Here is a 236,054-nt window from a genome sequence, read left to right as displayed (position 1 = left end):
TATTACACTAGACACCACTCTATATTACACTAGACACCACTCTGTAGTACACTAGACACCACTCTATAGTACACTAGACACCACTCTATAGTACACTAGACACCACTCTATATTACACTAGACACCACTCTATAGTACACTAGACACCACTCTGTAGTACACTAGACACCACTCTATAGTACACCAGACACCACTCTATAGTACACTAGACACCACTCTGTAGTACACTAGACACCACTCTATAGTACACCAGACACCACTCTATAGTACACTAGACACCACTCTGTAGTACACTAGACACCACTCTATAGTACACCAGACACCACTCTGTAGTACACTAGACACCACTCTATAGTACACCAGACACCACTCTATAGTACACTAGACACCACTCTGTAGTACACTAGACACCACTCTATAGTACACCAGACACCACTCTATAGTACACTAGACACCACTCTGTAGTACACTAGACACCACTCTGTAGTACACTAGACACCACTCTATAGTACACTAGACACCACTCTGTAGTACACTAGACACCACTCTATAGTACACTAGACACCACTCTATAGTACACTAGACACCACTCCATAGTACACCAGACACCACTCTATAGTACACTAGACACCACTCTATAGTACACTAGACACCACTCTGTAGTACACTAGACACCACTCTATAGTACACCAGACACCACTCTATAGTACACTAGACACCACTCTGTAGTACACTAGACACCACTCTGTAGTACACTAGACACCACTCTGTAGTACACTAGACACCACTCCATAGTACACTAGACACCACTCTGTAGTACACTAGACACCACTCTATAGTACACTAGACACCACTCTATATTACACTAGACACCACTCTGTAGTACACCAGACACCACTCCATAGTACACTAGACACCACTCTGTAGTACACTAGACACCACTCTATAGTACACTAGACACCACTCTGTAGTACACTAGACACCACTCTATAGTACACTAGACACCACTCTGTAGTACACTAGACACCACTCTGTAGTACACTAGACACCACTCTGTAGTACACTAGACACCACTCTGTAGTACACTAGACACCACTCTGTAGTACACTAGACACCACTCTATAGTACACTAGACACCACTCTGTAGTACACTAGACACCACTCTGTAGTACACTAGACACCACTCTGTAGTACACTAGACACCACTCTATAGTACACTAGACACCACTCTGTAGTACACTAGACACCACTCTATAGTACACTAGATACCACTCTATAGTACACTAGACACCACTCTATATTACACTAGAGACCACTCTATAGTACACTATACACCACTCTATAGTACACTAGACACCACTCTACTAGACACCACTCTATAGTACACTAAACACCACTCGATAGTACACTAGACACCACTCTATAGTACACTAGACACCACTCTATATTACACTAGGCACCACTCTATATTACACTAGAGAACACTCTATAGTACACTAGACACCACTCTATAGTACACTAGACACCACTCTATATTACACTAGACACCACTCTATAGTACACTAGACACCACTCTATAGTACACTAGACACCACTCTGTAGTACACTAGACACCACTCTGTAGTACACTAGACACCACTCTTTAGTACACTAGACACCACTCTATTGTACACTAGACACCACTCTATAGTACACTAGACACCACTCTATAGTACACTAGACACCACTCTGTAGTACACTAGACACCACTCTGTAGTACACTAGACACCACTCTGTAGTACACTAGACACCACTCTATAGTACACTAGACACCACTCTGTAGTACACTAGACACCACTCTTTAGTACACTAGACACCACTCTGTAGTACACTAGACACCACTCTTTAGTACACTAGACACCACTCTGTAGTACACTAGACACCACTCTGTAGTACACTAGACACCACTCTGTAGTACACTAGACACCACTCTTTAGTACACTAGACACCACTCTGTAGTACACTAGACACCACTCCATAGTACACTAGACACCACTCTATAGTACACTAGACACCACTCTATAGTACACTAGACACCACTCTATAGTACACTAGACACCACTCTATAGTACACTAGATACCACTCTATAGTACACTAGACACCACTCTGTAGTACACTAGACACCACTCTGTAGTACACTAGACACCACTCTATAGTACACTAGACACCACTCTATAGTACACTAAACACCACTCTGTAGTACACTAGACACCACTCTATAGTACACTAGACACCACTCTATAGTACACTAGACACCACTCTATAGTACACTAGACACCACTCTGTAGTACACTAGACACCACTCTATAGTACACTAGACACCACTCTATAGTACACTAGACACCACTCTATAGTACACTAGACACCACTCTATAGTACACTAGACACCACTCTGTAGTACACTAGACACCACTCTGTAGTACACTAGACACCACTCTATAGTACACTAGACACCACTCTATAGTACACTAGACACCACTCTGTAGTACACTAGACACCACTCTGTAGTACACTAGACACCACTCTATAGTACACTAGATACCACTCTATAGTACACTAGACACCACTCTATATTACACTAGAGACCACTCTATAGTACACTATACACCACTCGATAGTACACTAGACACCACTCTATAGTACACTAGACACCACTCTACTAGACACCACTCTATAGTACACTAAACACCACTCGATAGTACACTAGACACCACTCTATAGTACACTAGACACCACTCTATATTACACTAGGCACCACTCTATATTACACTAGAGAACACTCTATAGTACACTAGACACCACTCTATAGTACACTAGACACCACTCTATATTACACTAGACACCACTCTATAGTACACTAGACACCACTCTATAGTACACTAGACACCACTCTGTAGTACACTAGACACCACTCTGTAGTACACTAGACACCACTCTATAGTACACTAGACACCACTCTATAGTACACTAGACACCACTCTATAGTACACTAGACACCACTCTGTAGTACACTAGACACCACTCTGTAGTACACTAGACACCACTCTGTAGTACACTAGACACCACTCTGTAGTACACTAGACACCACTCTGTAGTACACTAGACACCACTCTTTAGTACACTAGACACCACTCTGTAGTACACTAGACACCACTCCATAGTACACTAGACACCACTCTATAGTACACTAGACACCACTCAATAGTACACTAGACACCACTCTATAGTACACTAGATACCGCTCTATAGTACACTAGACACCACTCTGTAGTACACTAGACACCACTCTGTAGTACACTAGACACCACTCTTTAGTACACTAGACACCACTCTTTAGTACACTAGACACCACTCTATAGTACACTAGACACCACTCTATAGTACACTAGACACCACTCTATAGTACACTAGACACCACTCTATAGTACACTAGAGACCACTCTATAGTACACTAGAGACCACTCTATATTACACTAGAGACCACTCCATAGTACACTAGACACCACTCTATAGTACACTAGACACCACTCTATAGTACACTAGACACCACTCTATAGTACACTAGACACCACTCTATAGTACACTAGACACCACTCTATATTACACTAGAGACCACTCTATAGTACACTATACACCACTCTATAGTACACTAGACACCACTCTATAGTACACTAGACACCAGTAGTAGCAGGCAGCAGCAGCAGGCAGCCATCAGCAGCAGCAGGCAGAAACAGCAGCAGGCAGCCATCAGCAGCGGCAAGCAGGCAGCAGCAGGCAGCAGCAGGCGGCAGCAGGCAGCAGCAGGCGGCAGCAGCAGGCGGCAGCAGGCTAGAGGTAACAGCAGCAGCAGGTAACAGCAGCAGGTAACAGCAGGCAGCAGCAGGTAACAGCAGCAGGTAACAGCAGCAGGTAACAGCAGCAGGCAGCAGCAGCAGGCAACAGCAGAAGGCAACAGCAGCAGGCAGCAGCAGGTAGCAGCAGCAGGTAACAGCAGCAGGTAACAGCAGGCAGCAGCAGGTAACAGCAGCAGGCAACAGCAGCAGGTAACAGCAGGCAGCAGCAGGCAGCAGCAGCAGGCAACAGCAGCAGGCAACAGCAGCAGGTAACAGCAGCAGCAGGCAACAGCAGCAGGCAACAGCAGCAGGCAACAGCAGCAGGTAACAGCAGCAGCAGGCAGCAGCAGCAGACAGCAGCAGGTTGCAGCAGCAGCAGCAGGTAACAGCAGCAGGTTGCAGCAGCAGGCAGCAGCAGGTAACAGCAGCAGGTAACAGCAGCAGGTAGCAGCAACAGGCTGCAGGCAGCAGCAACAGGCTGCAGGTAACAGTAGCAGACAGCAGCAGCAGACAGCAGCAGCAGGCAGCAGCAGCAGCAGGTTGCAGCAGCAGGTAACAGCAGCAGGTAACAGCAGCAGGTAACAGCAGCAGACAGCAGCAGGTTGCAGCAGGTTGCAGCAGGCAGCAGCAGCATTGTTTCAGTGCTGCAGGTGCGGCCGCAGACCAACTGGTAGTTATGCCTGCCCGCTCCTTTCTCGTGTAACACTTCGTGATGTTGTGGACGTGTCATCATGTACCCTATAAGAGGGCTGAGTTGGTAGAGTCCACGTTCCACGCACGCCCAACCCCCCCCCCCACTCGGCGCTGCTTGAATAATAGTCTCGTCGACCGGGAAGGCCGCCGCTGTGCCCGGGACCTCCTCCTCAGCCTCTCGGCGTCTCTCGCGCTGTGTCCCGCCGGCTTCGCCGTGAACTCTCTCGGCGGAGAGAGCGAGAGAGAGGGAGGGGGAGAGTGCGGGGGAGAGACAGAGAGCGAGACAGAGAGAGAGAGAGCGAGCAAGGTACGCGCTGTGGTGGGGGGGGGTGAGACGCCTTGCGGTACCGCGGCCGCTCCTGAGTTTCAAGGCGCGTATCGATTCATGATTTCTAGATTCGGTTCAAATCGATCTCCCTCGCCCGCTGCAATGCGAGTTTAATAGACACGTTCATCGCCACGTTAAATACACGGCGGCGGCGAGGATTTAGCGAAGTCGCAGGCATAAGTGTCGCTATAACGCGTGATTTGTAACGTATACATTCTGAATCGCGTGTAATGTGCGCGTAGGAATCGATTTTCTAAACCGCGTCAGTAATCGATACAACTCCAGTGTTTGTGTGCACAATGTAACGACTTTTACATTGAGACCTCCTTTACCAGTAACAAGATATAGTTAGTAATAGGTTTTTACCCTTTTTTATCTGGCACAAAAAACTGACACCTTTATACAAGGGATCTTGTTTGCAATGACCACAACACAAGCAGTCAAAAATGCAAACAAATAAGAGACAACTCTGATAATAATGATAATAATATGCAGTGTCCTTGAATTTGGCGTCTTGTGGTCCAACACCAGTGGAGACTAAGGGCTCTAAGAACAGCCGTCTCGGGTGTGGGCCAATCAACTTCAAGGACAGTGCCAATTTCATTATCAGAGTTGTCTCTTTTGGTTTGCATTTTTGACTGCTTGTGTTGTGGTTATTGCAAACATGATCCATTGTATAAAAGTGTAAGTTTTTGTGCCAGATAAAAAAGGGTAAAAACCTATTACTATAATGTAACGACTGTCGCGATATTAGTTTATTATTTGATATTATTAGATAGATATTATTAAATATTAGTTTCCCATGAACTTTTGCACAGCTTAATTTCGCATTCTTATTTTATTTGCTTTGCGCATTGCCGCACTCCCACTACAAATACATATTCCGTGTCTAAAAGTTACTCAACTGAAGTTAGGTCATCAAATCACTCACCACACTGCAGCTCACAACAACAACACACTCACCCACCCACTCACCACACTGCAACTCACAACAACACACTCACCCACTCACCACCATGCAGCTCACAACAACACACCCACTCACCACACTGCAGCTCACAACTACACACTCACCCACCCACTCACCACACTGCAGCTCACAACTACACACTCACCCACCCACTCACCACACTGCAGCTCACAACAACAACACTCACCCACCCACTCACCACACTGCAGCTCACAACAACAACACACTCACCCATTCACCCACTCACCACACTGCAGCTCACAACAACACACCCACTCACCATACTGCAGCTAACAACAACACTCACCCACTCACTCACCACACTGCAGCTCACAACAACTACACACTCACCCATTCACTCGCCACACTGCAGCTCACAACAACACACCCACTCACTCACCATACTGCAGCTAACAACAACACTCACCCACTCACCACACTGCAGCTCACAACAACAACACTCACCCACTCACCACACTGCAGCTCACAACAACTACACACTCACCCACTCACTCACCACACTGCAGCTCACAACAACAACACTCACCCACTCACTCACCACACTGCAGCTCACAACAACAACACATTCACTCACCACACTGCAGCTCACAACAACAACACTCACCCACTCACTCACCACACTGCAGCTCACAACAACAACACACTCACCCATTCACTCACCACACTGCAGCTCACAACTACACACTCACCCACTCACCACACTGCATGTCACAACAACACACTCACCCACTCATCACACTGCAGCTCACAACTACAACACTCACCCACTCACTCACCACACTGCAGCTCACAACAACAACACTCACCCACTCACTCACCACACTGCAGCTCACAACAACACTTTCACTCACCACACTGCAGCTCACAACAACACACTCACCCACTCACCCACTCACTCACCACACTGCAGCTCACAACAACACACTCACTCACAACACTGCAGCTCACAACAACAACTACACACTCACCCACTCACTCACCACACTGCAGCTCACAACAACAACACTCACCCACTCACTCACCACACTGCAGCTCACAACAACACACTCACTCACAACACTGCAGCTCACAACAACAACTACACACTCACCCACTCACTCACCACACTGCAGCTCACAACAACACACTCACCCACTCACTCACCATAATACAGCTCACAACAACAACACTCACCCACTCACCACACTGCAGCTCACAACAACTCACTCACCCACTCACTCACCACACTGCAGCTCACAATAACACATTCACTCACCACACTGCAGCTCACAACTACAACACTCACCCACTCACTCACCACACTGCAGCTCACAACAACAACAACACTCATCCACCCACTCACCACACTGCAGCTCACAACAACTCACTCACCCACTCACTCACCACACTGCAGCTCACAATAACACATTCACTCACCACACTGCAGCTCACAACTACAACACTCACCCACTCACTCACCACACTGCAGCTCACAACAACAACAACACTCATCTACTCACTCACCACACTGCAGCTCACAACAACAACAACACTCACCCACTCACTCACCACACTACAGCTCACAACAACAACACTCATCCACTCACTCACCACACTGCAGCTCACAACTACAACTACACACTCACCCATTCACTCACCACACTGCAGCTCACAACAACAACTACACACTCACCCACTCACCACACTGCAGCTCACAACTACACACTCACTCACTCACCACACTGCAGCTCACAACTACAACTACACACTCACCCACTCACTCACCACACTGCAGCTCACAGCAACAACAATCACCCACTCACTCACCACACTGCAGCTCACCTCAGTTATTTTTCTGCTTCTTCCCTCGCACCGCTCCACGCCACCGCCGTTCTCCCCCAAGCTCCTTGGTAACCTTGCTAAGTTCAAGACACGACCCTTCACAACTCTCATCTTTTACTATTTTGATAAGGGTGCTGTTTGTTTCTGGCCGATTGACGTTCTGGGCCTGAACTCAGCAGCTGTGTAAAACATACACACGAGCCTGCCAGAATTGTTCAAATCATTGCAACTTTACGATCTGTAACGTTTACAATGCTGCGAGTTGCACACGACTTCAGCGATTGAGTTAAACAATGACATGGGTCAATTAGGAGAGTGTTTAGATTATACGATATATCGATATATAAGATCATACGATATATCGATATGTAAGATCATACGATATATCTCGTACGATATATATGATCCGCCGATAATCATATCAGTCCACGTAACGTACGATATATTAGATAATACGATATATCGTCGCACGATATATCGCGATATATCGTGAGCAGTGTCGCCATATCGCGACACGCGAAGAGCACAGTGCGTGGAGCGGCACTCTGAACTTGTTTTACCAGGTCAGAGCCGCTGATCTGTGTAGCCCTGTTTTAGAAGCGAGCTGGCTATCACAAATGTGTAGAAATAGAGAGCAGACGAATAATTTTAAACGCACGAGTCGCAATGTGGAGGGGAAAACCGGAGGACCCGGAGAAAAATCCACGCGACCACTGGGAGAGAGAGACACGCGAACTCCAAATATACACCAGCAGCAGCAGGCGTCGGGGTTGGGATCGAACCCACGACCTCTTGTAAATCAGGCGAGGGAGTTAACATCTCCTAGCCACCGCACTGCTTGGCACGTACATGCTAGTGCATGACACAAGCTGCGTACAAGGCTGTAACACAAACCCTCACACACAGTTTCACGAGGTGCATATTGCCGGCAACGTCACGGGGCAGAAACACGGGCAAGTGCAAAGCAAATAGAATTCAAGCTGAGAAAGTACACAAAGCTGCTGCTGCTGCCCAGTGCTTCCCGCTGCTGCCCAGTGCTTCCCGCTGCTGCTGCTGCTCACTGCTGCTGCCCGGTGCTTCCTGCTGCTGCTGCTGCTCACTGCTGCTGCCCAGTGCTTTCTGCTGCTGCTGCTGCTGCTCACTGCTGCTGCCCAGTGATTCCTGCTGCTGCTGCTCACTGCTGCTGCCCAGTACTTCCTGCTGCTGCTGCTGCTCACTGCTGCTGCCCAGTGATTCCTGCTGCTGCTGCTCACTGCTGCTGCCCAGTGATTCCTGCTGCTGCTGCTGCTCACTGCTGCTGCCCAGTGCTTCCCGCTGCTGCTGCTGCTGCTCACTGCTGCTGCCCAGTGCTTCCCGCTGCTGCTGCTGCTGCTGCTGCCCAATGCCCAACGCTCCCCAGCGCTTCCGTGATTATTAGAGTGGTAATTCACGTTCCCCACTCCTTTAATCTTCAATTTCTTTGACAGATCGAATTTGTATAGCCAACAACTCCTAATATCCAACTCCTAATATCCAACAACTCCTAGTATCCAACAACTCCTAATATCCAACAACTCCTAATATCCAACAACTCCTAATATCCAACTCCTAATATCCAACAAACTCCTAATATCCAACAACTCCTAATATCCAACAACTCCTAATATCCAACTCCTAATATCCAACAACTCCTAATATCCAACAACTCCTAATATCCAACTCCTAATATCCAACAACTCCTAATATCCAACAACTCCTAATATCCAACAACTCCTAATATCCAACAACTCCTAATATCCAACAACTCCTAATATCCAAAAACTCCTAATATCCAACAACTCCTAATATCCAACAACTCCTAATATCCAACAACTCCTAATATCCAACAACTCCTAATATCCAACAACTTCTAATATCCAACAACTCCTAATATCCAACAACTCCTAATATCCAACAAACTCCTAATATCCAACAACTCCTAATATCCAACAACTCCTAATATCCAACAACTCCTAATATCCAACAACTCCTAATATCCGCGCTTTCAAATCTTGAGCTCCTGCTGTGTAAGTGCGGGACCCGCCGCTTGTTGTCTGAACACTCCGCAGTCACTCCCCAAAACAGCTAAAACACGCCGTATAACCTCGCAAAGCACTTTTTTTATTGCCATATTCTGGTTTTCATTAAAATAGGACCAAAGTGGCTGTGAACCTTAACAACTGACTCATGCTAATCCCCACCCTTGATTATCAATGGTGAGTGTCGGAGTAACGCACCTTGGGGATGAGCGCTGGACGCTCTTCTTCGACACAAACTCTCTCGTGAAGCCCTCTCGTCGTGGCCAGCAGACATCGACATTGGAATCTCGCTGCTGCTGCCATTATTCTGCTGCCATTGTGCACTAGAATAGTAATAGAGTACTAATGCTTTGACTTTTGGGTGCAATTTAAACAGGGGTTTGTTTGTTTGTTTTGAAGGCAAAGATAAAGAGCGTTTATTTTGTCTGGTTCAAGAAAGTTGTCATCTGTGCACATAGAAGTGTTCAGAGGAAACATAGGACCATATAAGAGTAGGTTTTACCCTTCCTGGCAATAAAACAGCTTTGTTAAGATGTTAAAACACCAAACAGAAAACTTTTGCAAGGAATCAGTCTGCATTAACCACACGTGGTGGTGAACATGCGAACAAAAAACATGGTCTGGTAGTATATGGTGCATGGTCTTTGAAACTGATTGGTCCACACCAGAGACAGCTTTCTTTAGAGCCTTGTCTCAAAGTGTTAGACCAGAGGACATCGCCAACAGGCGAACAGCACAAAGACAACGCCACTATCGGGACATCGAGAGCTCGGGGTGAGCAGCTAGCCAGCTACATCATGAGACCTCCTTTGCCAGTGTAAACTTATAAGAATAAGTTTTGCCAGAAAGGGTAAAACCTATTCTTAGATTTGTATACTGGCAATGGGGGTTCCATGATGGAATGTTGGGACTTTGTGTCACTCCGTAAAAATACAATCAATACACGTTGAAACTTTTGTTATTGAATATGGCATAAGAAAAAATGGAAAGAACCATGAAATAAGACAAAGATCCCCTACGTAGCCTTTAACAGACTGTTGGGGCAAGTGCTGTTAGCGAGTTGCACCTATGAAAGCCAGCACGGCACACGAGGGGGTGGCCAACACCACGCCCGGCCACCTTTGGCCCCCCAGTGATGACGCCTTACACACCACAAGAAGGTTGAGTCGACGTAGGGGAGGCCGGGGACTTGAGTCGACGTAGGGGAGGCCGGGGACTTGGGTCGACGAATTCTAAGCGCAGTGTGTTAACTACTCTGCCACCACTCCGCATCAAATAAGAGTCCAGTGCATGACATTGCTAATGCAGCTGAGCACCCCGTTTCCGATAAGAATGGCATGGGGTTTCATGTTATCCTTATCTCTGCCATCACTTCTCACCAACGCGAGGCGGCCTAGGATCTGTCATCCAAGAAATCGTGCAAGCCCTTACCCCAGCCCCCACCACGAGTCGTGGTTTGTAGATTGTGGCACTGGGCGATGGGCACAGGGATCGTGGTCCCGTCCTGCGATCTCACTCTGGACAACTCCTGGTGGAATTGTGATCATTCCGTGGCGATTAACGCGTTCAAATCGACACGCACGAGTGGAGCATATGTGCATGTGTGTGCGTGTGTACGTGGGTGTATATAAGTGCTCGCTAACGGCACTTGCCCCAACAGGTAGCTATTGGGATCTTTGTACTATATATGTGTATTTGTGTATAAATGTATTTAATCGAGTGGGGAGCGGCAGTGCAGTTGTTAGTGCACTGTGCCAAAAACCTGGCGACACGTTCCAGTCCTGCTCATGACCAATAACAGTGGCAAATATATATACAGTACCGGTCATGGGACTTCCCTAGGTCGACTCAGCATTAAATGAGTACCTGGTGCAGTGTGTTTACATCAACACTGGGGTGATGATGCCAGCTGGATGTGGTGTTGGCCACCCACCCCCTTCATATGTGCTCACTAACAGCACTTTCCCAACAGTGTGTAAAGGCTATACATGGGGTCTGTGTCTTTATAGTGAACATAAATAAGGGAGTGTGTGTGTGTATAGATGTGAGTGAGTATCCAATTATATGATAGTCCCAGTAGACTTGGTGTTAGTCCTGGTGGTCCTGTTGATAATTCCTGTGGTCCAGGTGAAGTCCTGTGGCCCAGGAATTCCTGGTCGTATTCACCCCAGTGGCCTAGTGGTATTAGACCAGAGGTCCCCCCGGTGGCGGTCCTGGTGGCTCCAGTGCTCCAAATGTTGGTAGTTTTAAGTGGCATTGGTAAGCCCCTGCATCCCTTCTGTTCTGGTTGTCCAACGATTCGCCTCGGGATGGCCACGGGGCCTTGTTTGGAGCTCCTGTTGGGCTTAGAAGCCGGCTGCCCTGTGTATGTGCGAGGTCATACACCCATTTGTTCCACGTATTGTATAGCATAGGCTTCGACTAGGCCATCCAGGCACATGGTGCCTAGAGTCAAGCCACTTCTTCAGCACACGAGGCATCGGCAATCGCCGCAGGTCCGGTTGTCTTGACCAGACACGCCTTTGAAATGTTCGTATTGCAGAATCATCGGCCACGTTTCCTAAGTAATTCCATGAGGCCAGCGATTCCCCACGGGCCCTCCCAAGACTCCACGATTCGGATCCCGTTTAGAATAATGTTCGATTACGAGAATTGTGATCATAGACTAGTAATTGTGATGACCACCTAACTCTCAATATAGGTTCATAACCCCTTGTGGATGATATTGATTGATGCTGAGGCGTCGTGTGTGCTTGACAAACATCCTCGTTGCACGGCCTTCAAATATTAACACAGACGTTCATTTAAATCGAAGACATTCTCCTTTAATGTCCGTTGGATGGTAAAGTGCTGCTGTGTTGTTAGACCTAACCCACACCTCGGAACAGAAACTGTCGGCAAATTCCTTATACGGTTGAGTATAGCTGTAGCATCCCAAATGTACACATCTGTTAGGAAGTCTAATGGAAGAGATGTCCAGATGGTTAGAGATAAACGTGATAAGGCATGGAGCGCACCACAGTGCAGGACAGTTTTATAGCGTTTCTTTCCTGTGAGAAAAAAACTATCAGGAAGCTCTGATCCCATAATAGATAACCTTTATTTATTTTGCTCTGGAATATCTTACATCAGAGATGGTCAGTGGTGATAGAATAGCAAAAAGGATATATTAATTTTTGATTTAAAGCTTTCGTGACTGCAGTAATTCATATACTTAGTTTTTTCGGTAAAGTCACGTTGAAGAGAACCAACAAAATAATAAAAAATATATAAAACAATAAAAAAATTCTCACGACGTTTCGACCATAACTCAAACGGTCGTCTTCAGGTGTGTTGAAGACGACCGTTTGAGTTATGGTCGAAACGTCGTGAGAATTTTTTATTGTTTTATATATTTTTTATTATTTTGTTGTTTCTCTTCAACGTGACTTTACCGAAAAAACTAAGAATAGGATATATTAATGTTTGGGATGGTGGATACCATTTGTAGTTCACTGTTCTCTCTCCGTAGTAGTGTGTGACTAATGTTAACTGTGGCTGGGAATTGAACTTAGGTCGCAATGTTCATAGCGCAATGAGCTAACCACTGTGCCACCGCTCCCATTGTACATGCTGGCCAGATGTGGAGAGAGGTGGGAGTAGCCACACTTTACTCCACCACGTGGTGTTCAGCGATGCATTTCTTGCAGCAACATCAGCTGTACAGAATCGAGCACTTCATATCGTAACATCTCAAGATGGATTTTGATCATTGCCAATTCATTGGTAGCTGCAGAACTTTGCTTTTGGGAAACAACAGAAGCCTTTACAAGGTGTACTTTTTGCGATAAATTGGCCATTTAGTCTCCTCTCTTCTACACAATCATTGGACCATTTGTGGGTGTCTGAGACCTGACATGTATTTAGTTCTGACAGGCAATTGACTTTTATGGATGTGGCAAATCAAATAACCGTAATGGTGAAAAATCAATATCACCTGTCATAGCCGTTCAGAGACTCACCTGCTCTGCTGCAAATAGAAGCGGCTTGATTTCTGTGATAAATCATACCAATCTGGCCCAGGGATTGCCACTGTGATTGTCCCAACACATCTGCCGCAGAGATGCAGATGTGTGAGTTGGGACCGGGCAGTGCGAGGCAATTGGGCTGCGATGCACGAAGCAGCTTCCCCACTCAACAAGCTGAGGGTGCTCCACTGGGCATCACGGATGCTTTCACTGAACCTGTTTGGAAGGTTCGTGCTCGCCAACTGTGACCGTATCGCTACGGTCGACTTGGCAAACAGAGAAAGTGCGTCTTTGCCCGCGTGTAGCCGTGCCTGCGTGTCGCGCAATGGCAGCGTGCGACGTGAAGGTGGATTTGCATTAAGCGTGGGTGATCCAATGCGCACGCCTTCACATCGGCGTTCCTTTGTGCACGGGGAACGCTGCGCCGTTGGTTTGAGCGTCACAGCCGAGTTGGCGTGACGTCGTCCCCTTGTGAAATGTTGCGCTTCGGTAAACTGCAGCTCACGTGGCCACCCCCGGGGAGGTGTTTGAGAGGCTTCTGACATCTGCTGCGGTCACGGGGTGTACCCACAACGCTGCGATGTGCTGCTTTTAGTTTTCTACGTTTTTAAAGACATTTAAACGTACAAGGCATTGTATAACCTTTTCTCTTTTAAACCGCATTGTTGTGTATTAGCATCTTTAAAATTACTAATGTCATGGCGGACTGTTTAATTGTCTTAGCTTATTATTTTATTTGGTGGTCATGTGATAGGTTGCTAGTGAGTGTGGGGGAAATTGATCAAAGACAAGTTAATATTTTCCTGCCGATGAGTACATACATAAAGGCATATCCAAAATTTGACGACAATCCAAATAACTCAGCTCGGTGGTCTTGTGCGCTCCTAGGTAACAGGGGGGCTGAGACCATCAACCCCGATTAGCATGGTTGCCTACGCACGGTGCGAAAGAAGTTCAACGTACGTACGTGCACGCAACTCGGTGTTATTGAGATTGATGAAGCTCGCTTTAAAACGCAGAACGCCTCTTGTTGCTGGCTCTGAGCTCTGATGCAAGCCGGGACATTCGTTTCGATCCCCGCAGTTCTGTTGTAAGCGGCATTGTGGATCCGCTCATCCGTACCGAACACCGCGCGCTCAATAAATGCCACGCAGAGCTGCGTATAGCCCAGGTGCAGCGTGTGCATGTTAATTTCCTGTGCATCTGTAGCCTCCTATCCGCTGTGATGTACGGCTTTAATATCAAAACAGAGTCCTTTGTTTGAATTAAAGACGTTAAAGTCTTCCTATTCGGCAACTCTCTGTGTGGAGTGTGTGTGTTCTCCGCCTGTTCTGCACGGGTTCCCTGCGGGCTCTCCGATTTCCTCCCAGAGCTAAATACGCACGATGACTTTCGTGTTGGCCAAACATCCCAAATGAGTAGGACGCTCTGAAAAAAAGAGTCTTTTTGGACTTAGTATGGCTTGTCTGGATAAACAAGCGGAATAAATAATAGTAAAATTAATAAACAACTATTATCCTCCCCTGCGTCGATAAAAAGAGTACCGCTTTACCCGCAATGGGCCCCATCAAAGCATCACGGAGGAGAGCACACATCTTGTGTTGTTAGCAGGGACGCACTTTGACTTGAGAAGCGCTGGAGATTGAACATACAAACATTTACGAGGCTACCGGAGCACTCTATTTTGTTAAAACCTTACTGATTGTTTTCTTTTGCCATTGCAGATTCTAGTTGCTCGAGTGTGCTTAATCCAGCCCTGATGTGAACAGGAATAACGCATGCTCTGAAGCGCCGGGGTGGACTGAACCCTGTGAAGGCAGCAGTAGGCGGGCACGGTTGTGAACCCGGCTGTCGGGCGAGGCTTCAGTATAGTCCCTGTGTTACTCTTATTTGGGTTACTTGACGCTATCACCTACAGACGTGCTCTTCCGTGCAATGGTTTAATCCCCGAATGCTTGATGTAATTTTAAATAGACCCTGAGAGTGACTTCAGAAGAAAATCATACAAGTTTAAAGCAGCAGCTTGTTCAAACAGACGCGTTGGGCAACACTCGTAAACCATTGACAACCCGGAGCCAGTCGTAGGAATTCCACGTTGCTAGGTGGACGTCAGTGGTGCCCCGCTATTGACCGTCCACAAAGTGTGACTCATGTTATTGATCGTGGAAGGATAAAAGACTTCCAACCGTGATGTGAACTCTTTAACTCTCACGTCGCGTCAGCGCCGCTGGCCAGAGCAGCCTGCCACCCGTGGCCACCCTCCATGATGCCGCGAAGAGGTGTAACATTCCTCGATGACTTTATTGTTACCTTGTTTTTGTGCAGTTATCAAGCGATCCTAATGTTTACAACAGATCGTGCAGTTGATTGCAAAATAATTTAATCAAGCAGTCAATAATAGTTTGATGATTTCTTTGTAAACGATGATGCCAGACATGGCAAGGGCCGTGGGTTCACCTCGTGTGTTTGCTGTCACAGTCCGTCAGCTGTGACAGCATCAAGCATCTTTGGGGGACAAGCGCCAGGAAGTCGGAATAAAATCCAGGAAGTCCAACAACAACAATAATAACAACAAGGGGCCAGTTAGACGTTTCTAAACGTGCCACTTTCATTTGTTTGCCTATGTAGGGTGGTGGAGGGTCCTTGTATACAAACCTGGCCAGCTCATTATGTGGTCTAACCCCCCCAAAAAAAATCGGTCGTAAATCATCATGATGTTCGCTGAAAATAAAAACCTGCGTGTTTATTAAAACGACATTTGCTCGTACGATATTTGAATGGACAGCGCACGGCGTTCCGGCTGGCGGCTGGCACAGCGCTCGCCGTATTGTCGTCTGAGTCGGTTCACCCATGGCACCCGGGTCTGTCCCGTGATCCCCTCCGGCCAGCGAGCCTGCAACACTCCACGTGGCATCGAAGTGCACCCGGCCTGGCACAGGCGCTGGCGCTGTGCTGCCGTCACAGTCACCGAGTGGCGAATGGCGGCTGTTGTATTCCTGCCTTTCCGAGTTGTGCCGTGGCGACCTCGGTTCCCGTTTCAGTGACGGGCGCGTGTCGAAAGAGCTGGGTGCCGTATTTGAAGGGACGGTGATTCGCACTCTGATTTGGTTTCGAGTGACTCTGCGTGCTGCTCAGACAATCGTCTCCAATTACAAGCCAACCACTCCACCCTGCCATGGCCTGGCAAGATGCCATCCATAGGATACGTTTTGTGGTGCGAACTTTCATGTACGTGGAGGGAAAAAAATCACATTCGTTCATTAGTGTAGTCAACATGGTTGTAGTAAAATTAATTTATCATATGGCTTTCATTCACGGAATACTTCACTCGCTGACGTTTGTGCAAGTTTTAGCGCTTTTGTCAATCCACTTCTGGATGTAGGCTGCCCATGGCATACGCATCGGGGGAGTTAATTAGCCAAGCTCCATCGTGCTGGTCAGTGCAGGCTGGCGATGGTGGAGAGCACGGACATGGGGGGCATAGAAGTACAGTACGACAGTGGGTTTTAAGCCGCTGCCCTGACAATTCACAAAGCACACTTCTATTACATGGCCTCCAAGCTAAATAAACGCGTGCGGCTGCGCTGAAGCACAAACATCCTGAGAGTAACTGACAACTCAAATTGCCTCTGCTCCAAGCACAAATGCAGAGGTCTTCATCTCCGCTGGTGGCTCTGAGCCAGTCGCGAAAATCCCACGTTCCCGAACGACTTAATATCAAGACTGGAATGCACTAATACGAAATCACACTACAGTCTTGATGCGTGCAATAGAATAGCGTGGTAAAAAAAAAAACATTACGTGACGTCATAGTTTCATAGTTTTCATTTATTTGGTATAGCCCTGTGAGCCATTCGGCTCTTGAATCGGGTGCAACCGCAACAAGCAAAAAAAAAACAAAAACATGAACAAGAAAACATCTTAAAGTGACTTTGTGCATGTGCAAACAGAAAATCCAGGAAAAAACATCAAAATATTCCTGAAATAGCACGTATTGTAACTACGCAATTTGAAAATGCCTCGTAATAATGACAATGTAATCAGCTGCGAAGGCCGTGTCCATCATGGGTGTAGTTTCACCATTCTTCTCCACGCCATTCATTGGTGGAGGGAGGGGAACGTCGTCCCGGAGTGGCGCGGATGTCCCTTGCCGCTGACGTTCAGCCGTGGCTTGATATCGAACTCGGGTCGCTGGCTTGGAAGCGCAGTACGCTAATCACCACTGTGCTGGCGCTCCACTTGGCAATATCTGTGCTGTACCAAAATGTCCAATATCGCCCCCAAATAAATGTGTTTTTAATTTTTCTCTTGGGGAGAGTCACGGAACCGACCGTTCCCATCGCCAGCAGACATGCATTCCTGAGACGTGCCGTTCGGACAGAGCTATTTCCCTTGATTGGGGGCGGATTGTGTAGAAGATTGCGTGGAAGATTGTGTACACGTGTCCGTGGGACAGCGAGCGCTCCAGACCTCCGATCTGAATTATCAACAAAGAGTTGGGGGTGGTTGTTTTGGAGCAACGCCACTCTGAGTCTTACAGCTCCTAGCGGCGACCTGAGAGCGAGAGGGCCCAGGGCAATCCGCGCGCTGACGGAGGAGCGACTCGTCGAGCCCTTGCGCTCCCGGGAAGCCGCCGAATGGCCACGTGTTTCATTTGATTGACAATGACAAAATATTCACCTGGAAAATCTCTTCAGATGGGACCATCTCATACATGGAAAATGGGTATTTACACATATACTGTACATGCAAACATTTAAACTCTAAAATTTAAACAGAATGAATTTATAGAATGGATAAAGAGAAAGATCCCCTTCATAGTCTTAACAGACTGTCGGGGCAAGTGCTGCTGTGAAAGCTAGGGTTGGTGGCCATCACCACGCCTGGCTGTCTTTGTCCCCCTAGTGGCGATGTTTACACATTACGCCAGGTACTCCTTTGAGGCTGAGTCAACCTAGAATGAATACCACACCCAGTCAAAGACAAAGATCCCCCGTGTAGCCTTAATAGACTGTTGGGGCAAGTGCTGTTAGCGAGCACCTATGAAGGCTGGCACGGCACACAAAGGGGTGGGTGGCCAGCACCACGCCCGGTCGCTTTTGTCTCCCAAGTGGTGATGTTTACACACCGCACCAGATACTCATTTGAGGCTGAGTCGATCTAGAGGAAGCCCGACCGGTTCAGATAATCGAGCGGGAATCGAACCCGGGCCACCAGGTTCGTCACACAGCGCGCTAACCGCTGCCACTACCGCTCCCCACAAGGGCTGCCATCTTCCACTCCACATTCCTATGGCCCTTGCCATAAGAATGTGGAATACACGACTGGCTGGAGGCCATGAACACAGTTAGGAGGTGCCCTCTGCTTGTGTAAGCGTGGAGCTGCTTTGGCCTACTTTAAATAATATTAAAATAATCGAATGCCATTCATTGTCCATTAAATCTGTCATGTGCAAGGGACCCGCGGGGCGCTGGTGACACCGGAGCCGAATCTCGAGAAGCGAGAACGTGTGAATGAGCACCCCCCCTCGCGAGTGAGTCCCCCTGAGACAGGTCACGTTCACCCCCCGTCGTGCCCGCACGGGACGCGGGCCATACCACTTAGACCATCGGCACGGGGGTGGGGGGAAAGGGAGGATATGAAGCCCACACGGCGAATAGTGAGTGGGTTAACCCGGGATTGTCATAAACATCACGAACTGGAGCCAATGATGGACATTCCAATTTTTTTTGTTGGGCCAAATTACTTCCACATGCAAAAACATTTGTTGTGGAATTGGCCAAACGTTTTGAGCAGGGACCTTCTTCACGAGAGGCTTCTGAGGCTTTCCTTGATAAATAACTGGTTTGCGAATGCGATCTTCAGGGTTTGTGTATTGCTAGTCTTGTTCATCCGTCTGCTCACACTCGACTACACACTGCGGTTTATGTTACGCAAGCAGCGGGCCCTTGATTACGCTTTCCCCAAATCGATGTTGCCCGAAAGGACCACCACCTACATTACGACTTGAAACTGGAACCATATGTGGCCCGACGAGTCTCCCAGCATCGGGGAGGCTGTGTCAGATACCCCCGTGTGCACTGCCCCAAGAGCCAACACACGCACCAATAACCTGCACTTAATTTACTCGGGGATCAAATTTTAATTTGTACGCAGCGGTTCCACGCCAGAGGATTGTGGTACCTCGGGGACCGATAGAATGAACAGCATGGGTTACACAAAAGTGCATTCCATAAATGAAAGCGTTGACGTTTGAGCGACGGTTTTTTGTTTGGCAGTGCGTGAACGTCGGGGCTCCACGCACTGGATGCGTAATTATTCACAACTAGCGCAGGGCTAAAGCCGTGCATTGTACGAGCGCTCCTTTGCAAACGCAAATAATCGGAGCGTGTTGCAGCTTTCCGTGCCAGGACGTAACGCGCGCCCGCCCTTGTCAACCCGCACCGCTCCCCGCTGCTGTTAGCGAATGGAATGAGAAACGTCCACGCGACGTCGCACGGCTTTTGAGGCAAATGTCGGCTCCTCGAGCTGCTCCCGCTCGCCACGGGTCAGAGATGTCGTCTCGTGCTGGGAGTGCGAGAGGCCGGCTGCCTGCAGCATATCGGAGAGAGCTCGCAGTTGCTCCTCGCGGTTGCTCCTCGCAGTTGCTCCTCGCAGCTGCTCCTCGCAGTTGCTCCTCGCAGTTGCTCCTCGCAGTTGCTCCTCGCAGCTACTCCTCGCAGTTGCTCCTCGCAGTTGCGTGCCGTGCCCATGGGCATCGCCGTGGTGGCGGCGGCACGCAGGCGTCCGTGCTGTCACTGAAGGTGTGGAACAAGGCCTTGTGGACCACGCGGAGCTGGCGTGGTGCCCTGTACAGCATAATACAGCGGGACAAGGACAACAGTTTTGCCTACTTATTGTCTGTCGTGTAATCCTTGTTTGGAGTTGTTGTTCCTGAAAGAGTCAACAGGTTCAAAGTGGTTTCTCGGTGCGGTGGTGCTCATCTCCTGTTTGCAGCGCTGCAGAGGCAGTCATTGGAATTTCCCATTCCTATGGCAGGGACGACCACTCTTGATTGACTCGTGGTACTGATTTATGCGACTCGAGGAATAACGACGACGATGGGCCGAGTCAAACTCCCCAACCAGGATATTGAACTCGCAACCTTCCGATTACGAACCGCTTGCTCAACCGCTAAGCCACCTGGCGTCCTCAGTAACCACTGACCCCCTCAGTCACGTGCCGTGTCCACCACTGACCCCCTCAGTCACGTGCCGTGTCCACCACTGACCCCCTCAGTCACGTGCCGTGTCCACCACTGACTCCCTCAGTCACGTGCCGTGTCCACCACTGACTCCCTCAGTCACGTGCCGTGTCCACCACTGGCTCTGAAGCGGAGAGAGCCCTCTTGGCGTCGTCCACGTGGAGCTGTCTGTGCCGTCGTGACGCCACCGCCGTGTTGCATGCAGGCTGTTGCGCAACGCTGCCACTGTAATGATTCACCTGCCGCCAGTCAATGAATTGCCACGATTCAGGGTCACGCTTTGACTCGAGAAGGGATCGGTGTTTGTCGTGCCGTTGCGCGCGCAGAACCTCGTGGCCGCAGAGATTGCGTCGTACACAAATCGCATTCGCAACATATACGAATCGGACGTAATCGAGTTTTACACGCGTGACGCATTGCGTGCACCGTTCAAAGTTGAAGCTGTTTTAATAATAATCGACTCACGATGCATCGCTCCGTGCCGCGTGAACTATCTTGCGCACGTGATGGCCAAACCAATCTAATCTTCTCCTGTCCGTGGAACATCAAGATAATAGGAAGCCTATCTGTCACGACTCCTTTTATGGGCGGTATTACGTTGCGACATTCAAAGTCAATTGCGTCCGCAGGGCTCGGTTTTGGACGGCCTTTTCTGCACGCAGGTGGCTCAGACCAGAGGCCACACGTTGAGGCCTGCTGCGGTGAGGATCGCCGTCACGGAACTTCCCAGGATCACTTTACACAACGTTGCAATCGCCTAGCACCCTAGAAAACATGAACGCGGCGCATCATCTGTGCACTGTGCCCCAGTGAGAAGACCGCACAGAGCTGACATAATTTGTGTGGTCTCCGTACTTATGCAATCGTGGCAGAGTGTTCTCGTGACCATGAAAGATAAGCTTTTGTCATAACCCCTCGTGTCTCTCGTCTGCGTGTAGACACACCGATTTGACTGCTCTCTCCCTCTCTGATGGGGATCGATGTTCGTTAAACCAGGAGACTGTCTTTGATGACATTGGTTAACGGTAATTGTGATTATTTTGTGTTGAGAATGATGAGAAATGTGGCCTTCAACGACCCAAGATACAGCCCCAAGTTTCCCTTGTAGTTGTGTATGGCAGATTGCACGGTCTTGCATCAAGTTCAAGTTGAACCAGGCGATAAAGGAGTCTCATTTGCAAGAGTGACTTGGGTCACCGACGCAACGAAAACAAAACAAAGACAAATTGTGAACCAGCTGGACTGAACTCATCTCTGAGTCGCAAAAGAGATCAACAGACGTGTCTCCTTCATACAGCTGCCTCTCCACATAAGAGACTCAGCCAGTGCTCTCTGAGTAGTAGTACTTGGGCAGTGTCGTATAAATGTGGAGGCCCATTCCCATGGCCACAAGGAACCAGGATCAACCGGCCCAGAAACAGCACCGACCCTGGGAGGTGGGCCCGTGGCCAGCGAGCCTTCGAGGCCTCCCCTCTCGTACATCTCCCCATCACCTCTCCTCCGCATCCTCTCACACATGGAGGTGGAGGTAAGGGAAACAATCGTTTTGTTTTCAACAAACTTACATTTGGACACGAGTCAGGTTTTTTTTTTACGGTTTTGACCAAAAAAACATTTCGGTATTTTTTTCCACAAACAACGCAAACAGCGCAGGGAAGTGGAAAACACACACGGGGAGCTGGGACACGCGTGTTTCACACGGGGAGCTGGGACACACGTGTCTCACACGGGGAGCTGGGACACGCGTGTTTCACACGGGGAGCTGGGACACGCGTGTTTCACACGGGGAGCTGGGACACGCGTGCCTCACACGGGGAGCTGGGACACGCGTGTCTCACACGGGGAGCTGGGACACGCGTGTTTCACACGGGGAGCTGGGACACGCGTGTCTCACACGGGGCACTGGGACACGCGTGTCTCACACGGGGAGCTGGGACACGCGTGTCTCACACGGGGAGCTGGGACACGCGTGTCTCACACGGGGAGCTGGGACACGCGTGTCTCACACGGGGCACTGGGACACGCGTGTCTCACACGGGGAGCTGGGACACGCGTGTCTCACACGGGGAGCTGGGACACGCGTGTCTCACACGGGGAGCTGGGACACGCGTGTCTCACACGGGGCACTGGGACACGCGTGTCTCACACGGGGAGCTGGGACACGCGTGTCTCACACGGGGCGCTATGTTGTATACGTCCCTTTTTCCACAATATCAATAAAATATTTACCGATATATTGTTTTTTTTGTAAGTGGCCGAAATAATGAATGAAAACACGCAATTGGAGAATCGCCAGGTTGCCAAAGTACGATTTACCCTGACCTGCTGACATAATTTTGACAGTTCACAAACACGCCCAGGGTCAAAGGTCACAGACCGAGGGCAGCGCACAGCAAACTGCAAGATTGACGTAAACGCAGAGCCCAGGATCGCCGAGAGTTCGCGTTAGCCGCAGACATAGCCAAGCCAAACAGCTAAACCATTGACCCTGCATTGCTATTAAAGTAACGTTAAAGTTCGAAATTCAACAACAGGAGTAGGTTAAAATTATCCATCCTCACGCTCGCTCCAATTGGAGACCAGGCTACGAGCTACATCAATGAGCCATTGCCATTTATTAATTCAATACTGAATGTTAATTCATCTTTAATAAGTTTCTGTACAATCTGACCGAAGTATATGGCAATCAGAATTTTTCCTAAGTCAAAACGAATTCTCTAACCTCAGGAAATAATCAAATAATAATGCAGTGTTAACTCAAAGGTTTGAGAGAAAGAGCCTCCCGGCCGCCTTTGTCTTCCCGCAGCGCGAGAGAGCGGACAGAAGCCAGGACCAAGCAATTATTGCAGCCACCTGCGCTCACGGGAAGGCTGGGAATCCGTAGATAACACTCCCCCACCGCAGCTAGACGGATAACACACCACACGTGCAAGCAGAGAGAGGGGGGGGGAGAAATTCCTTGCTAACGAAGGCGTCTTGTTCTCTGCTGGTAGTGGTGGTGGTGCATTCTGGGAGTTCGGGGACTCTCTTCACTTTGCTCTATTGCATCGCAGGAATTCGTTTTTTTTTTGCCGTCACCTTATCTCACCCGCACATGTTGACTGATAAAATGAGCAGCATCTGTCTCCCTGTGCTTGGGCAACTGCGCTGAAGCGTGGACTGCCCATCGCGGCGGATCGTAGCCACCGTTTGTGTAAGAGTTGTTGCTGCCTGGCCACGTTGCGCGCCACGTGGCGTGTCTACACGTGTCAACACGCCACGAGCGCTGTTATATCATTCACAGGACACAGCATGGCTGCGTTTTGTGATTCATACAAGAGATACACGGATCATTTTTGTCACGAATCAATTTTGTAATGAATGCGTTTGTAGGCGTCATCAGCCGAGCGTTGAAGTTGTTGAAGTTGTCGTCAAACACGTCGCAATATTTGCTCATCGGCGTACGCGGTGTTACCTGACGTGCTTCAAGGTACATGGTGCGTGCCACGCAGTGGCGAGGGTGGTGGTGGTGATGGTGTTCAATGGAAGTGCACCGTGTTTATTTAATCGGGGAGCATTCAGTCGGGGGAGCTGCAGAATAAACTGGCAGTTTGCCGGTGAAATTTGACATTCCACCTTTGTCTGCAGTCAGCAAAAGGTTGTGAAATCCTGCACAGTTCGTGTGACGCGCATTCTGTTCTTGTTGGCTCTCGGGTGAGAGCCGGCGGGGCGGTTCTGGCCAGGGCCCTCTGTGGGCACTGCGCCTGCGTGTGGTACGCAGCCGGAGTACCCCGAGAATGGCCGAGTTATTAAACTAATGAATGGCCTAAGACGTCCGTCGTTGTGCTGTATAATGTTTCGACTAAATCATGAGCTAACTCATCTCCTCATGAGTATTTGTCCCAACACGAGGCACGACTGTGGTGCAGTGCATTTATTTTGTGTATTCAGTATACATTTAAAAAGTACACTTTTATTTGTAATTCACCACTGTCGTCTTTGTTTTTACCTCTCACCAGTGTCTCGGCGACTGGAGGATGCCTGTGAATGTCGGCACGGTGGTGTGCTCTTTTGTCTCTCCCATGGTGATTTTCACACCCGACCTTCATAGATGTTCACCGACAGCACTTTGTCCCCTCAGCCCAGGGGGGTGTCTCTGCGAGGGGTGGCGGTGGGGCCCCTCTTTGTGATTGTAAGCTCCCTGCTGTTCGCGCCTTGTTGAATGCAGCTTTCACGTTTGGCAGAATCTGCATGCGCTGGCTGCATGCCTGGAAACCGTCCCACTGAACAGTGGCCGCTGCGATTGCCGTGATTGCCTGCGTCACGGTATTTGATTGGGTAGAGCTCCCGCTGATTGACACGAGCCGCCGTCGGTCGGCACGAGCCACCGTTGTCCTTGTCAGCCTCCGTGAGCGACGCCAGGCAGCCGGGGTTGCTCGACGGCAGTGAATCTGTGAGCGGCGCCAGGCAGCCCTCTGCAGCAGCTGATGGACACGATTGTCGAGCTGTCCGTTGACTGACGGCCATTCAAGTCTTATGCTATTAAACGGTTTTTGGCAGGGTGATTTAGCCTGATTTTTCACGACAATAATAATAACAATACTTGGGCAAAACCTAGGCATGTAACGATGTATCGATTCATCAATTTATTAAAACAGATGTTTACACTCACGATACACGCTTGGCATCGTGTTGGTAGGGAATTATTATTGTTGTCTATATGCGATTTGTAGCCCCAGCAGGCACTAGAGGCGTTACATTAAGAATGCCATTAAAATAATCGATCTTTGAAACATGACAACAACAAATGGTGACGGTCGATTCGCGAATGAGTGGATCGCTAGATGCTGAATATTCACGGGAACAGCGCAGTGTATCCAGCAGGCCTCGCCGAGGCTCACAACTCCGTCAAGTTGCCTCTGCCTTGGGAATGTTTGGCCGAGGAGTATGTTGCGTGTTTGAAGGACAACAGGGTACCTCGAGAAACCCACTATGCGTACAAGGGGATACCACTCCGACGTGCTTGCAGACCACTTCATGGACAGATTTGCCGGACTGCCATCTCCTCGCGACCTCGGCCCAGCAGGCTCGGGGGTTTTCACAGAACTACGCCATCAGTACATTTGTAGATGACAATACAATGTGATAATAATATTCACGTTTTGATCTGTGAAAATATCTAAGCTTGTTAAGATAAAATTAATCTTGAAATGTATCAAGGGAGAGGTGACGATGACGACGACGACGCAGAGAGGCCCCATTGGTCACGGCCGTTCTTCATTTCACATTTAAAATAGCGCAAGGCCGCTTCTCTCTTCTCGAGCACGATAGCAGCAGCAGCGATGATGATGATGATGATACGTTGTTCATAGCTGTTAACCCACACGGTTCACCCCATATTCTTGTACAGGGAAATTGAGTTTTCAGGCCCATACGGCGTACAGCCGTTTCAATACGAGCAAAAAAACCCTATAATTTGTGTTTATTTGTTTGTGTTTCTCCCTTGTGATGGGACTTTGTAGGATAAACGTTGCTGTTTATAAGGGGCACGTGTTGACCAATAAGGTCTGAATAGGTCTGCAGTAAGGTTAGGGCACTGATAAGGGGTTAACAGGTTTAGAGTTGTTGACTAGCTCGATGCCAGTGTCGGGACTGCTTCTGGCCACGACGAGAGGGTTTCGGGAGAGAGTTCGTGTCGTTTTCGCTGTTGCTCCTCCATGCAAGGAGCGCAGACCACAATGGGTTTACTGGGTGACTCCATAGTTTGGGTCGCAAGGTCAGAGTCGCACCACTGTGGCTTGTGACTTTACTTTTCCATTCATCGATGAGTTGTGCGCGTCGGCCTGCTGATGTTCTGATGCGATCTATGCTGACACCGGTGTCTTAGAGCAATGTTGGAGCCGGGAGGTGCGATGTTTGGGTCTCGAATGAGCTGCTCCGTTACCCCCCCCCTCCCCCCGCAGAGATGACGGGGGAGGAAGGGTGTGTGGCACGTTCACGGTGTGGGAGGAAGGGTGTGTGAGGGAGGGTGTGTGGCATGTCCACGGTGTGGCAGGAAGGGTGTGTGGCACGTCCACGGTGTGGGAGGAAGGGTGTGTGGCACGTCCACGGTGTGTGAGGGAGGGTGTGTGGCATGTCCACGGTGTGGCAGGAAGGGTGTGTGACACGTTCACGGTGTGGCAGGGAGGGTGTGTGGCACGTTCACGGTGTGGGTGGCCTCCGTGTCGCCGCCCGGGCACTTCTCGCCACCCACACTCAGACACGGCCCACGCAGCCTTGGCCCTTTCCCAGGAAAATCAATCGGTTTAAGGAAACCACTTTCACCAATCATTCCTAAATTTTTTACAACCTCATGGAGGGCCAAAGATGTCGCAGATTATATGTATTTTTCTTTTAAGAGAGTGTGATTGACGAGTGTGAGTTTTTTTTATTGTACCTCCCCTTGAGAAGCATTATAATTAGAAATAATTGCATCAATATCGTTTTGTAAGTTAAAAAAATGCTTACGACAGCTCTGATACGAGCCGTGTTCGATCGCCACCCACGAACACGTCCCGTCCAGAGATCCGCCGGGCTGCGTGACACGGTGCGGCATTGCCTCCGTCTGCGTGTCCAGATGGGCGAGGAGCTGAGTGAGAAGCTGGGTGAGGAGCTGAGTGAGGAGCTGGGTGAGGAGATGGGCGAGGAGCTGAGCGAGCAGCAGCAGCAGGAGGGGGAAGGCTGTTCAGGGGTGGCAGGGCCTGGGCAGAGCACGGAGGAGCCGGCGGCAGCGCTACCGGCCGCTGTGAGAGCCCAGATCGAGCGCAACCGTCAGCGAGCACTGCTCCTCCGCCAAGCACGCGCCGCCAGCCAGCCCTACCCCTCGGCCAGCGCTCGCTCACAGTACGTGTCACTCGCACGGCACGTGTCACTCACACGGAACGTGTCACTCACATGGCACGTGTCACACGGCACGTGTCACATGGCACGTGTCACTCACGGCACGTGTCACTCGGCACGTGTCACAAGGCACGTGTCACACGGCACGTGTCACTCACACAGCACGTGTCACACGGCACGTGTCACTCGGCACGTGTCACACGGCACGTGTCACTCACACGGCACGTGTCACTCGCATGGCACGTGTCACACGGCACGTGTCGCACGGCACGTGTCACTCACACAGCACGTGTCATTCGGCACGTGTCACACGGCACGTGTCACTCGCACGGCACGTGTCACGGCACGTGTCACTCGCACGGCACGTGTCACACGGCACGTGTCACTCACATGGCACGTGTCACTCACACGGCACGTGTCACTCGGCACGTGTCACACGGCACGTGTCACTCACACGGCACGTGTCACTCGGCACGTGTCACACGGCACGTGTCACTCACATGGCACGTGTCACTCGCACGGCACGTGTCACACGGCACGTGTCACTCGCACGGCACATGCCGCTCAGCCTGTCTCGCACAGTAGATCTTACAATTCAACAAACAAAAGTGCTGTGAGCGAGGGGGTGGGTGGCCAACACCACGCCCGGCCACCTTTGTCTCCCCTTTGCTGATGTTTACACATCGCATCAGCTACTCATTTGAGGCTGAGTCGACCTAGGGGAGGCCCAGAACCAGTTGAGATATTTGCCGTCATCGTTATTGGTTGCGAAGTGGGAATCGAACTTGGCTCGCGCGCACATGGCGCGTGTGAGCGTGGCGCGTGTGAACGTGTGAGCGTGGCGCGTGTGAGCGTGGCGCGTGTGAGCGTGTGAGCGTGGCGCGTGTGAGCGTGTGAGCGTGGCGCGTGTGAGCGTGGCGCGTGTGAGCGTGTGAGCGTGGTGCGTGTGAGCGTGGCGCGTGTGAGCGTGTGAGCGTGGCGCGTGTGAGCGTGGCGCGTGTGAGCGTGGCGCGTGTGAGCGTGGTGCGTGTGAGCGTGGCGTGTGAGCGTGGCGCGTGTGAGCGTGGTGCGTGTGAGCGTGTGAGCGTGGCGCGTGTGAGCGTGGCGCGTGTGAGCGTGTGAGTGTGTGAGCGTGTGAGCGTGGCGCGTGTGAACGTGTGAGTGTGTGAGCGTGTGAGCGTGGCGCGTGTGAGCGTGGCGCGTGTGAGCGTGTGAACGTGGCGCGTGTGAGCGTGGTGCGTGTGAGCGTGGTGCGTGTGAGCGTGGTGCGTGTGAGCGTGGTGCGTGTGAGCGTGGTGCGTGTGAGCGTGGCGTGTGAGCGTGGCGCGTGTGAGCGTGTGAGCGTGGCGCGTGTGAGCGTGTGAGCGTGTGAGCGTGGCGCGTGTGAGCGTGGCGCGTGTGAGCGTGGCGCGTGTGAGCGTGGTGCGTGTGAGCGTGGCGTGTGAGCGTGGCGTGTGAGTGTGGCGTGTGAGCGTGGCGTGTGAGCGTGGCGCGTGTGAGCGTGTGAGCGTGTGAGCGTGTGAGCGTGGTGCGTGTGAGCGTGGCGCGTGTGAGCGTGTGAGCGTGGCGCGTGTGAGCGTGGCGCGTGTGAGCGTGGCGCGTGTGAGCGTGGTGCGTGTGAGCGTGGCGTGTGAGCGTGGCGCGTGTGAGCGTGGCGCGTGTGAGCGTGTGAGCGTGGTGCGTGTGAGCGTGGCGCGTGTGAGCGTGTGAGCGTGGCGCGTGTGAGCGTGGCGCGTGTGAGCGTGGCGCGTGTGAGCGTGGTGCGTGTGAGCGTGGCGTGTGAGCGTGGCGCGTGTGAGCGTGGTGCGTGTGAGCGTGTGAGCGTGGCGCGTGTGAGCGTGGCGCGTGTGAGCGTGTGAGTGTGTGAGCGTGTGAGCGTGGCGCGTGTGAACGTGTGAGTGTGTGAGCGTGTGAGCGTGGCGCGTGTGAGCGTGGCGCGTGTGAGCGTGTGAACGTGGCGCGTGTGAGCGTGGTGCGTGTGAGCGTGGTGCGTGTGAGCGTGGTGCGTGTGAGCGTGGTGCGTGTGAGCGTGGTGCGTGTGAGCGTGGCGTGTGAGCGTGGCGCGTGTGAGCGTGTGAGCGTGGCGCGTGTGAGCGTGTGAGCGTGTGAGCGTGGCGCGTGTGAGCGTGGCGCGTGTGAGCGTGGCGCGTGTGAGCGTGGCGCGTGTGAGCGTGGCGTGTGAGCGTGGCGTGTGAGCGTGGCGTGTGAGCGTGGCGTGTGAGCGTGGCGCGTGTGAGCGTGTGAGCGTGTGAGCGTGTGAGCGTGGTGCGTGTGAGCGTGGCGCGTGTGAGCGTGGCGCCTGTGAGCGTGGCGCGTGTGAGCGTGTGAGCGTGGCGCCTGTGAGCGTGGCGCCTGTGAGCGTGGCGCGTGTGAGCGTGTGAGCGTGGCGCCTGTGAGCGTGGCGCGTGTGAGCGTGGCGCGTGTGAGCGTGTGAGCGTGGCGCCTGTGAGCGTGGCGCGTGTGAGCGTGGCGCGTGTGAGCGTGGCGCGTGTGAATCTGGCGCGTGTGAACGTAGTGCACGCGTCCCTGCAGGGCGGGCGCTGCGAGGCTGCGGGTGCCCGGCCGGGCGGTCGACACCGGCGGTGGTTTCCTGCTGGAGGAGGCGGACGATGAGGAGGAGGCGGCGGCTCGCCGGGTGGTGCACACACCAGGTAGCGCCCGCGCACGCACACACACACACATGCCCGTACGTACAGTGAGGGAAAAAAAGTATTTGATCCCCTGCTGATTTTGTGCGTTTGCCCACTGACAAAGAAATGATCAGTCTTTAATTTTAATGGTAGGTTTATTTGAACAGTGAGAGACAGAATAACAACAAAAAAATCCAGAAAAACGCATGTCAAAAATGTTATAAATTTATTTTCATTTTAATGAGGGAAATAAGTATTTGACCCCTCTGCAAAACATGACTTAGTACTTGGTGGCAAAACCCTTGTTGGCAATCACAGAGGTCAGACGTTTCTTGTAGTTGGCCACCAGGTTTGCACACATCTCAGGAGGGATTTTGTCCCACTCCTCTTTGCAGATCTTCTCCAAGTCATTAAGGTTTCGAGGCTGACGTTTGGCAACTCGAACCTTCAGCTCCCTCCACAGATTTTCTATGGAATTAAGGTCTGGAGACTGGCTAGGCCACTCCAGGACCTTAATGTGCTTCTTCTTGAGCCACTCCTTTGTTGCCTTAGCCGTGTGTTTTGGGTCATTGTCATGCTGGAATACCCATCCACGACCCATTTTCAATGCCCTGGCTGAGGGAAGGAGGTTCTCACCCAAGATTTGACGGTACATGGCCCCGTCCATCATCCCTTTGATGCGGTGAAGCTGTCCTGTCCCCTTAGCAGAAAAACACCCCCAAAGCATAATGTTTCCACCTCCATGTTTGACGGTGGGGATGGTGTTCTTGGGGTCATAGGCAGCATTCCTCCTCCTCCAAACACGGCGAGTTGAGTTGATGCCAGAGAGCTCCATTTTGGTCTCATCTGACCACAACACTTTCACCCAGTTGTCCTCTGAATCATTCAGATGTTCATTGGCAAACTTCAGACGGGCATGTACATGTGCTTTCTTGAGCAGGGGGACCTTGTGGGTGCTGCAGGATTTCAGTCCTTCACGCGTGCTTCACTCTCGCTTCACTCTCACGTGCTTAACTCTCGCTTCACTCTCGCTTCACTCTCACGTGCTTCACTCTCGCTTCACTCTCACGTGCTTCACTCTTGCTTTACTCTCGCTTCACTCTCGCTCCAGCTTCTTGGTGTTGGCGACGCGGGGTCGAGGCTATTAGCACCCACGTCGCAGGCGCGACGCGGGCGACTTCACAGCCGTGTGGAGACGACGTTTGTCACGTGGCGATGCAACAGGCAAATATTCCTCAGCCGAATTCAGAAAAATTAAGTAAAAAACCACGTTTATTACGCGAGGGTTGTTGTGCAGTCGCCGGTGACTCACTACTGCTCTTACAGAGCCTCGTTTCATTCGTTACATTCGGTTACACCGCAAAGCCTCAACGGAGCCTCCACACTCTTTGCGGGAGGCTCCTGGCAAGTTTGCTCGGCAGGGGCGAGAAGCGTGGGCCGCGAGTGAGCGGTGCCGCTGGGTGCTCTTTGCGCCGCAGCGCCCGTGATGAAGGCGGACTACCTGCAGTGCGGGGAGTGCGGGCGCCGCTTCATGGACTCCTACCTGAGCGCCACGTTTGACTTGGCCGTGTGCGACGCGTGCAGGTGAGCAAACTCCCCCATGCCCCTCCATGATTGCTGAGCGAGGTGCCGCACGCACACATGCGCGCACACACACACACACACATGCGCGCACACACACACACACACGCGCGCGCACACACGCACACACATGCACTCCACGCACACACACGCACGCACACGCACACACGCACGCACACACACGCGCACACACATGCACTCCACTCGCTCACGCGCACACACACGCACGCACACACATTCACTCCACACACACGCACACCCATGCACTCCACACGCACACACGGGAAGCCGCACGTCTCTGTGGTGCATGCGGTGGTTGGTGGTGGTGCTTGTGCATCGTCCTGTGTCGTGGAGGCCCTGTAAGCTTGTGTCTCGTCATTATTATTATTACTACTACTGCTACGCCTGTGTCGTCCATCCAGTAAAGTCTCATTGCTTTATTAAGGCTAGAGGGGCCTGCACTGGGATGTTTAGCCACCTCATCTGTAATTAGTTTGCTCAGTTGTAGTAGTAACATACAGAGTAAAACCTTGGATTGCGAGTAACTTGGTCTGCGAGTGTTTTGCAAGACGAGCAAACTGTAAATAAATATTAATTTGATAAACGAGCGAGAGGTCTTGCAATACGAGTAGTAGTACGTATACGCTTTGTCTGCTGAGCGTCACGTGAGCACAACTGATATACGAGTGCTTTGATATACAAGTGCTTTGGATTACAAACACATTTTTGGAACGAATTATGCTCGCAATCCAAGGTTTTACACTGTACAAGGTTTTACTGTCTGTATGTGTGTGACACAGACAGACAGGTTTTACTGTCTGTATGTGTGTGACACACATACAGACAGGTTTTACTGTCTGTATGTGTGTGACACACATACAGACAGGTTTTACTGTCTGTGTGTGTGTGACACATACAGACAGGTTTTACTGTCTGTGTGTGACACACATACAGACAGGTTTTACTGTCTGTATGTGTGTGACACATATACAGACAGGGTTTACTGTCTGTATATGTGTGACACATACAGACAGGTTTTACTGTCTGTGTGTGTGACACATACAGACAGGTTTTACTGTCTGTATGTATGTGACACATACAGACAGGTTTTACTGTCTGTGTGTGACACACATACAGACAGGTTTTACTGTCTGTATGTGTGTGTCACACACATACAGACAGGTTTTACTATCTGTATGTGTGTGACACATACAGACAGATTTTACTGTCTGTATGTGTGTGTCACACACATACAGACAGGTTTTACTATCTGTATGTGTGTGACACATACAGACAGATTTTACTGTCTGTATGTGTGTGTCACACACATACAGACAGGTTTTACTATCTGTATGTGTGTGACACATACAGACAGATTTTACTGTCTGTATGTGTGTGTCACACACATACAGACAGGTTTTACTATCTGTATGTGTGTGACACATACAGACAGATTTTACTGTCTGTGTGTGTCACACACATACAGACAGGTTTTACTGTCTGTATATGTGTGACACATACAGACAGATTTTACTGTCTGTGTGTGTGACACATACAGACAGATTTTACTGTCTGTGTGTGACACACATACAGACAGGTTTTACTGTCTGTATGTGTGTGTCACACACATACAGACAGGTTTTACTGTCTGTATGTGTGTGACACATACAGACAGATTTTACTGTCTGTACGTGTGTGACAGGTCCAAGGTTCTGAACCCACTTGCCGTACTGCCGTCTCGCAGATGCTTTGCGGGGTAACGGGTTTTTGAGTTTCACAAGCGATGACCATCTGTGTGTGATCAGCCAACCTGGGTTACAGGCGTGCGCTTGCACACAGGCCCCGATGTCGGAATCTCTCTTGCTGGCTGAATACCCATGAACACCCAGTAACCGCTACGCTCATTGAGTGCCTTAGGTTTACGTATTTTGCTTTCAGCAGCTGGTAGTGTTTGACGAGGCATGCTGTAGACATGTAGCACTTCATCCGTCTAAAAGTTATGCATTGAATTGTACGCGTGAGATATATTAAAATGTATTCGAACGTTACCTTTCGGCAAATGGAATAAATACCCATGGAGGGAATTTGAAATTAAATCGCGTTTAAACGCCACCACATCGCAAGATGTCGACACGGAACAGAAGAACACGAGCGGGGGGAGAGCCGCCACAAAGGGAACCGAGAATCCTCGATTCTTGAACTTCTTTTCTCCGCACCGTCCGTAGCCAACGGCCCTCGTTGAATCGCGACCACGACTCGCGGCAGTTGATACGGAGCGGTGGGTGGGGGTGAATGGTGCCCACACACACGCTGCGCCGCTGTGCCGCTGTGCCGCTGCTGCCCTTCTGCTGATGTGCTGCCGCTGCTGCTGCGCCGCTGCCGTGCGCGCCGCCTCCGCTATCGCAGGGACAACGAGGGCAAGCACCAGCTGGTGTCGCGCACGGAGGCCAAGACGGAGTTCCTGCTCAAGGACTGCGACCTGGACGGGCGGGAGCCGGCGCTGCGCTTCGTCCTGCGCAAGAACCCGCACAACCCGCGCTGGGGAGACATGAAGCTGTACCTGCGCCTGCAGGTGAGCGAGCGAGCGAGCGAGTGGTGAGTGGCGAGTGGTGAGTGGTGAGAGAGTGGCCGCTGCGTGCGCGTGGATGTAGGAGCTCGTGAGGGTTCTTCTGTCTCAGCGCCAAGCCACGACACCAACAGATTTACATTACAAAGTGCTGCAGTGAGCAGAGCACCACCTTGTGCCAAAAAGGGGCCCCAGGATGTGACATCACAGAAGGACTTCCCAAGTCCCTCCAATCGCATTCTAGTTGCACTCAGGGCACACCCCTCAAGGAGTGTTTGTTGCATGTCAAAATCAAACCAAACACATCTTACACCTCGAATGAGCCGCATTTAGTACAAAAAAACTAAGAAATTAAATTAGATATAGTTTGTGCATGCTGCACACTCTGTGTAGTTAGTGGCAGTTTGAGTTGGCACGTGTAGCCAGGGTACAGTGCTTCACCTGGGGTAGAGATCTTCACCTGGGGTAGAGAACTTCACCTGGGGCACAGAACTTCACCTGGGGCACAGAACTTCACCTGGGGTAGAGAACTTCCCCTGGGGTAGAGAACTTCACCTGGGGCAGAGAACTTCACCTGGGGTAGAGAACTTCACCTGGGGCAGAGAACTTCACCTGGGGTAGAGAACTTCACCTGGGGCAGAGAACTTCACCTGGGGTAGAGAACTTCCCCTGGGGTAGAGAACTTCACCTGGGGTAGAGAACTTCACCTGGGGCACAGAACTTCACCTGGGGCACAGAACTTCACCTGGGGCAGAGAACTTCCCCTGGGGTAGAGAACTTCACCTGGGGCAGAGAACTTCACCTGGGGTAGAGAACTTCACCTGGGGCAGAGAACTTCACCTGGGGTAGAGAACTTCCCCTGGGGTAGAGAACTTCACCTGGGGTAGAGAACTTCACCTGGGGCACAGAACTTCACCTGGGGCACAGAACTTCACCTGGGGTAGAGAACTTCACCTGGGGTAGAGAACTTCCCCTGGGGTAGAGAACTTCACCTGGGGTAGAGAACTTCACCTGGGGTAGAGAACTTCACCTGGGGCACAGAACTTCACCTGGGGTAGAGAACTTCACCTGGGGTAGAGAACTTCCCCTGGGGTAGAGAACTTCACCTGGGGCACAGAACTTCACCTGGGGTAGAGCACTTCACCTGGGGTAGAGAACTTCCCCTGGGGTAGAGAACTTCCCCTGGGGTAGAGAACTTCACCTGGGGTAGAGAACTTCACCTGGGGTAGAGAACTTCCCCTGGGGTAGAGAACTTCCCCTGGGGTAGAGAACTTCACCTGGGGTAGAGAACTTCACCTGGGGCACAGAACTTCCCCTGGGGTAGAGAACTTCCCCTGGGGTAGAGAACTTCACCTGGGGTAGAGAACTTCACCTGGGGCACAGAACTTCCCCTGGGGTAGAGAACTTCCCCTGGGGTAGAGAACTTCCCCTGGGGTAGAGAACTTCACCTGGGGTAGAGAACTTCACCTGGGGTAGAGAACTTCCCCTGGGGTAGAGAACTTCCCCTGGGGTAGAGAACTTCACCTGGGGTAGAGAACTTCACCTGGGGTAGAGAACTTCACCTGGGGCACAGAACTTCACCTGGGGTAGAGAACTTCCCCTGGGGTAGAGAACTTCACCTGGGGCACAGAACTTCACCTGGGGCACAGAACTTCACCTGGGGTAGAGAACTTCACCTGGGGTAGAGAACTTCACCTGGGGTAGAGAACTTCACCTGGGGTAGAGAACTTCACCTGGGGTAGAGAACTTCCCCTGGGGTAGAGAACTTCACCTGGGGCACAGAACTTCACCTGGGGCACAGAACTTCACCTGGGGTAGAGAACTTCACCTGGGGTAGAGAACTTCACCTGGGGTAGAGAACTTCACCTGGGGCACAGAACTTCACCTGGGGTAGAGAACTTCACCTGGGGTAGAGAACTTCACCTGGGGTAGAGAACTTCACCTGGGGTAGAAAACTTCCCCTGGGGTAGAGAACTTCACCTGGGGCACAGAACTTCACCTGGGGTAGAGAACTTCCCCTGGGGTAGAGAACTTCCCCTGGGGTAGAGAACTTCACCTGGGGTAGAGAACTTCACCTGGGGTAGAGAACTTCACCTGGGGCACAGAACTTCACCTGGGGTAGAGAACTTCACCTGGGGTAGAGAACTTCACCTGGGGTAGAGAACTTCACCTGGGGCACAGAACTTCACCTGGGGCACAGAACTTCACCTGGGGCAGAGAACTTCACCTGGGGTAGAGAACTTCACCTGGGGTAGAGAACTTCACCTGGGGTAGAGAACTTCACCTGGGGCACAGAACTTCACCTGGGGTAGAGAACTTCACCTGGGGTAGAGAACTTCACCTGGAGTAGAGAACTTCACCTGGGGTAGAGAACTTCACCTGGGGTAGAGAACTTCACCTGGGGTAGAGAACTTCACCCGGGGTGGGGGGGATGCCCCGGGGTCACGTGAGGGCGTTCTCTCCGTGTGGACACGCCGAGGGATGTTGTTAAATCCACACGAACTTATCAGTCTGAGCAAATACGCGTTAGATTTAAACACAGATAGCAGAAGGAATTTCACGAACACACAGCCGCCTCTGCTCCATGAAATGTCACTGTACGTATGAAATAAGTCGAGGGCGAATGTTTGTTTACTGCGGTGCCCAGGCTTAGCCTAGCTGTCGAATGGCTGTGACTCCCACACTGCCAGCCGTGAGCCACCCGGGTTCGCTCCACCCACGCCATCTCCCGATGTCCGAGTGTCCGAGTGTCTGAGCCTGCTGCGTGGCTTCCTCGACGAGGCCGATGCGATCCGAGGCGCGAGACGCTGCTGGCTACAGGGGGATGCGCCCCAAAGCACAAAACTACTCACGGGTTATTCAGGACCGATGTTTGGGTTTGGGTCACGGAATGATCGGGCCAAAATGTGTGTCGTATGACCCTCGACCACCCAACATAGCCAAACAAATAAAGTGTCGCGTGTGCAAGCGTTTAATGTTACCTAACATGACAAATTAATTTGTTTGGCTAATGGTGGAGGGTTTTAAAACACAGAGTTTGTCAGATTATTATTACGTGGTCCAACCAAAAAAATCAAACCACAACATTGGCAGCCAAAGCCATCTACGTGGTGTTCACGCTTTGCGGCGTCGTGATTCTACCCCGTTCCGGGATGCCCAACGCACATTTGAGGTCTTCGTTACTCGCATCAATCGGCACCTAAAGTTACCCTCAAGAGGTCCCTCGCTGGCTAATGAGCGCCGGCGTCTCGTGTCGGCCGTGCGGGCGGTGGTGCTGCTGCCAGGTGGAGGGGCGCTCGCTGGACGTGTGGGGCGGCGAGGAGGCCCTGCAGGAGGCCCGCGAGCAGCGGCACCACGGCCGCGACCGGCGGCAGCAGAAGCGCTTCAATAACAAGGTCAAGGGTGAGCGAGCGCTGCCGTGGGCCGGCGTCATTGTCGTCGTCGTCGTCGTCGTTACCGGGAGCAGATGTTTATGGGAGACCGATTACCGCACGCTCCTGCGTGGTCCGCAGGGAGGGGACTTTGAGCTTCGCAGGTGATTGAAGCACGGCTGTTTGTGCGACTTGCATTTCGTTATTTAATATTTACGTGACAGCCCGTCTCAACGTCCGACACATTGCATATTGACAGCGGTTGTTTGTTCTATTATGCAGACGCGCGAGTCCCCGTGAGTTGGATGGGAGAGGTAGCACAGAGGCAATCTGTGGACACTTGGCCAACGGCAGTCCTCTGCGATGCCTTGCGAGTGTTACCATCGCCCTGCTGCTGAGTGCAGTGCGCGCTGGCTTGAGGGCGAACGCTGCAACGTCGTGCGCGGTTTCTGAACTTCGTTTTCTGCTCTCAAATCGGCGCCGCCTTTGAGCCCCTACTGCTGGAATGTGTCCCACGGCGGTGCACGGCGGGCACGGCGGGCACGGCGGGCGTTCACTCGCTTTACGTGTCACAGGAGTCGTCGCGGTGACTGCTCACCTGCAGCGGGCGAAGGCCACGTAGTGCAGGTTCTTACGTCATACTCTCACTCGTCAACTTGAATGAAGGAAATTCATAACGGCTCGTGAATTGATGCGCCGATAGTAATTTTCAGGATGAAACGAAGACGATGAATCAAAGTGCCGTTTGTGCCGATGCCTCGTCGTGCAAAACGACCCGGCCGTGTTCCATCGCGGGATTCGTGTTTGTGCACGACCTGCACCCCGCTGCCTCGACCTGAGGCAGTGACCCAGCTCGTGAAGACCACACCCTGCTCGCTAACCTCCCGCCCACGTCTCTCGGTCTAGAGCTGCGCATGGCGGTGAGGAGCAGCCTGTACCGGAAGGCCAGCGCGGGCCACGTGCACGAGTACGGCCCCGAGCAGCGCGACGACGCGGACGCGGACGCGGACGCGGACGCGTACCACAGGACTTGCGTGCAGTGCGGCCACCGCCTCGCCTACGAGAAGATGTGAGAGCGGCGCCGGGGCCAGCGTCCCGGTGCTCGTGGGTCGGGGGAGCGGCCCCAGAGCCGAGTCGGATCAGGGACCGAGACCGGGGGGAAGCGGCGGAGGAGCCGCCGGGGAGGAGACACGAGGAGCGGTTTTCCAGTCTAATAATAAAGTGAAGCAAAAGGAGCTTGGCTCTGTGGAGCTGGGAACTCGTGCGGAGCAAGGGGGATGTTTTATACACGAGTCGTGCGCTTTGCCACGCAAGGGTGAGCTACACGCAACATTTCTATGTTCCGTATACTTTGGACAAGGAGACGAAACTGCTAGCTTTTTCCAATGAACAGCCTTTTAATGCCAAACACTACCTGCCCGAGGATGTACAGAGCATGTATTTTTGATGCAAGTTGTGATTGTGGTCTGATAAACACCACCCCAGTGGAGTAGTTTTTATCGGGGGCCCTCCAAGCTGCCCCGCGTTGCTCCGTCGCGAGCGCCCAGCGGCGTCTCCACGTGCGCACGCGTTGGGTCTCCACGGGCCCTCACGGGAGCCATGTAACTAACAACACAGCGGCACGCGGACCGCACCAGACAACGCCCGGAGGGGCCGCCAGGCAACTTGGCCCACAGCGAGGGTGAGGCAAACACCCACCACTCACTCACCCACCACTCACTCACCCACTCGCTCACCCACCACTCGCACATTCACCCACTCGCTCACCCACCACTCGCACATTCACCCACTCGCTCACCCACCACTCGCATATTCACCCACTCGCTCACCCACCACTTGCTCACCCACCACTCGCTCACCCACCACTCGCTCACCCACCACTCGCTCACCCACCACTCGCTCACCCACCACTCGCTCACCCACCACTCGCTCACCCACCACTCGCTCACCCACCATTCACTCGCACATTGACCCACTCGCACATTCACCATTCACTCGCACATTCACCCACTCGCTCACCCACCATTCACTCGCACATTCACCCACTCGCTCACCCACCATTCACTCACTCGCTCGCCCACCATTCACTCGTACACTTGGGAGACATTGTTGTTGACCCGGCCGTGTGAATGGGCCGTGCTCGTGAATGAATGCTGCCTGGTCCCGTTTGGCTGCTCGCCCTGTGGAATAGCCAACCCGAGTGTAGAAGAAGAATAGGGTGTAAGTAGAGGGTGTGTGCGGCATGCACTGAACCTGGAGATCGCGCGTACAAGAAACACTCCCTCACAAGGAAGTGGTGACCAACATCCCACTCGGTGTACGGCCCTCCGGGAGAGAAAAAAAAGTTTCTCTCGGAGAATAGAAAATAATCTGTCCCCCTCCCTTTGGTGAGAGCCTCTTGGGTGGGAGACGCCGTGACAACCTCGCCCGTCAGCCACTCTGCACCGTGACAACCTTGCCCGTCAGCCACTCTGCACCGCTCGCCACCGTGACAACCTCGCCCGTCAGCCACTCTGCACCGTGATAACCTCGCCCGTCAGCCACTCTGCACTGTGACAACCTCGCCCGTCAGCCACTCTGCACCGTGACAACCTCGCCCGTCAGCCACTCTGCACCGCCCGTCAGCCACTCTGCACCGCTCGCCACCGGGCTGAGACGCCGTCTCTCTGGTGGCAAACTTCCAGCGGGGTGCCGCTGCTTTCCCCGCCTCCTCTCTCACACAGCGCCCATCGCACTGCAGCTGGACATGCCGGACGTCGACGCCTGTTAAAACGTCCTCGAATTCGACTCAATGGGCCCACAACGTCGGCTGGGATGGACGCGACACCAGGACTCGCGTGGGAGATGATTGCAGCAGCGCGAGGCGGTTATCGACGATTATGTAACCGTAGATAGGAACTGGGTTGAAAATGGACATCGTGTTTACATATCTATGATGAATTCAGGCAGAGCAGAGTGAGGACTTCCTTATCTGGTAGAATGAAAAATTGTTTAGTTTTACAGTTTAGATAATGGGTGGTTTACTCAGCAGTCGACAGACGGACAGGAATGCGCAAGACCGGCAGGCGAGGTGGTGGTGTGGCGTGCCCTTGGTTGTAACAGGTCGGTTCGGAGCGGGTGTCCGCGTGTGAAAGCGGCGAATGCGTTGTTGCTAAGCTGCGGCCCCCCAAGGTGGAGTGGTTTCGTGCGGAGCGCCATCGGAGCGCTGCTGGCGGAGGCCCTCGGCACTCGCGAGCCGAGGACGCCGCTGCGAGTACACGCTGCTGCACGCGGACACAACAACACGCACGCATACCCCGTGCTGTATCGCACCACACTACACTGGACTGGCATTAGAACACGAGGTTTTGCTGGCTGACTGGAGGGGAGGGATGGCCACGTCCATCGGCTTTCTGTAAATATCAAATAAGCTAGAACTGGCCTTGCTGTCGGGCCCCTGCTCACCAAACCACACCTGAACCATCTCACTGAAGGCCACTTGGGAGCCTTGCAACCTCCACTTCATACAAACTCGCCACCTATATCTCACCTATACCACGTGTGGATGTTGTGTCGGCCAAGAGGGCGTTTAATCGATTCACTTGATGTTTGTGTCAGATCGCGAAAGTCAAATGTTTAGGAAACCCTCCACCTCACAACCAATTAATAAAGTTATCACGTGCACAAACATGTCGGGTTATTACTGCTTCAGCAGCACCACCGGTAGTGTTGTTGGAGCGCTATCGACACCACACTAAACCATTGGGTACAGATCTCTCGCTGGTACTGAGCCAGCATCATCAGGCAGTGGTCAGAAATATAAAAATGTCCCCTCGTCTTGCGCCTTGAATGTTAGTGCATTGTTGAATGTTGCAGTGCATTGTTGAATGTTGCAGTGTGTTGTTATACGTGTCGTGCTAAATGTTAATCTGAGATACTGGTGGATATGGTCATGATTAAATCACTTATATTAAGGGACTGTGTGAGGTTTTATTGATCCATACATTCTGCAACTCAGGATCCTGCTGTGGAGATCTGTTAACTTTGGGATGTGAGGGTGGTCTTAGCATTGATACAAATAACATCCAGCCTAAACACGAGTAACTGATGTTATCATTGATACAAATAACATCCAACCTAAACACGAGTAACTGATGTTATTTAATTCGACCGAGCGAAACAATCCAGACCAACCATAAACAAGTGGCAATTATGTCTGCAGTGATGGTGCGAATTGAGAGCTGACATCTTGAGCAGCAGAAGAGGCATTGAGAGATCAGACCAAGCACTGTCATTGCAACATTGAAATGGAGAAGGCAGATCAGAAGAAAATGTCAGAGGTTTTATTGCCAAAAAACCAGACAATGAAATAAAGGCAATGCTGCTTACAAAACGTGCAGCAGAGCCAAAGGCGACGACACAAACTCGGTCCAAGCTACATTGCCTCTCCCGACTGTTGGGGACACGCATTCAATCAATGAAATGAAAAACATTAACTTAGAACGGTCTTTTCACTTTGACATTCAATTAATGTAATTCCTCGTGATAATACACCATGTTTTCCACAGCATAAAAACCCAGATGAAGTAATAATCTGCAAACTCGTCACCCTGCTCATAACATCTGCCTCTGTGGCAAGATCCCAGACCGTCCCGGTTGGGTCTACGGGGCTCACATTCACGTCCATGCCAACAAAACCAGACTAACAATATCCACGAAGGGACAATGAGCTAACTGGGTGGTGGCGGCGACGACACCGATAGCACAGCAACAAAAAGGGCCTTCTAATTTTTCCTAAACCTCGAATCTAATGTCCAGCAACTTGTTGCACGTTTAGCGCGAGTGAACACGCGGAGACGCCACTGCCGACGGTTTGGGGTAAAAAGCGCGGCGCGGCTTCCTCGCCGAGTGGCGGTGGCGAGGCCGGCACAAGGATTCTCTCGTCGGCGTTCCTCGTGTTCCCGCGGGCGGCGACGGCGGGACGGAACGTCACGCCGTGAGGGCGCAGAACTGCTGGAAAATGGCCAGGATGTGCGGGTCCAGCTCGCTCGTGAACAGCAGGTTCTCCAGGGTCCCCATGTACAGCTGGATCGTGTGCTGGTGCTGCGGAGAGGTGAACGCGTACAAGAGGAGCGCTAATCCCTCGTGAACAACACCCGCTGGGCCGGGCCACCACTTGCAGGGGCGCTCTAACAAAGTGTGAACACGCCGGGAGGGCGATTGCTGTCGCTCGGCAGCGGCGACCGACAGCAATCGCGTCGCGACAGCAAGCGTTAAAGTCGCGCGCGTTAAAGTCGCGCGCGTTCAAGTCGCGTGCGCGCGCTGAGCCAGCAGTGCCGGGAGCCCAGGTTGAAATCCGGGTCAGCCGTCCGAGACGAACCTGGGTCCTTATGCGCAGCGTCTGATGGTCTCACCTCACGTTAGTGACTGATGACTGCACACAGCTGTAAATCACTGCTTATTGTACTAAACCTGACCTCAACCAGAATAGATAATAATAATAGGGTTTTCCCCCTTTTTTCTGGCAACAAAACTGAAACCTTTTTACGAAGATTCATGTCTGCATTAACCACAATACCTGCAGTCAAAATGCAAACAAAAAACATACTATGACAATACATGCATTGTCCTTGAAACTGATTGGTCCACACCAAGGGACGGCTTTCTTTTGAGCCTCAACCCAATTGCATTTTGACTGCAGGTATTGTGGTTAATGCAGTAACATGAATCCTTGTACAAAGGTTTCAGTTTTGTTGCCAGAAAAAAGGGGAAAACCCCTATTATTACATTTTGGTACTGGCAAAGGAGGTCTAATGATACAGAATAGTAGAGTGAACCGCTCTACTTGTCAACATAGCTGAAGAGGAGGCAATCCTGTGGGTTGTGACATTGGCCCGAGAAAGACCTCCAAGCAAACCCCACAATTCTGGGTCGCTGTGCGATCCAAGATAAAAACGCGTCACTTTGCCTGGACACCGACGGTGCGATTAGTAGCCTGAGCATCGACACTCTTCTGGAGGGTCCTAGTTGAGTAAAGTAATCCCAAATTAGTAATTTCTAGGTTAGTTTTCAGCATTGTGATCTTTGGACAACATCTGCTACATTGTGTTTAACCCCGAGGCTTTCGCGCCCAATATCCATAAGAGGTTTTTTTTTTGTTAGATCACGATCTAACCCAAAAAAAAAACCTCTCGTGTCTCACACTGTGTTATTTGTTTAGCTATGCTAGGAAACTGTAGAGAACAAACTCTACGCAGAAAAGGCATCCGAATCGGGAACGGGACCCAGGTCATTCTTGCTTTGAGGCGCGAGCATCACCATCGGTCCACAAACCTGGAGGAAGATCTGCTGCAGACGCTCGATGCAGTTCTTGTACCAGGGCGTCCTGCGCTCTGTGCCGCTGGTCTCGCAGCGTACCAGGTGCTCCGTGAGGATCATGATGAACCGCTGGGTGCAGCAAAACAACGGCGGCGTCAACGGCGCAAGCGCAGACGCTGGCACAGAGTCGCCACGCGGGACACTCCGCCAAGGATCCCCAACCAGCGGCAGAGACCGGAGAGACGAACGCCGTCTCGTCTGTATACCGTCTCGTCTGTATTGTCTATTTTAAACATTCTTTACCCAGGCCAATGTTGCAAACTATACTATCGACGTCCCGAGTTCGCACCCGGTTAAACAATAAAATGTTTTGTATATATTTACATATAATTTGTATACACTTTCACTCATCCTTGATTAAATGTTGAAGAGTGTGAGCATATGAAATTATTTGAATCGATGAATCTCGCTGACATGGTCTGGAGACTGTATTTGTCCAGTCGAGTGGCAGCATTGCGCTTATTCAACTTGTCGTGACGCACAAACTTTCAAGGATGCAGCAGCAGCTCGCGATGCTGCCAACGACAGCCTTTAGTCTGCTCAAGCGTCACAGGAATACGCACAGCACAGCAATGTTCACCATCAGTCGGAGCTCTCACCTCTAGACATAAAGACTCTAAATTGCAGTCTCTGAATTGGAGCTGTGCAGGTTCAGTGTACGGGTCACTGCACTGCCACTCACACAAGTTATCATCTTATATTTTACACCCTCAAACACTTTGCAGGAGAATACGTGCCACTGCGTCTTCATCCCTCAGCCCGTGAACTCGCTGCATCAATGGGAATTCCTGGGACTGACTGCTAATGTCAAAACCACACACCTCTGCTTTGGGTCAGTACTGTAATATTGTAGTTTAACACGTAGGCTTTCACGACCAATATCCATAACAGTTTTTTTGGGTTAGATCACGTATAACATGTCATTAAACCCGCCACCACCCGACACAGCCAATTAGTAAGGGTTGTCCCGTAAACAGAAAATGCAAATTCGAATATTGTAACGTTCTTACCTGCCCCTACTAGATGTCTGTGAAAAAGAGCTCTATAACTCATCAGATTCCTCCAGTATATTCTGATTCTGAATATACAACATGAATATACAATATGAATATACGATATAAATGTACAATATGAATGCACAACATAAATGTACGATATGAATATGCAATATGAATATGTAATATAAATATACAACATGCATATATAATATGCATATACAATATGATTGCACAGTATGAATGTACAATATGAATATACAATATGAAAATACAATATGAATATGTAATATGAATATACAATATGAAAATACAATATGAATATGCAATATGAATATGCAATATGAATACGCAATATGAATATACAATATGAATATACAATATGATGCTTTAGGTGTGAAAGATTAGCCGATGACAAACCTCCACTGGATCTCTGCAATGCAGCTGTGAGAATGGTCAAGTATCACTGCGTGCATTTAACAACACATTGAGGTGTGCAGCATTGCATGAACAAAATTACTCGGCCTAATGCAGAACCGTCGACTGAGAACACGTGGCCACCCCAACAACCGGCAGCAGTGAAACAAAACGGTTTCACCCTCATTGGGACTCATCGGTGTAATTGTTCATCAATTTTCGCCGCTGCCATACGGGTCTGGGAGCCCCCAGGCCCGACACGTCCACTCCGTGTCCCAGAAGCCTCTGTGGTAGGCACCGCCACAAACTCCGAGATCCCAGCTCTTGATAAGAAGCTTGCTCGAAAGGTATCAATGTCGATAAAAAAATGTAAAATGGACTCGGAGGCGCCGGAGAGGCAAAGTGTAACGAGCACGGCGGAGACGTTCGCAGATGCCCTCTCTAAGGGATATGCACGGAACAGCTGCTCACAAGGATGGCGAGAGAGCAAAGACCCGTGACGTTCCAACTGAGAACGTTAAATGTGCGAATTGAGAGCTGGCAGCCGGGAATTAGCTTTTCCAAATAAGGCATCACACACTGTGACACGCACAGCGGACGTGCACCGCCTTGGGACTGCAGGCAGCCGTGAGCTTCGCCATCCAGCAAAAGTGCTCGGGGGATAACAGTACAGTACGTGAGTTTGCCACCCGGGGAGCAGGCACGGGGTAATTTGAGCCACACGTGAGCCAGCGCAGGAGAATCTGGTGATTAACAGGAAAATACTGATTTGCGTGAGCGCCCGGGGAAAGATTACCGTCGTCAAGCCCAGAAAAACGAGTCGGGTAAATGGCACTAGAACTCTGTCTGAACCAGAAACTCGATGAGAATTTTCTCAAATGAGAAACGATGAGGCATCGGCACTTCAATCTTCCGTTTAAAGCCCTGCAAGAGCCCAGTGGTGGAAATTCCACGTTCCTATGGTGGTCAGTGCGGATCAGTGAAGTAGGGGGAGGAGTGGGCAGCACCGGTTTCAGGTGTGACTGGCCTTGGAGTGCTCCAGGGTCCCATGCTCTCTCTTTAACAGACTTCTGGAGTATGTTATGCAAGAGGCGCTATAGGATGACAGGCAGGAATTTCAACTGCAGGGCAGAGTCTAAAGTGACCTGTGTTTTACAGGTGACATTGATATTTTACCAACGAATAGGATTCGCTACAACAGCATCAAAGGTTAAATATGCCACGGAAAGGTATGGACACGAGAGATCAATACCAAGAAGACACGGGTCAAGTTAACAGAAAGGGTAACAAAGAATTCAATCATTGTAGATGGAAAGCCACTAAGAGCCAGCTCAAATATCTTGGCCGCATCGAAGCTTAAGATGTTTGGCGTAAAAAGGACATAAAAAACAAGACTCGGCAACTGCCGCCCCTTTGTGAAACAGGAGCACAAGTGGACATGTCGAGAATTCTCAAGAACACCACAGGAGACACCTCTGAGCAGCTTCTGGGTGTATTCAGTAGCGATGTGTTAGCGTGACGCTTGGACTCTAAAGAATAAGAAAGGGAAACACTGCAATTCACAGGAAATCCTTGTGCAGTAAGGAACAATTAAGTCCTGGAAATAAGAGACACAAATAGCCGAGGCTGCCAAGTAACGTCAGTGCAGGAAGCTGCAATATTTTGGACTGGGATAAACGGCGACCCCGGTTGTGAGGGACGGTGGTGGAGAGAACAGTCGGAGGCGCGAGGGAAAGAGGAAGACCGCAATGAGACCAGGCGTCGAATGTTAAATGCGAGGCGGGATGGAGGCTGCCTCGCTTGAAAGACATGGCGACGGACAGAGACAAGTGGAGAGGGCACGGCGAGAAGATATCGGTGAAGGAAACGGTCGTGCCCCGGTGGCCCAGCAAGGCCACGGAACTAGCAGAAGGCGGAGCGCCGTGCCACGGAGCGCCGTGCCACGGAGCGCCGTGCCACGGAGCTTCGTGCCACGGAGCACTGTGCCACGGCTCCACCCTGACCTGCACCACTCGAATAGGGCACATGCCAGAGCGCAAGGCTTACACGCCCACAAAGCACAACGACGTAACACAGCTCGCCCAACAACAAAAACCGTAACATAATACACACCCCGGAAACCACAGCACCCCAAGTCCTACACACGCAGCCTAACACACCAATCCCAACGGACACTCAACCCAATGGGGGACGACCCCTGCACCCCCTGCACCCCCTGCACCCTCTGCCCGTCTTCACAAACACCGCACGGCCCTCGGGGCTTCCTCAAATTATTTCCCTGGCTGTGCTAAGGATCGCTCGTTCCTCCTGCGAGTTCATAAACCCGACAGCCGGCGCTACCCACATCAACCGGTAGGAGGGGGGGGGGTTTATGATGGCACCAAACAACCCTGCACCGTGAGCAGCAGCAGCAGCTGGTGCCAGCAAATGAGCACCAGGTTCTGACACGGTGCGAATCGCCTTGGCACCCGAGTGTGAGCGAGTTCCCACTTCCCCTGGTGCGGGGGGTACAGGAGGCTCTGCTCGAGTCGACGGATCGACGCGAGGCAGAGGGACCGTGGCTGGCACGCCGCGGGCGTGGAGCCGCACAGTGGGGGGGGGGGGGCTCTCCAAGCCGACGCTAATTTCATGGCGCGCCGGCGAGAGCGGTGCCCGTCGGCCTCATTTGAAAGTCAATTTTCTCCTCTTGATCCGACTCGCAGGAGCACGAGGGCGTTGCCGGTGCAGCGCCAGGGGGGAGTGAGATGAGCGGCGACGGCGGCGGCCGCGTTGCGAAGAGCGTCGCCTCCTCCTCGTCGTCGTCGTCATCGTCGTTGAGTGGGCGACGTCTACGCTCAGCAAGCGCTCCGCACCGCCTCGTGACGGCAGACTATTCACACTGCGAGGGACTACAGCTCTCAACGGATCTCTCTTGTTGGAGCCACAGCATCGCCCTATACAAATGAACGCGCTGAATATATCCGATATACCTAACATTCAGTGTATTATTCTTAGTTTTTTCGGTAAAGTCACGTTGAAGAGAAACAACAAAATAACAAAATATATATAAAACAATAAAAAATTCTCACGACGTTTCGACCATAACTCAAACGGTCATCTTCAGGTGTGTCGGTTTGCATAAATTTATTTTTAAACGGCGCATTTATTTATATATAAAAAAAAAAGACGTTAGCATCACGCGCAGCGATTTGGCAGTTTACCCAGGACTAGTCCATCTATATTTTGAAAAGAGGAGGGGGGAGACGAAATTTTAAAATGTATGCTGTCTGAAAGCCAATGTAAGCGTGAACAATCAATTAAGAACTGAAATGGTTTATATAAATAAATGCGCCGTTTAAAAATAAATTTATGCAAACCGACACACCTGAAGATGACCGTTTGAGTTATGGTCAAAACGTCGTGAGAATTTTTTATTGTTTTATATATATTTTGTTATTTTGTTGTTTCTCTTCAACGTGACTTTACCGAAAAAACTAAGAATATTAATTACTGCAGTCACGAAAGCTTTAAATCAAAATTCAGTGTATTATTTTAAAGTTGCCGACAAAGGGTCGAGACCTACTTTGATCCGGCTACAGGAAAGGGGCCTCCACGGGAATCAAGTCCCCCCCCCTCCACCCCGTGCCCCCGGGGGATTTCCACTCCCGGGCATTTTCACCGCGGTGAAGCCTCTCCTGTGCAGACGGCGGCACGTCCGAGTGAGCAATTGCTCGGAGGTGAACGGGACCCGCCCCGAAACTTGTCCAAGCCGGCTCCGAGGACGCGCTTCGTGCGATGTTGTTGCTACGTTAAACCTGGCAGACTCGCTCTGGAATGTGTCCCAGGCCACGGCTACGCCCCGAACTCCAAAGCCATGGCCAAGGGACAGACGGCAACAATGACTCAGGACCCCTCGAGGCCCTCACCCTGCCACTCCCCATCCTTCACCGGTCACCGAGACCGATCGCTCACGACCCTCTGCCACCGTCTCTCCCCTGACTCAATCAGGCCTCTCTCCCTGCTCTGCTTACAGCCTCATCAGAATTGTTTTACTATTGTTATCGTTGTTGTTCGCCCACGAAAGCCTCACCGAGTCTCAAGACTCTTTGACAAGAAGGCCCTGCCAGGTTTTCGCAGTAGGCGGTGATCCCAATTGAGTAATTTGCAGAGTAGTTTTTCAACATTGGGATATTTTTGGCAAACACCAGTTGCGATATACTTTTTAAGTTATGATGAAACCCGAGAACCCAGAGGAAACCCACGCAGAAAAGGAGGGAGAACATACAAGCTTCACACAGCAAGGCGCCCAAATCGGGAATCAAGCCCAGGCCCTTCTTGCTGCGAGTGCACAACGGAGAGGGTGGCGGCGGCTCGCACCAGCCAGAGGGTGGTGCGGAGTCCGGGCACTTGCATCTCACCGTCACGGCGCTACGTTTCACAGACACGTGGGGCGGGGGCGCACGGGGAGAGGCGGCGCGGCCTGCCACTCCCCACGCGACGCCGGGGTCACGTCCTTCATCGCTGCGTCTGCGCTCCATTTTGTTTTGGCTGCCCTCATCACGGGGCTTCAAAAATCTCGCACAAACGTCGTGCGTGCGTTCTAACCCATGACAGAACAGCCAAACAGCCCCAATTCCAGTTCCAACCTGTCATTTCAGCTCTTAATATGTACATTGATATTAACACTTAACCATGTGCTCCCTGTCCCTGCGCGCTGCGACGTCCACGTCGCTCGGACGCGACTCACTGGGCCCCCACCTGCCGCCTGACACGATCGCTATCACTCTTTTGCGCGCAGGGACACAAATGACAGATTGTAAGCCACCCGACATTGAAGCCGTCAACTGGAATGCTGCTCCTCCAAAACAAAACAATCCAAAATTTAAACAAGAAAAACGGAAGGCGCTGCACCATCAACCCCGACGAGCCGTGAGTACGATTCCTGGCCACGGCTCACATCACGGGCGAGCGAGATCTGAAGCTGCCATGGGCCTCCTCCCCTCCACCCCCCCCTTCCCCCTTTCCCCACCTTCACCAGCGAGGTGAAGTATGGTCAAACAACCCCTATGAGCGATGTCACACGTGGCGAAGCCATCGTTCAGAAATGGACTGAGAAAGGGCCGTACATTTTTATTATTAAATAATATATTTTTCTAAAGAAAGGCTTCTGTGCAAGAGAAACTCTTGGGTTTGTTTGGAATGAGCTTGGTGACGGAGCTGTGAGTGGCGAGAGTCGTCGTGAAACAGCGGAGACGTCCCAGCTGCGGCACTGCAACACTCTCCTATAGGGTGCAGGGGTGGAAGTTCAGAGTCTAGGGGTGGAAGTTCAGAGTCTAGGGGTGGACGTTTGGGGTTTAGGGGTGGAAGTTCAGAGTCTAGGGGTGGAAGTTCAGAGTCTAGGGGTGGACGTTTGGGGTTTAGGGGTGGAAGTTCAGAGTCTAGGGGTGGAAGTTCAGAGTCTAGGGGTGGAAGTTCAGAGTCTAGGGGTGGAAGTTCAGAGTCTAGGGGTGGAAGTTCAGAGTCTATGGGTGGAAGTTCAGAGTCTAGGGGTGGACGTTTGGGGTTTAGTGGTGGACAATTAGGGTTTAGTGGCGGACGTTTAGGGTTTAGTAGTGGACATTTATGGTTTAGTAGTGGATGTTTAGGTTTAATAGTGGACGTTGAGGGTTTAGTGGTGGACGTTGAGGGTTTAGTGGTGGATGTTTAAGGGTGGAGGTTTGCTTTACGTGAGGCAGTGTACAGGGGTCTATAGCACTCGAAACAGCAGCACTGCAATGAGAATTAAATCTTACGGAGTGATTTTAAATCAGAAATAAAAAACAGATGAAAGCCAAACGCAACTGGAATTCTCCATCTGCAAGTTCTTTAACATTACAGACACACGAGTGGGGTGGGGGGGGATACTGAAAACAAAACAAACACAAATCTGCGGCATACTGTACTCCTTCTAAATCTGTTCTTCATGTCCTTTCTCATTCTTACTGCTGTGTCTAGTACCAGGTCTTCAAAACGTTAACATGTATTCTCCGAGTAACACCAAAATATTCATTTAAAACAAAGGTCTACACAAATATAATCGCAATAAAAAGTAACGTTACATAAGGTGCATTATGGTTAGGCAGTGATATATTTTGAGTGCGCTGCTCACAGCTCTGAGAGCTGAAGAACTGATCAATTCAGCTCTTCATCAGCTCTATAGGGCAATGGAATGAGTTGCACTGTATGTGTGCCAAAGTTTTTTCGTACGTAGCCACCCGTGCTGATCTGAGGTGTGAGGGAAGGACAACAAACTGAACAGTGGGGGAAAGAAACGGTGGTTGTCCTGTGGAGAGACCGGTCCCCAGACATGGTAATGTGGAGTTTCCACCACTGGCTTCAGGACAGCCAGCATAGTGCTGGCCAACACTCGTGTAGGTGTCGGCACGGCTGGTTGGTGAGCCCGGCGGCGCTGGGCTTTATTGCCGCGATGGTGTTTAGCCGATTGTGGGCACGGCGGTGGCTCCCGCACGGCACTGGACAACACAACGGTTGCTCGACGGCCTGGAAACAAAATTGCTTCGGGAGGAAATACGGCGGTGTCAGGGCAACGTGGACACACCACGGGGGAGCTCGTGGCATGACGCCAGCCAATGAGAGGGCTTTGTTGTTTTTTTATGTAAACATTACACAGGATGAGAATAGGTTTTCCCCTTTTTTCTGGCAACTAAACAGGTGTGAGAAGATGTTAAAACACCAAACTGAAACTTTTACAAGGATTCATGACAGCATTAACCAAATCCCAGGCTGCGCAGGCTGGGAGGCCGCGGTGCGTTGGGCTGCCAAGGACCCACCTGAAATATGACGAGGAAGAGATTCTTCTGCTCGCTTTGAGCCATCTCCAGCTTCTCCTGCAGCCGCTCCACAGCCTCCTCAAGCGAGGAGGCGTCTTCCGGCCGCTCGTCCTCATCGTCGCTGTCGATCTGAAACGACGTGCGAAGCGCAGCCATACGGCACCGCTCGCCACTTCGCTGCTGGACAAACCACAACCCGTTCCCCTCCGCCGCCAACAACGCGGTCCCAGCTGCGTGATTTCAGTTTCTCCCGCAGGAGGAAACGTGACTGTTTGGATGAGGATCGTGCGCGCACAGAGTAAAAATGTAATCATAATTTGGATGGGTAGCGCGCCCCTCAGCGTTCGCTCCTCGCTCTCCAAGAGAGGACGACTCAGAGGCGCCAGGAGGAGGAGGAACCGCAGACGGGGAGCGGGGAGGCAGCCTCTCGGCGAGGAGCCGGTGCCAACAAATGCCCAAAGCTTTGCGAGCAAATGCCTTCAGTACCCCCCCCCCCTCACTTTTAATGTTTGTATTGAAGCCTCGACACAAACACAACCAAGGTTATTGAAGCTTTGGACGATAGCCGTGACCCCACTGGGTGATTCTCCCTCAGTAACCCCTCTCTTTTCAAGTGCAACTATCTATTATTAAATGTTTAATTTTAGAGATGTAATATTTTAAAGATGAAATATTTCTTGTTCTAAAAGCATTCATGGCACAGAAAGTGGCGGAGAGCAGCGGCTCACCGAGATTCCAGACACAACAACCATGAGAGAGCCAAATCAGACCGGTTTTAATGCTGCCAACATTTAAGATCTGACATATTTGACAAGACTGGGCAAAGGAATAATGAGAGGTCATGCTGTACACTGAAGAGATTTTGACTTTCCAGTCAAGCTGGAGATTTGTGCTTCAATACAGCTAAAGCCCACTGAGAGCTGCTCGCTAATTTTCAGAGGTGACCTCACCACCCATGACAAGCTCACCGAGTGGGCTCTATCATCACACGCCGGCCATTTATAGCAGCAGCCAAATCATCTAAACGCATATTTCTAAATTTGGAGGACAACACCAAAGGCCCTGGAGAAACATCCACGTGAACACCATGGGGAGAGAGAATACACGGACTCCAAATAAACAACAGGCGTCGTCGGAGTTCGGGGTCAAACCCACTCCCTCCCTCCTGCGTACCAGGCCCGGGAGATTACATCTCACTGCCGCAAATGCTAATCTAATGCCACCACAGAGTTTGAAATGTTGATTCTAACTGCTGCATCTCGGAATCTGTCATGTTAATTTCCTGCACTCTGACTCTTTGACCGATGTATTCGCGAGTTCATTCACCCTGCCGGCTGTGAACTCAACGCACGCCCCACCACTCTGGATCCTCCCTCCGATGCCAACCTCGCTAAGCGCCCTCTCGTCTGTGCACCACTCCCATTTTTGCACGAATCACCCACAACTTGGGAGTTGTTTTGAGAGCGTTCATGTTATCTGAGAAATTCTATATTATGACCTCTTGAAACCTAAAACCCAATATTTGATTCCAATGGAGAATTAAAATCCCACTCCGCCGTGATTACTGTCAAACCTAGCTGTGTGAAAGAGTAGATGCCACTCTTCACAAGTGCGGCGTGTTCCCATTTTCTTCTCACCTCACCAAAGACCAACTATACAAGAACTTATTTCTCGCAATTCTCTCCCCGGTTCGATAAAGTCGCATTACGTAGCAACAAGGCGTCTTGCTCTTACCCAGCGACTGTGACGATGACCTCCTGCGACACCTCCCCTACGTGTACGATGACACCCGAGGTGCAGGTGACTCGGTCATGCTGCACGTGCATGATAAGTTTGAAGCGTTGTGTTGGCAGGAACACAATGGGAAAACACGTGGAAGCGCCCGCGTGCACGCAAGGCTGGGATCACAACGATGACACGGAGAGGCGCACGGAGAGCGTGTGGACAACTACAGTGGATCACGACAAGCGGCATTCCAACGTTCAAATTGCTTGGGCATAAAAATGGAGAAAACGTTGAATAGGGCGTGCATAGTTTAGTTTTCATAGTTTCATTTATTTGGTATAGCCCTGTGAGCCATTCGGCTCTTGAATCGGGTGCAACCGCAACAAACAAAAAAAAACATGAACAAGAAAACATCTTAAAGTGACTTTGTGCATGTGCAAACAGAAAATCCAGGAAAAAACATCTAAATATTCCAGAAGCATGGGAAGGTGCTTGAAATTACATTGAGACACAGAGAGAGGAACACACGAATCAGAGAGCCGTGTTAAAGGCTCGTGAGGAGGGCGGCTAGGGAAGTCCAAGTTACTGGAAGAGGAGCTGGCCGCTAATGGAGACAAACGACGATGTGACAAAGCAAAGAAGGCGCCCGTGAGGACCACCACCGTCTCGGAGACGGAGTGCTGACGAGATTAGCCAGTGTGCCGGAGCTAGCGGATCGTGCATCTTGGGACCGAGAGAAATGGAGACGCTTCGGGAGGTCTTGATTCAGCAGTGGAAAGATCATGCCTGATGATAATCGAGTTAACATTGTGCTCTCCGCTTGCGGAGCAAATCTGTTGCTTTACGTTGTGATTGGACTTTTCCCCGACATGAGACGCAAGCCCGGGTTGCACACCAACGCGAGGCGTTTGTGTGGCCGGTGTCCCCATCTGGTTTGTTTTATACGCATGGCCCACACAAAACACACACTGCAATGTCAAGTCCACCTGAACGCAATTCAATGGTAAGCGAACAAAGGAATTAATTCCCTTCTCTGGGCATCAGCTGACACTTTGCTGATTGGTAATTGTATTTACAATATCAGTGGAGAGCTGCCAAAGCAGCAACAAAACCAACAACAAGACGCTTCCACAATGACGCCACAGCTTACGGTGGAACTCTGGGCAGTGCCACTCTGGGCATCGCGACCCTGGGCAGCGCCACTCAGTCTCCTTTCATTCTCCTCTTTACCACGGACCCAGGCCGACACTTCTGCCGTCTGGAACGTCATCGCGAATTCTACCCACACGGACTTTTAAGAGGCACTCAAAGGCCCCGGCTCCTCTCTCTCGCCGGTTTTCTGGTGACCGTGAGCTTGGCTCTGTGCCTCGGTCACTTCCTTACCCGATACATTGCTTACGTTATAAACCGCACTATTATTTTTACGATTGAAAAGACCAGGTCCGAGATGAGATCCAACGAAGACAAGCTGTACCGTCGCCGACGCACGAGCTACGTGAACGACTCGAGCGGTCAGCGCTGGGCTGTGTGCACCTCTCAGGCACCTACCCGGTTAAGGTGGCGGTCGAGTTTATCGCGGGCCTCCTCCAGCTCGCGCTGCACCTTCTGCACGTGCTTGTTCATCTTCCGCACCGTCGAATGGATGATCTCCCAGACGTAGAGCCTGACGGGAAAGCGGAAACCACGGAGATAAGCGGGGCCATGGAGTTTGCGCCTCGCAGGCGAGGGTTTGGTAGCTCGTGCAGATTTGTAAAACGCTCAAATCCGCCGGGCTGCGAGGCGGCCAGAGGATGGCAGCAGACCGAGTGGGTTCGTAACCCTTCTGTGCAGACCTCGGACTCCTCGTGCCCCGATGTATACGATGGCTTTGATGAAACAAAATTGCAGGTGACCGAAGACCATGGTTCTATCGCACCATACGTAGCCAACCGTGCTAATCGGAGGTGCATAGCAACAGGCTCTCTAAGCAATTGAAGATATCTTTCGGAGGGACACAACTGCCACCACGGCTGCTCTACGCAACGCCGACACCACCGCACTCTCGGTTTCCTGCCAACACAAAACACAAATCCGACACATTTCAGTGAAGGACCTCCTACACAATCTTGAGACTGGATGAGGTTCTTCATGAATAAATGAGAAATTTCCAGACACTCCAGATGGCATCCCCACCACTCCCTCCAAGCCAGGGCTGCTTCGACCAGCGGCTTGTGGTCTGTGCCCCGAGCTGCCGGAGGAGTGAGGCACGCAGGGTACGGCAGTACAGCACACGTGGGTTAGTCACCATCCACGTGGACCTTGACTGTTACACCTTTGCTTATGAGAGTTATCATAGGCAGTCTGATATTCTTCAATATGACGTTTAAAAAAAATATATACTGTCTTGAGTTTTAGTAAAGAATTTCTGGATAAATATAACACATTATTATTCTGGTTTATATGTGGGTTAAGTAAACAGGATAAACTTAAAATACTAACACTTCTGAAAATGTCTCCGATTTGATTTGTAGACCTTCAAAAAAAAACATTACTCTAAAAGGATATTTACCAGGTTCATAAAAAAAAACATCTACTTACGATTTACTTCTGCATAACCTTTACAGATGCATTGTTTTGGGAATTAGTTATTACGATATAGAAAGCCACAGTGCATCGTAACATAACGTGACATTGGACAATTATACAAAGAAACATCCAATGTTGTAGTACAACTCTCCCCACAATCCAAACCATACAGGGTTGGTCACAGAGTGCCATGGGTGTGAGCGTGCACGCACAAGAGCACAACTAAATACAACACCACTTCATTTTGAGCCGACATCCTGAGTGTAATATTTCACATGTTGTTTTGGGTCACAGACATATTTGGCAGCTGAAGGGAATTTATCACAAACTGGAGTAAATTCTAGCTTGTTTATCAAGCCTTCAGGCTCTTGCTCATTTTCCCCTTCTATGGATGGTCTACAGTTGTACGGGAAGGGCTGTACAGTGTAATGGTGGGCAGGATGGCTACACTGTACTAATTATCCCTAAGAAGGGAAAAATCCACATATTTTCCACGTCGCTTTATTACCACAAAATGTAAAAGACCCCAGTCACATGCCCTTAGGGCTGCTATTGAGATTCAGGCTGATGTACACAACCACACCAATGGAGGGAATTAGAGTGTTTGGATACTACCCATGATGCCTTGCAACCGTAGTAAAATGTGTGTTAATTGCTACGATGAGTCAGCCTTCACAGAACGTGGGGGGGTTACAGTGGAGCGAGAGGATGTGAGCCATAACGAGGAGGACGCCATCGTGCCCTGTGACCTCTGCTCTGACATTGTTCTGTAGGTTAATTTGCGATCTCGTGCTACCAGTGCAGTTGCTGCATTGTGGACAGATAAATCAACAATTACCAAACTATTTCATTTTATAAAACACAATTCTTACTCCATGATAATTAAAGTCTCCTCTAATTATTGTCCCTTTTACTAACCTGATGGCTGAGAGACGTCAAATTATTCTTGCCGCTATATAATTTTTCACCACACAATATCATATGTCATGATATGTCGATTACTGCGCTAACAGTTTCCCACAACTGTGTAATCGTATTTCATATATTAATTGGATTGCTTGTTGTGCATTGCTGTGCTTCCAGTACAAACAAAGAGCAGTCCTTGAAGGTTCTTAAAATCTCGTAGTTCCCTCAACATTCGGCTGCCTGGAGTCGCATCATGTCTGCAGGTGTGTGGCCTGTAACGCTCATAATGAACATGCTGCCAGGCACTCACAAAATATTCTCATATCCTTATGAATTATATTACCTCGTTAAAAATTAAAGGGTGATATAACCACCATTTTGCCTAATACGCTAAAAAAAACTATTTAATGTTTAATAGCAATATAATTTCAACTTTAACAACCGAGTTTGTTATTGTAGAAATATTTTTTTCAGAAAAATATTTCAGACTCCTAAAATGAATAACAACAATCACGCTTTGACGCTAAACGGACGGCACAATCATCGTGGTTCTCATATCGTGCGATGAACCACAGCTTCGACGTATCGTGGCGACCCTGCATCTAATGTTTAAGAAAGCACGATGGGATGATTGGGAGACACGCAGACGGACAGTTGGCGGGGCCAAGCAGGGTGCGATGGGGACGATTGCCCCTCCCCCCTCCCCCCCCACGTGATCCTGAAAATTGGTATTTTATTGATATTCACCAGAAAAAAACTCTAGGCCCGATTTAAGATTAGCACGATTGGCTATATACAGGCCCGATTTCAAAGAGCTTTAAAAAATGTTGGGACTATCGCCTTCGTTGGGAAGTGTCTAGATCCGCCTCCGCAGAGGGAGAGGAGAGAACTTGGCTCCGCGACAGCGGCGCACCTCCGCTGCCGCCCACCGGGCGCCAGACTCCGTGAGCCGGGCCTCTGTGGGGAGGCAGCGATGCGACGCTGGATGGGGCCCCGCAAGGGAGCAGAAGAACGAGTCTTTCACAAGGGTTTCTGTGGTGATGCCAAGCAACCTGCAAGAATTTAAGAGTTGCGCGAGGATTGGAGTGTAACGTGGCAGCTATTGACGCGGGGGGGGGGCACGTTGAACCCCAGCGGGCTCGACCTACGACCCTGCGAGTAAAGCGCGCCCGGCGCCTTCACCTTGCGTACAGCTGTATCAGCTCACTGGGCCACGTGCACTGCCCAAGAGCACACAAAAGATAGCGAGGCGTGGGGGGGGGGGGCATGGCAGATCATCTCGGATGGGGGGCACACGGCTGCACGCCTTCATACCCACGTGTGCTGTCCCGCCCGCGTTTGTGGGCAACCGAAAATTGACAGGCACGCATGTTATCAGTTTCTTAAAACCTTTTGTGGCCCTCCTCACAGAAACACGCATGTGTGTGTGAGCGCAGCAGTGTGTGTGTGAGCGCAGCAGTGGGTGTGTGGGCAGCAGTGGGTGTGTGGGCAGCAGTGTGTGTGTGGGCAGCAGCACCAGCAGAGGCATCGCACCTGGTGAACTCCTGCGCCATGTCGGCCGAGAACACCCAGTTGGCGACGGCGGCACAATCGACGATGCGCATGCGAATCATCTTGTCCACGAGCACCGACATCATCTGCCAAGCACAGCACAGGCCTCGGCGTTTGGGCAAAGCGCCACGAGCTCACTCACCAAAGCGTTTCACTGGAGGCAACACGAGGGGGGCTTGCCGAGGGTTATCTTACAAGATGCAGATATAAAGTAAGGTCTCAGAGTGGGCGGGCTCAGAGGACGCGGACCCGTTCATACGCGACGGACCCCGATTTATACTTGTGACTCGTACTTTCACTACACGCACGGGCCGGGAAGCGAGTCAAATCACCCCCCGTTAACAACGTGAACGTGGATTTGACGGCGTGTAACTGTATCGCCCGCGCAAGAAACAAGTCCACCCAGCTCGCACCTTTCATATTTATCATACACGGATGATTGGTGAATCATTTACTGTACAATACTGTACTTTGTTAAGCACGAGAATTTCGGCAGCCTGCGGCCACCTTAATCCAGCTCCTGCTGAGCGCCTCGCCCGTCGCCCCCACTGATGCCCTCTTCTTCCCCCCCCACTATGTGTGCAGATACTCCTGACTATTGCAATAGGGGGAGTTAATAATTTATTTTGTAAACCTGTTGGATCAACTTTTTACCCCCACATCTGGGGGGGGGGGGGGGTCCACTTTCTATAACTTTTTGATTCAGACCTTCTGAAAAGCTCTGATAATTTAGCTGACGGACAAACGGAACGCCGGGCTTTTATAATAGATGCACATTAATATACATTTTATAGGCTCTTACATTTTATTGACACTCGTATAGGCGAACCCCAACTTACGCGAATTCACGCTTACGCGGTGGTACACGGAACTCTACCCCCACCGCGTACCGAGACCTTACTGTACTGGCGAGGACCTGCAGGTCAGAAAAACAACATCACGGCCACGGTGGAGTCTCGCTGTGCTGGTGCTCGTGCAATGCACGGGACATGCAGCAAGTGACTGCGTGCCCATGTGCAGTCATGGACACAAACGTGGGCAGCAAGGAGGCAGGTGTGTGCATCCGGCCGACAGAGGAGCATCCAGGCTTCAAACAAATTGTATTATACCCAGGAGTCTGCGATATTGCTGACAACAGCAAGTGCATCATACCCAGGAGTACCTAACAATGCAGACAACAGGATCTGCAGATGTACTGCTCAGCTGTTCACTCCAAAGAGTCTGCACAGGACAAAGGCGAATGAACCGCTAGTGTCTATGCCACCGAAGCAGAGACAAGGCCACGCGCGCGTGCCTCTCCCTGGACGTGACCATGACAGATTGCTGCACCCATAAATACTGCACACTCCACAGCTGGGGAGGAGGTGACACGGCACTCCACCTGCATTACCTGTGGATGGTTCCTCCACACATCATACATGGACTTCAGAATGTGGACTTTCCCTTCATCCGTGTCGGCGAGAAGCTTGAAAATTTCATGAAACCTAGGGGAAGATCAAAAGAGAGAACACTAAAGTGACTTATCTGTAATTCATGCGCACGACAAAATGGCTCTCGAAAACCATCGCAATACGGGAGCAAGAATTCTAAATAATCTCATCTATGATGTGCAGGCGTTGGCTGTGCAGAGCAAGGGTGAGCAATGGGGTACAACAGCCCAACTCTGCCTCGTTGGTTAAGTCTCATGTCGAATTCATTTGTTTAACCAAGTGAGAACTCAAGAGACCAGGACAAGTTTCACTTGTGAGAGTCACCTGGGCAAACGCGGTCAACGCGGTCAACGCGGGAGCGAAACCACAGCGTGTTACTGCTACCACGTAGAGCTTGCTGGTATCGCCAGAGCTGGGCCAATGTGCTCACCATAAATGATTCACGTCCGGTCAAATGAGACCGAAAAACGTTGGGGACAACCGAGTGCCGGCCAAAAATGTCGAACGAAATGACACCGGCCGCTTACTTGGCAAGTGCGCTGAAGGAATGACTGAACGACTTGGACGCCAGGGACAAGAGGCTCTGCACGAAGAGCTCCGTCTTGAGGGGGTTGAAGGAGCCCTCTTCGTCTGCAAACGACAGCCACGGCCGTCAAGCGCGGAGACACCAAACGCGAGCGAGGCCAACGCGGCTGGGTTTCCCCGAGCCTCGCATGATGCGACACTCACCGTGCAAATACCCGCTTATTGCTTTAGCAGCGCAGCACGCACCGGGTTCTGTGCGTAGATTGATTTGCTCAGAGAATGTCAACGTCTCCCCCAGCTCACATGAGCATTGGGGTCGTCACTCATCTGTTGGCAGCGGAAGAAATTCCACATAGGCATGGCAGGGTCCAGTCTCTCTGCAGACCGCAAATAACGTGACTCTATTAGTTTAATCGACAAGGCTGATGAAGATTGATTAAAATAAATGTTTACGTTAATGTATAAAGTAGTGCAAGTAAGTTTCAATTATTAATATTTTTTGCAAATCCAATATGCGAGTGTACCTTTTGGTTAGCTCAACTGACATGACAGAAAACAAAACTTTCAAGATACAGAATATGAATAAGACGATAAGAGACAACAGAAACGGAATCCCAAATTGTTAAAATTCATCATCCAATTGCCCTGGGGGTGTGTAGGGGGGGAGGACCGCACACCAGGACTTTAGTTTTCCAATTCTTAGTTGAGCACTCGAATCGCAGTTCCACCCAGCCACAATAATGTGGACCGGACCAACGGCAAGACGCACGACTGTCTTGCCCTGCGAGTTGGAGAGAAGCGTTTGGCAGCACTGGCTTGGTGTGCAGTGAAAGGGTGAGCGGACGGTGAACAGAGGAGCAGCAGCAGCAGCAGCAGCTCACCATCCTCCTCCTGGTTGGGGTTGGGCACATCCTTGAGGATGTTGAGGATCTCATCATGAGACTTCTTGCTCTTGAAGGCCTCCACCAGGACGCCGGCCATCTGGTACTCGGGCAGGGAGCCTACGTCACGTGCAAACAACCAGCATCACCAGCGGCGGCAGCAGCTCGCCACGCCCCGCCGTGATCACAACACTCGACACGTGGTGACCCCAGCTCGAATTCAGCCGGGAGGTCACCAGAGAGACAGGGACTAACATAACCAACCCTTTCTTTTCTCAACCAGGATGTAAAGCGGTGCTTCCAATATATGTCACAGCAGGTGTACATCAGACATCTACCATTCATAAGGCAAAGAGTCCGCTTCCTCACAAAAGAAATAGGGTGGCGTTCGTATCTTTGGTGGCCCTGAACCAGGGGTGGAAATTCCACATTCTCGTGGTGGGAGTCAGTTTCCCCAATCTTGTCACAAAGTGGTGGTTATTTTAGCAAGCCCAGAGGATAAACTTAACTTATCCCCCCAGTTGAGAATTGAACTCTCAACTTTCTGAATGCACGTCTAGAGGCCTACCTAAACATAAACGTATACAATGGCCTTCTACAGGGAAAGTGGCAGTAAGTATAAAGGTTAAGGAACTTACTATTAGACTCATCCGCATACTTGTAGATGCACCCAGGGTTGGCTGGCAGCAGAGCGGCAAAGCTCTCGGGGGTATTGTCCACAATGCGCTGGAAGTAGGAAAGCCTGGCACAGGAGAAAGAACGAGCAGCCTCAACACCACTGTGCCCAACTCACGGAGTGGGGGGGGGGCCACGCACTCAAACAGCTACGGTCGCGGCATTTACAGGGCAACCGTTTACAGGGCAACCATTTACAGGGCAACCGTTTCACCGAGCGTACCGGGCACCTCGGCGTCTCTACTCGTGGTAAAACTCCACGAATTGGGGCAGCGGAGTGCGGCCGCACACATGGACAAGACGGCAATCACAACTGGATACTGAATGTGGACGCAACGTTCGGTCACTCAGGGTTTAGGTTTGGATTCTCGCGCAAGTAAAACCCATTGGGAAATAAAAGCTAATTTTCGATGGGGACCTGGTTACACCATAGAAACCTAGTTACTACAGCAAAATAAACGTTAACAAAACAATGCAAAAGCTACCGAGCATGGTCAAGTTCCGAATCACAAGGTCGTGCATCAACACGGTACAGCTAGCACAAAATATACAACAGGATGTACAAAATAACATGTGTAGTGACACTGCTGGATGTCACCATGCTGTGGGTGCAGTACCGGCCCTAGAGGGGCACAGCGTGCGGTGTCGCGACATTGCCTCGATACCACAATGTTGTGGGTGTAGTACCAGCCCTAGAGGGGCACGGTGTGCGCTGAATAATAGACCTGGATGGCGCCACGCTTTAAGTGCAGTGCCGACCCCACAGGACAGGGTGTGTGGCTGCCGACCCAAGGATGAGGTGCGAGGCCATGGCACTCTGGTTGACCCGGGAGGACACGTGACCGGTTAAGTAGACAGAGGAGCCCCCAGAGGGGGCCAGGAGTGGTCACATGATTGGGACCCAGATCCTTCTCGAGGATTCTGGAAGGTGGACGTGGCCAAGGGCGGAGCCGGCCAAGCCACAGAGAATATAAGCCGGGTCCCGAGAGGGACCAGGGTTGTTCATTCTGGAAGAAATCTTCGTCTACGATCTCCGTTCAACGAGTCTCCAACACGTCGTTGGTCCCGGTCCGTAGGAGCAGTTACGTAGTAACTAGTGTAGTTAGCCTGGTGGTCACCACCAGGCTAACTACACCAGTCACGTGGGAACTAGTGTAGTTAGCTGGGTTGTGACCACCTTAGGTTGTTATTCTGTTAAGGGGAAGTTACCTCGTGTGTTCGAACTGAATAAATCTGTTGCCTCCAAAGTCTACGTCTGCGACTCAGTTGAACCCATGACATAGGTATAAACTAAATATGAAAAGTCCCCGAGTTAGCCAGGAAGCTACCCAGAAAGGCAGCGGAGCCGAGGGAAGCTCGCTGCCTGCATGGCGGCCGCGTGTCCGAGCACGCTATCGAGGCAGTGCCACGTGCTGCGAGTGCCACGGTGGGACCAGCGTATCGCGTTCTGCGTCGTGTTGCGTAACGTGCTCGGACTTGTGTTGCAAGTGACGCAGTAAGTGGTATAGTATAACCCGCCTGGCCTTGAGTTGCAAGTTGCCCGGTCTGTGGTATTGCGTGACGTGTTTACAGGTCGAGCTGCTCGCGGTATCGAGTGTTTCTACATGCACGAGTTATTGTATCATGCGTCGGGAGTTTGTACTTTGCGTTGCATTTCGTGTTGTACCCAGACTCAGGTGGCACCTGGTGTGGCGCTCCGTACCGGGGGCACTATCGCACAGCAAATGCGGTACTTTGCACATTGTATCTTTAGGAATACGAGGGTGTGCACCGCAATCATCCGGTGCGATGCGCGCCCTGGGTCGGGACACGGCGTGGTGCTGTGCACGAGCTCTGGGATCCACCGTGGTTGCGTGTGGATGGCGTGGACGAGCATGCAAACAATCCCGTGTTGTCAGAGTAACGAGGTCGGGGGGACGCAGGGACCCCTCCCCCCCATCCCGCGCCAAGCACCAGAAAGCGGCCTCCTCGACGCACGGTCTCCACGCTGCGTGCTCTCAAAAGAGTTCCCGGAAGTCACCCTACCCTTCCCTCTCGGCCGACCCTACAGTAAATCATCATACGGCACGTTGTGGACAGGATATGCGCATGTGACTACAGTACTGTGCATGCTTGATAACCAAGAGGCATCATCCTGGCAAAGCACAGCCCTGCAAGACAACTCATTACACAGCTGTCTTCGTAAGGTTGGCCTACGATTTGCTGTTAGACACCAACGTGTTTTTAAGCACAATGGACAAGACCTTTAAGACGATTTCTCTTCAGATTGCACACGGCCATCAAGTGTAGCCCAAGCGTCGTCAAGTCACCTTACCTGAGACACTTTTCGAGAACTTCCCGGACAAACTTGGGCTTCGGTCCTCCCTGGTCGAGAGTCAGGCAATCCGCCCTGTGGATAAACAGCGTCACCTCGAAATTACACGCGGACCAGCAGGAGCGGCAGCACCCAGGACAGGTGGTCTCTGCTTGATGATGATCCACATTTATTTGAACACCACCATGAATCGACTTACGACACAGAAACTTGATTCACCATGCATTTTCTGACATGACTCCAAACACATTTGAACAGTCGGTCTGGTTTCCAATGGCGTAGAGTTTTTGTTATTCGAGTGTTTTTGTGAATGTTCACTGATTAAATCCCGTTAAATACGGCTGATAATATAAAAGGTAAAACACATCGGCAAGTGATGTTTCTACTGTTGATACTCTCTATGGGAAGACAGGGTTCGATTTACGACCATCCAATTTAAGAGGACAGAGTTTCCAGGAATGCGTTGTAACATCGTAAAAGCGGAGACAACGTGCAGTTACATTCACAGTTGGTTGTTACGTAGATTAACCGCTGATGCTGAATTAACTTTGTAGCTTCCCCAAAGTTTTGGTGCTACCGAGTTTCATCCCTTGGAATCTCCATTCTGCCATTTCTGTCCTCATTTAATCTGGTAACATAATCGCTTTAAATAAGTTTGTTTTTTAAATCTGTAATTGCACAATGCTTCGATATTGCCTGCTGGCCAAGTCGCCCCCTTGTAAAGGAGCTTCTTAGCTCAGTGGGATAAACACTCCTGGTTCTCATGCTTCTGAATGACAACTAAACACGTGCCCTTAACGCACGCACGTCACTCGACTGGGAACACACACGGCAGCAAACCATGGCCCCCCCTCGTGGCAGGCCGAAGCCTCCTCGCAGGGTGGTGCCGACCCACTGCTCCCCAGCTCTTGTAAGCGTGCTCAGTTCAAGAAACACGTAAACTCATGTATCGGATTACAATTATGATTGTGCTGTTTGTTGTGGGACCCTTGGCGTTTTGGACCTCTGGGCCTGTGTTTAGCAACTGTGTTTAAAACAAAAATCATGTGCAGCCATCAGCTTCCATCACAAGAGATGTGGTTTACAAGTAGAAAGCCTAATATGCCATGTGGCTTGTGGATTGAGTACAGAATAACCAGACACATTTGCCCCATGTAGCCTTAACAGACCGATGGGGCAAGTGCTGTTAGGGAGTATCACCTATGAAGGCCGGCACGGCACTCAAGTGGGTCGCCAGCACCACGCCATGCTAAACTAACGCACACTGTAGCTAAGCATACCCCACATGTTAAACATAGCACAGTATTCACACGGCTTACCAGTCTTCCCAGCTCCAACGGAATTGAAAATTGCTCAGGTGGTGAGAGAACCAGTTGATGAATCTATTAAGAGCCAGTCACAGCAAGTCGCACAAAAGAGAAGCAACATTATGCAGGTTAATGACGACGTTGTCAAGCACAGGTACGTTTTAAAATTTAATGGTTTATAAACAAACAAAAAAACCTCACATTTAAAAAAAAACATGTTTTTTTGTGGTTTTAACAAGCCAGGCATTACCTCCAGAGCACAAATATAAAGGTTATGTATAAAAAGACAATGGCACCAGCAGTGGGTTTTATATTTCATATTTCATATTCCACGCTTGCAGAGGCACTGGAAAGGGTGAAGGGCCGTCGTCATTCAGAGTTGGGATGTACGGCCAAGGTTCCAAAACCAGAAGCATGTCTCAGGCAATGTTTAAGTGAACGCCACCGTACACCCGTGCGTGCAGAAATGTTCTTTGTTCTACAACAAATTCACGTTGATTATTTCCGTCAAACGCCATTCGTGGGCAATTCTGAGACAGCTCATTAGCCGTGTGTGTTGTGTTTTCCGAAAACATCACTTGGATGTTGGCAATATCCCCGAGGGAAAAGAGACGAAAGAAGAAGTCAGAGCCTTAGCGTAGGACAGGAGCAGTCGAGGGAAAGGGGCGAGACGGCAGGGTGCGGAGGAGAATGAACATGCGAGCAGCTAACCCAACACGACAATAGGGCTTCTTGGCTGTAGATGCATCGCTTAAGTTCCGGTGACGGTCACCTGTCGATGCAGGTGGTGTTCATGTTCTCCAGCCGCATGTAGAGCATCTCTGCTGTTTGTGCCAGCTGGGCGGGTGGACGCAGAGTCAAGGGAACAAGCCTCCATGAAGATTCAACTGCAGTGTCATCAGTCTCTGTCTGAGCAGCACCGGGACTCACTCACCCTTCCTCCCGCATGCCTGACACCACAGCGGCATCCGACGTGTTACGCGTCAGGCCTCTGAGCACATTCCAGCACTGTCTTGACCGCAGCAATGTTACATTTTTATTTAAAAGAATCACTTCGTTTAATGTCTGCAGGAGCTGGAAATTTCCCCACAAAGCACATCTGCTTCATGAGACTCTTCAGCTTCACTGACCATGCGGTCAGCTGCCCCTGCCACCCTCTTACTTCCCAACGCACCGCGCCCACGCAGGGTGGCGCCACGGCACTCTTTCCCGAGGCATCGCCGCTAGAGATGTGCCGCTTGTGGTGACGGTGATCACACTTCGAATCGGGCCGAGCCGAAAGCGTCCGGCGAATGCACGGCATTCCAGATCTGTTGGCGTGCGTAATCCCAATCAAGTAAGTTATGCAAAATATATTTTTTTATTTTGTAAATGTGGATAAAGATGCCAACACAAAATGGCCTACACTCGTGAATGATGTCAGGGGATCTTTCACATCCACTATGAAACAGCCAGCATGTAACGTTATGGGTTAATACACCAGCAGAAATAACCAGGGCGGCCTGCCGGATTCAGACGGTGAAGCTCGTCAACTAGCGGCGAACGCGCCGCCCCCGGGGCGCCGCATCGCCGCCCGCAGCAGAACGACGCTCACAGCGCCGCACCCGAGCGTGAGCGCACGCCGTCCGTGTCGAGCATCTCTGGAATGTTTCAACGCACGGTTACACGGGCACAATGATGGAGCGAACCAGGATTAATGCAGGATATTGCAATCAAGGCTGGCACGGCCCGGTTTTATTCATTCGGGTTTTAATCGGTTTTTATCTAAAACCGGAGCACCTGGATCCTGCCCAAATCCGGTTTTAGTCGCACGCGCCCATTAGCGGCGTTCGGGCCGGGGCCCGGGCTCAGCCGCCGTGCGCGTGAGTCACGCGCACGGCGGCATGGCCACGTCGACCGCCGCTGCGTCCGAGCGAAACTTCTCGACGATGGGATTCATCCATTCCAAGTTGAGGAACAGCCTGGCGCCCAACACAGTCGAGAAGCTCGTCTTCGTTAAGTGGAACCTCAACGCGTTCTACGACTACCGAACGCCCGACGCCGGCGACAACAACACCGAGTCCAGCGGCGACAGCGACGACGACGAGGAGCAGGATTGAAGTGTGCACGAGACGCCGATAATAAAACCAGGTTTTAATCGGCAAAATCGTGTTTAATTCCATTAAAACCAATAACCCGATTTGTTGGGCAAAAAAATCGGGTTTTTCCCACCCTTGATTGCAATTGATATTGCGGGTTTGGTTTTCGATAATCTACCTTTTAGGGTGGGCCGTAGATCGCTTGAGATTACGGGAAATAATGCAATGAAATGGACAGAAAACAGTTGCCCTAAACACGAGTGACTGCCACACCAGCTGCTGTTGTGTGCTTTAGGAGGGTCAATAGATTGCCAGATTGCCTTCACGACCTGGGCTCATCCATGGAAGTGAATCTAGTCATAGAGATCAAACAGATTATGCCAAGCAATCACATTGTTGAGGCATTGCTACCTACAATAGTTAATAGAAACAAAAACAGCTTGGGGGTATTTTGGTAGAGGTAGGGAGGTTTAGGCCAGTGGCAGTTAAACTCTTCTTTGTATACTTCTGCCTTTGGGGTAAAAACCAATGTTTGGAACTCATTACGAGAGTACATTTTGTACAAAACTCGCCATTCCACATTCAGCATCAGCACTCAACGATGAAAATTGCATAAAAACCGTTACCCTAAGCAAACACATACCCACACACAGCACATTCTCTGGCATTACAATTAGCCTTGTTCATGTGAAAGTGGACTGTATCCAACTTAACTTGCAAATTCTGCCAAGGTTATCCAAAACGCCAAAGCGGGCAAGAAGGAGTAACCCAAAACAAACGCCCAATTGTAGAATTTTTTTTATCCACTTTACAGTCTCTACGTTTGGTCGCATCTGGCAACGGCTCTTATGGGCAAAGGGCCCAGGCCGCCTCGTTTGGAACGTGTAGCAGCCTGGCTTCCGCCATGCGACAGAGGGAGTGAGCACGCGACGAGCGGAGGCAGCAGAGCGGAGGATACAACTTGCGGCAGTGAGCTGGGCTGCAGCTTGCAGAGCTCGATGAGCAGGGCGGTGTACATCACCTCGATGCACGGCGGGCACGGCAGCTGGAACAGCTCGCCGAAAATCACCTGGCCAGCATAGTCACGGCACATTCCGTTGTCAGCGTGTCGCTCGGTTGTGTACGGTCGAGCCCCAGTGTTGGCACGTTGGCCAGCCAGCCCGACCACCAACTCAGTGGAACGGCAATTTAAAAATGCATGTTATGATTTACCCCTAAAAAAATCCCCCCCCTATAGCCTTTATAGACTGTTGGGGCAAGTGTAGTTGGTGATCACCTATGAGGGCCAATACGATACACAAGGGGGGTGAGGCTAAAAACCACGCCCGACCACCTTTGTCTCCCACGTGGCGATATATATACACCGCGCCAGGTACTCATTTGAGGCTGAGTCGACCTAGGGGAGTCCCAGGATTGGTTCAGATACCGTGAACAGTTCATTGTGCCGCACACTAACCGCAGCGCCACCGCTCCCCACTGATTTGCCCCCCCCCCCCCAAAACACTCGCGCAGCAGGGTACAGTGTGGCGGCGATGTGGGCTAACGCTGTGGCACAGCAGGGTACAGTGTGGCGGCGATGTGGTAAACACTGTGGCACAGCAGGGTACAGTGTGGCGGCGATGTGGTAAACGCTGTGGCACAGCAGGGTACAGTGTGGCGGCGATGTGGTAAACGCTGTGGCACAGCAGGGTACAGTGTGGCAGCGATGTGGGCTAACGCTGTGGCACAGCAGGGTACAGTGTGGCGGCGATGTGGTAAACGCTGTGGCACAGCAGGGTACAGTGTGGCGGCGATGTGGTAAACGCTGTGGCACAGCAGGGTACAGTGTGGCGGCGATGTGGTAAACGCTGTGGCACAGCAGGGTACAGTGTGGCGGCGATGTGGTAAATGCTGCGGCACAGTAGGGTACAGTGTGACGGCGATGTGGTAAACCCTGTGGCATGAGCACCCGCGGGGGCAGTGGGGGCGCCAGGTGGCGGTGACGTCGCGCACAGCGCACAAACTGCCACCTTCTTTTCTTTCAATGTTTCAAAACAACGTTTGGAGTGAATCAATAAATTTTAAATCGTTGCAGTGAAACGGAGTAATTCGGAGCAATGCAAAAGTGGGGAAATAGCTTGGCTGTAAAGGATGTCGCCTCAAGAGTCAACACGGGTTCCAGAGCCCTTTAAAAGCGAGGGCAAAAACCAGGCCAGGAATGAGAGGGGAGGAGGCGGCCGCTTTCCAACATAAGTTTGGGTTTTGAAACCGCGCCTCACGCTTTGTGACAAGCAGTCAGGGCACAGCAGCAGCGTCTGTTTAATGATCAGCGTTCTAGCTGACGGGAGCATTGGCAACCGTTGGTATGATTGGAAGTGTCCAATCCACCAGAGCAAAAGAGTTCATTAAAAAAATGATCACGATCACTCGTACAACTATTGTTTCATGATAACGTGTGCTTCGGAGCTTGTTATGTTAAAAAACAATGCTAAGTGGCAAGTGTCACATAATAACAGATAGATACAGATACATGTTGGCATTTCTCAAGTGTTTTAAACGTCTGTTTATTAAAGGCTGTGTTGCAGTCACCTCGATGACCATGTAGTTGAGCGGGATTTTGGTTCTTCCAAGGTAGCTGACCAGCTGGACTGCACTGCAAACAGAGATACATCATCCCATTAAACCCACAGTTCCTAAACGCACAATCACAGGGACAATCACAGGCAGGGTTCCAAGTTGTCACGAACAATGTGCCATTGTGCTACAACCGCACCCATGCTGAATAAACTAATATATGGGCAAGGCTGGGAGCCTGGAAAAACTAACACCAAATTGACGTTTCGGGAGTTAGTTGTGCAATTGGTCTTTGGCTAAATAATGATCATGCAATTGTACTAACTCGTGCATTAATTTGAAATGTAGTGTGTTTTAGACTCAAAAGAGGCCTATCATCTTAGCTCAAAAGCCTCACTTGTGGGCACACAATTCCAGTCTGGATGAGCAAGAGAAAATGTCTGTTTTTCCTTCCTAGCTTCCCCGGACACGCACACTGCCCTCATCTTACTTTCCACTAGGAAACGTTGGTATAATACCCCATAGTCTTGACAACAATATCATCTGACTTTCACAAATGGTTTAAAAAGATGTGCCCCTCAATTCCCCGCGGCCGATTTAAATCTCTTCCCTTTGGGGTTTTTCCGGATGCCTGGAAGTTTGTGCATTTCCATCAAATTCCTAAGGTGAAGTCAAACATTTATATATTACCATCACCAACCACCGTGACCGCCGCTATTTCCTTTCCTTTCTCCAAACTTAAAGGGTCTACGATCATGATGCGTCCCGCCCAGCTTCCATGCTCGCTGGTGACCATGACAACACGTCCCACCCAGCTTCATCGCTCGCTGGTGACCATGACAACGCGTCCCACCCAGCTTCAATGCTCGCTGGTGACCATGACAATGCGTCCCGCCCAGCTTCATCGCTCGCTGGTGACCATGACAACGCGTCCCACCCAGCTTCAATGCTCGCTGGTGACCATGACAACGCGTCCCACCCAGCTTCTTTGCTCGCTGGTGACCATGACAACGCGTCCCACCCAGCTTCTTTGCTCGCTGGTGACCATGACAACGCGTCCCACCCAGCTTCATCGCTCGCTGGTGACCATGACAACGCGTCCCACCCAGCTTCTTTGCTCGCTGGTGACCATGACAACGCGTCCCACCCAGCTTCTTTGCTCGCTGGTGACCATGACAATGCGTCCCACCCAGCTTCAATGCTCGCTGGTGACCATGACAACGCGTCCCACCCAGCTGCTTTGCTCGCTGGTGACCACTGCTTCGTTTCCACTAGGGACCCTCGCCGAAGTCGGAGCAACGTACCCCACGCGCGCAATCGGCTAACCTGACGCCGGCGTTTCTGCTTGCACGCTTCTAGAGGCCTCAACAGTTGCACCGTGCCCCATTAGCAAACTCACCCACGACAGCCTCCCTTGCACAGTCACAGGAATGCTAATAATTACTGTGAATCGCTCTCATTTCTCAGACCACAGATGTGTGAATGTGTACGATTATAATCAAGCCTTGAGCTCCCTCTAGTGATTTCACATTGTCGAGACAATTACGCGTAACGCTTGTAGTGTCTCCTCAAAACATATACTTAAGTATTTGGTGGCGGATCCTATATACATGTATCCCTAGCTCTTTGGTCCACACATTACGAGTTTTGCTTCAAACGGGGACATCCAGAGTTTCCAAGACAAAAGGAAGTGGGTTTGCCAATCAGGGAACACCAATCGTATTCAATGGGAAACTTGAGAAAATTAAAGTCGCACACATCGTGCCGAGTATAAGACCTGGTCAGAGTGTTGTATACGGCCCTTTTTCCATCATTAATATAAATAAAATATTTGCCGATATATTATTTTTCTTTCGAAATAATGAATGAAAACGACAAGCATAAGCAAACAGCATGTGGAGGTCATAGAAGGGCCGTTGAATTGAAATTAAAAATAATAGGCTCACGGGAAGGCTAGGACTCCGTGAACAGCACTCCCCCACCACAGCTGGACGAATAACACACCACACGTGCAAGAGAGGGGGGGGGGGGAGAATTCCTTGCTAACGAAGTGTCAGCAAACCTCAGCAAACAAATTAAGTTCACAACCTTGTTGAACATAAAACAAATAATAATTGAGTGATGTAAACCAAGGGCAACGGAGAGAAGGAGAGACGCCTTTGTCTTCCTGCAGCACGAGAGAGCGGACAGGAATCAGAGCCGAGTCATTATTACAACCACCTGCGCTCGCGGGAAGGCTGGGAATCCGTAGATAACACTCCTCCACCGCAGCTACACAGAGTGACGAAAATTAATGAGGACTGGAGAGGTGCCAGGATAGCGGGGCGAATAAACTAAGGGCAACGGAGAGGAGAGACGCCTTTGTCTTCCTGCAACACAGACAGAGAGGCGCCCTTGAGACGATTTGTAACATGTTGTTTTTTTGAAAGAGGAGGCAACAGAGCCATGCCGTAAATGACGCACACAAGGATACACACACATACGGACGGACGCACATACGGACACACACTCCAGACCACGACACACAGCTAAATCAAAGGAAGCTCCGCCTTGTGGGGAGGAGCCAAGAGGAGGGATTTTGGCAGTGCGCCGAAGCGCGCCACTGCGCGCCACTGCGCGCCGAAGCGCGCCACTGCACGCCAGAGAGTGCGCCACTGCGCGCCAGAGAGTGCGCCGGTGCGCTCCACTTCGCGCCACTTTGCCCCACTTCGCGCCAGAGCGCGCCACTTCGCGTCACTGCGCACCACTTCGCGACACAACTCATCAGCAAGCGGCCAAGACCAGCTCTCAACTCAACTACCGTGAAAAGAAATCTACCACCGCGCACGCTACGAGCGAGCCGTGTGCGCCATCTACCGACGGGCCATCGCAACTACAGCAGCGTGTCGGCTCGCCAACCTACGTCAGCCGAAACAAAACAACCACGGTGACAGAAGAATCGACTGATACGCATGACGCGCACTGCCCCCCACCACACGACAAACCAGGCGTCTGTTTGATGCAAAGAAGCAACTCCAAACACTGACTATTCAACACAATTTATATCCCTCACCCATACACGTGTTTTTAAACAAAAAGCCAATACTCAAGTCCGTAAACCACCAGTGGCCGTGAAGGCATCGCGGCAGACCGAGAACACTCCGTCGTTAATAAGTATATTCATAATTTTCCTCCTTAAAATTTTGTTTTGGGCTGTACTTCTAATCGCATGAATTACCAACCGATCCATCAATTCAAATTAATCCTTGACACCTTCGCCACGGAGCTACACTCACGTGGGGGAATAGCGTATCCAACCGGCTTCCTCATCAGGCGATCTGGTCCACAATTAATGAAACGTTGGCCCAAGATAAGGATATCAGGGGAGAGAGCGCACCCCACCGCACACCCTCACTCTAAGCCATTTCGGTAATCATATAATCTGTCCTAAGGATCTGTTGATATATTTGTGCCTTTGGGAATAATAACTGTTTTGATCGCCTTTTGGTATGAATATCGTCATAAAATCTTTAAGTACCTTTCGTTACTGATCGCCGTAAGGAACTCGCGTACTCTACAGAATACTCTACCGTTCCGTGACCCAATGTGCTAACGTGATAAGGGTTGCTTATGGATCTATGAATGAACACGGTACTGTGTGTGCAAATTCCAGTATAATCTTTCATAATAGAGTATTAAGGTTTTTTTGTTTTGTTTAGATGTTTTAATGACTCTCTCACCGACTGCTCGCGTTACGTGGGGAATGAATCAATGTGCTGTGATCAAAGTGAAAAATCGCAGTCGTGGTGATACTGTGTTGATACTGTGTTGGAATTCCAAGCCGAGAGTTGTATCTTTTAGAGTTTATTTAGTCAGAAATAAAATTGTTAAACGCAGAAGTGTTGTGTGTTTCTTTCCTGAATTATGCATAAGAACTGATGCTGCGTTGAGATCTGAACTTGGTGACCTTACATAAACACACTAATCCATACTCAATAAATGTTAAAGCGAGAATAATTGCACCACACTGATCGATAATACGAAGTTAAACAGCGAAGCTGAGTTTAATCTTACATGCTCACAGCACCTGTATAACTGCATACGAGTAATTGTATTATCGCGATTGATAACCGACCCTCGTCAACGAGGCGGGGCCTGATTATCATAAAGGCCGGCATTAACATAACCAAACCCACTCGCATAAATTAATATGGTATCCCTTAAATTAGCATAATTTATGTGCATAATTACACAAATTAACAAAATTCCTGATAAATTATGCAAATTTCAATAAATTTTTATTATTTTCATCAAATTTTCATAACCCACATATACAACAAGAGTCTGGGGAATAAAGGTGCCAGGATTTGCCATCTGGTCAGGGTGCAGGGGTAAAATTGAACCCGAGTGAGCCAGCTCATCGGAGTATGGTCGTGAACTGTGGAGTGCAAGGCACCCTTCGTGACAAAGGTGACTTCACAATTCACTTTGACCCTTCGAGTGGCTGTTATGGGGAAAACCAACTCAGTGGATTTGTGGTAACGCGCTGCCAAATCTCGTGCACCGTTAAAAATCTGCACGCTGCCTTCAGCACCAGTTTTTGTGTGGCACAGAATTGAGTTCACTACCACGTGCCAACGCCTTTGTTCAGAAGGTGGATGGACGCTACATTTTTCCTGCCCAAATAAAATGTCATTCAAATGGCAACGTAAGTGCACGTTGTTGGCAAGGTGCTCTCCCTACACTGAATGTAGAATGTCTCAGAAAACGTTGACTTAACAATTCCCGTAAAAATTGTTTTTTGACCATGAATTACACACAGGTACCAAGGACAGTGCAGTGAAGATGTGAGGGAGGTTGCATCATGCGAAAGGCATGCGAGAACCACGTGGAGACCCCATCACCTGCACGGTGACACTGTAGCTGAGATGTGTTTAATGAATTGAGAACTTCCATGATGCTCAACCAATAGGTTCCTTGTGCAAGCAAGTGTCCTCACGGTTGCGTTTCGTGGTTTGACACGTAGCGCGTTTTGCTCCATAACAAATCAGTGCAGCCTTTATCATCTGTTACGATGCCTACCACAGCACTCAGCTGGCAGCATTCACGTGTGGTGGCATTCATTAGTGGGGACAAAGGTAAGCACTATGCACTGTAAAACTATTTTTTTTAATTACATAAAGAACACTGTACCCTTCTAAGGATAAAGAGTCAACACGGGTTACTGACTAACCATACGTCACACACTGCCTGACAAAGACTCCCTATCACACACCTTAAGAGATCCAAGCCTGTGATGGGGCTTTTAGCGGAACATTATTCTTGGAGTGATAAGACCCCAAAGTCGCAAAGGGCGGTTTTTAAACATTTGACATACCAGAATATCCTACCTTTGGGGATGCTTGCATCAACAATAATCGCGTAATTCACTCTACTGCAATATGCATTACTCAAGGACACCAAGATAGGTGAACTTAACACGTAGGTTTTGGCAGCCAGCCGTTACATCCATGTTGATTTCTGGGTGAGAAATGTCCTCACCGTGACCTCACTAAAAAATATATTATGACTCACCATGGGCGGTACTGACGTTGGTCACTCGAATCAACCTCACCCCTGCTGGCGCCGGGCAGGTGCTTAAACAATGTTGTAGTGGGGGGCTAGCATGCTGGGGGACTCGTGTGCTGGGGGGCTCGGGTGCTGGGGGGCTCGCGCGCAGGGGGGCGGCACCGCGGAGGAAGGAGCGAGCGTGCGGCACGTACCACGTCTTGCGCTCCCTCCAGTGCGTCTTGATGATGCAGCGGAGGTTCTCCTCGATCACGAAGCGCTCCATGGCGTGGCTGCCCGGCATCACGGGGCCCTGTGCGTGGACGAGCGACCGCGGCCGTTAAAACCCCGCAACACACTTCCCATGATTATCGTGTGCTTACGCTGGTTCCCTACACAGTGCTCATACATGGAGCTTGTTCACGTCCCATTATAATACAGTACGAACTTAATGCATGATTAATAATTGGTTTAGGTCACATACGCAATGGAATGGCGGCTCATGAGGGGTGAAAAGAAGAATCGTCACATGTACACGCGTTCAACATGCAAATAATTATCGCTTCATCTCACCGGTAAGTTGGCCACATCATTACGGGGCTTAACCCAAAAATCAATTAAGTCATAACTTTGGCTGCGAAAACCCACGTGCCAAGTTCATATGAACATCATTTATTTCCTAGGACGGCCTCATGAGTGTGCCAAGACTTTTGTCAGGAGGGTCCTGCATTGGAACATTTTGCCATTGACCCTTCAAGCAGTGTCATGCGTATGGGAGGGAACCGGCAGCACCTCGGGAGCGTCCGTGTAGTCGAAGAGGCGGAAGATGACGTGCGGCTTGGGGTAGACGGAGTCCTGGCTGTGCGGCGGCGGAGTGAAGGGAGGCAGGTTGTGCTGCAGCGCCTCGCACAGCACGCTGTCGAACGCCAGGTACGGCCGCAGCAGGTGGCGCTCCTGCCAGCGGTCGCTGCGCATCTTCTGCGTCTGGGCCCACAGGCAGTCCAGGTACTGGCGGACGGCGGTGAGAGATGCACGCGCGAGGCGGCAACGGGCGGTCAGCCACCCATTCGTGATCATGCGACCACGTGCGCCCCCAGCACCGTCGACACCTGGGGCGCACGTTCTGCAGATGCGCGTGTGTGCACGTGTCCCGTGCTCACGCAGTCGCTCGGTTGCTACAGCGCTTGAACGTTAGACAAGGCCGTAAAGAAGGCTGCTTCCGGTGTGTAGGCCAATCAGTTTCAAAGACAATGCGTATATTATCAGAGCCTGTTTGTTTGCATGTTTTTTCCACGACTACGAGTGGTCAATGCATACTTGATGCCTTGCAAAAGGTGTCTATTTGGTGTTTGAACATCTTAGCCCCTGTTTTATTTCCAGAAAGGGCAAAACCTATTCTTATTCCTGAATGTATATCCTCTCAAGACATAATTCTGAGAACCAAACCAATGTTGACAGGTGTTTGTCGAACTTCTTTCGTACCATACGTAGCCAACTGTGCTAATCGGAGGTGCGGGAAACAAACTCATAGTGGAGCTTTGTATCAGATGCAGTCCATCATGAGACATCAATCTACACACACATTTTTAAGTGGGGAAAAAACCTTGGAAGAAAATGCCATTCTTTTTTGAAAGACAGATGTGACACTAAATCAATATACGGCAACAGTGCTGCCGGCCTACTGTCAAAAACCGCGTGGCACCAGCCCACTCCACGAGGGCGCTTTCTACAACCGATCCTCACGTCACAGAGGCCGATGGTGAAAAAGTAGTCATTGTAATAGCAAATACAAGCAAAACTCAGTTCTGCTTCTCCACATATAAATATACACACACAAATACGTGTTTAGTCCATCAACCTACTGGCTTTCCAGGCCAATATTATCCAGCAGCATTTGCTGGGCCGGTTTTGACTTTCTGGGTCTGATCAGCAGCCAAGCTTGTTAAACAATTTATACTGGGTTGTCAGATGTCATTGGAACGAGCATTTATTCGTAGGAGTATTGAAAAAACTAATATTTACGTTTTGTGAAGCATTATGGATAACTTGTCTCCAGATATAAAAATAAGTGTTTTTATTTTGTTTTACCAGTCCAATGGATTTATATATTTAAAAACAAAATATATGTTTCATTTGTTCTGCGAGAAAATAGATTTCTGCTCATAAATGTGAACTTATATCATAATTGCAAATGTAAAACTATTATTAAAAGTCTGATGAACAACAAATGAAACTGGTTATTTCGTTAATTACGAATTATCTTGCTGCCCTATCAACAATATGCAATGATGTGCTGCTAACGTCTCATGCTCAGCATCTGTGAATATTCTCAAAAAGACGGCCTTCAACTACCGCAGACTGAAGTCGTCTGTGAAACGCTGCGCTCTTGTGATAGCTCTAAGAGAACAGCGTGAATACCAAACAAACTCGAGAGTAGTGGGTTTGATGCCATGCGAGTAGGCAGCATGTCACACAGTTCGTGGGATGTGGGGGGTGGGTGCCCACGTAGGCAGAGTGCAGGGGTCACCTCCTCCTGGGGGTGAGGCTTATCCGACGTCCACACCTGCAGCATGGGCATATGCAGCTTCTTCCTCTTCCTGCACACATGCGCACACACACGCAGATTGCTACTCCAACATCATCCCACCTCTGTCTCCCCAGTGCTAATGCTCGATTTATTTCTAGGCTGAGTCAACCTAAGAAAGGCCCAGACAGCAAATGCAATGGTGTGAATGATCAGGAAGTGTTCCTTTCTTTGGCTGCCAATACGTCGTGAATCTGGCCATCATTCCTTGTTGCGATGTGCCCTGCTTAAGCCCAGTTCCTTTCTGAATGGTCAATATTATGTTTAACTCGTGGATGTTGTCTAATCTGAGTGTAGCTTCTCCCTTCTCTGTTCCTCCAGTGTAATTCCAAGAAAAACACTTTTTTAATCAGTGTAAACAACAAATTAGGAAAACGGGCACTGACAAAGAAAAATGGAACACCGTCTGAAAAACGCGCAAAGAATCTCAGAGAGGAGGTGCGCGTCTCATGTCCCGTGCATCTTTAAATTGATCTCACAGCAACGTCGCGCAAGCCGACCAGAAGAGATGATCGGCAGCGCGCGGGTGGTACTCACTTAATGTAGGCCTCTATCTGGGTGAGGATGCGCTCCATCTCCACGTCTTTCTTCTCATAGAGCTCTTTTCCCACCCAGGGCAGCGAGGACAGCACGGCGTACACGTACCAGTCGGAGCGCACCTGTGGCACGGACACGGGTGCGAGCGGGTGCCATCGAAGCCGGAACAAGAAATGCCATGCGCACGTGTAGCTTTTGTGACGTTTTCCGAGTCGTCAAAAGTGATACCGAGCACCGTGCACGCGCTAGCACCGGAACCGCGGCCTCACCTGGGGGATCTCCTCCTCCTGCGTGACCGCCACGAAGTTCTCAAACATGGCGACGAGGGAGGGCGCCGCGATCACGTGGCAGTTCACCAGGTCGGCCAGGAAGCGCACCTGCAGAACGACAACATTGACTCTCCCTGTGGAACGACAACAGCAGCAGCAGCAGTAGCTGCAGCGTCCACGTGACTCTCTTCGAGGACGACGCAACTCTTCTCCTGTAAAGACGCAGACAGGCTGTGCAACAATAGTGAGGCTTTCTTTAAGTAGGAAAGACCTTTTAAAATCACCGTCAAAAATGCTTTAGTGACATCGCTGCAGTTGCATTGTATTCACTAGTATGGAAATGATGTTGCAGTGACATCACTATAATGCTGCCAGCTGCGATTTTAACAAAGCTTTACACTCGTGTCAGACAGGGCACGGGCACACAACCTAGATAAGCAGCTATGAGTGGACTTGTACCTACGTGGAATTGTAAAGAACGTGTATGTGTTTGTGCCTTGACATCTCTCCACATACTGTGACACAAAACGTAAAACTATTTCAATCTGCTTAAACGAGCATTGGGATGTTCACCACTGTTGGCAGCCCTGAGCCAATGGCGGAAATTCCACATTTCCATGGTGAGGGCCTCAAACACTCAAGCACTAACTTCTCTTCTATAACCACGATGACATGGCAGGATGATTTCACTAAGGTCATGGAGACCACAACTCATAACGCAGCTCTTACAGTCACGACACATGGTACAGCAACAAAGCTGAGAATGCCATCGGCTTATTGAAGTTGTTTTAAACAGCGACTCACTCAATTGCGCAGCGAAAAGGCGAGCCAAAGGGCTCTGAATCATGGAAGTGACGCCGCGTCACTGCTGCTGTGTTTGAGCAGTGGCACTGAGCCACGTACACCTCACTAGCGACGTGTGTCAGGGGCAAGCATCTGCAGGGACAGGAGGAGAAGCGCTCGGCACTCACGATGTAGAGAGAATCCGTGTAGTAGTTTCCCTTCAGCGCCTCCTTCAGCTGCCGCATCAGGCTCTCAACCAGCTCCCCGCCAAAGTTGTAGTTGCGAGCGTTGAGGAGACCCGACAGCGTGGTGTAGATGGTCAGCTTCTCAGGCAGCAGGCGAGCTCTGCACGCACGCACGCACACACGTGTACACATTCACACATCGATACCCAAACTCATACACGCAGACAATCACTCGCAGCCCTGCACAGCCACACGGCTAATCACGGGATGACCTGATCAGTCTGATAGCTTCTGTAGTGTTTACATATCTTTCATATCAAACCTCACAGTTGAGTTTAATTTCCGATAACGCAATAACGCACGTCACATTTCCTGTAGATATTATTTTAACCAAAGCGTTCACTCTGTTTTTCACCGACCAGAGACAAAAAAAAGTTGGAATCTATATCGAGTTGCACAGATCACATTCAGTAGGAATTCTCCTTCGTTTGCCATTTAAAATCACTGGCCGCTGGTAAAAGCGTAGAGTGAAGTGGAGAGGCCATGAACCCCCACGTCGAATAGGAAGAGAGAGGAAGTCACCGCCATCCGCCCTGTCGTGGTGGGCGCTGTGTGGGGTGGTTGGCGTGGGTTGGCCTTACACAGCGGTGAGGATGCGCAGGATTTTGCTCTTGTAGTTGGGCAGGTCGGCCTCCAGCACGCCCGCGAGACCCTCCAGGTTGCTCTCTAGAGAGGAGGTGCTCTGCAAACAAAACCGTCAAAACACTGTGAACAACACAGCTGTCACGCTGAACAGACAGAAGTAATACAGCACATCTGGAGGTGAGGGTTGATGGATCACCATCTTCTGGCTTGCCAGGGTATGGCAGTACAAAAAGCGGAGTGACATGTTCTGTCCAAGCCCAGTTAAGCATCTAAATTATGCCTTTTAACTTATGTATAGTCTTATCCATCTCTATCAGGCACGTCTGATTAGCATGTATAATCACACTCAGTGCAGGAAGTTGGATTCACGTTGGGACATGGTGAGATTGATCAGAAATTCCTGGTCCGGCTCTTTTGAGCTGCAGGAATTGACACCAACTTCCAAAAAACAAGCGCATGTGGTCTTGTCTCAATACGAGGCTAACGTCAGGAACTTCCACGTAATCATATCAAGATAACTCAGCATATGACACCTTGATGAACATCAACAGCCCAGGCCACAGCAGACAGTGCTGCAGTGGTAGGGTGGAGTGGTAGGGTGGAGTGGTCGGGTGGAGTGGTCGGGTGGAGTGGTCGGGTGGAGTGGAATGATAGAGTAGAATGATGGAGTGGTAGGGTGGAGTGGTAGGGTGGAGTGGTTGGGTGGATTGGAAGGGTGGAGTGCTTGGGTGGAGTGGAATGATGGAGTGGTAGGGTGGAGTGGTTGGGTGGAGTGGAACGATGGAGTGTTTGGGTGGAGTGGAAGGGTGGAGTGGTAGGGTGGAGTGGTAGGGTGGAGTGGTAGGGTGGAGTGGTCGGGTGGAGTGGTAGGGTGGAGTGGTCGGGTGGAGTGGTCGGGTGGAGTGGTCGGGTGGAGTGGAATGATAGAGTGGAATGATGGAGTGGTAGGGTGGAGTGGTCGGGTGGAGTGGAATGATAGAGTGGAATGATGGAGTTGTAGGGTGGAGTGGAATGATAGAGTGGAATGATGGAGTGGTAGGGTGGAGTGGTCGGGTGGAGTGGTCGGGTGGAGTGGTCGGGTGGAGTGGTAGGATGGAGTGGAAGGGTCGAGTGGAGCAGCTCATGAGGGACAGGTGGCCCAGTCTGAGGGGGCCGCACCTTCTCCCCGACGCGGCAGATGAGCGACTCAAGCCGGTCCTCGATCTTCATGGGCTCAGAGGTCCGCCTCCGCTTGTGCTGGTTCGCTCCTGCACACACAAACGTACGTCAGACATAAATTACACATTCGCACACGTATACACAAAGATAAACACAAACTAATCACACATACCCACAGTCATGCTCCTCTATCCCTCTGAATTAGTTCAACCTCAGCCCTCTTAATAATTTCATTCACCTCTCCCTCTGAATGAGTGAACTTTCACTCCTCTCTCTGAACGAGTGAACTTTCACTTCTTCTCCACCTCCTCAAGCAGTTACAACTTCACCCCGCCGGCCCCTCTCCCGTGCCCCGTGCCCCACGCCCCTCGACTCTACCGTCGTCATCGTCGTCGTCGATCTTGCGCCTGCGAGACATCTTGGTGGCTTCGGCAGGGGAGACCGCGAGGCCGCTGTGCAGAGGATTGCGCTGCCGGAGCGGTGAGCGCGGAGATTGGTGTGACGGGGGGATGAGTTGGAGGTGAAAGTGAGGGAACTGCAGGTGATGGAGCTGGAGGTGAGAGTGAATTGGAGAGCAGAGCGAGCGAGGGGAGAGAGTGAATGAGAGAGAGGAGTGAGTGAGAGTGAATGAGAGAGAAGAGTGATGGAGCTGGAGAGTGAATGAGAGAGAGAGGAGTGAGGGGAGAGGAGAGTGAATGAGAGAGAGAGGAGTGAGGGGGCTGGAGAGTGAATGAGAGAGAGAGGAGTGAGGGAGCTGGAGAGTGAATGAGAGAGAGGAGTGAGTGAGGGGAGAGTGAATGAGAGAGAGAGGAGTGAGTGAGAGGAGAGTGAATGAGAGAGAGAGGAGTGAGTAAGAGGAGAGTGAATGAGAGAGAGATGAGTGAGCGAGGAAACTGGAGGGGAAACGCGCGCGGCCACCACGGCGCGGGTAGCCCTCACACGTTCCGGGTCAGACGGAAATCGCCGCAATCGCTTCCGGGTCAATGGAGAACGACCGCGCGACTGTTTCCAGGTTGAGGATCAAACGGAAACGCGCGCGGGTAGGGGGCGGTGCTTCCCCCTGGGGGCGGTGCTTCCCCCTGGGGGCGGTGCTTCCCCCTGGGGGCGGTGCTTCCCCCTGGGGGCGGTGCTTGGTGCCAGCTCGGAGGTTTTTTTACCTCCAGGCTTCCGGGGTGACGCTGCAGGCACGCGGTGCCGGCGCCACGTGGAGGCGAAGGGAGCGCATCGAGGGGCCCGTCACCAAAGCCATCGACCTCTGGATGCCAGTGAGGCAATGATGGGCCTCCTGAGCTGTTTTTCCACTCGCATTGGACCGTGTAAACTCTGCAGTTTCATCGGCCAGTTTGGAAAATTTGGGATGGGGAAATGTCAAAATCTGAATATTTATACTGAAAGAATCCGATGAGCTATAAAGCTCTTTTCCACATATGTCCAGTCGGGGCGGGTAAGAACGTTACACCAACAAACTACAACACACGATAGGAGTGTGAGGTACAAGAAAGGTAAACAATTGACCTAAACACATACAAATACAACACTAAACCATCCCCATCCTACCAGACAAATCCCCCTGAGGCATCAAGTTATTGTTCAAAAGCGACCTGGCCACAAATGATGGCTAAACAAAGTGGACTATCATTTGGACATTTATAGCAGCAAAATAATCGTAATTATTTAAACGCGCGTTTTCAAACGTGGAGGGGAAAATGTCTTTCGCGTGGTACAATATTTGCAGCCTTGCGTCTCAATGGGCGCTGACACGGCGACGTTTTAAAACTCGCGCCACCTCGGTCTGCGTCGTCAAAGTCAACCCCCTCGATCCCCTTCGCAGGGTGGATAAGTGGCGACTGGTGAGAGAGCACGTGCCGTCGCCGTCCCAGCGTGCATGGGGAAAGGCAATGTGGGTGCAGCTTACACCGCATAGCACGACACAAGAATGTCTCCCCTGTCGAGAAAGGTGGACGGACACATTCTGAGTCGCAGACTTTATTTTGTGATCCACATTTACCCCGAATAAAGATGAAGTCCCTCGTCGGGGCCGAGAGAGGGCAGTGCAGTCATGGGCCATCACACCACGGGTGTGACGCGGGAGGTCCCCGGCTCGCTTCGCAGACGAGAAAAATAATGCGGTATAATGAATAGTTGAGTTTAAATGAACATTATTTACCATATTGGACATTCTGATTAATATTATTATTTTCGTGCAAACTTTAATTATTAATTAAAATTGTTCTGCCCACCTGGGCCTTAAAGCTTTTTCCGAGTTCTGCTTCACGAGTGAATTCTGAGATCCGACACTGCAGCAGCTGCAGCTGTTGCAGCAGCAGCAATTGTTGTTGCAGCAGCAGCAACTGTTGCAGCAGCTGTTGTTGTTGCAGCAGCAGCTGTTGTTGCAGCAGCAGCTGTTGTTGTTGCAGCAGCTGTTGTTGTTGTTGCAGCAGCAGCTGTTTTGTTGTTGCAGCAACAGCTGTTGTTGTTGCAGCAGCTGCAGCTGTTGTTGTTACAGCAGCTGTTGTTGCAGCAGCTGTTGTTGCAGCAGCAGCTGTTGTTGTTATTGCAGCATCTGCAGCTGTTGTTGCAGCAGTAGCAGCTGTTGTTGCAGCAGCTGCTGTTTAGCAGCTGTTGTTTCAGCAGCAGCTGTTGTTGTTGCACAGATGCCACCAGCCCCGGGCCCGGTCAAAGCTGCGATGCTGCTCCACGTGGGTGGTGGTGGTGGTGTCATCTTACACAGCCGCTGCTGCGAAGCTGACAATCCACACGGGTTACCCCGCATTCTTGTACAGGGACATTGAGTTTTGAGGTCCATAGGCGTATAGCCATTTCAATACGGACAACAAAATGTGTCTATTTGTGTTTCTCCCTTGTGATGGGACTTTGTAGGATGAGCGTTGTGATTTATAAGGGGCACGGGGGTGACCAATACGGTCTGAATTGGTCTGTAATTGGGGCAGTGATAAGGGGTTGACAGCGATGGTGGTGTTAGGTGTGGACCTCAGTTCACTTGATTGAGCATTCACTTCCAGGCGTCGTTCGGGAGCCCGTGAGCCGCTTCAATAACACCGGGACAGCTCGGTGCCGATCCACTGCTGGATGATGAAGGCCTCCCCGCTCCTTACCCAGGCATAAACCTCATCCTCCTCATGCACGCATCTCCCGATGGAGCTCTCTGTGTGCTGCAGCGCTTTGTGCGGGGAGCGGTGGCGCAGCAATTAGTGCACCGCGCTGCGAACCCGGTGACCCCAGCTCGAATCCCGCTCACGGCCACCACCACCACCACCAGCGGTGACGATTATCTGAACCGGTCCTGGGCCACCCCTAAGTCGGCTCAACCTCAAATGAAGTACCTGATGCGGTGTGCATTATAAAAAAGCCACTAGGGAGACAAAGGCGGCCGTGTGTGGTACTGGCAACCCAGCCCCCTCGTGTGACACAGTGCCGGCCTTCATCGGTGCAACTCGCTAACACAGCACTTGCCCCTGCAATGTGTAGAGGCCACACGGGGGAGCTTTGTCTGTGTGCGGGTCGATTCAGATGCCGGGGCCCCCCCACCCCCGCACTGTAACCCGCACTGAAGCATCGTCGCTGAGAAATCCACGAAACGAACATCAACTTCTTGAACAACAACAACTACAGCAGCAGCAGTAGCAACAACATCGACTACAGCAGCAGTAGCAACAACGACTTACAGCAGCAATAGCAACAACAACAACGACTACAGCAGCAGTAGCAACAACAACAACATCGACCCGGGGCTTGCACAGAGACCAAGCCAAGCTGCCGTGGCGCTGGGCGGCTTCGCGAGGCTCGCGGCCCCAGGCTTCAAGGTTCAACTTCTCTCTCTCTCAGGCCCCAGGCTTCAAGGTTCAACTTCTCTCTCTCTCTCTCAGGCCCTGGAGACGACTCGAACCGCTCCTCGTAGTTGCGGGGCTGCGTGGCCGCTCGCCATGGACCCGGGCGCCGCCGCGGAGCTGAGGAGCGATCGGAGACGCGCGCGGCGGACGGTGAGAAAGGCAGCACCTGGCTCGGTGCTGAGTGTGTCACTGTGTCTCTGTGTGTCTCTGTGTTGAGTGTGTCTTTGTGTGTCTGTGTGTGTCAGTGTGTCTCTGTGTGTGTGTGTCTCTGTGCTGAGTGTGTCAGTGTGTCTGTGTCTGTCAGTGTGTCTCTGTGTGTCAGTGTGTCTCTGTGTGTGTCAGTGTGTCTCTGTGTGTGTCTTTGTGTGTGTCTCTGTGCTGAGTGTGTCAGTGTCTCTGTGTGTCAGTGTGTCTCTGTGTGTCTCTGTGTGTGTCAGTGTGTGTCAGTGTGTTTCTGTGCTGAGTGTGTCACTGTGTGTCTGTGTGTGTCAGTGTGTCTGTGTGTGTGTCTGTGTGTGTCTCTGTGCTGAGTGTGTCTTTGTGTGTATCTCTGTGCTGAGTGTGTCAGTGTCTCTGTGTGTCAGTGTGCCTCTGTGTGTGTCAGTGTGTGTCTGTGTGTCAGTGTGTGTCTCTGTGTGTCTGTGTGTGTCTCTGTGCTAAGTGTGTCAGTGTCTCTGTGTGTCAGTGTGTCTCTGTGTGTGTCAGTGTGTGTCTGTGTGTCAGTGTGTGTCTCTGTGTGTGTCTCTGTGCTGAGTGTGTCAGTGTGTGTCTGTGTGTGTTTCTGTGCTGAGTGTGTCAGTGTCTCTGTGTGTCTCTGTGTGTCAGTGTGTGTCTCTGTGCTGTGTGTGTCAGTGTCTCTGTGTGTGAGTGTGTCACTGTGTCTCTGTGCTGAGTGTGTCAGTATGTGTCTGTGTGTCTCTGTGCTAAGTGTGTCAGTGTCTCTGTGTGTCTCTGTGTGTCTCTGTGCTGAGTGTGTCAGTGTCTCTGTGTGTCAGTGTGTCACTGTGTCTCTGTGCTGAGTGTGTCAGTGTCTCTGTGCTGAGTGTGTCAGTGTCTCTGTGTGTCTCTGTCTGTCAGTGTGTCACTGTGTCTCTGTGTGTCAGTGTGTCTCTGTGTGTCTCTGTGTCACTGTGTGTCTCTGTGTGTCAGTGTGTCACTGTGTCTCTGAGCTGTGTCTCTGTGTGTCAGTGTGTCTCTGTGTGTCTCTGTGTGTCAGTGTGTCTCTGTGTGTCAGTGTGTGTCAGTGTGGCTCTGTGTGTCAGTGTGTCTCTGTGTGTCAGTGTGTCTCTGTGTGTCAGTATGTCTCTGTGTGTCATTGTGTCTCTGTGTGTCTGTCTCGGTGCTGAGTGTGTCAGTATCTCTGTGTGTCTGTCTCTGTGCTGAGTGTGTCTCTGTGCGTGTCTGTGTCTGTGCTGAGTGTGTCAGTGTCTCTGTGTGTCTGTCTCGGTGCTTAGTGTGTCAGTGTCTCTGTGTGTCAGTGTCTCTGTGTGTCTGTCTCTGTGCTGAGTGTGTCTCTGTGCGTGTCTCTATCTGTGCTGAGTGTGTCAGTGTCTCTGTGTGCGTGTCGGTGCTGAGTGTCTCTCTGTGCGTGTCTGTATCTGTGCTGAGTGTGTCGGTGTCTCTGTGTGCGTGTCGGTGCTGTGTCTCTGTGCGTGTCTGTATCTGTGCAGAGTGTGTCGGTGTCTCTGTGTGTGTCTGTGCTGAGTGTCTCTCTGTGCGTGTCTGTATCTGTGCTGAGTGTGTCGGTGTCTCTGTGTGTCAGTGTCTCTGTGTGTCTGTCTCTGTGCTGAGTGTGTCTGTCTCTGTGTGTCTGTCTCTGTGCTGAGTGTGTCTCTGTGCATGTCTGTATCTGTGCTGAGTGTGTTAGTGTCTCTGTGTGCGTGTCGGTGCTGAGTGTCTCTCTGTGCGTGTCTGTATCTGTGCTGAGTGTGTCTGTCTCTGTGTGTCTCTGTGCTGAGTGTGTCTCTGTATCTGTGCTGAGTGTGTCAGTGTCTCTGTGTGTCTGTCTCTGTGCTGAGTGTGTCTCTGTGCATGTCTGTATCTGTGCTGAGTGTGTCAGTGTCTCTGTGTGTCAGTGTCTCTGTGTGTCTGTCTCTGTGCTGAGTGTGTCTCTGTGCGTGTCTGTCTGTGCTGAGTGTGTCAGTGTCTCTGTGCGTGTCTGTGTCTGTGCTGAGTGTGTCGGTGTCTCTGTGTGTGTCTGTGCTGAGTGTCTCTCTGTGCGTGTCTGTATCTGTGCTGAGTGTGTCGGTGTCTCTGTGTGTCAGTGTCTCTGTGTGTCTGTCTCTGTGCTGAGTGTGTCTGTCTCTGTGTGTCTGTCTCTGTGCTGAGTGTGTCTCTGTGCATGTCTGTATCTGTGCTGAGTGTGTTAGTGTCTCTGTGTGCGTGTCGGTGCTGAGTGTCTCTCTGTGCGTGTCTGTATCTGTGCTGAGTGTGTCTGTCTCTGTGTGTCTCTGTGCTGAGTGTGTCTCTGTGCATGTCTGTATCTGTGCTGAGTGTGTCAGTGTCTCTGTGTGTCTGTCTCTGTGCTGAGTGTGTCTCTGTGCATGTCTGTATCTGTGCTGAGTGTGTCAGTGTCTCTGTGTGTCAGTGTCTCTGTGTGTCTGTCTCTGTGCTGAGTGTGTCTCTGTGCGTGTCTGTCTGTGCTGAGTGTGTCAGTGTCTCTGTGCGTGTCTGTGTCTGTGCTGAGTGTGTCAGTGTATCTGTGTGTCAGTGTCTCTGTGTGCGTGTCGGTGCTGAGTGTCTCTCTGTGTGTGTCTGTCTCTGTGCTGAGTGTGTCTCTGTGCGTGTCTGTATCTGTGCTGAGTGTGTTAGTGTCTCTGTGTGCGTGTCGGTGCTGAGTGTCTCTCTGTGCATGTCTGTATCTGTGCTGAGTGTGTCGGTGTCTCTGTGTGTCTGTCTCTGTGCTGAGTGTGTCTCTGTGCGTGTCTGTATCTGTGCTGAGTGTGTCAGTGTCTCTGTGTGCGTGTCGGTGCTGAGTGTCTCTCTGTGCGTGTCTGTGTCTGTGCTGAGTGTGTCAGTGTCTCTGTGTGTCTGTCTCTGTGCTGAGTGTGTCTCTGTGCGTGTCTGTATCTGTGCTGCGTGTGTCAGTGTCTCTGTGTGTCAGTGTCTCTGTGTGTGTGTCGGTGCTGAGTGTCTCTCTGTGCGTGTCTGTATCTGTGCTGAGTGTGTCAGTGTCTCTGTGTGCGTGTCGGTGCTGAGTGTGTCTCTGTGCGTGTCTGTATCTGTGCTGAGTGTGTCGGTGTCTCTGTGTGTCAGTGTCTCTGTGTGCGTGTCGGTGCTGAGTGTCTCCCTGTGCGTGTCTGTATCTGTGCTGAGTGTGTCGGTGTCTCTGTGTGCGTGTCGGTGCTGAGTGTGTCTCTGTGCGTGTCCTTATCTGTGCTGAGTGTCGGTGTCTCTGTGTGTCAGTGTCTCTGTGTGCGTGTCGGTGCTGAGTGTGTCTCTGTGCGTGTCTGTATCTGTGCTGAGTGTGTCGGTGTCTCTGTGTGTGTCTGTGCTGAGTGTGTCTCTGTGCGTGTAGTGTCGGGGTGCGTCTTGTGAGTGTCTGCATGTGTGTTTCTGTGGTTGAATGTCTCAGTGTTGTCTCTTGTGAGACGAAATATCTCAACACGCGGACCAACCCGATAACACCATACTTGCAATACGTGAATTCCTTAACCACGCGGAGACACTCGCGTGTAAACATCTCCACTAGGGAGACAAAGGCGGCCGGGCGTGGTGCTGGCCGCCCACCCCCTCGTGTGCCATGCCGGCCTTTATAGGTGCTCGCAAACAGCACTTGCCCCTAGATTATGTTAAGGCTACACGGGGGGCTCTTTTGTTTGTGAGTGTTGATGGCACTGCCCGTGTCTGCGCAGGCGTTCGGCCTCTACGTGGAGACACTGCGCGTGCCCGGGCCGGGTGGAGAGTGGCGCTGCTGCGGACAGACGTTCGTGCAGCGCGGGGAGGTTCATCGCCACGTGGGGACGTACCACGCAGCCGCCGCCGCCGCCGCCGCTGCTGCTGCTGCCACTGCTGCCCGGCGCGACGCCCCCCAGCTCGAGTGGCGGCTCACCCCTGGAGCTCTCCGTGACAGTTCCAGCGCTCGGGCAGCAGGAGAGGGCGACAGGCGAGCAGAAGATGAAGACGAGGAGGAGGACGCCAGGGGTGAAGATGCAACGATGGACGTGCCATGGCTGCCAGACATCACCGCCCTGAATCTGGATTCACACCCTGGGTGAGTGAGTTGGAGGGTTATTTGGGAATAGCGCACTACAGGACCGGTTCAGGTTTCACTCGCTGTATTAGCCGTGACCACGAATCGTACTCTGGTCAGTGGGTTCATACTCACCTAACCACTCTGCCACTGCACCAAATACACCTAGAGTTATAATAAACTACAAGTGCACACTTTATTGTGGTGGTTCAAGGTAGGACCGGTCCTAACAGCCTTTTCCATCGATGTTAGCCGTGGGTGGTATTGGAACTCGCATCGCCGGGTTCACAGCGGAGTGCCGCCGCCCTCCGTACCGCTGCGCCACTGCCGCCGTGATTGAAGCTGTCCACCTGTGGGCCGGTTGTCGCGAGCAGAGAGGAGGGCGAGGTGCTCCTCTTCTACCACTACTGCGACGTCGCCGCCCCCCGCGCGCTCTGCCGCTGGCAGAGGACGCTGTGCGAGCGCCTACAGCTCACGGGGAAGGTAACCGCTCGCCCGCCGTCACCGCCGGGCCCCGGTCGCGTGGAGCTCGCGCCCTGCCTCGCGCCGTCTTGTCTCGTCTTGCGCGGTCAGTGGAGGGCGACAGAGAAGGTGCTACTATGTGGAGGTGGCCGAATGGCTCAGGGGGCCTGGAATGGCCCTGACTCGGACCTGAGCCGGCACTCGCGAGGTCCTGCACCTGTGTCCTGGTCTCATCCACCGATGATAAAGTGTAAAGACTTGATGGTCCAAGCCTCGTTTCTAACGACCCTATAACAAATACATTATTTCTGATTTGTCACTAAATTCAGCTTATATCAGCTGTGAGTACTAAGCCATTCAGTGTGATGACAATTTAAAGAGAACACGTTTATATCTTTCTCAAACAAGAGTGTAGAGGGAGGCTGTGTCCTGCTCGCCATGTGAGTGGCTGTGTGTGAGTGTAGAGGGAGGCTGTGCCCTGCTCGCCATGTGAGTGACTGTGTGAGCGGAGAAGGAGGCTGTGCCCTGCTCGCCGTGTGAGTGGCTGTGTGTGAGAGGAGCGGGAGGCTGTGCCCTGCTTGGGGTGTGAGTGGCTGTGTGTGAGTGGAGCGGGTGGCTGTGCCCTACTTGGAGTGTGAGTGTAGTAAGAGGATGTGCCTTGCATGCCGTGTGAGTGGCTGTGCATGAGTGGAGCGGGTGGCTCTGTCTGCAGGTGCGCTTGGCCAAGGAGGGCCTCAACGGGACAGTGGGCGGCATGCGTGCAGCCACACGGGCGTACGTGCAGGCCGTGCTGGCTCACCCGGCCCTCAGGGGCATGACCCTGGACGACTTCAAGGCACGGTCTCTCGCTTCGTGACGTCGAGGCAGCACAACTCTCATCACACCAACACCGCGTCGCTCCACATTAGCTGGGCAGGCTTTGTTGTTCCATCAGTGAACCTGAGCACAACCCTGCGGGAAGTCTAGACCACTTGGGACGTGCATCAAAAATTCCAAATCGTCTCTCCGCTCAAACAAGCATGGGGTGGTGCTCAGCTCCTTTTATCGTTCTGAGCCAGTTGCTTAAAATTCTGGATTCTTATGGCAGGGGGCATTGGTTATATCAGAGAACCGCTGTTGTCTTCCCACAAAGCAGCACTCCTCCTCGTACTGACCCTGGAGGCATGGTGGGTCGAGTCAGCCCCCAACCAGGATTTCAACTCGGACGCTTCTGATTGCAAATCATGAATTCCACGCGGTCTGTTTTCCATGCTGATATTTGAAAATATCCGTTGCATGTGCCTCAGCTGTACAGTCAAACGAGAAAATGTTGCCCCCTGCGAAGTGAGAAACGGATCGTGGTGTTTCCTGGTGCCACAGAGCAGCCCGGGCGGCGCTCGCTGCTTCGCGGACCTCCGCGTAGCCGTGCACCAGGAGATCGTGCCCCTGGGTCTCAGCCCCCAGGCCGTGTCCCACCTTGATGCAGGTCAGAGGTCACGCAGCTCCCCCACCCCCCCACTGGTGTGCGTCTTCGGCGTCGGGCGTGGGCCGCTCGCGTGGAGCCGTCCCCCATCCCTCCTCCCCGTACGTTGTCGTGGTGCGGGGGATGCACGAAAGTGGACCGTGTGTAGAACCACCTCCTGAATGTCCACTGATCCCTTCACGCAGGGAACTCAACACATTCCTCCATAACAAAGCTTAAAAGGAAACATAATAGGTAACGTTTTGGGCGATGGCCCTTTTTCATAGTACGTTGTGTTAAGAGAGTCTGCGTTAGACTTTGGTTTAATTAGTGTAGGAATATAAAACGATCATTAGGGCTGGATATCAGCCAGCCTTGAGGTTATTTGCTCATTACCGAGTCACTATGCTGGGCACCTCTGTTTTATTGAGGCAGACCCCGCGAGTCTCGAGCTGTAGCGTTTCGTACGACTCGTCCGAGAGTCGTTTGGATGGTGACCGTGCGCCCGTGACCGTGCGGACGGGCGGGCGAGCAGGGCGTCGTCTCTCACCGGAAGAGTTCCACGAGGAGGTGCAGGCGCTACTGGGACGGGACGCGGCGGAGAGCGGCGGCGGCGGCACGCTGCTGCTCGACTGCCGCAACTTCTACGAGAGCAAGATCGTAAGTGAGACGGCGCACTTTGTGGTGTTGCCGCCGCCACGAGGCGCGGCATGGTTGGAGCCGCCACCGTTAGAATACCAATGCTTCTCACTTTGCTCATCGGTCAGACGGCAGTTGGTGGCACGATATAGAATGTTGCGAGTTCAAATCCCGGTGAGGGGTTGCCTCGGCCTATCATCTCTGGGGTTAATCGAATGATTACCACTAAATTGGAATTGAGCAGTTAAATGTGAAACTTTCACCGATAAATGCTTCCCATTGTTCATCTAAATGCCGCTGTGGTTATGGCGGTGGTGGCGGTGGTGGCGCTGTGGCAGGGCCGCTTCCGCGGGAGCGTGGCGCCCGACATCCGCAAGTTCAGCTACTTCCCCGAGTACGTGGACCGCAACTTGGAGCTGTTCCGTGGCAAGCGCGTGCTCATGTACTGCACGGGTGGCGTGCGCTGCGAGCGCGGATCGGCGTACCTGCGCTCCAAGGTAAGGGCGGCGCGTTGAACACCGCGGCACCGCGCGGTACGGCCACGGCGCACGTGTGGAGCGGAGAGCACAGGGGTGAGCGCACGGCGTGATGAAGATGGTGCCGAGGGAGTGCGTGTGCACGCGATGGGGATCGTGAATATTATCACGACGGCGAGTTTGCACACGTCAGCTAGTGTGCCGTGCGGACTTTCATCGGTGCTACTCGCTAACGGCACTCGCCTCAGCAGTCTGTTGAAGGCTACACGGGGGATCTGTGTCTTTGTGGTGCCAGGGCGTGTGCCAGGATGTGTGCCAGCTGCAGGGTGGCGTCCACCGCTACCTGGAGCGCTTCCCGCAGGGATTCTTCCGGGGGAAGCTGTTTGTTTTCGACGAGCGATACGCCATCAGCTCTAACGACGACGTCATTGCCTGTGAGTAGCCCGGATTCTCTCCATCGCACTTCCCCGCTCCTTCTGCTCTGTCCGTGCATGAGAGTGGTTTTACCGCGTTACATCATCTCAGTGAACCTCTGACTTGTTTACTGCTAATGACAAGGCCAGAACCAGATCAGTATATTCAACTTGACCAACATGGTTATTACAGAAATACAGATTGTCTGGTAGTGTTGGTGGTATTGATGATTTTGGCGATACTGGTAATAACAGTGAAGGTGGTGATGCAGCTGTTGATAATGCTAGTTGTGATACTTGTCATAATTTAAGGTCGCGATGATGTTGGTGATAGTGAAGTTGATGGTGGCGGTGATCGTCATGAAAGTGGTGGTAGCAATGCTGCTGACATTTGTGGTGATACATACGGGTGCGAACGGTGAAGTTGGTGATTCTAACGATGATGATGGTAATGAAAGTCATGATGGTGCTTGTGACGGGAGTGAATATGAAGGTGTTAATGGTAGCAAAGGTGGTGGTGATGATGGTTATTGTCGTGAAGGGTGGTGGTGGCAGTACAGCTGATGTTTTATTAGTGATGGTGGTTATTTGTGAACATACAATCATCATCAGTAATGGCAATTCCACTGCTGGATGGTGTTACCATCATGATCCTGTGATGTGCAATGAAATTATGACAGTAATGACGATGGTAAAGATGGTAATGATGGTAGTGGGGATGAATATCTGAACTGGTCCTGGGCCTCCCCTACGTCGCCTCAGCCTTATATGAGTACCTGGTGCAATATGTCAACATCGCCACTCAGGAGACAAAGGTTCCCAGGCGTGGTGCTGGCCACCCACCCCTTCAAGTGCTGTGCCGACCTTAAAAGGTGCTGCTCGCTAACAGCACTTGCCCCAAGAGTCTGTTAAAGGCTCTACGGGGGATATTTGCCTTTGGTGGGGTACTGATGATGACAGTAGCGAGCGCGTCCATGACTTGAACGTGTGTGGTGCTGCGCTTGCAGCGTGTGTGTACTGCGGGCGGCCGTGGGATGAATTCCGCCTGTGCAGCACGCGTGCCTGCCGCCAGCTGGTGCTGTCGTGCGAGCCGTGCCGGTCGACCGGCCTCACCGCCTGCTGCCGGCCGTGCCAGGACAAGGCTGGCGCTGCCCCGGCGCGGACGGCGGGAAGGCCCCCGGAGGAGTGCGCGTGTACCGCACGCAGGGAGCGCGCTCCACTACACGCCCAGTCGGAGAGTGACCACTCGCCCACCCACTGACCGCTCACCCACATGCCAGCTGACCACTCACCTGCCCGCTTACCCACCCACACGCCCCTGACCACTCACCTGCCTGATGATCACTCGTCTACCCGCTAACCACCATCTGCCTGCTTTTCTATACACAGAAAAGCCTCGCCATGTCTCAGTACTTTGTTGTAGCGGGATCTTGTGTTGGGACGTTTGCTGAATTCCTTGAGTGATTTGCAAAATCAGAATACCCTGCAAAACCCAGGAATACGAGGATGTAACACTAAAAATCAACAGGGACTGGTCGGGAACCCACTTGGTGTACTACCTTGTGGTATGGCCAAGTAATCTATCGGACAGTTAATTGATTTCCTGGTATAAAATGAAATAAATGTACAACGAAGTGAGCATATTAATAAACATTTTACTTTAATCGATTTGTAGCTGAATTTTACGAATCGTGGTGTTGAAAACTTTTGGGGAAAAATTAAATGTTGAAGCCGAATCTGTTTTTGAGTTCTTGGTGTGACGTTTTATGCGCAGTGTTTTCGCTACAGGCGCGATGATTACACATCACAAATACAGATATAACACGAGGGTATCGCCAATTTATAATAATTTATAATTAAACAGCCTTTGCAACTGCACGGTTGAAATGCTAGCAACATATTCCCTAACACCTCGGTCACGATGCAAGCATGGTGCCATCGGTGGAATGCAGCCCTCTCCAGCGCCACCAATGGCACCACCGTCGGCCCGGAATGCGTCATCATCACCACACCGCTATGATCGGAGTCTCGATGATGAAGATGCGGCGATTTTGTAATCAAAGTTAAGAGGACGCTCATTGTTTCCGCTGAAAAGGTGGAGTGGACCTTAACCTTGTGGTGTTTATCACCACGGAAGAGATGTTCCATCTTGCATACCAATCAATATAGCGAAGACTCCTCGGTTAAAGTGATGACACGGTTGAAATTTTTGACACAAAAAATACCGACAAACTTCCGATTGCAGATGGCCACACATCCCAATATACGGCCACAGTACTTGGGCAATGTGTTGGCGCCAGTTTTGGCTGCCTTCCCAAGCACTTGTGTGTTTTCTCACGTCCATAGGCAGAGTTTGACTTGTATATTTGGACCGGACAGGGGTTCGCTTTGTCCCTCACATTAGAAAGCGTGGGTGAATATCATTTGTTTCTTTGTAATCTTAATTGTAAACTACTAAAAATAAATCAATAAAGGTGTCCAGTTTGGACGGCGTTGCCAAACCGTGCCCCCCCCCCCACAAACTCCGCCCATGTCCGCGCCTCTAAATCATTCTCTTCAGAGTGAACGTAATCGGTTCAGATTTGTTCCTGTGTGGAAAACAATGAGGGGATTTGTGCACGTGCGGTAAAGTGACGAGAGCCCGACATCCTCTCCGCGGGATTCTGAGCCCTCGTCCCCAACACCGTGTCTCTCTCCTGCGGTCTTCAGAGCTCCAGTTTCTCCACGGCATCCACAAAGATCAGAATCTCGCGCATCGAGCTGAAACCCATGTCCCTCTTGAGGCTCCGGAAGAAGAATTCAGGAGACTGAAATTAGAACACGCACAAGAAAGATGAGAGGTTGGAGGTGAGCTTCGAGTTGAAGAACCTCCCTGCTCAAATGAGCGATGGGGCGGCACTCCTCTCTGTGGGGGGCCCCGAGTATGTAGTAGGGCCCAGCCGCTCGATGACCAATGCTGATTCTCCACAATGTGGGGTTTGTTTTATTGACCCGGTCAAGGAAGACAGGCGTGTGAAACTCGAGTGAAACACTCGATCTGAAGTAAGGTGGACCACTGGCACGGCTCCTTCCAAATGATTTTGGTAAGAGGCCGGCGCAGCGTGCGCATGTTCTATACGAGAACAGAGAGGAGGTGGAGGAGGTAGAGGAGTCGCCACCTCCTTGCGGATTTCCAGCAGCCGGAGAAGCAGGCGGCCGTCGTAGCTGCTGAAGAGAGCCAGGCAGCTCTCCAGGCCACTCTCTGTGAGCCAGCGCGCCACGTCGGTGGACCCCCACGCCTGCAGCTTTTCGATGGCAGCGCCCCTGGGCTGGACGAGCGTGGCCGAGAGCGAGGAGGAGGCCGCGGCCTTCACAGGGCCTGGCAGCAGCCACGCGCACGCGGGCAGAGAGTGGTGAGAGAGCGACGACCGATTCGAGAGAGACGCAGGCCTGGGCTGACTCCCAGCCGCAACCTCATCATGTTACCATGATTTCCATTTGATTTACATTTGGGCTCGCAATGCCAATTGATGATGTCATGTGTGATTGTCTTTGGAATCCCACAATGCCCTGTGAGCCCTGTGCGTGTGGTGTGTGGTTACAATCCCACAATGCCCTGTGAACCCTGTGCGTGTGGTGTGTGGTTACAATCCCACAATGCCCTGTGAGCCCTGTGCGTGTGGTGTGTGGTTACAATCCCACAATGCCCTGTGAGCCGTGTGGTGTGTGGTTACACTCCCACAATGCCCTGTGAACCCTGTGCGTGTGGTGTGTGGTTACAATCCCACAATGCCCTGTGAACCCTGTGCGTGTGGTGTGTGGTTACACTCCCACGATGCCCTGTGAGCCCTGTGCGTGTGGTGTGTGGTTACAATCCCACAATCCCCTGTGAGCCCTGTGCGTGTGGTGTGTGGTTACACTCCCACAATGCCCTGTGAGCCCTGTGCGTGTGGTGTGTGGTTACAATCCCACAATCCCCTGTGAGCCCTGTGCGTGTGGTGTGTGGTTACACTCCCACAATGCCCTGTGAGCCCTGTGCGTGTGGTGTGTGGTTACAATCCCACAATCCCCTGTGAGCCCTGTGCGTGTGGTGTGTGGTTACACTCCCACAATGCCCTGTGAGCCCTGTGCGTGTGGTGTGTGGTTACACTCCCACGATGCCCTGTGAGCCCTGTGCGTGTGGTGTGTGGTTACACTCCCACAATGCCCTGTGAGCCCTGTGCGTGTGGTGTGTGGTTACACTCCCACGATGCCCTGTGAACCCTGTGCGTGTGGTGTGTGGTTACAATCCCACAATGCCCCGTGAGCCCTGTGCGTGTGGTGTGTGGTTACACTCCCACAATGCCCTGTGAACCCTGTGCGTGTGGTGTGTGGTTACAATCCCACAATGCCCCGTGAGCCCTGTGCGTGTGGTGTGTGGTTACACTCCCACAATGCCCTGTGAACCCTGTGCGTGTGGTGTGTGGTTACACTCCCACAATGCCCTGTGAGCCCTGTGCGTGTGGTGTGTGGTTACAATCCCACAATCCCCTGTGAGCCCTGTGCGTGTGGTGTGTGGTTACACTCCCACAATGCCCTGTGAGCCCTGTGCGTGTGGTGTGTGGTTACACTCCCACGATGCCCTGTGAACCCTGTGCGTGCGCTGCGAGCGTCCGTCACCGTCCATGGTGTCGCCTTCGCTGTCACGCCCGCGCCCGTGCAGCTCCTTGACGAGTTTGTTGAAGTTCTGCTCAAAGTTGGTATTTGTGCCAAAGTCCATCCACAGCTTGGCACCGACGATGATGCCCAACCAGCCGTCGGGCCGGTATTTGCGCTCCATCATGAGAGGAATGACCGGCTTGTGCAGCTGGAACGTGTACTCTGCCTCTGTGCCGCCACACGCACGCCAGCTCGCTGCCCAGTTCCGCTCGGCCGCTCGACATAACTCGTGTGACGTTCGTGACTGTTCTCTATTCCCAACGTGCCGCCCGTGGCCAAATCAACCGAAAATGCGCACGATCTCATCAGAAATCGGAAGCCGAGCAGGTTTGAATCTGGATAGCGCGTCGATAGGTGACCACTGTGCATGCACAGCACAGGTTGTCATAGGAGTTTGCCGGGCTAAGTAGTGGACAGCAGAGGGCATTGCAGACAAACCCATTATTGTATTGCAATACGGTACTATGATTCCACGTCTATGCTAACCGCCTTCAACTTTCCATGTTTACCAAGTAACAAGTTTAGTCGGAGGGAGCAGCAACAAACCCAGCGACGGATCTCACAGCCGTCAACAACGGGGAAGGGGAGGGCGCTCCGTACCGGTGCGGCAGCTGGGGCTCTCCTTGTACTTCTGGGAGCAGCAGACGAGCACCACGGCGGCGTTCTCCACGGCCTCCGCCATGGCCTGCAGCGTGGAGCCCTCCATTTGCTCCACGTCCATCCACACGCGGAAGCCCTGGCTCTGTCGGGTACGGGCAGCGGCGTCAGGGAGCGCGAACGAGTCGGAGGGCACGGCGTGCCGCCCGAAGGTTCGCTGGGGCGCGTCGCGGCGAGAAGGGACGACGCCGCGTGCTCGAGGCTAATCGTCATTTGGAGCGGCAGGAAGAGGAAGAGACCCACCTGGGGAGGATGTCCAGCGAGGAGGCGGCGCGTTGACATCGTCCCAGGTGCAAGATTAATCATTATGACGTCACAGGACTAGGTAACACGGCATTGGCTTGGAGGCCTTCATTCAGCAGTGGATTAATGGTGGCTGATAATGATCACACGGTCCATGCATAAAATGACGGATGAGCAACGAACCCGAGACACTGGATAATAAGCACATCACAAATAGCACGGGTTTAGGGTCATCAAGACATCGTACATAGCCCCTAGGGATTGGGGGGTACGTATGTCGCACAGCCCCTGGGCAATGTATGATGGTGCAGGACTCGGATTGCAATCAACATCAGAGGCCCTGGCCCATGGGCTCACCTTGAGTCTATCTTTCACTTGGATGAGCACGGCCTGGTAGTCCCACTGATAGCTGATCATGATGTGGTTTGTGCAGGCACCTGTGAACGGTTTATCACAGACACAAGCAGTTGGTCGCGAAAACCCTTGTGCTGCAATGCACGAGGGGTGATGTGGATGTCATCTGAAGCCTATGCCACTGATGAGTCGACTGGTGGCTTGAAGATGATTATCCTCACTAGCAGCTACCATGTTTATCAATGGTGAAGAATCCTGGAGTTCCCTGCGATCAGACCGGGCTCTCCAGGGCCATGTGGATATGGTCTCAGCTTGGTCATTACTGACTGCACAAACGACCCCCCTGGTGAGATCAAATTTGATTCCTCATTTAAATCTGGCACATATTTATTACCTAGAAATACAAAATATTTGGTGTGATCGCCGTACAGCAAACGCGTCTGTAGCAGGGCGTGCAAGAAGCCACCCAGTCTGGACAGGCGGCGAGTGGAGTGACATATCAGAGCTCTCCCTGTGACATCACAGAGCTCTCCCGTGTGACGTCACAGAGAGAGCTCTGTGACGTCACAGCTCTCCCTATGATGTCACGCAAGGGATGTATTGTGCCCTTTCTCCAAGAGTGCGCAATGAGAATATGCCCACGTCACGGCGTGATGCTGACAGGCCTGATCAGTTTTAACCTTCATCCACGAATCTACGAATAATCTCGCGCCTCATGTTCAGCACTTCCTGCTGACGGGTAATTTAGCGAAGAAACGGAACATGACATATGGGGGCATTCGTGAGAGACCGGCAGGGCCAGAGCGTGCCGGGACCCACCCCCGTCTTTGACGGCCTGGTTTTGCCGGGACTTCTCGCTGCCCTTGTTGTTGATGACCCACAGCGCGCCCTCAGCCACGGCGGCGACGTCCTTGTCTTGGGAGCTCGACAGCTCCTCCAGCTGCTGCAGGAGCTCCTCGTCTTTGGCAAGGGGAAGGACGAGGAGATGGCGGCGAGTGTCAGCTGCGGAGCTGGCCATCACTCTCAGGTGCCCCTTGCTGAGGTGCTATTATTATTGTTGTAAGCAGCGGCACCGCCGGCATGCGATGTCATGGGAGATGGAAACAAATGGGCTAGCTTGTTTTCATGCTGGTGCGCAGAACATTTGAATGGAAACAGTTTCATGTGAAAATAAGTATAATCTTCAATGTTGCTCTGAAGATGGCGAGTTTAGCAACTGACTTCCTTGAGCTGTGTGAGCTGTGAATCGGTATACGCTCCTTAAAGTCAATCTGAATGTCTAATATGACAGATATTCCTCCATCCTTCGAAATATGAATTAAAACATGGCATTGCTAAATGCACACACCTCCGATTAGCACAGTTGGCTACGTACGGTGTGAAAGACGTTCAACATACAACACGCGTTTCAGAGTGCATGGTGTGGGTTTGGGGGGTTGGGAGTCGGAGCACCTCTGGGCCCAGTGAGGATTCTGCTGCTCCTCCTACAGCCTGAGAATGAACGCCGTGCCCCCTCCCTCCCGTGCCCCCCCCCCACAGTGGCGCGCACACGGGGACCTCGTTTCTTCTCTCCGGGATCAGCGACCTCGAAAATATTTCCGCACCTGGAACTTGACGTCCGGTATACCTTACCGCTACAGCTGCGGATTTTAAGTCGGGTGTTGCTCGTAGACTACCCATCGTAGTCTAACGGCATCCCGGAAAATACTGAGTGGCAAAACCAAGGCGTGGACGTACCCTTCTGCAGGACGGTGCGGATCTCCTCGTCGAAGGAAATCTGCCAGACCACCTTGGCGGCGAAGCGCTGCTCCTTGCTCTTGCCCGACCTCATGAGCTGCACCATGATGGGCACGGCGCCCTCGTCGTGGATCTGCGAGCGCCGACAGCTCCATCACAACTCACACGGCTCGGGTCGGGGGGGTTCACGCGGGGTTCACGGGGGGGTTTGTTTAGGGAGGCGACTGACCGCTGGAGTGCATTAGCAAGTGCCGTATCATCAATTACCCTGGCTGCTAATGTACAACTCCATCATCAAGTACCTTCTGCTTGTTCTTCTCAGAGGTGGCGATGAGAGACAGGGCCTCCGTGAGCTCCTCCGCCGTGAAGCCCTTGTAGCGGCCGTTTTCGATCGCCTTATTCAGCATCCCAACCATGATGCTGATGGCATCTGCGACCACGGCAACAACGCACACCCAGCCTGCTCATTTCGCACCACGCACTGCGGGGAATAGGCAACGCTCACCCGTGTTCTCTCTTACCCTAAACAATGGACCATGTTTTATTTTGTTAGCGCTGCCTATATATATTCTTGGCAATACATATGTAGTTGAGTAGGAAGGTGCGTAGTGCAAACAGTGTGATTGCATGGTAACAAAGACAATACGGGTCATGTTGGGTCAGCCTGTAGCGAAGGCAAATACAGTACAGGTTATGTTAGGGCAATTAAGCTGGGCGAGCCAAGGACGGCTGTGATTGGTTGGTGTTGTTGTCAAGGCTGGAGTGGCGTCTTGAAGTCTGGCGAGGTAACAGATGCAGAGGGCACGCGGAGCGCCGTTATGCGGGTTGATTAATTGGGGTGTGATGAGAGCGTGGAAAAATTGGGGAGTCGGGAATTAGAGTGGGGAGTTGGCGTTGGGAGCTGGACGAGGCAAGACGTGGAGTTTGGAGGAGAGTTTAGAGACAGAATTTGGGACAGAGTTTGGAGACAGAAATGGAGACAGAGTTTGGAAACAGTGTGGAGCGAAGCTGAAGAAGAGAAGCAGCTAGCAGTAGAGAGAGCGTAACGATAGCGGAGCTGAAGAAGAGAAGCAGTTCGCAGTGGAGAGAGCATAGCGTCGGTGATAGCAGAGAGCAGAGACAGTTAGCAGTGGAGAGAGCATAGTGACAGTGATAGCGGAGAGCAGAGAAGTAGCTCGCAGTGGAGAGAGCATAGTGACGGTGATAGCGGAGAGCAGAGACGAAGTAGCTCGCAGTGGAGAGAGCATAGTGACGGTGATAGCGGAGAGCAGAGACGAAGTGGTTAGCAGTGGAGAGAGCATAGCGACGGTGATAGCGGAGAGCAGAGAAGTAGCTCGCAGTGGAGAGAGCATAGCGACGGTGATAGCGGAGAGCGGAGATGAAGAAGTTAGCGGTGGAGTAAGCGCAGTAATAGTGGGGAGTGGAGAGACAAAGGTGGCGAGCGAGCCGAGTGAAGCACGGCGTGCGAGCCATGGCGACATGGATATTGTGGAATATAGAGGACATGCGGAGAGTTGTAAATAAAGCGGTGTTCGAAGAAAGACAAAAGTTGTCCGAGTGAAATCGAACATTACACATATAGACAGTATTCTGAACTAAGTCAGTGTCAACACGGTTTACAGGGCCTTTCTGGCATATCCTCAAATGTTGGCTTTACCGCATCAGGCTTGGACAGGTTTTACTGCACTCCGTAATCCATTTGCTGGATTTATTTTGGCTGCAATTTTACTAAATCTCGATCCTGGGTGCCGCGGGCGGCATTGTCAGGTGCGCTGCCACCCAGCTGGTGCTGGTGCAAGCGAGACGAGTGGGTGAGAGTGAGTGGGGGAGAGTGGGTGGGTGGGTGAGAGTGAGTGGGTGGGTGAGAAAGAGTGGGTGGGTGAGAGTGAGTGGGGGAGAGTGAGTGGGTGAGACTGAGTGAGTGGGTGAGAGTGAGTGGGTGGGTGAGAGTGGGTGAGAGTCGGTGTGAGTGAGAGTGAGTGGGTGAGAGTGAGTGGGTGGGTGAGAGTGAGTGTGGGAGAGTGAGTGGGTGGGTGAGAGTGAGTGGGTGGGTGAGAGTGAGTGGGTGAGTGAGTGAGAGTGGGTGGGTGAGGGTGAGTGGGTGAGAGTGAGTGGGTGAAAGTGAGTGAGTGGGTGAGAGTGAATGGGTGGGTGAGAGTGAGTGGGTGAGTGGGTGAATGGGTGGGTGGGTGAGAGTAGGTGGGTGTGAGTGAATGGGTGGGTGAGAGTGGGTGGGTGAGAGTGGGTGGGTGAGAGTGAGTGAGTGGGTGTCTGGGTGAGCGTTATGGGGGGGGGGGGTGCCAGCGGGCCACGTGGCGCTGCCCGTACTCGACTTGTCCATGATGAGCTCGGCTTCGCTCTCGTCGATGATGTAGCCCAGCAGCATGATGGCCACCACCTTGAGGAAGTTGTCCTTGATGCTCATGTAGGGGATGACGGTCTCCATGGCGTTCTCGCTGCGGAACAGCTGCCGGTTGGCCGGCGCCTTGGCCACGTTGTGCAGGATGCTGAGCGACGCCTTGAGCAGATAGTGCACATTCTGGGGGGGGCGGGGGGGGCACGCGGTCAGGGGGCTCGAGCCGCAAGCGGCGGCGCTGCCCCGCGGTGCCGCTCCTGGTGGAGGCGCACCAGGAGGAGGAGTGAATGGTCGAGTTTGGTGTCTCACACGAAAGTTCACCCGACCCCCAAATTACTCAATTTGGTATCGCACGCGGCGGCGACATCATCCCGCGACTGCGAAAGCTTGGCAGGACCCTCCTGAGAACGAATCTGGAGACTCAGGGAGGCTGTCCTTGGCGTAGCCGCGGACGAATGATCGTGCCAGTGACCCAAGTGGTAGGAAGCGAGGGATGGCTGACCCCGCAGATAAACCCAAAGTGCTCGGCTGCGAGTTGGCCAGGGGGCGGCAGTCAAGCGAGCGGGATCACGTCCACGTCTGTGCGGACTCGTGAGCACTGTCCCCACGCTTTGTGGAGGCGTTTTGATCCCCCCCCCCACGCGCAGGACACAAACTGGGCCTGCACGGCCACTCCGGGGCAGAACCCTCCACTTGCCTGGGTACAAATACATAAATGTCTTTGTTACATTCATTAGCTTATTATACTTAACAGGACCTCACCCGTACCTCACCCGTACCTCACCTATACCTCACCCGTACTTCACCCGTACCTCACCTATACCTCACCCGTACCTCACCCGTACCTCACCAGTACCTCACCCGTATCTCACCTATACCTCACCCGTACCTCACCCGTACCTCACCAGTGCCTCACCAGTACCTCACCAGTGCCTCACCAGTGCCTCATCCGTACCCCACCAGTACCTCACCAGTGCCTCACACGTACTTCACCCGTAACTCACCAGTGCCTCACCAGTACCTCAACTATACCTCACCAGTACCTCACCAGTGCCTCACCAGTACCTTACCAGTGCCTCACCCGTACCTCACCTGTACCTCACCCGTACCTCACCAATGCCTCACCCGTACCTCACCAGTAAGTACCTCACCAGTCCCTCACCAGTACCTTACCAGTGCCTCACCAGTGCCTCACCCGTATCTCACCAGTACCTCACCCGTACCTCACCAGTGCCTCACCAGTACCTCACCCGTACCTCACCAGTGCCCCACCCGTACCTCACCCGTACCTCACCTATACCTCACCGTACCTCACCAGTGCCTCACCAGTACCTCAGCCGTACCTCACCAGTGCCCCACCCGTACCTCACCAGTACCTCACCAGTGCCTCACCAGTACCTCAGCCGTACCTCACCAATGCCTCACCCGTACCTCACCAGTACCTCACCCGTACCTCACCAGTACCTCACCCGTACCTCACCAGTACCTCACCCGTACCTCACCCGTACCTCACCAGTGCCTCACCAGTACCTCACCCGTACCTCACCCGTACCTCACCCGCACCTCACCAGTGCCTCACCAGTACCTAACCAGTACCTCACCAGTACCTCACCAGTGCCCCACCCGTACCTCACCCGTACCTCACCTATACCTCACCAGTACCTCACCCGTACCTCACCAGTGCCTCACCTGTACCTCACCCGTACCTCACCCATACCTCACCGTACCTCACCAGTGCCCCACCCGTACCTCACCAGTACCTCACCAGTGCCTCACCAGTACCTCAGCCGTACCTCACCAATGCCTCACCCGTACCTCACCAGTACCTCACCCGTACCTCACCAGTACCTCACCCGTACCTCACCAGTGCCTCACCAGTACCTCACCTGTACCTCACCCGTACCTCACCCGTACCTCACCAGTGCCTCACCCATACCTCACCCGTACCTCACTAGTGCCTCACCAGTACCTCACCAGTACCTCACCCGCACCTCACCAGTGCCTCACCCGTACCTCACCAGTACCTCACCAGTACCTCGCCCGTACCTCGACCGTACCTAACCAGTACCTCACCAGTACCTCACCAGTGCCTCACCTGTACCTCACCCGTACCTCACCAGTACCTCACCAGTACCTCACCCGTACATCACCTATACCTCACCCGTACCTCACCTGTACCTCGCCCGTACCTCACCAGTACCTCACCAGTACCTCACCCGTGCCTCACCAGTGCCTCACCAGTACCTCACCCGTACCTCACCAGTGCCTCACATATACCTCATCAGTGCCTCACCAGTACCTCACCAGTGCCTCACCAGTACCTCACCAGTACCTCACCAATACCTCACCCGTACCTCACCCGTACCTCACCAATACCTCACCCGTACCTCACCAGTACCTCACCAATACCTCACCCGTACCTCACCAGTACCTCACCCGTACCTCACCAGTACCTCACCAGTGCCTCACCCACCTGCTGTTTGAAGCGCTCGCGGTAGGGCTCGTGTTTCAGGATGGTGAGCAGGTACTTGATGAGGCCGACCTTGCCCAGGGCCTTTGCTGTGGACACACGGCACGACCCGGCCCACCACCTCGTGACGACCTCTCGATTTGTGCCCGCCAGAGGCCCCCTCCCTCAAGCCGCGTCGCACGCGCAACGTTGGTCCGCGGTTGTCGCGTTCCATGTGTGCCGGCAAGCGGCTTATGTTTGGAAGGGCACCCCCAGTGGTAGCTGTCCCTGTGCCGCCACAAGGTGACTCAGCACCTGGCCCCCCAATCGGGCACGAGCCTGTCAGTAGGGGGCCATGCGTGGTCAGTCCACGAGAGGAAGGGACGTGGATAGAGTTCAGCCAAGACCAGTCTGTACTGTTGGCAACGGATTCATCAATAATAATAACAATGTATTTATTAAATCAGGAAAGCCTCACTGAGTCTCAACACTCTATTTGAGGAGGAGCAGCGCGCCTTGTGGCCAAGCCGGCAGAGTCTCCACCGGAACAAACACAACTCGCGCACCACCCCAGGGCACGACACTGAATGGGCCGCACGGATCTATTGAGGACCACCCTGCTTGCTGTACTGCCAACTGGCCACCTCGCAGACACAGCAGCGGGTTCTTAGATTCGCAGCTCCTCTCCACCAACTCGATTCTCCAAAGCCCGCGCCGATGTCTCACCGAGCTGCAGGCTGGCGTCGCTGAAGTTCCAGACGGCGTTGAGGACGTAGTAGGCAGGGAACCACACGGAGTTGTCCTTCATGAGGCCCTTGCCCGACAGCTCCAGCAGGGCCTTCATGAAGATCTCTGTAGCCGCGACAGGAACGAGCTTCACTTCAAGGACGCTGTCAGCGGTCACACGAAACTCTGAGCAGCAACGTCGCTGGTAGTGTACCTGCAAATAGCTCACTCGGGATCACGCACAGCAGCCACATCGCGCCCCCACTGCGAAAACTTGACGTGACCCTCCTGAACAAGTCTCGAGACATGGCGAGGTTTTCCTGGGCAAACGAGCGTGATAATAAAATAATCGGTGCTGACGTGAAAAGGTTGTCCCAGTGGTCACATTCACCCAAGGCGTGCAGAACGTGATCGTGATGGACTGAATGCGCCCCTGCTACCCTCAGCAGTGCCTCGGGCGAGGCGGAATACGAATCGGGTCCACGGCGTGTACCTATCTCCCTATTACCGCAGCGTTATCGACGATTGTGTCGAGTGTTGTTAATGTGACTGAGACTTGGTGCAGCATCACAGGCGACTTCACACCGCACAATGACACTGCGGGCTTCGTGGTGCTGCAGGGTGATCTCGGGCTGACGGCGTGCGTGCGGGGTGCATGGTGCAGGGTGATCTCGGACCTTCAGAGTTTTCATCGGTCAAGACGTCGCAGATGACCCCCCGCGACTCCTCGTGCTCCCAGTAGACGCTGCAGAGCTGCTTCATCAGCTCCATGCATTCGTCGCACGCGAAGCTGCCACGCGCGCGGCGGCGAGTGGCGCCGCATCAGCAGTCGGTGAGCACTCAACAACAAATCCCAGTCGGGAGTTTGGCTCGGCCTATCATCCCTCTGGGGTGTGTAAAATGATTACCGCATTTGTGACGAGTCATCAGCGATTGCGTCTGTAGAGCCGTTTCACGCGGATGAAAATAATAAGTAATTTTTATTTTTTTAAATCACATTTGAGCAGGTCAGGCCCATTTAGCTCTCTTGTTCTTTTTCAGAAGCGACCTGGCCACACATGATAGCTCAACGAGTGGCGTCTCGTGCGGAAATGGTAAAGTAGCCAAATACTCTAAACGCGTGTTGATTCTAAATGTGGAGGGACAAACTAAGGATCCGGAGAAAAATCCTCGTGACCAAGGGGAGAAAGAGACACGCAAACTCCAAATATACAGGCCCCAGGCTCGGGATCGAACCCACGACTTCCTCCATATTGCTGCACGGCTTGGCTTGTGCTGTGGAAACACACCCCGACGCGTCCCGAGGCGTGCCGGGCTGGCTCGGCTCGGCACTGGCGCGGCTCGGCACTGGCACGGCTCGGCACTGGCACGGCTCGGCACTGGCACGGCTCGGCACTGGCACGGCTCGGTTGTGCGGTAAAGGAGATGTGCAGGCGCGCGTGCCTACCTCTCCAGGCCTTTGAGGCTGTTGAGGATTTCCCTGATTTCCTCCTGGATATCACCCATCGTTCAAGCGGGACGGGAAACTCTGCAACACTTTGAGACACGCGATTTGATGTCATAATACAGAACGTTCCGTAGCAATGAGGGAAAAACCTGTGCACGCGAGGGATCGACTCAAAGCACAGAGTGAGGGTTACACACTGCGAAACGCATCATCCTCTGTCACCTGTTTAACACGTAGCAGGATTTCGCGACCACTATTATTCATAATAAAGATTTTTGGGTGAGATCGCATTATTTATAAATGTGTCGTAACCCTCCACCACCCGACACGGCCAATCAGTAAAAAATGTGTCACGTGAACAAAACGCCAATTTAGGTAATTCTTTAGCCCACCGGTGTGTTTGAAGAGTGAATCCGCATCATTTAGAATTTGAGTAGTACGACGTTTCGCTGGTAATTACATCCAGCATCTTTGGGCAATTTGCCAGACTAGTGAAGCCATCCCACGTGCTCCCGGTCTTAAATAGAGCAGGATGACGTCATCGTTGTTGAACCTCATCAAGTTTCAAGATCAGAGGCAGAGGTGGGCGAGTTATTGCAATTATGTAATAGATCAGTAATCTGTCACTGAGCACGTGACTCTTCGAAGGAATTGCAATATGTATTGTGTATTTCTTAATAATACGCTTCCAGGCTGCGCTTAGTCTGTAGCTATCACAGCGGTTGAAATTATTTGTATTCTCAATTTCGATTGATTCTCTAATTAGTCTTGGCCAGTAATACTTCGTTTTGCATAACACTTCAACGTTATCAAAAGCAATTGAGTGTCCTTGTTGGAAAGCATGCTCTGCCACTGCTGACAGCTGTGTTTGAGATAATGTAATGTTCCTTTGGTGTTATTTTAGTCTTACGCTGATGTTACGTCACGTCTGTCCAATATAGCATTTACCGCATAAGCAATTGATCCGATATACCCCTTGTGTTGACAACTTCTCTGTAACCTGACCACATAGCGGCATTTCGTGTTCGCCTTCCAAACGTAAATGTCGGAGCTGATAGGTGTGGGTTGAGGCGACGCAAATCAGGTAGCGGCATTCATGAAGTGACGACGTATTTGCGAATCAACGTAAACGGGAAAGACGTAAATGGGGGATTTGCTGCGCTAGGGAAACCTTGCCCAACGCGGCTTTATCGAGTGCGTGTTTCGGCTCTGTACGGTTTTACCGAATGAAGTCTGTGTTCTGGAACAGGGGGTGATGTTTCAGCTCTGCACGTTTTACCGAATGAAGTCTGTGTTCTGGAACAGGGGGTGATGTTTCAGCTCTGCACGATTTTACCGAATGAAGTCTGTGTTCTGGAACAGGGGGTGATGTTTCAGCTCTGCACGGTTTTACCGAATGAAGTCTGTGTTCTGGAACAGGGGGTGATGTTTCAGCTCTGCACGGTTTTACCGAATGAAGTCTGTGTTCTGGAACAGGGGGTGATGTTTCAGCTCTGCACGGTTTTACCGAATGAAGTCTGTGTTCTGGAACAGGGGGCGATGTTTCAGCTCTGCACGGGTTCACGATGCTAAGATTTTCATCTCCGCGTCGAATGGTAGTGCTAGTGGTCGAAGATTCCGCGTTTCTATGGCAGGGGCCAGTGTCTCCATCAGACAACCACTCTTGACTTCCCCATCAAGTGGCACTCGTTTTATCAACCCCGCAAGGATGATGGGCTGAGTCAAATCCAAACTACGATATGATTTGAACTCACAATCTTCTTTTACAGGCGAGTTAACACGGCCATAATTATATACAGCATACAAATAATACATAGCATATACCTACATACAGCATATACATATATACAGTAATAAAAGATTGAGATTATTATCAAGTCGTGATTAAGGTGCGAACAATCAAACCTGGCAGGGCGCTTCCAGTGCCGGTGGTGGTGGTGCTGTGATGATGGTGGTGGTGATAGTGATGCTGTGATGCTGGTGATGATGCTGTGATGCTGGTGATGATGCTGTGTCGCTGTGATGATGCTGTGATGCTGTGTCGCTGTGATGATGCTGTGATGCTGGTGGTGATGATGCTGTGATGGTGTGTCGCTGTGATGCTGCTGGTGGTGATGGTGGCGATGGTGGTGCTGTGATGCTGTCGCTGTGATGCTGCTGGTGGTGATGGTGGCGATGGTGGTGCTGTGATGCTGTGTCGCTGTGATGCTGCTGGTGGTGGCGATGGTGATGCTGTGTCGCTGTGATGCTGGTGATGATGCTGTGATGCTGGTGGTGATGATGCTGTGATGCTGGTGGTGATGATGCTGTGATGCTGGTGATGATGCTGTGATGCTGGTGGTGATGATGCTGTGATGCTGGTGGTGATGGTGGTGCTGTGATGCTGTGTCGCTGTGGACGCGAGTCCTCTGCTGGGTTGTGAAGGCGGCTCCTGTGGCACCACGGCGCGCGCGTGTGTGTATATGTGCCATGCGTCCAGGACAAACATCGGGCCCTTTCAGTACCACGAGCACAATGGAGCACCCACGAAGGGCCATTGTCTTCACTTGCAGACCCATGCTTGTCGGGGCTTGCAGGTAACTAGAACCCTGTACAAGCAAGAATGTGCATTCTCTTGAGAATGGACATTGAATCAGTGTTTCCATGTATGTTTTAGTCATGCGTTTTTCATCAGTTGCATTTCGTAAAAACGGCAGTTTAAGTATTTTCGTGTAATGCCAAATTCTGGGAGTTATTTTACGAGCTGAATTCAGTTATGGTATTTGGAGCCAAATTCAGACATGCACCCCCCAGCATGGTAATGGGGAATGTCCACCACTGGATTAAGAGCTATAAACAGGGTTTGAGTAGTATTGAGCAACACCGCACAATATCAGCGGGAAACCACACATACAATGTTATCCCCAACCCCGTAAATGCCAATCAGCATTACGTTTAACCTAGACCAGACGAATACTATACCATTAAAAAACACATTCATTTGACTGGCATCTTGTGTTGTAAACCAACACGAGTAGAATATAGGCGTGGTCACACATCACATTCATAGTTGTCCAGGTCTCCACTTGCTAAAAAACAAAAATAACAAGTGATTCACACCTATTAAAATTAAAGATAATTAGTGTATTACATGCGATGTTGTTCCAACACAAAAACTATGCAACACATTGGGTGGTATTGTAACTAGGCTGCTGTTACCAATTGCGTTCAAACCGATCCCTATGGCTGCAATGCGCCGTGACACACCTTACGACAACACCTTGCCATTGAAGCACTGTACATATCACCCAAGTTGCCAAGCCATGCGCAGGAGTCACTCCAAGCACAGCTCAGATGTAGTGAGCTCGCCGTTTGTTGCAAAGGTTCACAGTGCAAATCCAGCAGGCCATCCCGGTTATTACTGTGGGTGTACGAACCGTAAGAGTGTGCGCTGTTTTCTTAATGGACGTTAAAGATCTCCCGACGTAATTCGAACTGAGTTAAGACATTGTGTACCGGCGTCTTGTTCCGAATTGTAATAATTACATGCGACGACTCGATTGCGATTCACTAGTGCCAGAAGGGAATTGCATCGTGACGGGGAACTCAACCGAGTCGGAGTGTGTGTGAGACTCCCAGGTCTCGTCTTGATGTGAAATCACATGTGTACTTGCATTTTCTTCTTAAGTTACTCACTTGACTGACATTAAAAACAAGGAATTCAGAAATGCACATAAGACGGATTCTTTTATTCATGCAGATTTACAATAACTGCTTCCATTACTGCCTATATACTTTAGAAAATAATCAAACTGGGGATAACGCTCAGCAAGCAAATTATAAATAAGGCATTGTAACCTTCATTTGAACTAAGGTACCCAATTGCCATATAGCAATGGTAGAGTTCATGTTTGTCATATCAACAAACTAGCATATGAATCATGAAAAACTGCCATCATATTGTCTGATTTTGTAACTGTTTGACTGCAGTATTCGATTTCAACAAGCGCTTAAATTTCATAGATGGGAAACATGGAAATAAAAATATAAAATAACGGCTACACTAGTAACGTGAGTGCTGCTTTGATGGGCAAGGTCAACATAGCCATATTACTGGACGTCAATTTACTTTGCTTCGTTAACGAAGCTAGAACTTTAATTTGACAGATGAATTCAGAAGAGCGCTAAGAAGCAATGCTGTCGAGTTATAAAACGTAAACAAATAAAAATCACCAGCAGTTAATATTTTAAACGACGACATTTAGCGCAGGGAATGACACGTGATCAAGGAACCGTGCTCCTGACACAACACCGCACACGTCGGCAAAGGAATGCTCTGCTCATTTGTGGTAATTCACCAGTGTAGAAATGTTTATCGGCAGCAGCAGTTCCACAAGCAAATCTTCACGTTTGAACACGGAATTTTCCAAGTCTCACACCTTTGCTGGTGTCGCTGCTTTTGGCTTCTTGAGGTGGTGGTAATTAGGAAGAATCTTCATGAGAAAATCCAGCTGCAGGGACTGAGACTGACAAAAAAGCCCACAGAGTTGGGTCATGAGTTTGGTACGAACGCACTTGTGCCCAATGATCCTGCTGTCACCAGCATACAGGTCAGAGATTTCAAGTTTTGGTTATTAACGTATGCAGAAAGCAAAACCTACAAAAAAATTTAAACTCCCAGAATTGCAAACAAAATAGGTTTGATTTTAAATTATATTAAGTTTCATTTAATGTCAATTATGCTGAACATTTTTCATTCTGGTTGAATGTTTTACAAATGTTGTTATAGTTTTCCGTTTTAGACAAGGTAGAAAATAAATTCATCTCATTCAACCCATTAACTCTCTGCAGTGACACCAACAGGTAGACGTGATTGAGGCAGGTGTAATGACTGTTTACAAAGAGAAAAATATATCTTCTAATCATTAAAAAAGAAGCATGCCAAATATGCTAGTTTTACGGCAGAAAAGGGTAAACAATTCTAGATTTGAAGCTTTCGTGACTGCAAGGATTCATACTCTTTGTTTTTTTCGGTAAAGTCACGTAGGTAAAATAAAATTTTAAATAAAAGAAAACTAAATTAAATCACGACGTTTCGGAGGCTACACAAGCTTCCGTCTTCAGGTGGAACAGTCACAGCAAGATAGCTGCATCAAGATGCATCAAGATGCAGCTATTTTGCTGTGACTGTTCCACCTGAAGACGGAAGCTTGTGTTGCCTCCGAAACGTCGTGATTTAATTTAGTTGTTTTCTTTTATTTTAAATTTTATTTTACCTACGTGACTTTACTGAAAAAGCCAAAGAGTAAGGGTAAACAACTTGGACAATAATAATCGAATGTAGCAAGAAAATGCTGCAAATGACACATGGAAAAGGAGGTTGTGATGGGAGGAACACATATGCTGGATATCTGTGAAAAAGAGCTTCATAGCTCACAGGATTCCTCCACTATAAAGATCTGATTCTAACGCAGAACTGGCGACAGAGATGAGCACTAGAGTGAGACCCAGAGGTCAATGGCAAAGGGGAGGATCTAGAGATAGTGGGAAAAATTAACAGCAGACTTTTCACCAACTGTGGGATCAGGCAGAAGCCAATGGTGAAGTGTGGTGACACCTTGACCCTTCCACTCATGACCCCCCTTCCCCGGCAGTGCTGCACCTGTGGTTTCTCGGACTGGGTTCTGCGCGAGCAGCGCTCGCCGAAGACCACGGTGTTCTCGGGGATCACTTCGTCCGTGTTGACCTTACAGCAGGCGCCCACCACACAGCCGCTGCTCAGCACTGTGCTCCTCCCAACCATGGCTGGAAAACAAACGCACTTTTGAGCTGCATCGAGGTTGGGCTGCAATGAATGAGAGCAGTGCTCATGGTTTTTAAATTATACTTGGATTATCATAGAGGTGATCATGTGGCTCAGCGCATTAGCCGGCACCGCTGAGCTGCTGGATTCAAATCCAGACTTCAGCCACCCGTGATTAAGCTGGGTTCCCAAGAGTAGCGAGTTGATCTTCTCAGTGTCACCACCAACAATAAAACCCCTTAGGAAATTGGTTTGTCACCTCATTTAGCATATTCCAGCTCTGAAGATTAAACTTTTGATTTGAATGACATGCAACTAACATGTAATGCATTACATATGAAAAGGTTTGCCTCCCAATGTGGATGAGTGGCTTATAGCAGGGACTCCAGAAGCAGCTGTGATGTCATCTTCCAGGGGCTACGCTGGCACAGGCTGAATGGCAATGTATTTGGTGATAACGTTACACCAGTGTCACCACTGCAAAATTGTGAGAAAATAATTATATAATCAATCTATACTGCAACCGTGCTATTGGCATCATGTCTGTCTTGACACTGACCAACTTCTGCGTGGCATCGTGAGATGAAGCTGCATTGAGATTAAATGTAAATTCACACTATATCATAACGTGTGTGAAGAAATTAATATATGGAATTCTTGTAACATCACATGTATCACAAAACTACTTCTAGGATCCCTTCAAAAGGCACCTTCATCCGACCGAGGTATAAACCTGTTGCAAGTGTGGAGCATGTTCTTTAGAGCTGGATGAAGTCAAACCAAGTATAGACAACACATTAAAGTTTTTTTTCTGCATTCAATCTCCTAAAAAATAGTGAAAGATTAAAAAAACCCATAGAAAAATGTCCAAATGTCCCAGTACCTTTTGATTCGATAGTATTATAGTCTCCGATTTTCAAGGCTTCGCTTTCTGAATAAGAAAGTTAAAGGTAGCTACAACGCAGAGACAATACCAAAGGCTTCTCAAACATGCATAGCAATGTAAAGATAACAGGATTTCTTTACTTTTAATCAGTGAAAATAAATGTATCGACGTTTCAGCCAACTAGCCTTCAAAGAATATTGGTGTCAGCGAGTCTGTCCTGCTCCTACACACGCATTAGTGTGTATAGGTAGAGAGGCTGGAAGGCACAGGGACCCGGACATTGGGACACAGTCCGATGGGAATACCTCTCTCTTAACCACGACAGCAGTCCCCACGTCATGACGCATACCATTTCTGGTTTCCACTCGAACCTCATTTAGCACATAAACCAAATTCAGAAATGGGAATTCAGATGCCCGACACTTCGACTAGAGCGCCTGGCTGTGCAGGTAGGAGAATGAGTGGATAGGAGCTCTCCTGTATTACTACAGAAGACTCACGTCCACAGAGATACAGTGCTCCAGGGTCTGATGTGACACATTGCACACGTGACACAGCTGGTATGGGAACTCCTCTCGAGCACACAAGAAAATGTTGTATTCTCAGCATGTGTGTTTTCACCCCTGGCTTATTTTATTTGCAAATTCATGAGGTGTGGTGATATCAGAAAGAAGTGTGGTTTCCTTCCCCCTGCAAATAATAGGATTAAGTTATAAAATGGCCATTTAAGCAACTGGCTTTAAAAAAAAAAGTTTAAACACTCAAAAATGTGTTTGCAGCAGAACGATCTTGGAGAGGAATACGTGCGGCAGTCGTTGCGCAGTTGGCATTACGAGAGATGGAGAGTCAACTGGCACCCTCACGACCCCAACGGGGAAAGGGACTGATGATGATGATATGCCTGAGTGGGTTTAATGTTAAAATGCTTTTAAGCAAAGGATACGACAGCCAACTTCAAACACATTGTTGGTTCCGATCACCATCGTCACTGGTTCCATTTCATTTTTCTCTGACAAAGGGTTCTTGTCTGGCAACCTAGAGGGAGACAGCAAGAAGAAACCTCATCACCATCATCATACAAAGTACAGCCAGAGAAGTTGGATGAATGTTAGATTATCATCACGACTACAAAAATTTGAATCTGGCTGATGTGACAGCGTGCAACCACATGCATCTTAAACGACTTCACGGTGCAACAATGGTACAAATGTGTCTATAGTGATACCATCGATCGCTCGTGATAGAACCCGCATCCCCTCCATTGCACAGAATTCCCAAAGCTTATCTAGGCCGAATGAAGCCTCACCGGTTGATGATCACCACTTGTTCTTCGATCAGGTTGTTCTCCCCAATTATTATTGGGCCCGCATCAGCTAGAATCCTCGCCTTGGGATGGATAACTGTCCTTGTTCCTGAAAAAATGATTAAACATCTCTCCAGTACACACCCACCTGCCAGATAATCAATAACACCAGAACATAGGATTCCGACAGGTATTTTTCTAAATGTACCAATCATTTTTTAGCAGAGATAAATGTGATGCAAGGTTTAGGTGCTCATGGGCGTTCCATGGTGTTTGTGAGCATTCGTGAGCGCATATAGGTGAGCGCAGACGCGGCAAGCATTGAACACTGTAGGCTGTGAAGCACCAGTTTGCATAACGCTGAAGACCAAGTAACACATGTGGCCTTGACGTGAGTGGAGTGTAGCTCCTGAACATGCTCACGTAAATAACATTTGGTATGCAAATGTTATGTATGGAAATGCTTGAGACTAATTGATAAGGACTTAATTCAGTTCGCCGCGTGGCTTTATGCTTGTGTATAACTAATGCGGAACACTGTAGATGTATGTAAACGTGTATAGGATGTGAAGGCTTACCCACACACTACTGAGAAATTAAGTAAATTTGCTTCTACATCTGACACCTTCTAAGTGTTCCGAGTGCTCTTTGTCCACGCCAGGGTGGCACGGTACCAGAGGCACAGCCCGGCAGCGATAGGAGACGACACTCCACACAGACAGCAGGAAGGTATTTCACTTACGTGACAAAAAAAATTGCATTTAATTGAAAACAATAATAATTGGAGTCCAGTAATCGTAAATTAGATTTTAACGACACCCTTCATCAGGAGTTTTTGTTCGCTCCATGGATTAGTCAAGCCAAACCTTCACTAACAAGGACACAACTCAAACATCTCTGCCAAAATAAAGCAATAAGAACTCTGAGCATTAACCAAAAATATTTAATGATGAAGTCTTAGTTACATGTCCAAACCATTATTAAATCAAATGCAATTTCCAGACTGAGTCACTGTTTGATAAACTTGAAGTGTTTTGGAAATCTGATGAATACCAGCAGACTGCATATGTTGGACAAACGGAACCAAAGCCTTACAATAACACCTGCACATTTTGGTTTTGCTCACTTCGTAATGCAGATACTTCTTAACACGGCATTAACAATGTGCATGACATTGTAGTGAGAGTACCTTGCAGGATAAAATTAGCGTTTCTGTTTTGTTTGTACATTTCAATTGCAAAAACCACACCACAGAACTATGTGTGCAAGCTTGTGTTGTTTGCACCAGTTTCGTTCTGATAAAATAAATTCGATTCTGTTTGTTTTCCTACAAAGTGTTTCCACCCAGCCACAGCCGCAAAAAGGATCTGATTTTAATGGTGTTGCGAATGAAACACGCGAAATTATTGTGAAGGGCATGCAGTTACCGATGGTGACCTGTCCTCGGATCTCGCTTTCCACACAGACGACAGCACCTGCCGCGATCCTCACGCTGCAGAGATAAACGTGCCAGACAAAGGCGATGCCACCAGAGCGTAAGCACTGAACACTAAAACTAGAGGCCATTTCACTCTTACATTGTAGATTTTATTTTACCTGCACTTCTAGACTGGGTTTCACTGCTCAGGCAGATGGTGTGATATGGATGTAAGGGTCATGTACCATGGATGTTAGGGGTCATGTACCATATTAGGGGTCACGTGCCAGGGATGTGAGTGGCCTAGCTAATCACTATGACGCCAGAGGTGTAGCAGAACCTGCAGTTTCATTTTCTCATTCACGGTCTCGTTTTAGACACCACATTATTTCGTGAATAATTGTTTTACTATGTCCCATATAGTAAAACTACTGTCTGCACTCCAACGTAGGATTAGCAACACTTCACCTCGTCTCTCCCTTCAGAGGCCCTCCCCTAGTGGCTAGCAGACGCTGTGACATTGGCATTTAGCTCCTGAACAGATTGCTGTCATACGCAAGAATATACAGAAGTAGAATTGAACGTTTGTTTTTTAGGGAGCCTTTCATTTAGAGCTTCATTTAAAATCTGTATTGATATTCTTTGGTGTAAATTACATTCTTAGACAAGGCAGAAGGATGAGCGAGGAGCGGGATAAATAAGTCTTATTGTAGAAGTGGGAGAGAGGCGAGGTGAGAGAGATTAACGTTTGTGTCTAACCCACAGGTCTGCAGGAGAGCTGGACTCGAACCGTCTAAAACATGTGTGAGTGGCTTTGCACTTGCCTGCTCTAACTTGCATTAGTACGAGTGTGTGATGCGTAAATACCCAAAAGTCTAAAGTCTGTTCAATAAAAAAACGTATAAAACGCACAAAGTGTCGTGTCCATGACTGTACACAAGGAATTACAAGGGGCAGCGTCTTCAATGCAGCCGTTCTAAGGCAATGAGTAACGAGGCGACGTTGTCAGCAACTTGGGACTGGTCACCTGCGACTCCGTCTGCTTGTTACAACAAACGCCCGCAACTAACCGAGAATGGGGGCGGCCTGAACTCGCCTTCACCGAGGCACCGATTAAAATGCCCCACAACTAAGACCATCATTTCAGGGAATCTTCATTCACGCTGTACTTGATCTATTTATTGGTCCTGCCTCGTAATGCTCCAGCCAGGTTGTTGTCGTGAATCCCACCACCACCCGACATGGCCAAACACGTGGATGGATTCGGGTGTGCAACGCCCTTAGCACGGGAGCCACGCAGTCAACTGCGGTAACACACAGCCGTAGTACTGTGTGCCCCTGTGTTGTTGTCGTTGTTGTCGTTGATGATGGTACAATGGCTGTGGTACAGAGTTCGATTCCAACTCACGGCCACCAACATCAGTGACGATTATCTGAACCGGTACCTGCGCATCCCCTAGGTCGACTCAGCCTCAAATGAGTACCCGGTGCGGTGTGTAAATATCGCCACTAGGGAGACAAAGGCGGCCGGGCGTGGTGCTGGCCACCCACCGCCTCGTGTGCCGCGCCGGCCTTCATAGCCACTGCTCGCTAACAGCACTTGCCCCCTACAGTGTGTCCAGACTACGCGGGGGATCTTTGTCTTTGTGGTTACTGCGTGAGAGGCCGCGAGCTCTAGGCCTGGGCCTCGGGGCCCGCGGCGCCCCTGGGCCCCACGGGCGCCCGCCCAGCGGCGCCGCCTCGGTGCGCTCCATCCTCCTCACCTCCCTCTCCTCACCTCACCCTCCTCACCTCCCTCTCACTCTCCTCACCTCCCTCTCCTCACTCATTCCATTCTCTTCACCCACCACTCTCTCTCTCTCTCACCTCTTGGGCAGGAGCTGCTTCGACGCCAGGTCCGCCATGTCACCCGGTGACGCGCTGTGCCGGGCGGGATGCGGCGAGAGCGCGGCGAGATCTAACAGCCGCTGAACCGGTAACCGGTTTCGGGATCGATGCTTAGGAACCGGTTACAGATGTCGGTGCGACTTGTTGTGTGCAATGAACGCAATGACCGCTTGGCACGCGCGTGGACTTCCGTCCCACACGGGGCTTGTTGCTGCTGAACAGGCCGCGGCAGGGTGCAGGCGCAGCCCTGCAATTGCGGGCTCACGACACTGGTGGCCGAGTGAACCTCCGCTCTTAAGACATCTCGGGGGGGAACTTGGTCTACTCTTCCACGCTGATCAAGGCGTGTTCATTTCAGCGAGCCCGGCGCTGCTGATGAGACGCCGTATGTCGACGCCGGGTTAAAGTTGTCTTGCGTTAAACCAACTGCTGGTGAAACATTTACTCCCAAAGGGCCGTGTGGATGCTGGCATGTGTAAACATATACTACCGTATGTTTTATTTGAAGGGATAGATATGTGCCTATTTCTCTATAAAAGGTATATTTTATTATCTGCTTATACAGCTGTTATTTAGGGTGGCACCTCGGCTGATGGATATGGGAACCACGATATCCGTGGGCGGCTTTTGAGGACAGGGCCACGGGGACCGGGCGCCGTGGGGTTCACGCCGCACAGATGGGCACAGCAGCATTGCTGCACCACAATCTCTCATCAGCATTACCCAGACCACCGGCTCAAAAAGAACTGCGTGGTCGTGTTGCCGCGCAGACGTCAGAGCCCCCAACTGGCAGTGAGACGGACACTGTCGCGGACCGGTTTCATCATCACCGGGACTCATCGGTACGGAGCACCGTCTCAGCCAGCTGCGCTGAGGCGAAGTCGCCGCTGCAGGGCGGCTCCATCGTCGCGTGGGATGTGGCGGCGGCGTCGGGGCGTCGATGATTCGCAGCGCCCCCCACCCCCCACCCCCACGCAGGGCCCGTGGGGCAACAGCGCAGAGTGGAAAAACCCCAGACTCGCGTTGTCCAACATCCGCCTCTCGTCGCGATTCTCGTGCTCGTTCCCCCAGTGGTTATTACACTCCAACAATTATTCATAGACGGCGCTCCACTGACGGATGGCACCTAGGTCGTGTGGGTTGTTGTGTGACCATACTTCACCTGGTCAAGGCCTGCAGCCATAGCAACAGTACAGTGCTGACAGTGCCTGTTGGTGCCCTCTGCTGCTCTACAACGTAGCCTGGCAGCAGCCTATAACACCTGTTATGCACGGAGGTCACCCATCCCACCAGCACTATCAAGCTAGCTCCCGAGGTCTGATGATGAGATGGGGAGCGCATTCCTTGGGGTCTTATCATTGTGTGTGGCACTGCAGTCTATAATACAGTACTGTGCATTCACGCTTTGATTAACTGCTTATATGTGAGACAGTTCAGTGTTAGTTGTACGCAGTGTGCTGCTGGCCATCTGGACGCGCCAGTGCCCTGGCGGAGATGGAGCGATGAGATCAGCGCGCGTGCAGGTGCCGGGTGGCTCATTGCATTGCAGGATCGTGAGAGGTGGTGGCGGCGGCGGGGGCTTGAGTGGGGAGGCCTTCATCCAGCAGTGGATTGACCATGGCCGATGACGATCGTGTTTTCAATTTCTGAATGATCGATTCACCCGGCGCTCACGATTTCACGTGCGGCGGGGAATCTACGAAATCGATCCGCGATGGAGCTGCGTGACGTCAGGCGTCGCCTATATAAGAGGGCGCAGCGCCCCCACTGATTCCGTTCGAGTCGCCCCGCGAGTCTTCACGCCCCCTCGTCTCCTCCTCGTCTCTCTTCCCTCTCTCCTGCCGGGACCGCCACACACACAGCGAATCGAAAGCGGCCTTCGGGGAAGCCGGGGAGCCGGATGATTAAGAGCTCCGTTGAGCGCATACTGAACAGCCACTGTTTCGCCAGAGAAAAATACGGGAGTCGTACGATGCCAGGACTCACCGTAGAGCGGAGGTGAGAACTCCTCCACTACACCTCGTCCACACCACGACTCTCTAAAGTAACATTACGTACAGTAAACTATCCTTAACCAATCCACTTGCGGATGAAGGCAACAGACGACGATGTCCGTAGTACAGGCGGTTTGACCATACTTCGCCGTACTCGTCGGTGCGGATTTGTTGACAAAGGGGTCCCAGGAGCGGTTGCAATGTCACTCGGCAACTTGACGTTGGTCGTGATGTTGTTCATAGCGCAGTGCGACCACCGCTCCACCCGCTTTCCCGTGCGGCACGCGGCCTCCACGATTCGCCGAGACGCCTTGCGAGGAGCCCCCCCCCCCCCCATGGTAACCTCGCATCTTGTAGGGCTCCTTGACGTCTGCGCCTATACACGGCGTGTGCGACTCGAGTAGACTTGGGTATATCCACACCTCCTCGGCCCACGAAGTGAGAGATGAGGGAGGAGGGGGGGGGGTTTAAATCGCCGAGATGGCGTGCCGAGTGGCCGCCTCGTGGTGGTGTTGTTTCGCCGTGAGCGGTGCCCACGGTGGTGGGAAGGGTCGGGCTGTTGGTAAACAATGGCCGCGTCTCGTGTGGCGAGGGAGGAAGAAGCCTCGAGGGCCGTGGTTCGCTCTTCCTCGCCGCTCCTCCCCTCTCCTCAGCCCGAAGAGGAAGCTGAGGTTTTCGTGAATATTATTCACGAGGGTTCCTCCTCCTGCCCCCTCCCTGGCTTGACGCCTGCTGCTGCTGCTTGAGAAAGGAGGACAATGGCGGGTGGGTGGGGGGGGCGACGCCTTCCCCAGGCTCCGGGGAGACAAAGGAGGCTGTGACGCGGCTAGGCTCTAGCGCATTCTCCGATTGTTACAAAGATTTGCGTTCGAATCCGGCAGGCCGCCCTGGTTATTTGATGCGGTACGTTAACTGTCAGGTCTCACGGCGCGCGCGCCGTCTGCCTCACAAACACGAGGGGGACGTTGAAGACCCCCGTGACGTAGTTAGGAACGAGGAGGACATTGTGCCGGCGGTGTTGCGGGTAGAATTTGCTACATTTAAACAAAACATATATAGCATCTTCCCCCCCCCCCCCCCCTACGATCGCACTGCATATAATAACTCTTCCTTTAACCTCCGCCGCGAGGCTGCAGCATGAAGAGTTTACCAGCCGCATTTGTTTCATGCTGGCGGTGCCTCCATCGGTTCCTCGTCATCCGATACTCATCAGCAGGGATGCTGCCGGGGTGGCCCGGGGGCCCAGACTGCAACTCTGCTCTTTACAGTGTTTGACGTGTGACCTTGACGCTTCTTTTTGACACGTGGTGCTGTTTTGACGCGTAGAGTTTTGTTGACATTTGACCGCCGTGTTTAACCTGCTGGACACGGGGGGGAGGGGTAAGCTGTGGTGACAACGGAGGGGCGGCGGTGGCACGGGGGGGGGGAGGGGGGGCGGCGGTGGCACGGGGGGGGGGAGGGGGGGCGGCGGTGGCACGGAGGGGGGGCGGCGGTGGCACCGGGGGGGGGAGGGGGGACGGGAGCGGCGGTGGCACGGGGGGGGAGGGGCGGCGGTGGCACGGGGGGGAGGGGGGGCGGTGGCACGGGGGGGGAGGGGGGGCGGTGGCACGAGGGGGGAGGGGAGGGGCGGCGGTGGCACGAGGGGGGAGGGGAGGGGCGGTGGTGGCACGGGAGGGGAGGGGCGGCGGTGGCACGGGGGGGGAGGGGAGGGGCGGCGGTGGCACGGGGGGGAGGGGGGGCGGCGGTTGGTCGCCGCTAGCGACGCTTCTAGAACTCTGGCTCCATCCTCAAACCCCCTCCGTGCCGCCATTGTCCGTACGTGCTGACGTCACACTACTACGCTGTGACGTCAGGCCATGCGGCATTTGCGGTGACGTCAGCTGGTTAATGGAGAATCGATCCGGCGTTAGTCGCGCTAACGATTCCCACGGGGCATCGTGCTTGAACGACTTGTAGGTGTATCTGCGCACCACAGTGGCTTTCCGGAATAGCACCAGCAGATTATTAACACATTGAGCCCATGAACATCATTGCAAATCTACACTACCAGTAGTGTTTAAACTGTTTCTTTATCTAATAAAGGTCCCAACTTGGTCATTAACGCGATTTCAACACAGAGGGTGTATCATCCATTAGCGCAATAAAGCTGCACATGTGGGGCTGTGAGTATTTTAGAGTCTCCGCGTGAGAATCTGTCAATGGCTAGAATCGTGATCCCGTCGTCGGGATTCTCTCTCCCCTGATGAGAACACGCACCTCCACAGTGACCACACGATGGCCGTGCATCCCCACTCGTCTCGACACGCAGCTCGTGCTTGACAGACGCACGTTTGAGGCAGCGCTCATCCGTCTCGCTCCTAGGCCAGGAGTTGGACATTCCTCATTCACATGGCTAGGGCCAGTCTCTTCATACCGGAATGAATACTCCCGGCCCTTGAGACTCACTGGCTCAGCCTGCAGCCATGCCGTGGTTTGTAAAGAGGGGCGCATTTCTGAGATTCCGTGACCATGGTCTCCATTTGTAACGAGAATCCAGTCGGCAAGGGAGAATGTTTTTTCTTTGGGATAATGGCGCACGGTGAAAGGCCTTGCTCGCGTAACTGTGGGGCATCTGTGTGTGTGTGGGGCCACTTGGCGGTGATGTAATCTCTTGCCTGGCGTACGCGTGGGGGAGAGTGGGGGGAGAGGCCCTTTGGGCTCCCACTCGACGCGGTGACGATGCCTCTCGTGGCTCCCACTGCACCGGGGATGGCGCTGTGGTTTATTTTCTTCAGTTGCTGTTAGGGCAGCCCTGCAAGGCCTAAACACCGCAGGCGGCCAATTACAATCACCTGCGTCCTCATACACTTAAGCAGCACCATCAACGTTCTAATAGATAACAGTTGACAGGTTTTTTTTATGAAGCAACATAGGAGCTTGGGGGAAATATGTTGAATGGAATTCCGAAGTGCAGCAGTGCGAAGGAGAAGTGTTCGACCTGCCGTGCGATTTGTTATTAAACACAGTATGGGTGAGATTAAACTTGCAGTCTTTCGAACCATCTTGAGAACCTTGACATTGAACCGATTTTCCTAAAGTTCTCTTCGGATCCGTTCCAATAATTCTCGCCCTCGCCCACTGCTGTCCAACATGACTGCCTAACGGATGCCTTTCCTGCTGCCCTAAGTCGGTGGAAGGTAAACGCTGCGTTGTTGCTGCCAGGCCAGTCGTGCAGTGACTAGCTGCAGGATGGGCCCTGTTTAAAATAATTTTGCCTGACGTTTTCCTGATGGAAAACCTTTGCAATCCGTTCAACGTGTTGTTTATTTTAACGACCGCAAGTGCAAAAATCACTTGCTCTTTAACTCGGAGCACATTTGGGTCACATTTCATGTTGATGGTTTCATTCGAAGTGCATTCTCCTTGGGAATTTATTTTCCTAGGTACATGAACCACAATTAGAATTGTATACGTGCAGTATTGTGGCTTGTGTTTAACTGTTATTTGTACAATGCCTCCAATGTTTTTATTTTGTGGGAAGTCAATGGTGATTGTCAGAAGAAAAGACTGGCCCTTAGGTACAGGAATATGGGATTAACCCGCACTTGCCAGTGACGAGCAAAGACCGCCTGTGCCCGGCGAGTCACTAACACGTTTTAGTTGAAGAGGTTCGGTCAAAATTTAGATTTAAAGCTTTCGTGACTGCAGTAATTCATATTCTTAGTTTTTTCGGTAAAGTCACGTTGAAGAGAAACAACAAAATAACAAAATATATATATAAAACAATAAAAAATTCTCACGACGTTTCGACCATAACTCAAACGGTCATCTTCAGGTGTGTCCGTTTGCATACATTTTTTTAAATATATAAATAAATGCGCCGTTTAAAAATAAATTTATGCAAACCGACACACCTGAAGATGACCGTTTGAGTTATGGTCGAAACGTCGTGAGAATTTTTTTATTGTTTTATATATATTTTATTATTTTGTTGTTTCTCTTCAACGTGACTTTACCGAAAAAACTAAGAATATGAGGTTCGGTCAGTTTAAGATAGAAGCGTCGCACTCTTGAGCACATTCATTATTTGGGTCCCCAGATGGGCTAGAGCCGCTAGACGGCAGTAACTCAATACTCTTTGGTTTTTTCGGTAAAGTCACGTAGGTAAGATAAAATTTAAAATAAAAGAAAACTAAATTAAATCACGACGTTTCGGTGGTAACACAAGCTTCCGTCTTCAGGTGGATAGCTGCAGCTATCTTGCTGAAGACAGAAGCTCGTGTTGCCTCCGAAACGTCGTGATTTAATTTAGTTATCTTTTATTTTACCTACGTGACTTTACCGAAAAAAACAAAGTATGAATCCTTGCAGTCACGAAAGCTTCAAATCTAGAATAGGCAGTAACTCTGTTGGGGAGGGCTTCATGGCGATGGGGTAAAGTGTGGGAATTCTGATTTCTACACTCGCAATTGTTGTTGGCAGCAGGGTAGGTTCCCAATGCTGGGGGGGCATGATTCGACTTCCCGAGTCCTCTCTTCGTTCCTCACCACCCCAATGCTCTGCTCCTTCACGGTTGCAAATGGAATATAAATTGCGTTTGTGCATCCCACTCACCCGGTAGTGATGGTGAGCTCGTCTTAATTTTGAATAATTCAAGAGACTCCCTGGCTTGGTTTTGTTTTGCACGTTGGCGGTGGTTTGTGGTAATTGCACTGTACTACGTGTTTACGATAAATGGGTGCGTTTGTTGCCGTACAGTGTGGCAGAGAGGAAGCTGAGCATTTCCTCTCTTGCGGCAGCTACTGGGTGCTGGTTAATTTTATAAGAATTGAGTGGATGCTACTTTTTACAATAAAGCTCGGACTGTATGGGTGATCCAACCAAGGGATGTGTTTATTGGATAAATACAACATGTATGTGTAACATAGTTTAATTGTTGCGTTTGTACGGACGCCATTACGTGTAGGTAGATGTTAAAGCCTTTAAACCACACGCAGTATTAAATGGCAGCTGCCTTATGCTTGGAAGCTGCTCTGAATTAGTGGTGTGGGTTCGGGGAAGCTGACATTTTTAAATGCCGCAGTGCTAAGTATTTTCACGTGCGTCACAAATGCTCAAGTGACAAATGTCTGTTTCCTCTTTGCAGTCTGACCTCGCAGTTTAGTATCCACCCGGGTCCAGGGCCTCGGTGGTGCTCCTGATGTTCCTCACCCATCTTTGAAGATCCCGGATGGGCGGGGGGATGGTGAAGGGGATCACAATCTCTCAGCTCTTATTTACACTGTAAGAAATGGCCTTGAATAAACACAAGCCGCCGCAGTGCTTTTCGGTGGATAACGCTCTGTTTATCTCTCTTCACAAAGGAGACATCACAGCGATACACTCCACTACGCCTGACGCGGTTATCTGGCTTGACCACCTAAATGTGAAAATTGTTGTTTGTTGCTCTGCTTCTACATCAACCATACAAAAGAAGAACTCTCTTCCTTGTTTATGAGAAACATACTTCAAAGTCATCCATGTGCACGGTCATAACACTCGAGGAATATCACTGCATTAGCATTGTGATTAAGCATGCGAGTTTAAGAGCCATGAGGTGATTGCTGTTTAGGTTTTCTCATTAACAATACTTCTCGCTGTGGTGAACAGGGCGACAAATGGCCTACATATCTATACACAAGGACTGTTGGATTTTTGGGTTGTCTTAAAGTTCGTGCTGCATGAACTAATCGCCCTTGTATTTGGCTTTAAAGGCTGAAGAGGTAACGATGTGAGGAGCACCTATTAAGCCTGACTACACACAAAGTTAAAAACGAAAATTGTTTTTTACTGCGTAAGGCCCACTGAGCCACACAACTATTTTTCAGAAGCGACCTGGTCGCAAATGAAAGCTTTACGAGAAGGGGCTTAATGTGGACATTTTAGCGGGGTTGGTGTCGGCACCACCACTGCATTTGCCTTCGCAGTTCTGATGGCCAGACATGCCCAGTCACCTGCTTGCGCATGCTTCGGTAGCTGTGCTGATCATTTGTAGACGATATCTTTGCACCGATATTGAATGTTGACCATTTGTATTAGATGCTAATATGGCACCATTTTTCTGTCCTCAAGGATGATCGGCTCATTGTCATGCGGGACCCACCCGCCAATGGCAAGCCCAGTGTCTGGCACTTCCAGACAAAAGTCGGTGACTGTCGCACCGTGCAGTGGGACGCGGTGCTCAGCAACAACAACCTGTTCTTGGAGATTCCACAGGGCAGCCTGCCAGAGGGCAGCAAAGAGAGGTACGGTGATCCGGAGGGTGCATGCATGTGCCATCGTTGCCAAAAGCCAGTGCCCACAGGAGCAAGAACGTTGTACGAACACTGCAACAGTTTACATTTATTGCATCGAAAGTTAATTTTGGAGTGATAGCACTGATTATACAATTTCAACAGTTATGAAAGAACTAGGAATGCCAAAATGCATCACCATCTGCCCTTTTTGCTCTTTGAATTGTCACAATTTGAGGTCTTAATTGAATGACAATTTATGATGTATGCATGTATTGTCCTCTAACTTGATAACCAAATTCAACATTGGCATATTTAATCTGCATGAAAAGAAAGTCTCCAATTATATTACACTATGCATGCATCATGAGTGTATAATTAATTTTACTCTTGAATGGATGCATCATTAAAAGACCAAGCCTTTCACCAAAAAAGCTTTTAATACATTGTGGTGCGAGATAATGCAGTGTTTCTGTCCACTCGCTTTGTACGGTTACACGATTTGCTTATGTAACTTTAGATTGCATTGTGAACAAATGAACGGATTGTGGTGTGTAATCAGACAATCTCCAGGTAGGTTCCACAAGCTTGTGCAAATTCCCCAGGAGCAGTAGTTGGACTATTTGGTAATATGTGCCACGTCTGCCACAATTCCTGAAGGTGAATTTGATGTTTCCCTTTTCTCTCCCTGCAGCTTTTCAATTTTACTAGAACACGCTGAAGAAAAGTTTTCTGTGGACCACGTCATCGTCTGCTTCTACCGTAATCGTGAAGATAGAGGTAATTAATGGACCCGTGCTCACTTGGGATTTCAATGTTTGTTGTATCTTGGAATTGTGTTCCGGTTTTGTGCTATGATGTTATTAATGTTCATTGTTGGTTTCCCCTTGCAGCCTCCATGATGCGTATATTCAACTATCTGGGCTTTGAGACTGTGAAACCAGGCCATCCCATTGCCCCCAACAGGCCTGACGTTCTCTTCATGGCATACTCCATTGATCGTTGCCCATCCTCTGATGAAGAATGAAAGTCGACGTCTTTTAAAATGCCATTAGTAATTCCGGGAGTTCAGCTCTTTTAGTTTTGCTTCATAATTGTCATTAACCAGTGCTATTTGTGACTTTAATGTGTTTAAATTTCTCTTGTGTTCATAAATAGCTTTGTATTTATTTCCTTTTTAAAAAGGTCAGCTGTGCTAGTTGGGCAGTGTTTGTTATAACACCATTTCTGATACATTGGCTTGCTTTGTGTTGATTTAGTAAATGCATGAACCCAGTAGATAACATCTGGATAATTAAACATGGCCTGCTTTGGGTAATTAAATACATCTGTTTAGCAACACACTTGCTTTCATCTTTAGATAATGTTTCTGTTTAAATTTATAACCTGTTATTCCCAGCATATTGATCTCTTCTGTGATTTGTCTTTATATGGAAAAAAATCTTGACAATAAAGATAAATAACAAGGTCTCTTGTGGAGGTGATTATGTTCACGTGTACCCTCAACTGGAATGTGCACCAAGTTATTTTCCAGCCTGCAAAACGTGGACTACCTGGATGGGGTTTAAAGCTTTCATGACTGCAAGGATCCATACTCTTTGGTTCTATTGGGTAAAGTCTGGAGGACAGCGCTGTCCTCCAGACAGTCTCGTCCCTTCACCTGATGAAGGCCGCTTGTGTTGTGGCTGAAACGTCGTGATTTTTGTTATTTTATTTTTTTACCTACGTGACTTTAAGCCAATAGAACCAAAGAGTACCTGGAGGGGCTTGAATCCGCGGTGGCTGTGACCGAGCACACTGCTGCATGCGCTCACCAGCAACATATGCAGGAATCCCGGCTTGGGGGACGGGTGCTGTACTGCAGTCTTGAGTCATTCACACCGCCTAAAGAAAGGAGTACGTTTGCTTTTATAACTAAGGATTGTCAGCGGAGGTGTTTGATTGTGAATCTGCACTATAAAGCTATTTTTAACACGCCTTGTAGGGTCGGGTCAGAACGTTACTACGGTTCTGTGGGATTTACCGCAGTTAAATGGAGACCCAAATGTTCACACTGCTGGAGTGTGGATCGATATGGTTATTGCACGATTGTGGTGCCACTGAAGCTTCATTTGAGGTTTTAGTTGTGATTACAAATCTGCAACACCTCGTCACGGGCTCTGGCAGGGAGAATGGGGCCGAGTGGAAAATCCCACAGCACAATCACAGAAATAACGCGAGTTCCACGCGTGACTATTACTCCAAACGTCCTGTGGGCAAAAATCTAACCTTGTTTCAAAGGTCATCCATCAAACGAGAGGGTAGTTGTGGGCAGTCACGCCAGGCCACGTCTCGGTGACAATGTGGAAACTAACTCTTCATGTGCCACAATTGATAAAGCATACGCATCTTTTTGCAAGGGAGACCTGGTCTAAAGAGCAGGATTTAAATAACGCAGGCTGTTGTGCGCATACAAATACAATACACTGAAATGCATATTCGGTGTGATGTTCACGTGCTTTTAATGTACGATGGATATTAATCTGTCGAGGCTGAGTGAACCTAGAGGGGTCCCGGGCGGGATTGAGAGTCGACTGTAGCTGCCCCTCCCCCGCGGCGTTCGGGGTTAAAAATAGCCGCGCCACACCCCCGCGCGGCACGCCGCAGCCAATGGGATCGCGCCACACCAAAACGCGAGCCAATCGGCGCGCTCTGCACGCTGCCGCTCGGCTGTTGTCGGGCGGAGAGACTTGGGGGAGGGGGTCATGGTAACGGGGGGGGGTGGCGAAGGGGAGGAACAGCCACAGACGCCGGGTACATGGGCGGGTGGACAAGCGAGTGGACAGGCGGGTGGACAGATAGGTGGACAGGCGGGTGGACAGGCGGGTGGACAGACAGGCGGATAGACGAGTGAAAAGGTAAATAATTGAAGGTAGAGACGATTGAATGGTTAGACAAGTGAAAGCGTAGACGATTTGATATAAAACTAGACGATGATAGGGACAAGTGAACAGGTATACAGACGGTTGAACGCGTGAGACAGGCAGACGAACGGATCGATGGGCTGGGACTGGCGTAGATGGGCTGACAGTGTGGGAGAATGGCCGCTGAGATGGGCGGACGGCTGAACCGAGAGAGGGACACAGAAGCACAGCGCGGCTGCTGTTGTTGATGAGGGCCACAGCGATGTCAACCTCGCCACGCCGCTACTTGGCAGGCGTCTGCTGAGAGATTATGGCGACAAACGACGCTCGACGTGGTTGTCTCTGCAGCGAGTGACGGACTCGGGTTTAGAAGGAGTCACAGCCAGCGGCCATCTCACGTGGCAGCCACACGACTCGCTTGTTCACAATGAACACCCTCCCCCCCCCGTACTATACACAGCAATGTGTAAGCGGAGCACATTCCCCAACCCACACATTCACAACAATGGCTCAAGGTGACAACATTGTTCACGTGCAGGCCCTTGTCTATCTAATATTCTTGCGTATTGTCGCGATATTTTCAGGAGCGAGATGCCAGTGTTGAGGTCTGCCAGCCACGACGAGAGGGCATCAGGAGAGGGTGGGTGTCGTTATGCTGTTACTCCTCAATAGGATGAATACATAGTGCAGTGGTTTACAATATGGTCATTAGTTTGGGTTGCACGGTCACAATCGCACCACTGTGGCTTGTTTGGTTTAATTTCCCACTATTCAACTGCTGAGTGGCCTTCTACCCACCCGTGATCGGTGCGCCTGCTCTAAACTAATATTTTATTTTACAAGGTAAAGCCCACTGAGCTATTAGCTATTTTTCAGGGGCAACCCGGCTTATGTGGGAATGTATAGTTGCCAATGATCTACAGGCATGTATCTAAATACAGAGGACCCGGAGAAAAATCTACGTGACCACGGAGAGAGAGAGGAACACGCGAACTACAAATATAAAAGAGGCATTGTCAGGGTCAGGGGTCGAACCCACGGCCTCTTGTGTACCAGGCGAGTAAGATAACATCTCACCTTGGAGATAGAATTGACGTGCTCTAAGTTGGACTGTAGTTCCAAATGAGGTCCTCTAAGCCTGTGCGTGAAGCTCTTGGCTACGTACGGTGCGAAAGTAGTTCAAGCTACATGCAATACCCCTAAGTAGGGAGGATGTGGATTGAGATATTTCAAAATGACAGTATGGCTTGGCGTTATACTGTCAGCTCTGGTCAACAGTGCCACTGATGAATATACCCACTTCCCTGTGAACACACAAAAACCCACAGGAAACTTCCACAAATATCCTCTCAGAATGTGCTTGGGTAACACTTGTTCGTGTGATAAACAATGAGCTGTTGAATTGTCGCATTATCTGCACAGGCCAAACCAGTCCCCTTCATTCCGAGGTGGGATCTGCTGCCGACCCCATTGACGCGGCATTATAAACTTACAACTGCCTAGACTTGTCAACTTTCTTCCAATAAAAGAAGCAATCGGTTTTATGTAACCTAAAGGAAATATATGTTGGTGTAAAAGTTGACATCCAGGCATTCATCCAGCAGTGGATTGACACAGGAGTGTATGTGTGACGCTGTGAGATATGGCATTATATAATTGATGTTTTTCAATTCAGTGGCTGGTTGTATAAAACATTTAGAGACGTCTTTTTCCTCGTTGTGTTGCTATAAATAACAAGCTGAGGGTATTACCCTCATGGTTTGTTATGCAATCGGCCACATGTTTAAAATTTACTAGAGAAAATGCCAGTCTAGGTCACAGCTTACAGTTTCTAGACATAATCTTCTTGAAATATGACAATTCAATCTACAGACCATTCACGAGAACTCAATAACTCGTTATACATGTACAGTACACCAATTTTTAAACCAAATTTAAAGATATGTCCCATACAGTACACATGTAGCCTACAACACATTCATTACCCACCTTGACATGTACACATTGTTGTTTAAAATTCACAAGACAATTGGTGGCCAATAATAATGATGATCGACCCCATCAGTGAAATTCAGGCCCGAAACCCTTATGACTGAGATGATGAGCCTGTGGTTGCCACGGAAACCAATAGTGAAGACTCAGCCCATAATCTGACCGACACCAGCCACACACGAGAGCGAATTCGAGGTCGGCGATAATGCATATCTCGTTATCTAACGTTTGAGACCACTAATATGAAACATCGCTGGGCTGCACTAACACCAAATGTGGGCAGCCTCGCAGCGTCTCCCTTTGACCACACAAATGGTGGTGGGTTGCACCGTCAGTGGAAAAAAACACAAGCATGTTTTATTTAGTCGGATCATTGATATTTGATGAGAACTGTTTAATGAAATATGTTCTCTGCTTTAGCAAACAGCAAGTGGGGAAAGCATACACGAACCGCTGCGCCGCACACCATAATGCTATGCACACAATACAATGTTATTTGTCCATTAAAAGCTGTATGCTCAAAATGTATCATGCGATGGGGCTCTTGGGTTCGACACAACAGTGCCACATTGTTAATTGGGCTGTGTAAAACGGGTGAGGTGAACATCAATCACCCTGTCACCACGGTATGCACAAATACGCAATGACGCCATTCAATACAACCTACGGCATTGTTTCTCGTGGTTCTGGGCAATTTGCACCAGAAATCATGTTGTTATAGCCGAGAGTATTTTTAAAATGAGGTTACCATAGAGATGTTCCTGGGATAAAGGCAGGACACACAGTGCCTGCGCTGCATGTCAGAGCAGAACAACTACCAGAAGCTGAACAGGGGGCTCTACTACGCTCCTGGGTGAACACCAATTACTTGACGTGTTGATTTTTTTTATCACATCCCGTCTGGGACCTCACTGCCCTCGGTGGTCAGAAGACTGAACTCACAATCGTAAATTTGCGATTTTAAATTCCAGTCAAGGGCCGTCTCAGCGCATCATCCGTCTGGGCTGATAAAAATCAAGATCACTTTGCGGAGTTAATGTTTGACAAAAGACTGTCCCTTGCCAAGAGTATGTGGAATTTACACCACGAGATGCTGACCATTAACAGAGTTGAGCACTGCCTCAGTACAAAAGCTCAGTGATGAGGGCCCCACAGGGAAGGTTGTATTCGGCAGTGCTCTGATATTAGCGCTTCAGGGCTTGCGAGGTTACGTGAATAATGTCCTGTATGGGATCCAAGGTAATACGCGCCAGCAAGAGGTGGACAGGTGACAGGGACGTTTTGTAAAAGCAAGCTTTCCGCAAAATGTATTGAGATTTTTTTGAGTCAATGTCGCTCTCAGTGAGGGCATATGTCAACAGGCTCTGCTGCTGCTGCTGTTGTTCATGGGCTCTGTGGGTTTGCGACGCTTGCTGTTGCTGGACCAATAGCAGTTGCTATTATTTCAGTCTTTGTATTCTCTCGTAAAACTTGTCATTTTTAGTTATGCCATGTTAGCCAGCCAGAGGGCACTGTGGCACTACACCCAGACCACAATGGAAACGTTGAGAGTTCAAATACTGGTCAGGGGTCACCTTTGCCTCCAGTGAAGCACTTCATGGGAAATCAGCATGTTTATCCGGTAGCAGATTAAGGAGGCGCATTGCTGATCTAACTCTGTGGTGTGCGTGTGTGTTGTGGCCTTCGTAACCGGTGGGATTACGGGCAGGGGTCTTGACTGTGGGCCGACTGCCAACGACGTTGAGAAGAACATTGTGTAACAAAAAACAACAATTTTTTTTGTTCCTGTGTAATAAGTGTTATTTCCTAATTGCTAATGCCTCAAAAGTACAGACAATGCCTATTATTCCACACACACTTTTCTTTTGTGACCAGGACAATTATATTTTGAAATGTACTTATTTTCAACGAGAAAACGTGGTGTGCATTTGTGTCTTTCGTTCACATAAAGTCCTGGTCACAAAAGCAAAGTTTGTGGGGAATAATAGCGATTTTCTGTACTTTTTAGGTATAAGCAATAAAAAAACAAGTAATATTTAAACACACTTTTTAAAAAACACGCTTTAATTAAATGTACCGTACAAGTAATGGAAGAACTCCAGGAAGTGGCCGCGAAGTTTGCCACAACGTAAAGAACCGTGGTGATTTACAGCCAACGTTAGTTGAGCGTGGACAATTAGACCCAAGCCGAAACATAACATATACAAAATAATGTTTTAAAATGTTTTTTTTTATTTTTAATGATAGAATATAGTATTGTCACCAGTATGACATAAGTATACCAAGTTTGCAGTCGATACCACATTGGGAAGTGGGTAAAAATTTAGTTACAAGATTTGAGGATACAACGACAACAACAGAGTGAGTTAAATAAAAAGCGTGTAATAATAACACTTAGTACCCAGGAACAAACATTGTGTTACATAGTGGAATTACTGCTCTGGGTGGTGACTCGGGGGTGCAGTGCCCTCTGCTGGCCACGTGGGAACATTTCACGGCGAGGCGCTTCGCCGGTCGACAACCCACAATTACCCCCCGTATCGATGGGACATTTTTGCAAATATAATTAAAAGAGCTTGTTTTATTTGCATGTATTGTCACAAGCATGTTAATGCAGAATTGATGCCTTGCAATAGGTATGTATTTGGTGTTTGAATCTATTGTTCTTCATCAATACCCCCGCGCCCAGCGGGGGGTCGCTTCATCTCGCTGCTGCTCCCTCCGCCTGGAGTCGCCTGGGGCCTGCACGGTGCAGCAGAGACGCTGCCCTGTGTCTCAGTTGGGCCTCGAACTTTCTCCTCTCCTCCTCCCTCTGCCCATGACGCCCTCCCTCCCTCGTTGACTCTCTTCCCCAGCTAAACATGAACACAGAAATCAAAGCCAGGCCCCCGCTTCTCTCTCCCTTGGTCCCCTCTCAACGACTCCCGGCACGAGGGGGGAGCCGCCTCCAGCGGCACGCGAGACGCGAGCCCACCGAGTTCAATCCCACAGAGTTCAATACCACAGAGTTCAATCCCAGAGTTCAATCCCACAGAGTTCAATCCCACAGAGTTCAATCCCAGAAGAAGAATTCCTCACAATTGTGGCTAATCGCCTGATGAAGCTGGTTGTTATAATCACCAGCGAAACGTCGTACTCGAATTGTAAATGTTGTGGGTTTACTGTCCAACACACCGGTGTGCTTAAGTAGTAATGAATTGGCACGTTTCGATTACGTGACAAACCTTACTGCGGATGATGGCTGGTTTAACGACACATTTCTACGCGATCTAACCCAAAATAAAGCGTTGCGATGGATAGTAGTTGTGGATACTATTGGTCGCGAAAGCCTACTACGTGTGAAGGTTCAATCCCAGACACAGTGTCCGACTGTCGCGCTGATGCTGCACTCTCGTCTCTCTCGACTGTGCCAACAAACTCCCCGTGCAGCCGATTCATCCGAGACTGCTCGCCACACACGCGCGTCGCCACCCCTGTGTGTGCGTGTCACTGCGGCGGGGACCTTAAAGACCCTTGGACATCGGCACTGCCGAAACCAGAGCTGTATTCACAAATCTCGGCACGGCCGTGATTTGTGCAACAGTCAAATTGCTCGTAGGCCGTGAAGTGCCGATCTCACGATATAAATTGACCAAACTTGAAACACTACCGGCAGAGTACTTAACTGGGATCATACACAGCAGCAGCAGCATCAATCACCGTCCTGCGAACACTTATCAGGACCCTCCTGAAAAAGAGTCAAGACTCCGTGAGGTTTTCCTGGGCTAAACAAGCACAACCGCGATGATAATAATCTGAGCACAGCTGCAAGCTTCGTGTGAGCAGGGGGATACTCTGAGAGTTTTATTGGGCTCCGAGCGAAGCATTCCAAGTGTAGCCATGGCGCGGTCTCCATCCACAGCGCGCCGCCCCTGCCGAGGGCCACGCGCCCAAGTTGCGAGGCCCTGCGCGACCATTAACGACCCACGCGGGCCCGTGCGGTGTGCGCACACAGGGGACTGCCCCCGAGCGTGGCCATCTGCGCCGTCTCTGTTGCCAACCAACAGAGGCCGCCTGCCCCCCTCTCCTCCTCCTCCCACCAGTCCCCCACCGTTCATGTGTGGCCACTTGCAAGAGGCTGGCCCGCTCAGCGTGCGTCTAGTCGTCTCGCGAAGATCCGTTTCGTCATCCCCATCCAGCGTCTCCGCCGTCGCTTGGACGCGTGGAGCACACAGCCGCGGTGTTTCACGGCGAGTGGCCCAACTCCACAAGTCGGCCCCCTGATCGTCAGGGCAGTGGTGGTGCCGGGAGCGGCTGGACCATGAACCATTCCCTGTGGCTCAAGGCGGAGGAAATGGTGTCCTGCTACTACGAGCAGCTGTACCAGACAACACTCCTCCAGCTGTCCCTCGTGCCCGTGGCCCTGCTGTATCAGAGGCTGGTGGTCAGGCGGCGCATCTCGATCCAGCTAAGGTAGGACAGCAGTGACCGTACTGTGCTGATGAGTCCGCATAAGAACGAAACTAGGCCACCGTGTCGCTGCTTCTGCTGCTACTGTCACTCGGTCATATTTGCCGAAATGTATTTTGATGGTGATCCAGAAAGACCAAACAAAAGTTCTACAGGAAATGTTGATGGTGTTTTGCATATGCACAGGCGCCGAGTGCTCTTTACGAGTGCTAGTTGTTAAAATCTGAAAAGTCTGAAGGTATAGGAGACTCGGATCAGCCTCTCTGTACTTATACTTAAGACTACACAAGACTTCACGAGGCATCATAAGTTGTGTGTGCGGTATTGCTCTTTGCGGTGAAGGGGTGCCCGTTTGCTACACAGAGTGTCATTGCCAATAACATATGGATGGTAATCCAGCAGAATGTGTTTAACAAGCATGACTGGTGATTATTGCTTGTACTGTCAACGAGACTGAGAATGTCGAAACTGTGCCACGTGTGCTCGCTGTGACACCGCAGCAGCTCCTGCTGTTACGTCGGGGCGCTTATTGGTCTGGGAGGGCAGTGGCTGCTGGACACCAAATAGCTCGAACTCTGTTGGAGACGAGCCTCGCGGCTTCAATGAGGAGTCCAGGGAAATTACAATAATAGCTCTAGATCGTAAAAACACTCGGTGAAATGTAAGTTTAAAGCGAAAAACTTTTGCGCAGAAGTCACGAAAACCTGCTCATGGGCCATGCTCCCGACGGCTCGTGCTCACGCCCAGGTGAGTCGCTGAGAGGCCAGGTGAGCCGCAGGTGAAGAATCACGCGGGATACTTTGGGTCACTATTGTGATGCCTGAATCGTAAAGTGTTGGCTGTTGGGACCATGGAGCCACATTGGGCATTTTTAATATTTAACCTTCCCTCGGGTTGCTGAGGCAGGAATTAAAGTGGCACCCAGAGGGCAGTGGCCCAGGGGACGACCTCGAACCTGATGGTGGTGGTGATGAGGTTGACGACCGTGATGAGCTTGAAAGAATGAACTTTGGAGACCCGGTGTTGATTTTACAGCTTCGGAATCAAACGAAAGGAAGCAATGGCGATGTGTGGTGGCACCAGCGTGACGAGTCACACTGATCTCTCTCCACCTTGTAGCTCATCTTGCCCTTGCGATGCTGGACTCCGCTGCTCTCTCTCCCTGCCTGCAGGTATTTGCTGCTGCTCGCCGGGGGCCTGGCCGTGCTGCTCGCCTCCTTCGGAGCCTCCGCGTCCCTCGTGCTCCTCCCGGCCGCCGGCTCCGTGGCGCTGACGCGCTGCGTGCCACCAGCAGTCCTCTTTCGCCGCACGCTGGTGCTGCAGATGGCGTGGCAACTGCTGTGCCACCTCCACGTGTTCTTATGGCAGCAGCATGGCGTGGACACGGACAATGCGGGGTAAATGACCTTTACAATCCCATCGTCATCATCGATCGTCGGGCATTGTCAATCCACTGCTGGATGAAGGCCTCCACGTCCCACAGTCCCGCAGTGCCACAGCCTCACTCCTGCACATTCACTGAAAATGGCAAGCAAAACCTCACTGGTGTTAGGTGTTAGGGAAAAAAACGACTTTGTATTATCCAAGGTTGCTGGCACGCGAGTTGCATTGCGGCGTCTCGTGGGGGGAGACGATCCTCATCTGCTCGGTGCCTCGTTCCTGAGCCTCACCTTGTCGAGTGAATTTAATCAACGAGGCTTTTGATACATTTTCTAAATTCCTCGACCTCGCAAGCGGCACCTCCGATTCGCACGGTTGGCTACGTGTGGTGCAAAAGAAGTTCAATATACGTACGCATGTGGTGTACAGAGGGAGACTTAAGCTGCAATCGCTCACTCCTGAATAAAGTACTTTTCAACGGTTTTATTTAACTTCGGCTGCGTTTGTCGTGGTAAAATATTGTAATCAAAACTTAAGTCTACTTCCTGTTGTCCGATCAATTCCAAATTTTGCACACGTACTCAGATCCGGTGACAATGCATGCCTGTAAGAAAATCGGCATCAATTCATCAATTAATTGCCTCCTTTCAAGCAATTACAATTTTTGTATGGACGGCTTATAAATTATATATATTTGTGGACGTCAAAAACACCGCGGTCACTAAACTGTGCAATCGGCTCGCACAAAACGCAGGCGCCGCGTGTCTCAGGCGCCATTGACGTCCTTCTCGAACGTCAGTTAAATGAAGTTGTTAATAAACACGTTGTTTAAAAAAAAACTTTTTTTAAGGAGTTTCTTTTGAAATAAATAGAGCGGTTTGTTGAATGCGGCCATGCTGTGCGTGCTGTCCTGCAGGCACGCCCTGGTCATGCCCAGCCTGATGCTGCTCACGCAGCGGGTCACGTCCCTCGCTCTCGACGTCCAAGAGCGCCGGACCCTGCGCCACGGAGGCCACCCCGCGGCTCTCCAGCACCTCGCCTACCTCCTCTACTTCCCCGTCATCCTGGGCGGCCCGCACTGCTCCTTTTGCGACTTTGTGGATTACGTGGAAGGCGCCGATTCCGATGTAAACCGCGACCTGAATCCGAGCCGCTGCGTGTGCAAGAAACTCGCCGCGTTCTTCCCCCTGGACGCGCTCAGGGGGTGGCTCCTGGCGCGCTGCTTGTGCCACTGGGAGCCCGCCTTTCGCGACGAACGCGACTTCATGCTGAGGACGTCCTTCCTGCAGAGAATGTGGCTGCTGTGGGAAACAGCCCTGGCCATCAGGCTGTGCTACTACACCCAGTGGCTCCTGGGGGAGTCCCTGACCGTCGCCGCGGGCCTGGGCTACAGGAGGAGGCGGCGCGCCGACGACGACGACGCCGGTCCGGGCGTGGGGCCGCCCGGCGGCAGCGCGGCCGCCGCGTGGGGCGGGCCGCTGGCACGGAGGCCGCGGGGACTCGAGGGGGAGACGGCGGCCCGTCCGAGAGGAGACGCGGCGGACGCCGCGAGGGCCGCGCTACGCGAGTCGCACGCGTCGGGATCGCGGACCTCGTCGGCCGAGCCCCCGGGGGGGGCGGCCGCGGCGCCGCCGCCGCCGCCGCGGCCCGGACGGGCGGGGGGCGGCGGCGGCGGCCAGTGGGACGAGCTGTGGGACCTGGACGCGTGCGCCCTGGAGGGCGCGTGCCGCATGTCCGCCCTGGCACGCACGTGGAACCGCACGGCCGCGCTGTGGCTGCGCCGCGTGGCCTTCGCGCGCTCGCCCCGCCACCCGCTGGCCGCCACCTTCGCCTTCTCGGCGCTGTGGCACGGCCTGCACCCGGGCCACTGCGCGGCCATGGCCGTGTGGGCGCTCGGCGTGGAGGCCGATCGGCGCGTGCGGGCCGCGCTGGCGCCGCGCTGGCGCCGCTCTTGGCCGTGCCGCGCGGCCGCGTGGCTCTGGACGCAGGCGACGTTCGCGTTCGTGCTGCTGCTCGCAGAGTTCCGGGGGCAGCGCGGGGGACTCGTGCTCGTCACGCGCTGCACGCACGGCCTCGTCCCCCTGCTGCTCTGCCTCCTCGCGGTGCTGCTCGTCCCCAGGCAAACAGCGCCGTCAACGCTCCCGGAGGAAGCAGCGGCAGCGGCCGCGGCGGTAGCCGGAGCCCATGCGCTCCGTTCCACGATTGCAGCCGTGTAATAATAATTCATTACGGCTGGATTTCACCAGAAATAAAAAGATGTTTGGCGTTGCTCACTAGTCTACTGCTTTGATCCTCATCTTCTTCTTTCGTATGATGGGATAAGCTTACGATGGGAAGTTTAGTATGGCGATCCACTTGCTGGCTTCCTGATGCACTTGCTGTGACCACAACAGAGACGCTGGCGGTGTGTGGCCGGTCCCTGCTGGTGGCGAACGGGAATAAAGGCGCAGGTCACGAGGTATCGGCGTGTTCCGTCTGTCGATTTCGCGCTTCCCGTGTTCGCGAGGAGACTTGGTGCCCGTGGCACGTCTTGCACGGGCGCACGTTCGACACGAACGGACGAACGAGGGATTTAAAGTGGAAGGGACTCGGACGGCGTGGAGGGGACGGGGCTGCACCGAGCGCCTCTCGCCCGCCCCATCTCCTCCATTGCCACTGCAGCCGCTTCCTGCCGGGCTGGGCAGAGGAGGCACACGAAGACTCATGGCGAGTCACGGTCCCCGAGAGATTTGTATCCCATCATAGATCTCATTTCCATCCAATCACAGACCTCCCTTGAATTTCGGTTAAATTTTTTGCTTTGTTGCATGCGTAGTGTACGGGCGTATGCTTGAGGATTTCGGGGTCGGGGTTTAGGATTAGAGGGTGCGGGCTAAGTGTTCGGCATGAGGGTTGCTCCTGGAGTGGTGTGCGAGGGCGGGGAGAGCCGGCGGGCCGGTGCGACGAGTGGCCGAGGGCAGCTGCGTTTGTCTCCACGGCGAGGTGGCCGAGCTTGTCCGTGGTGGCAAGGGGACACGGACCGTGCTGCCACGATGCCGACCATTACCTCGACGACGGCGGCGTGCAGCCGTGGGTCACAGAGGTCACGGGGACACCATCCCAGGTGGCCCGGCCCCACACCCACGCCGGCATTCGTGGACTCGTTCATGGAGGCTGCTCAGTCGGGTGGCCGCTACCTTTCCCACTGAAGATCAAACCCCGATGCATTTCTCAGCCAGTCTGTAAGTCTGTCACAACTACGTCGTGGACTGGAATACAGTTCAACACGATGCCACCAGATCTGGGAACACATTAATTCCCGCACTAGTGGCAACCGTGTTAGCAGGGAGAGGGGGCACGCTAGTGCAGCGTTGCTGTTCTGCGTCAACATGCACCTATGCCTACTTTATATTGGGCGATATTGGCACATAAGATTCATTGGTTGTAAGACAGGTGGACCGACATGGTAGAGGGCGGGGATCTGCATGCGCCTCGCACCGACATTCGGCCTCTGTGGAGGAGGCTCGCGAGCGACGTTGCTGTGGATCCGAGGTGGATATTGTTGCAGCAGCAGGAGACGGAAGAGTGATGCTCAAACTAACGAGGAGACAGCGCAGCTCGCACTGCCAAGGGGCTTGGCAGGTGGCCCATTTTCTACAATTACCAAGGCGCCCGAGTCCCCCAAGCCATTACGCCGTGCCGATAAACCCTGACCGCTCGTGTGAGCTCACTCACACACCTCTCCAGACACGTGCGTCATGCTGACATCATCGCCACTTAGTGGTGGGTGACAGCTGTTACTGTTCACAACTTATTGCGACTACAAAGTCATAAGTGTAGTTGTGCACTTGTATGAGTAACAACATAAATAACCAGCCAAGATTAATCTTTCCAATAGCGATACTTACTTTAAGTAAAATAAAGTAAGTATCGCTTTAGACATCCCATCGGACACACAGCCTTCTGGGAGTGACAATTTTTCAGCAGTACTGGTTCAAACACGAAAACGAACCCTCCACTGGTTTCAACATTCAGTCAGGGTTGCTTAAAGCAATGCTGGGGAACCTCTGGATGCTTAGACAAGGACCCTCTCTATTATTATGATGTGCACATCCACATTATCATCATTACTACAGCAACTGGGCTGAATTGTAATCACCAGGTACGTGGCACCGTCTCGCCTCGATACAGCGAGACGACCGAGCCATCGGCTACCATCGCCACCGACCAGAGAGCAAGCGGCGCCGTTACCGGGCGTTCGAGCTCGGAGCGCGCGTCTCATCCACGTACGACATCACTGATCGCATCATCGGTCACGTCAAGATTATCATTACCACCACACAAGTACAACTACGCTCGTCGACTCAGCAGAGCCTCACCGAGTCTCGTCACTCTCTCAGGAGGATGCTGCAGTTGGGTGGCGACGACTGCCGTGTGGGAATCCCAATCGGGTCGCTGGGCGGTCTCATCTTCAAATTGGACAAATTTGGCCGACTCTTGCGAATGACGTCACGGGATCTTTAACGTCCCTTGTGACGCGGACGCCACATCACTAACCAGGGGCAGCCGCTGGATTTGAACCGTGAACCTCTGCCACGAGTAGCGAGGCCGCGACGCGCGTCGCCGTCGGTGTCAAAGGAGAAGTCGGCACGCGAGCAGAACGTGAAACAAGAGACGGGAGCGCGAATGATATACGCCGGACTTTACTCTGGGAAAATCGAAGCAAACGTTACGGGGTCGCGCGAGACGGACACGGCGACGCTGGAGCCAGGGACAGCGCCGTGGGGCTGCACATTCCCTGCCACGACACGGGACAGTAGATGCATTTTATCAGTGGCAAGACCCCAATGGCAAATCAGTGCCTACAAAATAAAGATTATTATTTAAATAACATTTACAAAATCTCAAATATTGTACAAAATAGTGCAAAGTATTCGTCAAGTTTTTTTTTGACAAGACAGAAGCTGTCATTGATCAATAGCCGGCCAACAGCCAGCCTATACCCTCACGGTTACGATGAGGATGAAGCAACACAACTCAGGCGGAGGAGCAGGAGGAAACGAGCGCACTCCCAGTGAGAGGACCGCTCTCACCGGGAGCCAGCCGTGTCCATAAATAACAGACAATAATTACGCGACCGAATGTGAAGCCGCCATCTCCCACGATGATTCCTGCGACGGAGCCGACGGCGAGTGCCGGGAGGTGTCTCGCCGAGACGATCGCGGGCGCCGGGCGGCACCGCAAGACGACGGTTGACCTCCGCCCTCCGACGTGACGAGTTTCGCGGTGCGCGTCATCGGGACGTCATCGAGTTTGTAACGCCAGTGACGGTTGATGAGGATTAAATGTTCATAGATAAAAAGAGTACTTTATTACAATCATATCTTCGAACTTCAAATGTAAAACAATTCCATTTTCCACTGCATTTACTAAGCACGGCAGCTTCATACAAAATAGAAATAAATTTCACCACCCACCCACACCCTCAAAAAATAACCGCTTCTTTACCGAAAGCGAACCTAGCACAGCCGCAGCAGCTCCACCGCGCGGGCCATGCAATTGACCGTCGCGAAGGCGAAAAACTGGCAGCGGAGCCAGTCCTCCAGATTCACGCCGCCACCCTCCGGCCCGTCCTGCGCCAGCGCCTTCTCCGCGAAGACCACCATGAGGAGGGCGCGCCGCACGTCCAGCCAGTTCCGCAGCACCTCCTGCAGCCGGCGGCCGTCGGGCCGGGGGCCGCCCAGCTCCCGCGTCAGGTGCTCGGCCTGGGGCCCCCACGCCAGCAGCTGCAGCGCGACGCGAGCCTCCGCGATGGGCAGGCGCGACGCGGGGTCCGGCTGCAGCAGCTGGAAGGCGAGGCGCTGCAGCCCGGTCGAGTAGCAGGACAGGCGCAGGAAGGGCGGCAAGTCGTCGGTGGAGTAGCCGGACGCGCGCAGGCCGGGGTCGTCCTCGAACGGGTTGGGCAGGTGCAGCATCTCGTAGATGAGGATGCCGGTCTGGAACTCGTCCAGCTTGCGGTACTGCGCCGCCGACAGCAGCTCCGGAGCCAGGCGCAGTTGCTCCGGCGGCGCCGACCCACCAAGCGGGCTGGCGCCGGTCTTGCCCTGGTCGTGGTGAGCCCGGTTCTTGGGCTGCTGCTGCTGCTTGGCCTGCAGGAAGTTGCTGAGGACGAGGCGAGGCGTGGGGTCGCCGGGCCGGCCGCTGTGCGCCAGCAGCAGGTTCTCGAGGCGCAGGCCGCAGTGCGTGACGCCGTGCATCTTGAGGTGCTCGAGCGCCACGCACAACTGCAGCAGCAGCAGGCTCGCGAGGCGCTCGTAGCGCTCGGGCTCGGCGCGGTGCTCCTCCGCCGAGGTCCTCACCAGGTCGGCCAGCGTCCGGTGCGGCGCCTCGCGCGTGATCACCACCAGGCGGCCGGGGTCGGCGCCGTCGGCGTCTTCGCCGTGCGGCAGCAGTGAGGGCGGCACCTCGGCGACGAAGTGGCCGCACTCCTGCTGGATGTTGTAGTGCACCGGCACGCCGCGCGTCACCGTCGCGCTCTGCTGCTGCAGCTGCCGCCGCGAAGCGTCGGCGCGGCCCTTGCACACCTGGGAGAGAGCGTGACGGTGGCGCGGTTAGTGCAGCAGACGCGCGACGCCCGCGAGAGGCGGCACGGCAAGTCGCGTGTCGAGCCGTCGCCGGAGTTTGAGAGTTGTTTCCCCGTGTGCCGTGAGGGGACACGCACGGCGTTGGGATGGCCGCATCTTCTCAACGGTTTGAGCCAAAGGTGCGGTTAAGAATGCAATCGCAATGCCGCACACACCTGTGCGTTGTTAAATCTCACCTCGGGAGGAGCCTGCAGGCAAAGATGAGTGTTCTTTTCGTGTCACTTAAACATTAAGGAAGGCGTGATTTTATAATCACGCCTTCACCACGCCAGACGGCCCCGCCGCACACCGACAGCTGGGGAGCGCTAAACTCTGTCGCTTGACCACTCAGCTCTGGTCGCTTCGCTTGCCCACAAAGTGGCACTCGTTTAAGCGCTCCTGCAACCGGAATTTGAACTCGCGACCTACCGACGACTGCGAGTCGCTCACGACCTGCTCAGAGCCGACCGGTGAGATCGACGCGGAGATCGACGCGGAGATTGACGCGGAGATCGACGCGGACAACGAGGACAAAGGGAAAGCGGCCGCGCCGACGACAAACACGGCGAGGGCCGGGGTACGAGCGGCCGTACACGCGGGGAAAGTGTCTCCAGTGGCCACGCGCCGGACACGCAGTAGGCTCGCTGAGCTACATGGCGGAGTCTGACGAGAGACTCGCAGCACCCCCCCTCTGCCATCCCCCCCCCCCCAAGTGCCTTGCGGCTGCCACTCGTGCCTTCCGCTGCCTTTGGTCGCAAAAACTCAACGCACAGCGGTGCCCGTCCCATGCAGTTTCCAGGCAATTTCGACAACAACCCAGTGGCTGTAGTGATGGTGGCGACGGTGATGGAGGCGGCGGTGGCATTGGTGACGGTGATGGTGGCGTCGGTGATGGAGGCGGCGGTGGCATTGGTGGCGGTGATGGTGGCGACGGTGATGGAGGCGGTGGTGGCATTGATGGCGGTGATAGCGGCGGTGGCGATAGTGGCGATGGCGGCGACGGTGGCGGCGGCACCTTGATGGCGTAGGCGTGGTTGGGGTCCTTGGCGTACGTGGCGGCGTAGTAGGTGCCGTCGCCGGCCTCGCAGCACGGCTTGTTGCTGCGCAGCTTGAAGTCGGGCCAGCTCTCCTCGCGCAGCCCCACGCGTGCCGCGCACCCGCGCATAAACACCTCCTCGCACTTTGCGGCGAGGCGGCGCGTGGCCTCGGCCTGCAGGCTCAGGATGCGCGCCGACACCGCCTCCGAGCTCTCGATGTTGCGGTAGACGCCGCCGACCGGCGCGACCACCTCGCCCCTCCCGTCGGCCGCGCCGGGTTTCGAGCCAGGCTGCCGCGGGTGCTGCTGCCGCGGCCCGCGGCCGTCGTAGGCCGCGTCGAGAGCCGGCGCGGGGAACGGGGAGCCGTCGCTGTCCGCGAGCGAGTCGTCGCTCTCGGGAATCGAGTCCTGCGACGTCGACTTGAGGGAGTGCGGCAGCCGCCGCCCGCGCGACGCCGGCGACGCGCCGCGCTCGGGAGTCGCGTCGCCGGAGAAGGCCGCGTGCACCGGGGAGCACTCCACGCTGTGCGACTTGAACAGCTGCTGCTGCCGCGGGCCCTGCTGCGCGCCCCCACCCCTGTCCTTCCTGGGCACGCGGCGGCCCAGCGGGTCCGTGTGGCTCAAGCCCTGCTGCTGCTGCTGCTGCTGCGCCCGCGCCACCTCGTGCCCCTCACCTTCCTCGCCCTTCGTCTCGCGCCGGTCGTGGGGGGCGGCCGCGTCGGGCCCGGCCTCGAACCCGCTCGGCGACGCCGACGCGGAGGAGCCGGCGCGGCTGCCGCTCCTCTTGGCGGGGAGGGGGGGCGGGGGGACCGACTCCGGGGTGGCGGCCCGGCCGTCCGCGTCGGCCGGGCCCTCGAACGCGATGGCGTCCTCGGAGGCCTCCCGCAGGGGACGCGGGTGTTTCTCCGGGGCCATTCCGGCCCGGAGCCGACCTGCAAAGACACAGGCGAGGTCAGGCGAGGTCAGGCGAGGTCAGGCGAGGTCACGCGAGCGCCACGTTACGGCCCCGACGCCGGCCGATGAAGCTACGACTGAACCGAGAGGGGGGAATAAGGAAGGAAGCGTGGACACACGGCTGGGCGTGCGGCGCACTCCCCGCGTCCCAGCAGGCGGCCGTGCGGTGTCCGTCTCAAACTCACCAAGCGCACCGACGGAAGAGCGAGCGAACTATTCTCGCTCTCCCATGCGGAGAGACGGGGCGGCGTCACGCGCACCCCTCCCCCCGCGAGTCACGGCGCTCGCACGCCGCAGCCGACGCCTCAGCGCTCAGCCCAGACGCACGTCCCTACTCTGGATGCTCGACTTGGCCGGAGAGACGAGCGCGGTGTGCTACGCCTCGTACGGGGGGGGGGGGATGACGAGGTCTAACGCGGAGGGCGGTTCGCGGCGACCCGAGAGGTGGGCTTCTCTCCTAGCCCTGTCGCGCGTCTCCTCCGATTGCGCCGAGTTCCCCGTGGCCACACCTTTCGCGGCGCATATTTCCAAACGTCCCAACTTTGCCTGAGGCTACGTCACTTCCCAAGCGAAGCCACTGGCTGTCGGCTCCGCGGAGAAATGCTGAAAATGTGGCTCAGTCAGTCAAGGCAGCGGTGAGGCATGACTCCATCCAGCGCAACCCGCGTCGCGCAGAGATCAGTCTGATAGGACGCTACTGTGCCCGCCAACCACGAGAGGCTGTAGCGCCGCTGTAGCTGACGGACAACCCCTGACCACACAACCCAAAGCTTTTCCTTCATAAGCACTGCCAATGTCTCTACTGCTCAGCGGTAGGGCGAGCGGTTCAGAGTCGTCGAGAGTTTAAAACCTCGTTGCCAGTTGACTCGCTAATGCAGAATTTCCACTCCTGGCTCAGGGCTGCGAAGAGGACATAAGCCACCGGCGTCTCGATGCTCATTTGAGCAGCACAGGAGCTCCGCTCCTTGCTGTGCCTCTCGCGTGTCAGAGGAACCTCCACTCCAGAGGAGCGTTGCAGGAGTTTAACAATGGGGAGGGGGGAAAGGGTGAATTTGAGGCGTCGCTGGCACGTGGGTTCAGGCCGCCACGGCCTCACACAAGGGTCTCACAATCGGCATCGAGGCAGTTTCAAGCGTGGCGACAGAGGCTCTGGGTGTCAAATGATTCCACGTTCTACGATTCCACGTTCTACCACCTCGCCCCACCTCACACTCACTACTCCAATACACACACACTCACATTCACCTACTATAATACACACACGAACTACTCTAATACACAACACACACACACAACTTATACAAAGACAAAGATCCCCCATACAGACTTAAAAGGCTGCGAGGCAAGTGCTGCTTGTGAGTCCCATGAAGGCCGGCCAACACCACGCCCTGCCACCTTTGTCTTCCCGGTGCTTTTTATTTACACATCATACCAAGTACTCATATGAGGCCGAGTCGACCGAGGGGAGGCCCAAGACCGGTTCCGATTTTCTCCACTGCTGTTGGTCTCGAGTGGGAATACAACTTGGGTGGCTGGGTTCTAAGCGCAGCGCGGTGACCCCTGCACCACCACCGCTCTAGTACTCAACGTGCACGAGGACGTCAATAATGTCCCTCCTCCTGTCAAACCCGACACACAGCCCGGCGGCTTGTGAGTCACGCCGCTCTCGCCACCACGCGAGACTCACGCCGCCCAGTGACGGCGCCGTGAGGGCCGGGTAAAGGCGCGGCCCCGCAGCAGGGGCTCAAGTGGGGCCCCGGGGCAAATTAAACGGACGCCCCCGCTCCGGGTCCACGCGTGCCGAGCGGACAATGCCGATGATGCGATTTGACGCTCGCCGGGTCGACACATGACGGGCCCGACCGATGACTCGAGAGCAACCCCGGGTCACGACGTTTCTCGACGCGGACAGCGAACGCTCCTCAGGAGGTTTCTTCCACTCGCCCTCCTCCCAGCTCACCGCCCGTGCCGCTATTTGCACAACGCCGCTCGGCGGCGAGACCGCACCCTCCGCCTCGCAGAGTCTCCACGAACTCGCTCGTCCCCCTCTCGTCTCGCTCTGCTAGCCTCCCCGTGCCCCTTCACTCTCGTAATCGAGCCCTCCGCTCGCCCTCTGCTCTAGTGGGAGGTCGCTCCCTATTCGCCGCTGCCCCCTCTGTCTGCGGTTCCCTCGCGTGGCCGTACACGTGGCCGTACACGTGGCCGACTCCATCCCGGCCGAGTCTTGAGACGTTTCTCTCCTCCTCCTGTCTCTCCATCTCAATTATCTTGTCGAGGAATCGCTCGATCCCCCCGGGGCCCTCACGGCCCCTCGCGGCTTCCCCCCGCGGGCCCCGGGCACGGCCGTGGGCCCACGTGGGGCTCTTCCTTGCTCAGCGCACTCCGACGCGTGCAGTCAAACACACGGTGAAAAATGAAAGTATATTTTTTTTACACATCCCATCAGCCGCACAGCCTACTGGGAAACATACTTATTGTGTGTTACTTACATTCTCTACAACAATGCTAATGTTATTTGTTGCTGTGTATTAGTGTAGAGCAATCCCACTACATAACCCACATAGAGATGTCTGGCCTATAATCATCTAGAATCACGGGACCTCCCTTGCCAGTATCAACTGTTTTAACATCTTAACACAACTGTTTTAACATCTGCACACAACTGTTTTAACATCTGAACACAACTGATTTAACATGTGAACACAACTGTTTTAACAACTTAACACAACTGTTGTAACATGTGAACACAACTGTTGTAACATGTGAACACAACTGTTGTAACATGTGAACACAACTGTTTTAACAACTTAACACAACTTTTTTAACATTTGAACACAACTGTTTTAACAACTTAACACAACTGTTTTAACATCTGAACACAACTGTTGTAACATGTGAACACAACTGTTTTAACATGTGAACACAACTGTTGTAACATGTGAACACAACTGTTTTAACATTTGAACACAACTGTTTTAACATCTTAACACAACTGTTGTAACATCTGAACACAACTGTTGTAACATGTGAACACAACTGTTTTAACATCTTAACACAACTGTTGTAACATCTGAACACAACTGTTGTAACATGTGAACACAACTGTTGTACCATCTGAACACAACTGTTTTAACAACTTAACACAACTGTTGTAACATGTGAACACAACTGTTGTAACATGTGAACACAACTGTTGTAACATGTGAACACAACTGTTGTAACATGTGAACACAACTGTTTTAACATCTTAACACAACTGTTTTATTGCCAGAAAGGGTAACACCTGATTCAAGCAAACCATACTCTGCTGATGAGACGCTGAATGTCGAAACCGATACTGCTGAAGTTATGCATGCTGTATGGCTGATGGGATATGTAACAAATAACTTTATGTTTTACGTGGAGGGTCACATTTGGGAAGGAGGCGAATCGTCAGCTTGGTTACTTGGGTCAAAGAGTTGGGGGTGGGGGGGAGAATGGGTACAGTGCATTCACACTGTCTGCATTCTCCCAGGTAGATGCTGACGCAGTCGGGCTGGGAGTCATGAGGAGGGTGACTCATCAGCAGCACCCTGCATGGCTGGGAGTCGTGAGGAGGGTGACTCATCAGCCCTGCTGCGCCTTGTGTGGCTTCCCAGAGAGGGAGGAGGGGTTGGAGGAGGTTGGAGGAGGTGATTGCGTCACCTGCTGCGTGTTTACTTGACGAGTTTGGGGAAGGGCCGGCTAGGACATTCTCGCTGCACACGACTCGTCCTGCTGCACGCGACACATCCTGCTGCACCTGACTACTCCTGCTGCACGTGACTACTCCTGCTGCACGCGACACATCCTGCTGCACGCGACTCCTCCTGCTGCACGTGACTACTGCTGCTGCAAGCGACTACTCCTGCTGCAAGCGACTACTCCTGCCGCACGCGACTACTCCTGCACGCGACTATTCCTGCTGCACGTGACTACTCCTGCTGCACGTGACTACTCCTGCTGCACGTGACTACTGCTGCTGCACGTGACTACTCCTGCCGCACGCGACTATTCCTGCTGCACGCGACTACTCCTGCTGCACGTGACTACTCCTGCTGCACGTGACTACTCCTGCTGCACGTGACTACTGCTGCTGCACGTGACTACCGCTGCACGTGACTACTCCTGCTGCACACGACTACTCCTGCTGTACGTGACTACTCCTGCTGCACGTGACTACTGCTGCTGCACGTGACTACTCCTGCTGCACGTGACCACTGCTGCTGCACGTGACTACTCCTGCCGCACGCGACTACTGCTGCACACGACTACTCATGCTGCACTTGACCACTCCTGCTGCACGTGACTACTGCTGCTGCACGTGACTACTCCTGCTGCACGGGACTACTACTGCTGCACGCGACTACTCATGCTGCACGTGACTACTGCTGCACGCGACTACTGCTGCTTCACGCGACTACTCCTGCTGCACGCAACTACTGCTGCACGTGACTACTCCTGCTGCACGCGACTACTCCTGCTGCACGTGACTACTGCTGCTGCACGGGACTACTCCTGCTGCACGCGACTACTGCTGCACGTGACTACTCCTGCTGCACGTGACTACTCCTGCTGCACGCGACTACTGCTGCTGCACGCGACTACTGCTGCTGCACGCGACTACTCCTGCTGCACGCGACTACTGCTGCTGCACGCGACTACTGCTGCTGCACACGACTACTCCTGCTGCTGCACGCGACTACTGCTGCTGCACGCGACTACTCCTGCTGCACGTGACTACTGCTGCTGCACGCGACTACTCCTGCTGCACGCGACTACTGCTGCTGCACACTACTGCTGTTGCACGCGACTACTCCTGCTGCACGCGACTACTGCTGCACACGACTACTCCTGCTGCACATGACTACTCCTGCTGCACATGACCACTCCTGCTGCACGTGACTACTGCTGCTGCACGTGACTACTCCTGCTGCACGGGACTACTACTGCTGCACGCGACTACTCATGCTGCACGTGACTACTGCTGCACGCGACTACTGCTGCTTCACGCGACTACTCCTGCTGCACGCAACTACTGCTGCACGTGACTACTCCTGCTGCACTGGACTACTCCTGCTGCACGTGACTACTGCTGCTGCACGGGACTACTCCTGCTGCACGCGACTACTGCTGCACGTGACTACTCCTGCTGCACGTGACTACTCCTGCTGCACGCGACTACTCCTGCTGCACGCGACTACTGCTGCTGCACGCGACTACTGCTGCTGCACGCGACTACTCCTGCTGCACGTGACTACTGCTGCTGCACGCGACTACTCCTGCTGCACGTGACTACTGCTGCTGCACGCGACTACTGCTGTTGCACGCGACTACTCCTGCTGCACGCGACACACCCGGAGACTCAGCGAGGATTTCCCGGGTAGTTAAACGTCATTATTAACTTCCCTTGCTAATCCCTTCGGATGTTCCTGTGGAGACCCCAACGCTTGGACCACACTTTTGGGAGCAGAGCAGACAGAGAGTTCACCTCAAGCGTTTGGGGGCAGGATCGGGGTCTGCGTTGCCGCACGGCTCAGAGAGCCGAATGCAGTGAGGACGGCCGTGAGATGGAGCAGACTGCGATGGGGAACTTAGTCCCTGTGGAACCCAGGGGTCAGCGACCAAGGTGATGACCTATATCCAGTGCATCACCCCGTGTTGGAGAACGGTCCGCAGGTCGGGATATTGCGGAACTGCGTCTGAGATTCAAGTCCCTATGGGCGCTGCCCTTACCCACCGGCGCTGCCCTTACCCACCGGGGCTGCCCTTACCCACCGGCGCTGCCCTTACCCACCGGCGCTGCCCTTACCCACCGGCGCTGCCCTTACCCACCGGCGCTGCCGTGGAAACATCTGTCGAGGCGGTCATAGCAACATTTTCAAATCTCAAGACTGGATCTTTTGATGAATTAAATGAAGAACCAAATATGATGTTATTTGCGCAGTCAGCCCGCGACACTGCTGAACCCGGTTACTCACGGGCGGCTGACACCCGGACCCCCACATTCAAAGCCAGAATCTCAGCGGTGCCGTTTCAGCGTTCTGACCCCCGGAGCCTCTTTCTCCCATACAACATCAATAGTGATGTCACCAGAGGGTGATATGCCCCACAGCCACTTAAAACACATTTTCACGTTAAAAGAAGCTTCAAACGCAAGTCAGGCTTGGAGCCCGGCTCGGTGCGACTACAAGGCGGTGTTTTTTTTAAAGTCGAGATGAGGAAGTGGATTACTCGACTCGATGCTTTCTCACAGGAAGTGAAAATGCGCCACCAGAGCGCTGGAGGCGGTGGCTTTGCGCTGAGGTGACAAATCGGCAACACCGCAGCCTTTGAAGTGACATTGGCGTGTTTCCCCGCACGGCAAGACCCCCAACTACGGTTCCGGTGTCATGAACGATTGACATTTCATCTCGCTCGCTTGGATACCACCCTTGACCGTGCGTGTGCGTACCATGTAAACACACACGCACGCACCACAAGCCCACGTACCGCACCGCACACACCACAAGCCCACACACCATAAGCCCACGCACCACAAGCCCATGCACACAGCACAAGCCCACACACCACGAGTGCACACACTACGCCGCACACAGCACAAGCCCACACACCACGAGTGCACACACTACGCCACACACAGCACAAGCCCACACACCACGAGTGCACACACTACGCCGCACACAGCACAAGCCCACATGCGCGCGTTGGCATGGGACATGACGGGGTGGTGTGGCTGTAACAATTCCTGGCCGCCTTGGTTTGCCCACTGCTGATGTTTACCCACTCGGTACTCCTTTGAGGCCCAACACTGGTTCAGATATTCAGCACCGATACTGGTCGTGAGCAGAAATTGGCCACGGGCGGACGGCCGTGTTCGTAGCACAGCGTGCCGACCACCGCAGCACGATGGCTCTCCGTGCGCGGCGGTGCGGCGGTGCGGCATGCTCACCGACGTTGCCGTAGACGGCAGCGAGGGGGCCGCCGGGAGGCCGCGGCGCAGGCGAGCGCGGCGACGCTTCGCGCGACGGTGTCGGCGGCACGTCCTGCGACTCCGGCGCCGTCTCGGTCTCCGTCGTCGGCGGCGTCTCCCTCCTCGCCGGGCGATCCCCGCGGGCGTGGTTTCCCATCGCCGGCTGGCTCGGCGCAATCACGACGGACTTCTTGTCCATGTGGACGTCTTCCGGGTCGACGCTTCGGAAGAGAAACCGGTTTGCGTAATTTAAGAACGTGGCCGCGGCGACTCCATAGACGCGACGCGCGGCCCGGGCAGGTCGTCGTCGTCGTCGTCGTCGTCGTCGTCGTCGCGGCAAGACGCGGCGACGCGCGGTGGGGCCGTCTGTCGCCCGCGAGCGCGAGCGCCCGCTTACGCCTCGCGCGCACAGCTCCGGCAAGAGCCCCTCTCGTCTCTCCCCGCCGCACGACTGCGACCTGTCACAACAACTCCCGGCAGCCCGCGCCCGCCTCCACAAACCACACGGACGCGGCGCCGCCACCGCCGCCGCAGCGCGAGACCACAGGGCGCAAGCACAGGAAGAATGCGTTCGCTCACGCAAACGGTCACTCGGTGGAATTCCTCCACTGTACGGCTCGGCGGGGCCACGATGCAGGAAGAGGTGAGGTTACCTGCAGTGCGGTGGTGAGTAGGTGGGTCGGTGAGTGAGTGTTTTGTGAACTGCTTTGTGGTGGATGAGATGAAACAGTCTCGTAGACCGAGTCCTCAATAAGTAAAGTTCCCAGAAATAGTCAATCATGGCAGTAGTGGTAAAAGAGTGACAAGGAGGAGGTGAGTGAGTGGAATGAATCCGTGACTGTTGGATCATCAATCACCCTGACTGCTGCCTCACTATGACGTCTATCCAGGTGCAGCCAGGTAGAAAATGAGCGCTTGCAACCCAGATGTGACGGCAGTCGGATTCCAGGTTAGGCAGAATTTGTGCTCTGTGCAGTCGTGATAATGATCTGCACGGCTCCTTGTCACGCCCGATGAAAAGCACCAGTGTGATTGGGAGCTCATGTTTGGGTAACTTCACGTTGGGGCCTAAAATAAACAAAGCCCTCAGCCCCGAGGTGGAAAAGGCTTTGCACATGCATGCTCCACACCATCATCTCTCCTCCACACACACACACTCCCAGTAGAACAGGAGAAGACACAAACGCCACACACACTCCCTGTAGAACAGGAGAACATACAAACTCCACACACTCTCTGTAGAACAGGAGAACACACAAACTCCACACACTCACTCTCTGTAGAACAGGAGAACACACAAACTCCACACACTCACTCTCTGTAGACCAGAAGAACACACAAACTCCACACACTCACACTCCGTAGAACAGGAGAACACACAAACTCCACACACTCACTCTCTGTAGAACAGGAGAACACACAAACTCCACACACTCACTCTCTGTAGAACAGGATAACACACAAACTCCACACACTCACTCTCTGTAGAACAGGAGAACACACAAACTCCACACACTCACACTCTGTAGAACAGGAGAACACACAAACTCCACACACTCACTCTCTGTAGAACAGGAGAAAACACAAACTCCACACACTCACTCTCTGTAGAACAGAAGAACACACAAACTCCACACACTCACTCTATGTAGAAGAGAAGAACACACAAACTCCACACACACAGAGAACACACAAACTCCACACACTCACTCTCTGTAGAACAGGAGAACACACAAACTCCACACACTCACTCTGTAGAAGAGAAGAACACACAAACTCCACACACACACCCTCTGTAGAACAGGAGAACACACAAACTCCACACACTCACTCTCTGTAGAACAGGAGAACACACAAACTCCACACACTCACTCTGTAGAAGAGAAGAACACAAACTCCACACACACACTCTCTGTAGAAAAGAACACACAAACTCCACACACTCACTCTGTAGAAGAGAAGAACACACACACACACACTCTGTAGAACAGGAGAACACACAAACTCCACACACTCACACTCTGTAGAACAGAAGAACACACACACTCTGTAGAACAGAAGAACACACTCTGTAGAACAGAATAACACACACACACTCTGTAGAACAGAATAACACACACACACTCTGTAGAACAGAAGAACACACACACACTCTGTAGAACAGAAGAACACACACACACTCTGTAGAATAGAAGAACACACACACACTCCACATCGTGGTACCCTCACGCCCCCCAGCGGCGGTGGCAGCGCGTGCGCCCCGCTCCTCCTGCCGGGGGAGTCGCGTCTCACAAGTCACCCCAACCTTACCCTCCTCCACCTCCTCCACCTCATCAATCACTCGAACCTTACTCTCCTCCTCCTCATGTCTCTCATTACTCCAGCACAAGACCGTCTCAGGCACGGCCTGGACGCGGAGTGTCGCCAATTCCATTTGTGGGCGAGGCTCCGGTGGCACGTGGGACGCACGTGGAGAAACTGGAGGCACGTGGGAGGCACGTGGAGAAACTGGAGGCAATCCGCGCGGAGCGGATGACACTCACATTGATTATGAAAAACAACGTTCCAAATGGGGAAGACTTTGTTCATAGGTAACGAGAGAGAGAAATGTTTACAAATGAGACAATTCTTGTCAAGTGTCAAGTTGAAGATAAAAATAACCAATGCAACTGTAATTGACCAAACATCCAAATCGCTGAATAATCATCTTTAAACTACTCAGTTGGGTTACACATTGTAACACTCACCCACTCGCCACACTGCAGCTCACAACACTTTATCTTCTGCTTCTTCCCTCGCACCGCTCCACTTTGGGATTTCCTCCTCCCACCGTCGTCTCTTTTCCCCAAGCTCTCTAACAATCCTCGTCAATTCAATGAACGTATTCACTCTCGCCTGTCACAACTCTGACAGCGCTGTTTGTTGCTGGCCCCTTGGCTGTTTGTGCCATTGGCCACGTGCTCAGCAACCCGTGTCACTTGAGGAGTTCTGTGACTTGGTATGAAAAGTAAAATCTGACGACTTTATCCATAACGCATATTAACCGCCAAATCAGGTTACATCATCTCAAACTAAAAAATAAACTTTTCTCCATTCACTTAAACTTTCAGAGACCTAAAATTGGGTGCATCACGCATGAACTATTCAACAGAAATGTAGTAAAACAAACTTTTAATTATAAATGAGCAATAGGAATGGTAGAGTGAGCACCACAGCGAGCAGATTCGAGTGACGGCTTGGTGAGAAATGCATTCAATCGGCTGCGGCGACACTGCCAGGATGGGCCACGGCCGCTCGTGGCAAGCCACCGCGGGCGAGCGGAACACTGCCGGCCTGTTAGACGCGCACCGTGCAATTGGCTACCCAGGGCCTGACTGCTGTGCCATGGCGACGTGGACACAGTGGCCCAAGTAGCGGGTTAGTGTGGCGCGTTCGCGACGCCAGGGTGCAGATAGACGGCATTGTGTCGGTCACGAAGGGATCTGCATCATTACAACTCACCTCCCAAATGTATTCAACCGTGCAATTGTTGTCAAGTGACGAGATGAAGACATTTCCGTTTGAATGACCCATGGGAAGACGACGTTAGAACGTCACCGCAAAAGGTCTTTAAATCTACGCTACGCGGGGCGCTTTTCGGTTACGTCCTCCTTAGCAGGATTACCGCGAGTGAGCAGCATTCAGCGACAAGGCAAGCGGTGAGCGGGCCGAGGCCGTGCGCGCGAACGCTCGCGAAGGGAAGCGCTGCCCGCGAAGGCTCCGAATCTCACCTGCTCTCGCTCGCCGGGATTGGCGCCCCGGCCTGCGCGGGAGGCCGCTTGGCCGCCGTCTGCCTCGCGACTCCGAGGGCCAGGGTCTTCTTCTCGCCTCGCTCGGCGCCCACCGACCGCTTTCTCGGTCGCGGCTCCGGTTCTTCGCTGACCGAGCCAGAAGACTTTTTGGATTTTGGAGACCTGCTCGAGTTCTGGGCTGCCCCAGGGCCATTTCCGAGGGCGGGGTTGATGAATCGCGGGTAGTCCTGCTTGTAGAGCAGGGCGGCCGCGGGCCTCTCGCTGGTGTCGAGCTCGACGACGACACCGCCGCTTGGCCGCTCCGGGTCGGGTCGCTCGTTTTCACATTGAGGAGCATCGCCGTTCCGGCGATCACCGCTCTTCGGCCGCCCGTCCTGCTGCTTTTTCCACGGAAATAAATTCCGCACAACTTCCCAGTGGCTGGACTTGCGCTGCACGCTCTGCCGTTGCCGCGGTGATGGCGCGGGAGCGCCGGGAATGTCGCCGGTCTCCGTTGCGGGCCCAGGCGAAGGGGTCCGGCTCGTGCTCGACTTGGGGAGGAGAGGCGGCGGCTCGGGGCGAAGCCCCGAGGACGAACTCGTGCGGGGGGGCGGCCGGGGCGGCGCGTCGGCCCCGCCGTCTGCCTCCCTCCGGGACTTCGGCGACGTCCGCGGGGGGGTGGCCGGTGGCCGGCCACCGGCAGAGGGCCCCGGTGCCACGACGCCCCCTTGTCTCAAGAGGGGCGGCTGCAGCTTTTCGTCCACGGCGTCGGGATCCACGAAGCCAGCGGGAGACGTCCCAACGAGCGCGGCCTCCCGGGAGGCGTGGCGTTCGTCGCTCCCTGCGGCCCGGCCGTCCGAGGAGACGTCCCCCTTCAGGTCGCAATACTGCGGGGGCGGCGGCACCTCGAGTTTGGCCTCGTCGCCTGCGATCCGGCCTTTGAACCGTTTCTTCGGCAATTCGGGAGGTAGGTTGGGAGGTTTTATAGAAGCGACGAGCTGAGACAGCGCGGCGCTGGCGTCGCCCCTGTCCTCCACGTGATGCAGGGCGGCGTTTGCGTTGAGCAGTCCCTCCTCCGACCTCTCGATCCTTTCACTAACGGTCACAGAGCCGCGGGACGTTTTCCGCGGGTCTCCTCCCGCTCCCTCGACGTACAAAAACGTTTTGTGTTTCGGCGGGGAGCCCTGGCAGAGCCCTGATGGCGTCGCGGCCGTCGTGGTTTTCACGGCAGGGCCGCCGATCCGTGGCGAAGCGGCGTTCGGAACGAAGATCGCGGGGGAGGCATTCCCGCCGCCCCCGAGCCTCCCGTGCGGCTGCGCATGCTCGCGACCCGGGCGCTCTCCGGGGGAGTCCTTGCGCTGGGGGCGCGACGCCTGAGACTCCGACGTTGGCGGAGCGGGAATCACGCAGTAGTTGTTGTTGTTGTTTTCCTCGTGAGCGGCCGAGGGCGGAATGAACATTTTACTCCTCGTGCTCTGGGCGTACACGGGCGTGTGGGGCACGGCGCTCAGCGTGAACAGGAGGTTGGCGGCGTGATTGAGCCGCTTCTCCCCCGTGGTTAACGGTTCCTGCGCCGCCGCCGCGGACTTCGTGGCGCCGACGTCGAGCTGAGCACCGCACCGGAGCTCCGCGTGGTGCTGCTGCTGCCGCTGCGGTCGATGCGGCTTCTCGCGCCCCTCCATCGGCTCGGCCTGTCGCGGCTTCGCGGAAACCTCGTCCGGCCTTGGACCCGAGTCGCACGCGGCGGGCGCCGGGTACAGGTTCACCACCCGACACGGTTTCACGTTCCTCTCGTTGGCCCTGAGCGACATGGAGACGCGAGTCTCAAACGTCCTCTTGTCGCCTGCCGGTACGGCGCACCCCGGCTCTGCCGTCGCGTTCTCCGAGTCGGTCTCGGAAGGCGTCGATTTCCGCGGCCCTTGGCGGCGTCGGCTCTCGGCGGCATCCTCCGCGTCGGAGCGCTCGCTCGCGTCGCACAACTCGGCCTCGGCGTCGGCGACGTTGCCGTCGTCGCTGCTCACGCTCGTGTTGCCCTGCGAGTCCAGGCCCTGCGACGTCGACTCCTGGCGAGAGCAGAGCGCCCCCGCGCTCACGGGCGACGGCGTCTCCAGGTCTTCGGAGCTGCTCATGTAGGAGGCCTTGCCCTCCGAGGGGTCGAGCTTCGCGTCGGCGCCGCCGGCCGCGTCGCGCTCGGCCTCCAGGCGGTCGTCGCGCTCGTGCGGGCGGTTGCGCCGGAGGACGGGGTTCCGGGGCCGCACGGTACGGCCGCCGTGTCTCCCAAAGTGGACGGGTGAGAGGCTGTTGGGCCTGAGCTCGGCGAAGCGCGAGCGGTCCCGCATCCTCATCTCGATGGCCAGAAGCTCCTCGTCGCTCTCGTCCCAGCTCTCCCGGCCTTCCTCTCTCGCCGCCGCGACGCCTCCCGTTCCGGCGGCCTCCTCGGGCGACCCGGATGAGGCCTCCGAGTCGGCGTAGCAGAAGAGGCCTCCCTCGTGGCTGATCACCTCGGGGCCCCCTTCGCCCAGGCGGACGCGCTTTCTCGGCCGCCAGACCTTCCGATCGCTCGCCAGGCAGCCGTGCGCGGCCGCCGCGCCGCGCTCCGCCGATCGGTGGTAGCGGCTCCTGATGCGGTTGAGGAACAGCGCCAGCGAGCTGTTGTCGCAGCCCCCCGCAGCGTCTCCCACAGCCAGGTGCTGGTTTGCAAGCACCGCCGCGTCAACGAACACGTCGTTGTCGTTATTGTTGCCGTTCTCCAGTTTATCGCACGCAGAGCCGAAGTCCGCCACCGCCACCACCCCCGCCGCCGACGCCGCCGACGCCGCCTCCTTGCATTCGAGCTTCGCGTGCCTGACGCCAAAATGATTATTGTTGTTGTTGCTTCTCTTCCGGTCAAGCGCGCCGTCGTCGGCGCCCTTCCTCCACCCCATCACGGCGTGCGTGCCACGTCCCCCCTCAGCCTGCCGGGCATCTCTCCCGACCTCTCCGTCGCCGTTCCCCACCTGAGCCGGCACCGCCGGGGCTCTGAAGGACGCCGGCTTTTTGGCCACGGGAGGTCTCGTCTTCTCCGCGTTCGCCGGAGCCGCGTAGCCGCCGCCGGCCGCCTGGTTCGCGGGCCCTCCTCTGTGCTGGTCCAGAGGCCTGAAGCAGTCCTGGCACTTCCCTTTGATCCAGGCATGCTCCGTGAAGGAGTCGCAGACGGACATCGTCCTCGGCAGCGTCGTCGGCTGAAGCGGCTTCCGCTTGACCCCTCACATCGATGCCGGGTCATGAAAATTGGCCGCGGCTCAGACAACGTGAGGGCCTGAACAAACAAAATGTCAGAAAAACGTCATCAGCAGACGTTCATACACGGTGCAACACATTCATTCAGGATGGAAATCTACGCAGGGTTTTCAGTGTGCTGTCATGTCACAGCGTCGGAGTTAAATGCGGGAAGAGAAAGGCAAGGGTCTGTGTTACATCAGAATGTGTATTTTACTTTGAATCATTAAAAAAGACGCAATGATTTTGTTAATCGTACGGATTATTTCACGTCCTCAAAAAGCAATCGCTTACGCCACTCCGCTCGTTACGTCACTCGGCTGAAGCGAAAACGATGTTGCTCAGCTGACAACGCCTCGATTGGCGCGAGCCGGCGTCCCGGGCCTCGCCACGGAGGCCCCAGCTGCAGGGTCTCTCCGCTCCACGTGCACGCCGACGGGAATGCTAGCGTCTCCCACGAGCACCGCTACATTCTCATCACGGTGATTACCCTAGCAGAGTCTCGCCGAGTCTCAAGACTCATTTTCAGGAGGGCTTGCCAAGCTTTTTTCATTAGGGGGTGATCATTGCCGTCTGTAATTCCAATTGAGTAATTTTTCAGCATTGGCATATTTGTGTGTTTTATTTATTTTTGTCTGTTTTATTTATTTTTTAGCTATAGCAGGAAACCATAAAACCCAGAGAAAACCCATGCAGAACAGGGGGCCGAGTTGGAAATCGAACTTAGGCCCTAGTTGCTGCGAGGCGCGAGTGTTATCAACGCGCCACCGCCCTGAACGAGTGTGGCGGTGAGCGGATCGCTGCGCTGCGTGGTGTGAAGCTGAGCCAGCATCATCACCGTCCGCTTCCCTGCTCTCGTAACCCGCATTGAGACACTGCCCCTTGTAATCAGGAGGCCCAAACGCTGACGGCTCATCTCATTATCGTGATTATACCGTGGTGCTGAAAGGTCCCAAGCCCATGAAACCGTCTTCCATATCATGGATACGGCACAGGAAATATTTTGAATGCACGCGGGAAAGATGAGCATCACGTGGAAGTAACAAAACACACCGATACATAACGTGAAACGCGTGCCTTACTCGCAGGTGCGGTCACATGATCTCTCCATGCATTGTGAGTAACGGTGCCTGTGGGGGGTGCAGGGATGAGTGGTGGAGACTGGGGGACTGCGGTGTAAATGACGAACAGAGACACGAAGTGGAACGTGTTATGATGGAGGGTGAATAATAACACACTGCACGGGTTTCCCAGTTAATACCCCACGACGCATGCAGATTATCCAGGTTGCTGGTTAGCTGGCGGCACTCGTGCACAAATATACAACAACACCTTTACATAATGCTGCTGCACTGGTTTACTTATTAGCTGCTGCTCCTTTACGACGCAACCAGCAAACACGTCCGAGCGGAAATCGATGACGTTAAAAAGCAATAAACATGGGGCAGCATCCCCCTTCGGCGTCTTCTCGGCATCATTCTGCACAGGGAAGCAGCAACTCGGAGTATTGGGGTCGAACTCGCACAGCCTCCGCATCGACCGTGTCTCTTGCTTTATCTGGGCCGTCTATGCCATTCCCCATCACAGGAAGTCGAGAGTCAACTGCCGGCTCAATCGCATAACGTGTGGAAGTATAGCCAAATTGGCTACGCTCTTCCCCTGAACCCCCCCCCCCAATCGAATGTTTTTTCATTCACCCATCCCCCCCCCCCCAAGAATACGCTGCACGTCCGCTGCACCATTGATTTGTCAAAATATGAAAAAGCAGCCATTTAATTTACGTGGTAAAATGTTATTTGACCGCCCTGCCTCTGGCTGGCCTCACTGCCGCGTGCGAGGTTACCGCGATCCCCACCACGGGAGCGGGGAATCCAAAACCAATTGGGAAGCGACCAAGACAGCCCCGCTAGAGCACGTGGCTCAAGCAAAGCTGCCCTCTCCCCCCCCCCATTAACGACTCAAAACGATCACGAGCGTCGTGGACGTGGCGAAGTAACGAAATTAGCCAGCAGACAAGTCGCCGGCCCTCCCACACCCGTCCCTCCCCGTGGTGGTGTCTCCCCACCCGTGGCCTCCTGCCCGTCCGTGCGCTCAAGCGCAAAGCGGCGACATTCATTGCATCCTGAAGCATCCGTGTGCGACCGCGTTGCAGGTCAGGGCTTGCTCCACGTGTGCCCTTGAAAATAAAGAGAGATGATCATTCGTAAACTCGGACTCATATCCAAAAGAGAGAGTCCTCCTTGCTTACGGACATCTGGCAGTTCGCGCATCATTGCCATAGTAGAAGCAACCCTGACAATGCTGATGAGACACTCAATGTCAAAACCGTCCCAGAGTTTGTATGGTGTTGAACCAATGTTACTGAAATAATGCATTCCCAGAAGGCCGTATGGCTAATGGCATGCGAATAAAAACACGTCTCGTCTATGCGAAGGGGGGCAAATGGGAGGGAGGCTGCTCAGTCACCATATTCCTTCGCAATGAACGTCCGTCTCTCTCTCTCGCGTGGCGGCCGCAGGTTGGCCGACTCGATGGCGCCACCACAGGCGGTCGACGCACGTACTCATTGGTTTTTTCGGTAAAGTCACGTATGTAGAAATACAATAAAATTATATTAAAACAAAACAATCACGACGTTTCGATCACAACACAAGCGATCTTCATCAGGTACCAAGAACAAATCATAGAGGTAAATACAACAAGAGGATGAGAGACGAGCATTCAACAAACCTAAGAAAGATTATGTGAAGCACATCCAGTCAGGCCAACAACACAGTTAGACACTTCCTGGCGGACCACGAATTTCAGAAGAGTGTTAAATTTCGTGTTCAACCTCTGGATTGCACAAACCAGCATAGATAGAATGAAAAATACGAGGTACACGGTCAGTAGAAATACATATACAAGTCCACCAAGAGGTAAGGAGGGAGGAAAAACGGACAGAGAAGCAAGGGGAGAGAGAAAGGGGGCCGGAGGGATAAACCGAAGCCTTAAATAGGAAATAAAGTTGGGGGGAGGGAGCCGGAGAGAGAGGGTGCGGTAGATGAAATAAGCACATAAGCACATCCTGATGAAGATCGCTTGTGTTGTGATCGAAACGTCGTGATTGTTTTGTTTTAATATAATTTTATTGTATTTCTACATACGTGACTTTACCGAAAAAACCAATGAGTAATTTTATGCAGTCACGAAAGCTTTAATTCTTTATAAACTATTTTTATTTTTACCAGGTAAGGCACAGTGAGCTGTACAGCTCTTTTTCAGAAGTGACTGGCCACAAATGATAGCTCAACAAAGTGGCTTGTCATCGCGTGGAAATTCATTGCAGCCAAATACTCTGAACGCGTGATGTTGATTCTAAATGTGGAGGGAAAAACCGGAGGACCCGGAGAAAAATACACGCGGCCACGGGTAGAACGTGCAGAGGACGTCACTGCGTGGCGCCGTGCTTGAAGGCATCTCGTTTGTCACCAAAACGAATCAGCGGCTCGAAGGGGCGTTTAGCTGCCGGAATGTTTCAACGCGATTCAAAACTCATGGCGGGGGGGGAACATACAGCACGTGCCTGTGCAGTCAAGGCGGCAGACAACGGCGCGTGGCAACACGTCGCACGAAACCTGCTGGGGACTCTGCCGTGTGCGTTGCGTCTGATGTGCGCCACGTGGGTGTGCGTGCCACGTGTGTGTGCGTGTGAGCCCGTGCACTAACGATCCCATGGAGACAAACGTGGTGGACCCAGAAGGGTGCGTGAGAATGTCACGGCGCAAAGACATCCATCGCCAACCTCACCGCTCGTGCCAGGAATACTAATGCGCGAGAGACGGAGTCGAGTGATTTGTGGCTCAAGTGAGCACTGGGTGGTGGAAATTCCATATTTCCAGGGCCAGGGTCATGGAAAAACATAGTCTCCCAACAGCATTAACAGTGTTGAAATGCCACGAAATTGTATACATTTTATATACCCCAGAGAGGATGATGGGCTGAGACCATGGCCAGGCTGTAGACTCGCATCGTTCTGACTGTGCAGTAACTCATCACGTTTGAAAAGGCACCCCCCAGTGGCAGCTGTCCCTGTGTAGCACAAGTATGACCCAGCACCCTTGCCTGCTAACGAGCATTAGTCTGGCAGGAGGGGGCGATGGTTGCTGTGTGGAATCCACTTCAAGTCATTTGCGGGAATTTTTTAGTAATTTAGCAAGTTTTCCGGCATACGATCATTTTGAATGACATCGCGAGATCTTGTATCATCGACACTGCCACGGCACAGAGGCCTCTCCTGTTTTTGAGCAACCGCGGTGCAGTCACAGTGGCGAGACACGGCGACACTCTGGGCACCCTGGGGGTGAGCGCGAAACGACGGCACGAGGTCGCGACCCCCGTGGTGACTGCTCCTGTGAACCTCGCTCAATGACTCCTCCACCCTTGTTGAGGACTCTCGACCGGACACCAACTGTGTCGTCTCATTGGCCACACCGTGTTCCACAACCACCACACTGCAGGTCACCACAACAACAACCACCGGTCACCACTAAGTGGTGGTGACATACGGCACTTGTGCCATGGTAGGTGTACTTTGAGGCCACGTGAAGTGTTAAAGGCCTGCTGGGCAGGAGGTCACAGAACAAACCCAGGTGCCATTGGTTGACTGATTGAGATGACAAATGCACTAACTGTATTTCCCAATGTGCCAGATCACCGCACACCCACTCACCCACTCATCTCACACCCACTCACCTCACACCCACTCACCTCACACCCACTCACCTCACACCCACTCACCTCACACCCACTCACCTCACACCCACTCACCTCACACCCACTCAACTCACACCCACTCACCTCACACCAACTCACCGCACACCCACTCACCTCACACCCACTCACACCCACTCACCTTACACCCACTCACCTCACACCCACTCACCGCACACCCACTCACCTCACACCCACTCACCTCACACCCACTCACCTCACACCCACTCACCTCACACCCACTCACCGCACACCCACTCACACCCACACCCACTAACCTCACACCCAGTCACACCCACTCACCTCACACCCACTCACCTCACACCCAGTCACACCCACTCACCTCACACCCACTCACCTCACACCCACTCACCTCACACCCACTCACCTCACACCCACTCACCGCACACCCACTCACACCCACACCCACTCACACCCACTCACACCCACTCACACCCACTCACCTCACACCCACTCACCTCACACCCACTCACACCCACTCACACCCACTCACCTCACACCCACTCACCTCACACCCACTCACACCCACTCACCTCACACCCACTCACCTCACACCCACTCACCTCACACCCACTCACCTCACACCCACTCACCTCACACCCACTCACCTCACACCCACTCACCGCACACCCACTCACCGCACACCCACTCACCTCACACCCATTCACCTCACACCCACTCACCTCACACCCACTCAACGCACACCTACTCAACGCACACCCACTCACCTCACACCCACTCACCTCACACCCACTCACACCCACACCCACCCACACCCACTCACCTCACACCCACTCACACCCACTCACCTCACACCCACTCACCTCACACCCACTCACCTCACACCCACTCACCTCACACCCACTCACCTCACACCCACTCAACGCACACCCACTCACACCCACACTCACTCACCTCACACCCATTCACCTCACACCCACTCACCGCACACCCACTCACCTCACACCCACACACACCCACATCCACTCATCTCACTCACCTCACACCCACTCACCTCACACCCACTCACCTCACACCCACTCACCTCACACCCACTCACCTCACACCCACTCACCTCACACCCACTCACCTCACACTATGACGGTTCTGGTTGTCACTGACCGTATGACGTTTTGGGCCTTCGGGCCTGTAATCAACGGCCTAGTTAACAAAATAACACGCACACAATAACACGCAATAACGCATACAATAACACACAATAACACGCATACAATAACACGCATACAATAACACGCATACAATAACACGCATACAATAACACGCATACAATAACACGCAATAACAAGCATACAATAACAAGCATACAATGGCACGCATACAATAACACAAATACAATAACACATACAATGTCATTCACACTCACGAGCGAGGACCAACTCCCACACGGACGAACCCACACGTCCCCTTGATCCGGTCACTTGGCACGCGCTCTTTAACTCGCATTACAGCAATGCCCAACAACAGAAGATCTGACACAACTCCCTGCCACTCAGCGGTTAAGCATTCTGCAAGTTTCAAAACGAATCGAGTCGATGCTGCTAATGAAACAACAACAACAACTCAGTGGAGCCTGGGGAGACCTCACGAGACGAACGACCTCACGGGACAGACAAATTCACATTCCGCAAGCAGTTCCATGCCACTCCCTCTGCTTCCCGTTCCACGTGAATCCCCAGACATTCCACGTGAAATGAGAAGAACGATATAAGACTTCGTAATCCCATTCGTACCCCCGTGTGCTGAATGATGCACCGTCTACGGTCGGCCCGCGCCGGATCGTGGCAGCCTCCGCTGCGCGCGGAGCCTCGCGGGCGACACTTTCCGCTCTCGCCAACGATGGCAGCGGCGATTCGTTCAGCAGCTCGATGCCAATGTCGAGCGGCCGTGACGAGAGGGCTTCAAAGGGGAGAGATCGCGACGTTTTGCCGTGCCTCCTCCGCTGAAGGAGCGCAGGCCACAGCGGCGTGGAAGTGGCACCGCCCTCCTCAAGGGCGGATCGCGACCGAGGGAGCGCGGGCGTGATCCCCACTCCGAGATCCCCACTCCGAGAGCCCCGCACCGAGATCCCCACTCTGAGATCCCCACTCCGAGATCCCCACTCCGAGATCCCCACTCCGAGATCCCCACTCCGAGAGCCCTGCACCGAGATCCCCACTCTGAGAGCCCCACTCCGAGATCCCCACTCCGAGATCCCCACTCCGAGATCCCCACTCCGAGAGCCCCGCACCGAGATCCCCACTCTGAGAGCCCCACTCCGAGATCCCCACTCCGAGATCCCCACTCCGAGAGCCCCGCACCGAGATCCCCACTCTGAGAGCCCCACTCCGAGATCCCCACTCTGAGATCCCCACTCTGAGAGCCCCACTCTGAGATCCCCACTCCGAGATCCCCACTCCGAGAGCCCCGCACCGAGATCCCCACTCTGAGAGTCCCACTCCGAGATCCCCACTCTGAGATCCCCACTCCGAGATCCCCACTCCGAGAGCCCCGCACCGAGATCCCCACTCTGAGAGCCCCACTCCGAGATCCCCACTCCGAGATCCCCACTCCGAGATCCCCACTCCGAGAGCCCCGCACCGAGATCCCCACTCTGAGAGCCCCACTCCGAGATCCCCACTCCGAGATCCCCACTCCGAGAGCCCCGCACCGAGATCCCCACTCTGAGAGCCCCACTCCGAGATCCCCACTCTGAGATCCCCACTCTGAGAGCCCCACTCTGAGATCCCCACTCCGAGATCCCCACTCCGAGAGCCCCACTCCGAGAGCCCCGCACCGAGATCCCCACTCTGAGAGTCCCACTCCGAGATCCCCACTCTGAGATCCCCACTCCGAGATCCCCACTCCGAGAGCCCCGCACCGAGATCCCCACTCTGAGAGCCCCACTCCGAGATCCCCACTCCGAGATCCCCACTCCGAGATCCCCACTCCGAGAGCCCCGCACCGAGATCCCCACTCTGAGAGCCCCACTCCGAGATCCCCACTCCGAGATCCCCACTCCGAGAGCCCCGCACCGAGATCCCCACTCTGAGAGCCCCACTCCGAGATCCCCACTCTGAGATCCCCACTCTGAGAGCCCCACTCTGAGATCCCCACTCCGAGATCCCCACTCCGAGAGCCCCGCACCGAGATCCCCACTCTGAGAGCCCCACTCCGAGATCCCCACTCTGAGATCCCAACTCTGAGAGCCCCACTCTGAGATCCCCACTCCGAGATCCCTACTCCGAGAGCCCCGCACCGAGATCCCCACTCTGAGAGCCCCACTCCGAGATCCCCACTCCGAGATCCCCACTCTGAGAGCCCCACTCTGAGATCCCCACTCTGAGATCCCCACTCTGAGAGCCCCGCACGGAGAGCCCCACTCTGAGAGCCCCACTCCGCTCCCAACGCAGAGCGATGCGCGGGCAGGGTGGAAGTCTCGCCTGGTGCGAGGAGGTGAGCGGGGAGGCCCGGGGGAGCGAGCGAGCGAGTAAGCGAGCAGGGCTGAGCGAGTCCGGAGGCTCGGTGGCTGGGCTCACTGAGCCTTGTTGCCAGGGGCCCGGGTGGCTCTGGCGAGCAGCTCCTGTGATTGAGCAGAGCCCAAACCTCCGGATGCCACGCATAGGTTTCACTTGAATAATCACAAACCCCTCCTTGTGCAAACACACACAGGAGGCAGGGAGGGGGGTTGGGCATACTCACAGCAGCATGCTACAGCATACTACAGCGTACTGCAGTATACTCACTCACAGCATGCTATAGCATACTCACAGCATGTTATATCATACTCACTCACAGCATACTATAGAATACTGTAGCACTTGCAGCATACTACAGCATACTCACAGCATACTCACAGACGCACACGGAGGAAGAGGCACGCACACCAAGACCCCCTAAACAAAGATCCCCACTACAGCCTCAACAGACTGTCAGGGGCGAGTATTGTTAGCGAGCACCTACAATGCCGGCACCATGCCCGGCCGCCTTTGTCTCCCTAATGTTTACACATCACAGCGGGAACCTGAGACTGGTTCAGGTCATCGTCACCGATATTGGCTGGAATCGAACTCCGGTCGGCCACGAACCTTTGCGCCACTGCTCCCCACACACGAGTGCCACGCCGGACGGCGCACGCCGGACGGCGCACGCCGGACAGGGCTCTAGGCAGCGGCTCGCACTCCACTCCGCACGGCACACGGCAGCTGCTCTCGTCACTTCTCTCCTCCACAAGGCCAATGATCGTTGTGTTACATGCATTGCGGTTCTGCGCGGAACTCGGACAAATATCCCACCGGGAGGTAAACATCTGCAGTTGACCATTGGTTCAAGGCTAGCACAGAGTCCACTCTGGAAGACACCGGTTCTGTGTTTCGCCAGGTGCCTCGCCACGTCTCCACACTCGCATTGTTTTTATGTTGTCTGCCAGAAATCCGTGAGGCCCAAGAGAAGCCCTACACCGGAGTGGAAACCATCAACAACTCGTACACCACAGCACTCATTCCTATCACAACAACCATTACAAAGTGTACAGCAGACACACTTTATTAACGGTGCTATTGCAGTGGCAGTCACATATCAATAACAAAGCAGAGACGCGAGTGGGTGGGTGAGGGGAAGGTGGAAGGGTGATTTAGTGGGTGAGCGAGTGAACGCATCTAAGAGTGGGTAAACAGCAAAGCAGAAGAGAAGCGAGACGATGGCGTGGAGCGGAGACACGGGTGATATGCTGAGAACGGATGGAGTGAGAAGGTTCGAAGCGCCTGAGGTGTGGATGCGGAGTCTTAGCGGAGCAGAGAGAATGAGGCCGGTGAAGACATCTCGAATGGCACCGATAAACGATGAATGCCAACGGAGGTCATGAGAAGGAGAGAGCAGAACTGGATTGGAGGGCATTCGACAAGGGCACCGAGTTAATGATGAAAGATGCCAGAGAAGGAAGAACGGAGGGAATGGGAATGAGAGGAAGCTGGAGGATCGCAAAGCTGGAGGAACTGACGAAGGGGGCGTTTGTGGAAATGAAGAGAACAGAGAGGGATGGAAGAGATGGCAGCCGAGGCCCTGCCGCTCAAGGCAGAGATCCAGAGAAGAATAAGCGGTGGTGGAGGGCATGGCCTAGTGAGTGGGTGGGTGAGAGTGGCGGGTTGGTGGGGGAGGGCGGTGGTGGGTCTGTGAGTGGGTCAGTGGGAAGCAGTGTGGGGGAGAGAGCCAGACAGACAGGGCTGCCTGATTGGCCCATTCTGTGCACAATTGGGCCTTTTTTGAAGCTGTTGTGAAATGTGATCCAGGAAGAAAAAAAACCTTTTAAAAATCTGTGCCCATTCCTGGGCTCCATTGGCAAACGGGGCGCTTTGGGGCTCTCCTGTCTCACAGAGGGGCCCTGTTTACCCCAAACACACAGCGTGGTAGCCCTGCAGGAAGGTGAGGCTGTGACCTCGATGGGTAATTGGGAGCATGAGAGGGTAGGTGGCGAGTATGTGAGTGGGTGAAAAAGCGTACGTGAGTGATTGTGTGGTGTCAGTGGTGGATGAGTGAGAAGGGTGGGTGGGTGAGTAAGCGATTGGATGACTGGATGAGTGAGTGGATGAGTGAGTGAATGAGTGGGCGAGCGAGTGGATGCTTGGGTGAGTGGATGGTTGGGTGAGTGGATGAGTGGGTGGGGAATGGATGAGCTATTGATTAGGAAGTTGGATGAGCAGTTGATTGGGAAGTTGGTTGAATGGTTGATTGGGCAGTTGAGTGAGAGGGTTGGTACAATATTGAGTGGGTGAGTGTGTAGGCGAGTGAGTGGGTGTGTGTGTGGAAAAGAGGATGAAAGAGTGGGTGATTAAATCAGTGAGTAAGTGGGTGAGTGGGGTGGGTGAGTAAGTGGGTGGGTGGGTGTATTTGTGGGTGTACGTTTGGGAGGCTAGGTGGTCAGGTGAGTGGCTTGGGTGAGTGTTGGTGAGGCTCAGTGTGGTGGTCAGCTATGCTTCAGCGGTGATGAGACGCCCTCGCTGTTCAGAAGTCGGTCATGAGAACCGGATCCCGTTCCCATAGCCTACTCCTAAATCTCACACGGGGACATTTCACCAGCCGGGAACCTCGGAATCCAGAGGAGGCATTAACCACAAAACTGGCAGAGGCTAAACGCTGGTAAAACAAGCGAACATCCTCCCCCAGGGCATTGCGTACTCACACCCAAATGGCAAAAACTGTGCATTTCTGCTGCCAAAAAAAATCGAGTACGTGAATGCACGCCCATATATCAAACACTGTTTGTGGATCAGATGCGCTCATGGGAAAGCACAGACCATATAAGCCCAGAGGAGCGCGAGTTAAACAAGAACTTGGCCAATGTCTCCTGCCCTTGAGACCCCTGCGACTTGCGGAGAGTCGAGTAGCGGCGCTCGACCGTGCCGATGACTCCTCACCGAAGTGAAACGAGCACGACAGCTGTCAAGCTGTTTTTGGGGGAAAGTCATCGCGTTGCCGGAAACGTGGCGGCCGTGAGACGGCGCACGGCCGGCGGCTTGGCGTTCACCGGGCAACCACTCTTAACCAGCCTGCAGACTCGAGCTCATTTTATGCACCCTGAAGGAATGATGGGCTGAGTTGACCCTCGCCACAACATCCTGTTGAGGTGAGGGACCGGGTGACGTGGGTAGGGCGATAGACGACACTGAGAAAGAGTCTGCGGACTCTGTTGAGCTTCCTCGGGAAAATCCATCATCGTCGTCATCATCGTCATTGTTGTTGTTGTTACTCATTGCGAAGCCATCTGTGTGGAATTTTGGATGTAATCCACTTGTATGCGCCTGCTTTTCTGGGTGCCGTGGTTGCCTCTGACATGCAGCAATACTTAACAAGGATTAGACCATCATTATTATTACTACTACGACTATGACTGTGCTTGTTTACCCAGGAGAGCCTCACGGAGTTTCATGACTCTTTTGCACGCGTGTCCTGCCAGGTCTTGGCAGCAGGGGGGGGGGGGTGGTGATTCCAACGGAGTAGATGGACACAAGGGATTGGGCCTCAATCAATTCCCAAGAAGCAGCAGCCACCCTTCCCGAGCGAGGGGGCATTGTGCCGATTGTTATTGGCGTGCATCCTCAAACCGGATCCGCTTGAGTTCCTTCAGGAAACCCGGTGATTCCCGTAACCTGCTCCACGTGCAGCCCCACTCAGCGCCCACGGCGAGAGGGGGGGGGCTACTATTCAATGTCCTGCTGCTTGGGGGCACGGTCAGCACTGTGCCCCGTATTCCCAAACTCATAGCGACGGCAGCGGCAGCAGCAGCGGCAGCAGCGGCTGGTAAAAGGCAACACCTTTAAACGAGGCAGGGTCCCCCAAATCGCTCAAACAGCCCCCCATGAGACGCCAATAATGAGCGTAGCGCCTGGACGCCGCACCTGGGAGCTCCGCTCACTTCCTCTGGAAACCTTTGCGTGCTGCACCAGAGCAAAGACTGCTGCAGCAGCAGAAGCGCGGTAAGCATTCTAAATCTGAAAATTGACATAAGAGGAAATAAAACCCGTAAATCTAAAGAGCAGGTTCAGCAATAAACATTACTTTGCAACAATCGCGAGCAATGAACGTTACTTCCGCTATTCATTCAGCGTTGGGCGTCCATTCTTAACCCCCAAGCTACCTTTGGGCAGCAGAGCGCAGCGAGCCGAGTGCAGTTGTCAAGCCGAGCTGCCGCCCTCCCACGGCCACGTCGCTCAGTGAGCAGCGATTCACCCAACCCCGTCCTCCGGGTGACCCTGCACTGAATCGAGGGCCCCACCCGCGCCTATCCACGACCTCATGTCCAAGCGACGCCTGCCTCTTTAGGACCCCGGTTCGACTACGAGTGTACTTAACCATAAATACTACAACTGCTTCCCGGCAGACGTGAGAGACCCCGTGACATCGTTCAAACCGTGCGGTCGGCCATCGTGCTCCCTCACCGAGCTTGCGCCGGCGTCCAACGCAGGCACCGACCGTCCTCCCCCACAGTTCTTTTGGTCAAATTAATTTCTACACAAAACCACACAAAGAAGAGTGCAAAAGTAAGGACTCAACTTTTGCAGCATTCACGTCTCAAGTGAGGGTTCATCGTCAAGGTGAGGAGCCGCTTCATGAACCGCGAACAGTTCGTCCCGGTCTCCATCTCCCCGAAGAATCGACGACGCGGTGGGAAAGGCTACGCACGTGCTCCAGCGGAGCCCCCCCTAGGATCCTCACGCTCACGAGTTGCCATGTCGGCGAACGCCACCTCCTGCGCTGTAATTTGCGTCAAATGTCCCTGATGTAATGGCACAATAAACATACGCTGGCGCTTTCACACCAACCACTCCTATTATAGTGTCAGCCGTGAAATTACATTCTCTGGTCTGTAACAACGGGGCTGTCGACGGCGCACGTCACCCCGATGCCACCCACCGTAGAAGGCCTGGCGCCCAGGCCCGGCGCTCAGGCCTCGCGTGTGAATCGTCGCCCGTGCCGTAACACATTCCCATTGCTCCTGGGTTGCCACCAATCTCACATCAGCTGCATTCACACAGCGGCAATCGGTCAAGCTTGGACGGATCTGACGAACGGAAAAGAAAACCCCTGGAGTCCTACATCTTTGACTTCACCTCTCATCTCACCCCCAGGGAAACCTCTCCCTGTCGTTCATTTCCCATTTGTCCCAGCCATGCTCTTGGGCTGAGCCGGGCCACGGCTGGGCCGGGCCACGGCTGGGCCGCTCACTCGCACGTCTTTGAAAACAACCGAGTATCCCAAGCCAAGCCAGTGTTAAGATGCTCAGCCAGAGCCGAGCCACAGCTGAGACTACGGCGCTGTGACTCGGAGCCGAAATCAACGTGGGAAGCCTTCCCCTCATCACCAGCATTGCCTCCTCGTGTACTCTCCACATCCCCTGCCTCTCTATCTTGAATTGTTTCTCAAATGCACATTTGCTGGGAGATCTGAGTTAGGAACCAATTTACTCTCACCCAATAACATTTATTGAGCTCAAAGTGCACACAGTTACAGAGCGGAGATGTCAGCACCGCACACAACCCCAAAAGCCTCCTCCTCCTCCAAGATGAGTCAAAGTAAGCAGATGCAGCGAGGTCAGCTAAGCCACAATACAAAGACAGCCTTTGGCCTCCCCTCCCTTTGCCCTGCCGCCGTGAGTCCACAGACTCTGCCTCTCCCGTCACGAGCAAGGGAAATGAAAGATGTACAACACACAGTGTCCACGCTCAGCCTGTACGATGTGCCGGGTGATCGTTCTTCACCGTCGACTCCCACGGCACGGAGCCGACACCGCGGCAGAGGTCCGGCCACGCCTCGAGGCACCAGCCTGCCCCCCCCCCCTCTCGCTCCCCCCTCACCCCTCCCCCCTCACCGCTCCCTTGCCCCCCCCCCCTCTTGCTCCCCTCTCACTCGCACTATTATAGTGTCACCCTCAATTAGCATGGTTGGCCACGTACGGTGCAAAAGAAGTTTAACATACATACATACCTCTCACAGAAAGACAAAGTTTCCCCGTATAGCCTTTGACAGACTATTGGGGTAAGTGCTATAATCGGGCACCTGTGAAGGGTGGAATGACGCATGAGGGGGTGGGTGGCTGGCACCACGCCCGGCCACCTTTGTTTCCTCAGTGCTGACGTTCACACACTGCACCAGGTACTCATTTGAAGCCGAGCCGACCTATGGGAGGCCGAGGAACGGTTCAGATATTCGCCACTGGCTGTAAGCGGGAATCGATCTCGGGTTGCCGGGTTCATAGCGTGGTGTCGTAACCACCGCGCTACTGTTCGCACACAAACGGAGACACACGGAGACACATGGAGACACACAGACACACTCCTCCACCAACACCAGGTGCCCGTGGGCATGCCCGGCAGAGCTCCTGGGAGCGACCCCACTGGGTGAGGCTCTGCCTCTTTCTGCTCGAGCATCACTCTGACAGCGGTCTCCAACCTTGGCGTGATATTCCACATTCCTGCGACGGCGATTTCTCCGCAGAAAAAACACCGCTCTGTTGACTTCCCACAAAGCAATACTCTTGTTTATCGACCGACGAGGAATGATGGGCTGTGTCGATCAACAAATCACTCGGCTGGCTCACTACATTAGCGTACAACCTTTAAAATATAATGCTCTCCGTCACAACCCATTACACACGAATAATAATAATAATAGTGGTTCGCGACCACTGCTCACCAATGCGTTCATTCAGGAGAGGGCGCTGGGTTTTGTCTCGGAGTGTGTGCGTCATCGAGCGCTGCTCTCACATTCACTAGGACCATCTCCAGGCGCAAACAAAGACAAAGATCCCCCATATAGCCTATAGAGGCTGTTAGGGCAAGAGCGCTTACCGAGCACCTATGAATGTCGGCATGGCACAGGAGGGGGTAGGTGGCCAGAACCAAGCCCCAGTTAAAATATTTACACACCACACCAGGTACTCGTTTGAGGCCGAGTTGACCTAGGGGAGGCCCACAACCCGCTCATATAATTGTCACTGGTGTTGGCCGTGAGCGGGAATCGAACTCGGGTCACCCGGGTTTGTCGTGCAGCACGGCAAGGACTGTGCCACCGCTCCCTGTATGTACAAATTAACACGCAAGCGCACTTACGCCTGCGGACGGTGAATCTTTGCTGCGCACAGCCCTCGCGTGAGAGCCGCCAGGAGGGGCGGCCCCCGAGCCGAGCGTTTTATTTGTGTGACGAGGGCCGTGGCCGGGACACACGAAGCGCCCGTCCCGCACGCGCGAACAGAGAGCAGGCCAGCAGCCCAGCGCCACGGCTGCTGCCGCTGCCGCTGCCGCTGACGCCATCAGCTTCGCGCTCGCTTCACCAAATGCACACGCGCGTGAAAATGATTACTCACGTGCCCGTTCATTTTCCTCTTTGCCACGAAAGCAATTTTTAGCTCCGGAAAGCCAATTTACTGCAAAGCCTCAGAACACATCCCGTGATGAGCGCGAGTGCGTGATGTGTGCACGGTGGTGAGCGCCCTTTCCGAGCCGTGTGAAACAGTGGCGCTGAGAGACAAACACGCCGGAAAAACATTCTCTACGCTCATAAAGCATGCAGAATGTTCAACTGACATACGGCTACACAAACGCGGCACAGTACAAGCTCTGCAAGACTGGCATGTGACATGCGATGACTTGGTATTAGTATCGTCGGTACAGTCCTTTGTTCAGCCCAAGGCTCCTGGGAGATTCATTCATTCCCTTGCAAGTGAGATACGGGCTCCGTTATCTCACACGGACGGTTAATAACTTGGCAAATGATTTTTAGTACGAGGCAATTCGACTCCGGCGCCCACATTCACACACGGGACGTCGCAGAGACTGGCGGCAGGGCGCTCCATCGCACAGGCCGTGTGGGTTGATGATGACGGGGAGCGTACAAGTACAGTACAACAATAGACTCTACTGCACTGCCCTCCGCTACGCGCGGCGGCACCTCCCGCGACCGTTGCCATCCGACGCTGCGACGGCTCAGCGGAGGGGGAACGGCAGCGGGCGTGGGCCGCACGGCGGCGCGACTACGCTCATCCTCGATCGCCGGACTGAACGGAACGTCACAGCGACGGCGGCGGGGCCACCCTCGTCGGCGGCTCCGAGCGAGCGTCACGCGCGCAGGCAGCGGGGAGGCCCGTCTCGACCACTCTCCCTCCCTTATTGCCGTGTGGGAGACACTGGGAAAATACTCGAGTGCACGGTAGATAAGAAGTTTTGAGATATCAAAACAACGAATGTGGAAACCAATATATGCAGAGTACAATCCTGGAACGTTGCTGAACATTGGGTGCCGAGAATCGGATGCGATTAGTTTATCGGTTGTAGTCTCACGATCCCAGCTCGGTGACTTACCCCGGTGTGGGGCTGATTTAGGAGAAGCTACGCGGAGCGGGGATTTGAAATTCGTCGAAGCACTGCCCTGGCAGGGGGTGATGGGAGGAGGGTGGTGGGTGTGAAGGAGGCTGTGGGAGGAGAGGGCAGGAGGAAGCCACCGGCGTTGCCGCGTGGACCACATCATCGGGGCCCTCCTGCTGCTGCGTCTCCGCAGCGACGAGCAGGAATGAGACCAGAACCTTGCTTGGGACGTTCCTGCAACGGCTCCGCACGGCTCAGCTCCCAGTGGACTTCTTGGGCTTGGCCCTCCCCTCAAACTTCCCCGCCCCCACTACATTGCCCAGAGCAATTTACTGTGTTTGCTTTATATTTTCACCCACGGTTAATGCACTCGATGTTTAAGTTTAGGCTATCCAGAGCTGAAATCTTATTTTCTAGCACGGATTTCTGTTCAACCGTACATATTTTTGTAACCATTAAAGGCCAGCGCCGTCAATAAGGGCGCAGACGTCCCTTGTGCCTCTCCAGCGGCGTGGCGACTGGAGAGGAAGTGGAGGCCGGTGAGGCCCGGCGTGGGTGTGTGGCACCTCGCCAGCGGTGCCACTCAAGAGAGTCTCACCGAGTCTCAACTCTTTTTCAGGAGGGTCCTGCTAAGTTTTCACAGTAGGGGGCGATGTTACTGCTGTGTGCGATCCCTATTGAGTAATTTGTAGTTATTTGTTCAGCGATGGGATGTTTTGGCCAATACCGAATTTTTTTTTTAGCTCTGGGAGGAAAATAGAAAATCTAGAGAGAACCCTTGCAGAACGGGGGGAGAAATACACAAACTCACAGACACACAAACTCACAAACACACAAACTCACAAACTCCACACTGAAAGGCGCCCGAGTCTGAAATGGAACCCAAGGCCTTGCTGCGTGGCACGAGCGTTGACGACGGCGCTGCCACCTTTTGCCGCCCAGAGGCGAAGACTGTGTAGGGGCGGTGTTACGATGAGAAACATCACGGTTTTATTTCAGGAATGTTACAGTCAGCAGACGTGTCTACATTTTTAAATAGATTCTGACCCAGACTTGGTCACTGCATTCTAACTCCACCGCTTCACAGGGAGAGAGACGCAGGGTCTCTGATGAACAGGGAGAGACGCAGGGTCTCTGGTGAACAGGGAGAGAGCCACAGGGTCTCTGGTGAACAGGGAGAGAGACGCAGGGTCTCTGGTGAACAGGGAGAGACGCAGGGTCTCTGATGAACAGGGAGAGAGACGCAGGGTCTCTGGTGAACAGGGAGAGACGCAGGGTCTCTGATGAACAGGGAGAGACGCAGGGTCTCTGGTGAACAGGGAGAGAGCCGCAGGGTCTCTGGTGAACAGGGAGAGATGCAGGGTCTCTGGTGAACAGGGAGAGATGCAGGGTCTCTGATGAACAGAGAGAGACGCAGGGTCTCTGGTGAACAGGGAGAGACGCAGGGTCTCTGATGAAGAGGGAGAGACGCAGGGTCTCTGGTGAACAGGGAGAGAGCCACAGGGTCTCTGGTGAACAGGGAGAGAGACGCAGGGTCTCTGGTGAACAGGGAGATTGACGCAGGGTCTCTGGTGAACAGGGAGAGAGACGCAGGGTCTCTGGTGAACAGGGAGAGAGACGCAGGGTCTCTGGTGAACAGGGAGAGAGAAACAGGGTCTCTGATGAACAGGGAGAGAGACGCAGGTTCTTTAGTGAACAGGGAGAGAGACGCAGGGTCTCTGGTTAACAGGGAGAGACGCAGGGTCTCTAGTGAACAGGGAGATTGACGCAGGGTCTCTGGTGAACAGGGAGAGAGACGCAGGGTCTCTAGTGAACAGGGAGAGAGACGCAGGGTCTCTGGTGAACAGGGAGAGAGACGCAGGGTCTCTAGTGAACAGGGAGAGAGACGCAGGGTCTCTGGTGAACAGGGAGGGCCACACGCTGCTGCTGGTGTGCGTGGGGAGCGGTGGTGCAGCCGCTAGCGCTCCGCTCTCTGAACCCGGCAGCCAAAGTTCAATTCCCGCTCAAAACCAACACCAGTGACGATTATCTGAATAGGTCCTGGGCCTCCCCTAGGTCAACTCAGCCTCACATGAGCACCTGGTACGGTGTGTAAACATCGCCACTGGGGAGATGAAGGAAGCCGGTCGTGCATGGTGTTGGCCATCCACTGCCTCGTGTGCCATACCAGCCTTCACGGGTGCTTGCTAACAGCACTTGCCCCCAAAACGTCTGTTACGATTGTGTAGGGGGAATCTTTGTCTTAGTGTTCTGGACGGCCACTTACACCGCAGTCACCACACACTCCACTTGGCTGCCACTGCAGTGAGCAGCACGGTGGGGTGCGGAGTGGCACTCGGAGCGTGCACACAACTCACCACCACCGCCCCTTAGCTACAAACTCACCACTACCACCCCTTATCTACAGACTCCTCACTGGTGCAAAATAAATATGTAGACAATAGAGGCCTCTTTCCATTTAAAGCGTTCGTGACTGCAGGGATTCATCTTCTGGGTTCTTTCGGTAAAGTCTGTTATTATTATATCTCCATTTCTACGTGACGTTACCGAAAGAACCCAGAAGCAACAATAGAGGCCTCCTTCACATGCCCATCCCGCCACATAAAAAATTATATTTGATAATTATTTTATACACAATTCCATCAGCCATACAGCTTTCTAGGAGTGCATAATCTCATGAGTAATGATTCAGTACAAACAAATTCGGGGTGAGTTTCTACATTCAGTGTCTCATCTCGCAAACTCAGGTTTTCTTGCCCCATTGCTGACTAACTGCCAAATATTTATAGTCAAGGGCCCCGCTTCGTCAGATGTGGGTCCTTGTTTTATAAAAAAAATACGCACCACAGAATAATCATCCACATCACCGTGGGGAATACCATAATAAACAATACAATAAGCAGAATAAATATGCCTCGTTCACACGTCTGTCCCTCTAAAAAATAATAAAAGTACTCCGTGGCTGATAGGATGTGTACAAAATACACGTTATTTTTTTACGAACTCTGATCAAAACAATGCCAAGCACGCAGGTAAGTGGAGAGCGGGTGGCTGGCGTGACACCTCACAGGGTTAATGAATAAAGAGAAGCTCCATGCCCTTTGATCATCAACAATCCGGCATTGCACCTCAGCGGTTCCTTCCTGCAGGCACGCTGACCGTACACGATGGGACCTCTACAGCCAGCCAAAAACATCTTGGGTTAGACCTTGCCTTCGTCGGCCATCTTGAGCCAATTGTGGAAATTCCATATTCCCATGGCAGGGGCCGCCCATCTGCACAGATGACCTCGGAGGAATGATTGGCCGAGCCAATGTAGAGAAGGGTTTGAATTCGCAAGACAACGTGGGAAATAAATAGATTACTAAAGACACATGGAGAAGTCAACAGTGGTTGTCCTGTAGGCACTCATCCCCGTCATGGGCATTTCCACCACTGGCTCAGAGCTATAAACGGATGAGTGCCACCTCAATACTCATTGAGCAGGAAATCACTTTAACTTGACTAGAGACACATGATTAAGAGCCGAATGGCTCACAAGGCTATACCAAATAAATAAAATTGAAATAAAAATTAATATGCACTCATATTGACAAATGGGGAAAAGATTAACACATGAGAAATATTGCATTTTCAGGACAAAACAAGGCAAGTGGAATGCAGGCAAGGCATCCGCACTGGGCCGCGTCGAGAGCTCGCTGCTGCTGCTGCTTATTTGAATGAAAATGTTCACGATATTCGCGGCTGCTGAGCGCTGATCCACGAAGTCTGTACAGTGAATGAAGAGATAGTCTGTGAATTTCACGGAGAGCCAAGATAAGACGCGTGGGTAATATGCCAGCTCCAGTGAGCGGGCTCGGCACGAGGTGACGCTCGTCGCTCACCCGTGCGACTTGTAACAACACACTTGTTCCGCTTGGTTAAAGGGCATCTGTGGGTAACACCGCTGGATTTGCGTTGCCTCTCGCCACAACGCACGGTGCGGGGGGGGGACGCTGATAAACCCACCCACGCATGCCGCTGCTGCCGCTACCGCATGGCGTGGGAACACCACCACCGGCACCGGAGAACCGAGTACAAAATAAGTGGCAGCCTTTTTATCGTCAGCTCATTAGCACCCAGGGTTACTGGGCTCCACCGCTGGGTAATAATTATTGCTCAACCTTCAGGCGCATGGCTCTCACTCGAGGCTTCTCAAGGCCGGTCTCACGCAATAGCAACACGCGCCTGCGCTCTCTCCGCCATGCCGCCATGAACACACAGGGCGAGTGCGTTCATCGCAACGACGACAACGACACTGCCAAGACTGTCAAACACCCACTCCTCCTCCCCAACCGAGATATCTCACTATACAACAAAAATGAACACTTTCATTTATTGGTGCGTGTACTAAAAGGAAAATATGAAATTTTACATTATGGTTCATAATGTATTGAACTAGATGAGAGAGCACTTCTGTTATCTCAATGGAAAGGGGAAATATTCTGGAATTGCTAAATGTTGATAATAATTTAATCGACTGAACGGTATCACCGATGGTAAAAAATAATACTTTTGCACCGGAACTGGAATACATTTTTGTTAAACTCTTTGTCTGCTATATATAATTTGCGGTTGACGCAATAGGACAAGCTCACGATGGCCCACGCTGGCCAGCACCTCCACATGGTCGGTGACGGCCGCCCTTCAGGGAAGTCGGCACGGGCGGTTCCGTAGCGGCGAGCGCGCCGGCCCGTGGGTTGCCGCCCTGGCGTTGGGCCCGGCAGTTCTCTCGGTGCCACCTCCATGAGCACACCGGCACCGACAACTCACGGCACTCGCAGTGCTTGAGAGCGCGCGCCCGTTGTTTTGCAAACACGAGCAGATGGTAACTCTCACACTTCACGGAAGGGAATCCACAGTCCACCAATCGTGCCCTCTCTCGGTTTGCATGCAGACGACACAGCAGTATGATTTAACAATCTGGAATGAATCACCCTACATTCAATTACAGCTCAACCAAAATTGATTTCATTAAAATTCACTAATTTACACGCAAATTTGATTACAGAGCTCTTTGAATTACATTTTTAAAACCGTTCAAGTGAAAAGTGTTTTCATTTCATGGGACCTCCTTTGCCAGTACCAAAATATGAGAATAGGGTTTCCCCTTTGTTCTAGCAACAAAAAAAGCCACACCAAGTCTCAAGACTCTTTTTCAGGAGGGTCCTGCGTTGCAGTGTTTGGACGACGCAAGTCGTATTGAACGTGTTTAGCTATGGGAGGTAACCCATCGACGCAGGACAGGGGGAGTGCCAAACGCAAATTCTGCACGGAGGCACCCGAGTCGGGGAGCGACCCTCGGCGCTCCTCGGCCAGCGAGCAGCTCCCACCGCCACGGCGCCCGTGTGGGCCATGCGGCGATAGAAACCCACGCGCCACCAGACACGCCGCGGCCGCAAGAGGTTCACGCCGACCGTGCGCTTGTCGACATAGAGTAGCGGAGAAGGATTACGCACGAAAGCCTGGCCACGGTGCCTCCGCTGTACGACTGTTCATTGTAAACACCGGGGCGTGTGGACCAACACCGCATCCCCCACACCTTCTAGTAGAGGGTTTTGTGGTCGCATTTTCTCCCTACGGCAGAACATTTTAACGATAAAGCCGCCAGAGCCGACGGTGCTGGCTTCCTGAAGCTACGGCTGCGAGCCTCGGCACATCAACACCGCCGTCCTCGGCCCACGCAAGGCCGCGAGAGCTGCTTTGTAAAACCTCGCACAATCCCCCACCCGCAAGGCACAAATCCCCACGAGTGATATTACTGGCGACTTTCTAAATCCCGGAGGCACTGCACAGCACAGGGAAATCCGAAGGCACACGATTGCAGCGAGATTCTGCAATTACTCGTGATGTATAGCAGCGGCAGCGGCAGACGCCGGGTTTCATTAGCGTAACGGCATGGCCGGGCTCAACGACTAATACGTCAGCGGCAAGAGAGGTGAGTGGGAAAACTATCGTGGGTGTTTGTTTTAAATAATACGTTTTAAAACGGTTATAACAGGTCCAAGTACACAGGATAGCGAGTACTCACTGGTGGTCCCCAAGTCAGTTTGTAATTCCAAATTCTCATGCTGGGGACCAGTCCAAACATAATGTAATCGACGCTGGTCGGCCTCCCACAAATATTATAAATCGTAGCTGGTATTGGCCGTGAGCGGGAATCGAACTCAGGTCGCCAGGTTCATAGCGCGGCTCGCTAACCACTGCACCACTGCTCACCCCCAGGGGGAGAGTTCCTACTGCATCAGACGCGATACCGCATCGGCTACGGGAGGTCCCAACGCTCTTCACGATCACCGTCGCCGCCACCGCCGGAACAGCACGAGGCCAGGTGGTTCGAAGCGACTCATCACGCTGACTGCGACCCGGCCCAGAGTCTCCCAAGCGGGAGAGAAGCCACCTACTGGGCTATCACCGGTGACACGCGGCCTCCTGTGTCATCTGCGCCGGCCCCCCCGACTCTCGCCACTGCAATCGCCGCACCCGCCCGGCATAATCCGCGAATGGACGCTTAACGCCAACGCGGAGTTAAATAAATAACTATCCGCGAGCAGTAATAAATGGTGCTTGCACACGTACATAATGAAGGCTTCCTGTATTTTTCCCTGCCACCCACACATTCCACAAACACAAAAGTGCACAATGCAGAACACCGCCCCCCTCATTTCCGTTACCCAACTCCGCTCCTTTTCATGACCACCGTGCCCAGCCTTGGTTTTGAATTCGCCGTTCGCCACCCCAGCGCGACCAATAGTGGGGGGGGGTGGGGGGGGAACAAAAACCGCGCGCCGAGACGTGTCCAGCGGCGCCAGTGCCCCCCGCGCGCCGACCCCGTGGCTCGCCGTGAGTGGCGAAGGAAAGGGCAGAGAGCGATTGCCGTGCTCGGCGGGTTCGGGGTGACGAGGGTGACCGGCACGCCCGGGGTGTTGGCGTGTTCGGCACGTTCAAGATGTTCGCTGGAGACCAGGAAAAGCTCGTTGAAGCGAAGGGGCCGCGAGTGCCAAGAGGGCGGCTTTCATTGCAGGCCCTCCCTAAACATTCCTCAGACCACGTGGTGCTGCTACCTTACAGACCGACACTATTCAGGATCGCTGCCATGGTAATGAAGCAGCGCAAGGGTCGGTCATTGTCCGGCCGTGTACACGGCGGTGTGCTCGAACCCAATTGGCGTGCGACGGCACCGCACGCCGCTGAGCGTGGACTTTGCGGTGAAATCACGGTGAAGTGGCAGTTTGCTTCCACGCCTGTAACCGGACGGCGTTCGCGAGGGTTCGCGTTGTCGCGCTGGAGGTTGGTCTGCGCCCCCACGGCACAAGCGTGCTGTCTTTAGGGAGCGCTCGCAACGCATGGACGACCGGAAAATGGAATGAAAGATTTCTGCATGATTCTTGTGTTTGAAATGTGTGCGTATCGCGTCGGCAGCAGCAGCAGCAGGATCGCAGCCAGCAGCTAGCAAAGGACATATTTGTATGAATATTTGTGAGTGGCCTTAATTTGAACATCTTTCATGCAGAATAACACACCAATTGCATGCAGATTTATGCAAATGGTATGCAAATGTGATTCTTGCCCAAATTTTTTATGAAGATCATTAAATACAAAATGGGTAAATATAATCAATGCTATGATTGCAACAAATAACTGATGCCACTGTCAGTGGTAGTCACAAAACAATACATATTCAACTGCATTTTCAAGTGGCTTTAACATTCTATGAATAAGACCCTCGAACGTGCTAGTTCCTGTTCACCTCCTACCAATTGTCACCACCCTCTGACCCTTTTAGGGCACGACCCATCGGATTACCGCCTGCAAAATGTTCTGCCATTTTATTTTATTTTATACAAAGACATTCGTTACGTGCTTTGTGGGCACATTCCAAGTTTAAATCCCACCTCGTCTATCGCTGGGCCGTCACTGGCCTGGAGGTGCGGGGATAAACAACACGGGGGGGGCGGGGGGGGGTGGGGGGGGGAGACGTGCGGGGGAGAGCGGTGCCGTGGCTCTGTGCCTCGCCGGGCCTCGCCATTCCTGCCCAGGGGAATGACCGCATCGGCCGCCCTCTCCTCAAGGCGTGGCTAAAAAAAACACCGGCACTGCAAGAGAACCCAGCCAGACAAATATTTGTTTAAGCAATCTCCGCAATTGGCCACGAGCAAATACATCCAGACTCAGGCTTCTACCGAAGGCCGGCGGCAGAGGCCGTGAAGGCCGCGCGCGACGGTGGGCGACTCGCTGGGGCCCTTGCGGGCGGAGGCGCGCAGAGGGCACTCCGGGAGACGCCGCGGAGCCTGCGGTCGGCTCACATTCATGAATAGCGAAGCATTCCTCACATTTCCCAGTACGCCTTGAGATAAGTAACTTGTGTTTGCTCTGCACTCTCACAGCCGAGGCTGCCTCAAGCGGTGTTTTTGTGCACAATGATGTGTTTGATAACCGTGAGAAAGTAAACAGCTTCCTCTCTCCGGAATTCAAAACACTCAGTTATGCAGATTGGTGCAGCAAAGTCCTCCGAAGCTTCAAGTTGAATCAAATCAACGTAACAAATGCACGTGACAATAAACGTTGCCACCTCAACTTAGTGCGAAACAAAAGGGGTGCGTCACAACAGAGGCACGGCCGCTGCCGTGACAGCCTCGCTGACGTACCGAGCCCCTTCTCCTCCTCCTCCTCCTCGTCACCTTCGCCTCCTACAACACACGTGTGGACTTACGAGCGGGGCCCTGCGCTCATTCCCACAGCTGATCTTTGGACCGCCTCCGCTCGCTGGGCCGGGTTCTCTGCGTGTCCCTGTGATGGCTCTCACGTGACACCCGCACGGGAGGGAAGCCCCGAGCAGCGCTTCCGTCCCGACCGTGAGGAGTCCGCCACCTGGCTTGTGACACCAACCACTAACGAGTTCGCATGCAAAACATCACACGTGCTTGTGCTACGACTGATCACAGGCACGCCGCGGAGAAGCAACGCTTTGCACACATTTCTAATGGGGTAAACATACATCACGCAAGACAGGGAAAAAAAGTGTAAAAGGAAAAAAACCACAGGGCTTTATGTTTAAATAGAAATTAAGACCGAGTCACAGGGCACTGTGACTGTTTGCAGTCACGATAGCTTCAAATCAAGATTGAACCGCCTCTACGGGGAGGATTTCCACACAACTCGGACATGACTTCAACCGAGGAGATGGATGCAAAATTTTGCAATCTTTGGAAGGACGTTGATCAACCAGGTAAAGTGTCAACTGTTGTGTTGGCCGACTCTCTGAGTCGCATTACATTTCTAAATTTAGCTAAGTTTTTTCTCTCGACCACCTTGTTCCCTCTTTGAATTTCACCCCCACCCTCTCGCCCGTTACAGCAGCCCCTCCCCCTCTCCTCGGATCTACACAATGCCCCGTCACAGCGGCTTGTTTCTCTCTCTCACCTGAAGACGGTTGCTTGTTGTTGTGATAGAAACGTCGTGAACTATTATTTATTTTTCTATCTACGTCACTTTACCGAAAGACCCACAGAGGATGAATTCCTGCAGTCACGAAAGCTGCAAATCAAGATTGCTTGTTTTAGTTTCCGCGAAGGAACAGGAATGATGGCCATGAACCAAACCAAACAAGGCAATGGCATTGTGGGATGTACGATGGCAAAACTCAAATAAATCCACAAACTATTATAGCCGCATGCAACAATTAAAAAGTGTTAAATATTTGTAATACCCAGGCGTTCAGGACAGATGAGGCTTGATCATCGCACACCTCGCGGCCAGGCCACAGAGAGTCGCCTGGGGTGGTGGTGGAGCATGCGATCCAACACCACCACCACGACCACCACCATACGCAGAGTCCCTTAGGGTGGGGATCCACGCGGCGTGGATTGGACCGAGGGTCGCCGAGGTGCGACGCGTGGGCCCCCGGTGTCCTCGTATCGATCGCTGTACCTGGGTCACTGTGCTGCCTGGCAACGGATGTTTATCATCAACCGTGACGACAAATATGCCGCCACCGCACGCCAGGCAAAATCACCCCGTAGGTTCAGTTTAAATGACCCAGACAACACCACGCGTCGCATTCTTTAAAGGGAATTCACAACCGTAATTCAACTCAGAACCGTTCCAATTGCGCCGTCACCTTCGGCAATTGCGCTGTGGCTGTGCTTCGTCACTCTGCCAGTCTGGCTTCGAATCGTAACACGGCAAGAATGAGTCAACAGTCGAACAGGTGAACCAAGCGAGCAGAGACATCGCCTGCAGTGTCAAGAGATGGCCGTTTGTGCCATGAGTGATGTCTGTCACTGCTCGGGTTAGAAAGAAGCTTCTGGCCTGGGTGATCGACGTTTGGGCAGTAACCAGAACAGAAGATTACCTAAAGCTGGGTTGTAGAATACTGCCAGAGTGAACCCTGAAGGACGAGTCAAGCCTGCGACACACGTCAGCGTATACGAGGCGTGGAGGCGTGATGCGTCTTGATCACGAGACACTGAATAACCGTCTGGGTGGCGGACGGTAACAAAGTGCAAGAGTCGTAATGAAAGAGAGCGTGTTAATATCAAACCAGAATGCGTCACTCAGCCCATCAACATCCCTCCTGGGTCAATAAAATAAGTACCACTCTGTAGTTAGTCAGAAGTGGGTGTATGCTATGGTAGGAATGGCCCTCTCCATAGCAATGTGGAATTTTGATCACTGGGGCCCAGGGCCAACAAGAGAGGTGAGCTCTGCCGAACACCCCGGCTGGAACAGTGGGACACTTAGTTATGCAAAGCATGCTAAGACTCCTGCTCATCAACATATACATTATATATAATTTAATAAAAATACGCATGATTTCCCCGAACCAATAAACTTAATTTCTCTTGCAATAACATTTTTCTCAAAAATGCAAAACTCTCAGAATATCTCCAAACAGTGCGGTTGCCTACGCACGGTGTGAAAGAAGTTCAACATACATACAGACTCTGCAGCATCATCCACAGGTTCATCATCCACATCGCGGCCACCAAACAGGCAGTGGTGGAAGTAGCAGTGGTGGCAATGACGCTCGGTCACTCAGGGTGGAGGTAGGCTGCAGTTTACGTCATCCCCAGCGTGGATGCTGGGGATGTGGGGATGTGGGGACATGGGGAAGTGAGGGCGTGGGGATCGCTTCTGTCGGTGTGTGCCGCTACCGTCACACGTTCCAGTTGCCTCCCTCACTGAGGGCATCGCCAACAGCGTGGAGCCGACGGCCATCACTAGGAGCCCTGGCGCTCGGCTTCAAGGTGAGCGCTCACTGCAGTTAGAATAACCGTGGTCTTCGGGCTACGGTTGGATTACGCTACGAGCTAAGGATAGGGTCTGAGTACCACTTTGTGGGGAAGTTAACAGTGGTTGCCCTATTGATAGACTTCCCCATGCCACAGGAATGTGGAATTTCCACTACTGGGTCAGGACTGGAAAACGGAGATGAGCACAACTTCAATGTTTATTTGACCAGAAAATCTCGCTTACTTTTTTAAAGGTTATGGTTAGTAATTGGTTAAGGTAAAAATTAGGTTGGTGTTAGGTTTGGGGCCAGGGGTTAGGTTACGGTCAGGTTATAGCATAAGTAAAGGTTATATTAGTTTGCCATTAGGTTCAGGTAAGTTCGAGTTCAGGTTCGAGTTAGGTTGATGCCATTGATCGTGTCGGGGTCAGGGGGCTTATGGATTGTTTTGTCCTCATTCACCATCGCCGCTGCCGTCGTCGTCATGTCAATGTCTCTCCACTGCTAGATGAAGGCCTCTCTACACTGTTGCCATCTCTCATGGTACATAAGAGATATGCTGACGGCTCGCGTTGTAAGCGACTTGACAGCAAGCGATAACAAGTGACTTGTGCAGTGTAATAGCGTCGGCTGGTGCCCAGCAGCGGCAACTGCGGTGGACAAGCAGTACACACGCCGGTGAGCATATACACGGCTGTGTGTCGGCGGGGCGGAGGAACTGGGGCAAGGGTCAAGGAAGACCCCATCTGGAAGCCCCTGGAACCTGCTAGTGGGTTCGAGAAGGAAGGCACGGCCAGAGCGGAGCCAGGCCGCGGAGGGTAACATAAACGGAGCTGAGAGCGGGAGCTCAGGGCTGCCGGTTCTGGGAGTGGACTCGTCTCGTCGTGGCTGTCGTCTCGCTGCCTTCGTCGCTAGATACTGCGCGGCCGGAGAGTTGTTGGCTGTCTCGGCCAGCGCCGTCAGTGTTACACGGTCAGGATTGTCGGTCAGCACCATCAGTGTTACACGGTCAGGGTTGTGTTTAGGCTAAGCTAGACGACCAAGGAGAGTGTATGGGCAAACCTGTGAAGTGTGAAGGTGTTGAATAAAGAAGGTGCCTCCTGGAAACCCTTGTCTCCGAATCGCTGACACGACACGTGTAGTGAGTTCAACGGAGTCGCAAACGTACTCTTTGGAGGCAACACATTTATTAATACCAACACACGGGGTAACTGCCCCTTAACAAGATAACAACCTATGGTGCTGGACCACTAGGCTAACTACACTAATTACACCATAACTAGCTACAACAGACCGGACCCCAGCTTGGGTCCCAGTCCACTTGTTGGTGACTCTTGTAGAACGTAGAACATAGAACGTAGGTTTCTTCCGGATGAACAACAGCAGCCGGTCCCTCTTGGGGACCCGGCTTATATCCTCTGTGGCGTCGCTGACCCCGCTCTTAGCCACGACCACCTTCTAGAATCCTCGAGCAGGATATCGACCCTGACACGTGACCACCCCTAGCCCCCACTTGGGGACCCTGTGTAGACTCAACTGGTCATGTGTCCACTGGGGTCAACCAGAGTGTCACTACATCGCACGCTGTGCCTTGCTAGGGCCGGCATTACACAGTGACATCCGCGATGTCACTACACACGTATAAAAATTATCAACATTTGCAGCCAAATGACAATTATAATGAATGAACAATGATCAGCATTAAGCCAAATGCAAATCTTAAGTAATATTGTTTTGCATAACACGAATCTCTCTTGAGATACGTTGGAATGAAGATTGCAGAGAGGGCATCTGAGAGTGCAGGCATATCGTTTGTAAAGGTCCAAGAGGACACTGGCCTATACTAAACCACGAAGCCAAACTATGATTTTCATTCAAATGCACGTGCACTTTGTTTAGCTTTGCGAAAGCCAGAGCAGCCTGCCTCCAGTGGTGCGCTGTCGGTGCTCATCATAGCACAGCGACACGAGCTACGTGCCAGGTTTCCTGGCACGCCGGTGACGTAACGCAATGCCATCAGCAGTAGCCCGGGATGCAGCGGCGCTATGAGCAAAGACAACCGTGGCCTTCCGTGCCCGGGCGAGGCGTCTCCCTGCTCAAATGAGCAATCAAGCGGCCCGTCCTTGGCTTCCTCATGTGGCTGATGTTGATGTCGAGCAGCAGCTGTAATTTTACATCAAGGCGGTCGAGCCAAATGATTGCTTAAGAAGTAGTGGAGTGGTGCATCGCCACTGTGATGGTGGTGATGATGCCATCTCCCCTGTGTTTACGAATCGTTACACGTCCCGTGGTTCTGCTCTGGGTGGCGACCAGAGTCTCCGCACACTATCCGGGAGTTTTTAACGCTCCATTTGCGCACCATCATCAAGTATCCACATTTCTATGGTAGGGCCCAGTCTTCCTCGAGGACAAGCACTGTTGGCTTCTGACAGAGTGCACTTGTTTTATGAAATGGGAGGGCTGATGGGATGCCTTGACGCCATGTCACAGCGGGGGGCTGTGAAACGGCGACTCTACACTCAACATAAATCGCCCCACGGTACGAGTAGCCGACGCTCTCCAAAGCTGCCGTGGTCATAGTAAACAGAGCAGCCAGAATCGCACCGCCACAGAAAATAAACACGCAATGACAAAAAGAAATTCATAGAATTTCGACACGATGCTTCAATTCAGCGTGCACGCATGTGTACATGCTGCATCATCAACACGCTCACTCCAAATGCACGCGACAATGCACGAAACAATAGGGCTATCCACACGGGAAAACTTACAACGCATGACATCTGCCGATTTTGTTAGATTCTCCACCGTATAGCAAAACACAACATAACTTGGATTATAAAACATGTGGTTTAGTGTCGATCTACTATCGATAACATTCAGTGTGATGTAAATATTAATTGATCAAAACCTATAATTTACGCTCAAGATACATTGTGTAGGATTGTAGATTTAAGAACATATCTTTTTCACAATTTGTTTAAGGTTTGTCTTATTTCTATCAACACATGTATGGAGTAAAGAGAGAATGTATCTATGGATCTACATGCACCCCAAGCGGAAAAATGTGCCTTCATAACAAAATGTTTGTGACCCTCAATCACAGGAACTCTTCACACCATGCAAGGGCTGAGTCACTGTGTGTCTCGCTGGCACGCCGAGTCACTATCCGTCCGGCGGAACAAAGTCTGTCGGACTAAACGGAACGCATGCCCGCACACCGCAACGTAAACCGGCGCATTTGCCTACTGTGCCGCGCGCATTCGTGATGGAGCACAACAATCGGACAACGCTCCTTTCAGACATAACCACAACAACGCATCTCTACGCAATGAACTCTTCTCTGTGACTTAAACTGGAAGTGGCCAGCAAGACCAGCCTAGCTGCAACTAATGCTCCGATTTCTCCTTCCGAATACTAATTCCAATCCCGGACCCGCTCTCCCAGATCTTAGGAGGGCCAGATAAACCTCCACTTTCTGGCCTAATGCAGTAAGCGTTCTCCACAGGAATGTGTGAGGTCAACCGCGTGACCCCTGTGTGTGTGTGTGCGTGTCGCTGCGTTAGACGCTATCGGTCCACCGAAAACAATCCTGGAGTGCCCAATAGAACACTGACAAACGCTTCCACAAACACACGGCAGTTACAAAGCAAACTACCACAATACGGAAAGTGATTGGATAAACATCAATAACAATATTTACACTTTTGGTGGAAGGCTGACTAATGTACTCCTCCACTAGACAAGTGTGACAACGGGAGAGGGACGGCAGGGCCGATGCAATTATAAATGTGGAAGAATCTCCGTGAACTCAGCAGTCGCTGATAATTACATCAATTTAAAACACCCACTCTGCACACGCAGCAAAGTCTGCGAAACGCGTGCACGACCTCGCATCGCCGAGAGAACGTGGCCTCAACTTTGATGAATCCAGAGCAGTGCTGCTGGCGAAGCTTCAGAATGCAAATTGGCTCAAGTTCACTCTTCTTCTCCCTCGCAGCACAACGACGGGATCACGTGTGAGATGTACAGCCTGAACACCTTTCAACGCTACAACATAGGGCCATAACAGAAGCCCTCTGTGGCTCTACATTTACCACGTGTGGCAATGTGAACCACTCACGCTTTGCCCCTCAGCCACTCTCAGCCGTGAACTCCAGTCCTTTTTACTGCCTGCCATACGCAGGTCTTCCATACTGCAGTTTTCCTGCATCCTGAGTCTTCAAATTCAATCCCCCAGCTGTGATCTCAACCCCAATCCTCACGCTCGCAGCTCTCTGCATCCGTCACTCTCTTGTTTATCTCTCAACGACTGCCGCCCTGGCAACTTAAGAGCCACCAATATTTTTCCTCTTTTATTGAGAGGACACAAACAGCAATGTTCTGTTTTGTTATCTTCAATCACAATCTTCCAACCCCCGTGTGGTCTTGCCCGCTACTAACGTCCCTGGTTTACTACAAACTCTCGCGACCGCCCCGTCCACAGCTCTCCCCACAATATCAGCCTCCTGCCTCCACGGAAATCAAAATTTAACAAAAAATTGTCAATTTGCCTCCTTCCCATATATGTCTCTTCATATAAAAATGTAGCATTTTTTACACATCACAGCAGCAACACAGCCTTCTGGCAATATACAATTTCAGCAGCATTGGTTCAGAACAAGCAAACTTTGGACTGGTTTCGACATTGTGTGTCAGCAGCTGGTAAACTGCCAAGATGTTCATGGGCAAGGGGCCTCTGTTAGATACGGGTCCTAGTTGTACTCTGTGATGGACAACGTCACCGTTAGTGTCGTGTTGAATGTTGCTGAGATATCGCACTCTCAGAAGGCCGTGCGCCTGCTGGGAGGCGTAAATAACACCTTTATCCTTCATGTGGGGGGAAAGGTATGTGAAGGGAATGTTTATTTATCTTGTTATAATCTCCGCAAGGACCCTAGTGATATTTTGTACGGAAAAACCGGACGGATGGGGCTGCATGTCAGTACAGCATTGATTCCCAGTAAGACGGCAGCTGCAGAGTGATTTGACTATCTGCTGCTGATGATGATGATAATTCGCCCTTCCTGGGCGAATGTGATTTTTTTTTTAAATGTGAATGACATCAACACATACATGACCATCCTGGCGAGCACCACGACATCTGTTGATGTCGACACGAGGTGGAAACGAACCACTACAGATGCCTCCTGCAGCAGCCGGCCTCGCGAGTTCACGGGGAAGTCTCCCCGCAAGGTGCGGCTGCCGCTGGTCGGCACACAGCGAGGGGCCAGGTGAACGCTGCTGCTGCTGCTCACACCTCGCTCTGCCACTGCATTCATTGACACTACACTCCCTGTTCCGCGCGATAAAATCTATTTCTGAATATATATTTTTTTTACCAAATAACACCGCACGCGATGTGACGGGATAAATCCAGCGATGCGCATGGCATGACTATCCCCACGATGCCTCTAAGTGTAATGACAGCCACGATATAACGGGGTGCTTCGTGACCAAGTGTTGTAATCCGCTTAATGATCATTCGTCCATCTCTACAGATCTGACGTCAAACCACGGAGGATGCGGACGCCTCGCGTACAAGTGGGGAAGCCTCTCTCTCTCCGTCTGCTGCTGTGTGTTGTTGTGTGTGTGTGTTGTTGTGTGTTGTTATGTGTGTGTTGTTATGTGTGTGTTGTTATGTGTGTTGCTGTGTCTTGCTGCTACTGTGTCTTGCTGCTGTGTGTGTGCAGAGCAGCAGGGCCCCACACAGCAGCAGCACAGCACACAGCAGCAGCACCCCACACAGCATCACACCACACAGCAGCAGCACAGCACACATCAGCAGCACACCACACAGCATCACACCACACAGCAGCAGCAGCAGGGCCCCACACAGCAGCAGCACAGCACACATCAGCAGCACACCACACAGCATCACACCACACAGCAGCAGCAGGGCCCCACACAGCAGCAGCACACCACACAGCATCACACCACACAGCAGCAGCAGGGCCCCACACAGCAGCACACCACACAGCATCACACCACACACAGCAGCACACAGCAGCAGCACGGTGAGCACTGGAAGAGTCGTGTGAAGGTGTGTACATGTGGAGCGTGTGTGTGTGTGCTGCTGTGTGTGTGTTAGTGATCTGTACTGAGCCGTGTTCTGGTCTGCTCCATGTGTGCTGCGTGTGTTATGGAGTACGTGACACGCATGTGCGGGCTGCATGGACACGGCGTGTGTGTGCACACTGTACACGGCGTGTGTGTACATTGTACACGGCGTGTGTGTGTGCACACTGTACACGGCGTGTGTGTTCACACTGTACACGGCGTGTGTGTGTGCACACGCCGTGTACAGTGGACGTATGCGCAGGGTGTGCGTGTAGATGGGCGTGGGTGTATGAGACGAGGGTACACGGGTGTGGTAGTAGTGGTGGTACCCGTGTGTGGTGGTACCCGTTGTAGTAGTGGTGGTGGTACCTGTGTGTAGTAGTGGTGGTGGTACCCGTGTGTAGTAGTGGTGGTGGTGGTATCCGTGTGTAGTAGTGGTGGTGTTACCCGTGTGTAGTAGTGGTGGTGGTGGTATCCGTGTGTGGTGGTAGTGGTGGTACCCGTGTGTAGTAGTGGTGGTGGTGGTATCCGTGTGTAGTAGTGGTGGTGTTACCCGTGTGTAGTAGTGGTGGTGGTGGTATCCGTGTGTGGTGGTAGTGGTGGTACCCGTGTGTAGTAGTGGTGGTGGTGGTACCCGTGTGTAGTAGTGGTAGTGGTACCCGTGTGTGGTAGTGGTGGTGGTACCCGTGTGTGGTAGTGGACCCGTGTGTGAGTAGTGGTGACCGCGTCTGCGACACCTGTACGCTGGAGGTTCCTGCAGTCGAACCCGGGTCCCGGTAGCAGCACGGGGCGCCTGGTCCCGCTGGTCCCCCTGGGGGCGCCTGGTCCCGCTGGTCCCCCTGGGACCGCTTTGGTCTCCCTTGGGCCCCCCGGATCTCCCTGGTCTCCCCGAGTCTCCCTGGTCTCCCCGAGTCTCCCTGGTCTCCCCGGGTCTCCCTGGTCTCCCGGAGTCTCCCTGGTCTCCCCGAGTCTCCCTGGTCTCCCCGAGTCTCCCTGGTCTCCCCGAGTCTCCCTGGTCTCCCTGGTCTCCGTCTCCCACGCCGCTGCTACTGCTGCCGCTCCTCTCTTCTCTCTCCGAACTCTGCCTCTCGCAGGGAGCGCGGGGAGGCGGCACCGCGAGCCCCTCCCCCCTCTCCCCTCCCCCTCCTCCTCGGCTCCTCCTCTCACTCGTCCACAGTCTCCTCCTCCCCTGCCTCCTCCCGCCCCTCTTTCTCAACATCCTCTCCCCTCGCTCTCCCCCCCGCCCAGCCCCGGCGCTTTCGTCCGCCACTGAGCTCCAAAGCCGGAGGGGAGTGCGGTGGATGAAGACTCGGAGCGTGCGGCACGAGAAGAATGAGATACAAAAACGGAATTGTTTCCTTGTAGTGGCCACGAGCGGCGTCGTGCGCTGTGCCTGTTGGGTTGTTTTAAAAAAAATGTTGTTTGCATTACCGGTAACCGCATGAAAAAAGCCCGCTTTTAACCGGTTTTCCGCACATAAAGAGATGTTCGGCAGGAAGTTATTTTTCCCCAATTACATTCCTTAAATAATTATCAAATAGAGAAAGTCAAGATCTATAAGTATCTTGGGGTCATCCTGGATTTAAAACTGAATTTTGAAGATCACATTGATTATATTGGTAAAAAGACAAAAATAAAAATTGGGTTTCTGTATCGACACAAGCACTGCTTCTCCCCAATGTTCCGTTTGGAATTGATAAAAGCTACCATACTGCCTCTACTTGATTACTGTGACATCGTGTATACATCAGCCCCAAGTACTGTACTGAAGAAGCTTGATTCTATCCATCACTCGGCCTTAAGATTTACATTGAACTGCCCATATAGGACTCACCACTGTGATCTCTACATTGGGTCAAACTTAACATCCCTTAATGTTCGACGGCTTGTGCACCAGATCTTATTTAATCACGATGTACTTACAAAAAAATCCGCAGACTACCTGCTTGATCTCCTCTGTTTCAAAGAACAAATTTGACCTCAGGTCTTCGCTCATTTACCAGCTTCATATTCCCTATTGCCGTACAAAAACTGGAGGAAAGGCCTTTGCTATTGATGCCCCCAGGGTCTGGAATGCTATTGCCAATAAACTGCAACTTGAATCGCTACCAATGAGATCTCTCAAAACTGCTCTAGAGGAAAATTTCGATTTAAAGCTTTCGTGACTGCAATGATTCATCTTCTTTGGTTCTTTCGGTAAAGTCACGTAGAATGAGAATAAAATAATAAATTGATAAAATAAAATAACACAATAATATTCTCACGACATTTCGGCCACAACACAAGCGGCCTTCATCAGGTGAAGGGGGCGAGACTGTCTGGTTGGACAGCGCTGGAGTGAGAGAGCCACGTTCAGATCACGGCTTTTAAGCTGTGTGAGAGGAACAAAGAGCCTTAGAGTCGCGGCATCTCTTCAGAAAGGTGAGAGACTCGATTAGTTGAGCCTTCTTATCCCGAAGTCTGTTGAATGAGAATTCTACGTGACTTTACCGAAAGAACCAAAGAAGATGAATCATTGCAGTCACGAAAGCTTTAAATCGAAATTTAACCGCCTCTACGGGGAGGGATTCCACACATCCTTAAGATCATTCAACAGACTTCGGGATAAGAAGGCTCAACTAATCGAGTCTCTCACCTTTCTGAAGAGATGCCGCGACTCTAAGGCTCTTTGTTCCTCTCACACAGCTTAAAAGCCGTGATCTGAACGTGGCTCTCTCACTCCAGCGCTGTCCTACCAGACAGTCTCGCCCCCTTCACCTGATGAAGGCCGCTTGTGTTGTGGCCGAAACGTCGTGGGAATATTATTGTGTTATTTTATTTATCAATTTATTATTTTATTCTCATTCTACGTGACTTTACCGAAAGAACCAAAGAAGATGCTCTAGAGGAGTTGTACATCCCTAGCTGCCACTGCTATTCATTGGCGTAAAATAAAATAAAATGTTTTCTCTCCGGATGACGCTGCAAAGTATTATCTGTATTTTGATTTAGCGTGCCGATCTTAAAGGTGCATTGAAAAAATTGATACTCCGACTGATGCTTCTGTTGTTGTGGAGTAACTCATGCAGCCAGCTATGGCTCTAGGATTTGGTGTTACATGTTATTTATGTAGTTTATTGTAAAAATTCGGTCAGTCCCTATGATCACTGTTACGTTGCAATTATGGCTTTATTTTTTGGTGATTTCGAAAGCGTGTTTTGGTTTGGACATGTTTGTTTTGTTGTAGTACGGAGTTAGACTGATGGCCTTAATCTAAGTTTTCTTGTGGTTGTTGTTGTTTGACTTGCATCCCACTGGGATTTTTTGCACACAGCATTGGTTTACGGTGCTTTTATCAGGAATATTTTGCTGTTTTTTCATGGATTTTCTGTTTGCAGTCGCATAGTCACTTTAAGATGTTTTCTTGTTCGTGTTTTAGTTTTTTTGTTTGTTGTGGTTGCACCCGATTCAAGAGCCGAATGGCTCACATGGCTATACCAAAATAAAGGAACTGAAAAAAACTGAAACACGTTTAACCCTTTTTAACTGACAGCTGAAATAGGTGGCCGTATTACTGTTTCGATCACCGACTCTATTTGGAGTTGGTGGTCTGGACAAGGCTGAGAGCATTTCCACGCTGTGCAGCGCTCACGTGGCTTGCACGTCAGGCAACACGCACGGGAGTGGTGCCTCCGTGCCTGCCTGCTGTGTGTGAGCAGCAGCAGCATCAGTACCTTTGCGTGTTGCTGTTTCTGTTTACAGCCCGCAGTTTCCTCCCACTGTGATGATGGGTTCTCCCATCATACACACAGGTTTCAATGTCCACGTTGATTTAGTGGAACCAGGCGAGAATTCGAGAAACCAGGATCGGAGTCGAATTCGCGAGAATGACCTGGGGCACCACAATGACAAAAGCTAAACAAATAACTCTTTGGTTTTTTCGGTAAAGTCACGTAGAAATAATAAAAAAAAAAAAATTCTACGTGACTTTACCGAAAAAAACAAAGAATAATTACTGCAGTCACGAAAGCACCTAATCAAGTTCTAAACAAATAAGTACAGCAATGAGGCAAATGGCAATCAGAACAAAAGCAGCCGTTGGATTTCAACGAATGAGGGTTAGTTACATTGTGGCAATCACAAAACCAGCATGAATCCAGTGCACAGCTGAACTGTAGATGATCACCAGTGAGGACGAAGCCAGTCGCGTCGAGATATAATAATTGTGAATCGATTTTAAATTGCCATCACGTTGTTTATGGCTTTAGGCCACACGGTCATGTTTAATGGAGCTCACTCTGAGTAGGAAGACGTCAGGCGCTGTCATCGAACCTGCCCGCACGTGTGAGCGCTGCCACGGGTAATGTTCACATTCTCAATTTGAGGTTTCCGCGTCTTTATTCTGTGGTCAGAGACCTTCGCCTCGGGGCTCTGTGATGTAATTTAAGCCACCCTGGGATTTCCACGTGAGGTGGGGCACAGGCGGTAAAGTATTACAACCTCATGTTCGCCACGACTGGGTTGATTCAACGAAAGTAACTATATTTTTTATTTTACCAAGTAAAATCCACTGGCCACAAATGATAGCTCAACGAAGTGCTTTATCATGTGGAAATCAAGAGCATGCCAGATATTCTAAACGCATGTTTCTAAATGTGGAGAGATAAACCGGAGGACCCAGAGAAAAATCCACACGACCACGGGGAGAGACATGCAACCTCTACCTATACCAGGGTCAGGATCGAAGCCACGACCTCCTGTATACCAGGCGATGTAGTGAGCATCTCGCCACATGCATGGTGACACAGATAGACAGAGAGAGACGCAACACACAGAAAGGGCACGGAGACACAGAGACCAGGAGACGCATGCACGTGACGCCCTCGCCAATGTTTGTAACTTCACAATGCGGAGTGTCGCGGAGCGCTCCAGCCCGCATAGGCCCCAACCCGCTAACCCCCCCAGTAGTGGAGGATGTCAGAGATTGCCATGGCAGGGCTGGAGAGACGACTGGAAGTGACGCGGCGTACTGCGTTGGCAGTGGCGCGCAAGGAGAACCAACAACAACGCAACGCATTCGTCAATAGCAGAACTCGACCTGCCGTGGCCTCAAAGGAAAACATAACAGGCGACGTTTCGGACAATGCCCCTTCTTCATCAGTACACAGATCTACAAACGCGTAATTTCCTTTGTAAGGCATTGCTATTGATGGGTTACAGCTCTGCTGTGCCGCTCCCGCCGAAGGCGAACTGCGCCCTGGTGGGCGGTGAGCGGGGCGTGTGGCGCTTGCCCGGACCACGGCTCAGCGGCAGCAGCAGCAGTGCAGGACTCGGTGGGGCCGTGGGGAATGCGGATCGTGACCCGGGACCGGGCCAGCTATGCAGACAAACCGGATTGAGTCAGCAGCGCTCAGAGGCCGACCCTCCTTGGAGCCTTAATGGATGTTGTATTGATATTTACCAGACGTAACACATGGAATGTGCTCTTTATTGATGTAGGGCGCTATTTAAGCTGTCGATTTTCCATCGTAACTTCACTTGCAATTGCATTTGGAAAAAAACTGTATTCTGGTTTGTTTACATATTAGTACAGCGGTCATCCTATATCTGTTTGTTTCTGTAGCTTGATTTTGTGATTGTGCTATGATCAGTTTCAACATAATCTTTCACGATCCGACTGGCGCTACAGGGGATTTATTTAACATTGATTTATGTTTCTGCAGTATTTTCGATTTCTCACGTGGCGCAGTTGTTTTTGCGCCGATTTATATTTCATTCATCATTGCTGTACTTTATTTAATTTGTATGCTGTTGTCATTTGGGTGACCCAGGTTACCCTTGCAAACGAGACTCTATCCTGGTCCATACATTGAAATGAGCTTATTTAGAACTGCTTATTGTGCTTAGTTTGTTGTCCTTCCCCCACAAATTAGCACGGTTGGCTACGTACGGTGCGAAAGAAGTTCAACATACATACACTCTCACCTGGTCTCACGAGACCAACGTCACTTGACCTTTACAACCTTGACATCTCAGAACCGCCCCCATCCCCTGGGAAGTTTCACCTCTGGCCACCGCTGGAAATCTCCTCGGCTCAAGGAAGTAATACAGACGCGTACATTAAACACAATAAGCCGATTGCACCGTAAGTTGGACAGATTTAGTGTAACACTTCTATTTCCCTTGTGGGTGCACATTCATAACCTCGCAGCTCCTATTTAAGGCCAACGACAAGGACATATTCACCATGTTGGCTGCTGTCTGATGATGCTGGCTGTAGTACCAGCGACACGCCCGTACGCAGTTGTTCGACGTGGTGGTGGTGTGGGTCGCTCTCCAACAACAACACAACGGCGGTGCTGCTGACGCGATGAGAACTTGGCGCTGTGTAGGTTGACAGGAGGGTTTAACTTTTTAGATCTGTACCAAAAATCTATTATGACTCATGTAATTTAATCAACCTCGTGGTTATTAATCTGGAAATATTTCTGCATACAATGTAATACACGTGAACAAATGTGTTAACTGCTCATGCGTCAATGGGTACGTGTGTGTGTGATCAACAGGCACAGGACTCATTGGTAGACATCACGCAGAGTACGGGCGGGTCTCGGAAGCTCCCAACGGGAGAGAAGACTCCTGAAATTTGTAGATTTTGAAATAGGACCCCACGGTAATAAAACAATAAAAAAACATTAAACGTATGTTGTCCTGTAAATATCAATAGCGTACCAACTGGCAGGGTCTCAAGGGGGTGAGTTAACAGATTGTGGCCGTGCAACCCAAACTAATACCCATGTGGTGAACCACTGAAGTGTACCCCCCTTTAAAGGAGGAGGAACAGTAAAACTACACAAACTCTCTCACGAATCCCTCTCGTCGTGGCCAATACATATCGGCATTGGCACTGTGCCTCTGCACGTATCGCTGCTGCCACCACCACCACACGCAAGAGCGGAGTAGAAACAGTTGCCTGAGAATCACGTGTGAGTCGCCTGGGTTGTTCCCTGTTGGTTGTTTTTAGGAGTGAGGTTCGCGCCGTGCGCTGTCTGCTCCCTGGCCGCCTCCTCCTCATCTACGCCGCCGCTGCTGCTGCTCTCGATCGTGAATATTTAATGTCGAGGGAACGGGCCGAGTGAAGGGGAGGGAGAGCGCGAGATGAGTGCCGGAGAATCACCGGGGCCAGGGGACGGATGTGGTTTCTCGGGGCCGAGTGCAGGGCCCGCGCCGCCTCGCCCCCTGCTTCCCGCAGCTCTTCCGCCCATTAGCGCGCGTGACACGCCAGTAAGGCGATACCGGTCCCCTGCTCCGCGCTCGCGTAGCAGCGAGCAGCAGGAGGAGCTCTCACGGAGGGCTCTCTCTGGCACACGGGGCGAGCAGCCAGTCGTGCCGAGTGCCTAGGGAGCACACGAGAGAGAGAGAGTCTCGCTGGGTTTATTGCGCTCGCTTACTCCAGGAAAGCCTCACCCAGTCTCAAGACTACTTTTGAGCGGGGATCTGCCAAATGTTGGCAGTCGTGGGCGCTGTCGCTGCTGTGTTTAATCAAATTAAGTTTATAATTTGCAGGTCATTATTCCGAATTTGGGGCTTTTGGCTACTGGCAGTTACAGTGTATGTTTTTTTTATGTCTTGATGGAAATTGAGAAAACCCATGCAGCACACGAGGAGAACATACAAACTCCTCGCAGAAAGGCACCCGAGTTGGGAATCAAACCCAGTTGCCTCTTGCTGTGAGGCACGATTGTTACCACTGGCGCCGCTCGCGCGAGTAATCAACCGCGGTATTTGTATGGCCAACGTTTGAGATTCAGAATTCATGCGTCTCACTCCTCGGCTGGTTAATTGAAGTACCGCACTGTGCGACCGGTGTCATCAGTCGCCACACTTTGTTATGCTCACACAATTACCCGCGCGTTGCAACTGAATGTAAATTCCGATAGAGCGACCCGAGCTATGGATATTTGCATCCAGCCGGGTGGCACTGTGGCACGGCAACTGTTGTCAGCACTTGCTGGCTAAAATGACTACTACCAATTCGTAGGTCAGGCGTGGGCAGCATCCCGTGGATCGACTGAGCTAGAGATGCGTTTCATGACAGTATGGGTTTCCCTCGCTTTATGTGGGTTCGGTTTGTACGATTTCGCATACGCGCGGCTATAACCTAAATGCTACCCCCAAAATGATCCACTATGCGGTTTGAATTCACTCTGCATGCGGCTGTAAGGTGGTCGGACGTGGGACAGCGCTGTGTGTGTGTGCACTTTGCCTAGCGCGCGACTCGGCAGGCAGCTGTCTCATCGTGCGCTTTCGCTTTGTGCGCCCTATTCTTGAAACGCATCTTACTACGACTATCGCGTCAAGCGAGGGGAACCTGTACGTGGAATTTGTGTGCACAACCCAGTTGCTCGTGTCACATGAACGACGTGTGGAAAGGCACACACGTGTAAATGTGCGCGTTCTGTGAGTGTACAGTCAACGTCAATTTATACAAATACCAGAGCGATATTCCACGTTCTTGAATTATTGTTTCTCCCGCTGCTCAGTTGACACTGCCATTCGGAATCCCGGCAGTGATGAATGTTCAATTCCAACTGAATGTGGAAGAGAGAGAGAGAGAGTGTAATTCTCTTGCGATGACGGCACACCCTTGTGAAAATCCATAGAGCGGTCGAGCTAGCACCGCTTTCATCTCGCTAATGCGATGCACAGGACGAGAGTGAGACCCATGCCAACCACGAGCAAGCCCGCAGCCTCGGGGAGCACAAACGAACATCATTCCGCACCTTCTGTTAGCACGGTTGGCTACATACGGCGCGAAATAAGTTCAACATACGTACATACGAGCGAGTGTGGCCATTCCTGTTGGAACCCCCTCTCCCCATATGCCATAGGGGCACTGATTTATTATAACGCGCACGCTCGCCCGTTAACCCGCACACACCGCACGGTCGTCTTCTGGAAGTGACCGGGAGGGCCCTACACAGAGAGCCCACGACCAAGTCACCACCCCACGTGAGCTCTCTCTGACGGCCTAATGAAGCGGTAAGCCGAGCCAATTATCCGCCTCTCTTTGGAACCCCGTAAGTGTGCATGGGAGGATGAAATACTAATCGCTCAGTGCTTATTGATCTCTGGTACTTAAAAAGTCTTGCTGAGAGATGGCGATAATTGTCCGTGATTATTGGTGTTTTATCCTTTCAAAATACCGCACCATATGTACGCTTGGAATCTCCACGTCATCATTTGCTGTCATCATCCGCTCGTTTGAGCAGTGACCTCTTCCAAGGAGTGTCCATGGACTTGCCCGTGAGAAGTAAACACAGGTAGTGGTAGGTAGTGGTAGGTAGTGGCAGGTAGTGGTGGGTAGTGTCTAGTAGTGGTAGGTAGTGTCAGGTAGTGGTGGGTAGTGTCTGGTAGTGGTGTGTAGTGTCTGGTAGTGGTGGGTAGTCAGGTAGTGGTAGGTAGTGTCAGGTAGTGGTAGTGGTAGGTAGTGGCAGGTAGTGTCAGGTAGTGGTAGGTAGTGGCCGGTAGTGGTAGGTAGTGGCAGGTAGTGTCAGGTAGTGGTAGGTAGTGTCAGGTAGTCGTAGGTAGTGGCAGGTAGTGGTAGGTAGTGGCAGGTAGTAGAAGGTAGTGTCAGGTAGTGGTAGGTAGTGGTAGGTAGTGGCAGGTAGTGGTAGTTAGTGGTAGGTAGTGGCCGGTAGTGGTAGGTACTGGTAGTGGCAGGTAGTGTCAGGTAGTGGTAGTGATAGGTAGTGTCAGGTAGTCGTAGGTAGTGGTAGGTAGTGGTAGGTAGTGGCAGGTAGTAGTAGGTAGTGTCAGGTAGTGGTAGGTAGTGGTAGGTAGTGGCAGGTAGTGGTAGTTAGTGGTAGGTAGTGGCAGGTAGTGGTAGGTAGTGGCCGGTAGTAGTAGATAGTGGTAGTGTCAGATAGTGTCAGGTAGTGGTAGTTAGTGGTAGCTAGTGTCAGGTAGTGGTAGGTAGTGGCCGGTAGTGGTAGGTAGTGGTAGTGTCAGGTAGTGGCAGGTAGTAGTAGGTAGTGGCAGGTAGTGGTAGGTAGTGGTAGGTAGTGGCAGGTAGTGGTAGGTAGTGGCAGGTAGTGGTAGGTAGTGGTAGGTAGTGGTAGCAAGTGTCAGGTAGTGGTAGGTAGTGGAAGGTAGTGGTAGGTAGTGGTAGTGGCAGGTAGTGGCAGGTAGTGGTAGGTAGTGTCAGGTAGTGGTAGGTAGTGGCAGGTAGTGGTAGGTAGTGGTAGTGTCAGGTAGTGGTAGGTAGTGTCAGGTAGTGGCAGGTAGTGGCAGGTAGTGGTAGGTAGTGGTAGTGGTAGGTAGTGGTAGTGTCAGGTATTGTCAGGTAGTGGCAGGTAGTGGCAGCTAGTGGTAGGTAGTGATAGGTAGTGGCAGGTAGTGATAGGTAGTGGTAGGTAGTGGTAGGTAGTGGTAGGTAGTGGTAGTGGTAGGTAGTGGTAGGTAGTGGTAGTGGTAGGTAGTGATCGTGGTAGGTAGTGGTAGTGGTAGGTAGTGGTAGTGGTAGGTAGTGGTAATGTGAGCGGCTGCTCTGAGTGGTTGTGTCCAGAGTGGATCTCAGAGGCAGATCAACTCGCCAAGATTCATGCGTGCTGCGGACAGGACTGGTTGTTAATGTTGTTATTGCTGTTATTGTTGATATTGCTGTCATTGTTGTTATTGTTGTTGTATGTATTGTTGGTATTGTTGTTATTGTTGTTGTATGTATTGTTGTTATAGTTGTTGTATTATTGCTTTTATTGTTGTATTTGTTGTTATTATTGTTGTATGTGTAGTGGAGTAGAAAGGTGCGTATTGCATGGAAACAGAGACAGCGCGGGTTATGTTGGGCCAGCCTGTTGTGAAGGCAAAGTCACTGGGGTTCATGTTGGGTCAGCCTGTAACGAAGGCAAATTTCAGTGCAGGTTACGTTGGGGCAATTAAGCTGGGAGAGCCAAGGACGGCTGTGATTGGTTGGGGCTGTTGCCGGGGCTGGAGAGGCGTCTTGAAGTCTGGCGAGAAACAGGTGTAGGGATCACGCGGGGTGCCGTTGGGAGTGAACTAATTAATTGGGACGTAATGAGAGCGGGGATAAATTGGGGGGTCGGCAATTGGAGCGGGAGTTGGAGTTGGGAGCTGGACGAGGCAAGACGTGGAGTTTGGAGGAGAGTTTGGAGACAGAATTGGGGACAGTTTGGAGACGGAGTTTGGAAACAGAGTGTGGAGCGAAGCTGAAGAAGAGAAGCAGCTAGCAGTAGAGAGAGCGTAACGATAGCGGAGCTGAAGAAGAGAAGTAGTTATCAGTGGAAAGAGCGTAGCGATAGCGGGGCTGGAGAAGAGAATAGCCAGTAGTGGAGAAAGCGTAACGATAGCGGAGCTGAAGAAGAGAAGTAGTTATCAGTGGAGAGAGCGTAGCGATAGCGGAGCTGAAGACGCTGTGTGCGGAGTCGCTGAGTGCGGAGTCGCTGAATGTGGAGCAAGCGAAGTAATCGTGGGGAGTGGAGAGACAAAGGTGGCGAGCGAGTCGAGTGAAGGACGGCGAGCGAGCCGTGGCGACCTGGATATTGTGGAATGTGGAGGACATGCTGAGAGTTGTAAATAAAGCGGTGTTCGAAGAAAGACATAAGTTGTCCGAGTGAAATCAAACACTACATATGTATTGTTGTTATTGTTGTATGTATTGTTGTTATTGTTGTTGGATGTATTGTTGGTATTGTAGTATTTGTTATTGTTGTTGGATGTATTGTTATTGTTGTATTTGTTATTATTGTTGGATGTATTGTTGTTATTGGTGTTTTATGCATTGTTGTTATTCTTGTATTTATTGTTATTGTATTTATTGTTATTGTATTTATTGTTATTATTGTTATTCTTGTATTTATTGTTAATGTTGTATTTGTTGTTATTATTGTTATTTCACGTCTTTGCCCAGGAAAGTCTCACCGACTCCTTTTCAGGAGGGTGCTGCCGTGTATTCTCAGTATAATAGTAACACCTCGATATGCAAATAGTTGATATACGAAGTTTCAGTATAACGAACTTTGGATTTTTTTACCATTATTTTAAGAGTAAAAAAAGTAGAATAATAAATAAATACCGAAAACACTAAATAAATAATACATTTATCGATCTCCGATATATAAATACGAATAAAATTATGTTTCTTTAATATATTCTTTTATATGTTATTTTTGATTTTAATACTGTACAGTATAAAATATAACATGAATTGTCTTTGTTTATAATATTAATGGTAAGTTATAAAGTATAACAATATAATAATAGGTTTTACCCTTTCTGGCAATAAAACAGGTGTTAAGATGTAAAAACACCAAACAGAACCTTTTTTTTCAAGGAAAGTAGCGGAAGGATCTTCCTGCGACTCAGTGCGGCTCTCCCGGACAAATAAGTAGCTGATTAATATTGTAATCATCAATAAGTAGCTGATTAATATTGTAATCATCAATAAGTAGCTGATTAATATTGTAATCATCAATAAGTAGCTGATTAATATTGTAATCATCAATAAGTAGCTGATTAATATTGTAATCATCAATAAGTATCTGATTAATATTGTAATCAGCAATAAGTAGCTGATTAATATTGTAATCAACAATAAGTAGCTGCTTAATATTGTAATCAGCAATAAGTAGCTGATCAATATTGTAATCATCAATAAGTAGCTGATTAATATTGTAATCATCAATAAGTAGCTGATTAATATTGTAATCATCAATAATTAGCTGATTAATATTGCAATCAGCAATAAGTAGCTGCTGATTAATATTGTAATCAGCAATAAGTAGCTGATTAATATTGTAATCATCAATAAGTATCTGATTAATATTGTAATCATCAATAAGTAGCTGATTAATATAGCAGTCATCAATAAGTATCCGATTAATATTGTAATCATCACGTGCGCTTCAAGCCTCGTTATTACACCACTTCACAGCAGCTTCCGTCCAAGCTCGTCTGCATCAGATGAAGTTCACAGTGAACACCGCCCCCAGCAGGAGGTGTCCCCACGCAAACACGGAGCTCATTTAAGTCCCATGTCTCCAGCTGTCAACACGTAACTCGTCGTGTTATTGTGGGACGCAGAAAAGTTGACAGTGGAAAATCCGTAATGAGCGTTTGTGACTCGTGGCTGCAGAGGCCGCGGCAGCTCGTGTCGCCACGACATGAAAAGGGCTCCTGGCGAGGACTCAAGAACACCGCTCGCTTCGAGGTGGGGATGACAACGGCGCATTGTTAGCGCTGCCAACCGACAACAACAACAACGACGACAAAAAGAGGGAGTCTGCCCGTGGCCTCACAAGGAACGCCCCTGGCGGGGTCTGCACGGGCCGCTGCCGCTGCCGCTCCTCACAAAGGCAAAGTCGCTGCAGGCGCTGACAGCGATTGTTGAAGCGTTATTAAAGAATTGCTATTTAAAAGTATTGCATTGAAAGGTTCTTTGGCAGTAGTGATACCAGATGCTACGATCATACATTTTTAATGTCGCTACTAGGTCCTTTTTTTATGAAAGGTATAACCTGCTTAATATTTCATGCCGTTAAAGAGTGCAGGGGATGGGGGGGGGGGTCCTCAAGCGGCGTTGATGCCGCCGGAGATTGCCGCGAGCACTCCCAGTTGATGGCCGTGATGGCGGCGTCGCCGTCGTTGTCTTCGGAGGAGGATGATGAGGAGGATGATGGTGAAGAGGATGATGATGAGGAGGATGATGAGGAGGATGATGATGAGGATGATGATGAGGATGATGAGGGGGATGATGAGGATGATGGTGAGGGATGATGAGGAGGATGATAATGAGGGATGATGAGGAGGATGATGAGGGATGATGATGCGGATGATGAGGATGATGAAGAGGATGATGATGAGCGGGATGATGAGGAGGATGATGGTGAGGAGAAGGATGAGGAAGATGATGAGGGATGATGAGGAGGATGATGAGGAGGGGGATGATGAGGAGGATGATGATGAGGGGGATAATGAGGATGATGAGGGATGATGAGGACGATGATGAGGAGAATGAGGATGATGAGGAGGGGGATGATGAGGAGGATGATGATGAGGAGGATGATGGTGAGGAGGATCAGCGCCGTCACACAGCAAGGGACGCGGCTAGCCCCAGACACCGACACCGCCGCGCGTGCTGCCCATCAAATATTGAGCACCTCTGGTAAGGAGAGAAGCAGTTCAATAACTGCAATATAATCCACTCTCCTTAACACTGGTTGCGTTAATAAAATATGATATGTAGTTTTAATAACATTAACCCGCATTAGAAACTGTATATCTCATATAAAACTAATAACAATAACTCGTTTAAAAATCACAGCATCGCACGCATCAGTTGAAGCTGTCCCGCTTACAAGTGGCAACGTGCATTGTGCGGAGACGTGAAGTGAATGCTGGCTCAAGGAGTAGATGGTGGCCTGTTGTTGAGACCCGCTCTAGGAGTATATGGTGGCCTGTTGTTGAGACCCGCTCAAGGAGTAGATGGTGGCCTGTTATTGAGACTCACTCAAGGAGTAGATGGTGGCCTGTTATTGAGACCCGCTCAAGGAGTAGATGGTGGCCTGTTGTTGAGACCCGCTCAAGGAGTAGATGGTGGCCTGTTGTTGAGACTCAAGGAGTAGATGGTGGCCTGTTGTTGAGACCCGCTCAAGGAGTAGATGGTGGCCTGTTGTTGAGACTCACTCAAGGAGTAGATGGTGGCCTGTTGTTGAGACCCGCTCAAGGAGTAGATGGTGGCCTGTTGTTGAGACCCGCTCAAGGAGTAGATGGTGGCCTGTTGTTGAGACCCGCTCAAGGAGTAGATGGTGGCCTGTTGTTGAGACTCGCTCAAGGAGTAGATGGTGGCCTGTTGTTGAGACTCAAGGAGTAGATGGTGGCCTGTTGTTGAGACCCGCTCAAGGAGTAGATGGTGGCCTGTTGTTGAGACTCGCTCAAGGAGTAGATGGTGGCCTGTTATTGAGACCCCCTCAAGGAGTAGATGGTGGCCTGTTGTAGAGACCCACTCAAGGAGTAGATGGTGGCCTGTTGTCAAGACCCGCTCTAGGAGTAGATGGTGGCCTGTTGTTGAGACTCACTCAAGGAGTAGATGGTGGCCTGTTGTCGAGACCCACTCAAGGAGTAGATGGTGGCCTGTTATTGAGACCCGCTCAAGGAGTAGATGGTGGCCTGTTGTTGAGACCCACTCAAGGAGTAGATGGTGGCCTGTTGTAGAGACCTGCTGAAGAAGTAGATGGTGGCCTGTTGTTGAGACCCGCTCAAGGAGTAGATGGTGGCCTGTTGTTGAGACCCACTCAAGGAGTAGATGGTGGCCTGTTGTTGAGACCCGCTCTAGGAGTAGATGGTGGCCTGTTGTAGAGACCCGCTCTAGGAGTATATGGTGGCCTGTTGTTGAGACTCACTCAAGGAGTAGATGGTGGCCTGTTGTTGAGACTCAAGGAGTAGATGGTGGCCTGTTATTGAGACCCGCTCTAGGAGTAGATGGTGGCCTGTTGTTGAGACCCGCTCTTGGAGTAGATGGTGGCCTGTTGTTGAGACCCGCTCTAGGAGTAGATGGTGGCCTGTTGTTGAGACCCGCTCTAGGAGTAGATGGTGGCCTGTTGTTGAGACTCGCTCAAGGAGTAGATGGTGGCCTGTTGTTGAGACCCACTCAAGGAGTAGATGGTGGCCTGTTGTTGAGACCCGCTCTAGGAGTAGATGGTGGCCTGTTGTTGAGACCCACTCAAGGAGTAGATGGTGGCCTGTTGTTGAGACCCGCTCTAGGAGTAGATGGTGGCCTGTTGTAGAGACCCGCTCTAGGAGTATATGGTGGCCTGTTGTTGAGACTCACTCAAGGAGTAGATGGTGGCCTGTTGTCAAGACCCGCTCTAGGAGTAGATGGTGGCCTGTTGTTGAGACCCGCTCAAGGAGTAGATGGTGGCCTGTTGTTGAGACTCAAGGAGTAGATGGTGGCCTGTTGTTGAGACTCAAGGAGTAGATGGTGGCCTGTTATTGAGACCCGCTCTAGGAGTAGATGGTGGCCTGTTGTTGAGACCCGCTCTAGGAGTAGATGGTGGCCTGTTGTTGAGACCCGCTCAAGGAGTAGATGGTGGCCTGTTATCAGTCAGACAGCCCACCGACTGTCCTGGCTGAGTCGCCGACAGCAGACGGAGTCAACATGAAGAGTGTTAATCCCGATGGTGCTCACTAATAAAGAAGTGCCTCCAAGTCGTATCGTCTCCGAGTTAGTCACTACACCTGTAACAGAGAACACCAGACCCACACATCACTTTGAATATAATTCAAAGTGGTTTCCTCAATGCTCTATTCATTCGTTAACAAAGATGAATGATCTGTGTTCGTGGGGTATGTTTCTGTCCAAACAGATAGCCCAAACAAACACCACGTGGGTTAGAGAGAAAAGCGCTCAACCAACATCTACTGTGACACGTGATGGGCTGAGATACATCAATGAGGCAACAGAGTTGAAGTTTCATGTTTATGTTTAAAAAGTGTCTGAGTTATCAACACTTAATCTTAGGCGAAATACTTTGAAGTGCCAAATTAATCTTCATTAGAACGAAAAGCCAAGAGCTCAATGCATTTAAGAGTAAAGTGCAAATGCCTCTAGATACACAAAACGACTAAAACATGTCTTTTGTGAAAGATTTTAAAGTCATGCAATACATCTCATTAACACACGCAGTCTACAAACCCAAGCCACGTATGTGCGATGTGGCCACCACAGAGTTCACCGCCACACCCCAGGTCGAGAGGGCGCACCCGAGGTGGCAACAGCTCCTCCTTTTGATGGCATCAATTCCATGTTTGTGGCCGATAGAGGCTTTCACGTCGTCCAAATATCCCTGGCGGTAGACGAGTTCATAAACTCATCCAGTGGCGGCTCGCGACTTCTCCACGAGCTGGGGCTGTTGTGAGCGACCTCTGATAATCTGGTCTTCTCAATCAGCAAAACGTCGTCATGTTATTGGGCTTCCTGTGAAAGTGATACAACTGTCTTATCTACCAACGGTCTGGCGTTTATAAACAATACGAAACATAACAAAGCACTCGAATGCCGTCCCCATGACCCTCAAGTCCGCACTACACAACACCTTTGACACTGCCAAAAGCCTAGAAGGTGTGGACCGTGAGCTGCTCTATTTGCACAGTGCCACCTCGCGTTGCGACATCGTCGTCTCATCACAGCCACGGGCGCCTTCTTCACCGACCTCAATGTCTCTCAAGCGGCGTGGCTCCACCGCTGGAAGCTGCTCGCCGCAGTGAACGAAGAAGGGAAACCTCTCACTCGGAGGACGCCTTCACAGCAGCCCCGAGACCTCCCCGAGGCACAGCTCAGACTGTGGTGCTGCAGCAGCGGTTTCGAATATGAACAACTTAAAATGTTATCTTCATTAGGAAATTCACGTTGAAAGAATCATTATATTTAGATTTATTTAAACACAACTAAACAATTTGTAGAAAAGTATTTTTTATATGAGAAAAATCATTTCTCACCTCCAGCTGCTTGGTGTGACGGTGTCTCAACGCCCCCCTAGTGGCGAGCGGCGCCTGAACGCATCCACCACTTCGCTTCCAGCGGGGAGGCGACAGAACGCAGTGGATTTGACAACGAATCTGGGAATTGTTTTTTCTTAAAATAATCCTGCGCCCCATCAACACAGCCCCGGCCTATAGGCGACCTGCACGTTTCCATATCCTCGCTGGAGCCTCCTCATTAGAGCCGTCTAATTGTACGGACTGTGTAATGTGTAGCTTATTGCTGCGTATTGGTCATCCACTGTGACCTAAAGTCATTGATTTTAGAAAATATATGAATGAAAAATACACACTCATCTTCACTGAGAGCACAGTGTGTGTACATCCTTTGTGTAAACCCGTGCTGAATCGGAGGCTTCTCTCATCCAGGAGCGTGCTTGACATACTGCACCGTGCTGGACATTACGGGTTGGTGCACGCTGGGAGCATTGAGAAATGTGTGAGTAGTACCAGGAGAACAACACAATTGCATCGGCCCAGCAGAGTCGAACAGCAGCGATTCGCAATTCTGTGACGTCGTGTGGAGGACCGCACCACGTGTGTCGCTGCCAGAGTCGGAACGGGCAACTGAGGCGGCCCTGCCGCGAGCCACACCCAGCTCCTCCTCGCCGTACGTGCGATGTGCCTCTTCATTCCTCGTGCGATGTGCCTCTTCATTCCTCGTGCGATGTGCCTCTTCATTCCACGTGCGATGACGGAGTGGCTTGTGCCGACTTCTATTCGCCGCGTTGCTTTACTTCATTAGTTTTCCGTAAATGTCATTAAACTCGCCACCACCCGACACAGCCAACTAGTAAGGGTTGTCACGTAAACAAAACGTGCCAATCGTTATTAGTACAGCACTCCGGTGTGTTGGAGAGCAAATCTACATGCACAATCTGAGTATGACGTATCGCCAGTAGTTACACTAGCTTCATCAGGCGATAGTCAGATTTTATTTTTGTCATTTTAGAGCCCCGGCTCAATCTCACAAATCGGACTCCAACCTGGTCTCTCGAGTCCCCCTAATCTGGTTGCACAAACTAACTTGACGTGACTGCAACAAGCGGGTCCCTGTACGTGCGTCGGACTTATTTCGCACCGTACGTAGCCAACGGTGCTGATCGGAGGTGCGGAGGCACCTGGTCACCTGGGCCCGCCGGGTGGCGGCGGCGCGAATCTGCGGGGTCCGAGTCAGTTGACAGGTATGGCCAGGCCCACAGGTGTGGCCGCGCCGAAAGGTGTGGCCGCGCCGACAGGTGTGGCCGGGCCCACAGGTGTGGCCGGGCCCACAGGTGTGGCCGAGCTCACAGGTGTGGCCGATCCCCCAGGTGTGGCCGGGCCCACAGGTGTGGCCGGGCCCACAGGTGTGGCCGGGCCCACAGGTGTGGCCGGGCCCACAGGTGTGGCCGGGCCGCTTTTGTTTGGGGTGCACATTTACTTCGCGGGGGGGTGCCACGCGCCGCGCCGTCACAGCGGCCCCCCGCGGCCCCAGGCCGCGCGGTCGCGGCGGTGGTCCCGGTGCTGCCGCGCGGGAGGTCACTTTGATTGACAGGTGGCTGGTGACTGACAGGTGGCTGGTGACTGACAGGTGACTGGTGACTGACAGGTGGCTGTTGACTGACAGGTGACTGGTGACTGATGACTGACAGGTGGCTGGTGACTGACAGGTGGCTGGTGACTGACAGGTGGCTGGTGACTGACAGGTGGCTGGTAACTGGTGACTTGACAGGTGGCTGGTGACTGACAGTTGACTGGTGACTGACAGGTGGTGCAGTCACGACACTATCAGTGATGTAGTCACGACACTATCAGTAGTGTAGTCACGACATTATCAGTGGTGTAGTCACAACATTATCAGCTCAGGGGGTGCAGCAATTTCTCAGGTGGGGCCCCCATATTTGATTTGTGCAATTTGCAGAAGCCGAACTTTACTGCTCTAATGAAATAAAAAAAAGTGGAACGTAAATGAAAGCATTTTCACAACAAATAAATGTAAACCGCGTTTTAAATGCGTTGCTGTTCTTTGACAATGTTGTTGGTTGTCAAGGGGGCCCCAACGCGTAGCTTTGGCCACCAGGGGTTGGGGCAAGGCACCCCACCCGTCCTATGCCCCCCACGCTCGCTACGCCACTAAGGTACGCGAGGACACATTTGAGATACAGACGATGTATTTTGCTGTCTGACCACGTCTCCTTATCAGGAAACGGCTTTATCCGCACCGCGTATCGAACACGGGCTAATCCAGGAGGCAATGCAGCCCAATGTTTGATAGAGACGCACCAAAGCGTGTAATTGGGGCTGTCATTGCACATGACAGATGTAAATGAAAAGGCAACCTCGATGCTCGATTCTTTTTACAATCCACTGATTAGCCGGGCTGCTAAATACGTTTTAGAACTATTGCCGGCACATTTCAACTTGAAACAACTCCGATATCTCACCGAATGCGTCGATGCGAATGACACGGGGCACTGTTACGGCTTGTACGAACATACGGAGGGAAGTCATTATTCGTCACGTCAGTCGCGACGCTCGGAGCGACCCGGACACCCAGCGAGCTGCGGACATCGCCATGCCTGATGCGGACTGCTCACCCCGGCCTCGGACGGACACATCACCCTGGCGCTAATGGCTGCAGGGAGCACGATGTACAATGACGCACGACTACCGCTGCAGTTTCTTCCTGCTTAATAAAATATTGCCATCGATTGTTAGATTGAATCCTTGGTGTGAGCAAAGCTGTTTGTCTGCCCCGCCTATTGATCACTTCAAGAGAACCACTTAATAGGCATTCGTGTGCATTCGCGGTCAGAGCAGCATATATCCAGGGACAGCATAAATAAGGCCGGGCCCCTACTTATCTCTGAGAAAATAAGCTTAATGTGACCCTGAGCTTTCTGCGGGGCAAAGGGCAACAAGCCATCTGTTCAGCGTAAAGCTTTGAAAGAATGTGGGCGAAGCACACGCTTTTCACTGTACGGTGTTTACATTCTCTCTTGAGTGTGCCTCCTGCTTTAATTGCAAAGTCAACAGTATATGTACGAAACGATGCACAGCAGGTATCGAGTCGAAGACAAATTCACCTAGCACGTGCCCGATCTTGTCAGATCTGGATTGTCCTCGGAGAGGCCTCCACCAGATATAACAGGCGTTAGAGACTGCGAGGCTATGTTTGCAGCAGAGCTCAGTGTAGCATAGTCCAGTGTTGTACTGTGCTTCTATATTCCCTTCAAGTGGATGCTCTCCACCTTCACCACCTGTAGCGAGCGGCACGGTGAAAGAACCCATCGGCGTGAGGAGCTCCCTCATTCAGCAGCGGATGAGCACAAGGCATGGACATACGTGGAGCGAGGGTACACGGTCACCAAGGATGGTGGGGTGCTCTGTGGAGTTCAGAGGAACGGTTCTGCTACCAAGCTGGGTTGGCACGTCCCACTCAATCCCCATCGAATTAGCTAAAGAGGCCTTAGTAATGTTCCACTGCACACACTAACCAAGATAAACATTTCCTGTGCTGTTGCAGTTGTGAAGGCTTTGTTCAAAAATATTTTCGCGTGAAATGCATTTAAAATGACGAAAGTCAGCTCTCAGTTGAAAAACTGTCAATGGGAAATCCAGATGTTACAAAGTTTAACAAGTGTGTTTATTAAGGCAACGTCACTGCAGATATAATGGAGTACAGATTTAGAAGTGATGATTTTATTGATTTAATGTCAAACATTTCCAAAATATACATCTGTGGTGAACATGTGAGCAATTCGAATTTACAACCTCGGGGCTAGGTGCAGCTTCGTTTGGTAAACCACTCATTCATAGGGAATTCTTCCAGCTAACTGGTACCAAGTGCACGCCAGTTCACCGGGACCGTCAATGCACGTGTAATCAACAATTACAGGGAAACGCGATTTGCCTGTTGCCCGAGCTACCAACTGCCGCTGCGAGGTCAAGATCCAAACTTGTGTGCACAATCAACAAAGAGATCAATAATTAGCTTCGATGAAAAACAAACATCTTTAATCTTTAATGTTTTGTATAAAAAGCTGAAAAATAACGAGACGCGTGTACAAACCACATACTCTGATTAACTTTATACAATGTTTATAGAGGGAGGGAGAATATGCCACCTGGACTCTCAGACAAATCCTCAACCCTACGTCCGATTAAGGGCACGAGTACGATTGTTTACTTGAAGCAGTCCTGTCCCTTTCAGCATCCACAGCCTTGGAGGAGAGCTCGTGGAATTAAGCAATAGCCTTAGCTTCAGGCAGAAAGGCCTCCCAGTATTTGATCAGCTGGAACAACAAAGAACACCGGGGATTACAATGAGCGACAGTTTTACAACTCGCACACCGAGAACGTGAGTGGTGGACTGCAAAATAGAACACGAGGTGACCAACGATTGCGGAATTTTCATTCCAACTGCCGCTACCCCCTCGTGCCTCTGGAGGCTTTCAAACCAATCAGGCTCCTGGCTCCCTTCACACAGCGATAGGTGGCGCTCAATCACTGCCCCGCCACTCTGCATGAAGCCCGTTAAACATGGAATTATTGTTCTACATTCGTGGAGTTCACCAAGAATAGTCACCACCCACTGAGCAGGCTGAGCAGGTTGTAAACACCTCCCACAATGCACCGAAACCCCAGCGTTGAGCGCTCACCCCCAGCGCCAGGAGCACCGTGGGGTCAGGGGTCAGGTCACGCTCCCTCTGGCACCGCTCTCCGCCTACTCCTTTACAACTCCTACAAACCGAGTCTCAATAGACAGTCGCCTCCACGTGTCACCCAACTCAGATGCATTCCCATCTCATTGGCCAAGATGCATTCACCAGTTGCACCACTCCCAGCGGTGCAACTCTCCTATTAATCGTTGCCCTTTCCAGCTCATTTCCACATTAGCAACACTTACTTTTGTCTTTTTCCAGCATGTACAAATAAAAATGGCATCTTACCGACTCACTCTGTTTTTGCCATGCAATATTTTAAGATTTCCCCAACTTCATCTGATGTGAGATATTCATGAAGCAATTAATTTGGCCCATCACAAGTGCTGATAACATTTACCTGTTGCTCAGTGTTTATAAGAGACTCAATGTATCTGACAATCCCATTCTTGAAGTCCCTGACACGTTCTTTCTGTAAACATATAAAAGGCAAGACATTTTTTTAAATTGCATTAAATAAATACGTATAATTGAGATAACAATCTCATGGAAGATATCACCTTTGAAATAATATATTTTGCAATTATGGGAAGAAATGTAATCACACACAAAGAAGACGTGCAATGCAGGCACCTCAAATCTCATGACCTCCTTCCTGATGGTCTTTGAGACGATTTCAAACTCGCTCTCTCCTTGCTGCACCTTGGCATCCCACTGCTCGCAAAGTCAGATAACAACCGAACACCACCACGCGCCGCCACATCCGGTTACAACGCTTGGTCTGGTCAGTGACCCGGATGCAACCGTTGTGCTGCTTTCTTCCACACCGCCTCACTCGAGGAACGTGATGGTGGATTTCCCCCATCGAATGTGGCGCCCAGGAGCACCGGCTCGAGAACTAACGTCTCCCTGGGGTGGTGTTTACACTGCGGTGCGTGCACGCGAGCTACAGCAATCAGCCGCCGACACACACAGCCACACCAACTCCTTTGTATCTGCACATTACCTACAAAACACACAATGATGCAGGCATTGGGGATCAGAACATGAGAAACAATTATTTGGTAAAATCCATTATTTACTATCGATGCAAAAAATATAAAAATTCACACTACTTAAATAATCGATTACTGAATGAGATTTTGACCCTTAAAATGTGACAATTCATCAAATTGCTGAGGAGATTAATCGATAAAACCTAGCTAAACGGGGCAAATGCTGGGCACAACCGGACCCATCGCTGTCTCACGACTGGCCGATCATTCACAGAGCAGCGCGCGGGGTGCTGTACGAATCCCGCAGAACACAGCTGCTGGAAGCCATTAACGGAACCGATATCTAGGGCGGGATAACTGGACCCTGCGATAAACCCCGCGGCAGCTCCTGGGCCCGCCCCATGGCCGTGTGTGAGGTCGGTGGCCAAACCTCGCGGATCTCGTCCTTGGCCTGCTGCAGCTTGTCCGGCTTGTTGGCCCACTGTAGCTTGGCCTCGTTCTCGCGCTTCTTGTGCAGGTTGGCCTGTGCGTCCTGCCACCTCTGCCAACTCTTCGCCCGCTGGTCAAACACGCCCTGCGGCAAGAACGAGCGGAACGCATGCAAACTGTGAGTTCGCCTTGTGGCCTCGAGGTTATGGAGGGAGGTTAAATTCCACGCGCGCTACCGGGCGCGTGTCGTGCGTACCCGGATGGAGGTGAGCAGGCGGATGTAGTCGGCGAGCAGCTCGGCGAAGACGTAGAGGTCGGCGTTGGCCTGCTCCTGGTGCAGGGCGTCGATCTTCTCCTCCACCTCCGCCAGCTGCGAGAGGGCCCGTGACAGCGCCGTGTTGTCCTCCGAGTTTCCCAGCATGGCCGCGCTCTTGGCAAACGCGGCCGTGTTCAAGGACATCTCTGCAGAGACGGACGAGGCCGTGAACAACGCGGTGCTGCGCCCCCGTTTCCTGGCGGCATAATCGGCGTCCAGTTTTTCATTTCATCCGCCAGTGGCACGGCGGTAAAGCGGGCGGCTCGCAATCGGAAAGATGCGACTTCAGTCGTGGTCGGGGTTGGACTCAGCCCATCGTGCCCTCCAGGGTCAATACAATGAATAGGCCAACAGCAGTTGTCCTATCGTTAAACTTGCTCCCATCATAGGAATATGGGATGGAACTTCCACTTCTGGCTCAGGGCTGTAAACAGGAGATGAGCATCATCTCAGTGCTTATTTGAGCAGAACATCACTTTGGCTTTTGACCTGCTTCAAGTACACAGCCAAGAGTAACTTTTATTTTGCATTATCCCATGGGATTTAATTGCATGCAAGTGTTTGAGTAGTTGAGGAAAGAAGCCGGACATGTCAATTTTACACGTGAAAGTCTTGACTAAATTGGGCAATAAGACAGTTTTCAGTTATGACCAGGCATGCCTGAAAACTAAACGCGTATTTTGGCCTGGTTAACTGCAGATCTAGTTTACTGCCAGCTTTCTGGTGACAATGGGGAGGCAAACATATGAAGGTGAAACGGTGCTGCAAAGTCAGCGTAGCCTGACATAGCGTTGTGTTATCAGACAGGACTACAGCGCAGAGCTGTGAAGTTGTCAGCTATTTCAGAGATGTTAAGGCCAAATCAATATAAAAGCCCTGTTTTACACAATGAGTTGCGTGTGAAGTCCTTATAATCAATGTCAGAGACCAGTAACCCACATCCTGTCATAAAGAAGATCGTGTTATCTTGAGGGCTCAATGAGAATTCCCCTTGTTGCCAGACCCCAGGCAGCCTGGTGCCACCCAACAATGATTCTGCCGATCCCATTAGGAACTGTATTTAGATTCTAAGGATCGAATTATGATTCAGGGCTAAGAATCGAGACAATCACCCAAGCTCTGTTAGTGATACCGATTTCTATCTCTGTTACGAAGTGGTGTGCATAATCACAGCTCCACTCCACTTTCCTGAAACTCCAGCAGAACACTGCTGCTAGGAGAGCTCTCAGGCCCTGTTCCATCGAGATGAGGGAACGCCGATTTTCACGCCATTTTAATGTTTGTGAGAATCAACTGCAAGTTGCATTTCACTTACAGGATGCCTCTCTCTCAAGCTACAGGGGATGATGTGTGGTGCCCATCTTAAACAACGCAAAGACAAATGAAATGTTCTCCTCAAACCTTTCCGATGATTGACCAGTCCCTCAAAGTTGCCGTGAAGCTTGCGCAGCTGCGTTTCAAGGTTTTCAAACTCCAGTTGTTTCTCCTCAAACCACTGTGAAGACACCGCCAGGTGAGCACGGCCAAGCAATGTCCACGCTGACACTGTCATTATTCAATATCACACCAAGCTTCCAAAAGATGCATGCACCTGCAGACACCACTCCGATCCTCAAATCCTTCTAGTGCCTCCAAATCAAATCCCCAATCAACCACAAGATCCCCCTCAAGATCATCAAGATGTGCCGTAAACTTGCTCCCCCCCTCCCCCCAACTGCCTGTCCACATCCACCCCTCCCTGTCATGTCCTTCTCTTGCAATGCAAGTTCCACTCGTGCCAGGGAAAGTGAAACAAGATTGGGGTAATGCCATCCCGTTCCACACAAGAACCACGTCAGACTTCCTGACAAGCAAACTCAATCTCTCACTGTCACGCTCGCTGTTGTGTTGCCAGCCACCATATTGTGCTCCGCTACTGCTGCTGCTGGGCCAATGGGCGACCCCTCCGACCTTTGTTTAAAAGAATCTAGATAACACGACTGGCCGCAGACTCGGCCGCCTGGCATCTCGGCGTTCGAGCGCACGGGCGATCGCGGGGGCAGGCCCCTTACCGAGTCCGACTCGTTCATCTTGATGGTCATCTTGTTGACGGCATCTGCCGCTTTGGTCACCATGCGCAGGATGCCCGCCCCACTCAGGGCCTGAGTGTTAACCGCTCGAGGAAGCTGCAAGCAAACGAGAAAACGGGCAGTGGACGAACGATTAATTTCTTTACGTGGGCGGAAACACGCAGATATCTAAATGTTTCATGTCAGCACCCACCCAGGGGGCGCTCGTCACAGTGCGGAGTCGTGACGGTGTGTTTACAAACTCAGCTATTCGTGCTCAGTGGCATAGTGGACCACAGGAGGGATCGCGCATCCCCGATATCCGGAGCAATAACAGGACACACGAGAGAACAACACACGCAGGGTGAGTCCTGCTGCATGAGCTCATTCACTTTGTAATACCTCATCTCTTTCCAAGAAATCCCTGAAGTCTGGATCTTGCATGAGGGTAGGATGTTTTGAAGTTCTCTGGAGATATCTGCCAAAGAAATAAAACAGATAATTTATGCACTCGGAGCACAGTAAAATTACTCAATGAAACGGACAAAATCATCTTTGTGACACAAGACTGCTCAATGTGAACGTATGGCTTGCACTGCTCAAGCCCGTACCTCTCCAAAGCAGCGCGCCTCCTCTCCACAAACTCAACAGACGAAGGGTCGTCCTTGCCCACTTTCACTTTGGTCATACCTGCGTGAAGTTCAAAAGATGGACACGCGGACGAATGTTTGGTTAAGGAGGCCTACAAACGTATTTGCTACGTCCTGAAAACAATACATGCATTAAACTGTCCGTCCGAGGGTATTTTCTTATGGTTTCATGACACCATAGCTACTTGACACACAATCCACCAATACCATTGCTCAGAAATGTATACATTTTGTGGGAAAGATTACCTACACTAAAAATCCACGTATGTTGAACTTCTTTCGCACCATACATAGCCAACCATGCTAATCGGAGATGCGGGCTCTGCATGCTACAGGCAGAGCGCGAGCACGTGGGGCTGAGCGCGTTGCTAACGCGAGCGTCCGCCTGTAGCCCCGAGAGTGCAAGTCTGGGTGTAACCGAGCACGCGCAGTCCGCGTGTAACCGTGCGCGCACAGTCCGGATCGGCGTGCTCAAGGTGCGCTTCAGCCCACTGCGTTACGATCACGGTGCGAGATAAATGTGCCGCGGGTCACCTAAGACGCTCTTCTCTGGTGCGGGTGGCACGATGAAGCCACTGTGACTGAATTTCTCCGTCAGCTTCTCGTAGAGGCCCAGGAAGTCGCTGAATCTCCGCTTCACTGTGAATTCCTTCCTTTTGAACATGGGCAGCGAGGTCTGCAATAAGAATGCGAGGCAACCGTTACAATGAAACACGCGGGAAAAGGCACACACAGCCCCCACGCTGCTGCTGTGTTCTCAATAGACATGCGTTGACAAGTATAACAAATTAAACGCGGCAATACAATTTTACAGCATCTCTTTTACAAGTAAATGTGCCGTTCAAGGAGATAACAGCTCTGCCAACCGCACAGCATGAACACGTCCAGCATGTTGGGTTAGAAAAATCACGACGCATAATCTAGCAAAATGCGGTGCGGGATTCTCAGGCAGTGCACCGAGTGCAGGGTCATCTCTGCAGTGTAATAGACTGCCCTCTTATGGCCACTGCTCGGGAGTGAAATGAACAAGTCCAATTAGTTCCGTGGTCCCTGCAAGGACTGCGGGAGGAAGCTTTCCTGTGCACGTTGGGCATGTGGGGTAAGTGTTGATTGACTGAAGCAAGGATGCCAGACAAATTAAGGCTTTAACGTTCACTACCTACTCTTTTTTTAACCACAACAACGCCGTGAGTATACGGTTTTGGGTCGATAAGCAATTTAACCTTCAATAGTCATTAGAGGTTGCAATATATAAATGCAACATAATTAGAAATTTTAAGGCAGCTTTTCTGGAGCACGAGATTGCGATAATGGACGCAAGGGGCCCTTGTTCACATCTAGAATGACGCACGCGTTCGTTGGTCTCCTCTGCTGCCTTGCCTGGAGGTGCACTCTCTGCAGGCAACTCCCATAAAATCAAGGGCACTCTTCTTGCAGATGGAACGGGGTCAGGGCACCCCTTGCTTTGAGTTTCAAAGTGTCACATCCGCGAACCGCACACACTCCGGGCTCCAGCCTCGTGTTAGAGGATGGCCGATTCTCCTATCGTCATAACAACGGGAACAGTGACCCAGGGTTTTCTTTGTTTAAATACAGCTGGAAAACATTGATGCATAGGGGCAATGTTATTTTACTGTGGTGATGAAACCAACATCCAACCTGTTTGCATACAGTGAAAGCTCATGATCCCATACTTGTTTCGTGCCTCCTTCCGTGTCTATCGTCTCGTCGCTTGGATTATAAAGATTGCGAAATGACGTGATTTATAATATCTCCACTACAATTATTTAATTTATTTTCTTTCTACGTGACTTTACCGAAAGAACCACAGAGTAACTCCACTATAATGTTGTTACACGTGCAAGTGAAAAACACTGCCCCAACTGGAGGTTTTCCAGCTCCTTTCTTATACTGGAGGTTTCTCAAGCAAGCGATGCAGCATGCTCCGATTCGATCGCACGAGCGGCCTTACGCTCCACGCGTCTCCCTCACGTCTCCTCACGTCTCCGCTTTTCAAGGGTGATTCCATGACAATTGTTGAAAAGTACTCAGGTTTTAGAAATCTAGCTTGAGGCATGTGCAGCTTCCAAGAGCCGTGTTGGTTGACTGGCGCAACGCCCTTAAGAGGCCACTCAACACCTGCGTGTTCACGCAGAGCCAAAAAGTGCGACGCGCACCGTTTCCTTTTCACATCATTTCCTTCTTGCTTTGCTCCAACTGCTCGGGGAAGGGTTTGTCGTTGCTGTGTTGTAGCTTTGCGTCCTGACAAGTGACTGCCTCGCTACTACACCGCCGTGGGTTTCTATCGCGAATTAAAGAATGTTAATGGTGTTGAAGTATAAATAAATAAAACCTGCAGAATGAATTAGAATAATATTTTCAAGTTTGCTCTGGAATCGCACCCTCAGGTCGTGGAGAGCTGCACTTGCAGGGAGGACACGGAGTGGGCGCTCGAGTGGCCACACACAATGGCGCTCTACCCGTCGAGGAGCGGCTTGGCTGGCACGCGGTCAGGCGACCGTAACGAGGCAACGCGCAGTGCCATTGAATACAAGAATACAGTAAACCTATGATGTGCAATTCTTACCGTAGTAGTGACATTGTAAGCCATGTATGCATTCATTCCATCACCTAAAGAGAGAAAATATACTGTGTAAAACAAACAAATCCCTAAACACTTGTGTAGAGGTGTTACGGGAGGGGGACACGCGGTTGTAGGGCGGTGGCCACAAACACGTCCGCTACGGCTACCACCCTGGGGGGCTGTGGGGGATGCTGTGGATCCCTCCCAGCCCCACCCCTCAGAGAGGGACTGTATAAAAGGTGGGACCCGGAGAGCTGAGGGGCAGTTCGACTCAAGCAAGATGAAGAGCCAGTAAAGAAAGAAGATCGATTAGCTAGACCCTGGAACTCCTTTGACCCGCTATCCTTTTGAGGGCCGGGCAAAGCAAGCCAGGGTGTGACATCAGAACCGCGAGGCCCTGTGTCCTTCTAAGGGCCGGACTCGTGTGGCTGGTGATCGGGACCTGCGCCAAAGCTGGACCAAGTCAGCTTCGGCTGACCTGGCCCAGGATAGAGGGAACCAGGGAGCTAGCGTGGGCTAAAGCTCGGGAAACGTTCCCTCTATAGAGTACGGGTGAAGAGGCCGTTACCTCTTCAAGTATCAGATTCGCCACTGTAATTGAAGTGTCTGTAATAAATACATGTTGCCTCCAAAGAACAGTCTCCGACGTCAATAAGGCCACTACACTTGCATTAATTCCAGCTAACGAAGAGTACTACAATAAGTGCGTTATTATACATGCAGAAACAATAAGCACTCACCAACTTTCTCTGGGTTTGTAATTGTTATTCGAAGGTCAAAGGTGTCTCCACTTTCTTCCTCTTCAATCTAACATCAAGAGACAAATGCTTGAATGAACAAAATTAGTCTTGCCCTTGATATTATTTATTTCGATAATTATTTCAGTAGGGCATTACAATTCTCACATTTTTGCAGGGTATAATGCACTTGAATCATCTCACATTAGACAACAAATGTGGTTGAAGTCTGGTGATCAGTCCCTACAGTCCTGTTAATATGCAAATGCCTCCAGTTAGTACAAACATTTAGCAAAAGTGACACAGAACTCAAAATATATTTTTCCACAAGACTGGATTTCAAGCAACGATTTGAATTAATGAGAAGACACGAGTGATTCTAACCCATTATATTAGAATTGAGGTAGTTATTGTCTTAATGTTATTCTTCTCAGCGTTTCAATGGGTTACAACATGGGAAATCAGCACGTTTTCGTTTTACACACTTTATGAAATGGCTACTAAAATTATATTGTTCCTTTCCCGGTGTGATAGAACATAACTGGCTGATCCATGAGAATGATGTGATGTTTATTAAAATAAAAACTACTATTTCCAGCATTAGTGGCTTGAAGCCTGATCAATAATCCTAAATCAGAGGCTAATGATCCTGCAGAGTCAGTAGCCTCATTCTTAGTGCTTGTGATGCCTAGGAATCCACAGCTGGCAAACACAGTTTATGTACCACACCCAAAATCACATTCCACTGTTTGACTGCAAGTCTGCACATGCATGCTGGTACACAGGCTCACACACTTGCACTCACTCGACTGTGTGTGTTGATCCGCATTACAGCAACTGTGGTTCACACATTGGGCTACGCTCCCAGCAACCTGGCATTGGGATAAGTGACAAGTGTTATAGGAACCTGTCCTGGGCATCACCTAGGTTGACTCAGCCATAAATGAACTATCTGGTATAAGGTGTGAACTCCTGTACCGGAAAAAGGACAATGTGTGTTGTGCTGGCCACACCATCCATTCGTGTGCCTGCCAAGCATCAAAACAGCACTTGCCCTCGCAGTCCATAAATCTACATTAAGGACCTTTGTCTTGTGCGTACTCGATAACTATTCAATGTATGCGCCAATATGTGTGTGTGTGATTGTAAAATGTGGGGTTAGCATTCGTTGTATTTGTCCATGATGCGGTTATCCACACCTCATCTCGGGTCCTCTGAAAGGACACGAGCTTGGAGGCTGCAGGGACAGGGCTGGGTGTGATGGCATCAGGTTTGAAAGATGACGCCATGTCACCTTGACTTGGCTTTACAGTGGGCCCTGGGTTGGCAGCAACGGAGATTCTGTTGACGGGGCTTTCTAGAGACACCTCCTCCGTAGCCTCTATAGAAGACAGCAACCATTCTGTATTGGCAAACAAGGCAGAAACCAACAGAAGGTAACACATCAAATTCATACGTGTAAAAAGTTGTTACTCGGTTGAAGAGACTTCACCAGCAAACAGATCATCTGGGTCGTCCTCAGGTGAGGTGTCCAGGGACTGAGCTTGCAACCCATTGGACTTGGAGCTGCTTTCTTCTGACAGCAAGCTGGCTGGCTCCGGCGAGAAGGGGCTGATCAGATTCTGTTGAGTGAAACAAAGTATTAATTCAGGGCAATGAAAGTAATCGTATAAAGATAGAAGCAGAACAAATGGAAGACTACTGCTGGATAACAAAGAGGCCATTTGTGAGGAAGAACGAAGCAAAGCCTCTGTTAACAAGTCCAGTTCTAATTTCCAGTAAAGCAGTTTGAGCATTGCCTGGTTCTCTTCTACGGTGATGGAGCTGAACCAATACAAGACATACTCTTTGGTTCTATTCGTAAAGTTACGTAACTTTACCGAATAGAACCAAAGAGTATGGATCCTTGCAGTCACGAAAGCTTCAAATCTAGAATCAATACAAGACATTCCACATTTCCATGTGAGAGAGCAGCTGTGTGCGGATGTTGGCGATGTAGCAGCATACGAAAACCTGGTGCTATTACCACAGGATTGCGGCAACACACGCCACTTTGACAAAATATAAATTTAGTCAACCAATTCCTAATGATTGTTGTTTCTTATACATTTGAAATCATGTACGGCTGGCAATGACAAGAGTTCCTCCCTTCATATTAAACAAAAATATTCTTCGCCGTAGTAAAACCATTGATCTTCGCGACACAGCAATCTCATCTGAACTGTCGTGGTATTGATATATTACTAATCTGGCTAAAAAGGCAGTGAAGAAGCGTGCCAAAATATTGCTATACAAAACACAAATTTGGCTTAAGTTGGAATGCTCGTCATATCCGGGGTGTAGTAGGTTGTTCCTACCTCACTGCAGTTGATATGATTTAGAGTAAAGCAGTAGTCAGGGTGACCGATGATCCAGCACTCGCTGAATCACTCGTCACGCAAGAGGTCAGTCGACTCCTTATCACTCTTCTGTCGCTACTACCATGGTTACTCTTCCCATCAGTTTCACTCATTGAATTCTGCACCCGTGTTGAAGACTTGGACTAAAAAACTATTTCATGTTCATCTACACCATTTAAAACCACCACACTGCAGCTCCGATTAGCACGGTTGGCTACGTACGGTGCGAAATAAGTTCAACCACCACACTGCAGGTCACAATACTGCTTCACTTTCGAATTCCCTCCCAATGTCTTTCATACAGCAGTTATTGTAATATTGCTGAACCAAGGAAACGTGTTCACTGAACTTTAACAGTGCTATTTGTTGCTGGCCTTTCTAAGTTTTTTCGCCTTTGGGCCTGTGGTTAGCAATTGTGAGAAAAATAATAAGTGCAAAGTTATCCCGGTAAGTGTGCGGACAGTATAAATACCACTGGAGCTACAAGCTGCTGCAGTGTTTGCTGCCGAGTCTAGTGTTTACTCAAACAGGATACACGTACAGTGCTTTATTTTCGTAAACCAGTGTAGCCCATTAACGTGGGAAATCAGAAAATCGCGCAAACACCCACATTTATCTTGTACAGCAAGTGTGCTAAATCTCAGTTTAGTTACATACGCTCTAATACATATTCCAAGATTATAATTAAAAACGTACAATATTATTACTGCCCAGTGATACACAATATTACCATGATACAATAATTGATAATACTGCATTGACATTGCCAAAATTCATCAAGATTTGAACTACCCAGGAATGACTAATTTGAACAATGCGCAGTGATGACCGAGTTAAACATTACCTAAAATTACCAAAGTAAACATTACCCAAGAATACCGCGACAGAGTACTGTACTGACAATTGATTAATCCTAAACCGCTGCGAGTTCGTGATGTGACTCCAAGGTCATTAGCCGGAAATTGAGACGAACCTCGAAGATTACGAACCACGCAGATTGCGAACCCTGTCTGGATGGTGTTGTTCCTCCAGTGCGAGTTCCTCCTGCACACTACTCGTGAAGGAAATGACCAACCATCCCAATGCTGCACCCTCGTGCACACCGATCCGGAGACCGTGAATCTTAATCAGAATCTTTATTTATCCTGGATAAATCCGATGAGCTATGAAGCTCTTTTTCACAAAATCCAGTAGACTCAAGAAGGTTGTCTTGTGGAAAGAGATGCGATTGATATTATTTTAAAACGCAATCGTCTGACACTACCAATTAAAACAAGAATATAAAGCAGTACACTAGTGTCGGGAAATTCCCTTTTAAAAGCGTGCAGCCAGTGGCAGACATTGAGACCGCGCATTGCAATGCAGAAGAACCTTGAGACCACCGGTGGAGGTGGCCGCCTTTTTGGTGACAGTGGCGGTCATAGTGAAGGGAACGGTGGAGACCACCAAATCCAGCGTGTGATGGTTGTGGTGGTGGTGGAGTGGGCACGGTGGCTTCAAGTTGAGACTTCACTCTGACAGTGGCGATGATGGTGGTGATGCAGTGGAGGTCACGGGGATACTGAAGGAGATGACGTTGGGATGGATAAATGATCGGGTTAACTTGTCTCTATAGTTGGAGACCGACCGCTCAACACCCTGGTGGCGGTGAGGCAGTAACCGCCCCCGCGTTACAGCGACCCAGCCGGCGCTTTGACACGGGGGACTGACGCCGACAGTGCATGAAGGGGCTGGCGAGTTCATGCGCCGTCCTGTTCACCACATACTCCACCGTGCCCGTCAATAGCAGCAGCTGCTGCTGCTGGTGGTGCTGCTCCAACATCGTCACAGCAGCGGCGGCGCCACTCGCGAGAGCGCGAGGCCCTTCCGGCTCTCGGCCTCCCGGGCCCGCGCGCCCTCAACCCAGCTTACCTCGGGGTTGCTGAGGACGCTGGTGAAGATGTCGGCGCCATCGTCCTGCTCCTCCTCGTCTCCCTCCTCCTCCTCGTCGTCGTCCTCGCCACCGCCACGCGTCTTCTCCTCCTCCTCGTCGTCGTCAAAGAGCGGCGGGGGCTCTCGCTCCGCCGCCATCTTCGCCTCTCGTGACGTTCACGTGATCGCCGCGCCTGCCCCACGTGACTTTGACGCCACTTGGCCGCGACCCCTCCCCGCCCACCGCGCGCCAATCGGCGACGAGCGTGTGTGCTCGAGCTCAGCCAATCGGCGGAGCAAGCACGGAACCCGATTTGGTCAAGCATCGATCAGTTCTAATGACAACAAAGGAGGCCAATCGGCTGCGAGGAGCTCTGGCGTCTGGTCAAATGGGAGGGGAGGAGGGGGGTCCGGCGAGCCAATCAGAGCCCAGGGTGGACGCCCTGACAGCGGGGCTATTATAATTTGTCTGATGTAAATATCCACGCGATGAGAATCACTCATTTGTGGCCAGGTCGCGTAAATTAATAGTTAAGTGGGCTTTTTACCTAGTAAGATTAAAATCAAATTGTTTAGTTTTATTCGTACGTCTGTTTAAGTTATTTGTTTGCCTTTCCTATACTTTGCACTCTTATCGTGTTTGAGTATCGTTTGTTGTGTAACGGTTTGACCCGCCCCGAATGAACATCTGTGAAAAAGAGCTTTATAGATCATCGGATTTCTGCAATACAACAGTCAGCACCTTACCTTATCAACCAGGTAAGGTGTTGACTTGTGTTAGCCGACTCTCTGTGTTGTATTGCATTGTATTTCTAAGTTCACTAGGTTTGTTTTCTACCTAATGACGATTGCTTGTGTGGCAATCGAAACATCGTATTATATTATTTAATTTATTTCATTTCTACGTGACTTTACCGAAAGAACCAAAGAGTAATTCCTGCAGTCACAAAAGCTTCAGATCAAGTTCGAACGTGGCCCCGTCTGTAACTGACACACGGCGGGAGCTGTTACAGCGGCGTATTGGTTGGTGGCCTGGACTTGAATTAAAACATGTACACCTGGCCCTCAAAAGGAATGGTTACTCTGACCGTACCATCCGCCAAGCTGTTTCTCCCTCCATACAGAAACAACCACTTGATACTCCGGTCAAAACCATCACACTACCATATATAGCAGGCGTTACTAAAAAGATTTCCAAAATTCTAAACAAACAAGATCCAGGTCCGGTTCAATACAGTACACAAAATTCGTGATCTGATCCCATCCGTAAAGGATGTCATTCCTGACTTACAGTACCCCGGGGTTTACAAATTGAGTTGTACCTGCGGTGATTGCTATATCGGGGAGACAAAGCGACATGTCTCTGACCGAATTCGCGAACACAAATCAGATTTGAAACACGGCAAAACGAATTATTCTGCCGTGGCTGATCACTGTTGCAACGCTGTGGGTGATCACGATATAATTGTCTCCGATACCAAGGTTCTTTGCAAACCCACGGGTTTTTATCAGAGATTTGTTCACGAGGCAATTCAGATCTACAAACACAGACACAATTTCAACCGAGAAAATGGTTTCAAATTAAGCAACCATTGGAAAGATGTTCTAAATCGAACTAAACATTAAACTAATTTCAATGGTACAGTATATTTTTTCAAGTAGTGGTACCCCAAACTTTCGCAGCTCTTATAAATTCCCTTTTCACACCATAAATAGGTAAACTCCCCCCCCCCCCGCGCCAAACGGCAAGTCCACCGGCACGTACACCACCTCTTTTCTAAAATCGGCCAATCAAATGCTAATTTTTATGCTAATTTCTTTGTCAGGACACCTTGTTTGCTCGCACACAGCTTAAAGGTCTGCGGTCTGAGCGTGGTTGTGTTTCGCTAAATTATCCTGTTTGATTTGTACTAGGTGCCTCGGTGAATGTATATGCTCTGACTTTAACATAGCTATTTCTGTGACCAGTTACAAGCTAATCACTCAGCTGTTTCAATGCTAAATTCTATGCTAATTCCTTTGTCAAGGGGTGCCTCTGCGGATGTGTATACTTTAACTTAGCTCTTTCAATGCTAAATTCTATGCTAATTCCTTTGTCAAGGGGTGCCTTTGCGGATGTGTATGCTTTAACTTTAACATAGCCATTTCTGTGACCAGTCACAAGCTAATCACTCAGCCATTTCAATGCTAAATTATATGCTAATTCCTTTGTCAAGGCGCTTTGTTTCTTCTCACACAGCTTAAAGGTCGTGATCTGAGCGTGGCTTTTTTCACTCCAGCGCTGTCCTCCAGACAGTCTCGTCCCTTCACCTGATGAAGGCCGCTTGTGTTGTGGCCGAAACGTCGTGATTTTTGTTATTTTTTTTTTTACCTACGTGACTTTACCCAATAGAACCAAAGAGTTTGCAGGCAGAGGTTGCCCGTTAGATTCCCTCTGCCAGCAGTGGCGGAAGGCAGCAGTTTCAGAGCTGGGCATTTGCTTTTTACCACAGCTGTGGGAGTGGGGCTTGCACAGTGAGAGACAAAAGTATTTGATCCCCTGCTGATTTGTACGTTTGCCCACTGACAAAGAAATGATCAGTCTATAATTTTAATGGTAGGTTTATTTGAACAGTGAGAGAATAACAACAACAAAAATCCAGAAAAACGCATGTAAAAAATGTTATAAATTGATTTGCATTTTAATGAGTGAAATAAGTATTTGACCCCCTCTCAATCAGAAAGATTTCTGGCTCCCAGGTGTCTTTTATACAGGTATACAATCATTGGAAAGATGTTCTAAATCATACCAAACATTAAACAAATTTTCAATGGTACAGTATATTTATTCAAGTAGTGGTATACCAAACTTTCACAGCAGCTTATTTACCTTCACACCAACATTTGTGAACTCCCCCCCCCCCCGTGCTGGTCCTCTACGTGATTTACGGTCATTTTATGCTAATTCCTTTGTCAAAGTGTTTTGTTTCCTCCCACACAGCTTAAAGAACGCGACCTGGGCTTGGTTGTCTTCACTCCAATGCTGTCCTCTGGACAGTACGGTCCCTTCACCTGATGAAGGCCACTTGTGTTGTGGCCGAAACGTCGTGATTTTTGATGTTTTATTTTTTACCTACGTGACTTTACCGAATAGAACCAAAGAGTATGGATCCTTGCAGTCACGAAAGCTTCAAATCTAGAATTGATAATTTATTTGTCAATGGGCAAACGTAAAATACTTTTTTCCCTCACTGTATGTTGCGGGGAGATATTTAGGTGTAAAGAGAGAAGCCTACACGTACACAGTGTATCACCGACCCTGAAATCAGTTCTAAATATAAATTGTACTTTGCCCCCTTTAAAAGTAATGGAATGGAAAGATAAATTAAGATCAGAAGAGGATCGGTTGGCGAGTTTTTTTTTATTTTCAGCATCTCCGATAACACCAGCAGGGTGGATATCACGATGCTGAACAGATTTCTGGTAAATACAATCACTCACTATGTGGAAGCGGCACCGTGCGGCATTCGATACGAGATCACTTCCATTTGCAATGCATCCCTCATCCGTCATAATTTTCTTCCAACAACAATCTGCGATTACAAAGTAAATCTATAAACACCATTCTCAGCGATGGCTAAAATGTGGTGATTGATTATGGCATGGGTAAATACCCTTCTATCAATGACATGATGCAAAACAAGCTTGCAAGCCAGGAGAGAAAGTTCGCCAACGATTTGTCTTGGAGGTAATAGTGCTGCACCCTCTGTTTAGCAACAGAGGGTGCAGCTAAGCTGTCTGCAATTTGGGAGAGATTGGTATCGTATTATTATTATTGCATCCTGTTTATAACATAAAGATCAGGTAGCGCTGAGCACTCGCCTTGACTTCACAAACCCCTCGAGGCGGCGCCCCTGCTGCGTGTGGGTGGTGTTCGGGGTGGACACGTCCGCCGTGGCAGGGATCGCTTCGCCGGCTGCTGAGCGCCTGCTGCTCGTGACATCGGCATCGCTTTGAATTAAAACGTGCATCGTGTGGAGCAGAGACACATTCGCAGCCTGTTTGTTGCCTGTGTTGGTGAATTTTCATTTTACTATTTATATGTCGTGTGAACTTTATATTCGCCTTGTATTTATTATTGTGTTGTACCATGTTGATGTACGACCTTGCCATTTTGGAACTTGAATGCGCACATTTGTTTTTGGATTGTTTAATTCATGTTTTGTTGCTGTAGTAACCAGCTTTCTATGGTGTAACTAGGTCCCCATCGTAAATTAGCTTTTAATGCCCAATGGGGTTTACCTGTGCTAGAATAAACCAAACCAATATCTCCATCAACACGCGAACCCGATTGCCTTAGGAGTAAAAATACCAAAGGGATTTTTTTCTCGAGATATTCCAGTTTTAAATAAAAGGGATATTTTTGAAAAGTCACTACATGACAACATGGAGAAATATTTGTTTTCACGGGGGATTTTAATCACTCTCTAACCTAACAGGATGCGATTTTAGAGAGCTCTCTTGATCCAACTCATGTTGGACAAGCTAGAACATCGCCCAAGGGTGTTTTCACAATATATTTATTTGGCGTGTATAGTTTCCTTTAAATTAAAAGTACAGTAGTGAAAATGTACGTCCCCGGGCTAATGTACCCGTAGTGATGATTTGGTGCAATCGAACAGCGACTCTTACACCCGTCACACTTCTAATTCATATCACACATTCCCAGATCAAAACAAATTAGTTGATTTAGGCCATGTAATGATCCAGCCGATGAAAATATCACTTATGAATCATAACATTTACTTTAGAACCCAGCTTGTTAAGTTACCAATACAGTTCTGTTGCAACCACTCACGAGCGTTCTGTACATCCTGCATTGTCCCCGACCTCTCCACATCGATAGCCACTGCCGTGAGGCCTCCTCCAGCCAAAGGCGTTTTCATAGACAGATCCGCGAGTTGGCCAGGCGAACGGAAAGTCACTTAATTTCCACGAATTCTGTATCTTGTAACTTCGTGTAACGTGGTTGGGGTTGGCACCACAGTAGGGTTGAGTTTGAACCTGACTTCGTGTTGGCGATTGCCACAGCCCGCTCTGTAAGAGGATCGAGGAACTTCACAAAGGCAAGGGAGGGCAGTCCCAACATTCAAATAAAAAACACATGCGTTGTATTTTCTGTGGTGAATGAATATATCAATACACTATAAACTTTTGGGGGTCTCGGGGGGAAGGGCGATCACCGCCCTCGCCCCCATCGCTCTCCCGCGTGTCCTGTGATCCAGAGCAAGCCGCCTTGGCTATCGAACCCCAGTCCGCGTGTTCCATCACGACTCTGTTTACGTTCGAACAGCGGCGCTCATCACAGAGTCCCCCCAAGCCCTCGCCTCCCCGCAAGCTCGCAACGTGGCACGAGGCGGCATTTGCGACCCCCCCGCCACACTTCGCAGCACCGGCGCCGCGGGAGCGCCGCTGCCGGGCCGTGTGGACGGCGCCGCTGCGTCGGCATCGCCGCCACAGGCTCGGACCGGCGGCCTCCATCATCCGCGGAAGGCATCGCTGGCCAACAATGAGGGACTCCGAAGGTGGATGAGACCACCCCCACCCACCCACAGGAGCGCGAGGGAGCGTTCCACAGATTCCTGGGCGAGGCAGGAGGCAGAGTGGAGCTCACCGTGATGGGCTGCTCGCCTCTTTACCCAATTTGTCAATTTTATCAGGAGCGGAGCGTGTCGACGGCCGCCGACGGAACCTGGGTCCTGAAGCCTCACCTCCGAACGCCACCTACTTAGCCGACATCGTGTTGGGCGAGACGTCTATAACAGATGAACCCAGCTTAAATGGTGCACCATTCTAGAGACGTGATCTGATAGTGGCAGCCTCTATAACGGCGAGGAAAAACGCACGGAGCGAGGCGAGGGTTAAAGTATTAGCCGACTAAAAATACATAGCATGAGCAACACAGAAACTGGGATGGTCCTCATTTTAATGAGTTTATAAAAAATTTATGGAAACATTGCGAACATACATTTTTGATGAACAAATTAATCAATTCAGAGTTCC

General features: G+C 51.7%; 9 protein-coding genes and 2 long non-coding RNA genes across 14 annotated transcripts; 6 read left to right on the top strand and 5 right to left on the bottom strand.

Moving 5' to 3' along the window:
• The first annotated feature begins 4,513 nt into the window (after positions 1–4,513).
• XPA (XPA, DNA damage recognition and repair factor) lies at positions 4,514–41,972 on the top strand. 2 transcript variants are annotated; one of them, XM_032953799.2, is made up of 7 exons: positions 4,514–4,873; positions 27,609–27,874; positions 30,404–30,522; positions 31,980–32,085; positions 34,489–34,654; positions 37,933–38,050; positions 38,926–41,972. In XM_032953799.2, exons 1-7 carry the CDS (start codon positions 4,586–4,588, stop codon positions 39,090–39,092), a joined length of 1,230 nt encoding a protein of 409 aa, XP_032809690.2. In that variant the 5' UTR covers positions 4,514–4,585; the 3' UTR covers positions 39,093–41,972. The 2 variants fall into 2 exon arrangements, with proteins under 2 accessions (XP_032809690.2, XP_075922871.1); XM_076066756.1 differs by lacking the exon at positions 4,514–4,873 and adding an exon at positions 23,115–25,077.
• A 354-nt stretch (positions 41,973–42,326) lies between these two features.
• NCBP1 (nuclear cap binding protein subunit 1) lies at positions 42,327–83,788 on the bottom strand. The gene is made up of 23 exons (XM_032953798.2): positions 83,173–83,788; positions 82,795–82,883; positions 81,633–81,733; positions 80,995–81,151; positions 80,024–80,131; positions 79,755–79,876; positions 79,161–79,230; positions 77,426–77,641; positions 76,849–76,946; positions 71,123–71,186; positions 69,513–69,623; positions 67,249–67,313; positions 66,489–66,551; positions 65,170–65,244; positions 62,819–62,922; positions 62,181–62,300; positions 61,302–61,404; positions 60,735–60,828; positions 59,327–59,430; positions 55,871–55,985; positions 52,598–52,726; positions 44,332–44,445; positions 42,327–43,101 (listed from the first exon to the last, which is right to left on the bottom strand). The coding sequence occupies exons 1-23, from the start codon at positions 83,210–83,212 to the stop codon at positions 42,988–42,990; spliced, it is 2,376 nt and encodes a 791-aa protein (XP_032809689.1). The 5' UTR covers positions 83,213–83,788; the 3' UTR covers positions 42,327–42,987.
• A 1,685-nt stretch (positions 83,789–85,473) lies between these two features.
• Positions 85,474–96,008, top strand: TSTD2 (thiosulfate sulfurtransferase like domain containing 2). The gene is made up of 10 exons (XM_076066755.1): positions 85,474–86,618; positions 86,682–86,795; positions 90,500–90,858; positions 91,212–91,320; positions 92,012–92,134; positions 92,659–92,764; positions 93,276–93,400; positions 93,718–93,876; positions 94,151–94,289; positions 95,276–96,008. Exons 2-10 carry the CDS (start codon positions 86,739–86,741, stop codon positions 95,527–95,529), a joined length of 1,431 nt encoding a protein of 476 aa, XP_075922870.1. The 5' UTR covers positions 85,474–86,618; positions 86,682–86,738; the 3' UTR covers positions 95,530–96,008.
• On the bottom strand, positions 95,908–112,469 carry LOC116942174 (uncharacterized). The gene is made up of 14 exons (XM_032953791.2): positions 110,820–112,469; positions 108,915–109,003; positions 108,145–108,257; positions 107,468–107,593; positions 106,766–106,851; positions 104,265–104,475; positions 102,239–102,366; positions 101,937–102,069; positions 101,019–101,159; positions 100,203–100,282; positions 99,546–99,687; positions 98,907–99,113; positions 97,427–97,626; positions 95,908–97,075 (listed from the first exon to the last, which is right to left on the bottom strand). The coding sequence occupies exons 2-14, from the start codon at positions 108,971–108,973 to the stop codon at positions 96,974–96,976; spliced, it is 1,728 nt and encodes a 575-aa protein (XP_032809682.1). The 5' UTR covers positions 108,974–109,003; positions 110,820–112,469; the 3' UTR covers positions 95,908–96,973.
• A 152-nt stretch (positions 112,470–112,621) lies between these two features.
• On the bottom strand, positions 112,622–120,458 carry DCTN6 (dynactin subunit 6). Its single transcript, XM_032953789.2, has 7 exons — positions 120,169–120,458; positions 118,313–118,377; positions 116,889–116,994; positions 116,526–116,617; positions 115,580–115,627; positions 114,556–114,698; positions 112,622–113,419 (listed from the first exon to the last, which is right to left on the bottom strand). Exons 1-7 carry the CDS (start codon positions 120,204–120,206, stop codon positions 113,327–113,329), a joined length of 585 nt encoding a protein of 194 aa, XP_032809680.1. The 5' UTR covers positions 120,207–120,458; the 3' UTR covers positions 112,622–113,326.
• Positions 118,334–119,217, top strand: LOC142924408 (uncharacterized). The gene is made up of 2 exons (XR_012941614.1): positions 118,334–118,420; positions 119,068–119,217. It is a non-coding gene; the product is annotated as an uncharacterized LOC142924408 (long non-coding RNA).
• A 6,850-nt stretch (positions 120,459–127,308) lies between the features above and the next one.
• Positions 127,309–129,902, top strand: LOC116942173 (ornithine decarboxylase antizyme 1-like). Its single transcript, XM_032953790.2, has 4 exons — positions 127,309–127,445; positions 128,274–128,446; positions 129,129–129,214; positions 129,328–129,902. The coding sequence occupies exons 2-4, from the start codon at positions 128,292–128,294 to the stop codon at positions 129,459–129,461; spliced, it is 375 nt and encodes a 124-aa protein (XP_032809681.2). The 5' UTR covers positions 127,309–127,445; positions 128,274–128,291; the 3' UTR covers positions 129,462–129,902.
• A 7,727-nt stretch (positions 129,903–137,629) lies between these two features.
• MBOAT4 (membrane bound ghrelin O-acyltransferase MBOAT4) lies at positions 137,630–141,615 on the top strand. The gene is made up of 3 exons (XM_076066938.1): positions 137,630–137,781; positions 138,951–139,175; positions 140,075–141,615. The coding sequence occupies exons 1-3, from the start codon at positions 137,630–137,632 to the stop codon at positions 141,372–141,374; spliced, it is 1,677 nt and encodes a 558-aa protein (XP_075923053.1). The 3' UTR covers positions 141,375–141,615.
• A 2,209-nt stretch (positions 141,616–143,824) lies between these two features.
• On the bottom strand, positions 143,825–196,902 carry LOC116942132 (inactive tyrosine-protein kinase PEAK1-like). Of its 3 annotated transcripts, none has more exons than XM_076066749.1 (5): positions 196,503–196,902; positions 158,512–161,809; positions 154,721–154,962; positions 146,776–147,728; positions 143,825–145,721 (listed from the first exon to the last, which is right to left on the bottom strand). In XM_076066749.1, the coding sequence occupies exons 2-5, from the start codon at positions 161,709–161,711 to the stop codon at positions 144,657–144,659; spliced, it is 5,460 nt and encodes a 1,819-aa protein (XP_075922864.1). In that variant the 5' UTR covers positions 161,712–161,809; positions 196,503–196,902; the 3' UTR covers positions 143,825–144,656. The 3 variants fall into 3 exon arrangements, with proteins under 3 accessions (XP_075922864.1, XP_075922867.1, XP_075922865.1); XM_076066752.1 differs by lacking the exon at positions 196,503–196,902 and adding an exon at positions 177,398–179,795; XM_076066750.1 differs by lacking the exon at positions 196,503–196,902 and adding an exon at positions 176,728–177,379.
• Positions 194,748–198,070, top strand: LOC116942171 (uncharacterized). The gene is made up of 3 exons (XR_004402765.2): positions 194,748–194,939; positions 195,207–195,249; positions 197,014–198,070. It is a non-coding gene; the product is annotated as an uncharacterized LOC116942171 (long non-coding RNA).
• An 18,833-nt stretch (positions 198,071–216,903) lies between these two features.
• On the bottom strand, positions 216,904–230,220 carry LOC116942170 (sorting nexin-2-like). The gene is made up of 15 exons (XM_032953788.2): positions 230,013–230,220; positions 227,195–227,324; positions 226,902–227,083; positions 225,706–225,772; positions 224,969–225,012; positions 222,916–223,057; positions 222,343–222,421; positions 222,134–222,209; positions 221,735–221,848; positions 221,085–221,178; positions 219,624–219,829; positions 219,369–219,512; positions 218,577–218,657; positions 218,344–218,415; positions 216,904–217,574 (listed from the first exon to the last, which is right to left on the bottom strand). The coding sequence occupies exons 1-15, from the start codon at positions 230,169–230,171 to the stop codon at positions 217,524–217,526; spliced, it is 1,641 nt and encodes a 546-aa protein (XP_032809679.2). The 5' UTR covers positions 230,172–230,220; the 3' UTR covers positions 216,904–217,523.
• Positions 230,221–236,054: the final 5,834 nt, after the last annotated feature.

Source organism: Petromyzon marinus, chromosome 13 (assembly GCF_048934315.1).
Source record: "Petromyzon marinus isolate PM22_M1 ecotype Great Lakes invasive population chromosome 13, UKy_Petmar_22M1.pri1.0, whole genome shotgun sequence".
Lineage (NCBI taxonomy): Eukaryota > Metazoa > Chordata > Hyperoartia > Petromyzontiformes > Petromyzontidae > Petromyzon > Petromyzon marinus.
The sequence above is the reverse complement of the archived record's forward strand: the minus strand, read 5'-3'. Positions and strand labels throughout refer to the sequence as shown.

What these genes read in the sequence shown, in the direction of transcription:
- LOC116942173 (XM_032953790.2), top strand. Translation starts at nt 128,292, where the DNA reads ATGCGGGACCCACCCGCCAATGGCAAGCCCAGTGTCTGGCACTTCCAG. An exon ending in CCAGAGGGCAGCAAAGAGAG is followed by an intron (nt 128,447 to 129,128) that starts GTACGGTGATCC and finishes CTCTCCCTGCAG; the next exon opens with CTTTTCAATTTTACTAGAAC. An exon ending in CCGTAATCGTGAAGATAGAG is followed by an intron (nt 129,215 to 129,327) that starts GTAATTAATGGA and finishes TTCCCCTTGCAG; the next exon opens with CCTCCATGATGCGTATATTC.
- LOC116942174 (XM_032953791.2), bottom strand. Translation starts at nt 108,973, where the DNA reads ATGGGTGATATCCAGGAGGAAATCAGGGAAATCCTCAACAGCCTCAAA. An exon ending in GACCGATGAAAACTCTGAAG is followed by an intron (nt 107,594 to 108,144) that starts GTCCGAGATCAC and finishes TCGCGGCTACAG; the next exon opens with AGATCTTCATGAAGGCCCTG. An exon ending in CGAAGGCGACACCATGGACG is followed by an intron (nt 97,627 to 98,906) that starts GTGACGGACGCT and finishes GGCTGCTGCCAG; the next exon opens with GCCCTGTGAAGGCCGCGGCC.
- MBOAT4 (XM_076066938.1), top strand. Translation starts at nt 137,630, where the DNA reads ATGAACCATTCCCTGTGGCTCAAGGCGGAGGAAATGGTGTCCTGCTAC. An exon ending in CGCATCTCGATCCAGCTAAG is followed by an intron (nt 137,782 to 138,950) that starts GTAGGACAGCAG and finishes CCCTGCCTGCAG; the next exon opens with GTATTTGCTGCTGCTCGCCG. An exon ending in GTGGACACGGACAATGCGGG is followed by an intron (nt 139,176 to 140,074) that starts GTAAATGACCTT and finishes GCTGTCCTGCAG; the next exon opens with GCACGCCCTGGTCATGCCCA.
- NCBP1 (XM_032953798.2), bottom strand. Translation starts at nt 83,212, where the DNA reads ATGTCTCGCAGGCGCAAGATCGACGACGACGATGACGACG. An exon ending in CCAGCTCACTGCCGCAAGTT is followed by an intron (nt 67,314 to 69,512) that starts GTATCCTCCGCT and finishes CCACCCGCCCAG; the next exon opens with CTGGCACAAACAGCAGAGAT. An exon ending in TGCAGCAGATCTTCCTCCAG is followed by an intron (nt 43,102 to 44,331) that starts GTTTGTGGACCG and finishes ACCTCTCCGCAG; the next exon opens with CACCAGCACACGATCCAGCT.
- XPA (XM_032953799.2), top strand. Translation starts at nt 4,586, where the DNA reads ATGTTGTGGACGTGTCATCATGTACCCTATAAGAGGGCTGAGTTGGTA. An exon ending in AGAGAGAGAGAGCGAGCAAG is followed by an intron (nt 4,874 to 27,608) that starts GTACGCGCTGTG and finishes CTGCGTGTCCAG; the next exon opens with ATGGGCGAGGAGCTGAGTGA. An exon ending in AGCTGTACCTGCGCCTGCAG is followed by an intron (nt 34,655 to 37,932) that starts GTGAGCGAGCGA and finishes TGCTGCTGCCAG; the next exon opens with GTGGAGGGGCGCTCGCTGGA.
- LOC116942132 (XM_076066749.1), bottom strand. Translation starts at nt 161,711, where the DNA reads ATGTCCGTCTGCGACTCCTTCACGGAGCATGCCTGGATCAAAGGGAAG. An exon ending in ATCCCGGCGAGCGAGAGCAG is followed by an intron (nt 154,963 to 158,511) that starts GTGAGATTCGGA and finishes TCTCTTCCGAAG; the next exon opens with CGTCGACCCGGAAGACGTCC. An exon ending in ACCACGCCTACGCCATCAAG is followed by an intron (nt 145,722 to 146,775) that starts GTGCCGCCGCCA and finishes GCTCTCTCCCAG; the next exon opens with GTGTGCAAGGGCCGCGCCGA.
- DCTN6 (XM_032953789.2), bottom strand. Translation starts at nt 120,206, where the DNA reads ATGGCGGACCTGGCGTCGAAGCAGCTCCTGCCCAAGAG. An exon ending in AAGCAGCTCCTGCCCAAGAG is followed by an intron (nt 118,378 to 120,168) that starts GTGAGAGAGAGA and finishes TTATCTCTGCAG; the next exon opens with CGTGAGGATCGCGGCAGGTG. An exon ending in CCCAGTCCGAGAAACCACAG is followed by an intron (nt 113,420 to 114,555) that starts GTGCAGCACTGC and finishes CTTTTTTGTCAG; the next exon opens with TCTCAGTCCCTGCAGCTGGA.
- LOC116942170 (XM_032953788.2), bottom strand. Translation starts at nt 230,171, where the DNA reads ATGGCGGCGGAGCGAGAGCCCCCGCCGCTCTTTGACGACGACGAGGAG. An exon ending in GCGTCCTCAGCAACCCCGAG is followed by an intron (nt 227,325 to 230,012) that starts GTAAGCTGGGTT and finishes TTCACTCAACAG; the next exon opens with AATCTGATCAGCCCCTTCTC. An exon ending in TTATAAACACTGAGCAACAG is followed by an intron (nt 217,575 to 218,343) that starts GTAAATGTTATC and finishes TTGTTGTTCCAG; the next exon opens with CTGATCAAATACTGGGAGGC.
- TSTD2 (XM_076066755.1), top strand. Translation starts at nt 86,739, where the DNA reads ATGGACCCGGGCGCCGCCGCGGAGCTGAGGAGCGATCGGAGACGCGCG. An exon ending in AATCTGGATTCACACCCTGG is followed by an intron (nt 90,859 to 91,211) that starts GTGAGTGAGTTG and finishes TGTCGCGAGCAG; the next exon opens with AGAGGAGGGCGAGGTGCTCC. An exon ending in CGGCGTACCTGCGCTCCAAG is followed by an intron (nt 93,877 to 94,150) that starts GTAAGGGCGGCG and finishes TTGTGGTGCCAG; the next exon opens with GGCGTGTGCCAGGATGTGTG.